Source organism: Diceros bicornis, chromosome 18 (assembly GCF_020826845.1).
Source record: "Diceros bicornis minor isolate mBicDic1 chromosome 18, mDicBic1.mat.cur, whole genome shotgun sequence".
Taxonomy (NCBI): Eukaryota; Metazoa; Chordata; class Mammalia; order Perissodactyla; family Rhinocerotidae; genus Diceros; species Diceros bicornis.
The window spans coordinates 55,252,286-55,485,349 of NC_080757.1; the positions used below are offsets into that span (position 1 = coordinate 55,252,286).

Sequence of the window (233,064 nt, forward strand, 5' to 3'; positions counted from 1 at the left end):
GAGGTGGGTGTGGCTGGAGGAGAGGAAGGAGGGCAAGAGTAGAAGGAGATAAGATCAGAGAGGAAATGGAGAGTCATCGCTTAAGGACCCATCGGCCTTCACGGAGAGTTTGGATTCTACTCTGAATGACGTGGGGAACCATCGGAGAATAACATTATCAAACTTTAAAAAGGATCACACTGGCGCTGTGTGGAAAAACAACTGGCAGAGGCAATGGTGGAAGCTGGGAGACCATGAAGAGGCAATTGTAGCCTTCCAGGTGTGAGGTGAGGGTGGCCTGGACCAGGTGGGGGCGATGGAGGGAGTGAGAAGCTGCAGTAGCCCACATCCACCAATGCCCCTGGTAGATGTCACCTATCTCTGCTGTAACTGGACATTTATTTGTGCACATTTGTTTAATGTCTGGCTCCCCCTGCCGGGCCGTGTGCCTCCAGAAGGCAGGAATGGGCTTCTTGGCTCACCATTGCATCTCTAACACCCAGTGCCCATAATAGATGCTCTGTACAATTTTGTTGAATGAATGAACAAACAAATACCAAAAGAAAAAAAATACACACAAAGGTACGCGTAAATTGCTAAGTCAGCCTGCTGAGTCCAGTCTTCCCTGTTCTCTCGAGGCTCTGCAGGAAGCAGTCACCCAGCACCACCCAGGCACAATATTAAAGAACAGCACAACAAGGCAGCACGACATTTGCCACTTGGGCTCAGGTCCAGAGTCCACCAGCCGTGGCTGGAGACATAAGAATTGCTCACAATTGCTGTCTTTACTTTGTGCTAGAGACTACTTTAAATGCTTTCTCGTATTACCTCATTAAATTCCCAGGCCAGTCAAATAAAGTAGGTACTATTATTACTCTCATTTTTCAGATATGGAAACTGAGGCACAAAGAGCTTTATGACTTGCCCAGGACCTCACAGCTGGTAAAAGGGAGAAGTGGGAGGTCCAAGCCCCCTGTGGCAGGGCTTGGCCATCTTCCTGGGTCTCCTCAGCTGTCAGTTCTCTCCCCATCTCACTCCTACTGACCCTTTGACCTGCAGAAGCCTCCGTTTCTGGACCCTTCCACCATCTCCCAGTCTCCCAACTCCTCTTGGCCTCTCTCTCTTCCCACCCAAGTCCATGTGAATGTGTCCTGGTGAGTCTACTTCTTATGCTACGTATGTCACCATCCCACACTCCTGGGTCCTTCGGGGGGGGCCACACCATCTGAAAGTTCTGTCTAAACCTCTCTAAGTTTAGATCTCCAATCTCACTGAAAACTCACTGTAAGGCAGGACTTACCCCCTAAATCTCAGAGTCTCTGTCACCACCGCCTTCCCATGGCCGAGTGTCAGCCTCCAGAGGGCCAGCCACGAGGGACCTGGAGTCTAGGTGCAGAGTCCATGAGTCACTGGGATATTGGAAACCATGGTCCCCTCTCAGAAGCCCTAGACCACAGAGGGGCCCAGCAAAGGCTGGCCTGCCAGCCCTAGCCTGCTGTCTGTTGGGGAAACCGGGTAAAAGAGTCCCAGGACAGACTCCCTAATGTCCTACAAATCCAGAGCTGTGGACCCAGGGAGCCAAAGCCCCTTTTCTGGGCCTGGTTGTGCCCCAGCTTAGGCCAGAATCCTGAAAGTCAGGAGATGAAGTCACGGCCATCATTTTTCTTGATTCAGTTGCATTTTTGAGAACTGAAACACCAGGACTACCGGCGGCAGGGGAAGCAGGAGTCAGTGACCCAGCCCAGAGAAGCTTCGCCCTGTGGATGGTGCATTCGAAGGAGACAAGCACGGAGTCACTTGCCCTCCAAGTCCCACCGAGCGTGGAGGGAACGGAGCACACGCCCCCGTGGACTTCCCGTGAAGGAGGGGCGTGGGAGGAGGAGGAGGAGGATCAGCAGCCTCGCCTGAGGCTGAGGATCCCGGAAGGCTGACACTTACATCTGGTGGGTGATTGCATACTCCAGAATGGGAACTCGACTTGTGTCCCCCCCAGTCCCCTGGAAGTGTGCCTGGAACAGCTGAGAAGGGTTGAAGGCTGAGCCTGGGCTTTTACCTGGTAGCATGCTGTCACTGGTTAATGATCAGTGAAGGGAGGGAGATGCGGGCACGTGTGCCATGTTTTCACCTTTCCTGGTGTGAGCTGTCCCGGAATAACTCTCTCCGCAGGACTCTGCCCCCTGAGAATCAGAAACAATTTCCCTCTTACTGGTCAGCCAGGCCAGGAGTTCCCAGCTGAACCTGTCAGGGTTCTGGATCCCTTAGTGACATGGGGCGCCAGTGGACTCTCCTGTTTGCAGTTTTTGGCTTCCTGGAGCGGTCAGCTCCCATCTGACCCAGTAGCAGCCAGGAAATCCCTGTAAACCACGCTTGACCCAAGAACCCACCCATGGGGCTGCCAGACAACCAAGCAACCAGGCCGAGCCTGCAGGCAGCCCCCAACCCTCTCTCCACACCCCTCTGTCACCTCCTCCTCACCTCCTTTCCTGCCATCTGCCAAAATAAAACGTCAATCTTTAAGGACAAATCCTGAAAAATGAGTGGATATGGAAAATCACATTAAGAGGAAAGTATCACTAGTTTTATCCCTTAGGCTTAGAGCATTCGTGGGTTTAAGGGAGGTAAAAAACAGGAAGGAAACCTGAATGAAGAGAGGCAGTGCATTGAGGGAAAGCAGGGCAGGAAGTCAGAAGGCTTAGATTCTAGTCCCAGCTCTGCCACCCCTGCGCCTGCAGAAGGAGGAAACGAGACTCAGTGAGGTTGCCAGACCCCGCTGCTCTCCCCTGAGGTCTCGGCCCCTCAGGGGTCGTCTCTAGGTGTTGGAGGAGAGAGCTGAAGGAGCCAGCCTCCAAGGAATCTCCTGCTTCAACTAGGGCAGCTTCCAGATTAAATTTTATTTAAAGAAGAGGTTCTGCAACTGAATAAAATAGAGTATTAAAAATTTTATACAAAAAGTATGTACAGCCTATACGTAAATGATAAAGAAAAATAATAAAATGCACACCTATGTGCTCCCAACCCACTTAAGAAAGAATTTCTTTAGTGTTTTTTTGTTTGTTTGTTTCCTGATCTAAATGTAACATATATTCACTATAGAAATTTCACAAGACCCAAAAGCCTGAGAAAATTAAAATCACCGCAATCCCATCACCTACTACTAACGTTCTGGTAACAATACTTCCTATTTATTCTGGACGTAGATCCTTTTTCTGAAATTGAGATCCTATTATACAAATTGTCCCCTTTTTTCATCATGACCGCTTTCCTTGGACCAGCTAATTTCTTAGCATCCTTCCGCCTCAAGATTCCAAGAAAATGATCCCTAAATACACTTACTTTTTTGAATTGAGAGTTGTTTTTCCAAAAAGAAGCAGAAGCAGGAAGTGATAGATGGGGGGAACCTTTCTTGCCCGACTTCTACCTGAAACATAAACTAAATTAAGAGGTTGATACAGTGCGTCCTGTGGATCTGGCTCGGGCAGTATCTGGTGAGTAAGTGTTGATTGATGATTGCATCTCCTGAGGCTGAAAGCATCTCTGGAGATAAGAGGGAACACAAAAGCCAGCACGTTCATGATAAACAAAAATGCCTGAGAAGCCTTCTCTATAGCCCAAGCCAAGTTCTGGTCCAGGGTGGATTCTCAGCACATAGCATTGCATCTGGAGTTAACCATCGTTTATCTGGAGGATCAGGTGCTGGCCTGGGGCTTTGAGGGAGGTAACAAAGAAGCTGGCGTGGGTATTGGTCTCAAGGTGTTAATAGTCTAGTGGGGGAGGTAGGACATGCAGACAAATGACTCTATGTCATGTGGAAGCCCCTTTGTAGCCCAGCTCCCTGCGCACAGTAGGTGTTCAAGAACACTCTATTACACGGTGGTAGAATGACAGCTCTACTCTTGGAAGGATCTTAGAGTGGAAAGAGACCTCAGTGCCAGTACTATCTCTTACCTTTTCTGGCCACCTATAAACTGGGACCAATAATATGCGTCTCCTTTGATGTTATGAGGAGTAACAGCGACAATGAGCGGGAACTATAACAGTGTTACAAATGTAAGGTGTAATTGTAAATATCTGTTTCATCCCATCCATTTCAAATTTGAGGAATGGGGAAACTGAGACCCAGAAGAAATGACATGTCTTGCCCAGTAAGTTAGAAGCAAAGTAAGACTGGAATTCTGGTCTCTCGACCCCAAGTCCAGAATGAAACATTGGATGTGCTTGCTAAGAGCAGTAGATGATCCTCGGCTCCTTCCTAACCCATCCTGGACTCAAATGTTTCTTCTTTCCACTACTTCTTATGGGTCTTGTTCATGGCCTCTTGGATTGGCTTCTGCCCCATGGAGAGCCGGAGAAGATCCCAAAGCGGGGTCAGGAAGTGCTTCCATAAATGCGCCTTAGGACTCTGGGTCTCCCACCGTCTCCCTTGCTTCTAAACCTTCACTGCAGATTCTGCTATACCTGACCCCACATACCGTGAGCACTCTGCCTGGGGGGGCTGCCGTCAGTACACACAGCTCCTGCCCTGGGTCCACAGCCTGCTGCACCGGTGCTGCTGAGAAGCTCATTCCCCCAAATGGAGATTCATGCTAAAAATAGACATGGCTTCCAAAAGGTTTCAAATAAATCACGCACTTTTTAAACTTTACATTTCTAAGGTGTTTCATGGGGATGATGCTTGAATATATGATTGGTTAATCCCCTTAGGACTATGTGGGCCAGGCAGGTAGATTTTGTTGCTCCCATTGTATGGATGAGGAAACTGAGGCTCACAGTCTGGGGCTTGCTCAAGGTCTCACAGAAAAGAGCGTCAGAGTCGGATGTAAATCCAATCCTCCTAACCCCTAGTTGGGGCCTCTGTCTCCTTAGAACCTACCTCAGTCAGGATGTTTCAGTTGCAGGTGTCAGAAACCTACTTAGAACATGCTTAGGCAAAAGGGGGCGTATATTGGAAGAATCGTAGGGTATGGCACATAATTCAAAGAAGGCAATCCATGGAGAGGGCAAGGATACTGCTGAATCTTGGGGACAGCTGGAACCGGGCAATTGAACATGCCCTGGGCTCTCTCTGCCTTCTCCTTTATGGGCTATTATCTTTCCCTAGAGACAGCTTCCTCCAAGAGGAGGGAAATATGGCCACTGACATCTCCCAGGTTTACCATCTTATGGCTTTCACCCCCAGAGAATGCCTTACTCCCTTCCTGAGTCTCGGTTAAAAGGAAAACGCAGTCCTGGGAAGAGCTGAGATTGGCCTGGCTTTCATCAGGTGCCCATTCCTGGACCATTCAATTGTGGCCAGGTGGGTAGGGTCATTTAAAATGGTGCCACGTCTCCTCCATTATAGCCACGCGGCCGGGGGATATCTGGGGCCAAGAGCAGTAGCTGATCCTAAGAACAGTGGGAGTTGAAGGCATGAAGGTGGCTGAGATCACCCAGTGAGTGTAAAGAAAGAAAATGGCAGCATGAGGGTCATTGATGACCCAACCAAATGCCATTTCAGTGGAGGCGTTGGAATGGAAGCCAGTTGAAGGTGAGGAAATGCAGACCATGAGCATAGTTCTTGAAGAACTTAGATAGGAAGGGTGGAAAAGCAGCAGGAGATGAAGTGACAGAGGTGAGGGGACAGTCCCCTCCACCTTAACCACATGGATTTATTAAGCAGAAACTTTTTGACACTAAACCCCCTTTATGCAATCAACCATCACATCAAATGCTCATGCTGTGCAATATAAGAAACTACTTCTAATAATAATAGCTAATATTTTTTGTTGTAAATCACACAGATCTGACTCAAAGCTCACATTCTCACCCCTTCTTTCTACTATCTCCCCACCGGTGGATGGAATATAAAGGTGTAAATTATCCACAGGGAGATGATGGAACAACAGAGGTCATCTCCTCTCAGACTTAAGGCCTTCTCCAAAGAAAGATGGTCTCTCCTCCTACGACTACCACCCATCTACCTACTTTCCCACGAAGACTCTCCCTGCAACCCGAAGGAAGTAAAGCTCTATTTGAATTATGTTTTCAGGCACGACTGTTAGTGTTGGACCAAACAGCAACTCCAAACAACTGCAACGTCCAGTTGGCGGCCCTCTCTCCCCACGACCCCTCCCTGAAGTCTGGATCTTTCCTTCCCCCTGCCTCATGCTCTAGGAAAACTGCAGGGCTGCAATGAGGTGGCGTAATGAGTGGATATACAACAGATAGAGGCAGTGCTAGACTCCGGGAGACTATTCCAGGCTGACTTTATTTAGTGTGTGTCGCAGCCATTGATCGCCTGGCAGACCGTGATGCCGTAGCTGATAGGACAGGACAAAATAGCTCTGGCACCTGCCTTGGCCTCCTGGAATGGGAAGAGCATGGGACCAAAGTCTCATCCTCAGAGCTCATCTTGGAAATAGGGTCCCTTTAGTTCAACCACAGCCACTGCCTGCTGATCTGTGAGGTGTCAGGCTGCTGACACTCACCTGACTGTCACACATCCCTGTCCTTTGTCACATCCTCCCTGTTGAGTGCAGTTTTTCTCCCTCCCTATTCTTGATTTTTAGAGCAAGTAGATGAAATAAGACCTTCTGTCTGTTCCCACTTCTAAGATGTCAGGTGTAAAGGAATGTTCCCTCTGAATTAAAAACTTCCCATGTTGAACCATTAGCTTGAAGGTTACTCTGTTCTCTTTTCTTCCCTTTCTCTCTTCCTTTCTTCTCCTGTAATTCCTCTCCACCCACCTGATCCCCTGTTTCCTCTCTTTCTAAGTTACCACCATCTCTCTTCACCTTCAGTTCCTATCCCTCTACGACCCATCTCCTTTCCTTCCCACAGTCAAGACTACAAGAGAGGCATCCAGGACACAAAATTTAAGGCTGGCATGACCCTGAGAGTGACTGTCCCTAGGCACCTCTCTTGCCTCACCCTAGGCCTGGCCCTGTCCCCTCCTTCCCCAGATCCCTGTCTTTACATCATTCAGACAGGTGTTTTCCTCCCATCCTCCCCTACTCTTGCTCTTTTGACCACCTGGCAGAATATTTACTGTGTATGCACATAACTACATTATTTAGAATCGCAGTTTAGCTACTGTATTAAAAGCCAATATAACTATGGCACACACAAGATAGAAATGCCCTTCTCTTTCCTCTAACATCCAAAAGTAAGCTGTCCAAAGCTGATATGGCAGTTCCATGGGCCTCACGGGCCTTCTGGCCCTAGCTCTACAACCCTCAGAGCCTGGCTTCCACCTCTAGGTCTAAGATGGCTGCTCCAGCTTCCACCACCACCTCCACAGTCCAGTAAAAGGAAGAGATGAAGGGAAGGGAAGGGATTGCTCCTTTCTTCTTAAGGGCGTGACCCAGAAGTTGTAGGCGTGGCTTCTGCTCACACATCCCCTTGGACAGAACTTAGTTACATCACACCTAGCTGCAAGGGAGGCTGGGAAATGTGGTTTTTAACTTCCCAGCCATGTGCTCAGCTAAAACTTCTGTTACTATAAAAAAAGGAGAGAGCAGGTAGTTGGGGGTTAACCGGCAATCTTTTCCACATTTGTATTCTACTGAGAAACACTATCTTTTCTTTCTCAAAATAGTAGGGAGAGGGAAACAATAGCTATCCTTCTATTCTTTTCCTAAGTAAGACTGCCTGTATTTCAGGGGATCATTCAGAGTCCTATGGTAAGTGGAATTTGTGGAGAATAGTGATGATGATGATGATGATGATGATGATGATGATGATGATGATGATTATGACGACGACGACAAAAATGAAAGTAATAGTTAACACCTACATATCACTTTCTAAGAGTAAGACACTATTCTAAGCCTTTTTATTAAGCCTTATATGTTCATTCACTTTATCCTTACAACAACCCTATGAGATATACATTATTATCATCTCTGTCTTACACATGAGGTCGAGTCACACCACTAGTGACATGCCCAGAGTCACACTGCTAGTAAGGGATGGATCCAGATTCAAACCCAGGTAGTCTGGCTCTAGAGAAAAACAATAAATATAGATGCTATTCTTGTGTAGAAACATTGGAATATGTTGCACAGTTTCAGGGGGACTCATCCTGTAGAGCACGATGCTGTGCTCTGGGAGGTGGGAGTGGGGTGGGGGTCACTCTCTTTGTATTCTACATGAATAGTGCTCCCTAGAGGGGCACACTGTCCTCCCCCTCTCCTAAAAAGTCTAGATTCCCTTCTTAATTCCACCCGGTATCCTCCTTCTGCTCAACTGAAGTTCTAAGCTCTCTTGGGGAACTCAAGCCCTTCCTGAACAGTTTCTCGGGGCACAGAGTTGAAAGGGACATTAGAAGCAGTTAGTCCAGTAGTTCCTAAACTCGTCTTCATGTAAGAGTCACCCATAGAACTGTATAATAATGCAAATTCCCAAGCCTTGCCCCAAGAGATCCTGATTCAGAAAGTCTGGGGAGATCTGTATTTTTGACGGGATACCCAACCTCCCCAGTTCTGAAGGAACCCATATGAAGTCTGTATTGGGAAATATTGGTAGACCCCCCTCCCTCCAAATCCAGTAATTGAATCTCCTCTATGGTGTCCCCGCCCAGTGGACACTCAGCCAATGCAAGGAGCTCACACTATGTCCCAGGTTAATAACTCAGCTCCCACTGATTGAGCACCTACTGTGAGCCAGGCATCGGGACAAGGATTTATGGATTGTCTCATTAATCTGCACAACAGCCTCAGAGCTCAGCATGATTGCTAACCTCCACAGGGAAACAGAGACTCCAAAAGTCAAGAGAGGCTCCTGAGGTCATAAGCTCATAAGTGGAGTGTGCTGACTCAGGGGACACACTTATTGTCGTGCAGCTCTGCGTCTCCAGCTATGCTTTGATGTCTCATTGTTTCTCATGTGTTATTCTTAAGCCCCAAATACAGCATCAATTCCGCTAAAATTGAGAATTCATATTTTATTTCTCTGTTATTAAGTATACTATTATAGTATTATCCTATATATGATATATATGGTATTGTATAGTAACGATACCATCTGGGGATGGCTATAAATGAAGAAAGAATGAGCACATATTGAGCACCTACGATGTGCTAGATGTCTCTTATCCCATTTATTCCTCACAACTTTCCTATTTTAAAAATGAGAAAACTGAGACCTATGGGGGTCAAGAAATGGTCCAAGTCACATCCCTAGTAAGCGGCCCAGGGGACCTTGAATCAAGTCTGCCTGAACCAAAATCCCAGGTTGGTTTAATATGTGACACCACTTTCCAGCAGAGCGCCCTGCAGCCCCATCCCCCTACCAAGGTCTGACATGACGAATGCCACACTCTCCAGCACGACCAGGGCAGCACACGCAGTGGGTTTGAATAAATGCTTCTCAGATGGAGAAATAAGAAGAAATGCTGGCACCTGGGCGTACAAAAAAGTACAAGAACAGCAGTGCTGTTCACAACAGGTAAAAGCCAGGAGCAGCCCAAATGCCCTTCTAATGAAAAAAACGTGGTCTATTCATTCAACCGAACATACACAGCAGTCAAAACAACCAACCACCACAACATGCAAAATGTAGAAGACTGTTAGCAATATAAGCTTAGGTAAAAAAAAAACAAACCTAAAATAAAAAATGTATTTTTAGAAACGCATATAGATGCAACAAAAGTATCTAAAACAGGAAAGAAAAGAGTGACGGACACAGGAATCAGGATGATCATAAACTCAGGTGAAGGAGACAAAAGAATTGGGGGGGCAGGCAGAAATACAGTTAAATGTAGGTTATTGTCAAAAACCCAGCTTTTGCTTTGGGTTTAAAGTTTCTTATTACATAAGACAGAAAGAAAGGGGGGGGGAGGCAGGGAGGGAGGGAAAACTATTCGTGGACAAATGACGAGTGTGTCAGAATTTAATTATTTTGATTATCCCAATTCTGTACACCCTGAGGTCCAATTTAAAGAAAAATTAAGTGGATAGATGAATAAATGGTTTGATATCCTTGCGTCATCAGCTCTTGGAAAGAAGGATTGAATTTCCCTCTTCCCAGTTTTGATGCTCAGTTGTGTTTTGAGGAGAAAATCACAAAGGCTAGCATGAAGGAGCCCAAAGCATCTTCTGCCTCTTCTGGAAAATATCTGAAATTAAATCCTCTGATCCCTGCAAGCAGGTGGCAAGCTGTGTAAGAGGGCCTGCCGCGATAGGATCATGGCCAAGTGGAGTGTGATTTCAGCAGAGAAAGACCCTCAAAAATATGACGCCTCCCACACAGAGACGCTCACACACACACACACACACACAAACACCTGCTGCTGACTGTGGGGAAAAAATCATTTTTAATACTCACAGTCAAGGATGAAGCCTAAAGAACAAATCCCTTCCAAAAAAGGTGATATGTACACTTAAAGTCATATTAAGATGTAAATGACAGATATCTTCCCTTCCTAGAAGTGTATTTCTTTTTCTTTTCTTTTCTTTTTTTTTTGGTGAGGAAGATCAGCCCTGAGCTAACATCCGTGCTAATCCTCCTCTTTTTTTTTTTTTTTGTTTTGCTGAGGACGACCGGCTCTGAGCTAACATTTATTGCCAATCCGCCTCCTTTCTTTTCCCCCAAAGCCCCAGTAGATAGTTGTATGTCATAGTTGCACATCCTTCTAGTTGCTGTATGTGGGACATGGCCTCAGCATGGCCAGAGAAGCGGTGCGTTGGTGCGCACCTGGGATCCGAACCCGGGCCGCCAGTATCAGAGCACGAGCACTTAACCACTAAGCCACGGGGCCGGCCCTAGAAGTGTATTTCTTCTGTGGAAAGAGGACTAAGCTACACGAGAGAACAGGTAGAGCAGAAAGGGGGGCTGAGAGAAATCCAAGCAAACTTTGCCAACTCTCATTTTGTCTAGGCTTCCCTGAATATTGGGCCAAAGAAGCCCATCTCCCTGGAACAGTTGAGCTGAACAGTTCTCCAATAGCACAGCTGCCAGCTTCTGAGACCCTCTGGGGACAACTGTCCACAAGGCACAGACAGTGAGTTGCAAAGAACTTAGAGCTCAGCAGAGGAGCCAGCCTGGATGCTCAGCCTGTCCCCCGGTCTGCAGCTGCTGGCCTGTGTGCGAGACAGGAGAGAGCTCCAGTTTCATGACCATTAGAAGCACCACCGGTTCTTCTGGAGTCCTAGCCCAGGGGGTTGTCTTACTGCCCCTGGTTCCGAGGAAGAAAGGCACCGAAGCGCTGCTCTGTGCTTTGTGGCATTCCCACGTATGTACCAGGAATGGAGGTGTTGAGCAGATGTGGCGATACCACTGGGCACTTCCATACCTCTAGAGAGGCAGAACCCTCAGCCTCTCCTCTCCCCAACCCTGACTGAGTGGCAGAAAATGTTGGAACTTACAGCCAAAAAGGTCCCGTATGCGAGGCAGTTTTTCCAGCTATGGAGCTAAAAGCACTGCATGAATCTCCGCAGTCCCTGCCTAAACCATGATTCTTGGCTGATGCTACTATGCCAATGAGGCAGCTGCAGGATGAGGAAAGCATATCAACTTGGGGCAACACTGCTGAGGAGCCAAATTATCTGCCATCTGCGTGATCTCGGTGATTAACTTAACATCCCTGAACCTTGCTCCCACCATGTATAAAATAGGAAGAAGGGTAGCCTTCTCCAGAGGATTATGGGGTAAGGCTAAATTAGATAATACATGCAAAAGAGTATGGCACATGGTGGTCATAATAAAGGCTCATTCATTCATTATTTGTCCTTGGATCTCCCAGAAAGCACCCAATAAAGAAGCCAGGAGAAGACAAGGCAGCCGAAGTCTGGTATCAAGGAGAGTCACCCAGGTCACCTTACAGAGAATCTCCCTTGTCAGAGACTGTCAGTTGTCAAGAATGTGACTCTGTGGGGTGCCGGGACAGGGGAAGATACATTTTTGGGGGCCTTCTCAGGAAGGAAGAGTTGGTGCTTGGAGGCCCCCTCCTGGGTGAAACTCTCCCTGACTCTTACCTTCCTCCTCACCTCCAGGCAGAGAGAGTTGGTCACCCTCTTCTCCAGACTTGCAGTGTATAGTCCGTATTATTCCAATAACAGTGCCCCATCTTGCGCACTCAGTACGTACCAGCCACTGGGATGAGCACTTCTCATGCCTTATTTCATTTAATCCTCACAACAACCCTATGAAAGAGGAAAGTGAAGGTTAGCCAAGTGAAATAATAGACCAAGTCGCACAGATAAAAAATGGCAGAGCTAGGATTCAGACCTGCGTCTGCTGGCTCTAGAGCTATTTAACCACTGTGCTAAACTGTCTCCCTTACACCCCATCATGGCCCTAATCGCATGGTACAGCGTTCTAAATCTGTTAGTCACAGCTAGTAGACTGTCAGCTCTTCAGAGGCGGGAACTGTGGCTCTTTTCTCTATTTATCCCCAGCACCCAGCACAGTGCCCAGCTAAGAATAAATGAATGAATGAACGATCTTCTCCAAAGTCCCAGGGAAGGAGACAGCACCATTGTTCCTCCTAGGTCAATATGACTCGTAATCTCCATCCCCATCCAAGTTTGGGGGGGCGTGGAGGGTGGAGGACAGGTGCTGCAGGTACAGGATGCTCCTTCCCCACAGTGCACTTCTCACTCATGCCAAGAGCCCAGAGCTTAGCCACGGGAACGCTGCCAAGCCCTTCACTAGAGGAGAGATGTTGCTGGATCTTTAATGCTAGAAAGCCCATCTCATCTCCCCATTTCACACTTTTTGCAGCATTAAGTCCTCATAGAGTTTATTCTGGATATTTTCTAAAATTCATTGAACTCAGCAGTTCTCCTTTTTTACATTTGTGACTATAGTTTATAGATTATTTCCTTAGTGAACCAAAAGGAAACAGCCAGTTAATCCTCACCTGAGGTTCAGCTCAAAATTTCAGAATGAAAATAGTATATTAGTTAAGAATGCAAAATCTGAAGTCACATATTCCTGGGTTCAAATTCCAAGTAGCTATGTACGTTTTTTTAAACTCTCTAGGCCTCAGTTTCTGCTTCTGTAAAATGGATACAAGACTAACTATTTCATAGAATTATTGGTTAGAGTAAATGAGATAACGTATAAAACAGTTAGCATAGTATCTGGCACATAGGAAATGCTCAATAAATGTTGATTTTTAAAAGTTAGGTCGAGTTCAGGGGCACCTAAGGCAGTTATGTGGGTGTCGGTACTCCCCGAATAAGGTCCAGATCCCTCTAGCTTTAGGGTCTTCTCAGATTACCAGCAAACTCCCTAACTGCTCACCCAGAAGTTTAACCTGCTACAAATCCTGCCCACATACAGAGATCTCAGCCAGCCTTTCTAATGCCTCATTCTTAAACGTAAAGTTAACCAAGAATTCCTAGGCATTAAAAAAAAAGATCTGCAGCATGAAAGAGAAAACCAAAACAAATAGCAAAACTGACCCTAAACAAAGCAGAGGTAATTTAAGGAACAGGAGAGAAATTTTAAAACACTCAGAGAGATTTGAGAAGATACTACATCCATAAAACAAAGGTATAAAGTGAAATTGAACATAGCGGTTCCTCAAAAAATTAAAAATAGAATTACGATGTGATTCAGCAATTTCACTTCTGGGTGTAGACCCAAAAGAATTGCAAGCAGGGTCTCGAAGAGATATTTGTATATTTACCACGTTCATAGCAGCGTTATTCACAGTAGCCAAAAGGTGGAAGCAACCCAAGTGTCCATCAACGGACAAATAAAATGTGGTATACACACTCAACGGAATATTATTCAGCCTTTAAAAGGAAGGAAATTCTGACACATGCTACAACATGAATGAATATTAAAGACGTTATGCTAAGTGAAATAAGCCAGTCACAAAAAGACAAATACTATATGATTCCACTTATAAGAGGTACATAGAGGACTCAAATTCATAGAGACAGAAAGCAGAACGGTGGTTGCCAGGGGGTGGTGGAGGGGGAATGGGGAGCTGTTGTTTAATGGGTATAGAGTTCTAGTTTTGGAAGATGAAAAGAGATTGGAGATCTGGAGGTTGGTTGCACGGCGATGCGAATATACTTAACATTACCAAACTATACACTTAAAAATTAATATGGTAAATTTTAAGTTATGTGTATTTTACCACAATTAAAATTTTTTAATTGAGAACAAAAAGATAATTCTTGGAAATTGAAAGGAAGGTTGCTAAAACTTTTAAATGCATTGTAAGAATTCGAAGATGAGGTTGAGGGAAGAGCCTAGTACATAGAACAAAAAGACAAAGAGACATAAAATATGAGGTTTTTAAAAAGATAGCAAAAGGAATAATCTAGGAAGTGCAACATCTCACTACTTGGGAAATTCAGAAAATAATAGTAATAATTAAAGGGAGAAAAAAACTTAAATCAAGAGAATTTCCCAGAGAGGAAAGGAGACTCGCATCTTCAAACTGCAAGGGTCTACTGAGTACCAGCACAATAGATGTAACAAGGTACACAACTAGATAAAGTAATGTGAAATTTCAGAAAACCATGGATCCAGGCAAGATCCTAAAAGCTGCCAAAGAAGAACAAATATTAAAACAGGTCATTCCCAAAGCTGAGGAATTAGTCTGGCAACAGACTTTCCACTAGCAACACTTCCAATTAGCAATACTAACCCCTGTTACTGTACTAGAAGACCATGCAGTAGTGTCTTCAAACTTGGGGGAAATGGTCTTCAACCTGGAATTCCAAATCTAGCTAAAACTGAGTAAGAGTAAAACAAACACATTTTCAGATATGTGAAGACTCAGAAAGTTCACTTCCCAGGGCCTCTGTCTTGAGAAGTTACTGGGGTACATTCTCAAGCAACTTCCTCTAACACTTATTCATGAGGAGTAAATCAAGTTCACGAGGGACTAACCCAAAAGAGAAAGGTATGAACCACAGGAAATACTGAATCCACATAGGAACAGAAGTAAAGGAAAATGTCCAGGGGTTCAGCCAGGCAGCGGGCCCAGAAAGCAACCACCTCAGGTTAGAGCAGCAAATAAAGTCCTATAGCAGAGAGGTTTATGAGATAGCATAGAAGGGAACCTGGAAACGAGCCTTGAGCATATGAAGAAGGCCCAGAATTCAATTTTTAAATCAGTTAGAAACTCGGTGGGGAAGATAAGAAAGTCATTATTTAAATACAAAGAAACCAGTCCATATCAGAACAGGAAGTCACTGAAATTCAAGAAAGGAGGGAAATGGACACAAGGAAAAAGAAAAGTAAAAAGATGGAAGATATGAGAGATATAATGAAGAAGGCACGTATTCCTCTCCCAACAAGCAAAAAGAAAGGCAATCAGAAACTTCAGAGAAAACAACTGATATATCAAACGGCAGCTTACAAATTAAAACAATGAGTTTAGCAAAGGGGCTTTTATTAAAAAAAAGAATAATTTTTTTTAGCTTGATGATATAAGCCTTTAAAAATGAAATTGGAAACATAATCATAATGTGCTATTTGGTTCTACAAGTAGACTGTGTTTGCCTAATTATAGCAGTTTAAATACTGGAGGTTTGGGAAGGGGTCCAAATTTTAGAATAAATCCATAAAAAATTACAGAAGATTATAGTTACGTCTTCTATAACTATGATTACCTTTAAAATGTTATCTCTATCAGTTGAGAAACTTTAAAAGTAAGCCTAACAATACCTCAATAGCAACGAACATGTCAAGCACCCAGATCTTGGTTACTAACACCATTCTCCAATAAAAGGAACCAGGGTTCCTTGGAGAAATGAGTGATTCTAAGGCTGAGGCAGGAATACATAAGATAACCCTAGAACTAGGACCCTGGAATCCCAGTTCCAGACAGAAAGAAGTGCTCAAAAATAAACAAATAAATAAAATAAAAGGATGTCAAAGAGGAGATAAATGCCAGTGGACAAATCTGACAAGCACTACCTGAGTCAGGTGATCCAGGTTCACACCAACAGTGGCTGATAACACATCCTCTTGATACGATGTGTTGATACTGACACTTTACCTCCTTGGTCTTCCTCTCAAAAAACACATAACCCCCATCTAACCATGAGAAAAACATCAGACAAATGCAAACTAAAGGCCATTTTACAAAATAGCTGACCAACACTCCCCAAAACTGTCAAGATCATCAAAAACAAGTCTGTCTGAGAAATTTTTATAGTCTTAAGAAGCCTAAGGAAACATAACAATTAAATGAAATGTGATATCCTGGATCGGGTCCTGGAACAGAATAAGGACATTAGGTAAGAATTAAGGAAATACAAATAAAGTATGGATTTTAGTTAATAATAATATACCAATCCTGGTTCACAAGCTGTGACAAATGTACAAATGTTAATGATAGGGGAAATTGGGTGTGGGCGTACAAGAACTCTCTATATCATTCGTGCAACTCTTCTGTAAACATAGAGTAATTCTAAAATAAAAAGTTTATTTTTAAAAAACATGTCTGATAGAGGTTGGGAAATGAAAGGGGTAGAGAAGTGAAAGGAAGGATGAGTGTGCTCATTCTTCAGCTTGCATCCCGAGGACTAAAAACATACAATCTACGGTTAATGAAGCAAGAAATGGTTTAAGTCTGTTACATGAAATTGTAGAGTTGACTAGTGAAACAACAGAAAATAGTGGCATAACTATATTGAGAAAAACGAGCAGAGGAAATGTCGGGGCACAGGTCAACAGAAAATGTTCATAGTTCATAAACAAAAAAATTGGCATCATGGGAATTAAAACCAGAAAGGAGTTGCCTTAGAGGAGAGGGATTGGAGGTGGAGAGAAGAGGGATGTATAAGCCCTTCCATACCTTTTTTTTTTAAACTATAGGCATTTATTACTTTGATTCACATTTTCTAAATGAAATGAAAAAAATAAAAGGTCTTTAACCTAGTTAGTTCACATCACGACAGACACGGTAATGGAACCCACCCAAAGTGTGCGGCATTCCCAGACAAAGGACTGAAAGCTTCCATATTAAAACGTGAATGAGTGCTCTTAAGAATCCCATATGTAGGGGAGATGCTGACAGAGAGGACATAACCTGCTGTCAGAACTGACTGGAGCCATGTTAAAGTGGAGTCGGAGCTGCCTTTCCAGAGCAAGTGCTTTGCTGTCTTGAACCCTGGACTGGGCCAAAACAGCAACTGCTTTACAAGCAAGTCTTTGGGAAGGCAGTGGGAGAATGGACATCGTGATCACAAAGACTGAGGATTGTGGGATTTCTGAAGGTAGACTCAATAGTCAACCAATGGTTAGCCAAGACTAGCTCTCTACCTCCAACTCCAATGAAAATTCTTTGGACTACAACCTCCGTTCTTTGCCTTTAAAAGCCTCTGACTTTTACTTCCTAGTGAGACACTGTTTGTATTTCTACCTGAATCTGTGCTCCCCAAATTGCAATTCTTGATATCCCAAATAAACTTTTTGCTTCTCTTGCAGTTTATGCCTCTTATTTGTTGACACTACAATTAATATAAAAATGTGGATTGTAAACCACAAACGCAAAAGACAAGCTGGCAACTGAACCCACATAACCCAACACTGCTGATCACTGGAGTTGTGCAGAAATGGAATGTACAGACAAAGAAGAAGGAGAACTGAGCATAGAAAATTCGATATTCACTGACCCTGAAATCAAGGGCTGGAAGAAGAAACCTTGAGAGCGACATGCCCTAGTAGAATCTAACATCATTTCCCTGCAGAAGGAGCTGGGGCAAGAGGCAGACACCAGGATAGGGGAATAAGCAGTTGGCAACAAACCTGGACTTGTAATGTAGCTGCCCCTCTGCCTCTTGGAAGAAACATGGCATAAGAGAGTCCATGTACAAACAAATTACCTCCTCAGCTCGATGGAGACAGTGTAAGAAAATGTCACTTCTAAACACTTTACACCAGAAGCTCCAGAAAATGAATCACCATCCTGAGACAGGTCTGCAAATGTACTTACCAATGACACTTGAGTGGCCCCAAATATCAGAAAGACATCAATCCAAAAAGTAATAACTATGAGAATGACATGTCTTTGAAAATTATCATGTTAATTTAAAATGTTACAAAAAAGTCCAGAAGGCAGGAAGCCCAGAAAAAGAGATTGGAGATTGAACGTTTTTTGGTATTTTTCCCAGTGGATATAATACTCTAATTCTGAATGAAGGACTTCTGGTTTTAACTCTGACAGGTAAAGAGCTAGAAGTCATCATGCCCATCCTTACAACAAGAAAAATCTGGACAAACAAAATCAACTGCTTTTCTTGAACCCATCAGAGAACTGAGTTTGCAGGGCAAACTGCTACCCTGAAATCTGGAGAGACAGATGAATCCAGAAAATCACAGCTGACATCTGCTTACCAGGAGCAGAAGCCACTGGAGACGTGAACTGGCAGGAAAACGTAAATGATAATTTTGAGGAATTGCTGGAGGCTGAATGTGGACTAATGCGAGAGTGAGAAACACAGTCTTGAGAGGGCCCCTAAAGATTCGTGAATTTTACCTCCAGGAACCCCACCAGGTTCTCACAATGAAGATCAAGAAAGATCCTCATGGCTCTGACAGGGGGAGGGGAAGAGTGATCCCTGTGAAACATGCCCAGAGCCTTCTCCATAGCAAAAGCCTCTTCTGCAGAGAAAAGACATTACCAGAGTCCTGTCCCAGAGCCATGAGGGGAGGGCATTCCTCTCACTCCAGCCTGCTCTAGACTTTCAATCTCACTTAAGAGGGATAAAAAGCTGTAAAAGAAGAAACATTTGTGAAGTCACAAACCAGAGACACAGACTCACTAAAAGACCCATTAAAAGAGATTTATTTGGAGGGACCGGCCCTGTGGTGTAGTGGTTAAGTTTGGCACGCTCCACTTCGGCAGTCTGGGTTTGTGAGTTCAGATCCCAGGCGAGGACCTACACCACTCGTCAGCTGTGCTGAGGTGGCAACCCACATACAAAATAGAGGAAGACTGACACAGCTGTTAGCTCAGGGATAATCTTCCTCAAGCAGAAAAAGAGGAAGACTGGCAATGGATGTTAGCTCAGGGCTAATCTTCCTCACCAAAATAAAAAAAGAGAGAGATTTAGTTGGGAGATTATGGCATGTCTCCCTCCCCCAAACCAACAGGATAATAATGGTCCCCCAGTATTATAATGGTGGATGACAGTTGAAAGAGCTGCAAGACACAGACTCTCTCCGAGGTAGAAGTATTTAGGGAAGCCCAATGTCAAGGGAGGAGAAAAAAACAAGGACACTAGAGGAATGTGAAGTCTCTGGCACCCACAGCTACAGCAAACGTTGAACAAATCCCAGCTCCCAGCCATATTAGCATAAATTCTCACACCAGAGGTCTATTTACCTCAGTCCTACTGATACAACATGTCCAGCTTTCAACAAAAAGTCACAAGGCACTCCAAAAGGCAAGAAAAAAACACAATCTGATGAGACAAAGCAAACATCAGAACCAGACTCAGACATGACCCAGATATTGGAATTATCAGACATGAATTTACAATAATTATGATTAATATGTTCAGGGCTATCATGAGGAAAATAGGCAAGATGAAAGAACAGATGGGTAACGTAAGCAGAAAGAAATCAAAAACACTGTAACAGAAGTGAAGAATGAACTTAATGGGCTCATCAGTAGATTAGAGCTGGCCAAGAAAAGAATTAGTGAGCATGAAGATGGGTCAATAGGAAATCCCCAAACAAAATGAAAAGGAAAACAGAACAGGAAACCCAAGAACTGTAGGACAATTCAAAAAGATGTGATAAGCATGTGATTGGAATGCCAGAGGGAAAATAAGGAGAGAAAGGAGCACAAGTAATTTGAAGTAATAATGGCTGCGATTTTTCCAAAATTAATGACAGACACCAAACCACAAATATAAAAGACCAAGTAGTATAAATATCAAAAACAAAAACAAACTACATCTAGTCTTATCATATTCAACCTGCAGAAAAAGAAAAACAAAATCTTGAAAGAAGCCAAAGAAGGAAAAATTAGCTTTCCCATATGGGATAAAAATTACCACAAACTTCTCATCAGAAAATTTACAAGCAAGAGAGAGAGCAGCACAAAATATCTAAAGTAGTCAAGGGAAAAACTCACCAACCTAAAATTCTGTCTCCAACAAAATTATCCTTCAAAACTAAAGAAGAAATAAAGACTTTCCCAGACAAACAACTGAGGGAATTCATCGTCAGCTGACTCCTTGCAAGAAGTGTTAAAAGATTTTTTTTTTTTTTGGTGAGGAAGATTCACCCTGAGCTAACATCCATTGCCAATCTTCCTCTTTTTTTTTTTTTTTTTGGCTTGAGGAATGTCAGCCCTGAGCTAACATCTGTGCCAATCCTCCTCTATTTTGTATGTGGGATGCCTCCACAGCATGGCCGATAAACGGAGTAGGTCCACACCGGGGATCTGAACCTGCAAACCCGGGCCATGGAAGTGGAGCACATGGAACTTTAACCACTCGGCCACAGGGCCGGCTCTAAAAGATATTTTTTAGGCAAAGGACAGTGATATGTATCTGAAGCTTGGATCTACATAAAGCGAAGGAAGGCATCAGAGAAGGTATAAATGATGGTAAAATAAAATCTCATTTTTCTCATTCTTTTTTTTTTTTGGCGGAGAAAGAATCGCCCTGAGCTAACATCTGTTGCCAATCTTCCTCTTTTTGTTTTTCCTCTCCAAAACCCCAGTACATGGTTCTATATCCTAGTTGAGGTGTTCTAGTTCTTCTATGCAAGCTGCTGCCACAACATGGCAACTGACAGACAGGTGGTATGGTTCCGCAACCAGGAAGCGAACCTGGGCTGCCAAAGCAGTGAGCGCTGAACTTTGACCACCAGACTGTCAGGACTGGCTCTTGTTTTTCTTATTCTTGATTTATCTAAAAGATAGCTGTTTAAAGCAACAACAGTAACAATGTATTTAATGATTATTGCATATGGATAAGTGAAATCAATGACAACAATGTCACAAGGGGTGGGAGGGAGGAATTAGGAATACTGTTTTTAAGGTACCTACACTACACGTGAAGCAAGAATAATGTCACTTGAAGGTGGATTAGTTTAGTTAAAATATCCACTGTCAACTTTAAAACAATCACTTAAAATTTTTTAAGAAGAATTTTTTAATGCTAAGAAAGGAGATAAAATGGAATCATATAAATTGCTCATTTAAAACCAGAGAATGCAGAAGCAAGAAGCATCTGGCAATGAATAGAAAATGGTTACAAACATGGTTGATATTAATCCAAATATATCGATAATCACTTTAAATGTGAATGGCTTAATACACTAATTGAAAGACAGAGATTGTCAGAATGGATAATAAAAAAAAAAAAAAACAAGATATGTTGTCTATAAGAAATCCACTTTAAATATAAAGATTCCAACAGGCTAAAGTAAAGGAGGGAGAAAGTTATACCATGCTAACATTGATCAATATAGCTGGAGTAGCTATATTAATTTCAAACAAAGAAGACTTCAGAGCAAGGAAAAGTATCAGTAATAAAGGGGGCCACTACATAATGATAAAGGAGTCAGTTCTGCAAGAAATGCATATGCACCTAAAAACAGAGTGTCAAAATACACTCTGAGGCAGAAACTGATAGAACTGAAAGGAGAAAAAGACGAATGGGCAATTGTAGTTGGAGACTTCAAAACCCTCCATCAGTAACATACATCTAACATGCAGAAAATCAATAAGGATATAGTTGACTTGAAGAGCACTATCAATCAACTTGATCTGATTGATATTTATAGACTATTCCATCCAACAAAAAAATACACATTCAGGGCTGGCCCAGTGGCGCAGCAGTTATGTTCCACTTTGGCCGCCCCTAGGTCCACCGGTTCAGATCCCAGGCATGGACCTACTCACCACTCATCAAGCCATTCTGAGGTGGTGTCCCACATAGAAGAACTAGAAGGACCTGAAACTAGGATATACAGCTAGGTACTGGGGGCTTTGAGGAGGAAAAAAAAAAAAAGAGGAAGATTGGCAACAGATACTAGCTCAGGGACAATCTCCCCCCACCACCACCAAAAAAAAAATACACATTCTTCTCAAGCTCACCTGGAACATTCACCAAGATAGATCACAAAACACACCTTAGCAAATTTAAGAGAGTAGAAATCATACAAAATATGTAATTCTAAATAAATAGTATTAGTTATTTGAACATAAATAGCCCTAGAATGAAGAAAATAGACATACATCCTACCACATTTTTAATGGACACATTCCCTAAAGAATATTTCTTTTCCTTTACTTTTATTGTTTGTTCAACAATATGCCTTCTGATATCCTCTGCCTGGTTAATGCCAACTTATGCTCAGTCCAAACTTAAAGGTTAAAAACTTTAATATGATATAATAAAAGCATAAACAAAGTTAATCACTGAAAAACAATCTACAGAAAATAATGAAATATTTATGACATAAAAGATTAATGTCCTTAATATATCAAAAGATTTTATAAATCAATAAGAAAAAGATGAACACATTTATTCTTGGATCTTAATCCACACAGCAGTCAGAGTAGTATCCCTAAAACTCAAATCTGGCCATGTACTCCCCTACTTAAAGTCTTTCAATGGCTTCACATTGCTCTTAAAATAAAGTCCAAACCCTTAACATGGTCTGCACTATCTGGTCCTTACCTACCTCTCTAGACTTTTCTCCCATCATTCCTCTCCTCTCCCTCTCTGGTCCAACTAGACTATTCTTTTTTCTGCTCCTTGCCACCATAAATTTTTTGCACATACTGATCCCTCTTCCTGGAGTCACACCATCACTCCCTTCACCCGACTGATGCCCACTCATCTTTCAGATCCCAGCTTAAATATCATTTCTAAGGGAAGTCATTCACCATCAACTCCAGATCAGTTCAGATTCCCTATTGTGTGCTCTTCATAGCCTTGAGCAAACAGATGAAATCATGTCTCTGAATCTTCAGAGCTCAGAACCAGACCCTGAGAAGGCCCTGACCCTCCCAGGAAAGTAAGGCTCAGGGCAAAGCAGCCATTGGCTTCTGGAACCTTTTTATCTATGACAGTCATGGATGGTAAAGAAGCTCAGGAAAGTTATGATGAGAGCTTCTCCTAGACTATTGGTCCTTAGCTTTTTTCTGAATAGACAACTTTGAGAATGTAATGAAATCTATGGGACTTCTCCCCCAGAAAGATGCACATAAGCAAGACATTTGATAATGTTTTCAACATTTCACAATTCCACTAAAGTCCACCTATTCACCCCAGGTTAAGAACCCCAACTGTAGGCTTAGTGAGAATCTCACACACAAACACACTGGTTCCCTGGCTTTGTTCATTTAATCATTACGCATTGAGTATCTACAGTTAGAGACTCCAGCAACAATAAAACCTTATAAATGAAATTGGATTTATGGTTTAAAAGAATAGAAAGATTTGCACATTCATTGTCTCATTTCCTCTTCACAAAAACCCAATGAGGTAGGCCCACATTGCTCTACCTGTTTTACAGATGAAAAACATAAGTAATCTCAGAGAACATAGGTGATTTGACTAGGACCACCCAGCCAAACAGGAGTTGAAACCCAAGAGTAAAATGCAACCTTCTAATCCTAGACCTGGCCCTTTCCCTCCATATTGACATTGACCCCAATGGCTGGTGGTGATAGAACCTGTGCCTAGTGTTGTAGCAGCCCACTGAACACCACAGTCATCATACGGGGATAACCCCCAAGGCCACAGTCTCAGCCCCAGGTTCCCATGCTGGTCAGCCTCATGCTCTCCTATTCCAGGGCGTGATGTAACTCTGCAAATTCACGGTTCCAGCAGCAGGACTTCCCAGGTGTTTGGAGGAGGTAGCCAGAGCTCCCCATCCCCTTGCCCAGAGCATAATAGCTAACATTCTTTGAGTTTTTAATATGTCAGGCACCATCCTAAGCTCCTTGTATGAATTAACTCATTAAACCCTCAGAACAACACCATGAAGTAGATAGTATTATTATCTCCATTTTGTGGACACTTGGGAAGGTTAAACAACTTGTCCAAGGTTACACAACTAATAATAATTTTCAGAGCCAAGATTTGAGCTCTGGAGCCTGTGCTCTTAACCAAACCACCATTCTGCCTCTCCTGAGCCAACTGTCCTTAACTTTGGGGGGTCATATGCCTCCTGGAGAGTGTAATTATAACTATGGACTCTCTCCCTAGGAAAATGCAGTTAAGCAGAATTTTGCAAAATATTTGAAATAAGTCAGGGACCCCTAAGGCCCATCATGTACCAACCTCATGTATACTGGAGGGAATTGTCCAGGGACGAAAAGAGAAGCGGCGCCAGCACCGCAGGGCTTCGCCTCTGCAAATGCAGGAGGAGAGCTGAGCTGCGCGGCGTGACGGGGATGCTCGTTCACTGAGAATCAGCTCCCGGGACTGCAATGCCATGAGAACGCAGCGGGGCGGCTAAGCCTCCGGAGTCCTGTAGCTGAACGAGGTACGCCCGGACCACCAGCTAGACGGAAATCTTGCGTCCCTCTCCGCATCCTGGAGTCACGAGACGGGAGACTTGGAGCGGACGGTATCTCAGAACTCTGGTCCCGGGCGCACAGAGACGGCATCGCTGTTGATGCTGAACGCCGCGGTCGCGGACCTGCGTTCCCGGTACCGCGCCGCAGGCGCTGCGGGAGCTGTCCAGTGCTGAACCCGGGTGCGGCCCGGCCCGCGGGGCACAGACCCGAGTCTGCAGCACCCAGCGGAGCCGGACGGAGCTTCTGGGAGTGCTGACGCAGAGCGCGGGGAGAACGGGAAGCAGCGGGCTAGTAACCGGGCATGGACCCGCAGAGACTCGACTCCTACCAGGGGGGAGCTGGCCCTGACTTCAATGAGCACGTCCTGCATAAGGTAAGAATTTCCTCTAGTCCCCCGCCCCACCTCAACTCTGGGAGAGGGCGGCGTCAGCAGTTCTCTCCGTTCTCCTGCCTTGGCTCTGGGACTTAAGGAGAAACTGGCCCGTATCTGTGAGTCTGGGGAACCCTTTATGTTTGATCCTATTTACTGCTCAAAAGAGAGATACATGAACGCTGGAGGAGGGACCGCCGCCAGAGGCTCAGATTGTCAGGAGCTTCGTTCATTCATTTAAATCCCCTATTCCCTTTCTCACTCACTCCCTCCTGCCTCTCATCCATTTGAACTCCTGTGTACCCCGAGCACCCTTGCCCTCTGTAACCCTTGTGGGAGGCTGTGTTGGTCCTCCCACCCTTGCCTCAAAAGCTCCGGCTCCATCAGGTCTGGTAGTTGTGGTCAAAGACCTGAATTCTTGGCCAACTTGGCTGAAACTAAACATAGAAATGATCTGCAGCAGAAATAAACTGTTGTTTTCAAACCAGACTCCTTCATGACTCCAGAAAGCTGCCCTCCAGCCATGACTCACTCATAGCCTCCTGACAGCGTTTCCTTACTTCAAAGCTCTAACTCATCCATTGCTTCCCTCATTCAAGTTTCTTATGCAATGTAATTCTCAATAATGTAGGTCTCCTCTTGAAGTGATTGTTGGCAAAAAGTGGGAGCCTCTCTCTAGACAACACTTCTTAATCCAAAATTCATCACTTTGAAAAATCAGAGCCTTATATTTGCCATAAGAAGTCATTATTACTCCTCAGCCCTTTCTCTGCCCTCCTCATTCAGCCCTTAAATTTCCAACTTTGTTAATACTGCTTTATCTGTTAGTTCCTTGAAAGGCTGTACATGGTCATATACTTGGAGATTTTTTAAATCCATATATCACTCTGAAAATTCCATGAATGCAAGCTTTGAAATAATCTGATCCACGCTCTTACCCTATTACACAGTTTATATTTGAGAAAACTAAAGTCCAGAGAGGCAAATTGGCTTGTCCAAGAAAACAAGGTAGTAAATGGCAGAGCTAGTATTAAAAGCCAGGAATTACAACTCCAAGTCTAATATTCTTTTCTCTATACACGTGTGGTCCGTAGACCAGCAGCATTGGCATTACCTGGGAGCTTGTTAGAAATGTGAAATCTCAGACCCCACCCCAGACCTACTGAATCTGAATCTGTATTTTAAGAAGATCCGTAGGAAATAAATATGCACATAAACGTTTCAGATGCATGGCTTTGTGCCACACTGGCTATTTCTGTCACAAATGAAGGAAAATCCACTCTTAAAGGAAGTGAGTCTGTAGATTTGAATAGTCCATGTGACTTCTCCCTCCAGGTCCCTGAACCCCTAGGGTATTAGAGAAGGGAAAAAAATTACAGCAACTGCCCCAGTCAGGAAATTTTAAAACCATTACAGTTTGAAGTAGACTAGAATGAGATCTGTGTTCTTTGAGGTTGTGAATTTAGCCCCAATAGAAAGTGCATTCAAGTAAAAGGAACATAATTACAAATCAATTACAAAAGCATCCTAGTGACTAGATATATAGGACTCTCCAAGTTTAAACCACCTTATAAAGACATAAATATTCATTTTGAAAGCTTTAAGATTTGGAGGTCAAAGTTTTCAAATAATTGATCAAGTGTGGTCTTTCCCACCTCAATTACTCACACATGAAATGTAGGATGTAGCCCATGAGAACTTTCACTTCCCTCGGGTTTACTGATCACTAATTTGGGAAAGAGCCCATTCCTACAACTTCAGATATATTTGAAGGCAAGTGTCTACTTACTGCTAGTAAATGCTTGGTCTCTTCAGCTTGGTCGTGAGCATCTTGAGAGCAGAAACTGGCTTAAATCTTCCGCAGTACCCAACAGAGTGACATATATATGTAGAAATTTTTCCTTTTCATACAGCACTGAACACCTCTTCCTAATATTTTATTATGGTGCATGACTTTTTTTTTTAATTTTATTTATTTTTCCCCCAAAGCTCCAGTAGATAGTTGTATGTCATAGCTCCACATCCTTCTAGTTGCTGTATGTGGGACGCAGCCCCAGCATGGCCGGAGAAGCAGTGCATTGGTTCGCGCCCGGGATCCGAACCAGGGCCGCCAGCAGCGGAGCGCGTTCGCCCAACTGCCAAGCCACAGGGCTGGCCCTGGTGCATGACTTTTTATTGTGATCCACTGAAAAATCTTTTTGTAAAGAGGCAGGGTATCAACATATTTGTATTATTTTTAAGTCTGCTATATAATAGAGTCCAAGGAATTCCTGTTGATTCATGAGAACATACTGTCCATGGGAAGCAGGGCTCCTCTCCAACATTAGTTGCTAGGAAAAAGGATTTTTTAAGAAAACTTTTTATTGAAGTATAACAAACACAAAAAAAGCCTGAATCTTATGTGTACACCTTGATGGATTATCACTAAGTAAGGACCCCTGCGCAACCACTACCAAGATGAACAAATAGAACCTTGCCAGCTTCCCAGAAACCACTCCAAATGCCCCCTTCCACACACCCTCCCCCTTCTCCTCACCAGAAATTTCCATTATAGAGGGGGAAGTTTCATTTAATGTTTTGACAGGGCCATCAGATTTTATGTAGGATAGTCCTAGGAACTTGCCAGAGAAGAGACATTGCTGTATGATGGAAAGAAACCCCTAGCTTGGAATCAGACAGAACTTGCTGTGACTTTGAACAACATGTATAAATCTTACTTTTATTGTCTATAAAATAGGAATAATAATACCTGGCTTGTTGTTTTTTGAGTGAGGATGTCAGATAATATAATGTAAAATATATATATAGTCTCTGGCATATAGGAAGCATTCATTAAATGGTGGGTGTTATTAGGGCACACATCTTGGCCTCCAGAGCAACTTCAATAGGTGTCACATTTGGTCTCACCTAAAATGATGAAGCTTTATGAGAAGAGCAGCAGCTGTAAACACAGAAACATACACACACACACACACATATTACACAGGCACAATCCCATGGGATTAAGCTCATACAACCCACCTATACAAAAATCATGACTTCCATGTGACTATCCCAACCCTGATTTCTCTTTTCTCTGGGAGGTGAGGTATGGGATGCAATGAAACCTCTCATTAAAATTCACTTATAAGAAAAACATATGCCAAATATCATCAGCCTTGGATGGCACTTGCATTTTAGCTAGTCCCAAGAGTTGGAGGCTGAGCCAGATGAGCCTGAGTAACTCTTAGAATATTCCTGGAGCATGGGCTGGGAGCTGGGAACTGCTTGGAAACATTGAGTTCATCCATCACATGCTGGGAGTTTTTAAATAGAGTTGCTGTTATTCTCACAAATACAAATATTTGATGCAACTAAATAATTTAAAACATGTGAGAAACCTTGCTGCTCTTTCCCTCAGAGAACTCCCAGCCCTCTCTTGCTACCAGTACAGTCTCAAGAGCCATCAAGGGCAATGATGTGAGTTAGGGTTCAGGAACAGGATTGGGTTCTTGCTGTGCCAGGACCTGACTGTGAGCCCCGGGAAAATGAAGCACAGAGAGGGGCAGCTTTTGCGCCAGATGCTAGTGAATTAGGACAAAGACTTCAGTTCAAGAGCTTACATCCTGATTCATCATCGCCAGGGCTCTGATGAACACCTACATGCCAATCTAGTTCCACAACCGGCGAACAACTACTAAGCCAAAGTCAGTCTCCTCCATAGCATCTCAGAAAGACCAGTGACCAGGAGGCAGGAAGACATGGACTGTCACCCATCCATCCATCCATCCAGGGCTTGGTCCTTGTTGGAAAAAAATAGAATTTTATCAGGGAGATATGGACAAAAGGTCTCCATCCTACAAGGGATTCCTCTTCCCTCTAACTCTGCCCTAACACCTCTTCTAGGTGAGTGGGAAAAGCAAGGAGGTCATCTCTACCACTCACCCTCCTCTCTCCCACTTCTCTTTCACTCCCCTCTTCTACTGCTCATCTTGTGATTTCCATATCCCTCAATAGTCTTCCTGCCTCATCTAGTCATTCAGCAAACATGTACTGAGCATTTCCAAAGGGTAAGAAACTATGCTGGGCCTTATAGAGAACACAGACACAGACACACACACACACACACACACTCACACACAATGGTTCCCACCTTCCATAAGCTCGTGGCCTATAAGACACGCACACAAATTGCAAATTGCTGTAATACTGTGTAGTGTCTCAGAAGTGCCCTAGGAAAGGTACAGGAAGATACAGTGAGATAATCCAGGAAGAAATGGTCATTCCTGACCTCAATTTGAGGCCAGATCCTCCCTCACTTTTGGCTTCTGATTAAGAGTTGATATCTGACATAGAACAGTTCCTCACACTAGCCAGCCTCCACCTGCCATGAGGTCGTCACTCACTGATCCTAGAGAAGGATCTGGGTTCAGCAGTATTTTCCTTCCCTGCCAGAAAATGTTACCAGTGAAAGACAAATCAACCAGCAAAAGGCCATATACTCACTATTCTGTCTCCTTCTACCATTCTTTATCCCTCTGGGCATTTTTTTTCCCATTTAAACAATGTTAATGGAATACAAATTTATAGTCAAAGAATCCGATTCCACAGGAAAATTCATACCCTGTAAGTGAAGAGATTTTACTTTCAAAGTAAGTCCATCATAACTCAATAAAGTGGTGTTTTGTTTTGTTTTTTTTAAGAAAGAATATGTAAAACCAAAGTGAGAGCACTAGCTCCAGTTCTCGCCAGATTTCCATCCTCAGCTCAGGAACAAAAGACAAAGCCAAGAAAAGTTAGCTGCTCCCTGTGGAATGTTTCCATTTGCTGTTTCCCTCTCTCGCTTGCTCTGGAGGCTGTCAGATAAATAAGCGAAGTGTATGCTACCACACTGACAATCTCCATCAACTGGGACTCCTTTGGCTAATTTGTCGGTCCTGCCCAGATCCCAGAGCAGGCAGCTGGCTTGGGGAGTGGTGCTAGCGGGTTCTCTTGGATAACCTCAGCAGGAAATGAGGATGACTCAGCCCAGGGTCTCAAAGTCATTTTCTAAACTGTTCAGGCTTCCCTCTCTGAGAACTCTTTCCTCTAATTTGGAGTCCCTGGGGCCTTTTGTGAGGAATATCTGAGGCTCACTGGTGTTGGTAGGCTCACATTTCCTCCTGGAGCTGTTCTGGGGAAGGGCTTTGGCTTCCTTCATTTTCAGGGCAGGAAACCCAGCTTCACAGGAAGTAAACAGCCAGAGTTGGGCACCAGGCTGGAAAATTGTTGAACAGGAAATTTGAAGTGGCTCTAAACTTATCCCAGCACGCTCCTTGTTTCCATCCTCCCTTTCTCAGGCACGAGAAGCAGTCCCTGGAGACTGCAAGTGAGAACAGAGATCACAGCTCCTTTGCTAACTTGCAGAGTACTCAGGCAATGCACTTCCCCAGCTGGGAGCAGTGCTGGACCATCTTCCCATCTGCCAAGCAGAGGAGGTTTTCTGAGGCCAAATGAGCTCTCTCTGAGCTCCAAGCCAGCAGTGAACAACAGATCTGGAAATCTTAACCCCTAAGTGACCACACCCATCAAAGCCTCCCCAGACCTCACCCTGCTCCTGAAGGTAGCAAGATCCCAAGTGGTAGAATAACATGACTGTTGAAACAAGCAGAGCTCAAGAATTCCCCTAGCAAATTACTCCTATTTCCCTGACTTGATGTCAGTGTCTGCTCCCTCCCTTCTGGTTTGCATTTCTGCTTATCACCAGACAGTTTTTCCCCACCAACAGGAGGATGTTACTTAGTAATTTGTGCTTCTACAAATGCCACAGGTATGCTTTTAGATGTCTTGAACCATGTTGTGTTTCAGCTCATATTTCCTCTTGCTTTCTAGTCCTCTGCCCCTGGCTGCCACCAACACACACACACACACACACACACACACACACACGCACGCACGCCCCTCCTCTCACAAGGTACAGGCAGGGCCAGGGATGATGTGTTCTTGCTCTCTGTCCCTCTTCATCTTTTGTTGTTATGGGCCTTTTCCAAGCAAAGCAAACCTTTGCCCTCCTCCTCCTTCTCCCTCTGCCGTTTGAATTTTGCCTCCATACCACTCCCAGTAAGTCTGCTTATTAAAAAGCAGATCTGCCGTGTAGCAGAGCAACACCCCCAGGGGACAGTCAGGAGCTGGTAGCACCCTGCTTCTTCCAGCCCCTCCCAACCTCACCTTGAGAAGCTGTTTAATTTGGAAGGGAATGAAGCTGCTGGTACTCAGCCCAGAGGAGGCGGAGCCTCCTCCAGCCCCTCAGGAACCTCCTTCTCTTGTGAGGGGCAGTCCCAAAACTGTCTTTACCCAGATCTTCCCCCTTCTCGGGGTCCCCTTCTCAGTTTCATTAGATTATGAACTGAGAAGTATTAAAATCATCTCTGCCCTATAATCCAGAGGGACCCAGTGAGGCTAATAATTGTTAACAATAAATGATAAAAATAAACACATGGTTCATTTGTGGAGCATTTTACAATTTACAAAAAACTTTAATATATGCCATGACACTTTCTCCTTACCAAATTCCTTTTCCAGTAGATGTTATTATTAATTCCACATTATAAATAGAGAACCCTAGGCCAGGTAGAAAAAAAATAAAGTTACTTGCTCAAGGTCACAGCAGGTAGGTATCGTGGGAATAACAGCAGACACTTATATAGCACTTATCTGCCAGGCACTGTTCTAAACACTTTACATCATTCAATGTAAACAACCTATTTTACAACAACCCTATTTGAATGTCATTTTACAGATGAGTAAACTGAGGCACAGAGACATTAAGAAACTTGCCTAAGATCACCCAGCTAATAAGTGGTGGAGCCCAGATTCAAACCCCAGCAAGCTGGAGATGCAAAGGGATAGAGTCAGGAGAGGGCAAAGGGCTTCACCAAGGAGGTCACAGATTGTCACTACTTTAGGGTATTGACAGCCGTCCAGTGCGTGGCCCCCAGCTGTGTGGGATCAGAGACCCAGTTTTGCTCACTCAGTCTGGAGTGAATCCATCCCTCCAGGCAGGCTTGTGTTAATCAAATTCACAAGGCTGATGCATTGCCCTAGATGCCAGGCCACATTATAATCAAGGGGTGGTTTGCTAAGCATGAAATCCAGAAAAAAAGAGACTTGGAAGGCTCAGATGTTTAATAATATCAGACTGATTTGGTTTGGTAGTTGGCTACACTATGAGGACAGCCTCAGTCTACAACTCCTGTGGCCCCTTCTACCCCTGGGTCCTCTCCACCCTGACCTCTGCCTCCCTCCACTGTATTTAACTGTGACCTAGGTCAGGAAGGTATTCTATTCTCTCCAGATCTCCGGTTCCTGTATCCCCTTAGGAACCACTTGTCTTTGAGCTTGAGAATGCCCTGGAATTGACCTGGTTATGGGGAGGGAGGAAAGGGGGGAGCGGGGGAAGCTCCCTCTTCAGGAGGCTCCATCAGGCATACTCGCAGTTGTTATCTCACGTCTCTGCCTCCATCCCGCTCAGTGCCTATGTCAGGACCTTAGGGGTTTAGCTTAAGAGGAGAGAACCAGGAAAGAGAAAAAAGGTAATTGGGGCCGTTTCCTTATATCCCACCACAGCTCCATTCCACATGCCCCCCCTTGAAATTGGACATTTCTGGTTTAGAATCCTGAGAATCGATTTAGCAAACTTCTGCTGGGCCCTGGGTATTCCTGAGCGCCCAGGAACAAGGCCTATTCCCCACCTTGTTGGTGGTGACCCCACCCACTGGTGGGTCAGTGGGCTGGCACAGAGAAATGACTCAGGCCACATCTGACTTCAGCCCAACATGACACGTGGACTTCAGTGCCCATGAAGACTTCTTAAAGGTCATGGGCCTCTCGTATCACATGGTGGCAAGTGAGTCCTTGAGGACCAGGTCAAATGCTGCAGTTCTCTCAGGCTGTTGCAAGTTCTGGGTCCTGACTCAGTGACTGATCAGAAGGACTGCAAAATCCACAGGTCCAGGAGGGAGCCCCACCTCTGAAGGTCAGAGTGGCTCTGGGCTCCCAAGACAGGAATCTCTTCAAATCTATGTCCAAGAAAGGAAGGGGTTCCCCAGCGCACCTCTGAGAAGTGCCCAAAGATCTATGGCCCAAGCTTGGCAGAGTCAGATACAGAGAACAAAGCTGGAAGCCCCGTCCCTGAACATCTCCAAAGAGCTGAGCCAAAAAACACCCAGTCAAACGCAGAAACACAGAGCCCTGACCTCTTGGGATGACAGGTTGGCACATGAAGAGAGGCTTGGGGAAGACAGAGGTGAAGGGCCAGGTGAGCTTGGCAGTCATGCCCTCCAAGACCCTCACTCCCCTGAAGAGCCCCATCTCCTCCAGACATCATAGTCCAGCCACACAGACACATGAGAAGGCCTCACAGAGAGCTCGCTGACCACCACCTCTCTGTTCCACCACCTGCCCTGTCCACTCCTGTCCTGTCCACTCCCTATCTTGTTCACCTCCTGCTCTGTCCACCCCCAGGCCTGTCCACCCCCTGCTCTGTCTGCCACCTGCTCTGTCCGCCACCTGCCCTGCTCACTGATATTCTTAGAGCAGGAGGCAGATCATTAGCAAAAAAAAGAGAACTGGGTCTGGGGTATCAAAAAACCTGGGCTTTTGTCCTGGTTCTGCCATTTTCAACTACACTTCCCTGGTCACTCCATTCAAAACAGCACTTTACAGTTTGCAGAGGACTTGTGTGTAAGTTGTCTCATTTGATTTCTGCAGCGCCTAGCGTAAGCAGCACAGGCATTATTACTGCCTATAAAGGGGAACTCCTGTGGTCAGGACCATTTTGAACAAAACCCAGCTCAAGCCATCTTAAGAAAAAAGAGAGTTCATTGGCTCATGTAACTGAGAAGCCCGGGGATGCTGCTCAGTTGGATCTGGGGACTCAAGCAATGGTATCAGCCTCACCCTCTGTCTCTCAACATTCTTCACTCTGGCTCAGCTTTCTTCACAGGTAGGCTTCTCCTCGTGAGGTCATGTGATTGCCAGCAGCTCCAGGGTCACATCCTCACAGGTCCAGTGTCAACTAAAGTCCTAGATTTAATGCTCATTGGACTGAAATGGGTCACATGCCCACCCCTGAAGGTGGAGTCCTTCCCACTTAAGCCCTATTGACCAAGGAAAATGGGGTGGGGTTAGCTGTAGGCTAGTCATGCAAAACAACAGATGGCCCCATGGTAATCCTTGGGGGGCTGGGTCCTAATATTTTTAAATCTTTAATGAAAAGTGACTGAAAAAGAAATGACCTGAACTTGTCACTCTCCCACCTAAACTGGGCTAGTTGTGTCTTACACGTGGTGTCATTTAAGACTGAATAACCAAACTTAGGTAATTAATAACCAGACTTAGGAAATTAACTGATGTCACCCTATAAAGCAATTGGCTTACTGGGGCCGTGGAGCCAGACCTCACCCTCTGGGTGGGAGTAGACTTTCCTGTGGTGGAAATAGATAACCCAACTTCCATTCACCTGGGGAGGAGGTCAATGTGGGGGCAGAGGATGGGGATACAGGAGGTGAGGCTCAGGCAGGGATGAGGTGATGCTCTTCCTCCTCATTTTGGGACCAGGGTCAGTTGGTGTGAAGACAACTGGATTTTTCCAGTGGGGAGTAAGGTGTGAGCAGCCCATGGCCACATGAAGGCAGATGAGAAGTGAGGCAGAAGCCTGCCGAACAAGGCAACCTCGGTGTGCAACCTGGGCAGTCGCACAGGGCCCCATATTTAGAAGGGCCAATACTCTACAGTCAACATCTTGAGAGTCTTAATTTTTGTACAAGAAGCACCATATTATTTTGTGCTGGGCCCCACAAATTATGTAACCATTCCTGCTGTCAAATGAGAACCCCTGGAGGGTCTGAGCCCAGGTCTATGCAGTAGTTCTGAGCTATTCTCTGGGGCGTACCTCCCTTCTTTTGGCCTCACCCCACACGTGGTTCCAGATGAGCCGGAGAAGGGCTATCTTATGCTCTGGGAAGAATGGCAAAAAGGTGAGCAGTGCTCCTCCCCCAGGGCTGGCACCGTGTCAGCAGTGGTGTTCCCTGGAGAGGAATGGCTGTGCCCAGCAGGAGAGCAATCTGCAAGGGTCGTGGGCTGCAGGAAGCATGCATGGAAGGCGGATCAGAATGGCCAAAGGGGGGCAGGCAAGGCTCCAGCCTCGGGCAGGCCTACGTAGGGCTGGGAAGAAGTAAACGAGGCTTGTGTTGATGATTAGAGCACTGTGCTAGATGAACAGCAAGCTTTTATCGGTGGCTATTAATTAATAATGGGAGCTGTTATTATTAACACATGTTTAATTACAAAACTTGGGACAGGGACATCAAAACAAAGAAAAAAGTTACCTATGATGATTGCTTCAAAACACATATCTTAAATAAAAATGGAACTACACTCAAAAAAAAAATATATATATATACACATATGCATACACACACACACACATGTATATCAGGCATTTTGTCATCCACATTTACCACATTTCACCCTCATTCTTTTTAATGACTATATTGTATTCCATTGTACGGGGACATGAAAATTCATTGTTAATTTTGAAGTTTAATGAAAGGTACAGAGAATAGCATAACAAAAAAGAAATGCCCATGTACCCTCCATCCATATTTACTAAATACTAATATTTTGCCTTAAGAAAGCCTTGAAGGAGCCTTATACTGAGCATGTGGGTGGTAGCTCCCAGGGGACCTGAGATAGCTGGGATCTGCTGGAGAGATATCAGTGGGTGCCCAAGTTATTACACATTGGGAACCAGGAGGTTACTTTGGTTACTTTGAAATCACAGGCCAGAGGGTCTGTGGCACTTTGGTTAAACTCCATCTTGCAGAGGAGTAAATGAACCCTGAGAGACATCCCATGATGGTCCAAGGCCACTCAGCAAGTAAGTAAGAGACAGAACCCCAACCGAGGGCATCTGACCGAAGACCCTGAACTCTTCCCCACTATCATGCCGGCGCGTCCCTCCATTAACTCCACTAACTCCTCAGGGAAAGGGAGGCTTGAACCAGAAGCTGCCTCAAGGCCCTCTGTCGCTGACCTCCCGAAATTCTAGTGCAGCCTGGCGACAATCTCAGCCTGGCCCAAGACAAACCCCAAAGCAGAGTCACTGCCAGCAGGGGCCATTCACTCACAATGCAGACTCAAGACTCTGCCTCCAGAGCTGCTCAGAAGCCACTGGAAAGCAGGCCGATGAAGCAAGCCACCGTTAACTGAGTCTCAGGAGCAGAGCAGCCAAGCAACACCACCCCCCGGGATTCGCCTCCATCAAAACCCAGCTGCAGGATCACAATCCAAGGAAAGCAAGCCAAGATTTACTGACACCAAGACCGCTCAGGGGCAGATCTCCTTCACTTTACCTCCGCTTTCTCTCACATTTGTTCTCGTGTCTCATCATATTTTAAGACAAAACACTTGACCTCTCCTCTGGTTCTATTTTACTGGCCATCCGCCAGACAGCAGGGGGTTCAGTGGGAGGACACGGGGCTCTAGTATTTAGTCCTTCTGCTTTTGTGGCTTATTATTAACCTTGCAAAGGCTGTATGAAATTTTGAAATGAGTACATCGTCTGAACTTTGCAACTCTTTCCAATAACCAGAGGGCGGGCAGTGGGCAGTGTGGCTGAGACCAGGGGATGTGACCTATTGCTTCCTTGTCACAGAAACACTTACCATCCTTGAATGCCAGAAGGAAACTCGATGTGGCTGCTTTCTGAGTGACAAACCAATCGCCAGATCCTTAAATAACACAAAGTCACATTTGGGCACTGGCTTGTGGTTTTATTGAGGAAGAAAAATAATATTAAAATAGAAAGAGCTGCATAGACTTGTCAATTTAGTACAGAATGCCACATGATGCAGATCAGCTCATCTGATGACTTTACTAATTAATGCGAAGGCAAGGAGAGTGGGCCAAGGGCTGTGATGGATCCCTAGAGCCACCTTATGCGAGCATATTCCTCCTTGGAAGAAAAAAAAAAGGCAAATAATGAGCTATGTTGCTTCAGTGGTATTGGTAGTGTTTCATTTCCTCAGTAGGGTGGTGAGTATGTGGGTGTTTGTTTCATTATCCTTTACAACATATATATATGTTGTGTAGACATATAGTATACATCAAATATTTTATAACTTAAAATGAGACAATAAGGTAATAAACAACAGGATTGGGGGATATCTGGGTTTGAGGTACAGAAGATAGGAAGGGTGATGGAGAGGATGTGGGAGCCTTCAGAAACTCCTCAGGATGGAATTTTTATTCTGAAACCTATAGAGAACACCAGAGACTCTCTTATCTGCTAAGAGCAGATTTTCTCCCACACAGGGTTCAAAATGTCTCTTCTCTATTGCTGACCCTTAGGAACAGAGTGTCACCCCTTCCTTAATTCTGAACCTGTCCTCAGAGTTTCCTTCAGCCAAACCAATGAGTCATTCACCCTTCCTTGATGCAAGAACCACACACCCTCAGGACAGAGCCATGTGAGTTTGCGATCACAGCAGACTACTTTGGGGAAGGGCTTGTGCTGGGCAGGGGAATCTGAGTGATTGAAGGAGCCCTTTTCCCAACTGATATAGGGCCATGTGGCCCTCATGAGTGACAACCGTAGCCAGCATCCAAACAAATATGATTACTAGAGGCCTTTAGGGGCATGCTAGACCATACCAGCTGGGACGTAGTGGAGAGAATCCATGTCTAGAGAATAGTGTGAACAAGATCAATGGCTGCCAATCCTTAGTCCATATGTGAGTACTAGCAAAGTATCAATCAATTTGTAGGAGATGATGCACACACAACACAAATCCGTGTTGGCATAAAGTTACAACTGGCCTTTCTTGGGAAGCACTGCCCACTATTCTGACTTGGGGTGCTCAAATCCTTTCTTTTATGAAATTATGGTCATAACACATAGTTTAGCAGAAACTTTCTCAATTGATCCCTTTCTTAACCAACTTACTAGATCAACCAACACCCTTCAGTCTCTTGGTGAAACACACTGACTTGACTGCTGTGGCAACTGGTAGAATCTTCCCCTGAAGGCTCGCTCACTTCTGCTCTCACCTGTTGAGGTGCATGTTTAAACAAGTCAGCTGTGTCGGGGCCCAAACTTGTTTTGGCCGGCCATACATTTTAATCATGATTATGTAATTTAGTTAATTCATCCAGAAACTAATCAATCAAGAATGTAAACAGAAAAGATATTGACCAATGAAACAAGAGTGTAAACAAAAAGAGAGCTGTTATTTCTACAAAAACTAAGTGGAATGCTTTGGAAAGACTCAATAAAAGCATGTCATTTTTAAAAAATGCTTTCAAATTAGGAATGAGTGAGAGAACTGTAAAATATTCAGAGTGAAAACATAAAAATGAAAAAAGGTTTTGCAATCAGATTGCTTCATAAACGTCTAGAATGTCTTGCTCCATGTTAGAGAAACTGGAACTGGAGCTCCAGCACAGTGCAACGTGGGCGTGGTTTGTGCAGAAAAGGCAATGAGCCCCTTCCTCCAGCAGACATAAGCAAAGGAAAGGTTTAAGTCTATATCAAAATACTAGCAAATTACTCCACATTTAGATATTTTGAGTCAAAATAAAGCATTTAGAGAAAGAATATATCTCTTATATGGTTTCCTGAGTTAACCAACTTTTTCAATGAACTGACTGATTATCAATTCCAATTACATTGGATAAGAACGCACCTACTTGGTAAAATAAAAAGCTGACCACTATGTAAGTCCTTCCCAATCTAAAAAATTATGGATACATGAAATCAACTGATTTTAGTAGTCTGGCCCTTCCAAGGCTAAGCGGCTATGAACTCCATCTTCAAGGTGTCAAGCTAAGGTAGCCTTTCAGCCTCACTTCAATCCAACATTTATCTTAATCGTGTATTTTGAAGATTACTAGCCCAGTATATTTTTCTCCCTCAACTGACTCTCAAAAAGGCTCTGTCTTCTGAAAGCCAGTAATATGCCTCTAGTTCTCAAAGGGAGACTGCCCAAACCCTACAATTTTTGTCAAGTGGAATAGTTAAATATTAATAATTCAAAAACCAAAGTAGGGAAACCCCAGCCACTTTAGACAGGCTATAAATAAACTCAATTACAGCTGGATGGTCAAATATCTTGGCGTCTGTCTTCACAGAATGTGCTTTCCTGGAAACCATACAGCAAAATAGTAAACGCCACCCTCACTCAGACCAGAGGAACCCTATCTGAACTTTCTCCCCCTTGCAGTAAAGGTGCTAGTCCAGCACCAAAATCCACCTTAGCAGCGTCTTTATGCAGCAGCCGGACACGGCTGAGACAACACCGACATGCCAGTCTATAAAGATTATGAAACAATTTCCTTTCAAACCTCTTGCATATGTTTGCCTCCCTTCCCCCACCCCTGACTACTTCTCCAGCACGCTCTAAACTTCAGTTCAGGCTTGAACAAATTGGGCTGGATTCAAAGCAGATTCCTGCAGCCATGACCCAAGCCCTAAAGAACCTGAACGCTTCCCATGAGGAAAACCAGTTAGAAATCTGCTCTGTCCAGCTATGGAATGGACTAGACAGGTTTCACAAATGTCATGGGCTAGACAACTTTATCTCTGAGGACATGAAAAGATCCCTTTTCAGACAGCCACCAATCCAGATGGCTGGAATTTTGGACAAAAATGATATCTGGTGATATATCTGGTAGACACTTTTTAAAGCTTGAATAAGGCAATTACAAGTGATCAGAGCGGATCTGTCTTTCTAAGCTGATTTACCCTTCCTCCTCTCAGCCAGGCTGCTGGAACCTTCCATCTCCAGCCCATAACCACCGTCTAGATAAAGCAACCAGACTCCTCCAGCCAAACCAAACTGAGCTAAATTCTAGTCTTCCCTGTGTTTCTAGATTTACATTGAAAGTTTCATGGCAGTATTCTTCACTAGCATCTGTGATAAATTACCAGAAATGATGAATTCCTTACTATCCAACATAAGCATGTGTGTATAGATTCTATTTGGTGCTGGCTGCTTAAAAACTCAGCAACAAAGCCACTTTATGCACAATAGTTACAATGGCACAGTGACGCACCGGCTCAAGACTTTCTGTTATGACTTTTATTCTTATACTTCAACTCACTCTAATTTTGCTCTGCTTTGAGCTTTTCCATTCCAAGATCTCTCTGTAGGCCCTCCTTGCTCTGTAAATCTTGAAACAGCCTGAGTCAAAAATAGTATCACTCTGACGCAACAAGTTTAAGTGACCAGCCCAAGAATGTGCAAACATGCTTGGGATCTGCAAATTTCTCCAGGATGGTGAAGCCCTTAAGATTCTAGGGGATCATCTTTCAGGGAGTGGGAGCAGGAGCGACGAGCAGCACACGCTGGCATGGCCATCCACCAAGGCCACCTCCTCCAGACCACTTGGGGTGTCCACAGCTGTGAGAAGTCGGGCTGCCCCAGAACACACTGATAATGGCCCACTAAACAATTCTACGGCCCCGTACCTGCTGGGGCACTTGCCTGTGGCCCCAGGCATAGCTTGTCACTTTGTCCCAAGCTGTGACTCCTTTCCCTGGCACTTCATCCCAACCCCCACCAAAAGAGACCCAAGTGAAGTAATAGACCTTTGTCCTCCATTTGGGAAGAACCATGGCTCCTCACCTCTCCCCTGGTTTCAGGAGGGGAGAAAGAAGTCTCTCCACTTCATGCTTCTGAAAAGTCGATCTTGAAATTCCTTAGGTTGCCCAGGTGGCCCAGGACTCCCTTCCTAGAATGATGGACACAGGTGTCCCTGCTCCTGAAAGCTTGCTCTGGGTTTCCAAGTCTGAACTATCACGTTACTTATTCATTCAGTCAACACATAAACGTTCAAGAACCTACCAGTACCAGACATTAAACTAGGCACAGGTGGTACAGCAGTGAAGGAGACAACGCCCACACCTCAGGCAGCCTGGTGGAGGGGGGAAACAATAAACTCACAGCCAGTAAGTCAGTAACTTCAGAAAGTAGTAGATACTACAAAGGAAGTAAAACAGGGCAACGTGACAGAGAGGAATCAGAAGCATAGCAGAGGCTACTGCTACTAGCGGGGTCAGGGAAGGCCACTCTGAGAGGGGACAGTTGAGCTGAGATGTGATGATGAAAAGAAGCTAACTATTCACGTATCTGCGGGAACAGCTTTCTGGAAACAAGGAACAGCAAGTGCCAATGCTCTGAGAAGGGAGCAAGTCTTCTCTTGTTAGAAGGACGTAAGAAAGGCTGGCTTGGACGGAGCAGAGCAAGTGAGAGAGTGGGGGAGATGGGTCAAAGGGCAGGCAGGGACACATGGTTCCCGGGGCTTTGTGGGCTGCGGAAGAAGCCACCAGAAGGTGATACACAGGGAGTGGTCAGGTCTGTGCTTTAGAAGGTCACTCTGGTTGCTGGGAGGAGAACAGACTCAGGGGCAGAGAACGAAAGAAAGACTCCAGGCAGGGGACCGATGGTTGCCTGGATGAGCCGGGACGGGATTCAGGACACATTCTGGAGGGAAGGCTGCCAGGATTTTAGAATAAAGGCAGCGAGTCCGGCGTGTGTAAATACTCGCTAACTATCCCTGTGTGAGTAGCTGTGTGTGTACACATACGGACACGTGCGCTCGCACACAGACACACACACTATCCTCCTTACACACGTAGTGTAGGGTGATGGCCCAGACTCCAGACTCTGGAGCCAAAATGCCCAAGTTCAAATTCCAACTCACCCACTTGCCAGTAATAAAACTTGGCAAGTCACTCAACCTCTCTGCACCTCGATTCCTCATCTGTAAACCGGGGCAATAACAAAGGTGCCCTCACAGGGTTGTCGTGAGGATTAAATGAGTTACTGTAAGTGAAGCATTTAGGGAAGAGCACCTGCCACACAGCATACGTGTTTCCTGTTGCTGCTGTGACAAATGACCACAAATTTAGTGGCTTAATTAAAACAATACAAATTTATTCTCCTACAATTCTGGAGGCCAGAAGTACGAAATCAGTTTCACTGGGCTAAAGTCAAGGGGTCGGCAGGCTGATTCCTTCTGGAGGCTCCAGGAGGGGATCCGTTCCTTGCCTTTTCCAACTTCTAGAGGTGGCGGTGTTCCTCAGCTCTGGCCACTCCAACCTAGCTTCCATCATCCCATTGCCTCCTTCTCTTGGGAACTTCTTATGTCGCTCTTGTAAGGACTTTTGTGATTATATTTAGGGCCCATCCGGATAATCCAGAATAATCTCCCCTTCTCCAATCCTCACCTTCGTTACATCTACACGGCCTGTTTTGCCATATCAGATAAGGTTCACAGGTCCTGGGGATTAGGATGCAGATATTTTGGGGGGCCATGGTCCATCATATATGGTAAGTGATAAATAAAGGTCAATTACTATTATTATCATCATCATCATTATTACTCCCTCGGCAGCCCTGGAGCATAGCACTAGTCCCTCCCAAGCTCTGTGGGAGAGGAAGTGATGAGGAGAGATCCCTGTCTATCTCCCAGAAGCCCCCTGAGCCCAGGTCAGAGCAAGAGGTAATGCTGGCTGGATCAGCCAAAGGCCTCAGTCATCGCTTGGACCCGTGAGGGGACTGTGGGCAGAAAGCAGACGAGGTAGGAACGTGCCCACAGGCCACGTGGAGTTGGAGTGGGGGTCCTGGAGCACAGGCTAAGGCTTCCTGATGGCACTGTATTCCGTGGGCTCCTCATGGCTCCTGCTGGGGGTGTGGGTGATGAGGTGGCTCATGTTGCTGTAGGTTGGTTCCTGTCCCCAGGTGTCCAAGGATAGAGCCGCATAGGAAATGTCCTCCATTGGAAAGGGAGCCTGTAATCAAGTGCCCTCAGGTCAGAGAGGCTGGCAGGAGGCTGTGCCCACCAACAGAGGAGGCCTTCGATGAGGCTGGGGGGACAGACACTTCAAGGCTTCTGAAGTCCAGTCCCAGGCCCTCTAGCTCCCCCTCCCTCCACTCTGCCAGGCACCCTGAGCTCCAGCCACAGCAGAAGACACTCTCCCCCAGCTCCGGGCCAGGGCAGCACGTTCCCCATGGAAGCCCAGGTCACTGGGCCTATCTGGGTCTCCAGGGCCCAGCACAAACACCATGTTTGATCGGTCTCTGAGTCCCCAGTGCTGAGACCTGGTATGGAGACACTCCCAGAGGCCAAAAGCCTGCAGGAGCCCGGCAGGCAAGTCTTTAAGTGGCTGCAGCTTTTCCCAGCGCCCACTGTCCTCCTCTGTGCCCACATGGGCAGGATAAATCCCATTCTCAAAGGGGGTGCAATGGCAGATCTGGCTCCAAGCCCCCCAGCAGCCCCACCAAGCACACACCATGGTGACGTATTCCACTTCCACCTGGTCCGCCTGGGCAGAGGAACTGGGCTTTCTGGAGGACTTCTTCCGGGAGGGGCGGGGAGAGGTTCCGGTCTGCTGCAGGGTCAGGTTTGCATAGCAGAGGTCGCTCTCCAGGGGCTGGAGCACGGAGGAGAGGAAGCACAGGTTCCTCTTCCGAGGAGTGACAGGAACCTCTCTGCTTCCCTGGGCACCCCTCTCCCAGCTTCCTCTCAGTCTCCCACTCCTGCCCCCTCCCAGCCCTCCTCCTTTCTGGCTGTTTCCAGCGCACCCCACCCCATCCCCCCTGCAGCTGGGCCGTGAGTATGTGGACCCTTTGGCACATGGTTTGTCTGATACATTTGGACCTCGGTGCTCCTGGGAGAGGGAAAATGAGGAAGGAGGGGAAGGAGCTGTCTGGTATCTCTGGTCTGACCTCAGGAACTCTCTTACCTGCTCTGGGGATATCCCAGGAGCTAAAAGATAAAAACAATCAGAATTAGAAAGCCCATGCCGAGATTTGCAGGGCCTCCAGTTCTGGGGAAGAGAAATACGGAAGAAAAGAGGTGATTTAGGCTCCAGGCTCAGAGAGAGGAGACCTGGATCTAATTCTGACTCCTCAGAGGACACACTCTGTGACACTGGTCACTTCACCTCTCCAAGCTTCCATTTCTCCACCTGAGAAATAGGGAGACCTCAGCCCATCCCTTCCCCACATCACAGAACTGTGTGATGAACTGATCAGGTGGCCCTGCCAGCCATCAGCTCCCCTGGGATTAAGTTTCCTGCTGCACAATCCAGGCTCAGCCTATAACTTCTGCTGGAAGCTCTAGCTGTAACTCCACTATTTCTCTACCTGATTTGTCTTTCAGGGGTCAACTCAAAGTCAACCTACCTTCCCCTGCTACCCAGCAGTCTAATCCCTCCCTCCTCGGCTCCCAGGGCACTTGATTTATGCTGTCTCATCGCCTTTGTCCCACTGAATTCTGGTTAGTCTTCAGGCGGGCTGTGGGCTGCTGGGTGGCTGGGCCCAACCCTTCCTGGCATTCCCAGTGCCAGCTGTGCCTGGCACACAAGTGCCCCATCAGTGAGAGATGTCTGCGGAGACAGGATTGCTCCAAGCTGCCCTCCGAGTGGAGAGCGTGCGCTGGGTCAGCACAGCGTGGATCAGCTTCCAGGTGCTCGCTGCTGCCTGTTTCTTTCTGCCCCTTAGCCCCACCCCAACCCCTCATGGCCCCTGCTTTAGAGACAACAAAGAAACAAGAGGCTTTTCCCCCTGGTTTTTAGTTTCAAAAGTCTGGATACTGAGGAGCACAGAGAGTACTTAGCACTTAGGTCACAGATGATACATTTGGGAGAAAACATGATAAACAGGACTCAGGCTCCACTCCTCCTGGACTACAAGATTCGTCAGGCTGCGGGAAGGGGGAATGTTGGAGAGGCCCCATGAGAGCTTAGGTCCCAGTGGGTTCTGAGAAGGGGAGGTTCCCAGTGGGTTCATGAGAATGTGGAAGTAGAACCAGACAGGAAAGGGTTTGGTTGAGGCCAGACCTCGTGGTTGATGAGTGCGGGATCATGAGCAAAGAGGATCTTTCCTAAAGAGCAGATGTCCACAGAGCCAGCACGTGGGCCTGAGAAAGGGCCGGGTCAGAGGAGGACAAAAGTAGGAGTCACAACCCACCTTTCGGCTCAAACCCAGAGGGCTCTGCGCATATGTGTGTACATGCGCGTGTGTGTGATGTATGTACAGGTCCTCATGTGTGCATATGTGTGTGCGAGGCGGCTATGTTGCATGTGCACACATGTGCACGTGTTCACTCCTCTGTGTGTGTGTGTGTGTGTGTGTGTGTGTCTCCCACATGAATTCCACTAAAGTATCTAGGCACCCTAGATGGGCTGCCTGCCTAAGGCCATTGCCACCTCTGCCACCAAGAGCCAAACCAGGAAACAGAGAGGGAGGCGGGTCAGAGAGAAGAGAAGAGCAGGGAGGGAGACACATGGCAGACAGCGAATGCCAAAGCCTCCTGAGCTCACCTACAAGCTCCAGGCCTCCCTCCAGTACCTCAGACTGGCAACTGCCGGTGGCCTTTGGGACAGTGCCCTCCAGACCATGTGCATAGTCCCTTGGCCAGATGGCTCCCAGGTGACAATGCTGGCCATTGGCCCCGCACACTTCCACCCAGCCCACCCCCAGCCCAGCCCCCACTGGTCCTCTCACCTTTCTTCTGTCGCTTCACCACTCTCCAAGCCAAGAGCGCTGCTGCCACCAAGAGAAGCAGCAACACGGCAAAGATGAGGGGAATGAGGACGCTGGGCTCTATGGAGGCACCACTGGAAACAACAGAGGACACCCCATGCACCCTGGCTTACCTCCTGCCTTTGGGCCTTATCCCACCCACCTGGTAGCAGGGAGGGCCACACACCTTTGGACCTTTTGACCTGCAGGCCTGTGGTTTCCAGCCTGGAAACCCCCACTCCTAGGTGCTCTCAACGATGGTTAAAAAACAAAAAAGGAGAAGCGAGTTCCACAAGGTAGTTTCAATGGGGCTGGAAGCCTAACAGAAATTCTATAGCATCAGGCTCTGAAAAGGTCTCTCTGGTCCTACACTTGCCCCCTGTGCTAGGTTGAATAGTGTCCCGCACCCCCATAATTCCTGTTCACTCAGAACCTGTGAAGGTGACCTATTTGGAAATAACATCTTTGCAGATGTAATCAGGTTAAAATGAGGTCATACTGGATTAGAGTGGCTCTAATCCAATGACTGGTGTCCTTATAAAAGGGAAATTTGGGCACACAGACACACAGGGAGAAGACTATCTGACGACAGAGGCAGAGATTGGAGTGATGCTGCCACAAGCCAAGGAGCACTTGGGTTGCTGGCAACCACCAGAAGCTAGGAGAGAAGCATGGGACAGATTCTACCTTTGAGCCCTCAAGAAGGAGCCAACCTGGCGGACACCTTGATTTCAGATTTCTGGCCCACTCAGCTATGAGAGCAAATGAGAAGAGCCCCCAGCATCCTCAACCTCTCAGAGGAACCTGAGGCTCCAGAGACAAGCTCTGGCTGGGACCTGGGACCACAAAGTGTTCCCCCATTAGAGAATTTTGGGCCAAGTGGGTACAGGGAACAGCAGCATCGGAGCTGGCTTACCTGCTGTCAGAGTGGTAGCTGGTCAGAGTCGGGGAGACTTGGGTCTCTTCTGGGGTGACTGGTGCTGTGGACACGGTAGTGGTGGTGGTGGTGGTGGTGGTGGTGGTGGAGGTGGTGGTTGACGCTGTAGTTGGTGCTTGGCACACAGACCAGATTACACACTACTCTCCCTGCTAACCCGCCTGCAGCCCCGCACGTGGCTCTGAGCCTAGGGGCTGAGGGCTGCCCTGGCCTGAGGAGCCTGGAGCAGGGCCGTGAGGAGGGGCCTAGAGCCTGGACCACTCACATCTCCCTGGCCTCTAGGAGACGCAGAGCCTCAGAGGCAGGTGGGGCTGGGCACAGGTCCAGGGAGGATGTCAAGCAGGCCCTAGGAGGGCTAGAGGGGGCCCAGGATTGCTCAGGACAAGGGAGCTGGAGTTCAGCTGGACTTGAAACACTCCTGCTGCTTATGACAGGGCCTCGGCCAATGCATCCCCTGTCTTTTTTTGTGTGTGTGTGAGGAAGATCAGCCCTGAGCTAACATCCATCGCCAATCCTCCTCCTTTTTTTCCCTTTTTCTCCCCAAAGCCCCAGTAGATAGTTGTACGTCATAGTTGTACATCCTTCTAGTTGCTGTATGTGGGACACGGCCTCAGCATGGCCGGAGAAGCGGTGCATTGGTGCGTGGCCGGGATCCAAACCCGGGCCACCAGTAGCGGAGTGCGTACACTCAACCACCAAGCCACGGGGCCGTCCCCCTCCCCTGTCTTATTTATCCAGCAAGGACAGGACCAGAATGGGGCTTACCTGGCGGCTAACACACCCAAGATCTGTGACCTCTAAGGTCAGGACCAGCCCTGAACAAAATCATGAGGTTCAGGAAGAGCCTTTACTTGGGACAACTTATTAAACTTCCACGATGGGGACAGTTACTTCTCAAGAATGTTGTCAGGATTCCATGAGACAATGGCCGAGCTGCGCCTTGCCAGTGCAACAGGCCTCACAGGTTCCAGGGGTGGTGGGGGCTCTGTTGACGTGTGCCCCCTCCTTGCCACAAGTGCGCTGTGAGCTGGTGCTGCCTGTCCAAGGGTCAGCAGAAGCAGCGCCCAACAGATAAACTCGTGCAAACTGAGGCCCTGCGACCTCTGAGCTGCCCCTCCCACGAGTGCTTGCATTCTAGAAGGACTTAGGAAGAGAACATCACTAAGTCCAGATGTGTGAAAGGCTCATGATGGGATGTCAGGCACCACGAACAGCCCTTTGACTGTGGAGGCCTTTCCAGACCTCAGGAATTAACCACAGAGCCCCGACTGTGCTGGGCCTCTTTCCCCCTGAGATTGGATATGGAACAGTGGTGGGAACAGAAGCTATGAAGTCCCAGGCCCAAACTCCACAAAGAGTAGGTACACCTGGGCACCAGAGATCCCAGGAAAGCACTGGCAGGAATTGGGGTCTCTGGGTCCCATGGAATGGGGTCCCTTTGGCCCATGGACTGAAACCGAGACCATCACCTTGATCTCTAAGGGCAATACACTCAGGCATTGAGCTGTGCAGAGAAAAAAACTGTGCCCAGAAAGGCTTGATCCCTTCCTGGAGGAGGCCCTGGAAGCCACGAGAGCATCTAAGAGAAGCCCAGCCCCTCCCAGGACTCAACCACCCTCTGTGACAACTCTCTCTGAGTGATGGTTAAGTCACTGGAGAGGGACCTCAGGGACCAGGACAGAGCAGGCCCTGAAGCGACACATCCACACATACACACCCTTACCTGGGTCAATGGTCACTTTAACTTTGTCCCCCAGGTCCGCTCCGGTTCTCTCAATCCCACACCAGTAAGTGTCCGCATCGTCTTGCCTGAGCTCCTCCATGGTCACGGTGAACACGTGGTCTCTCTGATTGTCCATGATCGACACACGGCCCTGCTTCACCTTCTGCTCTGATCCAGTGGTTTTAACAAGGATCCTGCAGAGATTCCAATCGGCTCCTCGACACCACCACTTCTTGTAGGTCTCCCACCCTTGGCCATAGCGACACTGCGCAGTCAACGATCCCCGCTCCAGGCCGCTCACTGCTTTTGGACCCCTGATGGCAGTTGAGCCTGGAAAACACAAATCCATATACCTGTCACCTCCCACCCTGAGGGCAGGGCCACAGCCTCCTGCATTGCGAATAGCTCCATTAAATCCCAGGGCCTGTCGAGTTAAATAGCAGTCGAGGAAGGAATACACCTTCCACAACATAGACCTTTTGTCCTTTAAACTTCTACTGGGTCAAAACCACCAGGAAAATCACTTACGAGCACAACTACAGATCTCAAAGAAACAAAAGTGTTGACACTGAGCAATAACAGCTTCCTATAATTCACCCCTCTCCCCCAATCTACAGCCAATAAATCTTTATATTCCCAGCAACGTCCCTTTGCAACCATCTCTGTGTTATACTGGTCTGATGGGGAGGAAATACCCATTTCCCCAGGAGAATGATTGCTGCCCTGACTTTGTACCCATGACCTCAGGAGATCCAGCAGAAGCATCCGCATCTCATGGCTGTAGCAAGACTGTTCCTAATGCTTCTAATGGCTTCTAGTGGTTCTAGCGGTTTCTAGTAAACCACCCTGGCAGGAATGCCTTTGAAATTGACCCAAACAGTGATTCTAAACGGTCTCCATGTGCTATGGAATCCATATCATACAGTCCCCATTTTCTTCCAGTTGAATAGCTTTGGTTCCTTTGTCAAAAAGCAAATAAGGGGGCCAGCCCTGTGGCGCAGCGATTAAGTGCACATGCTCTGCTTCTGCCGCCTGGGGTTGGCAGGTTCAGATCCTGGGCGCAGGCCGATGCACCGCTTGTCAAGCCATGCTGTGGCAAGTGTCCCATATAAAGTAGAGGAAGATAGGCACGGATGTTAGCCCAGGGCCAACCTTCCTTAGCAAAAAGAGGAGGATTGGCATCGGATGTTAGCTCAGGGCTGATCTTCCTCACAAAAGTAAATTAATTAATTAATTTTAAAAAAGCAAATAAGTGAGTTATTTATGGATTTTCCACTCTGTTCCATTGATCTATTTGTCTATCCTTATGCCAATCCTTACTATCTTGAATACAATAGCTTTGCAGTAAGGCAAGTATTATAGAGTGAAGTAGCATTTTATTATAATATATGTTCTTGTTCTTTCTTTCATTTTCTCACCTTTGAAAGAGTCAGAATACAGGGAAATGTTTCTTTACTGTAGGAAAAACAACACTTTAAGCATGATAAAAAGTGGCAGCTCACACTAGGCCTCAGTGACAGACACTGGGAAGCAGGGAGGACCCCGGCAATCTGCAGAGCAAATGACCCAGGCACAGCCCCATTCCACTGCAGCCATTGTCCTCATGCGAGAAGCGGGCCATGTGGTTTCAGATCTTTTCATTTTTCTGGAGTAGCGGAGTAGCAGAAATCTGGATTTTTTTGTGAAACCTCTCAATTTTAAAACACTGGCTTAATTAGACACAACAACAGCAATATAGTATGGGCTACCCAAACCCCATCTGCTGCTGAAGCTGCCTCTCGGGGCTCAACTCCAGATCTATGCTCAGACGTAAGGCTCTTTTCTGTCATTTTCTTCGTGCTGTCTTCGTCAAGGTTTGATATTAGAGATATGCTAGTTTCACAAAATTAATCTGGCAGATTTCTATCTTTTTTGTGCTCTGAGATCAGAACATAAATATAGCAAAGGAATTTTTGTTTCTTTACAATCTTAAAAAATTATCTGGCATATTCCTTAATGGGGTCAAAATTCTTTGATTACTTAATTTTTTTTCCCGTGAATATTGACCTGTTCAAATTTTTTGATTGGTCTTGAATCAATTCTATTGTTTTGTTTTGTTTTTCCCAGAACATTATCTATTTTATGGAGTATGTATTAACATAAAGTTCCACAATTAAATTGTGGAACTTTTAAAATTAAATTTTTTGTATGTATTATAATTACACATTTTGATTACATGTTCTGTTTTATTTTTATTGATTACATGTGCACAAGATTTCCTCCTTCATTATTCCTCCTCCTCCTTTTCTCCTAAATTAAACCAGTTCTGAGATTTAGTTGATAAATGTTACTGTTTTTATTTTCTAAATTATTAATTTCTCATATGTATAATTTTATTCCTCTTATCTCCTTGCGATTACAACTTCTTATCTTTTTCCAATTTGCTAAGTTAAAGACTGTGATAATTTTCATCCTTTCTAAAATTAATTAAAGCACGTTTAAGACTAAGAATTTACTTTTGTCCACTTTTAAAATTGAGATATAATTCACATATCAACAAATTTTACTCTTTTAAAGTGTATACTTTGGTGTTTTTTAGGATATTCACAAAGTTATGCAAGCATCAACTCTATCTAATTCCAGAACATTGTCATCACCTCAGAAAGAAACCCTATACCATTGGCAGTGACTCTCCACTTCCCTTTTCCCTGAAGCCTTTGGCAACCACAGAGACAATCTACTTTCTGTCTCTATGGATTTGCCTCTTCTGGAGATTTCGTATAAATGGAATCATACAATGTACAAACTTTTGTGTCTGGCTTCTTTCACTCAGCTTAACGTTTTTAAGGCTCATCCACGTTGTGGCACGTATCAGTATTTCATTCCTTTTATGGCTGAATAATAGTCCATGGTATGGATAAACCACATTTTGTTTACCCATTCATCAGTTGATAACATTTGGGTTATTTCCACTTTTTGGCTATTGCGAATAATGCTGCTATGAACATTCATAACCACATTTTTGCATAGAGATGTTTTCAGTTCTCTCAGGTATATACCTAGGAGCAGAATTACTGGGTCACGTGGTAACTCTATGTTTTACTTTTTGGAGAACTGCAGACTTTTCCCTAAGAATTTGCCTTTGAATACAGCTTTGGCCATGTCACAAAAGTTTGGATATGTAGTGTGTTTATTTATGTTAAAATGTAATGAGTCTTAATTTTTTTTTATGTTGTCTATAATCAGATCAGGTTTTTAAAGGGACTTCTTGTTCCCTCATTTTAAATTTTATTTTCTGTAAACCATTTTCAGGTGTGTTTTTATTTCCTGTGAATAATTTTCAAGTGGATTCTTTTTTTGAATATTTAGCTTAATGTTGTCTTTCCTTTGTGATGCAGAAATTTTTTCATAGTTAACAAAAGAAACCTTAAAAACTCATCTTTCCCCTAGGCACAGTGTGTAGTTGTCTCAGTTCCCCGTGGATGTCACAGAAAGCAATTCGAGTGTGTAACCCAACTTCTGTTCCTAGCAGACATCTATCTGGTGGTGTAGGTCTGTCTGTTTGTGGTAAAATTGTCTCCAGCTGTCACCACTATGAACTTCGGCTTTGCCAGAGATTCTGATACAGTCTAAAGTTTTCATACACAATATATAAATATCCATAAAAAGATTCATGTCCAGAATATATAAAGAACTCCTACAACTCAACAATAAAAATAAAGCAGCCCAATCTTTTAAAATGCAAAAAGACTTGAACAGACACTTCACAAAAGAAGACATCCAAATGGCCGATGACACATAAAGTAGGAGTGTAAAATGATACAACCAGTTTGGAACACTGCAGAAGTATTTTTCAGTTTCTTATAAAATGAAACATGTGCCTACCCTGTGACCTAACAATTCCAATTCTAGATATTTATCTAAGAAGAGTAAAAACAAATGTCCACAAAAATAATTTTCATAGCAGCTTTGTTCATAATAACCACAAGTTAGAAATAACTCAAATGTCCATCAACAGGAGAATGGATAAACAAAGAGTGGCATATTCACATCAATGGCATACTATAGAATAATAAGGAATGAACTAGTGATACACAAAACAACTCGGATGAATCTCAAAAACATGCTGAGTGAAAGACAGATGCAAAAGAGAACATATTTTATGGTCCCATTTATGTGAAGTTCTACAACAGGCAAATTAATCTTTGATGATAGAAATTACAACACTGGTTCCTGGGTGGAGGAAAGATTGGGAAGGGTACCAAGGAACTTTCTGGGTGATGGAAATGTTCTGTCTCTTGATAGAACTTACAAGTTATATGCATTTGTCAAAACTTGCAGAATTGTACAGTTAAGATCTATACATTTCACTATATGTAAATTATACCTTAATTTAAAAGAATCTTGTGGAATACATCTAGAGTTATGCTTAAGGACACTTTGTAATTAAATGCATATATTAGATAACAAAAAAGGGCTTAAATTTAATAAGCTAAACATTTATTTCAAAAGTTGGACAAAGAACAGAAAGAGGAGTAGGAGGAAAAGAAGAAAGTAGAAGGAAGGAAATAATGGCGATAAGAATAAAAATTAACGAATTAGAAGACAAAGATAATAGAGAAGACCAACAAAGCCAAGAGGTGGTTAAAAATAAATAAATAAACAGATAACCTGAGGAACAGATTCATGATAGAAAGAGAGGAGGTCTGAATAATCAATACCAGAAATGAACAGGGGGCACCACTACTTATCCTGCACACACTAAAAAGATAATAAGACGACAAGATAATAAGGGAATGGTATAATGAAAGGATGACTAAACAAGTTTATGCCAAAACTTTGAAATTTTAGATGGAATAAGCAGATTCCTAGCAAAAATAATACTAATGCTAAAATCAGCACAAAAAGAAATAGAAAACCTGAATAATCCTACAACTATTAAAATTAATTAAATCCGTTATTAAAAACCTCCCCAAAGGAGGGGCTGGCCCAGTGGCGCAAGCAGTTAAGTGCGCGCGCTCCGCTGCGGCGGCCCGGGGTTCGCTGGTTCGGATCCCGGGCGCGCACCGACGCACTGCTTGGTAAGCCGTGCTGTGGCGGCGTCCCATATAAAGTGGAGGAAGATAGGCACCGATGTTAGCCCAGGGCCCTCTTCCTCAGCAAAAAAAAAAAAAAAGAGGAGGATTGGCGGATGTTAGCTCAGGGCTGATCTCCTCACAAAAAAAAAAAAAAAAAAAAAAAAAAAAAAAAAAACCTCCCCAAAGGAAAACTCCACGCCTATATAGCTGCAATGGAGAGATATACCAAACATTTAAGGAAGAAATAATGTTTATCTTACACAAAAAATTTTATAGCACATGCCAGAAAGAGAAAGACAAACACCACATGATTTCACTCATAAGTGGAAGATAAACTAACACACAGACAGAGAGAACTGTTTGGTGGTTACCAAGGGGCAAGGGGGGTGGGGGTGGGCACAAGGGGTGAAGGGATGCATTTATATGGTGACCGACAAACAATAATGTAAAACTTCACAATAAAGGAAAAAAATTCATAACATAGGAAAAGAGGATGCAATCTCAAGTCCATTTAATGAGATTAGCATTATCTTAATGTCAAAACCTAACAATGGCAGTGGGAGAAAGAAATATTATAGGCAAATATCACTCATGAACATAAATGCAAAAGTCTGAAACAAAGAATCAGCAAGCTGAATCCAGGGATACATAAAAAGGATGATGCATTATCACCAAGTTAGGTTTATGCCAAGAATGCAAAATTGCTTAACATTAGAAAATCAATAAGTTTAATATGAGTATGCCACATTAACAGAGGAAAGCAGAAAAATCATATAATCATCTCAAGAGATGCAGACAAAACTATTTGATAGAATTCAACACCCAGTCATGATTTTTTAAAAAAACTCTTAACAAAATAAGAGTAGAAATTTCTTTATCTGATAATCTATCAAAAACCTCAGCAAATACCACAACTATTGTGAGATGTTGGTGTGTACTTTATAATAATGTATTAACCTGGACATTGATGATCTATCCACTTTTCTGTACATGCGTGATTTTCCACAATTAAGAAAATTTTTAAGAATATCATAAACCGGCGGCCAAATTATTCTTAACAGTGAAAAACTATAGGCAATCCAAGTGAAATCATGAACAAAACATGAGTTCTCAATGTATATAGTAACGTGATTTTGAAATTTCTGACCAATGTAGTGAGACATGGGAAAATATAAAATATATAACTGTTGGGAAAAAATAATAACATTTAGAGAAAATTTTTAAATCTTAAATTAAAAAGCATTTTAATTCATAATTGAATTCAATAGAGTGGCTAAATATACAAATAAGTATATTAAAATCAATGGCTTTCCTATAAAGCAGTAATAAATAGAAAATAAAGTGGAAAAGTGCTCATTTATAATAGTAATAAAAGTATATTAAGTACCTAGGAATAACCTTAACAGAAACAATCAGGACTTGTAGGGAAAAAAATGCACACAGACACAATGAAATTTTACTGAGAGATATAAGAAGTTTAAATAAAAGAAGAGCTGTATTATGATCTTTAATGAAAATCCTATATATTGTAAAAAGTCTCCTTCTTCCCAAATGAATCTATAGATTTAACTCAAAAACCCCCAGAACATTTTTAGAACATATATGCATTTTTAGAGAATCTTTGGTATATGTGTATATGTGGGTGTGTGTATATATTCAGATAATCTCTTATATATATATACACACACACACAGTCATGCATCACTTACTGACAGGGATACATTCTGAGAAATGCATCGTTAGGCGATTTTGTTGTGTGAATATCACAGAGTGTACTGAAGGTGAACAAAATTTGCCACCCCAAAATGTGTCTCTTTAACATGAGGATTATTCTAGGCTGATTATTTTTGAGAAACAAAAGACTCAGAAAATTTTTCTTGTTACCTCGCCCTCAACTGCCTAAAAGAATGCAGATTAAAAAACCTGTCTCAGGAAGTGACCTTAGCATAACACGAACTAGGTGGTGGACAGGGAGGAACACAGAAAAGTCTGTTTGTTGGGCTCCCCTCCGTTTTCTTCTGTCTCTGTGTGGCCGGATAAACACTTATTTTCCAAACGTTTGCTCCTTTTCACCTACCTGTGAATTGCCTTCCTTCCCTTTGAAGTCCCTGACTCTCCCCACCCCCAACACCTTCTTCTGTCTTTAGCTGAGGATGATATTTAAGGTGAGGGCTTTAGACATTTTGGCAAGTTATTCAGTGTTCCTGGGTTTCTCCCATGTATATATGCTATTAAACTTCTTTTTCTTTTTCTCATGTCAATTTAATTCTTAGACCATCCAGAAGAAGCTAGAAAGATAGAGGAAAATTTCTCCCTCCTCTACAGTACTTACACAAACCTAGATGGTATAGCCTACTACACACCCAGGCTACATACTATAGACCTTATAGGACCACTGTCGTTTATGCAGTCTGTCACTGATTGAAATGTCATTAGGTGACACATGACTGTCCTAGAGATTATCGGAATAGATGAACAAATGAGGGCCAGCCCATGGCTTAGCGGTTAAGTGCGCGCGCTCCGCTGCTGGCAGCCCGGGTTCAGATCCCGGGCGCACACCGACGCACCGCTTCTCCGGCCATGCTGAGGCCGAGTCCCACATACAGCAACTAGAAGGATGTGCAGCTATGACATACAACTATCTACTGGGGCTTTAGGGGGAAACAATAAACAAATAAAATCTTTAAAAAAAAGATGAACAAATGAGAATTTCTAGCATTTTAAAGATAAGTAATGAGGAAGGACTTGCCCTGTCAGATATTAAAACAGTATCAGGCCATAAAAAAGAAACCAGCTTAGAAATCTAGCAAGAACAGATGAACATATCAATAGAACAGTCAATAGCCTAAAAACAGGCCTGGTCTATCGAAGAAGTTCATACGCACCACAGAAGACTAAAAAGCTAAGTGGGGGAGGGGAGGGTTAGGATGCTGCCACCTCTCAGCGAGCTCCATAGGTAAATTCAGGGAGATTAGGGAGGTCAGCATAAAACAGCACATCATTTTTTAAAGTAGAAGAAGATAGAAGTGAATCTTTATTGAATCTCTGAGTGAAAGGGAGAACTTCCTAAACTTAAGATTAATGGACAACATCTGGGGCCGGCCCCGTGGCTTAGCGGTTAAGTGCGCACGTGCTCCACTGCTGGCGGCCCGGGTTCGGATCCCGGGCACACACCGACACACCGCTTGTCCGGCCATGCTGAGGCGGCGTCCCACATACAGCAACTAGGAGGATGTGCAGCTATGACATGCAACTATCTACTGGGGCTTTGGGGGAAAAATAAAAAAAAAAATTAATGGACAACATCACACAAGGAAGAGTCAGTAAATTTGACTACATACAAATGTAACACTTGGACACACCAATAGAAAAGACTGAAAAGGCAAAGAACAGACTGGGAGAAATATTTAGAATGAATAATATGGAAAATAATTAACATCTTTTCCCTTGATAAAGAGTATATACAAGAAAAACGTTATGATCCCATTTGGAAAATTGATGAGACAAGAAGAGTCAAGTCACAAAGAGGAAATTCAGGTGGATAATAAAATTCAAAATGTTAAATCTAAATAACCTAGCAAATAAAAAATGTTGAAGACAACGCCATTTTTCTCATAACAAACCAACCATGTGTTTATGACGAACATATTGCTGAGATGGGTTAGGCGGAATGGGTACAGGGAGAAGCTGCTGGTGCGAATGTAAGTGGTTCAGCCGCTACAGAAGCAATACGGCAGTTGTATGTACCAAAAATAGTCACACCCTTTGCTCCAGTAATTATGTTTATAGGATTTGGTGCTCAGGAAATAATCAGAGAGGCTAACAAAAGTGTGTGCACAAAGATTCATTATGGGCCAGCCCCAGTGACCTAGGGGTTAAGTTCAGCGTGCTGCACTTTGGCGGCCCAGGTTTGGCTCCCAGGCGCGGACATACACCACCCGTCTGTCAGTAGCCATGCTGTGGCAGCTGCTCACACACAAAAAGAGGAAGATTGGTGACAGATGTTAGCTCAGGGCAAATCTTCCTCGGCAAAAAAAAAAAAAGATTCATTACATAATTATTTATAACGGCAAAAATAAAGAAAAAAAGGTTAACTTCTATCATTCAGGGAAATAAGTGTACAATGAAATATAATGCAGACACTGATAATTATGCTTAGAAATATTTTTAATGATGTGGAAATCCTCATATGAAGCGACAATGTTTTTTTTTTAATATCATATATAATATAATTTCAACGAACTTTTAAAATATGCGTAGAAAAAAAGGTTAAAAGGAAATAAGCCAAAACGTTAACAACTAGTTGCCTTGGGCATTAGGATTACAGACAGAAGGTTTTTTATTTTTCCTAATTCTTCATTTTTTTTGCACTTTCCTAAGTATCAACAATTAGCATTTATTACTTTCAAAATCATAGGAGAAAAAACTAATGCCAGGGGCTGGCCCAGTGGTGTTTCAGTTAAGTGCGCGGGCTCCACTTCGGTGGCCCGGGGTTCGCAGATTCGCATCCTGAGCACGCACCAACACACCACTTGTCAAGCCATGCTGTGGCGCCGTCCCATATAAAGTAGAGGAAGACGGGCATGGATGTTAGCCCAGGGCCAATCTCCCTCAGCAAAAAGAGGAGGATTTGCAAGAGATGTTAGCTCAATGCCCAGACAGGGCTGTTTAACGGTGTGGTAGGCAGAATAATGGCTCCCCAGGATGTCTACATCCTAATCCCCAGAACCAGTGAATATGTTCAATCTTACATGGCAAAAGGGACTTTGCAGATGTGATTAAATTAAGGATCTTGAGACAGAGAGATTATCCTGGTAGGCCCAGTATAACCACAAAGGTCGTTATCAGAGGAAGGCAGGGAGGTGAGAGTCAGAGAATGAGAGGCGAGGATGAAGCAGAAGTTGGAGTGATGTGGGGCCACACACCAAGGAATATGGGCAGCCCCCGAAAGCTGGAAAAGTCAAGGAATCAGATTCTTTTCCTAGAGCCACGAGAAGGAACACAGCCTTGTTGACCCATTTTAGACTTCTGACCTCCAGACTGTAACATTATAAATTTGTGTTATTTTAAGCCACCAAATTTGTGGTAATTTGTCATAGCAGCTTTAAGAAACTAGTAGATGGCCATTCCATCCTTAGTTGCCCTGTTAGCCTGTCTCATCTGAGCATTTGGTATTGGGCCTGACTCTTGAACCATCTGCTCCACTCACTTCTTGGACCCCTCTGTCCAGGCGCCCACTCCCCACCAACCTCAGCGGAGCGCCCATCCTGCTGTCTGAACCCTGCCTCCAGAAGACAGCCCTGAGTTCCAAGGAGCAGCATCCTCATCGGGCATGGTTACTCACAGCCTAGATGATCAGGAATAATCCTAGATCAGGAGGGAGCTGAGCCCCAGGGGGAGATGACTGGCTCATGGTCAGGGAGTGACAGTCAAGACTGGACCCCACCTCCAGCACGGCACAGGACATCCATCAGCTAGTCTCCACTCTGGGTCAGCACATCTGGGGTCTTGTCCTTCTCTGCCACCACCTATGGTGAGGCTTAAGTTGGACAAGGCAGCTAATTTTTCTCTGAAAAACGAGTAATTAAAAATCTCTTCCTTTCTCACAGAAAGTGAATCCTATAAAGCCCAGTGGGAACTTTCAGGTTGATTTTTTTTTCTTGTGTACAGTCATGTATCGCTTAACAACGGGGATACGTTCTGAGAAATGGGTCGTTAGGCGATTTCATCATTGTGCGAACATCACAGAGTGTACTTACACAAATCTAGATGGTATAGCCTACTACACAGCTAGGCTGTATGGTACTAATCTTATAGGACCACGTCATACATGCGGTCCATCTTTGACCGAAATGTCATTATGCGGCACATGACTGTACTTCGAAAACAATGAACACTTTAGAAGCAGGAAGCAGTGCCAGGTAAATTTGTTAATTGTGATTGGAAGTTCTGTGGTGAGAGGTGGCAGAGGTTCACGCTGGCAACTCGGTTCCTAATTAGCACACAACTGTGCCTGCTCACTTACGACAGACATTCCCGCTCTGCCTCAGTCATGCTCAAACCACAGGCACACAAGCACACACACCTCAGCACTACTCTCACATCTGCTTACCATCAAGTTCCCCTATTTCCAGATCTCAGAAAAAAAAGCATTCCTTTATACATATTCCCTATTTTGCCAATTTGTCTCCTAACATCTCTCCCAAAGTCTGCCTTCTCCATTTCTACACCGAAACTCAGTGCTGAGCATCCACGAACCACCCCCAGCTCTGCCTTTACCAGCCTTGTGGCCCTGGACACGTCACTCTCCTCCCCTAAGACTCTTACCCAAAGAGATAGTCATGTCCTCCCGATCTGCCCTGCCAGGCTGTTCTGAAGCAGGCAACAAAGCCACACTGGCCTTTCCGTTCCTCATACTTGCCATGGCCAAGCTCATCTCACATCAGAGACTTTGCACTTGCTGTTCCCTGTGCCTGGAAAGCTGTCCTTGATCTTACGTGCCTGCTCCTTCTCATCTTCCAGGCCTCAGCTCAGATGTCTCCTCCTCAGAGGGCTCCTCTCTGTCCGCCCCATGAACGCCCCCACTCCCACCCGCCCCCTGAGTCTCACTGTGTCAGGGCACCTAGCTCGACTTTCCGCACAGCACATATCACTTCCTGGAAGAATCGTTTTCATTTCTATGATTGATGGAATGAGTGATCAAATTCGACCTCATGAAAGAGTCACAAATCATAAAGGGCTGTCCGGTTGCCATGAATACTCCTTCCAGAGGCTCAGATCCACACACATGCCAAATGCTACCCAGAAACTTTCTCAGGAGAACTCTCCTGCTCCCAAGTCTTCGCTCTGCTGCTTGATTATTTTCTTATTGAGATATAGTTCACATACCATACAATTCACCCTTTAAAGTGTACAACTCAGTGGTTTTTAGGGCATTCACAAAGTTGTGCAAACATCACCACTATCTAATTACAGAACATTCATCATCCCAGAAAAAAACTCCATACTCATTAGAATCATGCTCCCTTACTCCCTCCCTCCAGCCCCTGGCAACCAGTAATCTACTTTCTGCCTATATGAATTTAGGTATTTTGGACGTTTCATAGGAATGGAATCATACAATGTATGGCCTTTTGTGTCTGGATTCTTCCACTTAGCATAATGTTTTCAAGGTTCATCCATGTTGTAGTATGTATCAGCATTTCATTTCTTTTTATAGCTGAATAATATTCCATTGCATGGGAATACCACATTTTATTTATCTATCCATTAGTCAACGCAGATTTAGGTTGTTTCCACTTTTTGACTATTATAGATAATGTTGCCATAAACATTTGCATACAAGTTTTTACATGGACATATGTTTTCAATCCTCTTAGGTATATACCTAGAAGTGGACTTGCTGGGTCATGTGGTAACCACATTTTTGATTTTTTGAGCAACGTCAAATTATTTTCCAAAGTGGCTGCACCATTTTACATCCTCATGAGCAATGTGTGTCCTCTCCTATTAAAGAGTCTCAATTGTTCAGTTCTATGAAAGCAGAAAGAGAAAAAATTGGTCTGTGTCGGGGGTGGGGGGTTATAGCAATTATATTATTCCCTCTCCATTAGATACCTTCACTCATTCAACTAACACTTAGTATTCATCTAATCTGTACCTGGTATGGTTGTAAACACAAAAATCCCCACCCTCCTAAAGTTTATATTCTATCAAGGTGAGGGAAGGGAGGGAACAAACAATAGAGAAAAATAATGCAAGGGAATTAGGGTCATCAATGGAAGACTCATAAGAAGCAAAGACATGAAGGATGTGAGGGACTGGAGCCTGTGGCTTTCTGGGGAAAAGCATTCTGGGCAGAGAGAACAGCAAGTGCCAAGGCCCTGAGGCAGGAGTGTACCTAGCACGTTCAAAGAACATCTAAGAGACCAGTGTGGCTGGAATGGGTTGACCCAGGGGAAACAGAGAAGAGGAGACCAGAGAGATGATGTGGTAGGGAACCAGATGGTGAGCACCTTGTAGCCTCTGTAAGGACTTTGGATTTTTACTCTGAGTAGAATGGGAGGTCATTGGAGGGTTTTGACCAGAGGAGAGACAGGATCTGGCTTACATTTTCAAAGGATCATGATGGGATATGAGAGAAGAGATGGCTGCCCCCCAGGTTGGAGTTGCCAAACACATAAATGGGAGAGGAAGGAATTTGAGGGGGAAGATGTCGTCAGGCCACATTTGAAATGTCAAAACCTGAGTGGAGATGTTGAACGGGCACTCGGACAGAAGATTCTGGAGTCCAGGGGGATGTCCAAGCTAGGGATACAAAATTGGGAGTCATCTGTACAGAGATGGTATTTACAGCCAGGAGAGGAGTGAAGAGCAAGGGGGTGACTCTAGACAGAGAAGAAGCCCAGAGACTGAGCCCGGAGGCCTTCGAACACTTCAAAGTCAAGAAAATCCCCTTAATTTTTAATCAAAATAGTATCCATCAACTTGAAGTTTACTTCAACCCTCTATCTCTTCTCACATCTCAGCCCCTCCTTTCCTCTTTGTCCCTGCCAAGCTTACCTCCTCTTGACTTTTCCTGTCCCTCAGCAACTCCTTCTATTTCCTTCTACCCCAAATGCCTAGAATCCCCTCCCCTCCCTGTCTGGCAGACTCCCTGCTTTCCTTCCTTCAAAGCCCTGTCCACCCTCACTTCTTCCTGGAAGCCTTCCCTTGCTCATGACGCGCTCTCAAAGGTCACAGTGCGGGAGCAAGTATTCACCAGCTCTCCCAAGCAACCAGGGCTCTCTGCTTCTCCCTGACCTAGGAGGCCCGCCAGTCTGTCCAATCTGAATCAGCAGCCCTGTTAATTGGTGGTCAGGAGTGATGCCTTGTGCTGGGTTCATTATGAAGGCCACATCGATATTCCTGTGTTGGCAACCGTAGGCACTGAAACACTGGGCGACTGACTGAGCAGATAAAACACACAGGCTCATTACTGGGAACTACTTAGAAACGGGGTTGGCTTCTCAGCAGAACAGCCGGCTGGGCCCCCTCCTCCCTCTACCAGCCACTCCCTCCTGCCCGATAAGCTTTTCCCACGAGTGCAGGCCCGGGCTCCACTCACCTGAAAGCCAGAAGAGGAGGGGTAAGAGCAGCAGCAGGTGCATTTTCTCTCCACACGGGTCCCGTGGGTCAAGCTGTCAGCAGGAGCAAACTACAGCCTCGACTCCATCTCCCAACCCTCTGCTTTTGCTCACTCTCGCTCTCACACTTCCTCCTTCAGCCACTTGCCACTGGCGAACAAAACTAAAAGAGGAAGGAGGTGGAATGGGTGAAATTTCAAGGCAGTTAGCAATGCAAGAAGTCATAGTGACCATGAATAAGCTTCTGAGAAACACCTCCCTGCTTAGGGCCACGATAGGTTCTCCGAAAAGAGAACTTGGCCACTGCTTCTGCATCTTGTGGAAACTTACAGACACAGACCCACTGGGTCAGGCCGCTCTTACTCAATCCTCCTCCCTGGTGGGAAGAGCAGGGCAGGGAGAACCCAGCTCCATCAGAGAGGTCTTAGAAAGCCAAGGCTATTGGACACAATGCCCTAAACATGGAATTGCAGGTGTAGCCAGAGTTTCAAAAGCCCAGAAGGTCAGAAGTTCAACCACATTAAGGGGGCTGGGGTCAAAGTTAGAAAGCCAGAGGGGAGATTCTAGACCAGAGACTGGCATGAGGGGGTGAGGGGACCTCAAAACCCAGACTACAAAGAAAGGAGCTCAAAGAGTACAGGCATGTGAGCAGGGAGCCACTGGTCCAGTGGGCAAGAGGGGCCTCTGTCCTGAGAACATACCAGAAACTCTTATTGCCATGCCCCAGCGCACCAGCTGAGAGCCTGTAGATATTGACACCAGCCTGAATCTTCCAGAAACCTGAATACCGTGGGCTCCTTTCCGAAGAAACCAGCTCATTGCTCATGGTTGTTACCCCTCCCTCCACAGCCCCCACCTTATAATGACTGTCTGGTGAAGCAGGAAGAAAGGAAGCACCTGCTCTGTGGTCTCATTCCCTTCTCTCTGACAACCTGGTGCCCATCCCTCATCCTCCCTCCCCCATCAGGGTCCCAACAAGCCTGGGTCAGGAAAAGATAGAGCCTTTCTCATATTTTGCTCCTGGAGCCACATTTGCAATGTGTCACATACGCCCTGTAACCTCTTGAGAAGCAAATGAGTCCCAAAGAGGGACAAAAGCCCCTCACACCCTAGTCAGGAATGAGTAGGTGTGCACGAGGGGTATTTACATGGAAAAACACAGCAGCTGAGAAGCCGGGGCTTTTCCAGGATGTGGCTAGAGACAGCCTTTCACTTTACATATCTCCAGACCATAGAGTAAGGTCCACTATACGGGGTGAGGGCCCCGTCAGCCCTTGGCCCCCACTGCTCAGTAAGCCTGTCCTCTGCCGGGCACTGTCCGCTTACACTGAGAGACAGCGGGCCTCTACAAACAGGGACACCATTCGGCTTCCGGGGGAAATGGCCGAGGAGTTAAGCAAGATGGGACAGCCCTGAAAAACAAGGGGGCAAATGTTTTGAGGGTTGTAGAGTGGCCTTTCGTTTTTCGGGCATGGGAAGTAAGGAACGAACAGCATCCAAGCTGCTCAAAGTTCTGCCTGTGGCCCAACCCTCTGATCCCAGGCCCTCCTGGGCCCAGCTTACCCAAGGAGGATTCCCCTTTGAATCAAGAATGGAGAATTATCCTAGTGTCTCCGAGTGGTGGCAAGACTGCTCCTCTAAACGAGCGCCTCTAGGGACTACAGGAGAGTCAGGCTATTCTAGGGGCCCTGCGTCCTCAAAGACCCATCTGGGGCCCTAGTCCTGGCTTTGCCATTGACTTCTGCATGAATCAGTTACCTCTCTAGGCTTCCACATCCCCATCTGTGAAAGAACAGATTGGATGGATCATCTGAGATTCCCCTTGCCCTAAAGCACCCATGTGTATGTGTGCATGCATGAATATGTGTCCTTGTGTATGTGTGCATGTGAATACCTGCATGTTTGAGCACGTGTGGTGTGTTCCTGTTTGTATGCGGGCATATGTGTGGGAGCTGTGTGTAGACATGTGTATTGCACTGTGTGTGCTATGCTGTGTATGTGCACATGTGTTGTGTACGCATGTGTACACTATGTGTGTGCTAGGGTGCATTGTGTGTGCACATGTAGTGTGTATGTGCACGGGTACCGTGTGTGTGTGTATTGATGCATTCGTTGGGTTCTCCTGATTACAAGGAACAGAGACTAGCTCAAGCTACTCATCTTGGTCACTTTGGACTTACAAACTACAGACCATCTTTTCAGAACCCCATCTGTTCACAGGTGGAGGAGCTCTTGTATTGAAAGGGCTGGTTTCATTGGGTTTCTCTCACACTAGAATAGTAGGTCCACGAGAAGTTTGTTGCAAGGCCCACTTGAGAATTACAAAACCAAAGTCTCAACCAGGTGGAACTGAAGAAAATCAAGGAACCAAGCCTCTCAGGGGACGAGCAACAGGAAGCAGCCGTCAGCCAGACTTCATCGGCCTGGAGCAGGCGGTCGCCCAGAACCCAGGCACCTCAGAGCTGGAGGGGCTTCACTCTGGGCTCTGCCACCAGTGTGACAGCGGCTCTGCTGTGACCTCCTTCACGGCTCTGCTCAGTGGGGCTTCTAGCTGCTCACTTCTTCGTGAAAGTGAGGAAGAGGCGGATTTGCCAGGAAGCTGATGGAGCTTAAGCATCAGCACCCCTCACTTGATCAGGCTCCTTTCAAAGCCCTTTATCAAATTTTGTATTTGTAATTTGGGGATCCTTTTTCTTAAAAAGGGCCCCAGTGCTGTATAAGCTTCGGGCCTGTGGTAGATGGTCCGACCCTGAATAACTACCCTCTGACTCCATAGTTGTTCTCACTGAAGAGATGGAGTCCCCACCCCCGCCCCGCCCCCGCTCCTTGAGTCTGGACCAGACCTGTGACCAACTTTGCCCAAGAAAATGCAGCAGAAGTGATGGTGTTCCAGTTCCAAACCTCAGCCTGTGGAGGCGTCCTGGATTTCCTCCTGCTCTCATGCACACCCCTCTGCTTCTGCCGTGAGACCAGACCAGGCTAGCCAGGGCATGGGTTGAGAGACACATGGAGCAGAGCCAAGCTGCCCCAGCCAACAGCTGACTGACCTCCGACACATGAGGGAGCCCACCCAAGACCAGAAGCACCACCCAGATTAAATTGCAGACTCACACACTTGTTGCGTGCCACTGAGTTTGGGACAGTTCCTTGCAGCATTCTTGTGGCAATAGAAAACTAAAAGAAGACCCCACAAACCTAGACCCACCCTACAGCAGCTGCCTCACCCTCCGCTCTGTACGACTTTAGCTGCCCCATGGCTTCTCTTCACTCAGATCCCCTCTGCCCTTCTGACTTTCCCTGGCAGCTCTTCACAAATGGCCCCTCCTGCCCAACCCCCCACCTCAAGACCCCCACCCACATCTCTCACTCTGAGGTTGTTCAGATCAGAATGGACCTTGAACCAATCGAGCCACCTGTGGCTTGTGATTCAAAACAATAAGTTGGTCTACATTACAAAAGCAATACATGTTCATTTTAGGAAAATAAATTCTGAAATAAAGAAAAGGTTTAAAAAAATTAATTGCCTCTAATCTCACCACTGAGATAATCACTTTTAACATTAAGGTTATAGTTTGCCCGTCTTTTTTCTCTTCCTGCAGAAATACAAGGTTATTGCAGAAATCAGGTGGAGTCACTAATGGATGAGCTCATGCCACTCATTGCTCAACAGATTTTCAATGCAAACAACACCGTCTACTTTGGAAAAAGATGTCCTATAAAACAAATGTCACCCAGAAGGATGTGTTTAAAGGTTTGGAGAGCCAGCTCACATTTCTTTTTGGAGGAAACGCATGTAGGGACTGCAACCCCAAACTCCTCTTGGTCACTTTGGACTTGCAAACTACAGACGATCTCTTCAGAACCCAACTTGTTCATAAGTGAAGGAGCTCTTGTATTGAAAGGACCAGTTTTGTTGGGTCTCTCCCACTCTGGATTAGAAGGTCCATGAGGGCTGTATCTTCAATTGCTAAAACCACATTTGGCACATGGTAGCTGCCCAATAAATAACTGATGGAAAATGAATAAATGAATGAACTATTGTCATTTCTGCATTGTCATTCTTCCCCTTGCCCTGTAAGTTCTGCTAGGAAACTGTCTAGCACCTAAGAACCAGTCATAAGCCCTAATTGTTCTCAGCAACCATTCCCGAACCTTTCAGATCACCTTGAACTCAACTGCACTTCATCCTTTCTACCCAATTTGTGCTATGCTCCATATTTCATATAATTATCACATTGAATCCTCACTACAAATCTAGAGGAAAGGTGATATTATTCCCATTTCTCAGGTAAAGACAGCAAGGCTCATAGAGCAAGTAACCTGTCCAAGGTCACATGGCTAGTAATTGGCAAAGCCATGACGCAACCCTGGGTCTGGCTCATGTAAGCATGCCACCCTGCCTCCTGCTGGAGGGAGAGAGAGAAGCCAGCTGCCCTTTGATCCTGTTTAGTGCTGACAACGAAGACGGAACCTGACATCAAGAGTTAATAAGAGCGTCTTTGAGCTGGTTGTCACCAGGGTGTTCACTCCATGGCTGTTTTTAAAACAAGTTCTCCAAAAACAAAAGAATGAATTATCATGAATTGGAAACTGATTTAACAAAGCAAGTAACTGATAACACTAGCCTTTAACATTTCCCGGGTCTAATGCCCCTTTCTGCAATCTATGGAATAGGAAACTGAGTCTCAACTGAGCCTCGTCCAGGAATTCAGGCAAAGGCAGAGCTTGTTTTTGAGAAAAACATGGGTCTCCAAAGAGTGAGTTAACCCTCTGCGAGGATGAGAAGATGAAAGGGCTCTTTGATTTTCAGAACAGAGTGTCTGTCATCTTTGCCACCTCTCTTCAGGTACCAAAGGTGTGTAAGACTTGCTGAAATCAACAAAGTGGAATAGCCACTATCCAGGCTCCCTCTGCCCAGAGGGCTTGATCGTTTTTAAAGCACCGATTAGGGCACTGGATTTATTTGGAAAAATAAAATCAGCATGTGCTCAGCAACAGTTGGGCTAAACATTGGCATTCCTCCTGGGTATCTCCAGAGTAATCCTTGCACAATATGCCTCCTCAACATACAGAGACGTTTTTCTGATTACAGAAGTAATGTGTGTTCATTACAGAAGAATAATGAAATACAGATGAACACAAAGAATGCATTTTAAATCACTCCTAATCCCCCCACACAGAAACAAGCACTGTTAAATATACGTGTGTGTCCATTGCCAATCTTTTGTTCTCTTCTGTAGAAAAGCGATTTATTCCAGGTTAAGTAAAAGATCACTCATGTATGAATTTACTTCATCAACTGGTTTATTACATTTATTAGAGCTTTTTAATATTTTCTTTCCAAAAAGAAAATATGGCCAATAATGCCCGCTCTGAAATACTCCCAGTTAACACTTTTTAAACAGTAATGCAAGCAATGTCAAAAAAAAAAAAAAGGCATAGAAGGAGATAAAATAAAAAGTAAAAGTCTTCTCTCCATTTGCCACCTCACCACCCCCAGAACCTCAGAGGTAACACTGTCAGCCTCTGTGGCCTCCCTGAAAGAAGCTATGCATAAGCAGCACACACACCTAAGCGAAGTACACATAAGTCATCATACAGGCACGCCTCTCTGCCCCTTCTTCTTTTACTTAACAATGTAGTTTTTCCCAAACAGCACATACAGATCTACCTCATTCTTTTATCAGTTTCACAATTTGTGTCGTATGAATATTCTAGAGTTTATTTAACCAGTCCCAATTGCTGAATTATTTGCTCCTCCAAATACTACAGTGAGCATCCTTGTACACATATCTTGGTGGACTTTTGCAAGTATAGCCATAGAATTGCTGAGTCAAAAGAATTTGCATTTATAACTTCGACAGACATTGTCAATTACTCTCCAAAATGCCCCAGTGTATACTCCCACCAATGGTGTATGTGTGAGTGCCTGCTTCCCCAATTCTCAGCCAGTGTTGACCATTATGAAACTATTATTAAACTATCATATATAATATTGTATCTCCAGGATTCTCCAGAGAAACAGAACCGGTAGGAAATATATATATCAAGAGAGATTTAATTCAAGGAATTGGCTTACGTGACTATGGGGCTGGCAAGTCCAAACTCTGTAGGGCAGACCAGCAGCTGGAAATTCTCAGGAAGGAGCTGATGCTGCAGGCTTGAGGCAGAATTTCTTCTTCCTCGGGGAAACCTCAGTTTTTGCTCTTAAGATCTTTCAATTAATTGGATGAGCCCCATCCAGATTATTGAAGATTTACAAGTCAACTGATTATAGATGTTAACCACATCTATAATATACTTTCACAGCAACATCTAGATTACTATTGAATTGAATAACTGGGTACTATGGCCAGGACGAGTTGACACATAAAACTAACCATATATACACAGCCACAAAATATACCTACTCATATCCTTTGTCCATTTTTCTATTGAGATTTGCTTTTGAGAGCTCTTTATATTACTAAATATGTTAACGCTTTGTCTGTCACACATCTCGCAAATATTTTCCCTCTATCATTTCCCATTTGATTTTGTTTCTGGTATCTTCTGTCACCCAGAATATTTTTATTTCCTTGCAGTCAGATCTATTGATCTTTTTACGGCTTCAGAATTTCCTGTCTTGTTAAGAAGTACGTTCAGAGCCACTTCAGGAGCCATTGTAACCACCCCATTCATCTAGGTTTTCTCAATGTTCCACTGAATCACAGAGACACAGGAAAGCAACATATTCAGACAACATTAGTCCAGATCCCAAGGAGAAGACTCCACCAAAGTATTATTTAATGTTAGGCCTCGGCTTTTATCAAGGGTCGATACAAAGGCTATAGGAAAAGCTTTGAATCTTCTGCAAAATTACGTTTGCCCATTTGGTCACTCAGGGCCCCTTATATAAGAATGCACATAAGAGGTTCCTCTCAGCATCGCAGGCCAGGAGAAAATACTCATTGATTGAAAGGACTCAGGCATTCTTCATCGGCAGTAAGCACCACACACCCCATCTGGTTTCGCATTTTGTCTTGACTTCCAGGAAATCTAGAACCAAATGTAACGTTCACCTGCAGGAACAGCCTCGCCTCACCCTGGGCAGATTTCCTCAGGCAGTATCTTTAACTGCCCCCTTATATCTGTGGGTTTTGTTGTAAACCACCTCAAATCCCTGTTGGAAGTGGATGAGGCACAAATACAAACACAGACAAAATGACTTAAGAAGAGAGAACAAAGATACTTGTCTGAATGGTGGCGAAGTTGACACAGAGGTTTCTGTCACAACCACGATTAATTAACATTTTCATAAATGTCCAGAAGGGGGAAGGTGCAGTGGAAAATATGGATCTTAAGTTGACATTTGGCTTCTCCAAGCAGTGAAATTTGGAGCCAGCCTAAAGAAATTCTGGAAAATCCTGGCAGCTGTTGAGTAGAGAGAGAAACTCCACTGTGTATCTAAAATAATAGATTTAGGCAAACCACCCCCAACATTGGGGCACCAGAGCTAGAATACAAATGGAGGACCATATACCACATGTCTCAATATCTTAATGTTCTCAATAAGCTAAAAGAACGATCAAATCAAGTGTCTCCTATCTTCCTACCTTGACAAATATACCTGCCTACCGACCCGGAAGCCAGGTTTGAACGTAGGATTCTCAGAAATTCTGCACCAAAACGTGGCAGCCTAGTGACAGCCACCCGCCAGTCCTCAGCCCCCACCCATAGCCACTCCCCTGCTCTTCCCCTCCTGCACACTCCACACCCCGAAGGTCCTCAGGAGAATGCATGTGGACATCCCCGCCTTCACACCCACGCTCTGTCCACACCCCTGCAAACAGCCATCTTGGCCACTCCTCAGACCTGGGGATGCAACCCTAGCAGGGAGCTTGGGGCAAAGCCTAGTCTATAGGAGGGACATGGGCCTTTGGCCCGGTGAACCACATGTTTCATGGAGAGGGGCACAAACAGAGCAGGGGCAGGTCTAAGGGAGGTCCTGGATTTAGAGAGAAATAATTCAATAATGTTTGTAAATTGATCAGCTCTGAGCTCTCCATTGTGGCCCAGAAAAACGTTGTTAGAATCATCAACTGATTCCTGATGTGACCATCTCCACAGGGCTGCTGTTTCTGAAAAGGCCAATATGAGAACATTATCCAGCCCCTGCCCCCAGGCAGGATTCAGCTGGATCTGTAGCGCTAAACCCTGTCACCCTGGACTGTGTCCCCACTAAACCAGAATATGTCCCAAGAAGATGGAACTGTTTTCATATGGTGAGAGAAGAAAGTGATGGGAACTCTTCACCTTGGAAAGGAAAAAGATAAAAGGGAAAAGAATTAGAATCTGTTATATCCTTTAGTAAATGAGCAAGGTGGACATGGATGCACTGACCCCTCACATTCTGGAATATTCTCTCTGGGAAGCACTTCTTTAAGCCTGAGGAATTTGGATATAGAAAGGATTTGAGATGTAAATTATTAAAGCCACTGCACACAACAAACAAATGGAGCCCTTTAATCCAGGAGGAAATAAAAGCTGAATTGGATTTGCTTTGGGAAGTGAGGGTGAAGGACCGCAGTCTGGGGGACGTCCAAAGTCAACATCATGAACAACCTCGTGTTTGCCCTACCACCAAATCGATGCCACTGTCAGATCCAAACAGTGCTGGAGCCATGGGCCTGACCCAAGGAGGCCCTGTCAATCTTTATGCTTTTACATTTTTGTATTTTTATATGTTGATGTTTTTGCAAGTCCAGCTAAAGTTGGCATCTCCTAAGCCTTCCCAACCACCTCTGAATGTTTGCCTTTGGAAAGTGGCTATTGTTCACTTTGAAACTAAGGCATTTATCCATTCATTCATTCATTCATTGAGAGACTGCTGGGTACCAGCCCCTGGGTGCATGTATATTTCTTCTCTGTTGCTTACGATTTTCTTTCACATCCAGCACTTGAACTCCCGTGCTGATTCTCCCCACTTCATCCTCCAGGTACAGAAGTAGCCTTTCCCCTCTTTCCCAAATTCTACTTCTCTTTGAATGTTGTCCTCTCCAAGGCCTTGTTCCAGGGCCAAGTGCAAACTCTTCCCAAGGCATACAGCCAGACATCTTGATACTTTTTTAATTCTATAGACCATTTTTTTAGCCTTTCCCGTACAGGAGACCCATTGTGTTAGTCCAGGTCTCCCAAGAAGCAGATGCCAAAAGGAAATTAAATGAGCAAGAATTTTATTAGGGGAAACATCTATGAGAGAAACGGGATAGGAACCAGGAGAGGCGAGGAGAGCCGTCAGACCAGGAGGCAGGTCCGACCCCAAGTGAAGGAGAGAGGACAGGGCGGTTGTGTGGAAGGGTCCTAGACCACTGTGCAGTGTCTGGAAGCTTCTGTTAAACTGTGAGGGAGTCCTCGAACAGAAGTCAGCTGTTAGGGGGCTCCTGTGTCTCCCAGGAACAGGCCTGCCTCAATGTCTCTGCCACACTCTGCCTTTGGCTGGGAATTGCCAGTGGGAAGCGTAGTCTTGGTGCAAACACACCAATGATGGATTGCAGAGCACAGCAGTGGGGCCTCAGCCACTTGTGCCCGTGGCTGGAAGTCTGAGAGGCACATACTCACGTTCACCTCAGATGTTTATTAACTTGGATTGAAACAAGACTTCCTCTATGCTTTCTTTTTTTTTTTTTTTTTGTGAGGAAGATCAGCCCTGAGCTAACATCCATGCCAATCCTCTTTTTGCTGAGGAAGACTGGCCCTGGGCTAACATCTGTGCCCGTCTTCCTCCACTTTATATGGGACGCCGCCACAGCATGGCTTGACAAGTGGTGCATGGGTGCGCGCCAAGGATCTGAACCCGGGCCGCCAGCGGCGGAGCATGCACACTTAACCGCTACGCCACGGGGCCAGCCCTTTCCTCTATGCTTTCATGCCTTCTGCAGTGACTTCAATAGGAAATCAAGAGTTTGGTGTGTGTGTGTCTGTGTGCATTGTGTGTGTGAGTGTGTCTCTGTGTGTTTGTGCATGTATGGCAGGTATGTTTGTGTGTGCACACATGTGTATGTCTGTTTAGAAGGAACCCACTCCTGTAGCCACACGACATCTCGGAAGCCTAATTCACACTGCAGCCCCTAACCTCTCTCTGTCGCTCCCTTTCAGACCATCCTGGTGGGCGACAGTGGCGTGGGGAAGACATCTCTGCTGGTTCAGTTTGACCAGGGCAAGTTCATCCCCGGCTCCTTCTCTGCCACTGTGGGCATCGGATTCACAGTAAGCACTCTCAGGCTCTGGGCTTTGGTATGCCTGTTAGAGTCCCAGCAGGCAACGGGTGGACACTCACACTGGATCATTCAAGGAGGTTTAATAAAAAGACTATTTACCAAGGTGTAGGCAGGGGGCTGGGAAACCAGGAGGGATGGTGCAGTGCCCTTGGGTAGTGACAGGGCCTCCATCCCAGCCCTAACCTGAAAAAGGTGAGAGGAAGGAACGGTCGCAAGAACCAGAGGCAAAGGGCTGTGTGGAGAGGGCTGGCTGGCAGGAGCTGTAACTCTCCAGGGAGGGACAAAGCCACCCATAGTAACCCTCCTGGGCAATAAATTGGTCCCCTCCCACATTGCTCTCCTCCTGCTCCCCCCTCTCCTTCTGGGGCTCCCCATTGGCTGAACACAACTAAAACCTAGAAAGCAAGGGGGTATCTTGATACAGATTGCTCAGATCCACCTTCCAAGGCAAGAAGAATCTAGAGAGGCAAAGATTGGCTTAAAATTTTAAGCACAGTCCAAACTTAGCATTGTCATGGGGTCCTAGGGCACTGACAGGTCAAAGGTTAAAGTTCAGTTTTTAGCACTGTCTCTCCCTGGACACAGCACCGAGGGGCGGCTCAGATTAAGGAAGTATTTCCAAGCTCTCTCCATGGCCCCTCTGTGGGCCAGGAAGTTCTCCCTCCGCGACACACTCTAATTTCTCTGCACTGTCACACCTGCCGGCTGCTCTCAGTGACTCTGGGATCCTGGGAAGGCCTTTGGGGAGGGTTTCGCTCCTCTCTTGGCCTGTGGCACGAGTAGAGGGTCCTCCGTTGGAGTCCCCAGAATCCCAGTGTCCAGAGACAGGGCAGAGCAAACATCATTTCTTGGGCAGTGTGGGTGTTTGAGAGGCCAGCCTCTGGGACCAAGCAGAGCACAGGCCTGTGAGGCCACACTCGGGTTGGGACGCAGCAGTGCCACACTGGTGGGAAGAGAGGGAGGGAACCCCAGAAACTGGGCTTGCCCAGTGGGTCACAGTGAGGAAGGCAAGGGGCCAGGATGGGCATGGCTTCCGAGTGAAGCAGAAATGAGAACCTGGCCAGAGTGTGTGCCAGGGCTGGAATCCAGCCCGAAACGCCAGCGCCCAGGGCTCTCTGGGGACAAAGAGCGGCTGGGCTCCAGAGTGCCGGGAAGGGCGGGCCTGAGTCCCAGGAGGCCAGGCAGCCCTGGCAATCTCTGAGGCCTTGACCAGGCTGCCATGAAGCGAACCAGGATGTCTGGTGCCAGGCATCCCTCTCTGTGGGCCCATGCCTGGTCTGCTCCTCAGCACACAGAGCACACGATGCCCTCACAGCCACACGCATGTCTCCTCACCCACTCCATGCCTGCCCTTCTGCCTGTGAGACGCAGAGGGCACACAGTGGTGTGGGTTTGGAAATTCTGTAGGGGCATGGGGGGGTGCAAATTCTGATTCACACTCCACAGATGCACAGGTGGGACCTCCAAATTTTGCCACTAGCCTGGTAAGAAAAGTGAGGCAACTCGTCTGTGAGAAGGAAGAGAGTGTGTGGTCAAACTGAGAACCCAAAGCCGTCAGAGACAGGACAGGCCGGGCCCTCCCTCTCTCCTCGGACTGGGCCTTCTAGACCCTCGGCGGTTTGCCTGGCACCAGTCGGCACTGGGAAGGATTGATTCACCTTAGGACAAACCCATGGACAGCTTATGCTGAGTGAGGGCCTGAGGGCCTGACCCGGGCCTAAGTGTGGGGACACCTGGGTCAAGTGCATGACCTGGGAGCACAAATGGGCACACACCCTGCTGCTCAGCTGGGACACAAACCCAGGGGAACCCTAAACTTGTGGTGTGATGTGAGGCATTTGTGTGGTATGAGGTGTGTGTGTCTCTGGTGTGATTTGAGGTGTGCATGGTGTGAGGTGTATATGTGGCATAAGGGGTTGTGTGTATGTTTGTGGTGTGGTGTAATGTGTGTGTAGTGTGAGGCGTGTGTGTGGTGTGTGGTGCGAGGTGTGTGCGTGGTGTGAGGTGTGTGCGTGGTATGATGTGTGTGTGGTGTGAGGTGAGTGTATGGTGTGAGCTGTGTGCATGGTGTGAGGTATGTGTGTGGTGTGATGTGTGCAAGGTGTGATGTGTGTGTGGTGTGAGCTGTGTGTGTGGTGTGAGCTGTGTGTGTGGTGTGAGATGTGCATGGTGTGATGTGTGCGTGGTGTGAGGTATGCGTGGTGTGAAGTATGTGCGTGGTGTGAGGTGTGTGTGAGGTGTGTGTGTGGTGTGAGGTGTGTGTGTGGTGTGAGGTGTGTGTGTGGTGTGAGGTGTGTGTGTGGTGTGAGGTATGTATGGTGTGATCTGTGTGCATGGTGTGAGGTGTGTGTGTGGTGTGATGTGTGCATGGTGCGATGTGTGCGTGGTGTGAGGTGTGTGTGTGGTGTGATGTGTGCATGGTGTGAGGTGTGTGTGTGGTGTGATGTGTGCATGGTGTGAGGTGTGCGTGGTGTGATGTGTGCGTGGTGTGAGGTGTGTGCGTGGTATGAGGTGTGTGCGTGGTGTGAGGTGTTTGTGTGGTGTGAGGTATGTATGGTGTGATCTGTGTGCATGGTGTGAGGTGTGTGTGTGGTGTGATGTGTGCGTGGTGTGAGGTGTGCATGTGGTGTGAGGTATGTGCATGGTGCGAGGTGTGTGTGTTTGGGGAGAGATGCAGACTCCCGCAGGGGTCCACAGCACTGGGAGGAGGTCGGGAGGCCTGGACTTCCTGGAGGCTGTGTTCTCGATGGGCCCTCTCCTGGCCACCAGATCTAAAGAGCCCTCGTCCCTTAGTGAGCTGTGCTTCCTCCCTCTGGGGCAAAACCCATTCCCCTGCATCCCCCGCTGAACATCCCTGACCCTGTCCCACTTCTGACACACCCGAGGCTGCCCTTGAACGCGCCACCTGATGTTGCCATGTCCCAGCAGACAATGTGTGACATACTCTGCATATGACGCTGCCCACACACCCCAGACCCAGGGGGCTGGACAGGTATGGCCCAGAGGAGAGCGTGCTGCACCTCTCTGCCCTGTTCATGGACTTCTTCCCTCAGTCCCATCAGCCCATCCAAACTCTAGCGCAGCAATGCAGCAAGACAGTGGTTTTATTTCTCTCTGACTTCTGGAGCATTCACACTGATGTGCAACCTTCTCCATTCCAAACCTAGAGCAGGACAAAGAGGATCTTGGTCAGGCCCACAACACAAACCTCGGCTGGAGGTTAGAAACCCAAAATCAAGGTGTCGGCAGGGCCATGCTCCCTCTGACACCGGAAGGATCCTTCCTTGCCTCTTCCAGCTTCTGGTGGCTCCTGGCAATCCTTCGCATCCCTTAGCTTGTAGACACATGTGTCTTCACACGGCCATCCTGTCCCTGTGCATCTTCTCCTCTTCTTATAAGGACACCAGTCATATTGGACTGAGGTCTCACAGTACTCCTGTGTGACCTCGTCTTAACTAATTACATCTGCAATGACCCTATTTCCAAACAAGGTCATGTTCTGAGATTCTGGGGGTCAGGACTGCAACATCTTTTCTGAGGGACACAATCAGCCCATCGCCACATGGTTTGCAGTGGAAGGTGAGCGAGGGCCATGCCACTTCCCCTCTCTCGTTTCTCCTCAGCCATTACCCTCTTGCACTGAACGCCCTCACCTCTGCAGGCTTCCTGGTGAGCCCTCGGGAGCCAGAGCCCAGGGCATCAAATGGACCAGGGTGTTATTTGCAACAAGATTCTCTGGCAGCCAACAGCGGGCAACAACACGCACCTGCAGAGTGCCGTGCAGCGTCTCTCCCACATAGGGCTCCCTGTCTGAGTCCCACCCTATGTACAGATGAGGCTATGGCAGGCCCACCTCCAGAAAATAGCTCCAGCTGACGCCAAAAATCACAGGGCTGGAGGCGAATGTACACACAGTCCCCATGGGGCTTACAGTAGCCCATAAGCCACACCTGCCCCTTGCCCCTCATCACCAACACCTAAGCAAAGACATGCAGGTGCCCCCCACACACACACACACATACCCCTCAAACAGTCCCTTTGTCATGCACTTACCTTATTCTGTTGGGACAGGGGTAACAGAAGGGTTGGCCCAGGCCACAGAGCCCCTGAACTCTGCTATGGGAAACCCAGGATACACTCCCACCCTGTCACCAGGAGCTGCAGGGTTCCTGGGACGTCCTGGAGACTCTCCTCAAAATGATCCACGACTTCATGGATTCATTTGATACCAAACATTTAAGGCGTACTTGGTGCCAGGGGCAGAGGGCTGCACTGAATAAGGCCAGCCCTGGCTTCAGCAGCGCCTAGATTGGGAGGTGTGTGAGGATGTTGGGGGGGACCCTTTCCCATGGTGGGACATTCTGGGTGCAGCAAAATGTCAGGTGAGAGAGACGTGAGAGGTGATGGACATTAAAGGATCAAAGTCTGAGCACCCACCAGAGGCACCAAAAAACCCCAGTGCAAACGTGCTACCAGGTGAATATTGGTCCGTAAACAAGATTATACTCAGATGAGCTAGGGCTGGGTGCATTAGCAAAAGCGAAACTGCCAGGGCGCTGTCGTCAGAACGCACGCCTCCTCTCAAACGCAGCGCCGGCTGCCCAGGGGCGTCCCCAGCCTCTCCCACCGCCGACCCCGACTCCGACCCCGGGGCCACCTGTTGACTGCCCGCTGGCTGGGGCTCGGGCGCCGCCTGCTGGCCGCGCTGCGCAGCGGCATCGAGAACCCGGGCGCCCGCGCGGGTCCCAGCGATGCCACAACTTCCGCAGCGGGCGGGGTCTCCAGGGACCGCTCCCCGTGGGAACCTAACCCTGGCGGCTGGTGACCTTAGGGGACCGGTCCTGGGGCTGGATTTGGCCCATGCCCTCTGAGCACGAAGCCGGGCCAGTGTTGCTCAGGGGGCCGGGCTTCCCCCTCGGTTGACCCTGCTGTCCTGCGCGCCCTTGCGGGACAGCCCGCTCCGGGCCGGTGTCATTGGGGTGGCAGGACGGAGGGAGGAGCCTGGAGGGGTCCGGGTCGGGGTGGTGGAGAGGGGAAGGAGTGGGTGGAGCCTAAGGCGGGGCCGTTCCTGCGCTGTCCCTCGCCCGCCGCCTGCCCCAGCTCACCTCTCGTCCAGGGACATGACAGGCACGCCTGGCGCCGCTGCAGCCCGGGATGGCGAGGCCCCCGAGCGCTCCCCGCCCTGCAGTCCGAGCTACGATCTCACGGGCAAGGTGGGTGGGCACTGCGCTCAGCGCTGGGGACTCCCGTGCCTGCTCCGAGGGCCACCCCTCCCCGCGCCCTTTGCCCTGAGACCCTGGTCGTCCCCGGCCCAAGCCCGTTTCCCGCTGCTTCTGCGTTGGACTCAACCCTTCCCCCAGGCAGCCGGGTCTCCCAGAGTAGGGAGGGAGGGTCGAGACACAGCCCCCGGGCCCAGCCCAACCTCTAGGGATGGGGGGGGGGCCTCTGCGGGGGCGGAGAGAGGAAGGTCGGGAGGACTGAGTGACTTCCCACCCTGCAAACCCCAACCCAATTTTCTTCTGCCACACTCCGGCCAATACGAGCCCCCAGCAACCCCATGCTTCTCGGTGGGGGTTAGGCACACAGCCCTCCAGGTGATAGGAAATGGGACTCAGCAAGGACGCCCCCTGGCGGCGGGGAAACTTGCGGTTAATGCCCTCTTCCCAGGTAAGCTCAGCTGAGACTTGGCGTCAGTTTCAAGGCCTTAGGCCCAAAATTCTTTAGGTTCCCAGCTGCCCACAAGTCCTACCCCTTCCCTTTCCATCCCTGCAGTCACTGCCTCGCACTTTCTTCCAGGAGGATGTTGCTAGCCAGAATGCAGGCCCACTTGGGAATTTTTAGAACCTGAGAAAGATCTTAGCAGTTAGTCACAAGTCCCCCATCTGGGAGAGCTAAGTCAGCTCTCTGGGGCTCGTTCCCTCTGCAGGGTGGCCCTGTGCGGAAGCAGGTGCGGGTGGCAATGGACACCGGTCTGTCTGCCCTCTCTCTGTGCCCTTGGAGCAGGCAGGTACCAGGAACTCTGAAGGAGGTGCTGAGGGAGCCCAGAGCTTCCACCCTTCCTCTGTAGGGTTGGGGATCCATGAGTAGGGTTGGGGAAACTGTCTCATGCTGCGTGGCCTTGAAGGAGACCTGTCTCTCTCTGTGCCTTGGTTTCCTCCCCCACATTGGGGCTCACTCTCACTAGGAGTCTGGGGCCTCCACCCCCATCATTTCAGGGGAAGCCACTCTGCAAGTCACAAGCCCAGAGCCGTTGAGATAAGCGTCCTGTGTGGGCTCAAGGCAGGAAACGGGCCCCTGTGCGTTCAGGGGAGGGGGAGCTGCTGAGGGACAGTCTCCAGGCTGGTGGGGACTGCCTGACCCCCTTGCCCGACAAGCCAGCTGGGCTGTTTGCCTAGGAGGTGGCAAGGCTGCGCAGCTGTTTGTGTTTGGTGGAATTGCCTGGCTGGGTGGATGGCTGGCATCGTTTGCTCAAGGCAGCTGTGATCTGTAAAGTACACACGCACTCGCCCTCCCTCCTCTCTTCCCCCTCGGGGCCGGGGACCCAGGAGCCAGGCAGCAGTGCAGTCCCCAGGGGGCTCCCCAGCCCCAGCCCTCCTTCTGGCCCCTGGGCCAAGAAGCATCTGCAGAAAGCTGGCCCCTGGCCTCTACCAGCCTGCATGCCCTAGGCCTGCCCCAGGAGACTGAGTCCAGGGCAGTCTGAGAGGAGCCTGGTGGGAGCTCTGTGGGCTGGATTAGAGGGGATGGGGGCCACAGGCAGGCAGTACCCCGCCCCCGCCGGGCCACTCTTCCCCAAGTCTTAGGTGGTTCACACCCACATTATTGGCCTTAGCCATTAACAGACTCTAGACAGGCCTCAAAGAAATTCTCTCTCCTCCCTTCTAGCCACTGTGGAAACCATGGCACAGAAGAGTTAAGGAATTACAAGCCAGGACCTCAGCCTTCATGCACCTTCTGCTCAGCCCCCGATCTCTCCACCCAAATTAGCTAATCCCATACCCCACGCCCACAGCAGGAAAGCCTCTGGGCTCCATGGTCAAGGTCAGAGCCTTAAAAATAACTCAAACCTAGTCACTGCTCAACCCGTTAAATATCTAACCAGTCAGTTGGGAAAATTCCACCATTAGGTCTAGACCTCTGTTCTCCAAGATTGTGGAATGACTGGACAGAGGGCTCCCCTCCCCCACCCATCCCTCAGAGAAGATGAGCAGAGACTGGCCAGACAATAAGGGAGGGACACACCCCACCCCACACACTTCCTCCCCTACAGTGACCCAAGGATGTCAATTGGCAGCCATTTGTCCCACAGGAAGTTTCTGCCATAAGAGCTTCAGACTAAACGTCTCCCCACTTCAGTATAAATTTCAACCTTCTCTAATTCATGCAGCCTTTTTATAAACATAAAATGTCATTAGAAACTTCCAAATAAATGTCGTCACCAAAAAAAACATAATTTTAGAATACACCTTTGCAAACGACAGAGTCCCACCCCAGTCAGTTCCTAATACACTCCCCTGGTGTGAAGCCCTGTCTGAGGCATTGACACGTCTGCTTTCGGGCAGTATAGCCCCGCCTATGTGTGCACACACGTGTGGAATGCATGCAGGGAGGGAAGGAATCCCGGCATGGTGTGGCAGGGGACAAATGTGGCCAGAGTCTTGACCACACAGATGTGGTTTTTTGCTGGAGGCTCCAAGCACATATGGGGACCTGTTAGTGCTGAGGTCTCAACTCAGGGTTCCAGGAAATTGGGTGAGGACAGGAGGGTCAGAGGGAGAGTGTGTGAGGTGGGCTGAGCTGAGGAGCGTGGAGAGGAGAGGCAGGGTGAAGGCAGCAGCAGGCTTTCCAGAAGCAGGTGCCCCTCGGTGTAGTCAGCATCCCCCCTGGCCCTCTGCGCCTCTTTCCAGGGCCTCTCTCCCTGGAAACACAGACACTCGCCCCGACCCCCCATTAACTGCCTCTGCCCCCAACTCCTAGGTGATGCTTCTGGGAGACTCGGGCGTCGGCAAAACCTGTTTCCTGATACAATTCAAAGATGAGGCCTTCCTGTCCGGGACCTTCATAGCCACCGTCGGCATAGACTTCAGGGTGAGGTGGCTGCAGGCTCCTCCTCCCAGCAGTGAGCCAGGGGGCTACAACTCAGACCCAAGGGTACTGCCCTCTCCTTGCCCGCCCTGGCTCCTCAGGGCTGCTGTGGCTCACTGCTCGGAGGGCACTGGGGGTGCTCCCCTAGGGACCACAGAGGGGACCAGGTTAGAGGAGTCTGGGCTTGGTGGGCTCCTTGCCCCCCTACAGGATATGAGAAATGAGAGACTGAGTTGCAAAGTTCTGCCCCCGAGTGGAGCAGACACATCCCACGGTGTGAGCTGAGCTTCCTGGCCCTCAGCCCCTTTGCTCATTGCCCTCTGAGCTGGGCCCCTCTGGCAAGACCTCAACAGTTAAGCAGTCTTGCTGGAGTTCCCGGGAAGCAAAGCACTGCACTATGTTTAAGCTGGGCTGGCCCTGTGGGGAGAGAGCAGCTTGCCAGGGTCCCTCCCTCTCACCTTGATGAACCCATCTTTACAAATCTGCATCAGGGATGCTGAGCACTCCGAGCACTTCACACACAAAGGGTCGAGAGTAAGGGTCTAACTCAGACAGGTGGGGCTGTGCAGAGGGCGGGGGCCTCCCTCCCAAAGAGAAGGGAAGGAAGCCTCACTTAGGAGAACCAGCGAGCAGCTAGAGGAAAGGCGACCCTGCAGACCCAGCCTCCAAGGTCCCCGGGATGCTGGTGGGCATCCCATCTCTAAGGGCTCAGTTGCAGGATGGGACTGAGCTCCAGAAGAGGCAGATGGAAGCAGGGAAGGGGTAGAGCCCTCAGTGTCCAGCCCTGTGCAGCCTGCTGAGCCCTGGGAGAGCCAGGCAGGTTCTCAGGCTTCCCCTTGCCCTGGCGTGTTGTGAGAAGAGCAAACAGAGTCCCCAGAAGAGAGGACTCCGCAGTGAGGGTATCTGGGTACAGGGTCCCACTGCCCTGATGGGGTGATCTGCCTGGAGACATCTCTGGGGCTCACCACACCCCCTGTAGCCCTGGGGAGCGACCAGGACAGGATGTTTGCTCCTCAGTAGAGTGTCAGCAGAGCGCAGGAGTCAAGCCGTTCGTGTCCTCAGCACCCACCTCTCCCTCTGCCTTTTTCTCTTTCAGAACAAGGTGGTGACCGTGGATGGTGTGAGGGTGAAGCTTCAGGTGAGAGCAGAGGCTGCGGGGGAGGGAGAGGAGGGAGGAGTCTGCCCTTGCTCCTCACCCAAACCACAGGAGGCCTGCAGCCCTGCCCTCAGCCTGGGGTAATTTCCTGTGGGGCCCACGAGAGGAAGTGGCTTTTGTTTGTTTGACATCTGCAGAAAAAGCAGTTCCCAGGCACCCTCTCTTCTATCCAAGGCAGCCCAGTGCCTTCAGACAGCTTAGGCTCCCTCTATCTCCTCCCCAGTTTCCCGGGCCTCATCTGCTCTAGGAGGCTGGACACCCTCAGCCCCTGGGCTGGGGAAGAGGCAACAGCACTGAATGAGCTTGAGAACTCAGTAACTACCACCGTCCAGGACATCACCAGATGTTCAGAAGCCCATGAGAACCTAAAGAAGGAAAGGTCCCACCCTCCCACACCTCTCTCGTACCACAACGTGGGTTTCCTCTGCCCAGCACAGTCCCTGCAGCCTGCCTCCTTCTGACCATTTGTCCGTCCCTTCCTAGATCTGGGACACAGCAGGACAGGAGCGGTTCCGCAGCGTCACCCACGCTTATTACCGAGACGCCCAGGGTAAGTGACTTGTGCCCTCCACCTCCTTCCCCCAGCCCACTTGTACCATCCACCTTCTGTGTGAAGTCCGAGTCCCCAGTGTAACCTCTCTCTCCCCCTGCAGCCTTGCTCCTGCTGTACGACATCACCAACAAGTCTTCCTTCGACAACATCCGGGTAAGTCATCCTTACCCACCACCCATAAGCAGCCAAGGCAGGGTCTGTGCACGTGTGGACCGCTTCCTGCTTCGTGGGAAGGGGGTGGAGCATGGAACACCACTGCCTTCTCAAAAACACCTGAACGGTGACTCAGAAGTAATAAGCTGCTCTTGGGTATTTGATTGGCATGTGGGCATGAAGGCCAAGCAGGCTGCTGTATGCCTGTGCCACCTACTTGGCCCTGACTGTGATTCATGAGTGTGTTTCATGCCAAAGTAGTCAGAAAGTCCCTAGCTCGAGCCTGGACAATTACCCTCAGAAACCAAGGGGAGAGTCCAAGCAGAAAAGTCTATCCAGACATCCAGCCCAAGTTGTAAGAAAGTGACTCAGGCAGGCAGAGTGAGTGGCTCTGTCCTCACAACCAAACTATTAGAGAGTAGAGATAATAATTCAACAAATACAAGCATTGACTCTGAGCACAGTACTGTAAAGGTTCCATATGTTCCCTGACCTCAAAGAGTTGACAAATTGGAGGAACAAGACATGTAGATATAAAACAGCTTATAAATTGGATAGAAATCCATGGCACTCATACTGCCACCTCCAACTCCATGCTCATGGCAGACATCGCTAATCAATCACAGTATTTTTGATCACTGAGCCCGTATGTGGCCTTACAATCCTCAACAGGGCACTCCAGGAAATTGTTGGTGACTACCAACTGATTTATGAGGTAAAGCCTCTGCTACCTCTATCTTCCATAGAACTGAGACTTGCAACACATGGGGTTTGGGGCCACTCAGGACTGGAGAGGCCAGAACAAAGATGCAGATGAGACAATGCACAGGGCATCGTGTTTGGGGTCAGTGAGCAGGATAATCAAATAGAAGAAGGAAGGGCCAGAGGGAAGGGGAGAATGGCTGGTGCTCAGCCTCAGCCTGGCTCAGCCCACCCTCTCCCACAGGCCTGGCTCACTGAGATCCATGAGTATGCCCAGAGGGATGTGGTGATCATGCTGCTAGGCAACAAGGTGAGTGGCTCCACGGCAGGGTCAGCCCACCCCTCTCCTCTCCCACTGCCACAGCATTAGCTCTACCAGCCCCATAGCCACCCAAGAGTGTTAGCTGGACATTCTTCCAGCAAAGGACTCTTTCAGTCTCTAGTTCAGGAGTCAGACCTATTTGGCAGCTTCAGCCCATGTCACCTGCCCTCTTAAAGCTTTGGAAACGGTCCCCTGCAGGGAAAGCTCAAGCTAGTACCTGAGAGACCCACGGTTGCCCAGCTGCTCAGCCCTTATTAGATGGTCGTGATGAGGGTCACGGATGAGGAGCTAAGACTGGAAAGGGTTAGCCCCAACTACTGCCACCCCTTTGAGGCTGGCTCACCACACCCGTACCAAGGAGAGTTACCCACCTCCCCCAGGAGGAGTGAGATCCCAGGGCTGGGAGCTGGTAACTCAGCCTGACCAACCCAGAAACCCTGGCCCCATGCCCATCGTGCCACCTGCAGTCCTGCAGGCCACCAGCAGAGGGCGGGTAGTGCCTGCTCCTGGGGCAAAGAATAGGCCAGGCAGGGGCAGGGCCAGCTGGGGTCAAGGCTTCCTTCCCCAGAGTGACCCACCTGGGCTTGACAGGCGGATGTGAACAATGAACGAGTGATCCGTTCGGAGGACGGAGAGACGCTGGCCAGGGTAAGTGACTGCCTGTGGGCAGGGTGAGGGGTGGGGGCAGCCACAGGCTAGCCCTGAAGACACTCTCTCTCTGGCAGGAGTATGGAGTTCCCTTCATGGAGACCAGTGCCAAGACAGGCATGAATGTGGAGTTAGCCTTTCTGGCCATTGCCAAGTGAGAGCTGAGCAGGGAAGGGAACCGTGCGGGGCAGGGTGGCACCATCTGGGAATCCAGTATGGCCTGGCCCCCCTCCCCCGCCAGCCCCTGGGCCCAACTGCCTTCTGCAGTCTGAGGTCCATTTGCCCCGGGCCATAGGAGTGGGGAGGATGCTCAGCTCCTCAGTCCGTACCCAGCCCGTTGTTTCTTCTTCTTCCAGGGAGCTGAAACACAGAGCCAGGCAGCAGGCCGATGAACCCAGCTTCCAGATCCGAGACTATGTGGAGTCCCAGAAGAAGCGGCCTGGCTGCTGCTCCTTCTTGTGACTCCCAAGGGGCTGAGAGGAGGCTCCAGAGGCCCACGAGGATGCAGCCTTCTCCCCCAGACCTGGCTTACTCTGAGCAGCTAAGCCAGTGGGGAGAGAACTGGGGGACCCAGTGCACAGGCCTTCCTTCCCAAGAGGGAGCTGTACTACCTACTTCCTGGACTTCCCTGCATCTCCAGGGAGGGTAAAATATTTATATTTCATTTTAATGATACACAATTTAATACAAAAAAAGGCACCAGAAAGCCCAGGTAAGGACCTGGTGGCCCTTTTGCCTTCTAGTGCTAGGACTGAGGGGTCGGGGCCTACCTCCTAGCCACAATGAGGGCAGTATTGCTCAGCTCAGCACCAGGGGACACTGATGCACTTCAGTGACCCCCTTCCCACTCTCACTTCAGCTGGAGAGAGGCTTCATGTCCTCCAGCTTCCCAGGGAACAATCTTCCCCACTAAGACAGGGCCCTTGTGCTGGGAGCTAGACCAAAACCTCAGGGAAGATAGGAGATATGGAGATTGGGCAGGGACTCTGCTCCCTGGGAGGGGGAGAGAGGAGTAGCAGAGATTAGGTCTGTTTGGCTACCTCTGGCCCTACTAACGCCCCTCCAGGAGGTGTACCCTTTCCCTCCAGCCCACAAGCACACTGGGGCACCTGGAAACATTTGGTTCCTGTTCCCCAGACCTCAGATCCCAGGGAAGCCCCTCCTCCATGAATCCCTGGTCTTATCTACCTTTCTGGCTGTGCCCCTACACACCTAAGGTCCCAGCTAGGGAAAGGTGGTTCTTCTGTCCCAACCCTTTAGCAGGTATGCAGCCCCCAGGCTACTTCAAGCAGCTGTAGTGCTTCTACTGGGAAAAAACCAGATAAAGAGAAACCACCTGGAGCAGGTGGGAGGCAGAATTGAGTAAACCTTGCCCTACATGTATGCCCCTAAACCCAAGCGCTGCCTCCTCCCTGACACCCACGCCCATTTTTTCCCAGACAGACGCAGACTCAAAACTGCTCTATCTCCCTTTCTACTAAGCCAGGTTAGAGAGTGAGAGGTCATCCAATTCTGGTAAACCAATGCAATGTGTGCAAAATAAGGTCATGTGGGTAAGACTGGGGTAGGGAAGGGGCGGCAAGGAGTTACGGGAGCGAAGGTCACAACTCTCCCAAAGCCCTTACCCCAGCAATCAGAAGGGCCAGGGTACATGAAGGTCATGACCTAAAGCACCTTACTCCAGCTCTCTGGGCCATGGGTGGGGAGAGACACCTTTGCTCCAGCTCTCCAAGTCAGGGGCGGGGGAGAGGGATAGAAAGAGGCATGCACTGCACATTTCTGAGGCTACTGCACTTGCTTCCACGGCAGAAATCTTGCTCTCTGAGCAGAGTCAGCAGCTCCAACTTGGGCCAGATAAGGAAGCTCTCCCGAGCAGAGCAGGGAGGAGCCTGACCTTGCCGGCTCTTCTGGGGCCCAAGGCAGGTCACAGGCGATCCAATCATGTAGGCTGTACTGGGCCTCCAGCATTTGTGTTTTCCAGAATTAAACTGCAGTATTTTGGAAAGTACACACTGTCCCCTGCTTCTTTGAGGTGCCCATGGGGCGGGAGTCATGTTGAAAGGATTGTTATTGCATGCTGGGGGAACTGTCATTGACAGCCAAAATCACTTGATCCTCATCCTTCAATGTCCCCAACTGGTCACCTCATCCTTTACAGACCACCCCTCAGCCTCTGTGACCAGCCTCTCATCTGCAAGAAGGAACTGAAAGGTTTATCTTACGGTCCTAATCATTCTTTCTCTATTGAAAAAAGCCAGGTCTCCTTGCCCTGGAGACTATACCCAGAGATGATTACCTGACTCTGTTCTGCCTCTCTCCACCCCACCTCCCTAGCCGAACGCTGACGCCAATGCCCACGCCATTGCCCTACCTAGGTGGCCTTTTTCGGTGGGCAGCCGCGCAAAGCCTGGGCTCTCTGCTGAGACCCTCGCACTGTCCCAACCAGGATCAGAGCCCGCACTCCTATAAGCAGGTCCTGGGACAGTGCAAAGTGACTCCGCAAATGGGAAAATATCGTTATTCAGACAACTCTGCTGGGTCCGAAGTGGACCTCCGTCTTACTCCTCACACCGCTGGGACCTCGCAGCCCCGGAGCGGGAGCGGTTTCCCCGGCAACAGTCGCCCCCTCCCCCCCTCAATTGGAGCTGCACACAAGGTTTTGGCTAAAGGCTGTTAAAACGTTAGCGTCCTTTACTCGAGGGTTGGCTCTCCTCAATCCCCGCCACAGGTGGGGGAAACCAGAACAGAGCCTGCGGGCCCCTCCGCCCGGTACCGGGAACTCGCCCCGCCCCCCGCCTCAACTCCGGCCACTTGGAAACAAACACTTCCACTTCCTGAGCCCTCTTTCTTCTCCCGCCGCGGGGCACCGCGCCGAGCGCACGGCCCCGCCCCTGCGCGTTCCCATTGGCCGGCGTCCTTCACCCGGCCCGAGCGCCCCCTGTTCTTGGTCTCTGATTGGCCCGCGGTGGCCCACACCCTCAGCGCGGCCCCGCCTCCGGGGTAAGGGACCTGGGCGGGTTCTAGAACGCTCAGACGCCGCGCGGGGCGGGGATTGGTCCGCGCGCTCCTGGCTTGGCTCCTTGCTGCTCGTGGCAGCCTCTCTTGGGACACCTGCTCGCTCGGCCTGTCCGGCGGTGCGGGAATTCTCTGCCGCGCTCTCTCCCGCCCCCTGGTCCGCAGGGCGGGGAGAAGGGCTGGACCGTCCCATCTCCGGACCCCGACCCGACCCCGCGGCGCGCTGCTGAGTCGTCCCACGGCGAGATGAGCGCGGACGCGGCGGCCGGGCCGCCCCTGCCCCGGCTCTGCTGCCTGGAGAAGGGTCCGAACGGCTACGGCTTCCACCTGCACGGGGAGAAGGGCAAGATGGGCCAGTTCATCCGGCTGGTGGAGCCCGGCTCGCCGGCCGAGAAGGCGGGGCTCCTGGCCGGAGACCGGCTGGTGGAGGTAAACGGCGAGAACGTGGAGAAGGAGACCCACCAGCAGGTGGTGAGCCGTATCCGCGCCGCGCTCAATGCCGTGCGCCTGCTGGTGGTCGACCCTGAGACGGACGAACGGCTGCAGCAGCTGGGCGTCCAGGTCCGGGAGGAGCTGCTGCGCGCCCAGGAAGGGCCCGGGCAGGCTGAGCCGCCGGCCGCCGCGGAGGCGCCGCGCGAGGCCGAGAAGAGCCCGCCGGAGCGGGTAAGTGCGGGCCCGGGCCGAGCGGCGAGGCTGGAACGAAGTTGGAGGGGGGATCGGGGAGAGACCCAGGCGCCCGGGACTCCCAACCCTGCTCCCGCCTTGTCTTTCTGAAACCCGATCCTCGAGGGAGGGACTGCTTCCGCCCGCCGACTGGGCGCACTGGCGGTTGCAGGCTTGGGGCTGCGTCCCGCGACCCCCACTCCCCTTCCCAGACAGGGCTGGGACCCTGAGCGCCTTTACCACCTACACCTCTTGACCCTTGGTCTTTGGTAGGGAGGTGAGGGAGCCCGGTCCCCTTTTCTGGGTTCTGTTGGTGGGGTCTGCTCCCGTTCCTCGGAACCACGCAATCTCGCCCTCACCGCCCCAGAGGTGCCAGCTTCCTCCACGGCCCCTGTGGGTGGTAACGGAAGCTGGAGTGAAGCGAGCGCGGCTCCGACTTCAAAGAGCTAGAGGAATAACAACCGCCTTTTCTGTGCGGAGCCCCGGCGCTGGGAGGGGAGGGATCGCAGACAGGGTTCTCCCTTCCCCCCAGCCCGCTGGTGTGTATATCATTAACTTCAGGCCGGCTGGACTTCATCCTCCTCCTGAAGTCGGTCGGGTGACTTCTAGGAAAGAAGAGGAAGCCCCACCGTCTCAGGGCAGCGTGTTGGGGGCTGGGGTGCGGAGAAGAGGTGCAGAGGCCTTGGAGTGGTGGCGGCTCCACCACCCAGGAGGATTTATGATTCTCAGGAATGTGAGGAGTAAGCGCTACCTTGTATCTGGGAGCGGAGGGAGGACCTTGGAGGAAAAGAAATGGCTGGGGAGAGGGAGAGGTGGGAGTGGTCCCGTGGTACTCTACCCTCCAGCGGCCAGCGGGGCTCACCATGGGCAGGTGGTCCTGTCCTGGCATCATCTGTCTCACTCCAGTCCCTGGACGGCAAGCAGGCTGGTTGCTTTTTGCCCATGTTTGGTGTTTGCACAAACGATCCCAGTTTGGATCAGCTGCCCGAGGGGCAGTGGCAAACAGGAGCTGTGCTGAGCCTCCTGTTCCCAGAGAGTGGAGGGGGGAGGCCTCCCCAGGCGGGTTTGGCTTGCACCAGCTCTCCACCTGGTGGCAGCATGTGGCAGGGGTGTCCTTAGTGCCAGCAGGAGCCTCCCTGGACAGAGAAAGGGCACAGTTCAACCTTAAGGTAGAAGGTGGAGCCTGAGAGGACCAATTGGTTTGGTGAAGTGAGGTCACCAGGAGCCTTGTCCAGCCAGAGATGGGTGCCGGCAATGACAGGGCTGCCCGGCTCCCACTTCCTGCCGCTGCCAGGCTGGCATTGGCAAGGATGGGGGAGGGGTCGGAGCACCCCTGGCAGGGGTTTGACACCAGGGAGTTAGAACCTATGACCTCTCGTCCCAGGCAGAAGTCCAGTTTGAGCTTTGTGCTGAGTGCATCAATTTGCCATTCCCTGTTTGTTTTTTTTCATTTGGACTTTGGCACTCGCACAAGTAACGCACCCCCCCTAAGTCGCAGTTATGTTCAACTCCTCCCATTGCCCTTTTGGTTTTGCTGCTGGGTGTGTGGGGAGGGGTGCTAGGGGAGAGGCCAGACTGGAGGTTTGACCTAGCGCACAAGCTCCCGCCACACCATTTGAAAAGGCAGCAGTGCTTCCACCCCTGGAGCACAAAATCAGATCCCCCCAGATGGTGGTGTGACACCTGCATTCGTGTGTACTTTGCTAGGCCAGGAGAAGGGAGCAGAACCGCCTCCAGCCAGTCCCGGGAACACCATCACCAGGCCTCTTGGGTTTATGGTCAACAAGCAAGTCACAGAACTTCTCTGAGCCTTGGTTCTTCCATCTGTAAAATGGGAGCATTGGATTACAGTGGTACCTGCTTTCTCTAGAATTTTACAAGTATGAGAAGTACTCGAGCCCCTGGTGGATGCTGAATTGAGTTCCTTTATGCCCAAGCACTGGAATCCCAGCTCTGTGCAAGGACTCCTTTGGCCTTATACAAAGCCTATCAGCACTGTTAAGACCCTCTAGTAGGATATTCCAGTTAAATCTGGTATGGTGGTCATGCAGGTGACCCACTCCATCACTGCAAAAAAATGTTAATAAACATCCTAAGAGTTATTTTTTTTTTCCTAAAAGACATCTCTTGTATAAAGCATTTGAGTTTTACTAGTTAGTTTTAGCCTGAATTTGTATGCAAAGTAGAGGCTGTTATGGTATCTTCATTAGTTCTCATAAGTGAAAAAGATGTTAAGTGGAAAAGTGCATGCAGAGAATGGGTGGCGGTGACATATCATTGGGAAGAACAGCCCAGTGGAGAATGATAAGGGCAGAGGGTGAGGGTACCTGTAGTACTGGTCTGGGAGGATGTGGAGGGGCACTGCCAGCTCTGCACACATGGGGAGAGAGGAGCAACACCCCTGCTCACAGCCCCGCAGTTACAGGAGGAGGCCTGAACCCTGAGTTCGTGCCCAGCACAGGGGCCCACAGTGGTGGCTGGGCAGGCCTGAGCCAGCTCCACTCTACTAGCTGGGCCACCTCGAGCCAGGTTTCTTAACCTCTTTAAGCCTCTGTTTCCTCTTGTGTAAGGTGGAGGCGGTAGCAGCTGCCTCGCGGGGCTGTGGGGATTAAATGAGGATGTTTGTGAGGCCGGCAGCTCGGTGCCTGGCACCAAGGGAGTGCTCAGCAAACGCTGGTTGCTGGTCCTTGAATTCAGAAATATTTCACAGTGACTGACATGCCCACCCGTGGGACAGCTAGCCTGGATCTGCCTCTCTCGTTGGGCAAGTGCAGCTGTGGCCAAGCCTGGCTCTCAGCAAGTGCTCAATCAGAGTCGCTGTTGTTGAATAATCTTATGCTGTTCCACAGCCCTTTGCAATTTGGCAGCCTACTCTCGCCACCACCCCTCTTGTGCCCTCCCCAGTCCACCCGACCACACCGAGGGTCCGATTCCCTTCCAGCACGCTGTGCTCTCCCAGCCTTCACACCTGGATATCGTCCAGCCTGGGAGCCCTTCAGGCCCCTTCTCCACCGGGCACCCTCTCCAAGACCACTCACGTCCCGTGGAGCCTTTCCTCAGCCCCGCAGGCAGAGTGAGCTCCTCTCCTCACCTCCTGCTCCCTGTCCTTCCATGTTTTATCGCTCTGAACACACAATATCTGAATCATCTGTTCATGATGTCCTGCTCTACTGCATGGTGAGTCCTGAGGCTTATTTGTATTTATATCCCCTGTGCTGTGCCTGGCACAGAGTAGGGAAGAGCCCAATAGATAATTTTTGAGTTAATGAATGAATGTATAACAGCCATCAGGGACCTTTGGCCACATGCATCTTGTGCAGCACACCTGGGCCTGTTTGTGCCTCAAGCACACCCAGAGATCAGAATTCCAGATAGAACCTACCCACTCCTTTTTCTTGTCTACCAGCAGCTCCCATTTTAAGACTAGAAGGCCAAAAATCTGGGCTCTGGGGTCAGCCATATCCATGTGTGAATCCCATCTCTGCCGCTTGCTGGCTCTGCAACCCTAACTGTTCGTTGTTCCCTGCCAGCCTCAGCTTCTATCTGTGTGAAGTGGAGACACCAGCATCCACCCTGCAGGGTTGTTGGGGAGCTTCTATGAGATGATGGAGGGGTGTAAGTGCCCATCCCGGAGTGGATTCCTGCCAGACCAGACCCTAATCCCAGAGGCAGAGATAGTGCAGGCACCCCAGGTAGCAAGATGGGTGGGTGGGCACAATTAGCTGGCACCCTACCAACCCCTTTCCCAGGGCAGGCCATGTCACACTGACCAAGCTGGAGTCTAGGTGGGCAGGACAGGGTTTGAGCTGCAGGATGTTTGGACTTGAAATGGACAGGGTGTGTGATGGTTTGTGTGTGGTTCCTCCTCTTAAGCCACACATTTGGGATTTCTTTCTCTCATGCTTTAGCCCCTGGTTCTTACCTTCAGGTTCCAGTAAAGTTAAATCAGTAATTCTGGAGGTAATTCTCTGGGAAAGGCAGGATGGGCCTTCCTTCCCAAGGAACCCCATGTGTCTCGATGGGGGCCCTTGTCTTCCTCCCCAGACTTCCCATCCCACGGGTCCCTGGGAAAGGAAGGGAGCTCTTAGAATTAGGGGAAGAAGGGGCCTAGCCCAGGTCTTGTGGGTGCTGCAGGCCTCTTACAGAGGGAAGCCGGAATTCTAAACCCCACTAATAGGTGCTCCTCTGCTGTTGCTGCTCTGAGATAGAGTGACGGGAAGGAAACCCAAATTTCTAGTGCCCAGCCCTGTGCCATAAAGATATCGATATCCTTAGCACTGATTCCCCCATGACAACCCTGCAAATTAGGTATTTTCTCCAGTTTGTAAGTTGATAGTAATTGTTCAATAAATGATAGCTATTTGTGTCCAGCAATGTGCTATGTACTAAGCATGGCTTATAGTCATTTAATCCACATGTCCACCCTATGGGTGGGGCAGGTATTAGCCCCACTGTCCACATGTGGAGACTGAGGCTTGGTCAGTTCAGGTGGGTGGCCCCAGGGCTCTCCACTGGTAAGCCCTGACCGCATAGCACCGTGTGTCTTGGAACCCAGCTCGCTCTGACTCCAGTGTCTGCACAACCATTCAGCCACGCAAGTGGGTTGTGCTTGAGGGCCTGACTTTACAGCTGGGTATCTCTGCCCATCATGTTCTGGGCCACACGAGAGCCATCACAGTGGCATAAATTCAGGCTGCTTGAACCAGCTTCCTGCAGGGGTCCAGGTCGCTGGGACCTTTGGGCCAGAGCTCCCAGATGCTTCTCTCCCCCGGAGCGGGGGGGTAGTCCTTCAAGCACCATCAGGAAAGGTGTCAGCCCTGATGGAAGACCTCAGCCCAGAGGGGCAGGCTCCTGGCCCCATCCCTTCTCACGTGATGCACTGGGCCAGAGGGCCAGAGTCTGGCAACCAAGTCTGTACCCCATACAGGTCCTAAGAACCTACTCTTGCTGCCTCTGGGGCTCCCCTGTAACAGAAAGGGCCCCCCTGGAGGCTGACCTTAACTGCTGGCCTTGGCCTTCCTTCCCCACCCCGGAGTGGGACAACTCCTCATGCCTCCAGACCCCTAGGCAATGTTTAGGTTCCTATGCCCTAGAACAGGACAAGTGGTACAGGTTCAAGTGCCGCTCACTGCTGTGTGTCTCAGGCCAGAGGTCGGACTTTCCAGAGACAAAGCTTCCATCCTCTCCCTGTGCATGTTATAAGGTTATAACGGGTGCCTGATTCTGACAAAGGCCATGGGGATATAGCATAGTGTTTGGGGCTGAGAGCCTAATGGTTGAGGGTGAGACCTCTAGGATCTCTGCAGGCCGCTATGGCAGCCACTGGCCATGTGTGGCTCTTGGTACTTGAAATGTGCTCGTCCACATTGAGGTGTGCTGCACATGTACAGTGCACACCAGATTTTGAAGACTTAGTACAAATAAAAGGATGTACAATATCCCATTAATAATTTTTTAAATGGATTACATGTTGAAATGATAATATTTTGGATATATTGTGTTAAATAAGATATTACCATTAATTTCTCTTGTTTCTTTTTACTCTTAATGTGACTACTAGGAAATTCCTAATTACCTACCTGACTGGCGTTATATTTCTATTGGGCATTGCTACTGTGGACCTGAGTTCAGAGTCTGCCTTCTCCTCCCGTCAGCCATGTGTACTTGAGCAGTTTACACGACCTCTTTGAACCTGAGTTGCCCCATCTGGGAGAGAAGGGCAATAATAACTCCTCGCAGGGTTATAATTGGGTTTTAACAGGAAAATACATACAAAGCCCTAGTGCGTACTTGGCACACAGTAAGCGGTCAGTAAACGGTGGCTGCTGTTTGTTTCATGAGCTCCCTAAGGGTCCTTACAGAGCCTCTTGAGACAGCTCGTAGGAGTTAACTCCAGTGACTTCTGGGAGGAGGGGGAGGGAGGATGGGGGAGTGCATGGGGTGGCCAGCCTGGACAGTGTCCAGCCAGGCAGCAGCCCACGTACCAGCCTGCTCCATCCCAGGCTTGCCCAGCCCTGGGGAGACCTGAGCCAGACTTTCCCTCGGGTGGGTCTCTGACCAGCACCAGGAGAAAAGAGCCAGAGGGAAAGCCTGACTCAGGGCACTGCAGGGGTGTGTTGGAGAAGCAGCCTCCACTTTAGCGTACGTCCCCCTCCTGGATCCCACCCCGCAGGGCTCTAGGGAAGGGCCTTCCCACTGAGAGACAAGAAGCACAAGATAAGGGCCGAAGTAGCTCCTTTCTTGCCGATGGAGGGGCCCAACATTCCTCAGCCCGCACAGACCTGGGGGAGGGCCTGCAGGGTGAAGTGAAGCCGCATCAGGGCTTAGGGCAGGGGTCAGTGGCAACCAAGCCCTTCATACCTCCCCTTGGGTGAGGAGAGGCTGCCTGAGGCCTAGAGCTCTGGACACTGGCCCGTGGTCCAAGCTCCTGGTCACTTCCCAGGCTGCCCTAAGGACAGTTCCCCCATGCTGCCCAGTTACCTGTCACCCCCAGGCAGGGCCAGCTCTCACCATCCTCGCTTCCTTGAAGAGCTGGCACCTGACCCAAGCCTGTGTCTCCAGGGTCACATGGAAGACTGAGCTGCCTCCCGGAGCAGCCACGGTTCCTTACTCCCAATCTTCCCCCTGCCCCTCCACCAGAACGCCAGGGCTCCTTCCCCTACCCGCCATCCCCTTCTCCCTACCCTGTTTTGGGGCTGGTCTCCCTGGTAGGGCAGCAGGGCACCATTCTTATTTGCATAAACAAGAGCCCTTGGCTGGGGCTGGGCTGGAGGAAGGGCAGTCTTGGGACATGGGGGTCACTTCTGTTGTTCCCCTAGCCGCCTTGGTGGTCTTCCTGCTCCTCCAGCCCACCCCTTCTGGGGCCCAGAGCTGGCTGGCCTCTGGGAAGCAGCTTGGCTGTTTTCTATAGGGCCCATCACCATGGCACCTGCCAGGGAGGGGCTGGGCCCAATGGGGCATTGGCCCCCAGCCGCCCTCCCTGAGGAGGAGCAGGGAGTGGCCCTGGACCTGCTCCCCAGAGACGGTCACCAGGATTAGAGTATCGACTTTCCCCAGCTTTCCAGGTGGCTGCTGGTGGTGCCGGTGCCTATTGAATTCCGTGCCCGCTGTCCGCTCCCTGGGCTGTGTGGGTGGAGGTGACTTGGGGTGGGGCTGGGCTCCTTGGGGGAGAGGAGGGATGGAGGGAGGCAGCCACGGCAGGCCTGTGACAGCCTGAAAACCCGAGGGTGGGAGAAGGCCCCATGAAGAGAATCTGGAGGCAGCTCTCCGGGCAGAGTCTTTTCTGGAAAACGGGTCTGATGTTGTCTGAAAGTTAGAGACTGAGACCCATCCAGCCCCCAGCCGCCCCAGCCCATTTGCACTGCCTATTGGCCACCATTGCCCAATGTTCCTTCCTCTCACTTCCAGGTCTCTGCCAGTCTCCTCACTGAGCAGATCTTGATTTTTACTTCCAAGCTGTCTTCATCACTGGGAGTCCTACCTGAGGCTCTGAACACTCTGGGGCCACGTTCCCCTTGAAGTCGTCCCCCACCCTCCACCCCCAGCTCTGAAGCTGGCACCATGGCACGAGGCAGCTCCTGGGGGCCACACATGAGGCCCAAGATGGCCCTGACTTTCCATTTACCCCTTTTCCGCAGAGGCAGAACCCTGCCGCTGCCCCAGCTCTGGGAGTGCAGGCCCAGGAGCAATGGTGGCCAAGCAGCAGCCAGGTGCCTGGCCTCACCATCTTCTCTTCTCAGTGCTGGGCCAGGGCCCCAGGGAGGTTGTCTCCAGGGACTCCTTCTGCCAGCACCAGGCTCCACCCAGGCTGGGATGGGCTGACTCAGCAGCTGGCAATGACTCCTCCTGGAGACAGCTGGGGGAGGAGTGGAGAGAAACACGGCTGGTCTCCCTGGAAGAATGGGAAGCCCTTGCTCCTTCCTGCCCCTTCCTGCCCCTTCCTGCCCCTTCCCGTGGGAAGGGAGGGAGCCTCCAGGGACTTGGGAAGGAGGGAACTAGATGGGGCTCTAGGTGTCTGAACACTTAGGAGAACTACCTGGGGCTTTCTGTCCCCCTGGCCAGCCACCCCCAGGGGGCAGTGGAGCAGGTGCCAGGGCAGGGGGAGGGAGTGGCAGGGGCCTGCATCCTCAGGCTGGGGCCCCCATTTCCCCCAATCCTCATGGCTTGGTGCTGGCAGAGGAGAGCGAGGTCCAAAGCAGGCCTTCTAGCTTCTAGCTTCTAGCAGGTGACCAGGCAAGAGGTCCTGGGGTGAAATGTGCTGAGGATCAGTAAGGGAAGCCCACAGCACAGAGCTCCTGGCCTAAAGGTGAGCATCACGGGGGCAGCTAGTGCAGCCCTGCCAGCCAGGGGAGGACCTGGAGCCGCCAGGTGCCCCCCAGCCCAGTTCCAGCCACAAACCCAGCCCAGGCCTGCTCACTGCCACGTTGCCTATCCCAAGCTCAGGCCGTAGGTCTGGCTGCAAGTAGCCTTCAGCACCGGAAGGAAGGCTGTGGTTTCATCAGCTCCCAGCCACTTCTCCGCAGAGACTGCAGCCACTACGAGGAGAGCAACCCCAGTGTTTGTGACTCCTGTCGAGGAGCTCCAAGTGGGCCTTGTCCCAGTCTGGACTTGGGTCCTTAAGGGCCAGCCCACGGACGGTGGAAAGGACGAGGGTTCCAAGTCAGAGACCCAGTTGGAAATCTGGCTTCTCCACTGTAAAGCTGTGTGAAATTAGGCAGTGGGCTTAACATTGCAAGTCTCAGTTTCCCCATCTTGAAAACGGGGGTGACCAGCCCCAGGCAAGTTGCTATGGGAAGGCTCTTTGGAGTGAGGGGAGGCGGGAAGCAGCAGAGATATCGGAGCTGCCCTCACCCTTCCCCGTGATTCACCCTCCCCACTTTCTCAGGGTGACCGCAGAGCTCAGCCGGGCTGGGACAGAAAGGTGAGCCTGCCCTGGTGGTGGCAACTGGTCAGACCTGTTCCTGCTCACCTCGGCCCCCTGGAGGGAGGGCTGGGCTGGCAGCTTTGTGGAGGGATTAGCTGGCAGGCAGAGGAGCCTCACTTACTCCCGGAACAAGATCCTGGAGGGCTGCGGGCTGTGGGAGGGGCAGCATCGGCATGGCGGGCGGGCCTGCTGCCAGTGGGCTGCGCAGTGAGGAACAGGAGGGGGTGAGGAGAACTTGGGAGAAGTAGGTGCTTCACAGCCCCTGGGGAGAGGGTGCCTCTGTGGGCCTGCCACTTTTATGCTCGCTTCGCTGTCGTTTGGGATGAGAGAAACCTGCTGAAGGAAGAAGGGGAGAATGGCCAGGGGCCTTTAGCCCAGATTAGGGTGAGCGCAGGCCCAACCATCACCCTCCTTCCTGTCTCGGCCTCTCCACAACCCCACCAACATCCTGAAACACAGAAGGACCCGCCCAGGCACTTAAGGGAAGGCACAGTCACGCCCCCGCCACCCCCCTGAGAGCGGAGGGTGGGGACTGAGTCTCACCGCAGATGGCAGCTGTCTCCTGGGGCTGGCAAGTCGAGGCAGAGACCTGTAAGATCTCCTTGCCTTCCCCACCCATCCCTTGCCTTCCCTACTCCCAGCTGGGGATTGAGGTTTCAGAGCAGCCTGGCATCCCACCCCCACCCCCCAGAATCTCACTTCTCAGCTTCATGCAACTCTTCATTAGTATTAGCAACCGTGGGACAGTCTACATGTGCACAGGGATTGTACATTTGTAGTGTTTCCATGTATGTTAATTATCTCACTCAGCCTCACAGTGACCCTGGGAGGCAGGCAGCACACTAAGAATGGTCTGTAAATGAGGAACCCGGAGCTCTGAGAGGGAAATTACTACCCCAGGTCACAGAGCCAGTAAGCAGGGAAGCTGGAACTTGGGTCAGGGCCGTGATCCCAGCCATTGCTCACTGCCTGGCGTCCCGGGTGATAACCCAGAGCTAGCAGGCTGGCCGCTGAGGCCCTGCCCCTGGCCTGGGAGGAAGTGGGCAGGAACCCCGACTCAGTCCTTGGGCTCAGGCTTCTGGCTGAGGTTTCGGTTACTGGGCCCACTGACACCCTTCTCCCCTCCATCATGTAAACGTGTCCTAGGGCTGCAGCTTCTAAACTAAGCTGCTTAAGTTGGACCAAAGATGGTGAAAACCGTTTTCAGCTGAGTGTCTGAATGCTCAAGAGTAAGCTGCCTGTGCCCTTTCAATAGGCCACCCTCTCTGGCCATGGCCGCAGCCTCGCTGGGCTCCCTTCAGCCCAGCCCTGCTTTTCTGGGCCTCTCCCCTTTCAGGCTCCTTGCGGACCCACAAGGGTTCTGTTGCTGCCTTTGCCCTCAGCTGGACCAGCCTTGATTCTGCCGGTCAGTGTCCTTGTCCTGTCCAGGACCCCTGGCTGTGCTGCCCCCAGCTCCCTTTTGGTGAGGATGAGATGGGAGCCATGTGGGTGAGGAAAGGCTTTACTGGAAACATGTGACCAGCTTTCAGTAAACACCTGCCCCCGGCTCCCCTGCTGCAGAGAACGGCGTACAAAGGGGGTCCCTAGTCACATGTTGCAGATACCCAGACACCACCCCCCAGAGGGCCAGACTGAGCCATAAGCGGGGAGGGATGAGGCAGCAATCAAAAAACATGATCAACCTTAGGAAGTCACAAAGGGAAGGGACTCAAGAGCTCATCTGGTCCATCCCTCATTTGCCAGAAGAGGAAAGTGAGGCTTGGACAGGGGCAGCGTTCTGCCCGGGGTCACCAAGGCAGTTTCCTGCAGTGCCGGGTCTCCGTGCAGGTCTCCTGAGTCCCAGGCCAGCATTCTCGCACACTGCTGTGGAGGCTCTAAGCAAACTTGCATTATTCCTAAATCTTCCTTGGTGGAGAGGTGGGCTCAGGCACAGGGCAAGGAGGGCAGGACCCAGGATGATGTGGAATTGCCATGGACCCTCCTTTATGCCCACAGCGCGAGCTTCGGCCTCGGCTCTGCACCATGAAGAAGGGCGCCAATGGCTATGGCTTCAACCTGCACAGCGACAAGTCCAAGCCAGGCCAGTTCATCCGGGCAGTAGACCCTGACTCGCCCGCCGAGGCTTCAGGGCTCCGGGCCCAGGACCGCATCGTGGAGGTAATGCCTCTTGCCTCTTCCCAGGCTCTTCCTTCCTGACTGCCTCCCTACAGATAAGCAACTCTTGGGGCAGCCGTCACACCATCTGCTCCTTGGTTAGCCCATGGGGCCCAGGCAGCACATAGATGCAGGATAGATGGATGGATGGGGGGTAGGGGGAAGAACGGGGGTGGGTGGGCAGGAGAGAAGGAAAGAAAGATGGGTGATGGATGGATGGACCGACTGACTTCTTTCCTGTCCCCACCCCCCCTGGGCTCTTCTTCACCGAGCACACCCACTCAGCGGCCCGTGATTCACCCATCCATCCAGGTAGAGGTCTGGGCCACCCTCAGGTTTCCCACTGCCTGAGGCCTCCATGTCAGGCACAGGAATAGGGGCCAGAGGGTGAACTCCTTCTCTGGAGTGAGGCTGTCAGGCACACTCATACACTCTTGTGCTGTGCTTAGCGGGAGAGGAAACAACGTGAATCCAAATGCCTTGGGCAGGTCCCAGAATCTCAGTCTTAGAACCTTAGAGCTGGAAGATCAGCTCTCCCAAGACTTCTCATTTTACATGTGAACAAACTAAGGCCCAGAGAGGAAAGTCGGATGGCAAGTCCGTAGAGAAGCCGGGTCCCAGCCCAGGCCTCCAAGATCTTTCTCTCCTGTCTGTCACAGCTGGGTTTGTTTAGTCTTGTCGGATCTTTTCTTAGGCTTTTCCTATGTGTCCTGCCTCCCCTGGCTGTCAAGTAGGAGGACCACTTGGCCTAGTTCAGGACCCTATAGGCAAGGGGGCTGAGTGTCCCCAGATTGCCAACTGGTCAAGGACAAAGAGGACCCCTTGTACCTCCTCCTCCTAACCCCCACCCCGAGACCTGTGCCAGTAACATCTGCCCCCACCCACAGGTGAACGGGGTCTGCATGGAGGGCAAGCAGCATGGGGATGTGGTGTCTGCCATCAAGGCTGGTGGGGACGAGACCAAGCTGCTGGTGGTGGACAAGGAGACTGACGAGTTCTTCAAGAAATGCAAAGTGATCCCATCTCAGGAGCACCTGAATGGTGAGCTGAGTGGGGCAGCAAGAGGCCCCCAAGTCCGAGGTGTGGGCCAGGGCTCTAGACTTGACTGTGTCCCAGGTGAGGGTGGACAGCTTCCTCCTTGAAGTTCCCTTCTTCTCCTTCAGGGGAGGCCCAGAGGTGTGTACTGGGAGAGAGGGGCCTATGTCAGGAGAGGAAGCAGGGATTGGCAGTGGTCCCTGAAGATGGCATATGCCAGGGATGAGCTGGCATGAGGGATGGCGGGATAGGACAGAGCTGCTGATGCCCCGGGCAAAGCTGCAGCGCCAGAGGGAGGCCTGGGCCCCACGCCTCACCCGCAGCGAGTCCTCAGGGCAGGGCTGATACGAGGAGAGGGTTAACTCTGGGGAGGCCTCCAGCCTTTGCTTGGTCTGATCAGAGTCCAGTGACAGAGGCCCAGTGCCTCCCCTCCCTTCTCTTAGGTTGTCTTGGAAACCCAGGCTTGCTGGCTCTAGAGAGTGGTGGGTACCCCCTCAGTCCCTGGGCTCCTGCCCGAGCCCAAGCCAAACAGGGCAGGGCTGCTACACCGGTCAGGGGCAAGTTAAGTGCTCTGCTGTCTGGTCTGGACTTGCTCCCTAAGAATATGGCTCCTGGGGGCATGGAGGAGGGGTGTAACCTCTTCGGACTTTGCAATGGGTGGGGCCTCCCTGAGAGTGTCAGGTGGGGGGGGGCGGGGTCCACACAAAGGTCCTGCCACAGACTTAGATCCCTAGCTGGAGGGGCCTGTTGGGTCCCATAGTTCTTGGAAAGATGGTGGGTCAGTGGAAATCCCTAGCAGACTCTGGGCATGGGAGGTGGGCATCACCTTACCCTTGTCTCCCCAGTTCACAGAAACCAGATAACTCAGATAATCTCCTTCCTCAGTGAGGGGGAAACTGAGGCCCAGAGAAGCCCCAGCCTTGCTTTTGGGGACATGGTGTGGGGGAAGACTCAGCTGAAATCTGGATTCCACTCAGCTCCTCAAATACCTTCCCCTGCCTCCCCCAGATCCTTCTCTCCCCACCCCAAGTAATCAGCCCTCAAACATCTCTCCTTCTTCTGTCTCCCTCTGGCTGGGGAAGAAGAGCCCTGAGAACTACAGTGACGGCAGCCTCTGGGCAGAGGACCTGCACAGGCAGGGGCTAGGGGCAGGTCTCATCCCCAGGTGTTCCTCTCGGGTTCTCCAGGATGGTGTCCTCTCCCCATTCCTCCCACCTGGATGTAACTATCCCCACAGAGGAAGGCCCTTCCCTCCCAGCGGCTGCCTCCTGACCAGTGAGACAGCTCATGGGGAAGGGGCCGGCTTGGGGAGAGTGGGCAAGTGAGCATCCCTGTGCCCCGACCTGACCACTGTGGTAAGGCTGTGGGTGTCAAAAGGGCAGAAACAGTGAGAGTCAGGTATGCCTGACTGCCCCAGCCCGGTGCAGGGCAAGGGGAAAGATGCTCATTGATGTTAAGCTCAGAGTTCAGAAGAAACCCACCCAGGCTCACCAGTCCCTGGAGGTGGAACAGCCCTCCTTGCAGTGATGTGGGGCCTCTATGCTAGGTGAGTCCAGTGAGGGTGACCCCAGGCTGGTGTTCTCTTCCTCTGACCCCTCCTGCCACCACCAGGTTTTCCATTGGCTGGGGGAGGGCACACCCAGGACACTGCCCTGAACCCTCTTGCGCCCTCATCTCCGCATTGGCAAGTGGCCGAGGCAGGTACTAACCATAATCGGGGTGTGGTTCCATTCTGATGACACCATCATCACCTAGGAAGCATTTAAAAAATACTGATTCCTAGACCTGCCCCAGACCCACTGAATCAGCAGCTCTGGTGCCAGGGTCCAGGAATCTGTATTTCTAACAAGCTTCTTTGGTGATTCTTAGGCAGCCAGCCTAGAATTTCAACTCCATCTAGGACAATGCTTTTTTCAAACAGCTCAGTACTCATCAGTGGTTCATGAGATTAATTTAGTAGGCAGAGACCAGTCTGTTTTGTTAAGTGAAATTGAATAGAAAATATCAAAGAGCATTGCAATATAGTAAGGATGAGTTTTGGGGGATGTAGTAAGGGTAGTTTGTTTTGTGAGACTTGTGTTACACACACGCACAATCTTTGTGTCACTGGGCATCAAATGTACTTAGAGTGGGTTGTAGTCAAGAGACTTTTAAGCACTAACCTAGGGAACAGGATCGAATTATCTGTCCAAATCCGACAACTCTCACCTCTCCATCCGCATTCCCCTGTGCTTCTGGACTCACCTCCGCTCTTTTTTCCTCCACCTAGGTCCCTTGCCTGAGCCCTTTACCAATGGGGAGATCCGGAAGGTAAAGGCAGACCCTCTGCTTCTCTGGTCTCAGTCCAGGGGCTGCAGGAGAAGGGTGGAAGGTGGCATGGTTGGGAAAAGGAGAGCTGTCTGACTCAGGTTGAAACTTCGATTTCCAAGCTGCTCCCTCTTGAGCTCAAGCTCTGTAACTGTCAGTGCACCCCTCGGCCCCTGCCTAGGGCCAAGGCATTTGGGAGGGAGAGGCCTGGTTGGGCCCCTCTGCAGCCCGCCATCCTGGGTGACAAGCCCCGCCTCCAACTCACCACCATACAGAAGAGGCTATTCTTCCCCCCAAGAACAGAGCTTCAGTGTCTGGCCGCGCTGCCCAGCCCCTGCTACTTCCAGTCTGTGTTGGAAGAACAAAGCCCCTCCCCCCTCCTCCCCGGGCGGAAGGGAAGAGAAGGCAGTGGAGGCTGGGGAAGAGATGGTGGGGCTGGGTGCCAGCTGAGGCCACAGAGGAGCCCAGGCAGGAGCTGAGCGCCAAGCTGAATCCCTGGCCAAGGCCTTCACTCTGGGATGGGCCGACTCAGAGTCGGACCACGGAGTGGGAGTTCTCTGCAGGGTCTGCTCAAAGGTTTCCCTTACCCAGGGGCTCTGCTAGGGCACACAACAAGGGGGGCAGCCCCGGACCACCTGAAGTTTCTGTCACTCAACCTATGGGTCTAGAACTCTCATCCACCTTATTCCTTCAAAGCCCTTCTTGGCTGCTTTGGGGTTAAGGTTTCAAGATCTCTGGGGTCAAGTCCAAGTAAACACGTGGGCCACAAGAGGTTCAGGGAGCATCCCATGTGTTCCCCATGCCAAGCAAAGAGGCCCCCAGTGTCCCCACACTCCAGAAGCCCCTTCTTGGTCACTGGCCCAAAAGGCGACTCAGCCCTGAAGGCTACACAGGGAGGACTTGGGGGGAGTGAGCAATTCAGCTAATCCCACAATGGTCCCTCCCACCTAGGTGGTGCAACCAGCCTGCCCTCTGATCTCTGGAGGAATGTAAAACTGTAAATCCCCCAAGGGACCCTGGCAGGCTCAGGCCGTGGAGCTTTGGGTGGATGGCAGGGGCCTGAGTAGAACTTCTCAGACCAATGCACCTGTCTTCCCTGGGAATCCTCTTCCTTACTCAGGACTTCCCCACCCCATCCCTCGCCAACCCACACCTCTCTCCTCTGTGCCAGGAGAACAGTCGTGAAGCCCTAGCCGAGACGGCGTCTGAGAGCCCCAGGCCAGCCCTGGCAAGATCCACCTCCAGTGATACCAGTGAGGAGGTAGGCTGGCCGGCTGGGTGGGGTGGGGGGTGGGCCTGGGTTACAGGAAGCCCATTCCCAGACCACACTTGTTCCTGGCACACCAGCCAGCCTTGGAGGTCACATGCTGAGCCACGTTCTGTTCTTGTGACCTGGCTTCCCCGGGCGCTGCCCCAAGGGAGCCACCTCGCTGAGGCTCAGGGCCTGGGAGCCTCACCAGGCACTAACTCCCGCTCTCTGCCTCCCCCTCCTCTTTACAGCTGAATTCCCAAGACAGCCCCAAGAAACGGGACTCCACGGCACCCTCATCTACCTCCTCCTCCTCCTCCGACCCCATCCTGGACTTCAACATCTCCCTGGCCGTGGCCAAAGAGAGGGCCCACCAGAAGCGCAGCAGCAAACGGGCCCCGCAGATGGACTGGAGCAAGAAAAACGAACTCTTCAGCAACCTCTGAGCGCCCCTCCCACCAACCCCCCAGGAAAGCTGGAAGGGCCGGCCAGTCCCACACCCCGACCTAACTCCCTTCCCCTCTTCCCCACTTCCCCCCAAATCGACAAACAAATCAGCACCAGCATCTCCCATCTTTGCAAATCTGATTTTTCTAGAGAACTATGTTCTTCCCTTATTGCAGGGAAGGTGAATGGTTTTCCGTCCTGCCCCAATCAAAAAGCAGACTCTGTCCCCCTCCCCCTCACTGAATGCTTCAGGCTACCAGGTGTCCCCTTGCTACCCCAACTGGGACATCACTGGGACCTGCACCAAGCAAGGATCGTGGGACCTGCAAGAGGTCATCTTCCCTCACGACCCCACGAGATGACTGGGTCCAGGGTTGATCAAGGACTTGATTATAGCGATGACATCTCGGAGTAGATGGGGGTGCATCATCCTGAGAGCTGTGGCTTGGGCATCTTACTTTTGTTCATTTGATTTTTTTTTTGTTTTTTTAAGTGCAGTATCACAGAGTTTAGAAGGATTTTTGTTTCCTTGATTAACATGATTTTCTGGGTTGTTGCATCTAGGACATAGCAGCAGCCTCAGCCTTAAACTTTGTTTCTTCTCCCACCTTAGAGACCCTGGCACCATGGGGAGGGTTTGACCATGCCCTGCCCAGCCCAGCCTTGAGCCAAGCACCACCATTGTAAGGAAGCTCCATCAGAAATCCAACTGGTTTCTCCAACCCACCTCAGCCTCTGTGTCTTCCTTTAGAGCTCTGTCTTCAAGAAATGACAAACGGGTATTCCCAGGGTGGCCTCAGGCTGAGAGGGCAGGGTACAGCTGGAAGGAGAGGATAGTGGGGGTGGGAGGTAGGTAGCTTTAACCAGGCCTCAAGCCTGTCACTGCCCAGGTGTCCAGGCTGTGAGTCCTGTGGGAGCAAGACCCACCCAGCTCCCATGTACTTCACTTGGTGGTCAACATGCCTGGGCACACTGGGGCTGCCCTACAGGGATGTTTTTCGGGGAAAGTGGGGAGTGGGGGCTGAGACCCACATGCTCAGAGGGCTCTGAGAGGTTCCTCTAACTCCAGGAGCATTGAAAGTGTGAATCCCAGATGGAGCTGGCTTAGGAATGCAGAGACTTGGCTTTAATCTTTCTGCTTGCAGGTGCAGGATTCCCAGGAGTGGCCTGAGCTGGCGCCAGATACTCTATCTTATCTGGCCATGTACCTGATTGGAGGACAGTTGTCCAGGCCTAGGGGAAAACAAACCTGGCCAGCTGGGCCCTGGGACATGCCATGTGGGGTAGAAGCGACCTTCCAAGGGCAAAATGCCCTGCTCCTCCACAACAGATCCATATACCCCTGGCACCTCAGGCCTCATCCTGGAGGTCTGCCAGGGTGGCCTGCAAGGGCTGAGGCTGCTGAGCTGGGAGGTTCCAGGGCAGGTGCTCAGAGAGAAGGAAGGGAAGTTGGCCCCAGGCTACTCTCCACTCAACCAGGAGACCACTCAGAAGCCAGGTTTCTGGGACTGAGGAGAACAAGTAAAGAGAGAGTGAGCCATGGAGGGGAGCTGTGGAACCCTCCGGCGTTGAGAGGACCGGTCACTATCTGACCATCTTGGCCCCTTGTTGGAGTCTGGATTCCACCAGCCTTAAGAGGAACCATCCAGGGCCGGCCCCCTGGCTTAGCGGTTAAGTGCATGCGCTGCGCTTCTGGCGGCCCAGGTTCCAATCCCGGGCACGCACTGACACGCCACTTCTCCGGCCGTGCTGGGGCCGCGTCCCACATGCAGCAACTAGAAGGATGTGCAACTATGACGTACACCTATCTACTGGGGCTTTGGGGGAAAAACAATAAATAAATAAAAAAAAAAAAAAAGAGGAACCATCCAAAATCCTTATCCTGGCACGAATCACCCTGGGCCCTGCTTGGCTGCACCTGGCCTGCCCCCACCCACCCTTGCCTCTACCCTTTGAACCCTGATGGAGGGCTCAGGTGATCAGGCCTGAACACTGCCCTACGGGGCTGTAGAGGGGCCCCTCCCTATATCACCTGCTGGGTGGGGAAGCCCTAGGACCTTTGACTCTGGTTAAGCTGACGACAGGTGGAAGGAACAGGTGGCTCAGAGGGAACTCCTATGGCTGAGGGGCCAGGGGCATCGTACAAAGGGGGCCCCAGCAAGCGAAGTTCGTGTCTTCAATTCAGGCACGTTTTAGATTCTAGTTTTTCACATACATAGTCTGGTGTGAGATGCCAGGATCAAGGGGACTGGGAGCTGAGTGACCTCAGCAATAGTTCCAGTGTCATCGTGAGCTCTGAAGCCTTGGGCAAGTCACCTCAACTTGCCTGGGACTGTTTCCTTCCCTCGAAAATGCCCTACGTGCCCTCAAGAGTTTTTCATGACTGTGTTTTGAAATGTGCCTGGCCTTTCTTGAGGGCCACCCTAGATTATGACAGTGCACATGGGATGGTTAGAAGTCAAAAGGTGGGCCGGCCCCGTGGCTTAGCGGTTAAGTGCTCGCGCTCCGCTGCTGGTGGCCAGGGTTCGGATCCCGGGCGTGCACCGACGCACCGCTTCTCCTGCCATGCTGAGGCCGTGTGCCACATACAGCAACTAGAAGGATGTGCAGCTATGACGTACAACAATCTACTGGGGCTTTGGGTGAAAATAAATAAATAAATAAGTCAAAAGGTGTCCTCCTCCGAGGTGGGGAGACCTAGCCTAGCTCTATTAAGCACCCGTTGCCAGGCAGCCTGGCCATCCCGAACCTGTGCCTCCAGCACCCCCTCGTGGCCTTGTTAGGTGCAGCTGCTCCCAGAGGTGGAGGGGTGAGGAGTGGCGAGGGGGAGGACACAGGTGCCTTCGGGACAGTACAGCTGAGTGGCCTTTGCTTCCTCCCGCAGCCCCTGCAACTGAGCAGGAGGCCCAAAGTTTCATCAGCAGAAGGGTGCTCTCCAGTCATAAGGAGTTGTATCCCAAACTAACTCGACACTCAAAACTGGCTCCAAAGACGAGAGAGAAGGAGCAAGGACACTTGCCCACTTTCCAAGCCACTTGTCTGTCCCAGGATTTCCAAACCTCCCGAGGTCACACCCAGCCCGCTTCCGCAGGACAAAAGAGGACTGAGCTACCCCTGCCCCGTTCCTACCACAATGGACCAGATACTGCAGGCTGACCTCCTGGGAGCTCACTTCCACATGGGCCCAGTGAGAACACGGGGAAAGCTGGCCATACAGTGTGCTTTACTCCCAGCCTCTGGCCTTCCAGGTGGAAGGGAGGTCCCGCCCACTCAGCAGGCCCCCCTTCTTCTCCAGCTCCCACTTCCACCCTACCTCCTCCCATAGATTCATGCTGTCCACTCCAGGTTCCGAGAGTCTGAGTCCAGGTTTGGTCAGGAGGAGGGGCTGGCCCTGGAGTCGCTGCCAGCCTCAGAGAGGCCAAGGCAAGTTCAGCCCAGAGTCTGAAAGGCCCCAAAAGGAGATTCCCAGCCTGGAGCAGGGCCAGGAGCACTCTGCCCTGAAGGCCCTGACCATTCACCTCCTGTTGCAGGGTTCTGATGTTCTGGAGTGTGTGGTCCTGACACCCCCGTTCACACAGGGTGGCTGCCCACAAGGCCGGCTATCAGTGGGGCTCCAACCACCGATCTCTGTAGGGCTTTTCTTCCACATGGCTGGTCTGCTGCAGAAGCCACTGCCGCTCCGGCTCACTCATCATCAGTCTGAATGTCACCTCCTGGAAGACGGTGCTCACAGCCAGCTATGTGAGCCAGAGAGAATAGGGCTGGCTAAGTTACATCCACAAGTTCGGGCACCACCGGGTCCCACCACCCAGACCCAGGCCTCACCCTCCCTCAGCAACAGCCTTACCTGCTCGAAGTGAAGTTTTTGGAACATCCGGATGCTCGGTTCATTTCCTTGCCCAATTTTAGCCTCAAACTTGGTCAGACCTAGCCTGGTCACACCTCCCAGAGGAGATGAGATAGAGGGACAAGCTGCAAGATGAAGCCCCCCCCCCAGCACTCCCTGCCCCTCCTGTCACAGTTTGCAGTAGAGGCATCTGTCACCTGCCCCCAATCCTTAGGCCCGAAGAAGGTTCACTCCTCACATGCCCTAGCCTTCACCTGGGGCCTGGCCACTTCTCCCCCACGTTGTCTGCTCGGACTTCCTTACCATAAGACAGCATCATGAGAACAGCCTCAGTGCCAAAGCCCTTGCCCCTGCAGCTGGGCTCTAGGAGAAACAACAACAATCACTGACACCGTGCGCCAGAGTCCAGCACAGGCACTTGCCAGATACAATCTCACTGAATCCTCACAACTCTAGTTCATAAATGTTATCATCATTCTGCAGATGAGGAGACAGGCACAGAGAAATTAAATGACTTCTCATTTAACACCCAAGGTCTCACAGCTTGGAGACACCCAGCAACCTGACCCCAAAGCTGAGCCCTTAACCTCACTGTGCTGCCTCATGAGGACAGTCACATAGCCTCCTAGGAGAAGGCTGGGGACCAAGAAGACACGGAAACTGGAGGGGGTTCTCCCACAGCATGGGAAGATGCTCTGGGGAAGATCATTTATTTTTGGAGGGTCCCCAGCCCATCCCAAGGATGGGCCAGACTGAAGTTTGAAGACCTAAAACCAAAGGTTAAATTCCCACCTAAGCATAAGAAGGGAATAAAGTGAACCACTAGGCTAACAGGGTACCAAGCGGCAGTCTGCCCCAGCCAGGGGCTGGGCTTACCAACGCCGGAGCCTCCCAATGAGCTCTCTGAGCAGATCCGAGGGCCAGAAGGTGGGGAAGGCAGGGCCAGGTGGAACGAACCTGCAATCATGACCTCAATCTCCCCCAAGGAGGGGTCCCCAGGATCCGTGAGGAAGAGGTTCACATCTCCCACCATGCAGCTCTCTTCTGTGGTGCCTGTCTGGGCCTGCCACTTCTCTGCATCCAGCACAATAAAGGTACACTCTAAGGAGGGAGGCGACAGGATTATCACCTATATTCCCCAAAGAAGCGCAGTGAGAACAGTCTTCCTACCCAAGCCAGAGAACTCCCATCATCTCTGAGCCTGGCAGGAGCAAAGGCGGGCCAGAGCTTCTCTCAGCTGACTACAAACCCCTAAGTCTGCCTCGTGCAGGAAACGAGGGCTTTCTCCAAACAGCAGCTGTATTTGCAGAGAGTGAGGGACCCAAAGAAGAGCAGTAACCTCACTGGGCTTGCGGAAAGGGACATGAGAGGCAGGGTCTCAATTTACAGCCAGCGCCCAAAACGCTTTACTTCCTCTAAATCCTTCCAAGCCTGGTGCCGTGAGTGGGGAAGAGGACAGAAGCATCAGCCACAGAGACCAGCTTCAGTGGGCATCAGAGCATAAGGGTTTCGGGCACCTTCCAGGCTTTTCACGAAGCGCCTTTCACAAAGTTTCTGTGGCCCCAGAAAGGCTACAGCTGGGAAGGAGGAAGGGAGGGAACCTGCAGACTGCCTCTGGAGTCAGCCCTCCCACTACCAGCCCGGCCTGGGGCCTCCGCTTCTCACTGTCCGCATCTTCCCGCCAGCTGTGCTGCATCGCATATTCCTGCTCCAGGGTCAGCGGCTCAGAGGCTGTCAGACGCTGCAGCTCCTCTGATTTCATCCACTCGTGGTATCTGCAAGGCCAGAAAGATAGCCTTCGGCATGCAGGATCCATTCAGAAACATGGGTCTAACACTTCATGCGATGAAGAAATGGAGAGTAGAAAGGAAAACCCCACAGAGCTAACACAGGGCTCACAGAAGAGCCAAAGGGTTACAACTGCTCCTAAGGCAAAGGGCCATAGGTAGAAGACCTAGAGCCAGGCTAGTCCTACAAGAGAACAGCTGGAATCAGTTCTACCTGTCCAGCGTCCTTGTCTCAGGGGTCTGTGCAGGGGAGCAGTCTGAAGCTAAACATTCCTCAAATTCCTGAGGGGAAGTATATGGCAAGCCGACTTCAACAAAGAAGGCTAGACAGATTTCCACAAAGGCCAAGCACCAGGAACCCCCAAAAAGAAAAACTACAAATAGAGAATACACCCCTATACCACCACCATCTCAATCTACCAGACATTTGCCAACTGCCCCCATAAGAGTCCCACCCTGTGACTCAGTGCTGGCCTTTCAAAACAATAGACATCAGAACAGCTCAGTTTTATAACAAGCTAACGTTTACTCTCCAAGAATTGAGCATATTCAATGGCACCAATTTACAATTAGGTGAAAAGACAATATCTTTTTTTCTTACACACATTTAGTTTACATACAATAATTCCTTACTGAAAGGCCAAAAAGGAAGCTGAGAGGTGGAAAGGGAAAATCAGGGGGATGGGTGACTTCCTCCAGGAAAACCATAGTCCTCTGCTTCAGTTTTCACTTTTTTCTGTGTGTAATTACTTCTCACACCAATGTTTCTCCCTCTCAGAGGAGACAGCCTCTGAGATTTGGGCTAAAGAAGGCTGACCCTCCTCGCTGTGCCTTGGAGAGCTGGCTTGCACCCCATGACACGTGTAACGGTTACCTAGGCACATGCTCTGAGGTGTAGGGCACCAGCACCACCTTCTTCCCCAGCAGCAAGATGTTCTGATTTAACCTCATGGTAGCAGCCTGCGGGTGGGGAGGGCAAAGACTTCCGGAACCTGAGTTTCCTCCCACTTAGGGGGGAGCCGGCCTCTCAATTCACTAAATGCCTCCTGGGGCTATTGTCGGAAGAGCCTCCGTCCTTCTTTCCTTCCAAACTCTTCAGAGAACGCGGACCCTAAACCCCTTGCAAAAACGGGAACCGGGCTGGTTAAAGATAATTAAACAATCCTTCATTCGCATCTTAAGAAGCCAAGCCGGGGCTGCCATTTCTGCCTGTGCCTTCCGCCCCACCTCCCAGAACTTCGATACCGCAAACCCAAGCACCAAGACCTATCCCCAAAGCTCCCACCACTTGCTCCAGTCCTGAGACTCCGCCCCAGGATCAACTTTCAGCCCTGCCTTGAACCTATTTCCAACCCCTGCGACTACCCCACCGGGCTCCGGCCCGCCCTCTTCCCGACGCCGAGCCAGATCTCCCAGACAACTTTAGGGTGAGGCAGGCTTAAATTCTCAATCCCCTCCCCTTTGTGTGGAGCTACCGGCTACTCTCCTCGAAACCCTCTGCCAGCCACCGAGGTCCTAGAATGACGAAGTTTACACCCACTCCCCGCCGACGAAAGCGTCGCCAGAAGGTCCCAAGCAGCCCGGCTTCCCTACCTGCCAGACAGCCGCCCCTCCCACGTACCAGTGTGACCGCACTCCGCCCACTTCCGCCACGCAGACGGCAGCCACCAGGGCCCAATGCCGGTTCCGCCTCCGCGAGGCGCCCAATCAGCGCGCGACGCCCCGCCCAAGGCGCTTGCGGAAAAGGTGGGCTCCCGGCTCAGGCGCATGCGCGCTGTGGGCGCTGGTGTGGGACAGCTGGTGCTGGTGGCAGCCGAGGGGCCGGAGGCAGAGGCCGTGGCGGCCCGGAGCGAGCTGCGCTGCAGGTGTCGGGCCGGGCGGGAAGGTGGGATGGGCTGGGGCGGAACCAGACTCGGGGTTCCTCCAAGAGGGAGGAACAAGTCGGGGGTAGGCTCGGAGCGGGACTCTTGAGAAGAGGGGAAGGCTTGAGGGTGGGTAGCCCTAAGGCAGGGCAGAAGGCATATTGGGGGACGGGGAGTGGAGGCCCCGTTAAAAAGGAGAGGGTTTGGGGCAAGGAGTTGGGTTGGGAGGCCATCTAGGAAAGCCCCCAGCCCCTTGCCCCAGGCGGAGGAGGCAGTTACTTGGGCTGCACTGTGTGGTAGTCAGCTCGCAGTTCTTCTCATTAAATGGGCGTAGCCACCGCTGAGTGTTTAAAGGGGGTGCTTCTGGTGGGCGAGGCTGAGCGGCATTGAACACATTCATGCCCTGCACAGCAAGGAAAAGGTTAGGAAAAACCATCCAGGTGTCAGTCATCCAGGGAGACCCTTCCCTTTGGGCTGTCTTGTGACAGCTGTTGAGGCCATAAGTGTCTGTGATACAAGGACGGGGGGGGGGGTCCATCAGAAAGTTGAAGTCTACTCTTTTGCTTTAGGGAGCTGCAGCAGCCGCCGCCGCCCCCGCACAAGAGGAACCTCGGCTGCCCACCGACCCTTCCTCACTTTTGGAAATGGCGGGCGAAATCACAGAGACCGGGGAGCTCTACTCTCCCTACGTGAGTTTTACTTTTAGAACCTGTTTTGCCCACGTCAGTGCCCCTGGCTTCTAAAGAAGCACACTGCTTCCTATGGAGTGTCGTGTGAGTGCCGCTGCTTGCTTAGCCCCTGGTGAAAGCCAGGGCGGAGGAACTCGATTCAGCAGCAGCCATGTTGCTGCTGTCCTGGCTCAGAACATATTATGAGAGTCAGGTTAGTTCACTTTTTAGATATTGATCAGAGAGTGGTCAAGAAAACGAAACTGACTTGCTAACTCTTTATAATATTTATCTCAGGGCTACTACCACGTGCAAACTGTGCAGCAGTTCAGATGGGTGGTGATTGACAGCTGTTGACTCTGGATTTTGCTCATCTCTGCAGTTTGAAAACCACTTTGGTTTTCAGCTGAATTTTAAGTTGCACAACTTTTATAGTCTTGGGTGGCGTAAGAGGCAGAGAAATCATGCAGACCTCCAATTGCGGTTTGGTGGAGTCTGTAATTAGAATAATTAGAATGATTGATTTCTCCCTGTCTTGGGTCTGCGTTACCCACACACACATACACATACACACATCCCTACATACACATACACTCAGTTTATCTTCTTTGTGTAATATAAGATTGGTCATGGTTACATCATGGAATCCTCTTGCCTGGATAAGTAGCTAGAGGATTGAAATAATCAAATGATTGACTCACATTGCTATCCAGTATCCTGGAGAAAAGCAGCACTGCCTTAAGTAGTAGGAGTCCTCTTTCTAGAACTTACCTAGCCTCAAACAGCTGCCCTGCTTTGCACTGACCTTCCTAGCCTGAGGAATCCCTGCTCTGTTTCTGCTAGCTTCACAGACTCCAGAGCTGTGGTCTGGTGGATAAGGAAGCATCTGAGAACAGCTGAAAAAAGCCTTCCTCACACCAGGGTCTTTCTGCTGGGTCTATGCCATTCATGTTTAGCACCAGAGGAGCCTCCTTCACCTCAGTAATTTATCAGGAGAAGTCTTTCTTGAACCTTGGAATGAGTCCAATTGTGTCCCTGTCATCTGAGGAATTGTGTGACAGCTCACAGCCTTCTCTTGTTATCAGCAATGAAATGTCCACACTGTCCATAAAAGTCACCACGGTTCCTGCTGCTTCTCACAACATCTGTAAACCTAAAGATGAGTCATTTCTATAAGTGAGTTTGGGGAAGGAAAAACCTTTGATATGCGTACTTTTCTTGTGTCTCCAGTTGTTCAAGTAATCATTTCACAGGCCAGTATGTGCCCAGAGGAAATTGGGCAGTGAGGCATAAAAGCTTCAGCTGGTTCTGCCTTTTTTTTTCCCCTCCATTTTCTATGTGTTTGATTTTGTTTGAGGTCTCTGTTTGAGGGCCTACTCTGGACATTTGCTGTAAACAACTGCATGTATTCTTATACCCTTCCGGTGAGGGGAGTAGGGCAGAGATGGGTGGTGTTGAGGATGAGGTGGCATTGCCAGGAGTTAGTAGTCAGGTTTTGAGGAGAACACGCCTTCTTCCTCAGGTTTCCTTAGCTCTGCCATCCTGGGAGAATAGTCCTTGATCCCCTGAGACCAGGAGAAGGGTGTAAGGGTCATCAACCCCTGAGCCCAGAGAGGCTGTGGAACTGACTCTGCTTTAGAGGCTGCTTTCGGGCCGGCCCCGTGGCTTAGTGGTTAAGTGCGCGCGCTCCGGTGCTGGCGGCCCCAGTTCGGATCCCGGGCGCACACCGACGCACCGCTTCTCCGGCCATGCTGAGGCCGCGTCCCACGTACAGCAACTAGAAGGATGTGCAGCTATGACATGCAACTATCTACTGGGGGCTTTGGGGTGAAAATAAATAAATAAAATAAATAAATAAATCTGTAGAGGCTGCTTTGAAACCCCCTGCTCTGCGCAGTGTGGGCAGAACCTGCTCTGGCTGCCCTGAATTCATCAATGTGTCCATAACCTGGTCATTTCCAACACAAAGCCTCTCCTTACCCCTATGTTGCCTTGTGGTGAGTTCTTTTTCCCTTCCTAGGTGTCAGGGATGTTTGCTTTAGCTTGCATTATTCTGCATAAAATATTTGTAATGGGCAGATGAGCTTCTCAGGGGACTCAGATGACAGACCCTCTCAAGGATAGTGCTGGACACAGGAACATGATTCAGGCCTATATGTCCCCCCATAAGTGATCTCAGAACAGACATGTCTGTTTCCCCATTTACGGGGACCAGGAGTAGCTCAGGACTGAAGGGACCATGTGACCAAAACAAGGATGAGGTGGATCACCGCCTACAAGAGTCAGCTGCCGAGGCCACTTTCTGCCGCCTGGTCTTGCCGAGGATCGTCACTGTTGCTTTCAAGGGAAAGGCGCTTGTTTCACAGTCTGAAATCCTAGTCATTGGTTCTGCATCTCTGCTGCCTTCCGCTTCCTTTGACAACTGTCAGGGGAAGCTGTTGAAAGATGCCCATGACCCCTGCCTCGTGCAAGTCTGTGGGTGAGGCCGCCAGGCAGGAGGTCAGGCCACTGTGTCGCTGCGCTGAACTCCCTAGAGCGTAGGGCGTGGGTCAGCTGTCCCAAGCAACAGGGACTGTGCCTTCTGCAGTTCAGCCGCGGAGGAAGAGTCGAGGATGGGAGGAGACTCCGTATGGCCTGCAGTGGCCACAGCATGCATAGGTCTTCTTTACTGAGACTGCAGTAGGACTTTGTTCCTCGGCTTTCGGCCACACTTCCCAGGAGGCTGTCCCCACAGAACTGTCATGTAAGCAGAAGAGAATGTCTCCTTCCTCTTCCTCCTGCCCCACCACTGCCTTTGACCGGCCTGTGGCTCAGCTCAGATTTGCTTCCTCCCTCCATAGTCTGCTTCTCATCATTGGTCCTTACTGGTCACGTCTACTGTAGGTCAAGAGGATTTAACTCTTGCCGGGAAGAAGAAGTCCTACATCATCCTGTAGGATTCCCTGAGTCCCACCTGGCACAGAGTGCTTGCTTCAGAACTAAAAACTGGCAACAATGCAAGACAAATGGGATTACCCATTTCTGTTCCCAACTGCCAACAGTTTATCCCTAATTAACTTCTTTGTAAAGTTTTTAAGGGGCCGTTTGCACTGAGGTTTATTTGAAGTTTCTGTTGGGAGCGTGCTTATTTCACTGTCTTTCAGTGGTTCTCAGCTAGTGGCAGTCTTGCTCCCCAGGGGACACTTGGCAATATCTAGAGACTTTTGTGATCGTCACGACACAGGGGCAAGGTGGGAGGTACTGGCATCGAGTGGGTAGAGGGCAGGGATGCTGCTGAACATCCTGCCATGCACAGGACAGGCCCACAACAGAGAACGATCCAGCCCCAAGTGTCAGTAGTGCCGAGGCTGAGGAACCCTGCTCTACGATAGACCCTTGACCTTTACATCCCAAGACCTTCAGGTGTCCCTGAATTTACAAATGCCTCTTTTACCATTTAATTTCCCCATAAGACTTCTGGCTAAGAACCGTCACTTTCTTAGGACTCTTTCCTTTCTCTTTACTTCCATCATGAGAACCATCACCAGGGCCATTTTCCCTAAGGAAAAAAGACTCTACTCTCCATAAGTGTTGCTGCTTATAAAAGCTATACGCAGAGAGTGAAGCTGCAAAGGGATCAGATGTTAGGTCACCGACTGCGGCCAGGTCTCTTAGTGCCCTGCTTAAAACCCTGCGAAACGTCGAACTCCCTGTCACGTCCACGAGGGTCCTGTGCAGGCTAACACAGCCTCGTCTAGCCCTGGCTGCCTGACTTGCTGTGCTTCAGCCACACCAGCCTCAGAGCTCCTCGAACCTACCTCCCTCCTTCCCACCTTAGGCCTTCCTCCCTGGAAGTCTCTTCCATGGCCCTGTGCCTGGGCGGCTCTTTCTGATCCTTCAGGTCCCAGCTTGAATGTCACCAGGAGGCCTTCCTGAGTCCCCCTCATTTAAAGTGCTTCCTCTTTGTTCTTTGTCACCGTGCCCTGGTTCTTTCAGAACGCTTCTGTGGGGTGGTCATCACTGTTCTCTTGTTGTCTCTCTCCTCCTGCATGAGGTCAAGGGCCATGTCTGTCTTACTCGCCGTCGTATCCCCAGCTCCCAGCGCAGGGCCAGGCCCATGGAAGGCTCTCGATAGTTGTTGAATAAATGAGTGAATGAGCAGAACTGAGCTAGCTAAATGACCCATTCCCACACTTGGATATACTACCCTCAGAGTGCCAGTGATTGAAATTAACCCCCATGAAAGTAAAAATTAGTTTGTTACAGACATTCGCAATCACTTGTGAAAAGCCAACGCTGGGAACTTCCAATTCAGAAGGCCGGTGATGGGCTGTGTGCCCTGTTCCCCACCGAGCTGTCACACATTTATTCTCGCAACACCACCCTGGGCCAGGACTCCCAGCAGGGGAATCACATCACGGCAGTGTTATGATCCAATCAAGAGCTATAGGAAGACGATTCAAACTTGTTCTAATCCTTCTGGGATTTGTCTATGGGATCAAATTGAGATTGTGATATTTAAAACGGGGTGAAGACTGTCAGACTCGCGTCAGAGAGAACCTGAGCCAGCTCCGTTGAGGATTTCTATCTTGAGGCTCCGTGCCAGGTACCCTGAGAAATGCAGAGAGAAGTGAGACACAGGCCACAGCCACGGCCACAACGAGTGTCAGACTTAGTAAAGGGGAAAAGATAAATACACCAACGTCGAAAACTCAGACTAGAGCATGAGGAGTGTTCTTGCTACAGGGGTTCAAAAGTGGGGAGTAGGGCCAGCCCAGTGGCGTAGCACTTAAGTTCGCACATTCTGCTTTGGCGGCCCAGGGTTCACAGGTTCAGATCCCGGGCCCGGACCGACACACCACTTGTCAAGCCATGCTGTGGCGTCGTCCCTTATAAGGTAGAGGAAGATAGGCACCGATGTTAGCCCAGGGCCAGTCTTCCTCAGCAAAAAGGAGGATTGGCAATGGATGTTAGCTCAGGGCTAGTCTTCCTCAAAAAAAAAATTGTGAGGAGTGAGACTAATTTGGGAGACTGGGCAGGGCTTTGTGGTGGAAGCAGCTTTTGAGTGGGCCCCAAATGCTGGGTGGGAATTGAGGGCTTGGTGCCCGTGCCAAGTGTAAATGGACTGTGGGCAGGGCTCTTTCCTCTCCACAGGGCACCCTCCCATTTGTCCAGCATTCAGCTGTCCGGTCAACACCTGCCAGAGCCGGGCCCTCCTAACCACTGCCAGCCCCTCCTTCCTCCCTGTCAAGGGCCCCAAAATGGTAGTTGATGTTCCCTATCTCTTTTTTTGTGTGTGTGAGGAAGATCAGCCCTGAGCTAACATCTGCCAATCTTCCTCTTTTTGCTGAGGAAGACTGGCCCTGGGCTAACATTCATGCCCATCTTCCTCCACTTTATATGGGACGCTGCCACAGCATGGCCTGCCAAGCGGTGCGTCGGTGCGCACCCAGATCTGAACCGGCGAATCCTGGGCCGCTGCAGTAGAGCGTGCGCGCTCAACCGCTTGCGCCACCGGGCCGGCCCCGCTCCCTATCTCTTTTTTAAAAAAAAAAAATCGACAGAGGCTGAGAGAGTGGGCCCCAATTTGTGTGTTTCTGATAAAGAGTTCAGGACATGGATAGTTTAGAAAAATTTTAAAATATCAAAAAATGCTTCTTTCTAAGAATGGGGAAGTAAAAATGAGAAATCAGGGGCCGGCCCCGTGGCTTAGCGGTTAAGTGCGCGCGCTCCGCTGCTGGCGGCCCGGGTTCGGATCCCAGGCGCACACCTACGCACCGCTTCTCCGGCCATGCTGAGGCCGCGTCCCACATACAGCAACTAGAAGGATGTGCAGCTGTGACATACAACTGTCTACTGGGGCTTTGGAGGAAAAAAATAAATAAATAAAATTAAAAAAAAAATGAGTAGGTGCTCCCAGAGACGTGGTGTTTGTTGTTGTTTTTATTTATTTATTTGTTTTTGTGTGTGTGTGAGGAAGGTCAGCCCTGAGCTAACATCCGATGCCAATCCTCCTCTTTTTTGCTGAGGAAGATTGGCCCTGAGCTAACATCCGTGCCCATCCTCCTCCGCTTCGTATGGGACGCTGCCACAGCATGGCCTGACAAGCAGTGCGTCGGTGTTCGCCCAGGATCCAAACCCGCGAACCCGGGGCTGCTGCAGCAGAGCGTGCGCACTTAGCCGCTTGCACCACCAGGCCGGCCCCTGTTGTTGTTTTTAAATGATCAGAAACAAGTGGTAAAGCAAACAGTAAGTCAACCAATTTAGTAGAGTACAGGAGGACCATTAGGAATCTACTGCCAGGCCAGAGATTATTAGTTTGAATTGCAAATGAGAAGAGGAGCGAGAGGTGGCCACAGGACGGGATGTGGAGGGGACGGAAGGAGGCTGAGGCCGTTGATGGGATGTACAGGCAGAGGTGACTCACAGGCAGTTGGGTGAGGTCTGCAGAAACGCTAACGTGAACAGAAATACAGTCATCTTTTGTCCCGCCATGAGGGTTAAAGCCATAGGATTGGATGAAGTTGCTGAGGAAAAGTTATGTAGAGAGAAAAAGAGACCACTAATGTCAGAAGTGTAAGAAAGAATAAAGACTAAGAAAGTCATTGGAGTTGGCAAATGGAGGTCATTGGTGATTTTTAAGAATGCAGTTTCAAAAGAGTTCTGGGGATGGAAAGCACCGAGTTCAGGAGCTTGGAAATGAAAGAAGAGGCTATAGGTCGCTTCTTCACTGAGTTTGGTGAAGGGAAAGAAAGGGTGATGTTTTAAAGCTGTCAGGACATTTGTAGGCAGAGGGGAGGAGCTGGTAGGAGGACAGGATTCTAGGAAAAAGGGCTGAGCCAGCACAAGGAGGAAGGACATGTGTTCCCCAAAGACAAGGAGCGGGCAGGCAGGACGCAGACACTGATTTTTGAGCTAGGAAGGAGTGAGGCGTGGGAACTGCCTATCAGATGACCTCAGTCACCTCCGTAAAACGGGAGATGCAGCCTTCATCTGAGAGACGTGGGGGCTGTGAGTCTGGGAGCTTGAAGATTGGGGTTTGGAGCAGTTACATGGGAAATGCTCGGAAGGCCATGGTGAGGAATAAAGAAAATCTGATGCTGTGAAGGCGACACAGGTGAAGGAACCGTCATTTGTTGTGGGGCCAGGCATTATAATAAGAAAAAGAAAAATGCTGGGAACCTTGGGCAGCTCTGTGTTAGGGAGTGGAGGAAGCAGCGGTGGGTCGTATCCGAGGTGGGCGTCAGAAATGCTAGAACAGGGAAGAGTGAGGAGGGGGAAGCTCGGGGTGTGTGTGCTTTGTGGAACTAGCCGATTGTAAATGATGCCAAAGAGTGTAAGTGAGGCCAAATGGAGGTGGCTTTCTGGGTAGGGAGGGTTGGGGGACTGGAAGTTCTGATGGGGACAGAGGAGGTTCAGTGGGAATGGACAGGGTTGTGGAAGGCAGAGGCTTCAGGTCAGAGAACGGACTTTCATGATTGAGATCTTGAAAAAGGAATAATTGTAATTAACTGAGCCAGAGTCGCGTTGGTGTGAATTAGAGTTAAGTTTAAAACCTGAAGTCAGTGAGCCGGCAGTTCCGCTCGGAGGTTGGTTGCCGGGGACCAGGGCAAGGGGGAATGGGGAGTGGCTATTGCTGGGTACGGGTTTTTAGGGGGAGGTGGTGAAATAGAATTAGATGGGGGTGCTGGTTGTACAATCTTGCGAATATACTAGAAACCGCTGAACTGTGTACTTTAAAAGGGTGAATTTTACGGCATGTGAATTATATCTCAGTTTTTTCTTAAATCCCTGAAGTTAGTATGGGGAGGAGGCAGGCAGAGGGAATCAGCATGAATGTCAACGTCCCAGAGGACAATGGCAGGGATGCGTGGAGAGGAGGGTTGGGTCACCTGCTCAGTGGTGTTGGGAAAGTGGATGTTTGTTTGAGATTAGCACTGTGGGTTCATCCTTGTGCCAGGTACCCCAGATAGAATGGTGTGTCCTCAGGAAGCCTACAGTCTGGTTGAGCAGAGAGCTAACATCTAAGACGCAGCTTTGAATAATATGAAATGATGAGGTGATGGGGATGATGACAGCAGAAGTGGAGAAGAAAACTGCTCATTAGAGACATTTTGAAAAGGTTGATAGAACAGGGGCCTTTAGTCATCTGAGTGTTTTTTTGTTTTTTTCCCCTTTTTCTTCCCAAAGACCTAATAGGTAGTTGTATGTCATAGTTGCACATCCTTCTAGTTGCTGTATGTGGGACGCCACCTCAGCATGGCTGGACAAGCGGTGCATCGGTGCGCGCCCAGGATCCAGACCCAGGCCGCCAGTAGCAGAGCACACGCACTTAACCACTGAACCATGGGGCCGGCCCCTATCTGAGTGTTAATGTTTGGTCCCCAACATCCGATTGCAGAGCATGCCTCCCTGGAACCTAAGTGGAATTCTCCCTGCTTACCTGCTTCCCTGTCTGAAGTCTGGCCTCCTGGCCTCCGAAGTTTTGCTGTCTCCCAGGGTCACCCTTGGGAGCCGTTAGTGGGAGAGGTTAATTCATTTCTGGGCTTGAATGTCACTTCTGTTGGTTCCAGGTTGGACTGGTGTACATGTTTAACCTCATCGTGGGCACTGGTGCGCTCACCATGCCCAAGGCCTTTGCCACCGCTGGGTGGCTTGTCAGCCTGGTCCTGCTGGTGTTCCTGGGCTTCATGAGGTAAGAGGCTGTCATACGGGGCTGGGGGCTGGGAGCAAAGGTGAGGGAGCCTGCCCAGGAAGCCCGACCTCTCTTCCTTAATGTGAGGCAGCGTACTTGGCAGGCAGGAAGATGTCTGTGTGAGTGAGTCTGACCAGGTGGCCCAGAGAGAGGAAGGGAGATACACAGGTATCCAGTGTCTCGTGCTGATGGAGCGGTTGCACAACCCTGATCAGTTAAAAATTAAGACATCCACTTAGGCTTTGGAATGTTTCACGTGGTGCTCACGTGTTTCCTCCCGGCATGTTTACCTGCCCTGCTGTATACTTTATTAATGTTACCATGAATTTTTGTTCTCTGAGAAAATACCACCTAGCCACAGAAGAAGAATCTGACAGACATTTAAGGTGATATGGGAAATCAGCTTGGAATTTAGAATTTGCTTAAGATAGTTCAAAAGTAAGTGATAAACGCACAGGTACACATGTAATCAAGTGTTGATCTCGCCTCGCTTTGTGCCTGGCAGCAGGCAGGAGGCCAGTGCCTTCCCGAGCCTTCCCGGGCGCCGTTCCTTGAGCCAGATGTGGGGGACTCACCCACCAGTGCTTCTGCTGGAGGCTCTTCTCCAGGATTCCACGTGCAGGTCTGAAGTCAGTTAGCAGACTAGTGATGGATTTAGGACTAAGCATTTCCAGCCCCCTCAACCAGGTAGGAATCTACAGGCTGCAAAAAAGAGATGAGAGGGAACACCTGGAAACACCGCCAGGGGTGTTTCGCACCTCCCCTGCGCGAGGTGCCCCCAACAGTGTGATTAGATCCCAGCCCACACAGACTTCCCTGTCTTTGGTGGAGATGGACAATAAGTAGTGCAGATCATCAATAAGTGGACTGCAGAGTTAGTTAGAAGGTGATGAGTCATATGGAAAAAGACACAAAGTAAGGAGGGTGGGGGTGATCACATTTTAAGTAGGTGGTCAGTGGTCATGGAGGGCAGCATTTAAGCAGATTGGAAGGAGAAAGGAGTATTTCCTATTGGAAGAATAAAAAAGTTTAGTAGATGAAGCAAATTAAGACCTAGATGAGGCTGAATGGGATAGGAAAACACCCATGTTTTTCAGTTTCTTCACACGTTTTGTTCTGGGGCCAACCTTGGGTACTGTTGACTCATTACATACTGCAAGCACTGGCAGCCAAGAGCCCTAGAAGTCCTTGTCCTTCTATGACTCTCCTGTCCCCTTTAAAGGACCTTCAGCACAGACAGCCATCTGAATGGGAGGCGATTATTGGGGGCCCACAGGTACGGGCCACCACGCCCCCTCCTGGCTCAACCCATTTATGTTTGAACATGATCAATGAGTTGGCTTTGTGCAATCATGAGAAGCCTCTTTATGCCTTAATTAAGATTGATTTTAGTTTTACTTCCAAAAAGAAGGGAAAATCTAAAGCCCTTAAAATGGTCAGTTAGGCAGGATAATGAGAAACTTTTCCAGGAGGTGCTGAGGCGACTGGAATGGCAGTGTCAGAGCTGGCTGCCCCCCCACCACTGAGATGGAGTGTATGTGGGTTTTACTCCTGTCCCACCTGCCACCCGGCTGCTGGGCTGAGCAGTCAGCCTGCAGCAGGTGACAGCACTCGGGGAGGGCTCGGGGTCACGTCCTGCGGCAGAGCCGTGCAGGCCTTGAGAAAGAAGGAGGTGAATGTTCCGTCCAGGTTGTTTCAGCAGGGAGAGATTCATTCCTTGGGTTTTATTAGCAGAAAGGCAGCCCTCCCCATACCTTCTGCTTCCAGAAGCATTCATGCATCCCAGCCGTCGTCTAGGTCTCTCCATTTTCTTTAAGAGGAAAAGAAAAGATGATTTTTCACCCTAGTCTGACTGTCAGCAAATGTCTGATGCCACCTCCCAATCTCTCTTTTGATTCGGGCCATAGAAATACAAGCTTATTTTCCTATTAGCCAGATTATTAGGAAAGTAAAAGTGCTGCCAAAAAAAAAAAAAAAAAAGAGGGAACGGATTCGTAAGCCAAGCATCCTTTTCAATTATCCCTGCCTGTGCCCCTTCCTTCAGTGTGTGTAGCTTGTCTCTCTCCCAGCAAGGAGAGGTGAGAGCTGCCTGCTGCCCTTCCCAGGAGCTTTGGGAGGGCACTTTGTGGATCAGCCTCCTCTTCCCGACCTAGAGCATCAGAGAGTGTCTGTCCCCCACCTCTGCCCACAACCGGCCCCTTCTTGGAGTGCAGTACCACATTGCCCCGACACCTCTCCCCCAGGCTCGTTCTCTCTCCCTCAGCTTATTTCATCAGAAATACATTCTGAATGTCAACAGGGACGTCAAGGCAAGCACACAAGGCGTCGTATGCACACACACCCTCTTATCAGGTCAGACCCATCTTGAAAGTTCCCCAGGGAACAGCTCTCAGAAGAGAGAATCTTCGGGCTTGTTGGTCAGGTCTTAAAATGACTTTTCCTTTTACTTTGTGCCTCCTACTGCCTTTGGTAATTAACACGCGGCCTTCCCCTGCAGCTTTGTGACGACCACCTTTGTAGTGGAGGCCATGGCAGCAGCCAACGCTCAGCTCCACTGGAAGAGGATGGAAAATCACCAGGTGTGTGTATTTCCCTTGTCTCCAGGCAGTGCCCCCGTCCAGTCATGTACCAAGGAGGCAGCCTCAGCAGCCACTGCTTTCCCTGCCAACGCATGGAGGGCTCGTGTCCACAGTGCTATCCCAAGACCCTAGTCCCGGAGCTGAAGCCTGACAGCCACATGAGCTTACAGAACAGATGCAGCCTCTGCTCTTTTAACATTGCATCGTGGTTCCCTCCTGCCCCCACCTTCAGCTTGCTCAGTCATTCTGAACCTCTGTACCCAGGAACTGTGCTGCAGCTTCAGATCTGACATCCAAGTGTATCTGTGCCTTCTTTTTTTTTTTTTTTAAGATTTTTTTATTTATTTATTTTTTCCCCCAAAACCCCAGTAGATAGTCGTATGTCATAGCTGCACATCCTTCTAGTTGCTGTATGTGGGACTCAGCCTCAGGATGGACGGAGAAGTGGTGCCTCGGTGCGCGCCCGGGATCCGAACCCGGGCCGCCAGCATCGGAGCGCGCGCACTTAACCGCCAAGCCACGGGGCCAGCCCTGTCTGTGCCTTCTAAAGTGACAGTACAGAAGTGTTGAGAGCTTCCTAATAAGAGACCTTCTAGAAAGAAATAAAGGAAACAGGCTCTCCACTGTCCAGACAGTTTCTGTAATTACGTACTCTTCCTTTTTCCCTTGTTTGTTCCCCCTCCTTCTCCGCCTCCCCACTGCCTCCTAGGAGGAGGAAGATGATGACTCCTCCACAGCCTCTGACAGTGATGTTCTCATCCAGGACAACTATGAGCGGGCAGAGAAGCGACCCATCCTGTCTGTGCGTAAGTCTTGGGATTCGGGCTGGCCCGCACTTCCCTCTGGCCCACGGGGTTCCCATTCCTCATGGAGAGGTCCCCAGGGGAGTCTCTCTGCAGAGACCCTCTAGCTTTTCCTGCCTGTGGTTGGTTTCTTGGAAAGCACCGTGGTAGCATGTAAAGAGCACAGCTTTGGAGCCTGGGGCCCCGGCCTCACCTCTGTGGCTCCACTACTTACTAACATCTGCAGCTTGGGCAAGTCACTTAATCTCGGTGCCTGGTGCACGCTGGAGGCTCAAGTCAACGTTGGGTCTCTGACTTCTCTCCTTCCTCCCGTCCCACCACACATGCACCCACACACGTGAGCACGCATGCACCCTCACCAGGGATGGCAGTCCCATCCCTGCTCCAGCTGAGCCAGGGCTGAGTGTCCCAGCTTTCTCTCTCACCCCACAATGAGCTTCCCTGGGATCCCTTTTTTTTTTTTTTTTTTGTAAGGAAGATCAACCCTGAGCCAACATCCCTGCCAATCCTCCTCTTTTTTGCTGAGGAAGACGCCCTGAGCTAATATCCGTGCCGATCTTCCCCCACTTCATGTGGGACACCACCACAGCATGGCCTGACCAGTGGTGCATGGGTGCGTGCCCGGGATCCAAACCCGGGCCGCCAGCAGCAGAGCACGCACACTTAACCCCTACACCACGGGGCCGGCCCCCCTGGGATCCCTTTCTATAGGCTGTTTTAAATGTTTCAAGCAGAAAACATTAGGAAAAGTTTTCTTGAGAGTTTGAAATGCTTGAAAATTTCATTATTCGGGAGAATTCAATGAGCTCAACACCCCCTTCTAGGAACTTTTACAAGTGAAAGAACCACTTCTTCTTCCTTGTCCTTTTGGCTCCACAGAGAGGCGTGGATCTTCGAACCTTTTTGAAATCACAGACCGGGTGGAAATGGGACAGATGGCCTCCATGTTCTTCAGTAAAGGTATCGGTTCTTTCTTGAGGTGGGGCAAGGACAAAGGGAGAGCTGGCTCTTTCCTACAGACCTGGGCACTTGGAATGAGAGTCCCACCTTGACGAATCAGGATGGGGCAGGCAATGTGGAGGAGCACTGTCCGCCTGCTCCCAGTGCATTTGAGAAGCCACCTTGCTGAGAGGCCTGAAGTGCTTCAAGTTGTTTTTTTGGATTCCTCCCCGTTCATCATTGTGGGAATAAAGTGGCTACTTAGCTCTTACTAGACATAGAGGTCAAGAATCCTAAGCAGATTTCTGGCGAAGGGAGCCGATGGAGGCTGGCTGGTAGTTTTGTACCTCTTGCTTGATTGCCTCTGACTTGTCTTTCTTTTCTTCTGGACTGTTCTGCTGGGACAACACAGAGCAATCACCTTGTGACAGTGGTAGCTATGCTGTGCACATGCCTGGGTATGCCTTCCAGGTGACCAGCAGAGGGCGCTAGGGGCCCATTGCTGCCTGGGAATCTGAGCAACTAATTATGACCTCGCCCTCTGCGAGGGACGGCTACAATCTGAAAGGATCCAGCCCAGCTCAGGTGCTGGGTTGTTGGGTGTTCAGCCACAGCATCTTATACCTCCATGGCAAATACTGCTCTTTTAGAAGGTAAGCTATTTAAGAGTTTAGTTTTTTAATATCCAATCCTGTCTGTTTCCCCTTCATAGAGAGTCAGACACATCTCAATAAATCCTTCCCCTCGCAGTTATCTTAGAAGATTTTCTGCCCCTTTGTTTGCAGAGGGGGCATCTCCACCGGTTCTTTGCGGTCTTGACTGTGGCTGCACTGACTTAGAGCCAGGGCGGTGGATTGTAGAAACTAGAGTCTTCTTGACTGCTTTTGGGGACATTAAGCATTCCATTTATCATAGGCGGTGTGATCTGACTGTCCGCATCAAAGGATGCCTGAGGGTCTGGTTCCATCCCCCCACCAGCCTCACAGAGGGTTTTGAGAATTCATCGAAACCAAATTGGTTGTGACCAGCCCGCTTCTGTGCTTTCCTTTGTTCCATTTCTCTCTCCCCCCATCGCATTAGACTGAGATAAGAGAGCGGAAACATTTCCTCCTGGCGGCCATGCACGGTCTCCTTCCAAATGCAGGCTTTTGAAATAAAACGCACATTGGAGGGACAACATAGACCTTTAAACCTCCTTTCTAATTTTCATGTTTTACACTCTGCCCTGACTTCTTTAAGGATTCTAGGAACTAGTGGTTTTGTTTTGTCTTTTTTTCCCCCACTGACTAGACTCCCGGTTTACCCAAATATGATAGAAAATAAACACATTCGTGTGAGAGCAGCCTCACACTTAGGGGAAGCCTTCTTCTCGTCTGCTCCAAGGTTTCTCAAGCTCAGATCATTTTTGTTGTGGGGCCTGTACTGTACACTGGAGGATGCTGAGTAGCATCCTTGGCTTCTACCCACTAGTTGCTAGTAGCACCTCTGAGTTGTGACAACCAAAAATGTCATCAGACATTGCCAAATGTCCCCAGTGAGAGGTAGGAGGCAAAATCGCCCCCAGTTGAAAACCACCACTCTGCTCTATCACAGACTGTCACCTTCACCTTTGGAAGGGCTGCCACCCTCCACAAAAGGCTCCCTTGGGGTCCAGACTCGTTTCTTGTCATTAGAAACGCCAGGGCTAGTCATTGCAGTCCTCTCAGGAAGTCCATTCTCCCTCCCACTTTGTGTCTAGTAATGAAATTCCTTGATCAGGGAGGACCAATGGCAGTTTATAAATAGCTGACACCAGTCCACGGACAGGTGGAAGAAAGGTTGGGATGGGGAGAGGACAGTGCCTCCCTGCAGAGAGCAATGGCTCTGAGCAGAAAAACAAACTGGGACACGGGCTGTACTTGGAGCCTGGAGGTGAGTGGCAGGCAGACCCCAGGGGCCACTGGGCTTGGACAGTGAGGATTCCGAGGCCCTCCTGGGTTCTTGCAAGAACCATATTTTCCTGGTCTTTTTCCCCCAGACTCCTAGGAGCAAGCTTACCTCAAATAGCCCTGGAGGAACATGTCCCCAGCTTTCCCCCAGGGACCCTGGAGCCTCCTCTGAGCCACCAGGATTAGAGGAAACTGTCACTTCATTTTTCTTTCTGTTCTCAGAGAAGCCAGCAGCTTGAGACCAGTGATACCAAAAACGAGCAGTCAGTCTCAACAGAAATTAGAGGCTGGCTGTCCGAGACCGTGACCCTGAGGTTGTAGGGTCAGATGCTTTTTTCAGAGCTTTTACACTTGGTCCTTACAGCTGGACTCACATATGGAATTTAGCACAAGTGGAATTCTTCTCACAGTAAAGGATTGGAGATGCCCAGGGACTTGCCAGGGGCAGGAAGTGAGACTGATGTGATTAGAACTAGAGCCTGCCTTCCCGACTCCTAGTTCAGCCCCTCCTGGAGGGAGAGGGGACCAGGGTTTGCCTCTGCACAGGGAGCTTCCACCTCGTGCACCCTCCACGGTCAGCATCCTAAAGTGAGCCTGTCCTGAGTGCCCGCTCCTACCACTCCCTCTCCCCAGCACACCAGGCTGCCCCCCACCCCACTGGGGGCTGGGTGCTTGGTCAGATTCAGAAAGAGGCACTTGGTCTTTAGAAATCCAGGGCTTTTTACCCTCTTGATTTCAGCGTCAGAAGCTGGGCCGTTTCCTGTTGTCTTCTCTTTGGTTTTCAGTTCCTCAGCAGCAGTCTTTTGTCTTAGAGCCCTGTGTTTGGCTGCGAGGGGGGCTGTGGCCCAGGCGAGCTCTGAGGTTCAGGCTCCTGACTGGGGGCATCTCTCCTCCTTCTCCCCAGGCAGCCTATCCTGAGCTGCTGGGGCATAAAGGTGCCTCGGTTCCTCCGCATCGGTCTGTGCCTCTCACTCACCCTGCACCTTTCTGGATTCAGAGCTTCTCTGCTCCTCCAGGCCTCGCTCAGCCCCTCTCAGGTGACAGTCACAAGCAGATGTGTCTCCTGCCACCATCACGGTGTAGCCAGTCAGAGCAAGACGCAGGACTTTGGGGTCATTTTCCCACTCTTTTTGGAGAAAGTAGATGGCTTGGAGAACTGAAAGCTATGGGAGAGGCAGAGATTTAGTGGTCCAAAAGAATGTAACTGTCTCCCTATGCCTCCCTGACCGATGACTTCATTCCTTTCAGTGGGGGTCAACTTGTTCTATTTCTGTATCATCATTTACCTGTATGGGGACCTGGCCATCTATGCTGCCGCCGTGCCCTTCTCCCTCATGCAGGTGACCTGGTGAGTGTCCCCCCCGATGCTAGCTGTAGCCAGTGGGCTCCTTGGGCAGTCAGGGCAGAAGCACGACACCCAGCAAATCCATCAGCATCTGAAGAACGTAGATGCCGAGGCCCTTGTCTACATGCCTCACAGCCAGCTGTGCATTCTGTCCTTTGGAGATATGCTCCACACTACTGTCCCCTTCCCTGCCCCACGGGGGGATGACTGGGATTCCCACCAGGGGCTCCTGAGTTGCTGGGAGATGGTGCGACAGGAACAAGTCGGTTCATGCCCTAGAAGACAGGGAAATGTGGTTCATGAAAAGTCAGATTGTTGGACCTAGAGCAGCTGTGGGGGGAGTGGAGGTTCTAATTAATAATAAGCTAATAATTAACAGTGTTACATCGTGTCTGCTTCCAGCCGAGCAGGGAGGGCCACACTGAGCCATTGTTCTCTTTATCAGCAGCACCACTGGCAACGACTCCTGTGGTGTGGAGGCCGACACCAGGTACAATGACACTGACCTGTGCTGGGGGCCCCTGCGCCGAGTGGACGCCTACCGCATCTACCTGGTGAGTGGCCTCGCCTCTGCTCCTCCGGCCCGCTCAGCCTGGGGCTGGTCAGGCCCTCCAGGGTGGTCAGGGGCATTTGAACCACCTTTACTTTCTGATAGAACTCCATCCCCAGAGAGGCCAGTCTGCACAGCTCCACACTCTGGCTAATTCCCAGGCCTTGGTTCATGTCACTGAGACTCTAGCCCCAGAGTGTCCTGGTGACCAGGCCTCACTCTTATGTGGTCTGGAGTTGGCATTCAAGACATTGCCAGCTACAGGGCTGTGAACTCTTGTAGACTTAGCTCAGGGTGTGAGGAGCACTCTTATCAAAGCTCTCTAAGAGTGCCAGAGCTAGTTTTCCAGAGACTTTCCATGTTCTGACCTACTCCTGACCAGCCCAGGAGGATATGGGTGGATGCCGGGTTCCTTGACTGGGTAGGCAGGGCTGAGCCATCTTACGGTTGACCCTGACTATAACAGGCTCTCCAGATAGGCAAGGATCAGCCCAGCTCTCTCTGTCTTCCCTGCTGCCTGCAGGCAGGGGGAGAAGATGAATCTCCAGGCTCATTTTTGATTGCTCTGTGCCCTGGACAGGAGGAGTTGGGGCTGAGCAACATGCCAGACGGGTCTTGGGTAATAAGCTACAGAACCAGAGGCAGTTATTTATCTCTGCCTGCTTTGCAGGCAGAACTCAGAAACGCTTCCCTTTCCCTTTTGCAGCATCTATTAATATTCTCTGCTTCTTCTTGGTCGTCCTCAGCCCTGACACAGATTTAGGTGTGCTAGGTGACACACAGTTTGACACGTGGCCACTTAGCTGATTGGAGCAGAAGGCAGGGCCGAGAGAGAGCCGAGCCTTTCAGGAGCTGGCCTCTTGACTTAATTATCTCTACCTTGGCAAAGGTTTCTGCCGGCCCTGCCAGCTGTGTTATTTGGGTCTGAATTTGTTAACCCCAAGGGCCACTGAATGGTAGTTTTGCCTTCCCAGTGTCACCCTAGAGACCTACAGAAGGAGTCCTGTGGCTCAGGCCTTGGGAGGTGTCTGTTTTCCTGTCTGCATTTCTGGGTCAGTCGGGTGATCTGTGTGTCTTATCTTGCACTTTCGGCTATGGCTAAGAATTTGTCTTTTGGTAGAATTGTGTCTCAGATCCTCCCCGACAGGTCCAGTGGGAATTTGGTAGCAAGTTAATTTCCTGGCACCCTTCCCCACTTCCCTAGCCTTGGAGGTGGGCAGAGTAGCTGGGCAAGGCAGCTGGGAGAGCCGAGGCCTGTTAGCCTCTTAGCATTTCAACAAACTTTGATTGATAAAATTAGCAAAAGTGTTAGTAAGTGTAAGTCCCACCTGGATCACTAACTGGCATAGATGGGCAGAAGGAGGAGGTGGAGAAGGGGTCCAAGAGGCTCGACACAGACACGGGAGCTTGTCCAGCAGGACAGCAGCAGAGCCCCTCAGGTGGTCTTTCCCAGGAAGGCTGCTGGAGTCCATGCGGAATCTGCCTGGCGCATTCCCCTGCCCACCAGAAAAATGGGTATGGAACACTGGGAATATTGGCTGCTGCCATTTGCCTGGTAAATTATTTAGAAGCATTATTATTGCCTTGTTAAATTGTTCTTTCACTTATTTCTCTAAACCTTCCACATGATGGAAGCTTCCTTCCCTGAATCTCAATAACTCTCTGACTGAACAGAAGGAACCCTTCAGGAAGGCAGACAGGCATTAATTACTGCCTTCATCTCCCGGATATTACACTTATAACTCATAAAGCTAATTGCCACCAGGCTTGCAAAAGCTACAGGAATGTTAAGGGAAGAGTGAGCAGAAGCAGGGCCTCTTCTCTCTGGTTGTTGACACCCTCCCTCCCCCACCCCAGTCCACTGCTGGGGATTCAGTTTGCTCGGAAGGTTTTTGGTTCAGATGTGCTATTCTTCCTGGTTTGGAGAAATTGAAGGCAGATGGACATTCACATTGTCTCAGAAGTCTCTTTACAACTTTGCATGTGGCTCCAGGTCCGTGGCTTCCACAGCATAGTGCTTCCTGACCATAAACACCAGGTGCTGTCCAGCCCTCTGCAGGCCTCCCCCTCTCAGTGAGCTGGAAGGGGCAGAGTGGCTGGGGGAATGGGTGCGCAGAGATGTGGGTTTCCTTCCTCGGTCCTCAGCTCTCTACTGCAGGTGATAACGGCATCTTCCCCTCCCAAGTCTGACCTGCGGGGCTCACACAAGCCTCTGTCTTCATTCTGTCAAGTGGCCTCTTCAGATCATGGGGAGGAGGGTCGTCCTTTCCCCTTGCCCCCCATGTTCAGAAGATTGTTCATCCCTTCTAGAGGCTCCCACTGCACCTCTTTCTACAAGCTGTTTGATTTTTCTGCCAGCCAGACTTCACCAAAATGTTGGACAAGGCAAGGAGTAGATTTCAAGCACCCTTCCTACCCTGCGCACAGTCATCTCTGTGTCTCAGGTAGACCGTGCATCCGTCGGGCCTGCATGTTTAAAAGGGCCTCCTAATAACCACTTCTTCATTGCTATTCTGGACAGTATGTTCTAGGGGATGAAGGTGCAGACTTTTATTTTGTGGTTTAATTTTCAGAAAGTCCTCTGGAAATAATCTCTTCTGTGTCTTCCTGGGAATGCTACTGAGATGCATACACAGAATGAGAATATTTGGGATATTAACCATCTCCAGAGGCCAGCCTGTGTGTAGCATTGTGGTTACGTATAAGAAGGCATCCTTCTCTACCAGCAGCTACCAGTCGCCTCCCAAAGCCCTTGACCTTAACAAATGGAAAATTCCTCCTCCCCTCCTGCACCCTGCGACCTCCATCCACATCCTGTGATTGCCACTGCAGCTGATATGAGTCAGTTTCTCCCTCTCCTTCCTTGGAGTAGCCGCAGAGCAGGGGGCCCGTGAGTCAGGTGTGCTTTCCAGCGCGTCCCAGCAAGGCATCGCAGCTGGAGCCAGTAGTGACCTGGGCCCTGTTGTGCAGGCCCGTGAGCGTTAACGTTAGGGTGTGCTTTCAGCAGGCTGTGGATTCTCAGAACCCCACCACCCACCCCTCCTGCTCCTTTGAAGGATCAAATGGGAAAGTGTTAGATGCCCCAACTCTTTCAAACTGGTAACCTTGCCTCCAGGCTGGGGAATATCTTGGGATTCTTTCTGCAGAGCTTCTCCGACTTTGGTAGGAAACAAAGTCAGAATTTAGCATTTCATTCTTTCCTATGCAGTGAGAAGGAGCCAGGGACCACTGGTGAAGTGGTAGGATTGTATGTACAGGAGTTCCGTCCAGGAATCGGCCTGTCCCGAGTGTCTGGGAAGCGGGACGTGTGTTGCTGTCCCTGGAGTCGAGAGCACTGCCGAGCGCTCTTGTTTCACTTCCTCATACCTGCAGTGCTTCCCAGCCTGTCATTCGCACCCCTTACCCAGGACCCGGCCCTGCCATTGCCGCCTCCTCAGGAGTGTCAGAGGGAAGCCCTGGGAGGACAGTGGGACTCCCTGAGTGCTGAAAGCTTCTCACTGTTCGCAGGAGCGGCATCCGCCACTTACAGGTGGATAGATGCTGCTGGGTCACCGGCAGCCCAGCAGGCACTGGCCGAGCAGAGCCGGCTGTGCAGATGGCAGAGCATAGCTCATCCTGGCTGGAGACTCAGCCACAAACTGGCGGTATTGAGCAGGGGGCTCCTCATGGGCTGCCTTGGGACAGGACAAGGTCACCCTGGGTGGCTTGCCATCCTGCCTTGGACACAGGAGCTGTGAGATCCACCTCAAGGGCACAGGTGACCCAAGAGAGAGATGCAGGCTGCAAGTGCCCTGCAGATGACCTGCCGTCCTCTGCCAGATGGAGGGGGCTCTCCCCAGAAGAAGTGGTTCTTCTTCTCTTTGAAGAAGTAGGGTATGTGTTGGGGGCCGCAGGGGGAGTTCTGTCTACTGGACTCCGTTCCTAGAGGAGTAGGTCAATCTGAGATTTGAGCTCAAGTGAACATTAGAAGGGTCCTTCCAAGCCTTCACTGAGAGTCCTGGTTTCTCTTTCTCTGCCAGGAGGCCGTGTTTTTTGGTTCCATCTTGTCTCAGTCTTACACAGCAATACTTGCCTCTGTCTGTTTGCCACACTTAAAACAGCGTGCAGTCCCCTTTTTGAAACCAAATGGTTTCTTCCTTAAACAGTACCATTCAAGGGGAAAACGTCCTTTATGTGAGGGGGTGGAAGAGGGCATAGTGCTTCCCCATGGCAGCGCTGTGCTGAGCTCTGACTGCTCCTTCCTGCTGTATTTTTGCCTTGGTGTAGCACGTTACCGGTTATTTTCTCGTTTCTTCTTTGGTCCTCCCAGCCACACAGTAAGGTACATGGCCTCATCCCACCTGACAGCAGAGAAAACGGAGACTTGGAGACTGTGACTTCCCCAGGGTCACAGAGCTGAGGTAGAGACAGGAGCCCGCTCTTCGTCCTCTCCAGCCCTGTGCTCTGGCCCCGGTAACGGTAACGCAGACTTGCTCAGCTTGCAGGGCAGCCCCGCTGCAAGGCCGGATAGGAGGCGGCAGGTCGCACCTATCCATCCATCAGCCCTTGGAGCTTGACGTTGGGCGAGGGGGGCGGGGGATCGCTGCCCGAGGCGGGTGTCTGTTCAGTGATCCGTGTGTGCACACCCTGCCCGTCCACTGGACTGATTTGCTGTCCTTCTTGCCGCCCCTCACTCCTAGATAGTGAAGCCGACTTCTCCCGGTCACTCAGTAGCTGTGGAATTGAACGCGTCTTCCCAAGGACATTTCCCTTCCCCTGCCATGATCTCTCGCAGTGTTCCTTCAGCATCAGCCACTGTGCCCTGGGGCTGTGGCATCTGCAAATAAGTGGGTCACCGCTACCATCACTTGAATATTTATCCTTACCAATTCTGGGGCAGGAGGTGGCCTAGAGGCCTTCAGGACCAGCAGGGAGGGGAGTTAGTGTGGAGCAACAAGTTCTAGCAGCAGCAGTGATTTCATAGGACTTGGGGACTCTCGGGGACACTGCTGCACCCCTCCAGGGGCACCACCATGTGCCCCCAGAACACAGCTCCTGTAGGAAACAGTGTGAATGCTGCCCCCGGATTTTGCAACGTCAGGAACCTGGAGTGGTATGAAGCACAGACGTAAAGAGGAAGGGTGGCCCCCGGAGGGCTAGCGAGGACCTGACAGGACAGGTGAGCTGTCTTTGTGGAGGGTCTAACGGGTTGGCTCCGTCTGGAAACAGAGAGCAGGGCCCTAAGCCCAGTAAACAGGCCCCGTGGCAGGTTCCCTTCTCTGGGCGACGTCGCCCTCCTGTCTGACTCAACTCCCGTGGGGTCAGAGCACCAAGCTGGACTGCGCCGAGAGGCGGGGAGGGCATTGCTTGTGGGGTCAGGGACATCCCAGCACCTCCTTCACAGGACGGTGACTGTTGTGGCCCAACCAGGAGAGCCTCTCTTTCTTGTCCCTCTCTTCCTTCCGCACTGTGCTTCTCGTCAGCTCCTCCTCCTTCAGGTCTGGAGGCTCCAGAAAGGTCGTTATGTTTTGCCTCTCACTCTCTTCTCCCCACTTGCTCGTGGGAAGGTGCCGGTCTCACGGGGCAGCCACTGCAGGTGCGGTGAGGGGAGTAGCTCTCCTGGCCCGGGTCCGGGCCCAGCCGACGCTGGAAGCTGGACCGGGTGATGGTCTGTGGTGTCTCCAACCAGGTCCTCTGGCTTCGTGTCGCCGTGAGCCTCTGGGAGGGTTCCTGTCCCAGGGTACAGTCCCCCCACGTGCTGAACCTCTGCTTTCATCCATGATCCTGGGTCTCAAGGAAGAATGAATGTCTGCCCCGTGCCCCAAAAGTGCCTGTACCCACTACCCAGACGGTCTCTAATGTTGAGTGAATTCTACCTTCAAACAATGACCAGTGCTCAGATTGAAACAACTGACTTTAAAGGATTACCTTGTCTCTTTCTTTTTCGAGGAAATCAATAATATAGGGACAGGCCTGTGTTTTGCTTTCTCGCTCTCTTTTTGTTCCTGGGGAGCTGTCTATGTATCTCACCCCGGGAATGACTTCTTGTCTTTTGGTGTGCTTTTCACCCCCACAGCCCCAGCCCTTTCTAAATGAAATTCAGATTACTCTGTCACTCACTCTGACACTGTGGCTTGTCTCGTGAACTCCTGCCAAGGGACCCCATGAGCCCCCACCACCCAGCTAGTCCCCAAAACTGCTGCTGTTGTCTGGGCACAGCTTCCATTCTATCCCCGGTGCCTGCCCAGCGTTGCTCTAGACCAGCCTTCACCTTTCTGAAGAGACCTGGGTAGCATCTCCCTGGGCCACAGTGCCTGCCCCCCCGCCCCACCCCCAGTTCCTTTGGGTGTTTGGCCCAAGCTTCCTCCTCCAGCTCAATGAAAGGATTGTTGTTTTTATTTTTAATGCGGCTCTCAGGGACATGGGTTCTGTCGGCTGGCGTTAAGCCCACCATCCATCACGCCCCATGTCCTGTGTCTGCCGTGGCTGATACCTGACACACCAGCTTAGAAGATGATGCTTAATCCCCCTGCCTCTTTCTCCATGCTCCCAGTAAAGATACCAGGTTATGGGAATCTGGGTCACAAGGTGGTGGGAGTGGTTTCTTCTGGACAGTCCCCGCCACCCCTCCCCCAAGCCTCAGAAGCTGCTCGTTGGCATTAGTTGGGGTTCCCCCAGGTTTTACTCCCTCGTACTAGGTGAAGGGACCTTGTGTTCTAGCTCCTGAGCAGGTGAACTGACCAGACCCCCTTCTCACAATGGCAGTTTGAGTGTCTCTCTGCCACTGTTAGAATGTCCCAGATCTCTACCCCGATCTCCATTGTCTGGAACGTAGTGAGTACATCCTTACAAATGCCACTTGCCCAAGGCAAGCCAACATTAGTCCTGGGCACATGGGAAAATGTCAGTTTGATTTGTCTGGTTTCTCATTCTTTAACCACCAACCCCCACCCATTCCCCAGTTCACCCAGGGTCATGTGTTGAGATGGGAAAATTGTTGTGTGCCATAACCTTGCCACACACACACACACCCCCCCCCAGCATACTCAACTCTTAAGAAACCCCATTACATGAAAATCCAAATGTATAAAACAAACCAGGGGGCGTAATTATTTGTTACAAAATGATTCGGTACTTTACAGAAGGACTCACTGCAGGTTTTTCTTAAGTACTTAGTTTCCCTAGTGTGTTTAAGATATTATTCTGTCAAAATTAAGTATTTATAAATAGAACTTTTAGAAGCCCATCTCTTGTGTAAAGGGAGGTATCCGCATGTTCATGTGCAAAACTGCAGAAATCCAGAGCCCGGTTCGCATAGAAATAGGCAGTCGCAGGGCTGGCGTGGCCGTCATGAGCAGCCCACCTAAACAAATCACCAGGGACACCCCCACACACCCGGGATACACACATACCCCAGGCTGGGAAAGCTTTGTGGAGCCTGTTAAGTATATACCCACGGCCCACACTCAGGCACAGGCTACTTTGGTTGGGAAACTTCCAAATGGGTCTCCGTGGGGAGTATGCAGCCCTGCTGGGGACCTTCTGCACTGTGCTTTTTCAGGACCGTTTTTATCCACTTCACGCTGATCCCAGGCACACCCTGAGCTTGGAGCCTGAGGCATCCTTATTCGTGAGTAGCGCGATCCGGGATAGAAACCTGGTGCCCCCCACTTTGCAAGCTTCCTGGGCTTATCCTGGCCCCCTACCCTTGTGTGTGTGTTTTCACTCATTCTCAAGAAGCTGCTCCAGGCAAACTCCCAAGACACTCCAGCCCAGGCCATCTCTACGCTCTGCATCCCCTCTACTTCCAAACCTCTCCTCTCTGGGTAAAAAGCTAAAAATGACTTTGTATTCTTTAAGAAAATGTCCCGGTTGTTGATTTCAGATCCCAACTTCCCCCCACCCCCACCCCTTTTTGTTTTGCTTCATTTCCCCAAAAGTACAGAAAAAAAACGCAGTCTAAGGAATCCAGCAGCCTTCTAGTAGTTTTAGAGTAATATGGAATGTTCTTAAATATATTGTGCTAACTAGAATGAAAACCCTATATGGCAGACCATTTCCCTCTTCCAGCTCCATGTCTCTCTAATGCTTTTCATTCCGGAGGTGAGTCTGTGGTTCTTGAGATGGCCTTGCTGAGTTTTGTGAGGCTGTGCTGCTCCCTGAACGACGCTCACTGGCTGTTACAGGGTGTCTGTTATAAGCAGAATCTGGTGTCTTTCTAAATAGCACCCCAGGGCCCTGGCAGTAATTGCTTAATTAAATAAAGTGCTCATTCTAAAGTAATAACCCTGCTCCTCCGTGTTACTGGCGTCCCAACCAGCAGCGCTGGCCCTGCACACTGTGCAGAGAATAAAAGTATCGGTGGGCATGATCTCCAGACCGCAGGCTGGCGCTGAAGGGAAAGCCGGAGCTGAAGAACCCCTGGTTTCCAAAAGCCAGCAGAGAGATGCACGGGACCCGGGCATGATGGGCATTAGGTGAAGCTGAACAATTAGGGTGCATTTTAATGATGACATCTGATTAATTAGCATGAGCTTGGGATGTCTTGTGGATTAGCCAAAAGTAGACCAAGGTACATCTTAATAAGCCTTCAAGTGCAAAGGGAGGTACTGCAGAGGGTGTTGCTGAGCAGATGCTGTGAGGCGAGTGTGAACCTAAAAGTCAGGGTCACAGAGTACAAGGGGGCGTATTTAGTTTGGCTATAGGAAGAACTTCCTTTAGCCACGGATTGAGACATTTCTCTGAAAACCTTGACAAGAAGAGGGAACAGACTGCCGGGCCGGGTGTTGGGTGCTGACCAGGGCTAGAAGGCCCCACTGGTCTGTGACATTCAGGGAGTTCTGGCACCTTCCTCCTCACCGCAGTGCTGAGGGACAGGTAGCCGGCCTCCAGGAGCCTAGCCCAGCTGTTTTCCTTCCACCAGGACAGGAACAAGAGCCTCCCCTGTGTCTCAAAGTTTGGTTCTAGGACTACTGGCCTGAGAAAGCCTTCAGGCACTTGTTAAAAATATAGATTCCTGGGTCTCACTCTAGGCCTAATGTAGCAGAATCTAAGGCTGCAAGGCCCAGGAATCTGCACTTTCAACCAGTTCTGAGGATGCTTCTGTATACTCTCCTCTTCGAGAAATTCTGCTGGCTGAGGCCTGTCACAGTGGTAAATGGTCTTGCTGGCACCCAGTCTCCCAGGGAGAGGCCTGCTCTGGCCTCCCTTAGAGAACTGCTTCCCAAGCCACAGCTGTGGAGGCAGCCGTCAGGGACCTCCTGTGCCTTGCCTCTTTCAGGGCAGACAGTGGCCAGATGTCCACAGGTCTCCAGGCCAGCGTCACTAGTGACATACTGGAGTTGATGCCTCAGGCACTTTGGCGCAGAGAGGGAACAGTGTCACTCCTGCTCTGATCAGACCGGTTTCAGAGTCTTGAGCGTCCTTGGGAGCAAAGGGGCTCCAGCAACATCCCTTTGCCAGTGGCTGCTTTGTCACCCGAGGCCAACAGGTCCCTCCTGGGTCCCTACGGATGGTGCTCTTGGCCTCCTCTTAAAGCCCACAGCGTGCCAGCCCCACAGCGAGGCCTTCACTCTGACCATCGACTAGGGAGGAAGCAGGGGGGTTGTTAGTGTGATTTCTTATACCCAATTAAGCAGAGCTTGTCAATCAGCCAGCTTGACATACCATCTCCCCTCCTACCCCACCTCCAAGGTTACTCAGTGCCAGCAAAGAATCCTGCTCCTATTTCGAGGCTGGCCATCAGCAGGGAAGGGGTGGAGCCAGCCTGGCCTGTGCGGCTCCTCTCTGCAGGGCTTCTGTGTTCTGGGCTTCTGGGCACCTGACTTCCTTCCCTGCCTCCCCTCCAGCTACAGCGCAGAGCATTCCCACTGCCATCTCTTCCTGTGCAGAGACAGGCCGGCAGAGGGGAATGAGGAAGGAGGGTGCTGAGAGCATCTGCAGCAATCACCCGGTACCTCTCGTTGAGTGAGCAGTACACAAACACCAGGCAGTTGAGGTGACCTAGTGGCTCTGCCTCCTCACGTCCAGGGGGCAGGAGCACCAAAAGCAATTACATTCCAAGGTAAACGGCCCTGCGGGTTCTAAGGTCCATGGGGCATACGCACTGCCCATCACCGAAAGTATCTGAGCAACTTAATTCCCGACAGAATCAGGTGGTTGGGGGTGTGGGTGCTTTTTTCCAAGGAAGCTGAGGCGCAGGATTGATGACCCACAGGCTCCCCAGCCCCTGTCACTCACAACACAGTCCACGGTGTACAGAGCGCTCACCAAGCCACCTGTTCTCCACAAGTCCTCTGGTTCTAAGGACCCATAAGGACTAGTTGACCCCAGCCTGGCCTTGACAGCTGTTCCCCAGCCCCAGGGTCACGTGGCCAAGAAAAACGAATACCTCCAGCTTTCTCATGTATGTGAGGCAGTGGTATAATGTCACCCAGGCCCAGTCTCTCCAGGCGCAGCCTTGGGAGAAATAATGCCGTGTACCCATCCTCTGCCCTTCCTTGACATCCAGCAGAAATAGGCCAAGACACAGAGCTAGTTTTGATGTTCTGTGGAGAGATTTCAGCGGCTAAAAAGAGAACCAGTAAACCAAGCCTGCGGTGCCTGGAGAAGTGTTCCTGTCTGCCCGAGGAGGGCGAGGGGAGAGGTTGCTGCTCTTCTGGAACTTTCAGACTCTACCACCCGTTAGGAAAGCCCTGCCTTCCCTGCAAGGCCTGTTTTCTTTTTGCTGTAGAGAGTTTGTTTGGAGCCTGCCCTGGACACGTGCACCTTCCTCACTCTGGCTCCCATGGGGCTCGCTGCCAGGGCCTGGGACGGCATTTTCGTTCATGTATCACTGCGGCCTAGCTGGACCAGGACGTCCTGCCCCCTGGAACTTATAGTCCACATGATTAAAGTCTCTTTGAAACCTTGTCCTGTTAGAACAGAGAGGAATCCCATCCCGAGGGCTCAGAGGAGAACCTTGGAGCCTGGGCACCTGGTGTGCTTGTCCTTGGAGAGGCTGCTTGTCACAGCCGCCTCCCTGTAGTCCAGGCCCGGCCGCCTCACAGCATGAGGATTGCCCCAAGGTCATGAGGCTTTTCTGTCCTGCTATTTCATTCTTTCAGCCCTGGTTTTAGGTAAATCTGACTGCCATTTCCCTGCTTAAAACCCTTTAGAAGCTCCTCTCCATGAGGCAACGTCTGAACTCCACGTGGCGTGGTCTGCTCCAGTCTCCTGGAAACTTCTCTCTCACCACTGCCCCGCCCTCGCTGGCCAGTCCTCCAAAGACACTGGGCACTTGCACGGCTCTGTGCCCTTCGCATGTCTTTCCCTTATTTCAGAGTCTGAGCACACCCGCTTATTCCAGCCTGAGCTCGGGGCCCATTCCCCTGAGACACATGTGCCCACGATTCCTCTTCCCCCTACCCCGCTGTGGCATTAATTGGACTTTCATACGTATTCAGTTACTTGGCCTCACTGTGAGCAACTCGAGGGCAGGGCTGTGCCTTATCCACCTTTGTGTCTAGAGCTGGCGGGGCCCTCACACAGGAGTTGCTCCGAGAATGTGAATGGACGAGACCATTCACAGGAGGGTTGCCACCGCAGGTCTGTAGCCGGGCACTGGTGTGAGTCTCATTATCAGCCCTCAGGCCTGCTGACGCCCAGGGCTCACCACAGCTGGCGGCCACTGCTCCAGCCAGAGAAACTCTATGTCCAGGTAGCGCCTCCTTTCCCAGAGGTGCAGGTCATCCTCTGCTTGTCGCTGCCAGGACAGAAGCTCCCCTCAGCAAGGGCTTGGGGGCACCCTGTCTTTGGGTGACGGTAGAGGGGAGCAGTCAGAAGCTGTTCACGTGCCAAGAAGTGGAGGATGGCTTCCCACCCATCCCTCTCTCTGCCACCTCCTCATTGGTGCCTGAAATACGAGCAGTGAAGTGTTAGAGCAGGTGCCAGGTCGAGTCAGGTCTGTTTCTCCAGGCAGAGCCCCCAGCCCTTCTGCCTGTTTCTGCCCACTTCCCACAGCCTCATGCACACACGCACCCTCTGTCCCACCCAGCTCCCGTCATAATGTTCTTAAAGCCCGCCTAGTTCAAGATCCAGCCTCTGCATCTTTCCACCTGGGCAAGGTGGGTGAGGACTCTGTCTCTCTCTTTCACACTTGCAAGGAGCCAGGCTGTCCTTTATAAACCCCGATGGCCTAGAATCATTAAGTGAGTGACTGTGTGGGTTTTCCACAATATTTATCTTTTCTCCACAAACCACAAGGGTTGCAGCTCTGGCATCAAATCCTTGGAACTCTGCCCACCACCAGGTACCATCTGGCTTTTCAGCTGAGAAAGGACAACACAGGCTTGTCCAATAAGAGGACGAGAGAGACAACAGCCATGCCAGGCTGACACCACTGGACCAGCCCAGCCCTCCTCCCCTCCCCACAGGGAGCCAGCCTTGAAGGGGCATGGAGGGGGTGGTGGAGAGACCTTTCTCTAGGGCATACACAGGGAGGCAGTTAAGTGCCCTAAAGAGGGAATGGGCTTTGGATACAGACAACCTGAGTTCTGATCTTAGTAGTTATGAGATCTTGGACAAATTATTTAATCCCCCTCAACTTCAGTTTTCTAAAATGGAGACCATAACCAATTCACAGCGTCTCAGGGTTAAAAAAAAGATCTTAGGTGGAAGATGCTGTTGTGTCTGGGCACTCAGTAGGTACTCATCGATGTTGGTTCTCTTGCCCTCCTCTGAGCCTCTTTCTTCCCTGCCCCCAAGGCAGAACCTTCTCTGAGTGATGGATCAGCCTCCTAGGGAGTGTCAGGAAGCAAGAGAAGGCTCTGGGTATAAGAGTGGCCTGTTCAGGGGCAGAGCTATCCCTCCCTGCCAACAGCATCCCCTCAGAACACAACCCCCCAACCATCTCCCGACTGGGGGCTTGGAGATGATGTTGGGGGTGATAGCTGGACCAGGTATCTGGGACTTGTCCTGATTCCAAAGGCTGGGGTGGGAGGGGACTGTGACATGATGGTGGAGACCGCTGCCTGGGAGCCACAACGTGCGTTCTGGAAAGACAGCTCCCTCCTGTGGCGGTCACGGCACGTGAACCGTTTCCTGCGGCGCACAGCCGGGCCGCCTTGTACCCAGGAGCCCTCATTCACTCCCTCCCAGGCAGCTCCTTCTCCCACCGTCTTTAGAACTGAGTTAAGCAGCCAGGCCCCTAGATAAGACATCACACTGCTTGGAAAGTTTGGGATGAGTTTCCCAGCCTTTCTTTTTCACCATCTAGGGGTTAGGGAGGAGACATGCTCAGATTTTTCCCTCCCAGAGCAAAAACTGTAAAGTTAGGTTACAAACCTCAGGCCCCTGAGTAAGGATTTTCTCTCTCATCTAAGTAGAGCAGGGGTTTTCTAGAGAAGGGAGATCAGGAAAGGAAGTTATTTGGATTCTTTCCCGGGTCTGTTCTGTTTCCAGTTGCCTTGAAAAAAGGGAAGCAGAGGTTTTGAGGAAGGGACCTGGGGATGTTTTCAACTGTCAAACAGTCAAACCTGGCCTTTTAGTCGGTGTGTTTGGGGAGTAACAGAGCGAGCCCGAGAACTGCCTTCCGAGTACCCTGGTTGTGTCCAGGCTGACAAGGCTGAGAACAGCATCACCCAGGCTCCCCAAGAGTTGGTGAGTGGTGCCCCAGGGCCCTGGACTGTGGCTGTGTTTAAGCCCTTCCATCTCAGCTGGCGCGAGAGGCTCAGGGAGTCTCATCCCATGCAGCCTGCATCAAGGCTGCCACTTGACCACTGGCCTCCTGGAAGCAGTTGCTCCCTCCGCTCTATCTAGGAGGCTCTCATCCCTTCTTTTCCATGCTGACCTTCCCAGCCACAAACCAACTAAATTCACATCCTCTGGGAGGCAGCATTCTGGGCTTGTGACAGCTGGAGCTGTCCTTGTGTGTGGAGTTGGGAGCATCCACCCCTTCCATGGTTTCTTCCTGAAATCATTCCCCCAGGCTCCCCAGTATCAGAGATGAATAACGTTTTTGCCAGTATTTCAGCAGAAGTTGTTCAGGTATCACCTCACTGGCCAGTCCACATCTCTGCTGGGAAGGTGCCCCAGAGTTTTGTCCTCCTCTCAGTTAATCGGGCATAGGGTCAAGTCTTTTATCCTGGCCAGCTCCCTGATCCTCGGACCGCCTGTTGAGTTCCGTGGGCTTGGTTTCGTGCCTCTGTTCTGTAGCTCAGTGGCCACTTAAGAACTCTCTGCAAGATCTTTGACTTTTGGCTCGTTATTGCCTTTGTTCAGGACTCAGCGCCCCCCTCTCCCAGGGGCTCAGCGCCCTCCTCTCTCGGGCTCAGCATCTTCCAGCAAGTGCACACTTGCCTTTTGGTGATGGCTGCAGGTATTACATGTCTACGCACTCATTCAGAATGAGGCTGAATTGTTTGACATGAGCGGACTCGGTTTTCTGCTGAAGGATGTCGTGAGATGACAGCTGGATTTATAGAGCTGACTTGTATGCTCAACAGGCACACACTTCTTTAGAATATCTGGGCATCGACTCTCCATTTTTATCTTCAGGCATCACCTAAATCTTTCAGTCTTTCAATCCATTCGGCAAGCATCTCCAAGGACCTTCTAGGTGAGGGTTTGGGGAGGGGGTGCCCAGGGATAATAAGCTGTAACTTGCTCTAAGTAGCACATTCTGGGAAGGTGTTGGGCAGACAGTAGTCACTGCTGTGGAGTGGGTAAGTGCACTAAGAGGCGTTCCAGCCTCCCTCTATCTTCATTGTTCATCCCCACCAGGTAAATGATATTTGAGGGATTGGTGGGTGAAAGATTGGAGCGTCTCCATCATGATTGGGTTGGTGTCTGAAGTCCAGCAGCCTATCCTGGCAGAAGTCCCCTCTCCCACAGCAAGGCTCCTCACATTCTCTGGGTCAGCTTCTCACTGGGCTGGGTCTTTGGAAGGTTGCTGCTCATCTTCTGCCCTATGGGGGAATGTTGTTTCTGAAACCTCATTCTCACAGTTTCATGTGAAAGCGCCAGTCCTGCAGAACTCAGACGACCTCCTCTAGATGGAATCATGCATCTCATCGTAGGGTTTTGGCAAATAAGCCACGATGATGGATCATTGGTTTGGTACACACACGCTGCCAACACAGCTTCAGACCCAGTACCTGCTGTCTGTCTCTCACAGTCATCTTCTGCATGATGACTGTTCCTTCGTGTTTGGTTGGGAAGAACTTGAACTCCCCTAAAGAGCATTTAGACCCTTATTGAACTTGGGTGGAGGTAAGGGAAGTCCAGTGAGAAGAGTATTGACATAACGCTCTTGGGCTGGAGGTCCTCACCTGGCTTCAGTTGTTTCGTATTCCCCCTCCTGGGGTGTTTGGAGGACAGGATGTTTGGGATGTGATGACGTGGGTGTGTGCTGATACTTGTTGGGGTCAGGCGGCCAGGGCTAATGTTTATTGGATATGTTCTGTGCACACGCAGTGTGCTTTGAGAAGTTCACTAATGCGCCAGGGTCTCACAGTTAGCTGGGGCAACATCAGGACGCACACCCCCACCCTGTGCACATGGCCCTGAAGCCTGCAGTCCTTCCATTGTCCCTCACTACCTCAGAACTCACCTCCTTTTTTGTGGATGAATCCCCAGACGTCATAATTCAAGTTGAGAAAATAAAAACTCCCAGACCAAGATGTTCACAGCCACTTGAGAAATAAAAATAGAATCCTTGAATATTTCTTCACTGCACTTCAAGGATGTGTTGGAAGTTCAGTTCCCATTTAGGGATGGGTTCATGCTGAGTTGCTATTAACCCCAATTAACTCTTAACCCCCAGTGCCTAATAAGGACGGCCCCGTAATATGGGCATTCGTTTCCTTTCTCACTTGAAATAACCTCCAGAATCTGTCTAGAGAGCTCAGCTGTGCCATCGGTGTGTTACCATCTCCACCTAAACCAGCTCCTCTGTGCCCGTGCGTGCCAAGCCCGTCTATGCCGTAGTCAGCCCCAGCAGGTCCCTGTGTGTTTAGGGTAGACCGGGCAGTGTATCGCCATTCAACAACCCAAGACTTACTGCTTCATCACCCCTGCAAAATTAACAGAGAAATCCCAGTACCCCCCACGCCTAGAGCAAGCAAGCTCTAAGGGGGTCTGCTGGCCTTGTATGTTGAAACTTCAGGAGCCACAGGTAGAGTGAAGAGAAAGCAGCTGAGGCCTGAACTCTTGCCTCTTGGAAGTTCCATCTTACTACAAACAAAACCAAAAAAAAAAAAAAAACGTTATTTTTAGAGGGAAATAAATAAGCAGGCACTCTGAGAATTGGCCATCTAGCAAGTTACCCAGCCCTCTGCCTCATCAATGTTCATAATAGCCAGCACGGCAGAGGGTTCTCTCCTTCAGGTCCAAGCTTTCTTTCGGCCCCGGGAATGAGGGAACACCACAGAAGCATCGCCTTTGTGCTTTGCTGGCCGCTTCTGGCTTCCTTGACCATTTGGCCTGTGTCCCCACGGGATGGTGTGCTCACATCTAGGTGGAGGGCAGAGCTGGGAGGGACCCTACCTGGGCCGACTGCCCTGCGTCTCTTCTAAGGTATTGTCTCACTTGTTACAGAAGGTAATTGGTGTATGGCTCTGTGCCCCGTGGAGTTGCTCAGAGCTTCTTAGAATGTTTGTCCTATATGGTGGCCATCACTTGAGCACATCAGTCTCTCCTGCCTTCCCTTTCCTCCAAGAATGGCACACCCTCTATCTCCCCGACTCTTTTTTGAGGGGAGTGAAATAGACTATGGATATTGTTGAATTTCATCCAAGTTTAAGTTCTGATTAGAAGCTGCAGTCCATTCCACCTCTTCCCAGCAGGAGAAAAGATGACAGCAAACAGGATTGGGGGCTTTAGTTTTGTTTTGTAAGAGAGGAACTGGTGGGTGGCTCATCTGTGACTATCTGGGAACTGTGAATCCATGTCCCCAGAGGTAGGCGTGGAAAGAATAGGAGTTGCTCCTTTGAAGGAAGACCTTCAAAGGAGGTTTTTGACTTTAGGTTTCTTCTATGACATCACCCCTTCAGGGGCCAAGCGGATTCACAGAGTGGTCACAGCCCACGGGGGTCTGAGCATCTTCCGGGTGGAGGTCCCGGGAGGTGCTCTGATGGCGGGCAGCCAAGTCCCCGGGCTCTTCTCAGATGCGCCTTTTCTCCTTCATCTGGGCTGAGTATCATTATCCTCTGAAACCAGTGGGTATGCTCAGAGCAATGCTGTTTTGATTTGCTCTTCCGAAATCAAAGCCTATTGATATCACAACTGTTTTGGGAGGAGAATTTTTTTCCCTGACCCAGTGAACTGCTTTCAGGCAGAGCTGGTGGTGTTTGCATACCTGCATGCTGTTGGCTCTGCCAGCTCAGACACTGCCCGTGGCAGGGAGGACTGGTGGAGGGTACAGGGCAAGTCAGCAAGACTGGGGTTGCCTCCTCCCCTGCTGCAGGATTATACCTTTCTACCAGGCGCTTCCTCCACCAAATTCAACGTATCCTGCAAATGTTTATTGAGCATGTCACGTGTGCCGAGCCTTCCTAGGTGCTGGGACGAGCAGGGATGCGGTCCTTGCCATCATGGTGCTTATACCCTGCTGGGGGCACCAAATCAATCCATGAAAAAGGAGCAAGTCAGAACCTGCAAGAATAAGTAATGTGGTACCGACTGTGGGTTTGTAATTCAGTCAGGAGCCCCCAGGGAGGATTACAACATTTGGAGGAACTTGCGGAGGAGACTGGCACTTGAGCAGGGCTTTGAAGGCGAGAGGAATAAGGAAGGTAGAGGGAAATTCTTTGCCAGCAAGAGTAGTCACGAGGGTAAAGGCATGAGGGTGAGACTCAGCTTGATGTGGGGATAGCAGGTCGAAGAGGAGGACAGCCTAACACAGGGTGCCGTGTGCGGGTCACAGCAGGCAGAGGGACAGGGGCAGGAGACTTCCATTCCCCTCTGCCACTTTCTTACCCTGTCACTGAACCTCTCCGGCCCCTCAGCCCCCTCATCAGTAAAATGAGGCATCGTCACCTGCCTGGTGACTTCGCAGATGGCCGTGAGCGTGACACAAAACCATGCGTGTGTGAGCACTTTGTAAAGTGCGGGGGGGCGGGGGGGGGGACGGGATCTGCAGCACTGGGCGGTGACGTTATCGTAGGACTCCTTTGATGTGATGAGTAGTTACCAGGAACAGCAGGGGGAAGACAGGGTGGAGGGTGATGTCAGGGATAGGCAGGCAGAAGGTAGGACTTTGCAACTTGTTAGGCTGGAGTTTATTTTGGGGCGAGCACCAAATTTAAATTTTCATTTTGTTTCTCTGACCAGCTAAACTTGCAGAGAAATTTGGGGACAGGGAGCTAGGTATCAAGCTGCTTTACTTTTGTGCTCTGATGTTGACACACTCACTCTCGCTCTCCCATCTTGTGCAGTTAAACCAAGGACATAATACGTGGCCAATCCTGGGCTCATTTAGTGTGTGAAGCAAGACTGAGGGGCGTTGGAGCCTTTCCTTTTGAGTGCGGCGGGTCGTAGAGTTAAAACTCGAGAAGATGGAGGCAGGTGGTGAACACAGCTCAGCCTCGGCAGGTCTGAGTCAAGAGTTCCTGATTTAAAGATCCTTCTTAATGCTGGGCGTAAGTAGCCCAGCATGTGTTTCTCCCATTCTGTAGCTGGGGCAGCCTGTTGAGGCTACTCTGAACCACTTGCAAGAGGAAAGTGGTGGCTGCAGTTAGTGACCGAGCCTTTGGTTCCCAGATGCCAGCTGGCTCATGCAGGCAAGAGCGTCTTACTTCAGGGTCTCGGCAACACCGGGCTTGGGGGGGTGGCTAGCCATCTTGCCTCCACTGGACAGAGGGCTGGGGGTTAGATTAGGACTCTCCTTATTCCCCTGTCCTTGGGTCTCATTTGTGGCAGAGGCTGGAGAATTGTGGCTCTTCCCTGCCAGCCCTGGCCTCCAGGCATGCACACAACTCTGCTCAGTTCTCCTGTGGGGGCGCTGTGCCGAGCACTGTTGGGAGCGTGGATGTGCAGGCCCTGCAGCTGCTGCCTAGAGAAGCCGGCGGAGGGCTCGTGGGGAAAACACGGCTGATTCCAGGGAGGGGAATCGGAAGACAACAACTGGGTGATGGAGCAGACTTTTGAGTGGGTCTTGACCAATGGCAGGACTTGGACCAGCAGAAATAGAGTGACAGTCTTGCCGAGCAAAGGCCCAGTAGCAGGAAGACACTGGGCACATTGGAGATTCACGGCCTGGGACTGCTGGACTATAGGTTTTGAGAGTGGTGTCTTCAGAGACGGGGTTGAAAACGGTGGCTGGAACCAGATCATGGGGCCACTGGACTTTGTCCTCTCTGAAATGATGAGCCCCTGAGAGTTGAACAAGAGCAGGTGTGGTCAGGGCTGAGTGTAGGGAGATGACGCTGGCACCAGCTGGCTCTGGGCCAGGAGGGAGAGGACAGGGACAAAGGGATCAGGGCAAATTCCCCAGGGGACAGTCTTTTGCCTACCTATTCCTCTTACTTTAGATATCATTGCCTCCGTAAAGCCCCCTGTGTCCCCACGCCTGTCCTGCCCCGGGCAGGGTTAGGAGCCCTTGCCCTGTGCCCCCTGTTTCCCCTTCAGGACTGCAAGAACTATGTTTTTGTGGTTTTGAGCCACCAAGTTACAGCAGTCACAGGACACCAGTACAGAGAGCAAGGAAGGAGTCGGAGACTGTTAGAAGTCTGGAGCTGGAGCAACTGGAGGCGGGTGGTGCACGTAACCTGCACAGGGCGCTGGGGGAAAGGCAGCTGTGTTGAGCTTCAGACTCCATGTTCAATTCAGAGTGCCACCAGGACACTGTTAAAGCCGTGGCCAGGCAGTGCTGGCAGTGCCCTGGGAACACGAGCTGCCTGTGTCCACAAGACTGGCAGGATTGCCATGGGGCCTTTGGTGACATCTAAACTCAGCAACCCAAGAAGAAAGACAGACACAAGCAGCCCCATTTGCACCCTCCCAGGTCTGCCTCAGACTTTATTCCCAGTGACCAGTTGGAAGATTTCATCAGAAACTAAAGAACTGTGCTTTCTTTCCTTTCTTTTTTTTTTAAGAAATGCATTTGGCTGCAGCAGTTGGTGTCCCTGCCTCCTGTAATGAGTTGGGCTGGGAGAGTCCTTGAACAGAGACTGAGTTTGAACTGATCAATGGCATTTGGGGGTTGGAAAATTGCTCAGGAGCCAGCTAATTTATAATGTCATATGGGCTAGACGAGAAGACTCAGGAGGATAGGCTGTCTCTTGGCTTTTTATTTCTCTTTTTGAAAAAGAGAAGAGAAAGCAAGGTGCCACGCTTGGCTGTTCAGCCTTCAGAGATGAACTCTGTCCCCACTGGACCATTGGGACACTGGGGTCATTTCTTCCCCTGCATCCCCTTTCTTCCAAAGACCTCTCGGCCACACCGTGGGTTGGCAGCACGTGCCGCCGCTCCGTATCCTCTGTCCTTTCCCCCTCCGGATGCCGGCCCTGCAGTGCCGAGCCTGGCTCTAACTAATTTGCAGAGGACACCTGTTCCTTAATTAGCCCCAGCTTGTGCTGCGTCTCTTGGTCTGGGCTCCCTCTGATGCATGAGCGAGCGGCCCCGTGCAAGAGCTGCTGTTTGGCGGTCTGCGAGCGTTTGCACCACCCTGCACCTTCCTGGGTGGTGCGGTCGATCTGTGCTCCTGAGCATTAAAAGAAAAAGAAACCACATCCCAGCTGCCGTCCAGACATGGATGTCACGGCTATTGGCCAGATCTTCCAAAAGAGCCTTTTCCCACCAATTCCTGCTCTGAGGATAGACCTGCTGTCCCTAGAACTGGATGTGAGAGTGCCAAGTGGACGTGGACCCTCATTCTGAGCCCCCCCAGACTCATATTCCCCATCACTCAGTTAGCACCTTGTATACACTTCTCACTCTACCTTTTTGAGATGTGTCCGTATGCTTGGTCTCTTTAAAGAGAAGAGAGATGCCGTCAGCGAGTGGGGATCCCATCCTACAGGATTTTATGGAACGGGGCCTCATGTGTAATAGGATCTTAATAAACATGTGCCAAGGAAGAGGATGAAGATGGATTCAGCATCTGAGAAAGGGTTCCTGGAGGAAAGGACCCGTGCAGACTGTAGTAGCAGAATTCCCTGCCTGCCTTTCGGGCTGGTTCTGCTATCTTCCTGTTTCCACGTAGTGGAACATTTTAAAAACCAGTCTTTAGGCTTCAGAGATCTGACCTCCCACATAAGCCACCCCCAAGAAAATTTCCAGCACCCACAGAGCTGGAGTACCGTGTTTTCCGTGAGACTCATCTCAGGTCGGAGGTGAAACACCTCAACACCAGGCCCCCGGGCACACCAGGAGTCCAGTTTTCAGCAGGCCACGGTTGTTTGGAAACATTTGCGGCAAGTGGCTTTGTGTTTATTCTTCCACATGACATCTCCCTCTGCCATCCTTCAAAAGAGAAATTCATCAGTGGAAAGTTTCCCTGAAGTGGTAATTTTCCTAAATGACTTGCTGATGGTGCTGCATACAGACTTCCCCTCAAAGAGTTGGTGATTCTGTACCTTACTGTGTCCCCGGCCCCTCTCCCTGGGCCTGAGGGGGGCCAGCGAGGGCTGCCCGTTTCTTTTGCCAGGAGAGTCCCTTTCCTGTGCCTCCCCAGCCACCCCTAAGCCTGATGGAAATGCTTCTCCTCCCCCCTCTCCTGAATGGAAGCAGGGCTGGTTCTAGGCCCCCAGCAGAAAGCTCTTCCTTCCAGAAGTCTCCCAGGCCTGGTGACTGCCAGGAGGCCTTATTCACCCCAGCTAATTAGAGCCTTTTCCTTAAGCGGCACTTTAGTCTTTCATGTCATTCGTTCTCACAGTGATAATGGACTTGGATAAGAGGTCACAGCTTCTCCTACATCCTGCTCTCCTTGCGGATGGGGGCGGGGGAGGTCCCGCCTGCCTGTCATGGGGGAGCCAGGGAGCCAGGGACTGGCCGCCAGGCTGAGCAGCTGTGATGTATTCGCCCAGATCACAGGGCCGGGCCCAACTCCCCAAAGTGGGCCCCGCTCCCCACACTCGGGCTTCCACGAGCGTCTGCTCATCTCTGGTGAGTGTCGTTAGCATTAACGTGATAAAATGGCACAGTGTAAATGTTAATAAGGTCTGATGCCTCTGCTGCTGCCGAGTGGCAGATTGGAAATCGTACCATCATTGTAACTCCAACCAGCAGCTTTTAATTCCTCTGCTCCCTGAGCAGCCGATTTGGCATGGAAATCCTAACCTTCCCCAGCTCCCAGCCCCCATCTCTGCTGTGCCACGTTTACCCCCAAAGAGGGTTCAAATTTCCCAGAGATCAGTTTTCTAAGATGGGGTTTGAACTCCTTTTTTTTAAAGTATTTTTTTGAGGTCATATTGGCTTATAACATTGTGTAAATTTCAGGTGTACATTATTATATATCAGTTTCCATATAGACTGCATCATGCTCACCACCAATTGTCTAGTTTTTATCCATCATACACATGTGCCCCTTTATCCCTTTCACCCTCCCCCCCACCCCCTTCCCTACTAGTAACCACTAATCTGTTCTCTTTTTTTTTTAATAGTTTTTTTTTTTTGTTTTTTTGAGTTTTTTAAGGTGAGGAAGATTGTCCCTGAGCTAACATCCGTGCCCATCTTCCTCATTTTGTATGTGGGATGCCGCCATAGTATGGCTTGATGAGCGGTGCATAGGTCCACGCCCAGGATCTGAACCTGCGAACCCCGGGCCGCCCACAGCAGAGCATGTGAACTTAACCACTACACCACCAGGCCGGCCCCCTCTCCTTTTTTTTTTTTTTTTTTTAAGTAAACATTCGCTTTCCCCTGTTCTCCAAAGAGGAAGAGAACCCAGGGGACCAATGCCAGCAGGCACCCACTTCTCTGGCTGGACCTCTCCCCCACCCCCAAACTTCTCCACTCCCACTTTTCCTGGATGTGCCCCCTTCTCTTGGTCCTGGATACTTCTCTGAGAGGTTTGCACTGGAAGCCACTGGCTTTGGTTCTCCGGGCTTCCCTTCTCTTTAGGTTAAAAACATTTCTGATTAATGACCTCCTGATTAATGCTTCCCTCTGAACCCTTCAGAACCTCTCCCCTGTGCTGCATTGTCAGGGTGCCCGCATCCCCTCCTCCCTGTGTCTTTTCTTCCCAGTAAATCGCGAGGGCCCAAGGTGTGCCTGGTTTTTCTTTCAGATCCTTATCTCCCTGCCCTCTCTCACCCATTCCATGCTCGTGCCCAGCTCAGTGCCCACCCATGCATCCTCAGTCAGTGCTTGCTGAAGAGAAGAGAAGCAAGTGGGCAGTGTCCCTAGGATGTGGCCTGGGTCTGGCCTGGAAAGTAGGCTCAGGACAGTAGGTGTGAGGAAGGGCAGAGAAGCACAGCTCTGGATTTCTCTTGCACCCCAGGCTGTGAGAACTGAGCAGGTGATGCCGTTTGACCCCAGGGAGCCTCTGCTGGTTCAGATGCATAACTGGGTTAGGACCAGCATGGCCAGGGGCTGCGTGAACAGTGTGTCCTCCCCATACACATGGTGTGCCTCATGCAGCCCATCCTCTGCATCCCCCCTTACTCTTATTTTCGTCACCCAGGCTGTCTTCACTCTCCTCCTTGGACCCTTCACCTTCTTTGACGTCCAGAAGACCAAGTACCTGCAGATCCTGACCTCCCTGATGAGATGGATAGGTGAGTCTGAGAAACATCTCGTGTCTCTGCCCTTTCTCCCCTCGTCCCTTCCTTAATCTTTCCTGAGATGGCTGTACAAGGAGGCAGGTGCTCTGCCTACCTTTCTACTGGTGGGGAAATTTAGTATCAAAAACAATAGTGACTTGAGGTCACATAGTGTGGATGGAGCTGGGGCTGGGCAGGGACTGCTGATTCCAGAGCCAGCCTTTTTCACACACCTGCACTGGGTCCCCACCGGCGCACAGGCTGGGCCTGGGCTCTTGAGGGTCTGGGTCAGGCTCTGCCCACTTCAGGGCACATGAGCAGCGTCATTCTGCCTTTTCATAGGTACACTGTGCATAAAACCTAAAAACCCAGCAGGCCATGGCAGCCACCTCTGCGTTCCTGGCCACCAAGCTGTGAAGAGGCACCCCATCCACAGTGCCTTCTAACTGACTGATGCCCCGCTAAGCAAGAGCACCACTGTCCTCGGGGAGTTTGGAGGGAGCTCCTTCATTCTACCACACCATCCCACCTGGAAGGGCCTGGCTGCTGACCCACCTGGACCCAGGACGGGAGGGTGTGGGGTGTCTGCCACCCCTGTCAGCCAGCACATGCTCTGGGATCAGTTGCCCGCTTGTTTTGGTCTAAAAGCAAAGAGCACTGTTGCTGTTCTGGTTGAGGCACCTGGCAGAGTGGGTCTGCCCAGCCTCCAGGACCCCCCAGGGCTGCTCCCCACGACCTCACCTGCCCCTTGGCACACAGGTCCCAGAGGAACCCAAGGTTAGGACTCCTCCTCCCTGTTGCTGCTCCCCAGTTCCCTTTCCCACTGCATTCACTCCTCATCGGGACTCGGGGTGCATGCTGCTCCTCATTCTATGCCAGCACTCAGCACTGGATCACGAAGAGCTCAGGACAGTTTCTGATCCAAATGATTTCTGGCAATTTTGGCGCCTCCAGTCCCCCGTTCCCTGCACTCAGGCTTCCAAGATCCCAGCATAAGGTGACACCACATCACGGGAGTCCTGGCATCTTCAGTTGGAAGGGACCGGGGCAGTCACCTGGCCCAGCCCCTGGCCCTGCAGGGGTAGGCTCTGCAGCATGTGGATGGGACGGCCTTCACCCAGGAGCTCACAACCGGGGAATTCTCCCACTCTGAGGGGATGTTTGTCAGTGCTGGGAAGTTCTGCCTTGTCTTGAGCCAAACTTGCCAGCTTGTAACTTCTTCCCACTCTTGGTCCTTCCTTGCAAGGGAATGAGCAGCACTGAGTTGTCTGGTGTGTGCACCTTGGGGCTTAGCAACTTGATGAGCCTGTCCTTCATCATCCAGCTGAGACAAGGGAGCGGGAGGCCACCTGTCCCATACCTGGATGGGGCAGGATTTCTTATCTACCCCATTCAGTTGGTCTGATCCTATGCTCACCTGCAGGGTGCTGTTCTCAGATTTCATTCACAAACTCCAAAGCCCTGGGTTAAATTAACGTAACTACCTGGGAAAAAATGAGACCTTGTCATAGAATATGAGGATCGAATAGCTCCAAGGATAGGGTGTTGGGATGGAGCCTCCTTAGGTGCCGGGAGGGATTGTTTCCAAACATTGGGATCAGCAAGGATCAGAATCACTGACTGTCCAACCTTTTCCTGCTTCCAAGAAGTATTTGAAAGACCTAGTGATCTTCAGAAGGAGTTTTCCCGGTAAAGCGGTATTTGGAGGAAAATGTTCTTCCTCGCTTCCCTGGGCCAACTCTGTTGTCCCAGCTCCTCTTCTCCCTGCAACCGGGTCCCAAAGTCCTGAAAGTCCTGCCCCGCCCCACTCGGGATTGGCCATCCTTGGCCTGCTGCATCAACAGTGAGAAGGGGCTCCTGTTCCCTTTCCCTCGTGTGGAGGGTAGGAGCAGGGTGGGGAGACGCCCGTGCGTTAGCTGGCGTGATGCATTCCCATGTCAGCCCGCGAGGGGACGGCCGCCTGGATAATGACAGTTAATAGCTTCCGTAGCACTCCGGTGCCTATTGAGCGTGACAAAGTCCTCTCTCTGTCTGGTGAGCAATATATTCGTTGAAAGGGGGAAGATAGGGAGGGGGGGAGGCTGACGGTCAGTGAAGAGCGATTGCCTTGGTACAGCACACGAGGCGCCCCCAGACTCGGGCAGACTCAGCTCCCACCTGCAGAGGAGGCACTTTGCAGCTTCCATTGCTGGCAGGCCCTGGGGGCCTCCAAGATGTCCCGGAACAGCCCTTACCTCCTTTCCGTTCTGCTGCTGGAGTCCTCCCCTCCCCCTGAACGAGGCTCACAGAGTGAAATTGGCGGCTCAGTTGCTTTAGAAAATCCATTGCTCTTTCCCACGGCGGCAGGCTGCCCCAGCCCCTCATGACCCTGTTCTGCCTCTCCTTCTCCCAACCGGAGCCCCCTCCCATGGAGCAGCAAGGTGGCTGCTAGTTAGCCCCAGGGACTGCAGTGGGAATCATCCTGGTCTCCCACCCGGAGGCAGCCCTTTGGTGCGGCCAAGCGAGGCGGCAGTGGCCTTGAGAGAGGTGCTTGGCAGCAGAGAAGTCAGGAGGTAGAGACCAGCCGTGAAGGTCATCCACACTCGTGTTTGGTGGTGACATTGTCGTCTTGTCATCATTGTCTCTGCAAGCCTCTGCAAGCCGTTTACCTCTTTCCTCCCTTTGATCTGGGAGATAATCAAATGGCGGTAGCCTCTCCGAGAACCTTTTCTCCAGAGTGCCACTGTGTGACACTAGTGACAGCACAGGCAGTCATTTTTCTCCGTGAAAGACTCAGACCTCTGGGCTTGAAAAGTAAATCTCTCTGTGACACAAAGCCCTCACAAGTGAAAGAAAAATTGCACAGTAAACTCTAAGATGTAGCCGAGCCGAGGGATCAGTTCCCAGCCAGGAGCAGTGGAGCCACCTGGGCATCTTTCTTCATGGATCTGGTGGAAGGCGTTTCCCTCATCCTGACCCCAGGCAGCAGCATGGTCTCAGGAGGAAGGAAGGGAACGGAGGTCGTGGGATTCCCGGGAGCCGCCACGCACCACCAAAGAGGCAGCCCTGCTATGGGAGGGACCAAGCTCTGCCCCCTGGCTGTTTGCAGGCCGTCCGACGGGGTCTCTCCTCTGGCCCAAGCTGACCCCAAATGATTTTTCTAGAACTCCTCCAAAGACAGTGAGCACCAAAGCCCGTTTGTCCTCTCAAGTCTGCGCCAAGTTGTCAGTTTGCAGCACACTCCCTTTTCATTTTGCTTCGGAAAAGCAGCTGTACGGCCGTGTCCCCCGTGGCCCTTCCTCCCTCCCCGCACTCCTGCACACCCTGCCTCTCCCGTCTCCCCAGATGAGGGACCACACTGTCCAAGAGAGCCGAGTGGGGAGCTCGGGGTGGCAATAAGCTGGCTTGGGTTCTAGGAAGACAAAAGGGAAGAATGAGCACCAAAGGGACTGGAGAATCATAAATAAATGTGCTGAGCCGGAAACTTTCTTGTGCTTAATGAGGAATTTGTTCTGCCATCTGTTGAAATGAGGCCGAGGAGGACTGCAGGAGCCCAGCCCTGAGCAGGCCCCGAGCTCAGACGAGCTGAGAAGCCTTCAGGCCGGGTCCTCGGGGGCTTTCGCTGTGCGCTCCTCCAGTTCATTAGCCCCAGAAGCCCCTCATGCTGCCAGAACGAGATTTAAAGGGTTGGATGGCCTTTGCAAATAGCCACTTGTCCAGGAAAATGTCAGAACATGTATGACAGGTGCCAACACTGATTGATTTCTTTTGCTCCCCAAATAAGTTCTGAGGAGACCAGGCTGGTCGGTTTGGGAGACCCGGATTGCAAATGCCTCTGAATTCACATGTGCAAGGACAGCCTCCAGCTGCCATCCCAGCGTGTGAGACTGTTGTTCCGGCCTTAGCAGACTTCCTGACCAGGCCCCTGTGCCGTCCAGTCGCTTGCCCCAGGGCAGCTGCTTTAGATCGGCCGCAGGCTCTGGAGCCCACAGCTTTGGCTCTGGCCCAGGTGCTACCCCTGCTGGCTGCTCACACCATCCTACATCCTCCCATTGTTCCCTTCAGTGCGGGTCAAGTGGTGTGCACTCCCAAGGTGCCCCCACAGGCCAAGCCTGCCTCAGGCAGGCTCCTTGTCTGGCAGTGGCAAAGGCTGGACTGCCCTCATGGAGCAGCCGTGAGGATAAAATAGGATCGTGTAGAAAGTGCTGTTAGCACAGTGCCTGGCACCGGGTCAGCATTCAGATATCAGCCGCAACCTGCATCCCTGCCATCATCATCTCTGTCAGCTGATGCATCCCGGGAGTAGCGTCAGAGTGCGCCTCCCTTGGGGCTGGCCAAAAGATCAGGGACGTGGCTGAAGCCACCTCCAGGAGGAGCTGTGGCGCTGGATGTCCCCCGGTGAGGTCTTGAAGCATCTGTGGTTGGCAGCCTCCTCTCTGCCCCATCTCAGCGCTGGTCCCCAGTGCACACCGGGTGGGGAGCCTTCCCTACAGCCCTGCAGCCTCCACCCCCACCGCCTTTGAGGAAGCTTGAGCCTGAGACGAATGAGCAGCAGACCCACCTCACAGAGAGGCCAGGGCTTCCTCTTTAGCTCCTAGCTGTCTCTCTGTCAGCGGTCGGTAGACCAGGGACACTTAGGAGAGATGCAGCCAAAAGTGCTGTCCTTTGTGCCACAGGTCCAGCAGCTGTGGCCTCAGAGTCCGAGCCCTAAGCCGCTAAACCGATGACCGTAGACTGTTCGCACCTGGGCTGCCTGGCAGGGCACTCTTGGGCTGGAAGGGGCCATGGCAGCATCATTACTTCACTCCCATTACCAACTTCCCCCGGCAGACGCCTCCCACTTGGGAACACGAACAGCTGGCTCAGCTGAGGGCACCCCATTTGGTGTTATTAAAAAACCGATTCTTTCTAATAAAGACTGCTCTGGAGCGCAGCAGCCCTCCTCAGTCTGGGTTGTCGAGAACCCACAGGGCTCCCTTCCCTCTGATTGTATATTCAGAGCAGCCACCGCGCACATTATTCCAGTCTCTGTGCTCCCCTCAAAGTGGGTCAGGCGCTGTCCTCTCCAAGCGTTCGTGGATAAACTTGAGCCTGCCTCCTAAAGTTTCTCAGTCCTGCTTTCGCCGCTCAGCCCCGGCAAGTGCCCCCAGATTTGTCTTCCAGACCGAGCCAGCAGGGAGAGGTGGGACTCAGCGGTGGTGGCCCGAGAAGCAGAAGGTCCCCAGGAGGAGACCATCACCTGGGAACATAAGGGCTTTCTGGTTTTACATGTCCCCAGAATTATCTGTGGCCACTTGGCTGCCTCCCCCGCAGATCCGTGACTGATCTCAGTCCAGTGTCTCTTGGTGGGACTGCTCTGATCTGTCACTACCAGCAGCCAGGGGTCTTCTGTGTCTGGGCCATCTGTTCCCTACATTCTTTTGGCTCAACATGCCAGCTTGGTGTATGAATTCCTTCACAGCCACTCACTGCTTTTCCCTCACTCAACTAGTGCTTCTCGGAGGGCCAGGAAGGACCCCCTCCCAAAATGAAGGGAGCACATCGGCCCCTCTGAGCAGCCAGTCAGCATTCGCCCATCAGCACCACCTTGCCCTGCGGTCGGCAGCCCTGTGGTCCCTGCCCACCCTCTGTATGGGCCACTGTCCAGGGCTCGCCTGGGCCGTTAAGTGTCCAGCTTTCTCTCGTTACACAGTCAGTGGAGGGAATCCAGGAAAACCTTTTTGTATGTTTCATTTTGGTCTTAATTTTATTCTTTGTTTTCTAAAAGTTCTCTCTGCAAATGCAGAGGTCAGTTTAAAGGAGAGGAACCTGGGGTTTCTGTCTTAAGGCTCTTAGGGTAGAGTGGACCCTTAATTAAAGTTTGCTGAAGAGCCAGCCCCATGCTGCCAAATCACCTCTTTCGTTAGCAGCAGGCCTGACCTGAGTGCTCTGCTGGGCCCCGGGCAAAGGCCTTGGCTCTCTCAGCCACACGTCTCCTTTGAGCAGCCTTTGTTGTCAGAAGCTCTGCTCTGCTTGTGGCTGAGACGTGTGCTGACCCGGCCATTGGGCAAGGACTCTTGCTCTACCCAGGAGGTTGGCGGGCCAGCTGCCTGGACACCGGCAAGGCGAGGGAAGATAAGGCCCAGGTAGCTTATGGTCAGTGGCGCGAGGGGTCTGACTGACAGTGGTTACAGGTGTGCCTCTGCACAGACTTGGGCTTCCCGCGGGCCTGGGTAAACCTTAGCCTTGCAATGACGTCAGGCAGCCGTTTACATCTGCAGAGCTAATGTGGCCCACAGCAGCCCGGGAGCTGGAATTTTTGTTCAGACCAGGAGAGTCTAGACGCTCTTGTCATAGTACTGCCTCTCGTCATCTTCCCCACTTTCTTTCTCTCCATCCTGGTTCCTTCTGATCTAGCTACTGCTTAAGAGATGTCTTAGTTCAGGCTACCATAACAGAATGCCACACACTGGGTCGCTTAAACAGTAGAAATTTATTTTGTCACAGTTCTGGAGGCTGGAAGCCCAACATCAAGGTCCTGGCAGGGTTGATTTGTGGTGAGTCCTCTCTTCCTGGCTCGTAGACGGCCACCTTCTCACTGCATCCTCACATGGCCTCTCCCTGTGCATGCAGGGAGAGAGAACTCTGGCGTCTCTTCCTCTTCTCATAAGAACACCGGTCCTATCGGATTAGAGCCCACCCTTATGACCTCATTTAACCTTTATCACCTTTTTATAGGCCCTGACCCGAAATACAGTCACACTGGGGGTCAGGACTTCAACATATGAATTGTGGGGGGAGACACTTTAGTCCACAACAAGAGGAAAGGGCCGACGGCCTTCAGGAAGGGTGACAGTGCCGAAGTTTTGTGTTTCCAGTCTCCGGGAAGGAGATTAGTCGGCCAGCAGCCAGAGGCCCCTTGGCTCCGCTTTCCCAGCGATTACAAACTGAGCTTGCTCTGACAGCTGAAGAAGGAAAAATTGAGACCCTACCCTCCCAGGCGCCACTTGCCATGCTTTGAGTGTGTGGAAAGTTGAAAGATGAAAGGCCAGAACTCCTGATTGCCTTCTTAAGGCTTGGTTGCTTGAGAGACTCAAACACCCGCCCTTTATCAATGACCCCCTCCTCCTGACACACTTGGAAAGGGGAAGGCTCTGCTCGGAGTCCTTTGGGATAAATAATTCAGCCACAGAGTAGAACCTCGGTCATGTAAGTTGATTATTTAAACGTCCTTCCCTTCTGCTTCCATGATGATGACGACAATGACTATGACAATGACAGAGCTAGAATCCTCCAGAAACCAGAGGCTGGTCCAGCATGGGAACGTAGTCAGATTGGCTTTAAATTCCCTCCCTTCGGCAAAAACCCAAGTGATTTGTTTGTGAGTTATTTCAGGCAAGGGCAGCAATCACAGAATCTCCCACCTGCCTGAGAAAAACCTGACCCAGGCCCAGATGCATGTGGAGACAAACATATCTGTGCAGGGGGCTTCTCATGTTTCCCAAAGGGAACCTCCCGGCCAGAGACTGAGCATGTCCTGTCTTCTCGGGGCGTGAAGGGGACCCCCACCACGACCCACAGCCTGTGTTCAGGTGGGAGGGTGACAACCGAGGAAGGGTGGACCAACATGAGCCCCACAGAACCCAAACAAAATTCCTTTTCAGTCTCTCTAGTCCCCGTACAGAAAGAGCACACACCCAGAGTCCCCCAGGTGACAGAGTGATGAGGACAGCTTGGCCTTGTGTGGCCTTAGATGGAGCAAGAGGAGGTCGCTCTGGTTCACAGAGCAGGTGTGAGCAGCCTGTCCAGGGTCCTCCTCACACCCTCCAACCCCCAGAGCCCTAAAGATTAGCTGGCACCTGGAGAGCAGGGGATGTTCCTGGGAAGGGTCGTGAGTGCAGCTCGACCCAGCCGGGGAAGGAGGGGTCACTAGTATGACCCCAGTACCCTCCTTGGAGCAAAAGGAGAATCAGGTGAGAACTGGGGAGGGACAGGCTTTCCTGCCTGCCCAGGACCCGGGCTTTCAGAGTGGGAAAGAAGGTTTCTGCGATGATAAAAGTGACTTCCACATTTTTGAGCAAGTGCTGTGGTCCCAGCTCTGCCCAGGTGCTTTACTGTAGCACCTTATGTCATCCTCCCAGCCCCCCATGATCCTCTGCATTTCTGAAAGTGATGAAACGGAGGCACCGAGACATTAAGTGACCACCCCAAGATTACATAGTTCAGTGGGAGAATCAGGAGTTGAACCCAACGTACCTGGAGAACTTGAGCTTTTTTAGAAGAAGAGCAGCAGCCTCCCTCCCTCCCTCTGGCTGTTTCCGAGGCGTTAGAGTTTCCATTCACACTCTCGGCCCTGATGGCCCCGCAGGTCTTGTGAGCCTGCGCAATGGCTCTTCCCTTCACAGTTGGTCCTATGCTTTAAGGAACAGTTGCCCAGTCACCTTCTGCTTTTAGGGCTGAGAAACTGTCTGGTCTTCAGTAGTTCTCAGCTCAGGCTGATGTTACCCCTCAGCTCCTCCTAGCCCTCCTGAATCTTGGGGATCCCCGGCCGAGTTCTGATGACCCAGCCTAAGGAAAGACACATCTGTGCCCCAGTGCCCTCCGAGGGCAGTGCCGTGGTAAAGGAGGAAGCTGGTGCCAAATCTTCCCCCAGATCCAGCTCCCTGTCTGGAGCGCCGGTGCCCAAGCTGGGGATGGGCACACCATGGCCATTCATTATCATTAGCCCTGGCATGTTGATTCTCTGTTGGAGAAGAGAGTGCCGTCCTCGTGACAGCCACCTTGATGGATGGCCTCCGCCTTGCATTTGTCAGAGCCAGAGTCACTTAACGGGGCTAGGGGAACAGAAAGGTGTTTGGGGCGGCCCAGGCTGGAGCCTACCACAGCCTCGGGGCATCTGGGGCCAGGTTCAAAGGTCAGAGAATTGAGGGGGCAGCTCTCCAGGAGGCACGCCTGCCAAAGCAAGGCAGATGCAGCGGCTGGCTTGTGGGAAGGGCCCGGAGCTCCTGACATGTGGCCGCGCAGCACCGCCAGGAAGAGTCAGTCGGCTTTACTCTTGGCTCTTAGAATTGTGACTCCACATGTTTGTGCGCTCGTCAGGTACTCAGAATTAAGGACGAGGGATGTGCGTGCAGTCTGGCCTTAGTATACATGCGTCCCCCTCCTCCTCCACAACGGCTGTATTCCTTACCCTTCCAGCACATGCAGAAGAGACAAGTGGCGCTGGGGTCAGGGCCTCGGGGGCACAGGCCATTGGGCAGAGCCCTCCAGGGTTCCAAAGAAGCTCTGTTCTAGCTGGAGCCTTTATCAAGACGTTCCGCTGACTTGGTGACCCAGGACCCCAGGCCGCTTCAAAGGACCCCCAGGCCCAGCCAGTGCAGTCCACCCTGGTGGTCACAGCCCAGGGGGACTTTGAGCCTATTTCTCCTTTAGCTTTTTAAAAAGGACCAGTGCATTATCACACCTCAGCTCTAGGTTTTCAGTCTCTCAGTGCGAATCGGGTTACAGTTCAAGACCTGGGCTGAGGTTGGGGTAGGAGGCAGAGATCCTTCAAATTCCCGAAGGTCAGGCACTTCACAGGTGCACACATGTCCACATACCCCCTGCAGAGTACACGGTCACAGTAAACCATGTTGCCCAGTCAAAATATAATGTGAGCCAACTGGGGAATTCTTAATTTTGTGGTAGCCACGTCTAAAAATTTAATTAACTTTAATAATATTCAACCTAACATGTCAAAAATGTCTTTTCAACGTGTAGTCAGTATGAAAAAATGATGAATGATATGAATGAGCTATTTCACATTCCTTCTTCACACTGAGTCTTTGAATCCGGTGTGTGTTACACTTGAGCACATCTCAGTTTGGACCAGCCACATTCAAGTGCTCAGTAGTCACATGTGGCTCATGGCTGCTGTGGTGGACAGCGCAACTGTAAATATTTATCAGCGCTTCTCTCTCAGATCCCAAAGGCCCTGCTAGGAGAGCCCTGGGAAACATTCAGGCATGCCCAGAAGAACCCATTGCATAATTCCAAAGCCAGGCATGGAGAATGAGCAAAATGATAAAACCATCATGAGGTATTCCAAGTCCCATCATCACACATTCATGGTTGAGAGGTTAATGGGAGAGGGGGCAGGGGGCTCCTGGGAGACCTCTGCCTGCCCCTCTGCCTGCTGAGAGAGCTTTGGCCCATGGTCCCCTACTCCAGTGGTGCCTGGGCAGGTGGCCCAGCTCATGCCAGCCCCAGGCAGACCCCAGAGTTCTGTAAGGAAGGCAGAGCACTGCCCAGGCCTCACCCCTACTCTGAGCATTGGTGAGGGCCAAGGTGGTGCCAGCTGGCCACTTGCCATGATGCCTAGAGGCCCCGGAAGGAGCTCCTCCCTCTCCACATCCCGAGCACAGGCCAGCACTTATGTGCTTATCCAGTGGTGGGTTTCAGCTCATGGAGGATGGAGCTGGCTACTGACAGCTCTGATTTCTGCGTCTACCCAGAGACGCAAGAGAGGTAAACGAGTGCTGCTGGTTGGACTCTCCAGAAGTGAGCATCAGAACACCGGGCCCCAGCCTCAGACCCCTGCTCATCCCCCACTCGGCCCCAAGAACAAGTCAACTCCAATTCCCGTGAGGTCTTGTCCCATTATGACTTCATCTGGCCAGTGAGGCCCCAGGGTGAGGGGTCTGGGAGAGCGGGGAGATCAGGAAGGGAGGAACCAGAAGAGGCTGAGTGCTGCCAGATTTGGGTTTTTGTGGGGTTTTTTCACTCTTATCCCCTTACCAATTGGGACCACCTTTGCCCTTTGGCAGGAGTTCAGAAGGGTATAGGCTCACCTGTCCTACTCTCTGCAAAGGAGAAAGACCGTGAGGCAAGACAGACAGCCATGAGGCAAGACAGCTGCTGGCTGGGGCTGCTTATCTGGCTCTTGATGGCAAAAGAAGGAAGGAGGGGCGGGAGGCCGTCTCTGGAAAGCGACGTTTCTCTCCTGGCCATTTTAAGAGCCTAATCGATGACTGGTTAAATGTTGTGAGACTGCATCTTGATATAAAGTGTCACTGTGACCACCACACTTGAGGTTGCTGACATCCTGTACGGAAATCTGATATTGATATGAGCCCACTGACTTTCCGTGGCCCGTCCTGACACCGGTAACTGGATGTGCCTCAGCTGGAGGGACGTGAGCCATCCAGGTTCCGAGGGCCACGCCCTCAGATGGCCAGGGCGTTCCTGGGGTAAGCTTCACTTTTAACCTGACCTCCTCAGAAAGGGAAGGGAGATGTCTTCTCTCAGCTGTGCGCTCATGGCTCAGGATCTGTACCAAGATAAGGGCTTGCCTACCACTCCTGTCTTTCTCGCTCCCTCTGGAGGGGTCAGATGTGTGGGAGAGGGGAGCAGCTGCGCTCAAGGTGAATCGATGTGGTGAGGCCAGCAGAGAGAACTCAGAGCAGCTGTCAGAACAAGTCTATGTGAGGCACAAGTAGCACACCTCTTCAGGTGAATCACGGGGCCCGGAGCCTGGAGACTGAGTCATGCTCTGGCTGTCGGTTTCCCCAGGCCCTGCCTCAAGCTCCTCCTCTCCTGCACCCTGAGGAATTGTGGCAGCCACAGGCTTGCAGAGTGGGAGCCCGACAGGCTCTTCCAAATCGGGTTCTGATGCCTGATTCCTCTCTTGACGCACAGGTGGTCTTCTACCCTTGGGCTTGGCCCCTTCCTGTGACAAGGATCTTACCACCTGCCCCCCACAGCTAATGTGGCTATTAACCAGTTACTCTTGTTGTTGTAATTTGTCTTCTGTAACGTCCACCTGTTGGTCCCCCGGACTGTGGGCTCCGGAAGGACAGGGACTGTGTCTCTTTACTCAGTGCACTGTCCCCAGATGCCCAGAGTAGTGCTGGCACACAGTGGACACTCAGTATATCTTTGTTCAGTGAATGAATGAATGAATGATCCTGGTTGAGTTCATGAGTTACACAAAACAAGTACAGCTGTTTTTACGTGAGCTGTTACTTCAGATATTTAAAGAAAAGCTTCCTGTCCCGCCTCAGCAATTGCAGCTGCGCCTTCCGAGGCCCCACAGCCACTCCTCACATGACACATGTCAGGCCCTCACCTCCTCCACCCCCCACAGAACCCTCCCTGGCGACTCGCTGCATCCTCACCCTTTGGAGCGTGACTTCCGGTGCAGAATGCAGGTGGATGTGGACCTCGACCCTCATCCATCACGTGGGCTCTCTGAGCGTGGCCTGTGAGGGTCAGAGAGAAGCCAAGCCTGCCCTCCCCTCAGGAGACTGCAAGCCCCCGTCACCAAGATGTTGGGGAGCGCTCACAGTCCTGTCCACCTCTGTGTCTGTCTCCGCCTCCCACGCAGCCTGGAACAGGTGGGCGCGAGCTGTCAGTAGTGGCGCCGGCGAGCCCTGGGTGTAAATGTGTGCAGAGTCCTGCTCTCCCTTGTGCTTCCTGGCAGTGTCTGTCGCTCACAGCCTGTCGTCCTCATTTCATCTTGATTTATTATCAGACCTAATGAGTTTTTGGAGCAGCTATCTCCAGGGGACGGGGCGATCAATCTAGGAGATGGCTATTGAACTCTGCTCCTCTAGCAGTCGGGGAGGGGGTTGGGGGAAGCGCCCAGAGCAAAGAAGTGTGGTCACAGCAGCCAGGCGGCAGTGGGAGTTAGTCCTCGGGCCCCGAGTCCCAGGGCCCCTCAAGGTCAGAGCTGCCACACCTGGCCCTCCTGCTTCCTTCCCTTCCCTCCTCTTCCCTTCCCTCCTCTTCCCTTCCCTCCTCTTCCCTTCCCTCCTCTTCCCTTCCTTCTCCGTCCCTCCATTGCAGCAGAGTGTTTCGGTATCACTGGTCTCTTTTGAACTGGCCAACTTGGAGACCAAGCCGGAACATTTTCCCTTCCCTCCACTCCAGAAAACATAGCCCAGCACCCACCCGTGTCCTCGGTGACTGGGGGAACTGAAGGGCCCCTGGGGGCGTACACTCCCCTTGCCTCTTCGTGAGGTTAGCTGGGGTTACTGGGGACTTGCAGCCCCACGGAGCAGCCACTTGTTAACACTCCTGGAATCCCCTCCCAAGAGCCTCTGGCACCTTAATTCCTGGACAGGAGCAAACATCTAGCCCTTGAGGGTAGATCTGGCTTTTGGAAATAGACTTGTTTTTGGAAATAGACCTGTTTGATTAAGGAACAAGACGGATGACTAGTCTAGGTAATAGCATTATGAAGTAAAACTCATTATAGCTAGAAGATTGTGAGAGAAGTTTTATCACCCATAGCCGTAGCATTGTAGGCCATCCTAGAAGTTCTAGAAAATGTCCCACGTCATTGCTGACGTAAAGATGCAGCTCCCAAGACAGTGACTCTGGAGGACCCCATTAGTAGGTATACAGTCCTGGGGGTGGGGGTGCGCATGCGTGCTTTAAAATATCAGTCTCATGTCTTTGGAAACCTGCTTCATAAATTAGCTTATTTACAATAAGCAAAGCTCCCAGTCAGGGATCTCCGGACAGCTGGCCTTGAAGGCAGCAAACCAGTTTCTGCCTGGGTTTCGTACAGCCTCTCGGAGATTTAGGGCTGAGGAGGAAGACGAGCAGAGAAGCACTAGCAGCATCCACACTGCAGAGAGGGACTCACGTCCAGACAGCCTTCTTCCTGCCTTCTTGCGTGCTCACCAGACCCAGGGACCCGAAGCTGAAGCCGAGCAACAGACAGCTAGAGAACTTTTCCTCTTGCCTGTTTCCGAGTCTGTGCTGGCCTTGGCCCGGGCCAGGAGTAGCGCCAGGTCACGAGGTGTTACCCCGAGATGGTAGTGGCATGGCAGGATTTGAATCTTGCCTTACAGCGCTGCCCCCTTTGCCCTGACCCCAGTGCCCTACCTATGGTGGCGGAACTGTCAGCTGCAGCCTCTTGAATAGCTAATCACCAGGCAGCCCCAGGGTCCCCCGTCTGCTGGCTGTAGCTAGCTCTGCTTCATAACCCTTTCTGGCCCAGGACAGACTTCCTGGCACATGGGGGACTCCCCCTCCACCCCGTCCAGCCTTTCCCATGAGTGCCCTCTCCCTCGCATCCTGCCCTGGCACACTTCCTGTGAAGCAGCTCTTCCACACGGATCTCTGCCCTGCACACCCCTCCTGATAAGCCAGACTGCCGGGGTCCTGAGCATCCCGAGGGAGCAGGGAGGCCCCACAGGGTGTCCTGTCACAACCTCCCCCACCCCCTAGAGCGTCTAGCCAGAGGCGGCTCCTGGGCTCAGACCTCAGGGGAGGAGCTGGGTCGCCACTTTCCTCTTGACTGACCAGAGCTGGCAAGATTTGTGATGTCCCTGGAGCGGCAAGAGCGTGGGGCCCTCAGAGTCAGGAACGGCAGGGACAACAGCAGGCTGAGAGAGCCAGAAACAAATCATCTTCCTTATTGGCAATTTTTACAGGCTGTTCTCTCGCTCCCCGCCGCCTCTCCTGTCCCCCACCCCCTGCCCCACCCGACAGTGTCAGGCAGCTCTGATTAAAAGTAATAGATGAGGGCCGGCCCCGTGGCTTAGCGGTTAAGTGCGCACGCTCCGCTGCTGGCGGCCCGGGTTCAGATCCCGGGCACGTACCGCTTCTCGGGCCATGCTGGGGCCGCGTCCCACATGCAGCAGCTGGAAGGATGTGCAGCTATGACATACAACTGTCTACTGGGGCTTTGGGGGGAAAATAAATAAAATCTTTAAAAAAAAAAAAAAAGTAATAGATGACGTTTCCGTCGATCCCACTACCAAGTGTCACTGTGGGAAGACATTGGCCTGGCTTCCTGTAAGTCCCAGGAGAAAGGCCTCTTCCTTCCAGGGAGCCAGGGAGTGTGACGTGGCCTGAAAGGGACGGTAGGGAGACCCCGGCCTCCCACCTGGGGAGGAGCCCTGAGCTTCTGAAGGGTGAGCAAGCAGGAGCTGCACGGCTGGCAGCTGGCCCTTCCAGCCCACTGCTCCTTCACACCACCAGTGTTACTCACCAGGAACGTCAGGTGTCATCGTGGGCTTTACCTGGAGGATCGGGGCACAGGCTAAAGGGGCTGTCAGGTCGAGTCTGAACAGAGACAGCAAGGGTTTGTGAACTCCAAAACTGGAGACAGGGACACCAGTGGTCACTGTGTGTGTTGAGTGGCTAATGGTGGCAGTTCTGGGTGATGTGGATGCCAGAAGCCATAGAGGCACGGAGAGAGTCAGCTGGATCTAGAACTACATGTCTTCAGGGAGCTTACATCCTGGGACACTGGCTGGTGAGCCCGGCTCCAGGTGGAAGACCTGCAGGAGGGCCGTTGTAAGGGCTGCCAGGTGAAGCAAGCCTGTCTGCTCTGAATGGATAGTCAGGTCCCCTTCCACTTCTGCAACAAACCTGGGTCAGAGCCGCTCCCTGTCCCCTACCTCTGCCACCAGGCTGAGGAGACAGAGCCATGTGCCATTTGCCTCCAGGCCTGGTGCCAGTAGCTCAGAGGACTCAGCTCTCCCCAGCACTGGGCTTTGGTGCTGTTTCTTCCTTCAGGTAACCACAGGTACCTTCCTGCCTGGTGTAGGCCCCTGGGCGCCTGCCTCTGCTAAGGGCTGCCAGCACTCTTTCCTGTTTCCCCCCAGGTGTCTCTAGCAGATGCCCTTGGCCCAGGAGGACACCTCTTCCCAAGTGCTCTGTGCCCCCTACCCCTCCACTCCCCCCAGCTCCCCAGACACACATACTTTAAACCAAGGAAGGGAACACAAACATGAGTCCTGACCTGGGTGTGCGCCCTGCCAGGAAGCTGGCAGAGCCCCCAAGAGAGCCCCTGGGGGCTGATAAGGGAGCTGGGCGGTGCCTGGCCAGGAGTCTGCGCTCCCCAGAGAAGACGGTGCAGTGCCACCCTGCTGATCGCCCCAGCACAGCCCTCTTATCATGCCCAGCGCCCCGCAAAGAGATGCATCCCCTATGTGCTGTGGGGGTTGTGAACAGGACAGAGAGAGGATGCACGTGACATCCATAATCGCAGCAGCCACTGCTGACCTGCCTTGGAATGTGGCCATCAGGGTTACATGAGTTTAATGATTCTTTTTCATGGGGCTCCGGTCTCTCAGCAGGCGCCGCCAGACCAGACACTGTCCCAGGTGGGGCTGTCTCCTCCTCCAGTAGCTGACTCCCCTCTTGTTTTCCAGCTTTCGCCATCATGATCGTGCTGGCCCTGGTCCGCATCGGGTACGGGCATGGGGAGGGGCATCCACCGATGGCTGACTTCTCTGGGGTCCGGAACCTGTTCGGGGTGTGCGTCTACTCCTTCATGTGCCAGCACTCCCTGCCTTCCCTTGTCACACCCGTCTCCTCCAAGCGCCACCTCACACGCCTGGTCTTCCTGGACTACGTGCTGATCCTGGCCTTCTACGGTCTCTTGTCCTTCACCGCCATCTTCTGCTTCCGCGGCGACAGCCTCATGGACATGTACACCCTCAACTTCGCGCGCTGCGACATCGTGGGCCTGGCTGCCGTGCGCTTCTTCCTGGGCCTCTTCCCCGTCTTCACCATCAGCACCAACTTCCCCATCATTGCCGTGACCCTCCGCAACAACTGGAAGACACTGTTCCACCGCGAGGGGGGCACATACCCCTGGGTGGTGGACCGCGTGGTGTTCCCCACCATCACCCTGATGCCGCCTGTGCTGGTGGCCTTCTGCACCCACGACCTGGAGTCCCTGGTGGGCATCACGGGGGCCTACGCTGGCACAGGCATCCAGTACGTCATTCCCGCCTTCCTGGTATACCACTGCCGCAAGGACACCCAGCTGGCCTTTGGCTACGGGACTGTCAACAAGCACAGGTCCCCTTTCCGCCACACCTTCTGGGTGGGCTTTGTGCTGCTCTGGGCTTTCTCCTGCTTCTTCTTTGTCACCGCCAACATCGTTCTCAGCGAGTCCAAGGTCTGATGGCAGAATGTGTCTGGTGACAAGATGGATGGGGGCCCCACCCCCACCTCCCCACCTGCAGAGCCAAGATCTAGTTGCCTCCCAGGTCTCCATGGGGCAGGCGCAGCTGGGGCTCTTGGAGGGGATTTTCCATATCTCCAGGTAGGGATCTTCTCCCCACCCAGGATTCCGCACAGTGGATGATTCCACAGATTCGTCCAGGGTGGCCCTCCTCCTAGGTCCTCCTGCGTAAGGCTGCCCCCAGCCAGTTGAGCCACACAACCCAGGCACATGGCTGCTCCCAGATTCCAGGACTGGTTACTGCTTTACACACACACCCCACCACCCCCACCAGCAGGAGCGGGCTCCTCCCTCACACAGTGGAGACTGCAGTGCTGGCACTGCCATTATTTATACCAATCACCATGTCCCCCTCGCCCTCCTTCCCAGCCCCCTCCCACATCCTCATCTGCTCCACTAGTAGCTGCTCCCTCAGGGCGAATCCCAAGCCCTGACCCTCCCTGCTGGGCCTGCCAGTGGCAAGCAAAGCCCACTTCCCTGTCAGGCCTGGAGTCACCAAGGCCACTCCTACGGGAGGGCCTGGCCAGCCCCAATGACAAGAATAGGAAGTGCTACTCAGCACCAGGGTCCTTGGACCAGAGCTCTGTGGGCCCTTGCTGTGGGCGCCAGCTCCTGTCCTGGGCTCCTGAGCCCGTGGTAACTCGGGAGCAGCAGGCGGAAGCAGCCCTTCTGTGAGAGCATGGCAGCGCGCATGTGCTAGATTTAAAGCCCAGTGCTTGTGACCCCTGAAAGGGATCCTCTGCTCTCCTGACTGCCCCACTGGGGTCCTCAGGCCTCTGTCAGTGCGGAGGGCAGCATACAAGGGCCACTAGATGGGAGCTACCCCCACCCGCCACCAAGGTGGCTCAAGAGTGCCCTGGGCATGTACTGGCCAGTGGGTTCCATGGTTCCCACCCAGTAAGAGGTCAGGCCTGCTCCCACTCCAACACTAAAGGTGGCTCCCTTTCAAGCCGGGCTGTGGGTGCTCGCTGTGCACACACTCCATGTCTCCTGGGTGCCATGGGGTGAGGTGGGACACCGGCCACCATTCCCATGGAAGAAAAGCCAGGTTCCCAGCCACCTCACCGCTCCTCCATGGTACCCTCCCTCTCACAATCATGCATGCACCTGCTGGGCCAGCCTGCCTCGGAAACACAAGTGACTCTAATGAACTCTGTATTTTCAACGTGCCTTCTGCTTCAGGACCTGGGGGTCCTTCCTGATCCTCCCTGGTGTGCCCCCAGCCCTGGGCGTCTCTGGGGTGGGGTCTCAGGCCCCTGCCCCCCCTCTTGATTTCAGTGCCTTGCTCAGCTCTCTTTAGGGAACCTCCGAAGCCTCCCCCTGCATCTCACCGTCTTCGTACCACGGACAGAGCGATGATGCTGGGTCTTCGGGGGCCATGGTCTCAGGGGAGGGGGGAGAGGAACATGGGGGAGTCCGCAGGCAGCGCCACCCCCACCTCTGGCCCTTGGCAGCCCCAGCCTGTGAGAATCCCGTGTCATAATTGGCCGTGATCTGCTTGCTCACTGTTGTCGCACGTCTTTAGTCCTCACAACCTGTCTCCTCGTACTGTTATTTTCCATCCACGTGAAAAATAGATGCCCCTTCCCCATCTGCCATTGTGGCTCCTTTCCAGGAGGCCCTGCCCCGGGGTGGGCAGAGCAGGGAGGGTTCCACGGTGGCCCAGTCCCCTGTGGCTCGGGCCCTCCCTGGAGTGTCTGGCTGTTTGCTGAAAACTCAATTAAAACATCTGTACTTAGCCTTCTCCAATTACGTTCCCTCTTGCTTAAGGACAAAGCAAATTAAGTCATCCTGCCGCCCCAGGCTTCAAACCAAATATTGGACGTGAATTTATTAGCATCATAAAGCCCAAGTTGATTTATGTGACAATCTGGAGCCATACAGCAGTGGAGTCCGCGGCTGCATTCCCCTCCTCTGAGCTGAGCAGCCCCAGTCCTGGAGGGAATTGGCCCAAGGTGACCAGGTCACTGATGGCAAGCCAGGGTCCTCGCCACTGCCACTGCCTGGGTTCCTTTGCTCCCCGGTGTTCACCTGCTGTCCATCCTGCGAGAGGTCAGATGGCGTCGCCTTCCTCTCTACTGCTGATAGCCAGGGCTTGGGGCAAGGGGGAGAGGACCCCGACCGCTAGCATTCCCCAGGTGACACTTGCTCGCTGCGTGCATCAAGCACATTTGGCTGAGCTTTTACGTCAGCTCGGTGAGGTGGGCAGTCGGGTAATGGTTTCCATTCTATAGATGGATGGACCCCCAGGGTCGGTGGTGGGGAGGGCAGAAGATGCCAGCCTGGCCTGGCCCAGGTCAAGTGTCACTGTGGAGGAAGACATAAACTCAGCAGCCTCCACTCGACGTCCTCTGCCCACACTGCCCCAGAGCAGCCCCGAGGGCAGGCCAGGTCAAGGTGGGAGTCAGCGTTCTCCGCCTCCTTCCCTGCCGGAGCACCAGAGCCTCGTGCCGTCGTGCCAGCAGCTCCTGCCTGTTCCCTCACCCGAGGCCAGAGAGGCGGCTGCAGGCTTATGGATGGGGCAGATGGCAGGTGACAGGCTGGGAGGCACTGCTGAGTGGTGGAAGGTGGGCAGTGGGCACCTCGCCAGGGCCTTAGCCACGCAGCTGTTCTCGCCACATGGGGTCCAGGAGCAGCCTCAGCAACAGGCAAAGACTAAAGTCAGAGAAGTGGGGAGGACAGGGGCTGCCCCCACCTCACGGAAACCGGCCTGAGGGGAAGAGCCTGGCACTGCCTAGGGTCACTGGGGCTGCATGACCATGGGCAAGTGAAAGGCTGAGACCACGCCTGTCTACGGGCCAGATTCCCGAGAAGGGCTGACACCGGGCCAGGACATTCTAATGGCCACTGCAAAGCTGGCTCTTCTGAAACCAAGATCCAGGGCTGCAGGAGGGAGCTTTGCAGTCCCTTTTCTCCTGGGCCTGGGGCTCATGGTGTCAATGGAGAAGTAACATCTACTGAGCGCCTGGTCTGAGCCAGGCACAGTGCCGGGTCCTCTCCGAGTGGACCTTGGCTTAGCCTGGAGATTAAGAGTATGGACCGAGAAGTGGGAGATGCCCCTGGCAGCAGCAAGCCTCCATGCTCTCTCCTCTGTCGTTTGTAACTTGGGGATAATAGTTCCTGTATCACTGACCAGTTGTGGGAACTAAAGAACTCAGTGCCTGGCATGACAGTGCTCAATAAAGCTGTTGTGTGCTGATGCCCAGCGCCCTCGTCACTCGCCAGCCAAACTGTGCTTGTAGCCACGGACCCCTAGACTCACTGAAGACCCCTAGATTGGGTCCCCAGGCACCTGATCAGTTTCATAGTCTCCTAATAAGTCCAGTGTCGTCTAGTAGGAACTGCCTGCTACAATTTGGAAAGGGGAAATTGACCTGAATTCTTCAGGGTCTAGAGGGCTTTGGGGAGGGGGTGGTCTCTGGTTCTCCAACCCCCCAGGAAGCTTAAGGACAGCCGTCCCCTTTCAAAGAGCCAGCCTGAGGCCAGGCTGGAGAGTTCTGGAGCGGGGGTTGAAGCCCATGTGTGCTGACCACTGAGGACATCATGCCCACCCATTTCTAAGCTGAGCGCCCCCTCCCCACACACACCTGGCTACCAGGAAAAAGGTGGTGTGGACCATGAGCCGCTCAGTGAAGACAGACGAAACACACAACGGCAGCAGCAGGAGGGAACGGGGCTGTGAAAGGAAGAATTTCCTACTGCTGAGACTGGTGACCAAGGGCCTCTCTCGCCCTGTGTCCCGCCCACCTGGGTGTGTGTCTGGGTGGATGCAGCGTGCTCTTTGCTGCACCGTCAGGCCCTTGTTTATGATGACTGAACGTCTATGGCCTCTGCAACATGGTCGGCTCCCTCCTCTCCCCTGTCAGGCTTTCTGCCCTCCCCCTTGATAGTGCAGGACCCTTCCTTGGTCTCCCGCAGAGGGGCAGAGGCGGCACAGCTCTGAGCAGGAGGCTGGGAAGGGAAGCCAGACCAAGCCAGCTCTGAACCTGCAGGAGGCATCCTTCCTACCCCCACTTCCCACAGGGCTCACTTCTCCCCAGAATACATTCCTAGAGAAGGAACGAGACGGCCAAGAGCCTGGCCCTGGGAGCAGGATTGGCCCCTCCTCGGAGCCAGCCAGCAGCAGGCTCAGCTCCACATTTGGCTTTTAATTATCTTTCCAGTTCTTGGTTATTAATGGTCTTGGGCAGTGAGTGGAGAGCAGCCCGGACCTCGAGACTCCTCCCAGCCTCACCTGCTGCAGCCTTCCACCCAGAGCTGCACTCAGACTCAGGGGGGCTGAGGGCTCAGGTCCAGGGGCTGGTGGCCAAGAGTTAACCCTCTCACCACCAGTGGCTGCAACCGAAGTCAAGTTCCCTTCCGGGCCGCTGGCCTCTACCACTGACTGAGACTCATACTCACTCTGAGGTTGGGCCTCCCAGTCCTGGACCTGGATCCATGAAAATCCACAGGGCAGAGAACATGACTCTAATGGACAGGGCCCGCCCCCCCCACCCCAATCCTTGGGGCAGTCAGGCTCTCCAGCTAAGAATGGACAGACATTAGAAATATCCCCCACTCTACCATTTCAGCTGCTCTCACTCCTAAAACCAAACAAAAAACTTTTATTTTCACGGCCCCATCCCAGCAGAGGCGTCTGTGGAGACCGCAGCAGGGACCCGGTTTCCTGGGAACCAGCATGCAGCCGTGTGCGGAAGGGCACTGGGCAGCGGCTGCACATGGTGTTGGCAACCAGGGCTGTCCTCCCTGGCCTCCTCCCCATCACATGGGGGTCACTTCTGCCCTGCCTCACCCAGCTCGTTGAGGATGCAAAGCCTCGGGCTCCACATGCTCACAGTTAGAAAGGCTCTGCCGGCACCAGTCACACTCACCACTCGCCATGTCTGCAGAATGAATGGAAGAATGAGTGCTCGCCTACTTCACGGTCATGGTGGGGCAATGTAATCGCAGATGTGGAAACATTGAGAACTGTAAGCAAGAGCCATCTTTTTAGATGGTCCAGGGCCGATGACATGACGGAGGAAAGAGCCCAGAGGGAAAGTGATGACTGAGACAGAGGCAGGCAAATTCTCTGACCTGGGGCTCCCTCCCTCCCGAAGGGTCCTGGCATCAGTGAGGCTGAGCTGTGCCTGACCCCGGAAGCCACCTGTGCCAGGCTTCTAGAACCAACAGGCAGTTCTGAGCCCTGCACATGCACCATGGAGAGAATACATGGTGAGCCGGCCAGGGCCCAGGAGAGCCCAGCAGGATCCCCACAACAGACCTCCCACTGCCGTTTCCACCATGACCCTGTCAGGCTCCCAGGGGGGTCCCTGGCACAAGCCTCTCTTTTCAAGGAGACTGAAGGATGAACTCCATCCATCACCACCAGAGCCCCCGTGCTGAGCATTTGTCACATCCGGCACCAGGGTGGACAGGAGCTGGCACTGAATACCAAGTGGCTCCTGCTGCCTGGAGCCCTCTCTCAGCCTTGCCTCTCGGATACTCCCCACCTGCCCACCTGCTCTAGGCAGACACTCCACCTGGGATGGTCCCATGATGCTCCCATTGTTCACAGGCTGTGACGTGCCCCTCCAGGGATTCGGAATGAGGCAGCCAGGACCAGTGGGTTGTAAAAGGTTTGTTTAATGTCTCAGCGCTCTGAGAAGAAACTCCTGCCGGATGGAGCAAGGAGTGGGACAGCCCTGCCGCACCCCTGAGTGCCAGCCTCCATGCTCCCACACCAGGCCCCCAGCAGCCATGACCAGGAACTGGCTAACAGCAGGGCAGGGAGACCCCACTGCTCCCCAGGACTCCAGGCCCAGCGAGAAGGGCTTCGCAAGATAAGGGGACAGTAAGAACCTAGCCCACATCAGGACCTGAGGCTGCTGAGGTCACTGAACTGACCATGGAAGATATCATCTGACACTGGGGTCCCATGGCCAGGATTTCATGGCCGAAGCCAGAAAAGCCCAAGCCCACCTGCCCCCTAACCCTGGCAGTGCCAGGCGGAGAATCCAGCTGACCAGGAACCAGAGTAGCTGACACCTCACACTTCTGACTCCAAGCTGGAGATCCGTCTCCAGGTGTAAGGTCCCAGGAAGCTGTGGGTCCCACAGGTCACCCTGCTGACCTCTTCCAGCTCCCCACTGTCCCTGTAGCCTGTGCTCAGCCCCAGGGTCCTGCCCCTGTGCCCTGGAAGCCCCCAGGCCCCAGCGAGCCAGGGGCTGGGGCTGGCACAAGGTGGGAGATGAGGGCAGACAGCCCTCCAGCAAAGCGGCAGGTGGGCATGGGCGTGGAGGCAGGCGTGCTGTCCGTGCGGCCAGGCGGGGACCTCCGCCCACACGCCCTCCTGGCAGGCCTCCCGGTAGGACGGCAGCCGCATCGACTGCGCCTGCGACAAGCGCTCGCAGGCCCGGTGGGCACACCGGGCGGGCAGCGAGCGGGGCCGGGCGAAGGCTTCGGCCAGCGAGATGGGCAGGGAAGCGTGGCGCGGCCGTTGGCCCCGGGTCCACGCCGCGTGCAGCAGGGCCTCCCGCCGGGCCAGCTGCTCCGGCCCGAGCAGCGGCACGTCCTCGGGCTCCGGGGGCTCCGGGAAGAGCCGGAGGAAGGGGTGCCCGGACCGGTCGGCTCGAGGGAATGAGCTGTAGTGGCAGCGCTCTGGCGACAGGGGGCGCTCCGAGAGCGCACGTCGCTCGGAGGCCGAGAGGTGCCGCCAGCCGCGCCCAGCCCGCACCGGCCACCGCGCCTCCCAGGCCGGCCGGCCCGACACTCGGGAGACGTCGGGCAGGGGCGGCCCGGGCGTTGGGGGGCGGCCCGGGGTCTGCGGGGCCCTGTGCCCTGGTGCGGCGCGGCCCCCGCCCGGCGGCCCCCAGCCCGTGGAACTGGGCTCGGGGGGCGGCCCAGGGGTGGGTGGCCGCGTGCCCGGGCAGGCGGGCGGGGACGGCGCGCGGCGGCCGCCGCCCCAGCTCTCAATGGTGCGCGTGGCGCGGTCCAGGGAGCTGCTGACGCCCGCTGTGGCCACGATGTCGCGAGCCGCCTGCAGCATCTTGAGCACGCTGGCCTGGGCCGAGCCGGCCGTGAGGTCCGGGCTGGGCGGCCGCGCGGGGCTAGCCAGGGTCTGCACACCACTGAAGCAGCTGTAGATGCCCTGGGCGGAAGGGAGGAGACACGCGGTGAGCGGCGAGCTCCTCGCGGAGCCGCCCACCTGCCCGGTCCAATCATCAGCCCAGGAGTCTCTAAGTCCTAGGAAGCCCCAACCGCCTACTGTGCGCCAGGCACTGTGCTCCTGGGATTTACAGAGGAGCTATCTGAGGCTCCAAGGGGTTAACTCCTCCTAAAGTCACACAGCTTGTAAATGGCAGTGAGGATTCGAACCGGGTCAGCCTGGCTCCAGAGTCGCGCCCTGCCTGTTGGAGAAGGGCTCTGCTTCTCCTCTGCTGTGTGATGCTGGCAGGCCATGCCACCTCTCGGGACCTCAGTTTTCACATCTGTAAATGGGGCCATGGCCAGCTCTGACTCATCTGGGTTGGTGCCCCTCAAGCTGGGGCCTGTCTAGGGCAGGGTGGGCACATACCCTGCTGAAGGCCAGCAGGAAGTCCAGGCGGGACGTGTTGGGCACCGAGTGGCGCAGCTTCCAGTAGACCAGGTGCTCCCAGGCGAAGACCAGCAGCGCCAGCCCCATGGCCACGAGCAGCATGTAGAAGACGCCGGCCATGTTGTCGATGTCCAGCTTGCTGCTCATCACCTCGTTCTTCTCGTTCTGGCAGATCCCCGAGAGCCACACTGTCTCCAGCTTCTGTGTCTCCCCTGGGGGCACACCTGCCTCAGGAAGGACCCTCCCAACGCTCACTCAAGCCGGGAGCAAGAAGGGGTCTGGGGCCAGGGTGCCACCCCCTTGTAGGACCACACAGGATCCCGCCTGGCAGGGGCAGGATTGGAGGGTAGGGGGTGTCAGTGAGCAGGGAGAAAGGAAAGCAGAGTGGGGGCTGGGGTGGGCAATGCCAGCCTTCCACATGCCCGCCCCCCACATGCCCACTAAAAGCTTGTAAGTGAAGATTTAATGTACATTTTATTACTATTTGTCAAACTCTTATTGATCACCCACATGCCAGGCAGGGAGCTGGGCACACAGAGACAAAGGCCTAGGCCCCAAGGAGACCGTAAGCACCTCCGTTGTTACCACTCTCATTATTCTCTGGTACTGATGGAAGATCAGGCATTTATCTGACAGGGTTGGAACTCTAGACTCAAAGCCCTCTCTGGGATTTTGGGGCAGGCTCAGCTGGACTGCTGACACATGTGAGCCCCTGGTCCCAAGGCAAGCTGGCCCTGGCTCTGGGACTAGGCGGGCCCTTGGCGCTACCCCAGGTCATCTCAAGATGGACGTGGTGGAGGGGAGGAGTCTTGGGGAAAAACAAAGTTCTGCCACCCCCAACCCCTACCATATGGCCTGAGTGCCTTCCTGCCCTTCAGGAACTCCCCAATTCAATTCCCCCTCCCTCCCGGCAAGCCCATCCCTTTCCCGGGTCTCCATCCAGTCATTCCTAATACCCTCCCACACTACTGCCCCAACCTCTTACCCCCAGAGACCTCTCCCTGCCCACAGGCCCTGGGGACACAGGGAACGGTAGTGGAGATGCTGACCAGCCATCAGGCAGCTGTCCCGACCTTGGGCTCCACAGCCCACCCTGGACCCACCTCAGTCCCCCAGCAGCAGCAGCACCCACCGTCCCCCAGGAACTGCAGGAGTGCCAGGTCGATGGCCCGCTTCCAGTGGGAGTCCTTCTGCATGGCAATGCCATAGCCAGTGGTGGCGAAGACCTTGCCAGAGCCGATGGTGACCAGCTTGCAGCCCTCGTCCTTGCCCGCCATGTAGTTGAGGACAGCAGCGTCATAGATGAAGGCATCCAGCTTCCTGGGGACAGGCCAAGCCCTCAGGCCAGGGATCACGTGAGGTGGGGACACCAAACCTGGGGCCTGACAGGGGTCTGGGCCACATGAGCCCCCTGGGCACCGCCTAGGAGGGCTGGATAGGAGGGCTCTGGTTCCCTTGGGTCCTGGATGCAGAGAAGACCCCCACATAGCTTAGGGACCCTACCTACCCTCCTCCTCAGAGAGGTCAGGGGACTCTCAGCCCCCAGAGGATACACCCTCTCTGCCCAGCCCTTCCAGGCCCCTAAGACCCTGAAAGGTCACAATCACCACCCCAGGCCAAGGTTGAACCCTGGTTAACACAACAGCTGCTTCTCTGGGCCACATGGTGGGCATCCACTTTTGCTTCAAGCTCTACTCTGCCCCGAGACCTCCTCACCCCCTCCCCAGGAGTCCTGCAGGACAGCCCAGCCTCACTGTCCCCACCTTGGGTCTCTCAGGAAGGAACAGAGCTGAGGCAGGTCACTGGGGACACGTGGGTAGACAGTCAGAGGGAAGGTGCAGGGCTGAGGACCCACCCCATCTTGAGGCTGGTGAGTGCATCCTCCACTGAGCGCTGGTTGAACTTGACCATGTGAGTGTGCATGTCGCGGTAATTGCTGCGGATGTTCCGTTCGGTGCTGCCGTTGGGCACTGTGCCGAAGCGGAATGGGGGGTACTGATCTTGAGGCCTCTGGAACTGCGGGCAGTGGGCAGCCACCATTTGTAACCCTTCCTCCAACTTCCAGGCACCAACAACCCCCCGACCCCAGCCCAAGCCCAGCCCCTAGTCTGCACTTGCATAGTGAGAGCAGAATGGTCCTAGAGATGCTCTAGGCCATGCCTGTGTTACAAATGGGGAAACTGAGGCTGGGGCAGGGAGAGAGTTACCCAAGGGCACTCAGTCAGTGGACCCGAGCCATCTCTCCCCTAGGCCCCCAGCACCCTCCTCACCAGGCTCCCCAGCTTCTTCCTGCTCCCGCCTCCAGTTCAAATTCCTCTGACTCAGACCATCCTGTGTCCCACCCAAGGCCTGCCCCTGCCCTTGGTAGCCCCCCACCCTCCACCAGCCATGGCTCCAGAACCTTCTTGTCACTGAGGCCAGACACAGTGTCAATGTACTGCTCCTGGATCATGAAAGCAGCCAAGTTGGCGGTGTAGCTGGCGAGGAAGATGACGGCGAAGAAGGCCCAGACCAGGACCATGATCTTGCTGGTGGTGCCCCGGGGATTCTCGATGGGCACTGAGTTGTTGAACACCAGTGCCCACAGCAGCCAAACAGACTTGCCGATGGTGAAGGATGGGCCCCCAGACTCTGGGGATGAGAGGATGGACACTGGGCTCCTCATGCCCAGGACAGAGGGGCTCAGGTCTCAGCCCACCCAACCCCATGACTCCAGTCTCTACCCTGTCCTGGGTGAGGACCCCAACCCTGACCATCCCCACCCCAGAGCAAACCACCTCACCTTGTTTCTCTCCCTCATGTATCTGATTGGCCCCTGCACGTTGTCCCTTCAGCATTCTCAGAAGGGCCCGTGTGGCCCTGAGCCCATCCCTCTGGGATGTTGCAACCCTGCTCCCTCCTCCCAGGCCCAGGCGAGAGCTTACTCTTGCCACTGGTGAGGTTCTGGTTGTAGCTGACAGGGCTGAAGTACTCGAACATGAAGACAGTTACGGCCACCACGGTGAGGCACATGACAAACATCATCACCCAAACAGAGGGGCTGTAGGGCTCTGGGAACAGAGGGAGGCGGCTCAGAGGCACCAGGGGGCTGCCTGACAAGTGCTGAATTCCTACTCAAGTCAGAGACCAGCACCACTTCGCATGCTGGCCCGACTCCTCCAATTCCCCAGGGAGCTTCTCCCCTTGTTCCGCTGTCGGAGCCTGCTAGGCACGTCCTGAAGCCAGCCTGCCTTCCTGGATTTCCTTCCCACAAGATGGCGCCCCGACTTAGCTCACTCTCCTCCATCCCCCACCCTTACCCGACACCCAGGCTCAGAAGGGACATCAACTTCACCTCTTCCCTCTCCATTCCACTCACCTATAGCTCCGGCCTCTGGTTAACCACCCAGACACCCAAGGCTGTGTGCTGGCCCTCAGGGGCCCACCCCAAACTCCCCATCTCCACCCATGCGCCATACATCCACCTCATGGGCCCCTCTGACCCCAGAGCCATCCCTGCCCACCCGAGCCGCACCCAGGAAGGCCGAGGGGGAGACGGTGCCGTTGCTGCGAGCCACCATCACGCTGATGCCCGTCTCCACGAAGGGCACGGAGAAGTCCACGATCTCGGAGCGCTCTTCGTTGATGGTGAGGGAGCCGATGGCCATGTCTGCCCGCTTGTAGTACACCTGGGGACCGTGGGGGCCAGGACCAGATTGGAGGAGGGGCTCCCACAGGCTGCAGCACTCTCCCCAGTCTCCTTCCAGCACCCACTGGCTGAGTCAGTTCTTCCCATCTGGGGTCCTCAGAGCTCCACTTTCATTCTGACGACCCCAGGGTCATCAGTGGTGACAGGCTCAGTCTCCCCTGCCAGCTGGGAGAGCCTTAGGAGCCGGGCCCGGGCCCCACCCTGACTGATCCCCAGCACAGGAGAAAACACCTAAGGGACACGTGGGGGAGGCTGAGGGATGCGTGGGGCCTGGGGCAGCAGGCAGCGGGCAGGGTGGGCTCGGGCGGACCTCAGGGCAGGCCTACCTCCCCGATCATGCCGTTCCAGACGCCGCGCACTCTCTTGCCATGCTTGCCGTTGGTCACCAGGTACAGGTCGTAGGAGAACTTGACCACCCTGGCCAGCTTCTTGAGGATGTCGATGCAGAAGCCCTTACAGCAAAGCTTGGTGTAGGGGGCTGCGTCACCACTGCTGCCACCAGGAGACCACCAGGACTCAGAGCCAGCAGCTCCTCCCAGCCCAGCCTCACCCCCCATACCCAAGCATAAGACACACCCCACGCCTGCCATCCCATGGCAGCATGGCTCACACCGGACCTCCCGTGTGTTCTCGCAAACCTGAAGGTGTGGTTGCTCTGCCTGCGGCAGGGCACAGTGTTGGGTACACAGCTGCCCGAGCCAGGGTCAGGGCTCTCCACAATGACAAAGGGCCGCTCTTCTAGCGTGGCCACTGTCAGGTGCCGGCTGTCCACCACGGGCTGCAGGGAGGCACTGTAGCGAGGCCACACTGGGTACTTCATGTGGAGGACACCATGGTCCCAGCGCCCCACCTGCAGAGGGTGACCAGCTTCAGCCTGGGACCTCCAGCCCTACTACCCCCACCCTCTAGGTGGGGCCTCTGGGTGGGGCCTGCCAGGGCCAAGAATCCCTAGGGATGCTTGGGGCAGGACAGAGCAGGACTTGGGATGAGAGCATGTGGAGAACAGGAGAGTCAGGGCAAGGGGCTGGGCATGGGCCAGAAGGGAGGGTTCCCTGCAGCCTCCTCCTGGCTTCTGTCCCTGCACTTTCCAGTCTAGCCTCCACACTGCTGCTGGCCCACGGCATCTTCCTAAAGCCCAGACGGAGCCTGCCTCACCACACTCATTCCCCCGACCTGAGTGTGAAGGCCTTAGCTCAGCACTCAAGGCCCTTCACACTCAGTTCCAACTTACCCCCTTCACCCTACCCTTCTTCCTCAGTCTCCACACCCCCAAACACATCACTTAAAAGTACCCCAAACCGTCCTGCTCCTCCGTCTATACTAGGCTAGTATCCCTTCCTGGAGGGCTCCTACTCAACCCTCCACAGCCCAGCCCAAATGTCCCAATTTCTGTGAAGCCTTCCCCCGCCTTGCCTCCTTTTAAGGCAAACTAATTTCTGCTCCTCCTCTCTACTCTCATAATGCATTGCACACATCTTTCCTCAAGCACTAATCTCCCCAAATTCTATTTGTTTACGCTTCCGTCTGGCCAGCACAGCCGTGGGTTACTCCTCCAGGGGCAGGACTATGTGATAAAAGTGCTTAATAAGTTCTGATGTGGAGAGAGGCCAGGGTGGTAAGGGAGCCCAGAGCAGAGGTGCCTCACCTCCCCCCGGGGGGACCTGGAAGGCCCCCCTTCAGTGGAGATGTTTCAGCTGAGATGTGAAGGATGAGGAGCTGGATAAGGGACAGAAGGGACTGTCTGCTCAGCTGTGGGACAAGAGGGGCTGGGGATAAAATGAGAGGAAACACAGGGTCCCTGGGCTCACCCCCTTCTCACCATCTCCCAGAGGCGGTGCCGATTGAGGGCAATCACAACCATGGTGGGCTGGGCCAGGTACCCACCAGGGCTGAAAGAGAAGTCTCGGCCCTCCCAGGTGACATTCAGTAGGTGCCTGTGAAGGGGGGAGAAGGCAGGGTGTCCCCTTAGCCCAGACTGCAGCCCTGCCCAGGACCAGACGCCCCTCCCACCACTGCTGCCTCACCACCCACAACGGGAAATGTTTACCATGAACTTATCGCTCTGTGTTTCCTTGTATTTGCCCCCCATCTTCACCACACACACACAAACACGCGCGCGCACGCGCGCACACGAAAACTAAGGCCCAGAGAGGTGAGGTAACTCGGCCCCAGGCACACAGCTAGTGGGAGGTGTGGCCACCCAGGTCCCCTAAAGCATCCTCGCCCCCACCCCCACACCGCCACTCCCATGCTCTGGGCTGGTGCCCACCTGTAGAAGGCCTCCCGGGCAGGGCTGAGAGGCCCGGGGTGCCCGCGGCAGTCCCCAGCCGGGGCAGGCAGGGCGCGGTGCTGGCGCTGGTAGCCGTGGGCGCCCAGGGCCAGGATGGCCACGCCGTCGCGGACCTTCTGGCGCAGGCTGAGGCGCCAGCTCTCGGTGACGACGCTGATGAGGCCCACGGGGAAGGAGGCGGGGGGCGCGTCGGTGCTGCCCAGCGCCAGGTTGGGCACCAGCCACACGTGCCCGGGTCCCACCAGGCCGACCTGAGCCGCCTCCGCGAAGAGCACCTCGGCCTCCTCGCGCGAGCAGTAGGCCACCAGCACCGGGGCGTCGAGCTGGCGCAGCAGGCGCTGGGTGCGCGCGCGGGGCCCGCCCGGGCCCAGCTCCAGCGTGAGCACGTCCAGCAGCCGCCAGCCCAGGTAGCTGGCGTCGGCGACGGCGCGCACGCCCTCGAGGAAAAGCGCGTGGCCCGGGTGCAGGCTGGTGATCACCGCGAACGCGCTCCAGTGGTACTCCTCCAGCACCTTGAACAGCACCTGCAGCTGCTGCTCCAGGGACACGCCCAGCTGCAGGAAGGCGGAGCCCGGCTCCTGGGGGCGGGGGCCGGGAGCCGGGCCTGAGCCTGGGGGGGAATCGCCCCGCCCCGCCCCGCGCCCCTGCCCCAACTTCTGCTCCCGCCTCAGCCCCCAGACGCCCTTGTGTCCCGGGAGCCCCCGTGCCGCCACACCTCCCTCCCGTCCCCGTCGTGGTTCCTAACCCCTGCTGCCCATTAGAATCACCCATTAGGAGAGCTTTTTAAACTACTCATGCCGGGCCTCCACCAGACCAACGCTAGGCCGCAGACCAGCAGCATCAGCGTCACCCGGGAGCTTACTGGACATGCAGATTCTCGGGCGCATCGCAGACCTACTGGATGAGAATCTCTGGGGATGGCGCTCAGGAATCTGCATTTCAACAAGCTCTTCAGGTGATTCTTGAGCCCACTAGTTTGGCGCTGCCCCAGACCAAATGAATCGGAATCTCAGGGACTGGAAGTTGGGTGTCTGTAGTTTTCTAAAGCACGGTGAGGGTGGAGAACCACCTGCTGAGAGCTAGTGCTGGGCCCAAAGATAACTGAGAAAGCACTATCCTGCACGGAGCCCTGGGGATGAGAAAGTTCCCCCCTCTCCACCGCCTCCACCACCACAAATGCCCAGGGCACCGCCAGCCTGAGCCGGGGCTAGCGCAGTCCCCTCCTAACTGTGGGCTCCCTGCTGCCGCTGCAGCCCCTCCAAGATTTCACCACACTGCCACGGTCCCAACCTTCTTAAAAAGCAAATCCGGGAAAACTCTACAGGACAACTAACCCAGTTCCTTCAACAAACTGCAAGAAAACGAGAGAGATGAAGGAGGAGGAGCCTAGAGACGGACTTGGAAGCCATGTCAGCCAATTGCCATGTGGGAACCTAATTTGGCTCCTGATTTAAGCAAACTTAAAAATAGACATTTATGAGGCAATGGGGAAAACTTGAACACTGGCCAGATATTTGATGACATTGAGGAATTTTTATTATTTTTTAGATGTGATGATGTATGGTAGTTTTATTATTTTTTTAAGCCCTATCTGCTAAAGATACGTACTGAAATACTTATGGATGGATAATAGGATGTCTGAGCTTCACTTCAAAATAATGCAGAAGAGGCGGAAGTGGGTGGGGTAAGAATGGGGCAGGGTCAGCCAGGGGTGGATGGGGGTCATGGGCTCATTATACTTTTCTACTTTTGTGCAGGCTCAAAAGTCTCCATAATACAAAATAATCATAAAAGAAAGGCAAATCAGATCAGTCTCCCCTCAACACCTTCTTTGGCTCCCACTTACTTAGGGTAAAACCCAAATGTCTTCCCACGTGGTCAGGACCCCACCTCCCTCTCCAAGTTTCTCTCTGTTCCTCAAAACTCCGAGCTCCTTCCCACCGTGAGGTGTCCACACCGCCTGCTCCCTCTTCCTAGAACACTCTCTCCCACTCCACGCCCACATGCCTTACCAATTCCCCCCATCCTCCAGGTCTCAGCTTCGATATCATTTCTTAAGAAACCTTCTCTGACCAACTCCCTACCCAAATAGGGGGGCCTGTTAGACTCCCTCGTGGCATCCTGTATTTTTCCTTCAGAACACTATCCCAGCTATGACTGCAGAAGAATGTGTGTTTAGAACTTTCTTCCCACAGGATGCAAACTCTTCGAGGGCACACCTCCCGTATGCCTCCAACAGTGACCCACCTCGGGATGCTCTCCCCCCCAGGTTAACCACATCAGATCCCATGCCCAGCCTGGCCCTCTGCCCCTAGGACTGGAGACTGACCAAGGAAGGCCAGAGAAGCAGAGAGAAGGTGGGCCAGGGCTGCCCGCCACAGCCAGAGGTGGGCTTGCCACCTGCCCACTCCTCCTCAAAACACAAACATGAAAGCAGCCCAGAAAGTTACCTTCTAGAACATGGGAACATCATTCCAACTGCCTTCTCCTCCCTCACCCATGTCACACCCTCAGCACCCCCCTCCCTGCCAGTCCCCCCCAATCTCAGCTTCCCAGGACCTAAGTCTTTCCCTGGCCCCGACTCAGCCCCACTCCCCTAGCCCCAGCCTGGCTCCAGGCCCAAGGGACAAGGAGACAGGAGTTTGGACGGGCACCTTAGGGGTGAGGACCACAGCAGAGCCCCCACTGATGCTGAGGATGGGCACGTGGGTCTGGGAGGAGATGAAGTCGAGGATCTGGGCCACAGCCTCGGTGCCCACGTTGTCCTCAAAGACGATGCCATGGACGTGGGCAGCACCCAGGAGCCCGCAGATCTGGGTGAGGAGGCTGCTGGGGTTGGTGTTGTTGACCCCCACGGTGAGTGGCTGGATCTCCAGGGGCAGGTCCAGGAAGCTCTGGGGGGTGAGGCGGATACGAGCCTGGGCCTGCGGCAGCCCCGAGCTGCTAAACACCATGGCCACTGTCACAGTCTGCTCACCCTGCCCTGGGCCCGGCCCGGCCCAGGCACCGAGGAGTGAGGTGAGCAGCAGGGCTGGTCCCAGGGCCCCACCCATGTCCACTGGAGGGTCCTATGGAGAGACCAGGATAGGCACAGGGAGGGAGACAGAGGCATGGAGAAAAAGGATAGACAGACAGGAGGTGAAGGTCAGAGTCAAAGGGACACACATCCAGAGGATGAAAGAGAAGAGAGGAAAACCTCCCTCCATAAAGAGAGGCAGAGAGAGAAGGAGACAGACAGACACAGACAGACAAAGAGAAAGGACAGAGAGGTTAGCTGAGCATCCCAAGGGCAGCCCAGAGGGGCAGGAGCTGGGAAGACATGAGCCACAGTTGGAGCTCATCGCTTCCACTCTGCTGTCAAATAGCATGCTTGGCTAGAAAGGCCAGACCTCTGGAAACTCGTCCACCTGGGTCCTGCCCTAAGAAGGTACACTGAAAATGCTAGTCTAGTGTCCAAGTGCATGCATCTGAGACAGAGAGACCTGAGAGCAAGTCCCAGTTCTGCCATTTACTAGCTGTGTGATCTCCGGGAAGTTGCTTAGCCTCCCTGAGCCACATTTTCTTTCCTGCAATAATCACAGGATCTATCTCACAGCAGTGTAAGGGCTACTCACTGTTCTCAGCATCCTTATCCCATTAGTGACAACCCCTCAGCCACACGAAGGAAGACAGCTCTTGTAACATACATCCTCCTTCTCCATCCCAAACTGAATCTAACATCCCTAAGGGCCCTGCTCTGCTTAGCCTTGCCTGGCACAGAGCCCTTGCTCCTGGGCACTGGACATCCCTTCCCCCCACCCCGTGGCCTCAGTTATTAGCAGCTCTTCCACAGCAGGGATGTGACACCACTGACTCGTGCAGGGCTCGGGGTCACCTGAAACCCCGAGGTATCTTACACATGAGCTGCCTCCCCAGGCCATCGCTGGTGCACGGGATCTTTTTAACCCAACCCAAGGGCCCGATGTGCGTCCTTGCTAAATAAACATCATTACTCTGGATTGGGATCTACAACCAAGCCGGTGAGGATCATCTGAAACGTGAGTGGTGCTCATTGCTGTAGCTCTCCCTCCCTGCCGGCCATTGGCCACAGCTTTGCCACCCTCTCCAGCTTCATCACATCCCCAACAAAACTTCTGAACACAGGAGAGCCAAAGGGTGACCAGGGTGGGCCTGGTTTAATTTCAGGCTGAGAAGACAGGACTTTGGGCAGGGGAGGGAATACTGTACTCATTTTGGTGACCTTGAAATCTCCCCATGTGTATGGTTTCTTAGTACACTGACTTAGAATGTCAGCCCAGAGACATGTGTGAGTCTGGGATTGGAACCTAAGCCACGCCATGCCACACCACACCTCAGCTACCACCACTCAAGGATTTCAAGTTACACCTGCAAAGGGCCCTGTCGTGCTGGCTCCTCCCTTTGCAGGGCCTTTCTGTGCTCAGCTCTGCCCACACCTCCAGTCTCTGTAGGTTCCCTGCCCTCTGGGAAGCTCCAAGCCTCGCCCACTGCTGCCCCCCAGCTCTGAGCTCCAGATCTGCGCTGTCCACGCAGCCACCAGTCACATGTGACTATGAGATTTGAAATGTGGCGCAAACTGAGGTATGCTGTAAGTCTAACATACACACTGGATATTAAAGTCTTAGTATGAAAAAAAGAAAATATCTCATTAAAGCGGGCTATTAAATTAATGATTGATGAACACCAGGACCCCAAAAAGGCCCCAGGGAGGGTGGCAGTGGTCAGTCCTCCGGGACACCCAGCATCACCTCCACGTGCTTAGGACTCTTTTCTTCTCCCATTCTCCCCCAGTCTCAGGCAGGCTCCTGCCCACGGACGTGCACACACACGCACACACATTCACACCCCAGACATTGATGGATCCCCCGCCTCCCGGGCCAGGAGCCTTGGTCCCAGGAGTCGGCTCCACCCACCAGCCGCGCGGCTTCCCGGGAGCGGAGAGACCCGGGCTGTTCATCTCCTCTGGATCCACTGTCCCTCGGGGGAGAGGCCTCTGCTTTGCCGTCGGGTTTCCCTCCCTCCCCTTTGCCGAACTAAAACCCGAAGCAAGGCGTCGGGGGAGACCGCCGCTCCATCTTGCCCCTACTGGCGCGGGCACCGAGGTCTCCCCGCTCCAAGAGTCCCTCTCCGCTCCCTGCGGATTCCGCCCGGGGCCCCCGGGGGCGCCCCGCCCCCTCCCCTCGGCAGGCATCTCTTACACTCGGGCTGTGAAGTTCGGGGTATTTTTAGGCCGGCGATAAATAATTCATAGGGAACGTGGCATCAGGCTCCCCCAGGGGGAGGAGGGGGCGCGAGCGGCGAGAGCCACCGTCACCCGCGGCTCAAGGACACTCGCGATGCGGCGGCGGCGGCAGCTGCGGCGACTCCGGGCGCTAGGACCCGCGCCACGCCTCCTGGCGGCCAAACTGGGCACCACGCACTCGGCGCCCCCCGCCTGGCAGCTACCTCTTCGGGCGTCTCCGACTACTAGGCCCCCATCCCCACTCCCCCAAGCTGAGCCGTCACCCCAAGCCCCGCAGGTGGAGGGGGGGAGACCCAAGCTCGCCTGACAGGCGGGGCTGTGGTCGGGGTACCAGTCCAGACTTGCCTCAGGACCTGGGGTGAACCCAGGAGCCTAGTTTCCGGCCTACCCGTCTCCCTCACGCTCCTATTCAAATTCCTAGAACTGAGTTTAGGAGCAGGCTTGAAACCATCTGGCACAGCCAGAAACCAGACGGGCTCCGAGATACAGCAGAGCAGCCCCAAAAAAGTTCTTTTCCTCGATTTCCCCGTTGCCCGGGTCAGGGACCGAGCCAGGGCAGTGCCACTATCGGAGGGTTGGGGGACGGAGCCAGAAGTCCCGCTGGGTGAGTAGGCCTAGGAACTAGGGAGGACCAGTGGGGTGAGCGTCAGGGCCCGGCAGGAATTCCCACTTCCTTACCCAGCAGGACCTTTGGACGGGCCGTGGGACGCATCCTTGGGGATTTTTGGGCTGCTAGGTGCCTGCGCCTTTGCATGTCCCTGGCCCTGCCCGCCCAGGCCTAGGCACGAACCGCCTTCCACAGCAGGAGGCTCGGGGCTTCCCTTCCCCGCCGTCGGGGATCCTGGTCGAAGCCCCGGGGGAACAGAGCAACCCGCCAGGGCCCAGCGCACCGGGGCTCACGGCTCTCCCAGGGCCCTCTTCGCCCAGTCTTCCTTTCGCGTCCTCGGAGCCTGGGTCCGCGGGGCGCGGGGTCAGCATTTGGGAAGATCCCACCACCCCGTGAAGCCCAGCTGACTCCCTGAGGTCAGAAAAGGGAGCGTTCTGCCGAGGAGAGGAAGGAGGAGTGCTGGCAGGGGAGGGGACCTGGGGGACTCACAGCAGGTGAAAGGGCGGGGCTGTGAAGGCAGATGCACGCAGTAGGTGTTCAGCAGACCTCTGGGACTCAGGGGGCCGGGCTCCTGGAGCCATCGACAGGCCCCCCTCGTCCTCTCTGCTCCGTGCCCTCTCCAGCCCGCTTCGCTCTGGCCGAACCTGGCCGCGGCCCCGGCTCCCGACCCCGCTCTCCCCCCAGCGGCTTCCAGCAGCAACAGTTGGGGGGTCCCGCAACCCAGACTCCCGCGTCCCCGCACCGTCCCCTCCCCCGCGGTGCCGCGGCGCCAGGCAAAGAAGGAGCTGGAGGGCTCGGCGACCCGGAGACAACGTCTTGGGCGCCTCGCCCGCGTCCTTCCCTCGCGTCCGCCGCGCCCCTGTGACCTCGGCCTCACCTCCTCGCCTCCTCTCCGCCCGCCCGGGGCCAAACCTCAGGCCCGTCCCCGAGGGTCCCTGTCCCCCAGCCGCCCCCTCCTTGCGCTGCCTGCGCCGGCCAGACTCTCCCTGGTGTCCCGCGTCTGTCTCCGCCGTCCTCGTCCGCGCCAGCGCCCGAGCCCAGCCCCAAGTTGGCGGCGAAGTTGGCGCCCCCGGCTCGCCGCCCGCCACTCACCGGGGGGAAGGGGCGCTGCGCCCGTGCCCAGAGCCCGCGCCGGCCGCCTGCCGCGCAACGCATGTCCCGGCGCCTCGGCTCCGCGCTCTGGCGCGCTCTTTCTTAGCCTGGCGGGCGCCTGAGCCCGGGCGCCGCGGGGCCGGTGCCCGTGGCGCGGCCTGGCGAGCTGGGCTGGGCCCGCCCCCGCGCCCCGCGTTCCTCCCGTGACCCGCTGGGCTCCCGGCTCCGTCCCGTGCTGGGCTGCGCGCCGCGCCACCGGCTCCCGGGGTTCGCCAGCCGGCTGTGGCGGAGCGCAAGGCGCCGACCGCGCGGGCCCGCCCCACCGGGGCCCGCCGCCTCCGCCCCGCCCCGGCCCAGCCGGCCCACCCTGCCGCCAGCACCCGCGCTCCTCCAGGCCCCTCCTTGCCGGCCCGCGGGCCAGATGCCTGGGGCCCTTCTCTCCTCTCCAGGACTGTATCCCCAGACCCGACACTCGGGGCCAACTGCGGCCTCGGAGAAAAAAACAGCCTGCCCGGAGCTCTGAGTTCGAGCCCGCAGCTCACTAGCTGTGTGACCTGGGGCCAGCTAATTTCGAGGATCCCTCAGTCTACAAAGCGAGGCCAGCATCTTGGGGACTGGCAGAAAAGAAGGTGAACACGCTTTGTAAACTGCAAAGCGCTATGGAGATTGAGGTACTATTATTAAAAGGTTTGTCGATCTGCCTGGAAGGCATTGGGAGCGGATAGAGAGGGGGGACCCACGCTAGATGCCCCAGGCCACAGGGAGGGACTGGGGCAAGCTGCTGCCCAGTTCCCTCACTCCCACTTTTTTCTTTTCTTGTTTTGGTTGTACTGGGGGCTAACCAAGGAGGAGATCAGATGGTGGGGCCAGCAGAGCATGCAGGCTGGGGTCCCAGGGTACATGTAGTGTAGGCAGAAGGCAGGCAGGCAGAAGGCAGGCAGGCCGCAGCAGCAGGGCCAAGCAGAGAAAGGCACGGTGGGTGCCAGGCCTGGCTGCCAAACCCCTCCAGCCCCCAAGAGGCCTCTGAGCAGGGAGCTGGCTCTGCAGCGCCACCTGGCTACTGGAGGGGAGCTGTGGTGGGAAGGTGACTGGGCCTCAAAAGAAGTCACACATGGAGTGGTGCTCCGTTGCAGGTGTTTTATTTCCAGCATATTCCTGACCCGGGGACCCTCCACAGTCCAGCAGGAGAGAGGTGGGAGGGGTGAAGGTCAGCCTGCACCTCCACCCATCCCTAAGGTTGTCTCCTTGCTGAGAGCTAAACCCACGGTGGCAAGGGCAAACTTCTGACAGGAGGAAGCGCTCAGAGGCCCCTGGAAGAGGCAGCCAAGCCCGATGCCAGGGCGGGCAGACCATGCAGTTGTGGTGCAGAGTCCTGCTCACAGTGACCCAGCCCCTCTCCCCTGCCCAGCACTCCTCCCCTCCCCACCGGGCTGGGATCTGCGCTCAGCGCCCCAGCAGCTGCAGCATCTCCTGAGGATCCAGCAGCTTCTCCCTGGGCTTCCCAGTGCCCTGGCCCCGGGACACCTCCTCAGCATCCAGCTTCTCCCAGTCCGAGAAAGAGACAGGCCGCACCCCTAAAGCAGAGGGAAGAGTCACTGCCTCCAACCCCTCCTCCACCCCAGCCCAGAGCACCCCCTCCCAAACTGTGGAAAGGCCCAGGAGCCACCCACCCACCTCCCAGGGGCTCACAGGGGGCTCAGACCTCGGCTGCTGAGCAGGGCCTCGACGGCCGCATAGCCAGGCCTGGGGCCAGATGGCAGCAGCCCGGCCTTCAGGTCCTGCAGCAGCACCTGGCCGGTGAGGAAGCTGTCAGTCATGGTAGTGGCAATGACGCCTGTGGGCCCTCGCTTCACCCAGCCACTGCAGTAGAGGCCTGGCAGGGGGTAACAAAGGAGTAAGGTAAGAGGTGGGGCTGGACCCCCTGGCAAGCCTGAGCCCCACTACACATGTGTGCGCACACTTCCCACCGCCCGAGTCCTCCCAGCAGCCCGTCAGCTGGGCCCACTGTGGCAGCTGGCCCATGGCCCTGGGTTCTTCTTGGCCTGTTTTTACCACGCCAGCCCCCTTACACCTCAGTTTCCCTGTAGACCAGGAGCTCCCTGGGGTAGGAGCTAGGTCTTGCCCAGGGCCTGAGTAAACATTAACTGGATGAATTAATGAGTAGTCAGGTCTGTGGGTATTTAATCAGACTGGAAGCTCCCTGAGGACAGGAGCTACCATTCAATCTCCAGTCCCAGCACTGAGCACAGGGCCTGGCCCAGAGCAGGCCTCAGTAATTGAATGACTTAATAACCAGACATATGCAGGCACATCAGCTAGACTAGGAACTTCCCTCCTAGCTAGGGCCACGAGGAGGGTGGGGACACGGCCTGGCTCAGAGCAGTTTCTCAGTGCATGTCACTGGATAAATGAATGAATGTGAACAGCCCCAGGAGACACTAGCCTCCCCATCCCCCACCACAGTCTGGTGCCTAGCCTTCTTGCATCCTCTCACCTGGCACATTCACAACCCGGCCCTCCATATTGGGGATAACCCCAAGTTTGGGGTCAAAGGGCACACTGGGGTCAATGGGGCGGCTCTTATACCCAACGCTGCTCAGCACCAGCCCACAAGGGAGGTCCTCCGTGTCTCCAGTGGGCACTGCCCGGGAGGTCTCACCAGCACCCTGTTGGGGAAAGTATGGGCAACACCAGGCTGGGGTGGGGAGACTTGAGAACAGGGGTGTCTTTGGGTAACAGGAGACTCACCTCCAGTCTAGTGACTGCCAGGCGGATGCCTGCTACCTGCCGCCCGTTGGGTGAGGGCAGCACCTGCTGGGGGCTTCGGAAAAAGCGGAGGCCCCAGGTGCGGGAGGCAGAAGCTTGGCGGGCAGCCTCCTCCATCCCTGGCTTCTCTGTGGCCGTTCGAAGCAGCAGTTCTGTCAGCCGCTTCCTCGGCCGTGGGACCTCTGCTGGCAACACAGAACATCTCAGGGCTGTCCCTGGGTTACAGCCCTCTCCCGCACTGCTCTCCCCCAAGCCCTCTCTGACTTAGACCATCCCCTCCCCAGCGAGTTAGGGGGCCAGGCCAGGGCCCCTCACCCTTGATTCTGTCCTGGAGGCCCAAGAAATCCGCAGGGTCCAAAATGGGCCGGGTTCCTGGTAACTGAATCATCTCCCGAAGCTCCTTGGGGGGTGAGGGTGGGGGGAGGGGAGGAGGTCAGGCCCAAAGCACCGTCCACTCCTGAGCCCACCCCAGGCGGGAGACACCACCATGACCCACCATGGAAGGTACTGGGCCCCAGGGGCCCTGCCTGGCTCCCCCTCTTCCACTCCAGGCAGCAGCCACTCCCAGGGGCTCTGTCCTGCTACACCTCCCAAGGGCAGACCATCTACTTGGGACCCTGGCCCCTCTCCCTCTGGTCCCAGCACCTTAATGGTGAAGGCCACTTGCAGGGGTCCACGTCGGCCCACTATCCACACCGTCTTCACCCGACTCTGCCTCAGTACCCGCAGGGCGGCCTCCGTGATGTCCGTTTTCTGGCATAAAAGGAGGGTTTTAAAGTCATCGTACACTGACAGGGGAAAGGGACTCTCCACTTGGTCGTGTTCCTACCCTGAGCCCTGAGAAGGCCAGCAGCCTGAAACTCCACCACTGCCCACCCCCGTCCCCCCACCGGTGGCCAGATGGAGCACTGCTGCCAATTCTGCAAATGGCTCCAACTAGCAGCAAACCAGGCCTGGCTCTTTCATTCAACAAGTGTTTACCAGGTGCCCGGCACCATGCAAGGGGCAGGGGGTTCAGCGGTGAGCAAAAGAGACATGGTGCCGGCCCTCACTGAGCTCGTGACCTGGTGGAGAAAGAGATACTTGAACCAAATATTCATTAATAAGTATAAAATCACAGTGGTGACAACATGCTTTGCAACAGAAGTAGACAAGTCTATGAGAGGAAGGCATTACAGGGGAATGGACCTATTCAGGGCGGTCCTGGAAGGCTTCCTGGAGTTAGGGACAACTGAGCCAAGAACTAAAAGATGAATATGGGTAAACTGGCAGGAGGTGAGTTGAGGGTGTTCCAAGCAGGGGGAGTGGTGTGTGCACACTGAGTCGTTTTTTCTTAAAGGCCTGTGTAGCTGGAGTGCAGACAGTGAAGGGGAAATGGTATGAGATAAAGCTTACAGGCTGCCTCTCAGAAGCCCTCCACCTGGCACCATAGGGAAACCGAGGCACCGAGCTCAGCTTGGAGGGACGAGGCCTGAACCCTGCAGGCAGGGGTGCCCTGTCCTCAATGTGACCCCAACTCCACCCCTCCAGCTTCTGGCCTCCCCACTCACCTCCAGGTGCTCAGGCGGGGTCAGCAGGATCCGGGCCACATCCAGAGCCACGTTGCCCTGCCCCAGAATCACAGCTGTATGGCAGCTCAGGTCCGGCGACAGCTGGAGGGGAGAGGTCTGGATAGGGTCCCCCAACCTCGGCTCCAGGCAGGCTAATCTCAGTCTCATGCCCAGTCCCCAGCATGCCCTCAGGCTCCCCTACACTTGGAAAGTCCACCCCTCCTGAGCCCTCCTCCCCCACTCGGCCCCACCTCTCCCCAGAGGCCTTCCACAGGTGACCTCCCTCAGTCAGCCTAATATCCCACATCTCATCTCACTGGGAGCCTCCCAGGCCTAGACAATGGCTCCCTCTTCCCCCAGCTGTGGTGTCCAAGGGCAGCCCCCAGCCCTGGCTGAGGGCTGGGGAGGAAGAGGCAGTGGGAGTGCTCCCCAAACTCACCTCCTTGTTCTCAGGAAGCCCATTGTACCAGCCCACAAAGGCCCGGGCCGAGAACACACCCGCCAGCTCCTCCCCAGGAATTTCCAGGGCCTGATGGTCCTCTGCCCCGTAGCTCTGAGGAAACACCCGGAGCCCTCAGCGCCAGCTACGGGGCCAGGCAGCCCCGCCACGCTCCCAGAGGTCTCCTTCCAGCTCCGCCTCCGCACCTCCCCCCCTGGCCCACGCCCCGTGGGTTGGCTCACTCCTACTGCCTTCCATCCCTCAGCCACCAACCTCCTGCTGCTGCCCTGCCCCAACCCGCTTCCTCCCTGGCCTGGTCACCCCTCTGCGCTCACCAGCACCACGGCGTGGTAGGCCTCCCGCAGCTCCGGCACAGTCACGTCCCTGCCTACCACCACATTGCCATGGAAGGCACAGCGGTCAGAGCGGGCCGTCTGGGTAAAGGTGTTGATGACATTCTGCCAGGCCCCGGAGTGGGAGGGGTTAGAGGGTGGGGCAGCTCCAGGGACCATGCTTGTGCCACCTCCACCCCACAACATCCCCAGCATGGAACCTAGGTGGCATCCACACAGAGGTCCTGGGGTCATTCCATGCAGCCAGGGAGCCTCCCTTCCCTCCTCACCTTGACCAAAGTCTCCAAACCCCTGTCCGCGCCCAGAGAGACCCACCTTCACCTCGGGGTGGTCGGGCGCCACCCCAAAGCGCACCAGGCCAAACGGCACAAGCTGCTTCTCGAAGATGTCCACGTGGGCCCGGGTGTGGTGCTAGGGGGGAAGGTGGCAGCTGGTGGGGCAGAGGGAGAGGCTGGGCCCCTGCGGGTCCTCCCCTTCCCGAGACAGAGCAGTAGAGCTCATCTTAGTGGGCTGAGGACACAAGGAGGCCTTAACCCTCTGCAACGAGTGGGAGAGGCCCCCAACTCCCCGCCTGCCCAGAGCCAGACCAGAGGAATGGGGCAGCACAAGCAGCAAGGCAGCTGCGGTCAGACCTCAAGGACTGCCAGCCCATAGAGACGGTGAGAACTCTGGCCAAGGAAGGAAGGCAGTAGCGCTCTCTCCACTAGAGTTCTATTAGGGGAGCTTCTTCATCTGCTTGGGTCAACCATGACACAGCCGTGGCCTAGAACCCTTCCACACTTCTAGAAATGCCCAGCTAGTCTGATGACCTGAGAACCACCCTTTGAAATTCATATCTGCCTTAGCTCTAATCTCGAAGATCATCTTGTTGAAAAGGGGACACGCAGGACAGGGAGCTGGGGGCACAGCTGGGGCATGTGCGGGGCAGGGGGAAATGGAAATGGCCCTACTCTTACTCTTAGAAAAAACAGTCTCACTCATACATTGGTCCCGCATTGCCTACCCTGTGGGTGGCCACAGGACCACCAACCAGCCACATGACTGGATCTGCCTGGGTCTCAGTCTCTTCCTCTGCAACCTGGGACAGATAACACCTCCCTCTCAGGGTGTTGGGAAGCATCCAGGAGGTCGGGACAGTGAGACACTCTGGGCCACAAGCAGGTTCGGAGTCCAGCAGCTGGGACTCCCATGGATGACACTGCCCCGCCTCGCACCCCCATCCTCGGCTCTCGCTGTAATACTCCCCACTCAACGGGACTTGAGCCACAGGAGCTCCTGCCCGCCAGTCGCCCTCACCCCAACAAAGGCTCATGCTCAACTCCTCCTTATCCCCTCTTCCCCTCCACTCCCTTGTCTGCACCCAAGGTCCAGCCCCCTGCCCGGTCATCCATGCTCCTGACTCCTCCCATCCCACACAAGCCACAGAGGGTGCCAAACCACCCGCCTCAAGCCCTACTGATGCTGTACCCAGGAAGCACTCCGGCTTTGGTGTCCACAGCCATGGAGGCCAACCCCAGCCCCACCACTCCCTGGCTGTGCCAAGGGAACCTTCCTTAACTTCTCTGTACAATTGCACATCCCTTCTGGCGAGAGGCTCAAGATTAAATGAGCAAGGCCTGAAGCACTTAGCCCAAGGCCGGACCCACTGTGAGTGTTCAATCAAAAAGCTATCATTACTATTACTGCTGTTGTTGTTGTTGTGTGTCACCTCCTTGCTCACAAACCTTCCCCTTGCTCACAAACCTTCCCCAGCTGCCCACTGCCATGGGACAAAGTTCAAACTGCTCAGCCCGGAGGTGAATACTCTACACAATCCAACTTTATCTTCCATTCTTTCCTGCTGCAGATCCTCCCCTCCGGGTCACACTGCTCTCTCCAAGGCCATCTCCATAACGCTAAATCTGCTGACAAATTCCCTTGTTATCTCCCATGGCCAGCCTTGTCTTCAGGAACCCTCTCCTCCCTAAGCCTGCAGTTCCCTCTGATCCCACCAGCTGTGCTTTCTCAGTCCCTTTTTCTTCTGTCTGCCCTCTAACAAAAGCATTCTCGGAGGCTCTTCCAGTCTGGGACCCTCCCGTCCTCCTGGGCATACGTTCCTGCGGCAGGTTTCACCCACGCACCACCACCCCCACCATGACCTCGAATTCCCACGGACTTCCCCACTCACTCTCTCCTGCCCAGATCTCCCCAAGCTCCAAACCGGAGACCCCTGGACAACTCACCACAGACACCTCAAACCCCATCAGATTAAAGCCAATTCCCCCTTCCCCTCAACCTCTCCCCTTCTGCTCCTGTGTTCCCTTCCACCTCATCCACTCGGAGCCCAAGCCAGACCCTGGGGCTCCTCCTTGACTCCCCTCGACCCTGTCCATTCAGACCCCCATCCCCCTCCTCCTCCCACTGCCAGCCCAGCAGCTCCCACTGCTCTCTGGGCCACCAGCCCTACCTCCCTGCTCCACTGGGAGAGAGAGAGAGCTCCAAATCAAAAGCTGGGTGCTGTCAGTCCCTTGCCTAAAACCCTTCAGTGAAGCCCACCACCTATAGCAGTGTGCACCAGATTCCCCTGGTGTGTTTGTTTAAAATTGTTGATTCCTGGGCCCCAGGCACAGTTTGATTAGGTCTGAGCTAGGCCCAGAAATATGTATTTTAATAAGTACCCCAGGGGACTCTGACTGTGGGATGGGGGATAGACACCTTCAAGAGAAACTGCCTGCATCTGAGCCTGGAGCCTGGTCAAGGGCTTCCAAGCCGCCAGGATCTGGGCCCACCTACCTCCTCAAGCCTCAGCTCTGACCCTTCCACCCTCACTGCATTCTCTCCTTTCTCCCAGGCTTCATCCATGTGGTTCTCATACCTGGGACTCTCTCACCTTCTACCCACGCCCCTGGTAGCTCCTTCTCTCCTTCAGACAGCAACTTGAACATCTCTTCCTCCAGGCTGGGTTAGGTGGCCCTCTCTGTATCCTTCCCCCCAGTTTCTGTGCTTACACCATTGGAGCCCTAGAACACCGTGTAAACCCTCTTCCCCTCCACTCCACAATCCCCCACATTAGATTGTCAGGTCCTTCAGTGTGGGGACCACGTCTGTCCTGCTCACGCCCATGTTCCCAGGGCCGAGCCTGTGCCTGGAGCATGTCGGTGTCCAGTAACTGATTACTGAATGGCCTAGCATGGTGCTTAAGAGCGGGCTCTGCCGTCAGACTGCCTGAGCTCAGATCCCAGCGCCCTCCCTGTCCAGGTGGGACCTTGGGCAACCTCACTCAGCCTCATTGTCCTCACCTGTGAAGTAAGAGTCAGGACAGACACCTGCTTCACAGGTTGTCTTGAGGATGCTAAGAGATGCTGTACAGTGCCTGACTCAGCTAAGTGACACTGCCCCAAACGTGCCACACATGGTCCTACTGTGGGAGCAGAGTCAGTGGCTTGGAACTCCTAGTGGGCAAGGACCAGCTTGTACCTGGCCTCTGTGTCCATCCCCCAGTACCTCCCACAGGCAAAGCACATGCAAGTCCGCCAGCTGAGTGTAGGCCAGAGCCTTTGCCCACAGTGGGGGCACTGAGAATCCTGCCTGAAAGTCCCACTCCCCGGCTCCCCAAATTTCAGGCTCAGCTAACACAGTGCGCCTTACACAAAGCCCTCCAGGACGTCCCCAGCCCCAATGAGATCCCTGGTCTCCGTCCCAGAGCACAGGGCTGTCCTACCATGTAGCAGTTCGCCCATGGATGACTCCCCGCAAGTGGGAGGCCCTCTCCAGAGCCCAGGGCCTCCTGCATTACAGCTCACACATATCTTCTCCAGGAAACACTTTCTGACTGACCCCACCTAACTCAGCTCATGCTGGTCACATCATTTAAGTAGCTCTTTCACTTGTGTTGCTTGCAAGGAGGCTTAGGTCACTTTTCACCAGGGTGACCAACTCATCCTCGTCTCCCCAAGACCCTCCCAGTTTTAACACTGAAAGCCCCATCTCCTGGGCAAACTGGGGTGGTTAGTCACCCTACCTTTTAAGTATCTGCATATGTGTGTGTATAAGTAATATATTCATCCTTTCCCTGTCTCTCCACGGACACTCCAAGGCCCTCAAAAGCAAGGCCACCGTCCCATGTCTTAGTCAGCCCAGGTCTCCCTTTCCCCCTCTGACCCACGGTTCTCCCTCCCTCCTCCCTCCCGCCAAGCTCTGCTGAAAGCTCAAGGGCAATCAGCAGCCTTGGGGGCCGGCCCGCCAAGGCCAATACTGTAAGCCTTGAGACCTGGCCTTTGGATTGGGGGATGCGGAGTGGAGAGCAGACTGAAAGAACAGCATAGCATGGGGAGGGCTGGAGCTCTGGTGAGGAGAGCACAGCAAGGTGCCTAAAGTTATAGAAAACCCTGAGAAGAGGGGGTAGCCTCGAGATGCAGGATTTTGGGGACAGAGTGGAGACAAAGGAGACAGAAGGGAAGATGAGAGGCAGCACAAAGTCATCCTCAGGTCCACATAAGTTCCCTGGAGGGCTTGGCTAAGGAGGCATAGCCAACCATCTACCACTGACCATCACCCACGAGGCGAACAAACTTCTCTCACAGCTGAGGGTTTTAGGGACACCTGTCACAGATGTAGGTGACAAAGCATGTGGGAAGTGTCCAGTCTAGATGGGCTGGGAGCCCCTTCCCCATCAGGGATCCAGGAGTGCTTTTAAAACCCAAAGGGGTGGGGCTTGCCCTCAGGATTGGAGCAGCAGGGGAATGGGGAGAGAGGGAACCACATCCAGGAGGATGTGGCTTACCTTTAAGAGGTGTTGGGCCGTGTAGAAGCCAGCTGGGCCACTGCCCACCACACAGATCTGGGGGGTCTGCTCCTGTGTAGAGAACTGCTGGCGGACGCCTGAGGAGGGAGGAGGGGGAGGGTGGTCAGATCAACACTCTCCCCAATCCCAAACCAACCTGATGTCAAACAGAGGATGGGGCTTCCCAAGCTTCACCCTCAACCGCACCCTCCTTCTCTTTCCCTCAAAGCTTTGGCGTTTGCAGGGTTCCTTACTTCATCTGAACGCCCGAAAGCTGTGTCTTCATCCAGAACCCCACATCTCACACATGAACTTACTACACTCTGAAGATGGCCTACTCAACAACCTGTCATCCCTGAAGCTGCCCTGCACAGTACTTCTTCATTTTTCTTATGGTGTTCCCTGCCCATCCAGCTAGAATACCACATCCTTCCAACGGACCCCATATCATCCCAGTCTCACCTCTGTGAAACTCCCCACAAGGATCCCATTTTACGTCTTCCAACCCCCCTCTCCACAGAACCCTATATTGCCCACATAGACCCTTGTCTCATTCCTATAGACATTGTTTCGCCTCAGACTTCCCTCTTGCCCCACACACCTCCATACCACCCCATTCACGCCTCACACCTGTGGACATCATGGTATCCTCTTCTCACCTTTGACCCCTGTGTCACCCTAGGGGCCTCACATCTCACCGCACAGGCTCCCCCATCTGCCCCCGTACACCACCCCCATCTCATCCACAGGAGTGGAGTCTCCAGTCTCCAGTCTCCAGTCTCACCTCTGGTCCCCTCTCTCGCCCCTCTCCAGCCCTGCCCCAGCTCGGCTCCGACTCCTAAACTTAGCGCTTGCAGTCCTCCCCGCGTTCCTATCTAGCCCCAGAGGTGCCTTGCTCCTACTCGCGGTGCAGCCGATGGGAGGCGGCCGGGTCCGAGGCCACGCCGCCCAGTACCACCAGCGCCAGCAGCGCGGAGCCATGGCAGGGACGAGCAACCAACCAGCAGATCTGATCCCGGCGTCTGCCCTGTTCTCCGCGCGCCGCGCCCGCCCCGCCCCCGCCCTGCCTTGACCCCACCTACAAGAGCGGCCCCGCCCAAAATCCCGCCTCCCACGCTCTGGGAAAGCACAGCGTGGCGGCTCCACCCCCAGCCCCGAAAGAATCCCGCCCCCAAAAGAGAAGCCCGCCCTGGCATCCACCCCACTTCCGTTGGAGACCCAACCCCCCCAGGACTTCCGGGCTGTAAGTGACTTAATAAATTTGTCCACCCTTCCTTCAATTAACGGGAGTCCAGAGTCGGAGAAGAGCGAATCTTCATTGCTGTTTCAATCCCGCCTGAGGGAGCTAGCCAATTATAGAGGAGCTTATTTTACTTAGCCTCTCCCTCTCGGAGGCTCTCGTCGCTTGCTGATGACGCAATACGCCTTCAGTGTACGCCCCGCGCCCCCCGCAACCCCCACAACCCCCGCCTGGGCTGGTTTCGTCCCAGCCAATCACGAGTTGGGCTCAAGCGAGCCTCCCCGCCCATTGGGTAATAGCCACGGAGTCCGGAAGTCTGGTAAAAAGGCAGTCTCGCCCGGACCTTGGTCGCACTTTTCACCAACCCCGGGTGTTATACAGGTGTGAGCCTGGCAAGATGCCGTCCAGGGCGGGCCAGGGAGAATCTTAAACCTTGGAGATCTTTTCCCGCCTCACCTCCTCCCCTTTGCATAGGTGAGGAAACAGGAGGAGCGTCTTGTTCTCGGTACTAAGGACAGAGCCAGATCTCCCACCTTTGATCCAACAGGGCTGGCATAGAGGAAGGCGAGGGAGACACTGCCCTCCGGTACAAAATTTAAGGGGGGTACCAAAAACCTCAGTAATCAAGGTAAATAATATTGTAATGCAACGTTTTCAAAGATCAAAATTAATGCGAAAAATCCATGATGAACCAAAGATACTTTTAAATGACAGGATCCGTGGTCATGTCTGACCCAATAAACCTAATGCCGGCCAGCTGCCTTTTCCTCCAAGGCCCCTCTTGTCAAACATTTCCTTGAAGAAGACCCATGACCCTGGGTCTTCCCTGACCCATCCTCTCCCAAGCTGGGTTAGGGTCCCCTCTTGTCTCCCCAACACTCTACCCCACCATTACTTACTACACTGCCTTATCATTTTTTATCTCTTTTACTGAAGTACAACAAACAGAAAAGTGCACAAATCATAAGTGTACTGTTTGATGAATTATCACACGATGTAACCATGTAACCACCACCCAGATCATGAAATAGAAAATGGCCAGCACCCCAGGAGGCCCTTGTGCCCCTTTTAATCACTTCCCCTCCCTCCTGACATGGTCGAAACCATGTTTATGACTCGTTTTACAATTTCCATGAGACTCCACTCAGTCTCACATGCCCCTACTTACTCAATCGCCTCTGGCTGGGAGCGAAGGAATTTACCTCAGGAGATAATCAATGACTTTAATCTCCTGCCTACGTGTTCCTTGAGGCATACCGTACCTTGGAATGCAAGGACACATATTCATCCACCCCGTGCCCTAATCTTTGAGGCTAACCAGACCACCTAATACTTTCTCTTTTGACATTTTTATAGAATAGTAAAATAGCCAAAAATCGTATATAATGGCCCCACATAGAGACTTCCATGCAGCAGCTCTTTACTGCCCATGGGTCCTGTCCCCATGCTGAACACAAATTAAAGGTGCACAGACGAACGAGTGGCTTGTGTCAGAAAATTCTTTTTTGACTTGCGACTTAGTGCCCCACATCACTTCTGTTCTGATTTCTAGTAAGTCATTGTGTTTTGTGCCCGTCCCACTATACCAGAAATAGGCAAACTATGGCTTGCAGGCCAAATCCTGCCCACCACCTGTTTTTGTACAACCTGCAACCTCATGGTTTTTACATTCTTAAATGGTTAAAAAAATTGTAAAGAATATTTTGTGACGTGAAAATTACATAAAATTCAAAAAAGTTTTGTTGGAACACAGTCATGCTCATTTCTTTCTTTTTTTTTTTTTTTGTGAGGAAGATCAGCCCTGAGCTAACATCTGTGCTAATCCTCCTCCTTTTGCTGAGGAAGACTGGCTCTGAGCTAACATCTATTGCCAATCCTCCTCCTTTTTTTTTCCCCAAAGCCCCAGTAGATAGTTGTATGTCATAGTTGCACATCCTTCTAGTTGCTGTACGTGGCTGGAGAAGCGGTGCGTCGGTGCGCGCCCGGGATTCGAACCAGGGCAGCCAGTAGCGGAGAGCGCGCGCTTAACCGCTAAGCCACGGGGCGGCCCAATGCTCATTTCTTTACATATTGTCTCTGGCCGTTTTCGTGTTTTGATGGCACAGTTGAGTTGTGACAGAAAACACAGGGTCCACAAAGCCCAAAATATTTACTCTCTCCCCCTTTACAGAAAAAGTTCCTCAACTCCTGCACTAGACAGTAAGCTACTGGAGGCTGGGGCCCAGTCTCATTCCCAGAGATTCGCATAGTGCCTGGGGCATGACAGATGTTCATAAAGAGTTTGTCTTAATGATCAAATCATTTATTATCCTTTCACATGGGAAGAAGAGAAAGAGATTCAGGATCAGACACACTAGAAAGCCCTATAGGGTTCCTCACCCAGAGGCACTATGTCTGGTGGTTAAAAGCAGAGATTCTGGAGTCAGACACACCGGATTCAAATCCTTCTTCCGCCTCTTATTAATATGACATTGAGAAATTTAATCTCTCCGAGGCTTCACCATATGTAACGTGAGGAAAAAAGTAGTACAAACTTGTAAAAATTTAAAATCAGATGGTATAGGTAAAAAGGTCCACCACAAGTTCTGAATAAACATAAGCTATCAGCATCATCAAAATTGTCACCTCTCATAAGCCTCTGTAAATCAGACCTTAGGTCTCTGCAGAGCCCTAGAAGGGCTTCATTCACTTCTGTCACCTCCCCTCACCTCTCAAGGCCCATGCACTCCCAGCCCACATACTCAGAGTAACAGAAAATCCAGCCTCAAAGCGCTCAAGTAACTTGTTCCCGTGTGTCTGTGGTACAACCAGGTCTGGTACCAGGGCCTCCAGCTGCCGCCCACTCCCCACTCAGACCCAGATCAATAACAATGAGTCCTTGGTTATGTATTAGGATGGTTTTAATCATTAGCCAGGAATGTGCAATGGGTCCTTTTCTGACACTGCATTTTTCATGTGGAGAATTAGCAGTTTGATTAATCACACTCCCAGACCTTAAGGCCATTTCTGAGCTGTTAACGCATTTCAAAATAGCAGCAATAACGTATAGCAAAGCAGTAGGCTGGGGAGGCTGCCAAGCCTGCCTCATTCTGAGAGGGCTGTTTGGATCCAAAACTCTGCTCTCTCAGTCAGCCTCCCAGCAGGAAACAGATGGCACACTCAAAAGGGCTGATTGCAGAGAGTTTAATGAAGGAACTTTGTACAGAGGTGTGAGCAGGATTAAGGGAATGGTGAGGCACCCCTGGGCTAGCAACAGCTGGAAGCCACTACCACCCCAGGTCCTGAAGGAGCAAAAGGAGGGAGCTGTTTTGGAACTAGTGAGAGCTGTAGCTGTAGGAGAGAGCACCTGACAGGAGCTGTGGTCTTCGGTAGAGGAAGGCAGGGTGGAGAAGAGTGGAGAATGGGTCTGGAGAGGCACATGGCAGCCACCCAGCAGAGCCACCTAAGGCCACACCGGAGATGGGTTCTCCAACAGGACCAGGCTTAGAGAATGCCTTCACTTGCTGTCTGACCCCTCCACCCATCATTTGCTGGCATTTAGGCTCCCCATCATCAGGGTCAGCATGCCCTTCACCTCGTCCAATGACTTCACTGAAAAACAAGGCAATTCTCCTTTCAGAACATGACGTGCATGTTCTCAACCAGGGATGATTTTGCCCCCCAGGGGACATCTGGCAATGTCTGCAGACATTTTTGATTGTCACAACTTGGGCTCCTGCACCTAGTGGGCAGAAGCTAGGGAGTCTGCTAAAAATCCTACAATGCACAGGACAGACCTCGACAACAAAGAATTATCTGGCCAAAATGTCATAGTGCCGAGGTGAGAAACCCTGTTTTAAACTAACTGCTCTGGCCTCCTCTGTCCCTCCCTCAGCCTCCAGCTGGGCCCTTCCTTGTACGCTCTCATCCAGCCCCCAGACAGGGCAACTGCCAGACCTCTCTCAAGTCTGCCCACTTCAGGTGTCTCAATGGTGTCCCCCAGCACCTCGACCTTTTCCTCTGGCTGGCATCAGTAGTTCCCTTATATTCCCACCTGACTCCCAGGCTACAGACCATCCTTTCACAGCCCACCCCAGCCCTTGATTTCCAGCTCTTGTATCTGCACTCCTTCCCGTCCTTCCTCTCCTAAGACCATCTGTCCTCCAGACCCTGTTCCCATAAACCCCTGTCTCAGTACCCTCCCAGTAATTTTTCTCTCTCTCAATTGATGATTCTTCCAGGTCTACTGCTTCTAAACATCACGGAACAAAGTAGACTTTCTAGAGCTAGCCAAGGTCATGCTCAAAGCTATCTATACCCTTTCTCCCCTTAGTCCCCTGGAGTGCTCTCCCCACAAAACACACACACTCTGATCTCCCCGATGCTGTGATTCTTGGGAGTTGCTGAGCCAGTGTCTTGCACAGGCTTCTCTGGCTGAAAAACCAGGGAGGGCTGCCAAAAGTAACCTCTCACTGTGGTCCCAGAGGAGAGGGCTCCTTAGGGGCAGATCCTCAAAGGGCACAGGAAGAAGCACTGGCCAACCAAGCGTGGGGCTCTCCTGGCGCCAGGGAGTCCCTCGGCGAGGAGCTGACCCTTCTCTCTCAGTGCCTCCTCCTAGCCTGCCCCCTGCACAGTGCCTCTCCACACCCCTATCACCCTTGTCCCTTAGCCCTACCAAGGCTCAGACAGAGCGGGGAGAGGAATCCAGCTGTTTAGTCCTAAGACGAAGTTGGCCAAGGTTGAGACTGACCAGAACACCCAGCCACTTTTATTCCTTTCCTCCAGATATCCCTTGAAACCCAGAAAAGCAAGCAGGGCAGGTGACCCCCAGGACCCCCAGCACGAGCGCCCTGCCTCACTGCTTGCCCAGCGCCTCCACAGTCCACCACCAGCAACTGAACCACACCCACTGGGGAAGGGCCCGCACTCTCCCAGGCCCAGGGAGGGCCAGCAGAAGCAGGAGAGCTAGGGTTGGGCCCGGGAGGGGGCGCAGGGTGACTGTGCCAGCCCACCACTCATTGCAGCCCCACCAGCTCAGTGATGGGAGGGGCCTGCACCATGAGCTCCTCGTAGCGACTGAGAAACAGCCAGAAGCGAGCCAGGTAGGAGTCCTCGTTGTAGGGCAGCTGCTTCTCATGGAGGAACTGTGACACCACGGGCTTCACCTGTGAGAAGATGGGCAGGAGGAGGAGCTGAGCCAGGACTGTAGCAGGCCCATCCCCATGGGCCCTTCCTCTTCGCAGCCCCAGCCGCTGTCTGCCTTGTTCCATGATGCGCTGAGGAGCTTGGAGAATTCCTGCCTCCCCACTCCCAGCAGGCAAGGGAAAGGGGGGGCTTCTCTCCACCAGCCTTCCCCAGGGCTCCCGACTGCAGGACAGTCCTCCTTGGCACACAGAGGTTAAAGTCAGGGCGCCCCTTACTGAGCACCTACTGTGTACCCAACATTTCCCATCCATTTCTTCATTTCCTCCTCAGAGCCTGTCAACATAAGCACTGCGCACTCCCATTTTACAGGTGAGGAAGCTGAGGCTCAGAGACATCCAGTTAACTTGTCCAGAGATGCACTGGTAGTAAGAAACTCAAGTGTCTCTGATCGGAAACCCCCACTGCTGCTTGTACACTGGGCTGCCCTCCCTGGGTACCTCTGACCAGGCCAGTTGGTCAGAGAACCCTGAAGCTCACCCTCCTCTGCCCTCAGAGAGTTCCCGCATCCCAGCTGCTCCAGCCCGACCTCATCTACCTTCAGGCACATGTTGTCGGAGAGTCGGGGGAAGAGGTGGTGCTCCACATGGCAGCTGATGATGGAGTGGCCAAACGCCCAGTCCAGCACGGGCAGCCGGGGCAGGTTAAGCACGCCCAGGCTCATCATGTGAATCCGTCGGGGCTTCTTGTCCTGGGAGAACATGGGCAGCCCAATGTGCTGTAACAGATACATGGGTCACACCCTGGGGCTGGGCCAGGCGACCCTGTGCCTCCTCACCCTGCCCCAGGCATCCTCACCCAGCACTCGGGGACCCAGTGGGTACTGCTGCCCTCCTCACCCCACTCTGGAGGGACCTGGTAGAGGTGTTAGGAGACTGGGATTCTCCTGCCTGTGCCCTGAACTCAGTCTCACCCATCTCTGGGCCCCTCTCCCCATCCGTACAATGAGGGGCTTGCCTGGGCACCCCTCGGATCCCGTGGTACTCTAAGGCGTGTGACTCCCCGCTGCTCGCTCTCATGTCACTATGTCCTTGCTTCATCCTGGAAGAGACCCTTCCCTGCTCTCTTTTCACCAATCAAAATCCTGCTCATCGTTCAAGACCAAGTTTGCGCATCCTCATGTATTTTTTCATTCAACAGGTGTGTATAAATGCCTCCTCTGCCAGGCAGTGTCCTAGGTCTAAGGGATGTGGAAGTAAACGAGAGCTTCCATTCTAGCAGGATAGGCAGACAAGACACAATTATGGGTTTAAGTCATTGATGGCATTTGTGGTAAGTGCTGGGATAGTGACAGACAGGATGCTCTAACCCAGGGTCTTCATTGGTCAGGGGAGCAGGGAGGTGTCCGTCCCTACAGAAATGGCCCTGGAACTGAGGGCTGAGCCCCTGGCCTCCCTGAAGACCTGCCATCTCCGGCTCCTCTATGTGCCGCCTCATGGCATGTGCCGGGGCCCCTGTGATGACCCTTGCTTCACTTCACTTGGGCTTATCACAGTAAGAGCCCTGAGGGCAGGAGCTGGGGTCCTAATCACTTGTGTCCCCACAGGACTTACTCAGTTTCTTTTTTTGTGTGTGTGTGAGGAAGATTAGCCCTGAGCCAACATCTGATGCCAATCCTCCTCTTTTTGCTGAGGGAGACTGGCCCTGGGCTAAAACATCCATGCCCATCTTCTTCCACTTTATATGGGACACTGCCACAGCATGGCCTGACAAGCAGTGTGTCAGTGCGTGCCCGAGATCCGAACCCATGAACCTGGGCCGCCGAAGCAGAGCGTCCGCACTTAACTGCTGCGCCACTGGGCCGGCCCCCCTCAAGTTCTTAATAAATCTTTGATCCATGTGTGAATGGCAGCCAGTATTGAAGAGAAGCAAATTCCTTACCTGAGACCAAAACTCTCTGCAATGACCCACAAAGAAGAGTAGAGGCATGGGTGGGAGGTGAGGGATGCTTCCTCAGGTGGCTTCTCTCTCCCCAGAACCTTGAGTCCAGCCTGTGGTCAGGCACCTGGAGAATGCTCCCCAGAGCCCCCCAGCACCCAAGGTGGGGGAGGCCTCACCTGGAAGATGTTGACGTGGAGGTAAGGGTGGGCCAGCAGGGATCTGGTGATGAGCATGCAGGCCAGGGCTGAACCGGGGCTCTTGAAGCCAGACACATTCAGGAGCAGCCAGTAGTGAGAATAAAGGCCCAGCGAAATCAGGCCCAGCGTCCGCAGAGCCGCCCTGAGCTCCACGTGTCTCAGCCGCTCTGCCAGAAGGGGCAAGAAATGGAGTGAGGAGGGGACAAGGCTCAGATCCAACAGAGCTGGCTCCCTGGTGGCTCAGTGGTGTAAGTAGGGTGACCTAGGCGTGTTCAGTTCATCCATACACAGCCCTGAAAAGTAGGCTCAGCCATTTTATGGAGGAGGAAATGGAGCGTTAAGCAACTTGACCACGGCCACTCTGATAGTAAATGGTGGCCTGGGGCTTGAACCGAGGTCTGGCTGCCCCCTAACCCCTGCTGCTTCCACTGTATATTGCTCCCACGATATTAAAAATTATAACATGCAAGGTAGTGCAAGACATTGCATGATTTACAAATCGTTTTTACATCTGTGACCTCATTATGCTTTCACCTTACCCTTGAGGAGCAGGTAAGAATCTGAGGCTCAGAGAGGTTAAGTTTTACTTACTGCCTGAGGTCACCAGCCAGTAAGTGGCAAAGCCAAACAGCTGCAGGTCTGAGGCTCTCTCTACCCTGCCTGGCTGTCCCAGAAGCTTTCTGTCCAGTCTTAGCTCAGGGCTCCTGGCTTCCTCCACAAGCAGCCTCCACGAAGCCAGGAGGGGAAGGAAGGAGAGAGGGGACCAGATCTTTGCAGGGCACAGCCCTGGCGTACTCACCCATAGTCACCAGTGGGGTTATGATGGGGATCAAGAGAGGAGCAAGGAACATGTAGACGTAGCGGTTGAGGCAAGGCAGCCTCCACGTGCTGGAGTCCCCCATGCCCAGCACGTTGGTGTAGCCATGGTGCATCTTGACATGTCCATACTTGGCATACTCTGCAGGGAAGGCCGTGCATACCTAGAGAAGGGAGCCAGAAAGGGCACGAGGGCCACGTCAGGCACAGCTGAGCAAAGCAAGACCTTTGGGAGCCTCGAGAACACCCCACCCTCCTTGGACGCTGTATTTCCAGGGCCTTCCTGCCTTACACACCCAGCTAATCAGCCTTGACCATTAACTCCCAGGTATCTGGGACCACAGAGCAGCAGGCAGTCAAAACAACTGGGTCCACTTGGCGTGATTATGCAAAGTGTTTGGGGGTGGGAGACCAGCCCCATGATTGCCTCTTTGCCGTGACCACCCAGGCAAGCTGCAAGCCTGCGAGGGCTGTCAGAGGAGTGGATACCTTGCAGGTGAAGCTCCTGGCATCCGACTACAATTATTTTGTGCATGTTTATCTTGAAAACATCTGTACCTTCATAACACTACTTTGCATTCTGAACCCACAGCAGCGAGGAGAGGGGAGCGGGAGAGGTCTGGGGGCAAAGGGAGGCCATCTCCTCAACTGTCCACGACGATGGCACCGGGGCTGAGGATGCCTCGGTGGGGGCTGAGAGTTAATTCTCCCTAGGGGTGTCTTCTCTGGCATGCGCCCTCGTGGGATTCTCCGAAGCTGGCCAGGAGCAGCAACAGCTCTCTGACTCCAAGAAGAACAGTCATTCTGAATGCAAAAGAGGCGCTAAGGTGTTCCTTATACAGATACATGCAAACGAACATGCAGATGTCAGCCTCTTCCAATATTTTATCCAGGCCAGAAGATATTGCTAATTTTACTGAAGATGCTGCCTGCCTATTTCCAGGAGAACGTGAAGGGTTTCTCAATGCTAATCACTGAGCCAAGCAAAGACAATGGGGCACCCTTCATTGAGGGCTCAGTGTTCTGCACTTTACATATGGGATCTGTTAATCTTCTAAGCCTAGGGAGTCAGTGGTGTTATTATTCATTATTATTCACAGCTGACAGAGGCAGAAACTGAGAAAGAGAGAGTTCACATAACCACCCCAGATCACTCAGCTAAGTAGGTGGCAGAAGTGGGATTTGAACCCAGATTCCATCCAAGATAAGCCATAAGACCCCTGAGATGAGCCACTTACTGCAATGGAGCATGAACCTAGGCTCGGGGTCCAGGCAGCAGAGGCAAAACCAGGAGAAGAAAGATAAGGAACAACATTGTCTTCACACTCTGTCTGCAGAGACTTTCCCCCAGGAACGAAAGGGAGCTGAAATGTAGCTGGAAGCTCTCTCTAAAGGGCACTGAGGAGCACACTTAGTGACGTCATAACTGCAGTTTTACAAGAGACACAGGAAGATATGTCAAACCAGTACTGTATGGCCCCTTGGAAGGCGGAGGGCGGGAAGGTAAATGCTAATTCAAGGACAGCATTGCTGTGGAGTCCGGGAAAACAGGACAAGGGGCTTTGCTCTCGGATGCTGTAACCCGCTGAGGAGTGGGTTTTGCTCTGTTTTCATAGCATCGCAGAGGGACAGAACCTGGGGGAGGCTGCAGAGGGCGGGCAGGTAATGTGTCAACTAAAGTGATGTCTCTGCCAGGCCTGCTGGTCTCCAGAGGACCTGCCTCCTCAAGAGCATGCACCATTGGGGCCACACGGTTGGTTCGAGTTAGAGGCAGAAACCTTTGGCAGTGGGTACAAGGGGGCACAGCTGGGGTCTGTTGGGACATCCTCAGAGGCTCACCTGCCTCTGCCCAAGACCTGCAAGTGTGTGTACTGACCCTCACAGTTCTGTCCCATGGAACTGGAAGAAGCAACTGTTTTTAACTACTCCTTCCATGCACTTCTGCTCCAAGGGCCGATCCTATCTGCTTTGCTTCTTTCATCAAGATATGTCAGCTGAACGCAGCAGTCTGCTTAGTGACAAAGCTGATCTCCCTTCTGGCGCAAGCTCTGCGTCACCTTGAAGACCAGCAGCTAACTGCACTTTGAGTAGCGATGCCAGAAACAAGCTGGAGCCTGAGCAGACAGGGGCATGGTAAGAACTCAACCCTTGGGGCCCTGGTGGGGTTTTCAGTCAGGCTGTCAGCCAAGTGCCAGATGTGAGGATGCAGGGGAGACAAGCTACCCATGCGGTACGCAACATGTGATTGTGACTCAGCTCACACTTCCAGGGTCTGTGTACGATTTGCCTTTTTATGAGAATAAGAACAGATTTGAGGCTATTTCTATAAGACTGGAATTCTCACTCCCATGTAGATGTTCTTTCCAGAGAGGGAGAGAAAGGGGTGGATTTGGGCTAGAAGGGGAGGACTGCAGAGATTGCAGTGTGTCTCACATGCATGTGCACTTATCAAGCAAAGGGCAGTGGGGAAGGGCCACGTGCTGTGAAGGCAGTTGGAAAATGGACTGTCCTGCTGTAAAAGATTCTGTAAAGGTCTCACCCAAGCGGATCCCACATCCAGACCCAGAGAAAGTTCCGGAAGCCTCAAGGTTGGTGCTGCTTCTTCATATCGCCATCCTCTGTGCCCCTCAGGAAGACTTAAAAGCCCCAATATCTTAGCACTCAGGCTCTGCAAGTGGCCAGAGTGTGTGAGGGGAGGATGTCAGTATAATTCCTCTTGACATCTTCTCTCAGCTAAACATCGGGGGCCCCAAATCTCTCTTTCATTCATTTATTCCTTCATTCAATTGTTTGTTCACTTAAGCATCCTCAGACCTCTGCCAGCAGCCTGTGGTAGTTGTCTAAGTTTGTAGTCTTTAAAAAATAATTTATTTTTTGAATAGGTAATGTGAAAATTAATAAAGGAAACCTCAACTAAAATGAGTCAGGAAGGCCTATAGAGGGAGCTCTCACGCCCTACCATGTCAATTACCCCAAACAGCAAGAGACTACCCTGCATCTCCAACAGGAAGGCATTGCTACTTTATGGCCCCAGCAGGAGGAAAGAAGATTTTCTTGCTCAGCAACAAGCCCAGCCAATGGAAAATGCCACAGCTCAGCCAACGAGAAGCCGTCATCACCCTGAACTCTTACTTTCTTCCAATGATCTTTCATTTTTCCTTTGCTAATGACCTCTTTGCCCCACCCTCCTTTCTTTAAAAGCCTTCCATTTTGTGTAACTCTTTGGAGCATCTCTCTGCTGGATGAGATCCTGCCCAATTCATAAATCATTTGATAAAGCCAATTAGATCTTCAAATTTACTCAGTTGAATTTTGTTTTTTAACAGATTGGTGGCAGCAGTGTCACCGAAGCAAACTTCCAACAGCATTCGGGGACAGTGAGAAACACAGGTGTGGCACCCATGAACGTTTTTGAGTTCACTGTCTTTCTCACCAATTCTGAGGGCTGTTGATGAGTTCCTCTCAGTTGAATTCTGCTCTTTTTTGCATTCGAGCTCCCAATCTAATTGGCTTTCCTTAACAGGGCAGGTCAGCTTGAGCTGGCAGAGAATTCTTTATGGAGCCCAATTAAGCTGGTGGAGGATTCTGCCCAGAGTGTCAATTGGGCTGGCAGATGGTTCTGCCCAGAGCCAAGACCACAATTCCTCAGGTGGAAAACCACAGCCCTTAGCCTGGTCCCTGGATTCCACATTGGGAACTTCTGATGGTTTAGCTGCAGTTCTCCATTTTGTTTGGAATCAGTCCTCAGTCCCCAGTCCTTGGGGGTTGCTAGTCCAATCCTTTCCCCAATCCAAGGTTCCATGGAAACTGTTGGTGGTGAGCACAGGTCCTTCTTGTGGCCAGGATGCAGAAACAGCTCTTGGTTACTGCCAGTACATTAAGGTGCACATGTTTGTTTGTCTTGTTTTGTGTAGATAAAAGCTATTGCTAAGTGAGTATCTCAGAAGCCAAAAAGAAACCCCAGCCCCTTAGTTTTGATCCCAGATTCCCAGATTCCACTTTGGGAACTGTCAGTGGCAGCTGCAGTGCCCCATTTATTTGGAATCAGTCCACAGTCCCCATTCTTTGGGACCTGCAGGTTCAGTCTTTTCCCCACTCCCTACCCAGATTATTAGTGTGGCTCTGGGAAGCCCAAAAGCTCAGCTAAAAGACATGAGATCCTGATACCGGCTCAAGACAGGGTTGACATAGGGGAAGCCATATTGTAGAAAAGAAAAACTCTATTGTAACTTTGAACGACCTCTGACAAACTAACCCAGCTGGATATGCACCCTCCAGGAGATCTACCTGCTCTGTAGATTTTACCACCCCTGCTTGTGCATGTACCTCCCAGCTGCGATAAGATGATAACTGCTTTGTTGAGTTCCTTAGGAATGTGATGACCCTCGAACAGATCATCTATGCTGATAGCCATCATCAGTGAAAACTAAAAGATCTGGTGTGGCACTCCCAGTCTGTGACGCCAGAAGGTCAACATTTCTAAGCCCCTCCCCAATAACCCAATGGCCTATATAACTACTGTAAGATTTCGTGCCCCCTTAAGATGGTTCTTTTGGACAGGAGTCGGCCATCTTCCCTCTTGCTAGCAAGCTGTAATAAAAAATTCCTTTTTCTCCTACCACCTTGCCTCTTGACTATTGGCATGTCTTGCGGGGAGCAGAAGGCCCCACGTTGGGCGGTAACAATCCCTTATATACAGAGAGTTGAGCATGCCAACTTCCAACGTACCTGCTTATTTTATGTTTAATAACTATAGTCCCAGCAGTTGCAGATGTCTAACAAGATGGCAAGATTTTACTAAAAACAATCTAGAATTACAATGGCCACTATGGGGAATATTCCAATTAGACAAAATCATTCATTTAAAAAAATGCACTTGAGAGCAAGGGATCCCAGGTTGAACAAACAGAATGGGATACGAATTTTAATTGGTACGTAGAAGCTTTCAAATGGCTTCAAGATTCCAAAACAGCTTCATTGAAAGACTCATTGCAAAAGGCTAATGAAAAATTAAAGACACAAAAGCTATCTAAAACAACACCTAGCCCTTCCCCATTTCGCCCTCCTAAGGGTCCATTATCAAAACACTGGTCCAGAAATCGATGTCTCAATTGTAATCAACTGGGAAGCTGGAAAAGAGATTGTCCTTGAAGGCCCTATGCAAATTCTTCGACATCAACTTAAATGCCCCCATATGAGCCCCTCCCAGAGCTGATGAAACTAAGGGATTTTCTTTTTTTTGAAAACTGTTATGTTATTCCCTTAAACAGCCAAGAGAAAACTAAAATTAAAATTAATGGGGTTGTTCAATACTGCCAGAAATATTTACTGTTTGTCCCAGCTGAAACCTGACAAGATATTTGAAAGGATTTAATAACTTTACTATCAAAAATTTGGCCAAATTGGAAGCTGATATTCAGAGCCTGATAGGAATTTTTTTCTTAGGCCTTCTCCCCTAAAGTATGTACCCAGAGGGAAAGAAGCAAATTGGAGTAAATGTAACCGGAAAGGCAGGTCAGCTTCGTTAATATTCAGGCTACAATCCAGTTCTTTAGGGAATAGGAAACAACTGACTTTGTCTTGCAAATCTTTGCAGGGCCAAAGGTATGGCTCTAGAGAGTGGTTCATAGTTCACCCGTCTTTTTTTGCCAATCCCAAAATCTCCCTATTCATCTCAAAATGCTTGTAGATATTGTAAAAGATCAGGACATTAGAAACAGTATTGTCCTGCACTTAAAAATTTAAATTACCCTAGACCTCTGATAATAGGCAAATATGCCCCAAAAACTCTATCTTGGGGAGAACTTGAATACTTTTCTCTGTGCCTCTGTGATGTAAATTTTCTACCCCATCTTCTCTAGGACCTAAGAGTCATTCTTTGAAATGCAAATGTTTCTCACCAGAAGAAAAAAGAAAGGCAAGGAAATATTTAGAACTTGGGCAAATGAAAAATCTGTAGTGTCTTCTCCACAAATATTAGTAACTAAAAGGTTTCTGTTTGTGTCTTTCTATGTGTGTCTATATATATGTATCTTGTAGAAGTGTGTTATTTTTCTACTTCCAAATGGTATTGCCAAAACTATTTTGTAAAAGAACTCTATTTAACTGGGTTGAAGATCAAGCACTTGTAAGGATTGGCTAGTCTTTTCTCTCTCTCTCTTTTTTTTTTTTTTTGGTGAGGAAGATTGACCCTGAGCTAATATCTGTTGCCAATCTTCCTCTTTTTGCTTGAGGAAGATGGTCCCTGAGCTAACATCTCTGCCAATCTTCCTCTGCTTCGTATATGGGATGCCACCACAGCATGGCTTGATGAGCAGTGTGTAGGTCCACGCCCAGGATCCGAACCCACAAAGCCCAGGCCTCCAAAGCAGAGAGCGCAAACTTAACCACTACGCCACCGGGCTGGCCCCAGGATTGGCTATTCTAAAACTCAGAAATATAGAAAGTAATCCAAATGCTTTTCAAGTTCACATGATCTGGGATTAATCGTTAATAAATAAAAGCTAATTGACGGTTTTTGGTTAAATTAAAATAGGCATGTCTTTAGAGTTATCAGCATGAAGTTTAATACTTTTATTTTACCTAGGTTTACCAAGGGTCAAATTAGTTCATGTTATGTCTGTCACAAAATTTGTCAACAGGAAAAATAGCTTGGGATGATAACTGACTTTGTCTAATGTCTCATGAAGTTATCATGGGTAATCTAAACATAATTGTTAAGAACTATTCAATTAAATAGATGTAAGAAGACTAAAATGTTTTAGGTGAACTTTTTAGCAATAATTACATGTTATGGTATGTGTACTTAAAAACAGTTTCCCAAATCTTTTTGGTAACTTGAAACCTTGCTAAATTAAATTAAATGATGGAAATTCATTGAATATATAGATCATTTTCAAATCAGATAAAACACAGAAACATCAATTACTGAACATAGGATAATCTACTTTTTGCTCCTTATTACAGAGGAACTAGAGATATTCAGGTCTATTAGTAAACATGTCTTGTGCTACACTGAGAAAGTTACTTTGAGAAAAGCATGTTTCTAAAAATTATAAAACTTATTTATAAAATTTGCTGAGCCACAGAATGCTAATATAAAAGACAGTTCACAATTGTTTACTTCTTAGTTTTCACTAGAAATTAAGGTTTCCAAGGGTTAAGAATTCTAATTAATATATGTAATTAAAGCTACTAGGAATAATAAGGGAAACAGCTCTGTATGCAAGGAAAGTGGGATGTGCTTTTGGTTAAGAAAAGATATGAGGTATGGAGATGCATTTTTGTTAAGCGAAATGAGAAGTAATTTTGTCTAAACTAGAACTTTTGCTTATGAAGGACGAATTAAATAGAAAATTGGGAAGAGAGAAAGAGAGAATTTTACCTTGTGCAGTCAAGTTGCTTAAAAATTGGATTGTTATTGTAAGGGTTTTGGAAATAGGCTTTAATATCAATAGTGTACTTATGTAAAACTAAACCTTAATTTTCCTTCATTTGCTAAAAGGACAGAGTTTTCTTGGACTACTGATTTGCTCCTGATAAGAGAGTATAAAAGGTTTTTTTTTAAGCAATCTGCCTAGAAAACAAAGATTTTGTGTTTTATCAAAATAATTTCTGTATTAGCCTTTGAAATCTTTTATTATCACTTTGGTTACAACAGGGAAGAGGGAGAATCCCCCCCACCCTTTCCCTTAAGGTTCTTATGGCTAGCCAAATAATTAAAAAGGCAGGTTAGCAGGAGAAAAGAAAACAAAGTTTAATAACATGTATACATGGGAGAAACTCAGAAAGAGAACTGAGTTACTCAACAAATGGCGGAGGTTCTCATCTTTAAATAGCATATTCAGGTAAAGACAAAGGAGGATGTTGGGGGTGGGAGAAGTCAGCTGTGGGAGATTACCAGAAAAGCACAGTAAACAAGAGTATGCAGATTTAAGTCCTTGCCTTCTGCATTGATAAGCGTTTCTAGAGATAAGGTCATCCCTCCTTCTTCCCAGTACAAAGAGGGAGATACCTTTACAAATGGAGATTTCCCTTATAAATGTAAAAGTTTCTTGCAATGGGTAACTTCTACTTTTACTTGGTTTTCAGAGCTTTGATAAGAACGGGCTTAGCAAGGACCCTCCCAGTCTATAGTCTATCCATACCCAGAGTTATCTATGGTGATGGCCTGTCCTGGGGACAGGACTTCTATCTTAAATTCTTTTAGGCAGTTAGTGGGGGGGGGTAGGGTGGTCAAAGTTTCTTTCAGAGAAAATAATCAAGATAAAGAGACATATTTTGAGATGGCCAATTCTGATCCCCCACAGTTAAATAGATAATTAAGCATCAAGTTTCATAATGATCTGTGATCCTATTTAGACAAGTGTTTTAAAACACACACACACACATATATATTTGACAAACTTCCAAAAATCAAATTACAAAAATGAAGTCTTTTGACCACAAACTTTGAGGTTTTTCAGAGGAACCCTGGAACATTTCAAAGGATTTTTTCTCTCTTCTTATAAAAACAGAGATATTAAACTAATCAGGCCTACTTGGTATGTTAAATTACATGGGAAGTATTGTCAAACAAGTGTTGATAAACCTTCTTAGGTTATGTTGCCTGGGTGAATGTTTTTAATATAAGTGTTCTAAAAATTATATAAAAATCCTAACCTTTTGATATGTCCAGGTATAATGTTATCAGTCATAATTCTAGTTATTATCTTAAAATGTCTGTCATCAAAATTAAGGCTCACACTAAAAGGACTGAACCTTGGTATCAGGGAAATGCCATGGCTGATTTTTATGTAAAAGCAGCAGCAACAGAATCTATAAAGATTTTGGCACATGTGGATGAAGTCCATGCTGCTTCTGCAAAAAATGGCCCCTCATTGCTAGAATTCTGCCATCCTGACATCCTTGTAAAATGGCAATGGTCTGCTCCCGAATCAGAGAAATTAAGATGCGTAAACAATGGCTGTAAATAAACAAGCAGTAGGGCCTATGGGAAACCCAAGACGCAACTTGGTTCTTTCTGGTTGCCTGGCAAACCCCATTTTTTGGTTTTTGCATTCCTCCTCCCACCATAGAGCATTTAAGATGACTCAAATTATGAATCGACATTAGTGGGGAGACTTCTACAAAACTGCAAAAACAGTCTACCAGCCATGTCTGACCTGCCAGGTCCATAATCCTGGACAAACTATTTTTGTCCCCAGAGACCTCAAACCTCCTCCCTCTGGACCCTCTGAACACCTGCAGCTGGGCTTCATTCAGCTGCCACTTATCAAGGGTTATCATATGTTCTTGTTATTGTATGTGTGTTTTCCAGATGGATTGAAGCCTTCCTCTGTCACAAGCCTGATGCCCTCACAGTGGCAAAGAAACTGTTAGAGAATGTTTTTCCCACTTGGGGTATACCTTCCACAATCTCCAGTGACTGAGGCACCCACTTCACTGTGCAAATTATATGAGCCTGAATGAAAGCCTTGCAAACTTCTTGGAATTATCACTGTCCCTATCATCCTCAATCATCAGGCAAGGTTGAGAAAACTAATGGGATCCTCAAACTTAAAATTTATGAACTTGCTGAAACTACTGGACTTCCCTGGCCTAAGGCATTGCCTTTGGTCTTGCTAACTGCTCACAGTACCCCTTTCAGGAAACATAAACTCACTCCATATGAGACAGTCACTGGCAGATCAGTGTTTATTGGTATACAACCTTATGTCGATTCCTTATTGTCTCGTGCTAGTATGACCAGCTACTGAAAGTCTTTAATGTCTTATGCTCAAACCTATCATCAACAGGGTAAAGAAGATTTCCCAGATCCCAATTCAAAGGATCCTGTTAGTCACAGTCCAGAGCTTGGTGACTAGGTATTCTGGAAACGTCATCAGAGGAAGACAGCCCTCGAGCCCCACTGGAAGAGACTTTACCAAGTACTCTTGACCACTGACACTGCTGCAAAACTAGAATGTATTGAGCCTTGGATACACATCTCACAGCTAAAGAGGGCTCCACCTGACACCTGGTCCTGTACAGATGCTGGAGACCTCCAAGTCAAATTGACAAGGAAGAGAAGTAGCTGACATTGATGTAGACTGTTTCACCCAAGATGACAGATCAAGACTTCATACTTTAAACATGAAACGTCGTCTTCTTCTTTTCCTTTCCTTTACTCTGGCATTGGCCTGGAAAGATAACGCCATCATCCATATCTCCCAGGCCATTGCTAAGGGGGGTAACCTTTCAGATTTCTAGAATTGTCATCAAAGATTTCGATCTATCCATAATTATATCACTCAGATTTGCCCCTAAGAGATCCCTAAGAGAGATCCCTAAGAGACTCCCTAAGAGACTCCCTAAGAGATCTCACCAGCAGCACCTATCTTTGCAAGGCATTTAGAATGACTTTTTATTTCAGGCTAGGAGTTTCTCTTCCCACATGCACTAAAAACTTGACTAATCCCCTGGCTTAAATGAGTAAATGCAGCAGTCCCTAAAAATGACGTGCCTAATAAGTTGATGCTAGCTCAGCACTTTGAGATGATCTCCAACACTTACGACCTTGACAAAATATAGACTTTGGATAAGTAACACCTGAGAGTTCTCCCTACTACCCATCCTTGTTACTCAAATGTGGCCTCAAGTGGTTTCCAATCCATGCACTTTCCCTCCAACGTGGGACATGACAACCAGGAAAGGTCCTTCCTGCCACTGAGGGACAAAGGCTACTGAATTCAGAAAACTTGACTCTTGATCAGTGACGCTTTTGGAGAAAGATCTTGATCAAAAGGGGAAAACGTGAAAATTAATAAAGGAAACCTCAACTTAAATTGGAGTCAAGAACGCCTGTAGAGGGAGCTCTCACGCCTTACCACTCGTGGTCAATTACCCCAAACAGGAAGAGACAGTACCCTGCATCTCCAACAGGAAGGTGTCTCTACTTCACTACCCCTGCAGGAGGAAGGAAGATTTTCTTCTGGCCCAGCAACAAGCCCAGCCAATGGAAAACACCAAGCTCAGCCAATAAAGCCATTGTCACCCTGAACCTTGCTTTCTTCCAATGATCTTTCATTTTTCTTTTGCTAATGACTTCCTTGCCCCACCCTCCTTTCTATCAAAGACTTCCATTTTGTATTCCATTTTGTATACCCTCCTTGGAGTATCTCTCTGCTTGCTAGATGAGATGCTGTCTGATTCATGAATCGTTTGATAAAGCCAATTTGATCTTAAAATTTACTCAGTTGAATTTTGTTTTTTAACAGTAATATGTTTACATAATTCAGATTCAAAAATTACATAGTAACAAGTCTTCTTCCTACTCTATCCCCCAGCTACCCCATTCTCCTCCTGGGAGGAAAGGGAAGCTCTCAATCTCTTATATGTCCTCTAATATTTTCCTTTTTAAACAAACAACACTTTGCAGGATTAAAAACCATCATCATAAAATTATGACTCAGTCAAAGTTGGGTTTTAAATAGGTCACTCTACTGGATTTGAAGGAGAAGGGCAAGACGAGGCAGGCAATGGGCCAGAGGCTGTTGGTATGAGCAAGCTGAGAGATGGTTAGGACTGGAAGGGCAGGGATGCAGGGGGCAGGATCTGGGGGAAGGATGAGGAGTGGGAGGAGTACGAAGAATCAGGGCAACGGTCAAGTTTCCAGCTCAGGGCCGGCCCCATGGCTTAGCAGTTAAGTGCACGCGCTCCACTTGGCAGCCCGGGTTCGGATCCTGGGCGCGCACTGATGCACCGCTTCTCCGGCCATGCTGAGGCCGCATCCCACATACAGCAACTAGAAGGATGTGCAACTATGACATACAACTATCTACTGGGGCTTTGGGGGGGAGAAAAAAAAAGGAGGAGGATTAGCAATAGATGTTAGCTCAGAGCCAGTCTTCCTCAGCAAAAAGAGGAGGATTAGCATGGATGGTAGCTCAGGGCTGATCTTCCTCACCAAAAAAAAAAAAAAAAGTTTCCAGCTCAGGGGCGGGGGCATGGTGGGGCCACTCCAGAGATGGGCTCAGGAGTGGAGGGCAGCAAGCCTGGACAGGATGAGAAAGAGGGGCTGTGGGTCATCCCAAGGGCAGCATCCCTAGGGCAGGAGCGACTCTGGGCTAGAGTCTGCCCAGCTCCCATTCCTTCCTCCAGACTCTCTCTCACTGACTCCCAGCGGCTGAGCAGCCCCTTCATGACTGGCTTCAGAGTGCTGGGGGCCTCTGGGACTCCACGGGCTGCAACGATAGGTTTGTCGGATAAAGTATAAGACATCCAGAAAAATTCAAATTTCAGATAAACAACCAATCATTTTTTGTAGAAGTATATCCCAAATATTGCCTGCATTCACTGTTTATCTGAAGTTCAAACTCAACTGGGCATCCTGTATTTTTATTTGCTCCATCTGGCAGCCCTGCACAGTGAGAATACAAGGCCCTGAGTGTGAGTCCCGCCACCAGGCAGGCTCCGTTTGCATACGGTGATGTGTTAGCACCTTTGGATAAGAGAGTGACAGCTGTGAGGGCCGACGCCAGAGGAGCCCCTGGTGCCGTGGGCTGGATGTGGTCAGGGTGAGCTCATCAAGCAGCTCTGGCGGGATTCTCTCCCCTTTCAGGCCCTGTCCAAGGTCACCTCCCAGCTCCTCTGATGGCACACGAGCCTCCTTGCCCCCCTTTCTCCAGGATCCCCATTAGATTCTAGTGAGCCAAGATTTCTGTGGGTCCTTCATGCACTATGCTGTTTCCTATATCCATGCTTTTGTCTGTACATCTGCTCCATCTAAAGCCAACTTCCTGCTTCTGGGCCTGGCCAACGCTGTCCTGGCAGCGTCTCCTCTGGACACTCTGCCCAAGAATGAGAATCCTCTGGATTCTCAGAATGACTACGGACCTTTGGGGCCGGGTCATTCTCTGTTGTGAGGGCTGTCCTGTGCATTCTAAGATGTTTAGCACATCCCTGGCCTCTCGTCACTGGATGTCGGTCATACACAGACACCCCAGTCGTGACAGCCAAAAACATCTGTAGACATTGCCAGTGTCCCTGCCATGCTCTCCTCTTTGTGCTCTTACAGCCTTCACACCACCTCGTTGGTGTGACATTCTCGTGTGGAGTGGCTCGTGTGGAGTGTGACAGGCTCGTCACATTCTGCCTGCCCTGGGCCTGGGCTGCACCACGTACCAGCTAAGCAGCCTTGGGCAAGTGACTTAACCTCCCAGACCAGTATTTCTTCATCTACAAAGTGGGGATAATAATAGCTTCAACCTCGCAGGGAGGCATGACTAGTAAATGAGATAATTCATGTAAAGTACACAGTAAGCACCGAAGAAGTGTTAACTAGTATAATCAGGACTTTGATCTTTTGATGTCATTCATGTGTGTCTGTTTCCCCACTTGACTCTGAGCCCGTGGGGAACTGGAAGTGGCTCTTATGCACTCTCATGTGCCCAGCATCCAGCAGAGGGAGTGGCGGGGAGCAGAAGCTCAGTGATGTTGAGTGCACTGCTTAGCCATGGCCCACTCAGAGTCTCAAACGACAGTACCTCAGCCCCCAAAGCTCCCCGTCAAACTGGGCCTCCCTCCACGCCTCCTCTCCCAGCTGGGCAGCCACTGCCCAGCTCACAGCAACACTACTCTTTTCTCTCCAAGCCCCTCCCTCAAAGCTACACTCATCAGACTCAGTGCTGCCATCCACAGACGACTGCCTGGCCCTGCTCCAGGGTCCTCGGCCTCTGAGGGGCCATTTGCAAGCCCACCAGGGTCCCCACAATCAGGAGCCAGGCTTTACAGACCCACAGGAGTGGGAACCGCCATGAGACCCCCTTCCCAGAGTCCTCGGGCTTATCCTCGAGGTAGCCACAACAAAGCTGGGGGCAGTGGGGTGGGGGCTGCCTGAAAGCACATTTTGCAAACCCACACATGTGATAAAATGGCAGAGAACTACACACACACACACACACACACACACACCCGCACACGGTACTAATGTCAATTTCCTGGTTTCGCTATTGAAGGACACTTACATGCGTAAATGTAACTACTAGAAGAAACTAGGTGAAGGGTACACCTAACCTCTCTGTCCTATTTTTGCAACATCCTGTGAATCTATAATTATTTCAAAAATAAAATTTTTTTTACAAAAGTATATTTTGTACTGCAGACCTGAGTTTGCAGTAAATAAATTTTTAAAATACAAAATCATATTTTTAAAATAAATTTTTAAAATAAAAAAATCAGACTAACACCCCTCAGGGTTCAGGTGAGACAAACAGAGAGATCAGAGAGATGGCCCAGAGGATAACGGCCACACTGAACTCGTGGGAAGAGAACGTTGGAGAATCATGACTAGGCTGGGAGTTCTCGGCTCTGTTTCCACCACCACACGGGACTGGAGGGAAGGTGAGCACACTCCCCTGTGTGACACCCCCTCCCCTGGGGCACAGCCAGCCTGTGCTCCTGTGGACCAAGTGTGACTCCCCCCTCGCAGCACAAAGCCGACTTTAGAAGGAGGGTTTGAAGTTGAGACACAATAAAGACCTTAGTAACTGGCACCGCCTGTCCCCTCCCACGCGGGGAGCATCTTTTTCTTCTTTTTTTTTGTGTGTGTGTGTGAGGAAGATTAGCCCTGAGCTAACATCCATTACCAATCCTCCTCTTTTTGCTGAGGTAGACTGGCCCCTGGGCTAACATCCATGACCCTTCTCCTCCACTTTATATGGGACACCGCCACAGCATGGCTTGACAAGCGGTGCATCAGTCCACGTCCCGGATCCGAACCTGCGAACCCCAGGCCACCGAAGCAGAGCTCTCGAACTTAACCATTACACCACCTGGTCAGCCCCATCAGGCAGCATCTTGATTGTGACATGCAGGGGAGTCCCTAAAGCCCTGTGATTTCAGGAGTTAATTCTTCCCAAGCTTCAGTAATTAAACCATGGTGGCCCTGCCCACCCCACCCTGCCCCCACCTTCCTGTGGCCCTTCACTGGCAGTCCCTAAGAACAAAACTGGCAGTCCCCATGACATAACTCAGGACAGGGAGGGGTAGGAGCTCTCGCAGGGGGCGGCCAGGGCTATCGGTGGGCTGGGGAGAGGGTCAGAGATACACTAGTAGAAGGAATGGAATGTTCTCTTGTGGACTGGAAATGAGTCTTTGGAGGGAAGTTCATGCCACTGTGGGGAGGTGTGTATGATTTTGGATACATTAGCCAAGAAACAAGAACAACCTGGAGTGTCAGCTGCCCCCTCCATCCTGCCCACCCCTCCCCCAGATCCAATGGGTCAGAGCGGGTGAGGTCCTTGTCCCACCCCCAGCTCAAGCCAGCAGACCCTGAGACAAACCCAGCAATAGCTGGGTGCCCCAGGAAAGCCAGTGATACTCAGCTGACACCTGAGGTTGCAGACTAGAGGACTAGATTATTCTATAGTGACGGTGTCTCCTGAGGGTCAAGGTTTGGGAAGAGCACAGGCATCCGACAAGAGGAGGATTAAAGAGGGAAGACAACAGGACGTGGCAGAGGCAGAGAGGCAGGGCTCCAGGAGGGTCCCGGGCCGTGCACTGAGATCCTGGGCAGCGAGAGCTTGTCCTTTGTGCGATGCCGAAAACAGATGGGTGGGCCAGGGCCACAGCAAACAGCCCCCTCGACACACACACACACACACAACTTTGTTCCGTTAAAAACAAACAATAAAAACTGCTGACTGCATGTTCCTTCCAAAGGAAAAAAAAGACGCTAACACTCAGAGACCATCGAGGAGTCAGGCCCAAGCCGTAAATGAAGACTGACGCTGTCCTGCTGAATCCTCACACCAGCTCCATGAGGGAGGTAATGTTATTACTCCTGTCTATTAGGAGAAGCTGACACCTAGCTGCTGAATTATGTAACTTGCCCAAGCTCAGGCAGCCAGTGTGTCCAAAGGCTGCGTCCCGACACTGTCCCCTGCCTGGCTGACAAGACCAAGGACTCCATCCACCCCACCCACACCAGTGGGCTGAGGAAACTGAGCCACCCCCTCCCCCACACTGGGAACTGGACCCTCCCCAGAGGGTGGCCTGATGCGCACCTTGTGGGGCAGAAAAGCGGGAGGCCTCTCACACTCAGGCCTCTCACTAGCTAGTGCCCGAGTGACAAACCACTGTGAACTGCCCTGCAGCTGACTGGTGTCACAACACAGAAGTGGGAGCCAGGCCTCCTCCTCCTCCATGAGCTGTGGTTCTAGTGGAGCTCTCCAGTGGGGGAGCCTGGGAAGGCTTCTCAGCGAGGGCATTGTTGGCTCCCTGCCATCACTCAGCACCCACGATAGCGACTGCGTTCCCCAGGCAGTCTAGGCCTGAGGTTCTCAAACTTTGGTGGGCATCAGATTCCCCTGGGGAACTTGCTAACTATGGTGGCCGGGGCCTCTCCTCCAGCAAGCCTGGGCCTCCAGGTCATTGAGCTGCACACCAAAGTTTGAGAACCACTGGGCCATGCCTGTAGCGTCAAATGCCCTGTGGGCAGCTAGTCCCAAATCCACAACACCTGCTCATCCTCAGCTGTCCCAGGCTCCTGGCACTCAGTTCAGCTCTGAAAAATCCAAACAGAGCTAATCCTATCCCTGACTACACAACACTGCCCAGTTTCTCCCCTGACTGTGATTAAACTTGGGGGGCATCTGACCCCAGCTCCAGGGTCTGGCTCGAGTCTCAGAGTTTGGCTGGGACCAACGCCCAGGGGTCCCTGGGAAAGGACGTGTCTTGAAATGGACCCTGGATCAGAAAGCTGTTGGTTCCTCTCGTCCTTTGCTCCTTAGAAACGTGTGCAGGTGGGAGAGGAGGGAAAGGGAAAAAAGAGGGGAATGGAGAGTCCTAGGTAAGAAATGTTTCCTCCCACTCAACTGATATGGTATAATTTTATGCAATGTCATGTGTGTGTGTATAGTTATATAAAGTTTTATAAAATTATATAACTTTATAAAAAGTTCACAATTGAGGTGATTGGTTACAGTAACCAGTCCCCGGCAGAAAAGGACCCTTTCTGGTACCAGCTTTTGTATTTGTTCATAAGCGACCTGGGTGGCTGGGTGAGGGCCCACCCAGAAGTTCCGCAGAGGAACCGGAGAAGCCTGAGACCAGTCCAGAGAGAAGGACAACCTGGCCAGAAACCTTTGCCTTCCTGGCCTTGCCCGTAGGTGAGAAGGCTGAGGCAGGATGAGGAGGGAGTGGATGGGGGGGTCAAGGGTCAGGAGAGAGGAGGGTCCTTCCTGGAGCAGACCTTGCCGAGCAGGGGGTCTCTCAGGATGGCTCAGCCATCACCAGGCATCAGAGGAGGGGCATGTTCTGGAGATACCAGGCCCCTGCTCCTCCCCCCCTTCTGTCTGTGTCTCACATTTTAAATCCTGATGGCAAAACCAGGAGGACCCAAAGGTTATAGCCAAGACAGTCATATACCAGGACCTGCCACCACAGGTCCTGGTAGGAGGAGAAAGCTTTATCACCACTTGGCCCAGCCCTGCAGAGAGGCAAGTGAGCACCCCCAGGGGAAACAGGACTGCTCAGGCCAAGTCCACTGCCATAGGCAGACACTCATACTGTACATTCCTCATGCAGTTCTCTGTCCCTTGGCGCAACCACCCTCTCAAGGGCTTGGGGACATGCACACTCATACAGACACACACACTTTGTAGCGCATGCTGCACACCTGGACCCACACACCACCAGCTGCAGCTGTCTGCCCACGTGGGCACACACAGCTGTATACACCTGCACACTGGCACAGAACAATGAGGTTGCACACACAGTACCAGCAGCCACCCCCATCCCCTCCTAGGCTCACCTCCACAAAGAAAAGTGCCCAGATTTTGCTCCAGCGTTTGGACTCGGTGAGGGCACCGTGAGTGGCCAGGTGGCTGCCCTTGACAGTGAGTGTGTAGTGGCACACACCCAGGATGGTGATGCCCAGGGCAAGGACCAGGAGATTCTCAGAGCGCAGGCACAGGAACCCTGCATGGAGGAGGGAGGGGTGGGTAGGGGGCTGTCAGGGTCTTTCTCCAGCTGCTGGAGATCTGGGCCCAAACACCTCAGCCCCCACCCCTGGGAGCCCAGGCCAAAGTGGGCTCAGCTCTGGGGGCTGCTACAGGGAGCAGTGAGGTAGGTCCCACTATGGCCTGAGGGGGATGGGTTGGCTTTCTCTACAGTATTTGGGACAAAATAGAGCCCCACTGACTCTCCAAGGAGGCTCTGAGAGTCTTGATTCAGCACCCCAACCAGAGCAACGACAGAGCTGGGCATGGTGGGGGTCCAGACCAGGAGAAGTCCAGGGGAAACTCTCACCCTCCCTAGTCACTCCATCCCTGGTGTCCCCCATGGAACATCCTCCCTCTCCCCCAGGCCATCTCACCCCTGGCTCCTCTCAACTTTCCCCTCCACTGCCCTTCATGCCATCAGGGTTTCTCCTTCCTCCAGTGCCCCATCCTCTGGGGACACAGGGCAGGACACCCCAACCAGTCTTTTCGGGTTTGGAATGTGACCCTCCAACCTAGAGTCCCCGGCATGCGCCGTCTCCCCCACCCCACCAACCCCCAGCCCTCTCCATCACCCCACCCCGCAACATCCTCAACCCCAGCCCTGCCTGCTGTCACCCCGTCCCGGTGCTCCTCACCGGCCGGCAAGGCGAGGAGGCTGAGTGCAAGGATGGCGCAGTCCACGCCGTGGCGCTCCCACCACGAGCTCGCCCTCACCACGTCCTGGACTAGCGCCTCCAGCTCGCCCAGCAGCGCCTCGGCCCCGCCGCTCTCCCGGGGCTCGCCGCGCGCCGCCTCCATGGGCTCCGCGCCGGCCAGGCGCCGGCGGAGGACTCGGAGGACTTGCCCAGCGTCTGCGGCACCGAGCGAGGCGCGGAGCGCGAGCGGGGGCGGGCCGGGGCGGAGTCACGCGCCAGGCTGGGGACACGCGCTCCCGGTGTCACGGTGCGTGCGGGGCATCCGAGGGCCTCCTGCAGCGCACCGCGGCGACCTGGTTCGGGGGCACCCTCCTCGCGATGGGACCAGAACTGCCGCAGGAGGAGCCGGCAGGTGCGCGGGCGTGGGGAGGCGACCCCGGAGAGAGAACCAGCCCAGGGGATGGGGCGGGGCAGGGGTGTGGAGACCCGGGTGGAGACGCACAAGGGGCCTTCTCCAACCGCCTGACAACTCCCTCGAGTTCTCTCTGTCCGCTCACCCTGCTCGGGTTTGTTGTAGCATTTTTATCGCATAGCCTGAGTATTTTTCTTAGCACTTAGCAGACGCACCCACACATGACGCGGACAATTGTTCCTTGTCTATCTACACCCGCAGACTGGAGGCTGGGTGCCCACAGGGCCTTCCCTTGCTGCTTTTGCTCAAGCTGTGTCTTCACTACCTAAAGCAGTGCTTAGCACATAAATATTTTTGAATTCATGGGGCAGAAAGTTCCAAGACTCACTGACTCAGGCTGATGGGAGAGTGGGGGTCTCCTCCAAGTCTGGGTTTGGTAGGTGACCCACGGAGAGTTGGCTCTCCAGCCTGGTGATTTTTGGGGTGAGAAGGGATAGCTATAGAGAAAACACATCCGAAGGTCACCATTCTGGGTGGGATCCCTCTGCAATTACACTCACTCAGGGGTGCCCAGGTGTGAAACCAGGGCCCAGGCCAAGGCCATGGCAAACAGCCCCCCAAGACTTGGAAGCAACACCTGTCCCAGCTCTTCCCACCACCCAGGCCCCCACCCAGCGCTGCGGGAGGCTGACCTTGGTCCTCCCAGCACAAGCCACTGTGCTCTGCACACTCCCCTTTCAGCTCCTGAGGGTCCTTTCTCCTTTCTCTTTTTTGTTTTACTTTCCCCCTGGTCTCACATTTAAGTCCCTTTAAAAGTGAGATCCGGGGGGCCGGCCCCCTGGCGTAGTGGTCAAGCGCGCAGGCTCCGCTGCTGGTGGCCGGGTTTCGGATCCCGGGTGCGCACCCGATGCACCACTTGTCAGGCCATGCTGTGGCGGCGTCCCAAATAAAGTGGAGGAAGATGGACACAGATGTTAGCCCAGGGCCAGTCTTCCTCAGCAAAAAGAGGAGGATTGGCATGGATGTTAGCTCAGGGCTGATCTTCCTCACAAAAAAAAAAAAAAAGTGAGGTCTGGTGTGGTGAAGGCAGCAGCATTTCCAGCAGCAGAACTTTGGGAAGGAAGAAGAAGAGAGAGAGAAAGAGGGAGATGGAGGAGGAGAAAGCTGTGAGGGAGAGCCGCAAACACTGATGACTGATTCCTTCTGTCTTCCTAGACATTTTCCTTCATGAATTCTGATGAGTTTATCCCTCCAATTCTGTATAAGAGGGCAAGAGTTCTGTACCAGGTTGGTATTCTAAGGGGCTTCACAATGTAATAGACCAATTCTCACCACACACTGACGCACACCCACACCCAGGTCTGGCTCCGTACAGTTTGCCGTTGACTTTCACATTACTTCTTAGGTTTTGTGTATTCTGCAGAACTCAGGGAGGATGGCATCATCTCCATTTAATTGACAGAGGCCCACGGAGATGAACTGATCTGCCCAACACCCACCCACAGTTACTAAGTGACAGAACTAGAACTCAAATCTAGGATGTCTCCTCCAAATCCAGTTATCTTTTGTTTATATTAGAGATTCTTAAGACAGAGAATGAGGAGGTGCCCTTCCCCCTCTCTATCCCACCTTCGAGTCTCTCCCTCTCAGACACACTGGAATTTTCAGGAAGGGGATACATATAATTTTTAAAAGCATATTTGATATTAATATGCAATATTATAATATAAATATATAAGGGTGGAATCCTGCTGGTTTTATTATATAAACTAGGAAACTTCCTGGTACCAAGAAGCCCCTCTCCAGGCCTTGGCTGCCCTCTAAACATCTAAGTGGTTTTATAAAGAGGCAAATGCTGAGCTCGGAGGAGCCAGGAATCCCTGTGGGGTGGGGCTGGCTGGCAGCCTCCCTGGAGAAAGACAGTCTTAATTTAGAACAGACTTAAACTTGGGGGAGAAGGAGGGGAACAAGGTATTCTGGGTCCTCAGGGCACGAGGCAGGAGTAGAGTCTGGGAGATTGTTAGGGAAGGCAGGAGAGAAAGGCTGGGAGCTGGAGGTGCCATGAATGGCAGACTGAGAAGTTGGGGCTTGCCCCCCAGGCTTGGGGAGCCTTGGCAGGCTTTAGAGCAGAGGAGTGACTTGTGTAGTGTAGGTTTAGGAAGGTTCATCTGGCACAATGGAGTAGCCTCTGGAGAGCAGGATACCGGTTTGGAGACTGTTTCAGTACCCTAAAACAAGAGGGTACGGAGGGTGCAGATGGCCAGGGGGAGGGGCTGTGGAATGGGAGACGGGGGAATAACAAAATCTGGAAGACTTGAACAGACAGCTCACCAAAAGAAATGGCCAATACACACAGGAAAAGATGCTCACCATCATTAGTCATTCGGGAAATGCAAATTAAAACCCCAATGTGACAGCCCTTCGTGCGTGCTAGAATGGCTAAAATTAAAGAGCCAGGCAACGCTAAACATTGGCAAGGGGATGTGGAGCAACTGACCTCTCATTCACTGCTGATGCAAGTGTGAAGTGGCACACTTGACAACCTCTTTGGAAAACAGTTTGGCAGTCTCTTGTAAGGTTAGATATACACTTAGCCTCTGACCCAGCAATTCACCTCCCAGGTACTTCCCCAACAGGAATGAAAACATGTGTCCACATACAGCTGTGTACCTGAATGATCATAGCAGACTATTCATTATAGCCAAACTGCAGACAGCCTAAATGTCCATCAACAGGAGAATGGATACATGAACTATGATGCATTCATACAACTTACACAATAAAAAGAAGCAGCTCGTCCAGGCACCAGTGTAGATGAACAGTGTAGAGGAACTGATCAATGCAATCTCACAGACCTCATGCTGGGGGAAAGAAGCCAGACACAAACAAGTACTTGCTGTATGATTCCACTTATAGGAAGTTCAAGAACAAGCGAACCAATACATAGTGATAGAAATCAAATCAGTAGTTGCCTGGGGAGGAGAAGGTGAGGGACATTAATTGCAAAGGGGTATGAGGAAACTTTCAGGGAGGATGGAAATGTTCTGAATCTTGATTGTGGTGGTGTTTATATGGGTGCATATGTTTGTCAAAAGCCATCAACCTGCATACTCAAAATAGGTCTGTTTTATTATAGTTAATTATACCTCAATAAAGTTGATTAAAGCAAAAACAAAACAGCAAGGCAGATTTTCTTTTAAAATGGAGAGGGCTTTATTAAAGCCGAACACATGCACGCCGTAGGTGTATACTCAGCAGAAATGCAAAGAAACGTGCAAAACATTCATAGCAGCAATACTCAAAATAGGCAAAAACTGGGGACAACTCAGATGTCCCCCAACAGTAGAATAGATGGATAAAATGTGGATACGCATGCCGTGCAGTACTGTACAGTCCGACCTAACGGTGGGCAAAATAAAGCAGACACAGCGGAGCCCAGACTCCACTTGATTCTCTCCCTATAAAGTTCAGAAACAGGCTCAGGACAGCAGCTGCTGATGAGAGACAGTGACCGGAAGGAAACACAAAGGGGTTTCTGGGGCTGTTAAGTGTTTTGTTTCTTGATTTGGGTGTTAGTTACCCTTGAGTGTGTTCAGCTGTAAAAATTCATCCTGCTACACTGTTAATGATAAGTACATTTTTCTGTATGTATGTTATATTTTAATTAAAATGTTTGCTTTATTGTTAAAATTGGTAATGGTTTTTTTTGGGGGGGTTAGTGGTATAAATCAGAAGGTAGACATCACCCACAAATCCAGCACAGTGAATTGTGGGAAAGCAGGGTGGGGCTAGTGTCTGGGTTCCCTTGGCCATGGGGGTTGGCAGCTGAGCGGGTGGGGGTGGCAGAGCGGCTGACGCACCAAGCTCTTCCCCGCCGCTCTCTGCCAGCCCATCCTGACCTCTCAGCCCCTGGTCAGCCCCCTCCTTGCTCCCAGGATCCTGCTCACACGGGTGAGAATGAACTGTGAGAATGAAGCCTGGGATGAAAGGCTCTGGCAGTTGGCCAGGCAGGCCTGTACCCATCAAGGCTCTCTGCTTGGCTTCTCACAACAGGTCCTGGGGAGCAGGCCTGGCCGGGCTCCTTGACCTCTGCCCACAATGGGCTACTGGCCTGTTGCTAAGGCAGAGACAGCCAGGGCTGGGGGCTGCCTCCTCCTTCCAGCCACATTCCCCTCTCTGACCCGCCTCAGAGACCCGCCTCTGCCCCTCACTTGTTTGCACAAGACTCAGCACACGTGAAGAGCACAGCTTTGGAGTCTGGCATGCTTCCCAGCTGTGCGACCTTGGCTGTATGAGTTACTCAACCTCTCTGAGCCTTAGCATCTTCATACACACTAAAAAACAGACATTTACAGAAGTGAGATAAATATCAATGGGAGTTTTAATATTTTCTTCCTGTACCCCAATAGACTGTTGTGCACACCCCACTTTGGAGAACACTGGCCTACAGCCTCAGCTCTAAATTGCTCAGCTTGGCCTTTGAGGGCCCCTGAGTTCTAGCTCCTTCTCTGACTACTCTCCTGCTTGGGCCAGAGTGACTGCTCACTGACCTCTGACCCCTAGACGGGTGTTTCCATTTCTCACCTCTCTCACAGAGCAATTATTTCTACTCCCACTCCCATCCAAACCCCAGCCATCCTCTGGGGCTCTGGTGGCTTCAGCGCCCCCTACAAAGCTTTTCTGATGTTCTCGTGTATTTTACTCATTCAACCAATTTTGTTGAGCCCCACTGTATCCCAGGTGCTCCGGCTCTGTGTTTCCCCCCTCTGACCTCATCATCCACCAGCTTGCCTGAGATATCAGTTGTCATGCACTGCCCGGCAATGATCCCTCTCACACACTGTGATCTCGCCATAGATTCAATGTGCTCTCCGTGTCTGTGCCATCTGCCTGTATCAGTCAGGATAAGT

The 233,064-nt window shown here is 51.8% G+C and overlaps 8 protein-coding genes across 28 annotated transcripts; 3 read left to right on the forward strand and 5 right to left on the reverse strand.

Moving 5' to 3' along the window:
* Positions 1-24,725: 24,725 nt before the first annotated feature.
* On the forward strand, positions 24,726-86,068 carry RAB37 (RAB37, member RAS oncogene family). Of its 4 annotated transcripts, none has more exons than XM_058561531.1 (9): positions 24,726-24,797; positions 72,323-72,433; positions 81,623-81,664; positions 82,166-82,232; positions 82,336-82,388; positions 83,335-83,400; positions 84,004-84,060; positions 84,138-84,214; positions 84,417-86,068. In XM_058561531.1, exons 1-9 carry the CDS (start codon positions 24,726-24,728, stop codon positions 84,520-84,522), a joined length of 651 nt encoding a protein of 216 aa, XP_058417514.1. In that variant the 3' UTR covers positions 84,523-86,068. The 4 variants fall into 4 exon arrangements, with proteins under 4 accessions (XP_058417514.1, XP_058417512.1, XP_058417513.1 ...); XM_058561529.1 differs by lacking the exons at positions 24,726-24,797; positions 72,323-72,433 and adding exons at positions 77,519-77,657; positions 80,419-80,592; XM_058561530.1 differs by lacking the exons at positions 24,726-24,797; positions 72,323-72,433 and adding exons at positions 77,519-77,657; positions 80,419-80,529.
* CD300LF (CD300 molecule like family member f) lies at positions 41,729-62,370 on the reverse strand. 8 transcript variants are annotated; one of them, XM_058561521.1, is made up of 8 exons: positions 62,167-62,370; positions 48,004-48,333; positions 46,260-46,395; positions 45,531-45,584; positions 45,326-45,438; positions 43,561-43,583; positions 43,108-43,248; positions 41,729-42,606 (listed from the first exon to the last, which is right to left on the reverse strand). In XM_058561521.1, the coding sequence occupies exons 1-8, from the start codon at positions 62,207-62,209 to the stop codon at positions 42,451-42,453; spliced, it is 996 nt and encodes a 331-aa protein (XP_058417504.1). In that variant the 5' UTR covers positions 62,210-62,370; the 3' UTR covers positions 41,729-42,450. The 8 variants fall into 8 exon arrangements, with proteins under 8 accessions (XP_058417504.1, XP_058417503.1, XP_058417507.1 ...); XM_058561520.1 differs by having other exon boundaries at positions 45,531-45,593; XM_058561524.1 differs by having other exon boundaries at positions 46,260-46,323; positions 62,167-62,367.
* A 1,037-nt stretch (positions 86,069-87,105) lies between the features above and the next one.
* On the forward strand, positions 87,106-104,579 carry NHERF1 (NHERF family PDZ scaffold protein 1). Its single transcript, XM_058561519.1, has 6 exons — positions 87,106-87,738; positions 98,657-98,818; positions 99,703-99,856; positions 102,120-102,160; positions 103,329-103,418; positions 103,658-104,579. Exons 1-6 carry the CDS (start codon positions 87,322-87,324, stop codon positions 103,850-103,852), a joined length of 1,059 nt encoding a protein of 352 aa, XP_058417502.1. The 5' UTR covers positions 87,106-87,321; the 3' UTR covers positions 103,853-104,579.
* Positions 104,580-106,533: 1,954 nt separating this feature from the next.
* Positions 106,534-111,098, reverse strand: NAT9 (N-acetyltransferase 9 (putative)). Of its 6 annotated transcripts, none has more exons than XM_058561537.1 (7): positions 111,081-111,089; positions 110,362-110,447; positions 109,366-109,475; positions 108,658-108,801; positions 108,004-108,063; positions 107,701-107,795; positions 106,534-107,590 (listed from the first exon to the last, which is right to left on the reverse strand). In XM_058561537.1, exons 2-7 carry the CDS (start codon positions 110,436-110,438, stop codon positions 107,456-107,458), a joined length of 621 nt encoding a protein of 206 aa, XP_058417520.1. In that variant the 5' UTR covers positions 110,439-110,447; positions 111,081-111,089; the 3' UTR covers positions 106,534-107,455. The 6 variants fall into 6 exon arrangements, with proteins under 6 accessions (XP_058417520.1, XP_058417522.1, XP_058417521.1 ...); XM_058561536.1 differs by lacking the exon at positions 111,081-111,089 and adding an exon at positions 110,963-111,072 and having other exon boundaries at positions 106,535-107,590; XM_058561534.1 differs by lacking the exon at positions 111,081-111,089 and adding an exon at positions 110,963-111,072 and having other exon boundaries at positions 106,535-107,590; positions 110,362-110,598.
* A 176-nt stretch (positions 111,099-111,274) lies between these two features.
* On the forward strand, positions 111,275-171,883 carry TMEM104 (transmembrane protein 104). Of its 3 annotated transcripts, none has more exons than XM_058561540.1 (10): positions 111,275-111,352; positions 111,919-112,038; positions 120,570-120,691; positions 123,189-123,270; positions 123,980-124,076; positions 124,953-125,033; positions 128,189-128,288; positions 128,731-128,839; positions 152,417-152,510; positions 168,605-171,883. In XM_058561540.1, exons 2-10 carry the CDS (start codon positions 111,994-111,996, stop codon positions 169,363-169,365), a joined length of 1,491 nt encoding a protein of 496 aa, XP_058417523.1. In that variant the 5' UTR covers positions 111,275-111,352; positions 111,919-111,993; the 3' UTR covers positions 169,366-171,883. The 3 variants fall into 3 exon arrangements, with proteins under 3 accessions (XP_058417523.1, XP_058417524.1, XP_058417525.1); XM_058561541.1 differs by having other exon boundaries at positions 128,734-128,839; XM_058561542.1 differs by lacking the exons at positions 111,275-111,352; positions 111,919-112,038 and adding an exon at positions 112,047-112,231.
* Positions 171,884-174,468: 2,585 nt separating this feature from the next.
* On the reverse strand, positions 174,469-190,197 carry GRIN2C (glutamate ionotropic receptor NMDA type subunit 2C). 4 transcript variants are annotated; one of them, XM_058561544.1, is made up of 13 exons: positions 189,939-190,197; positions 185,634-186,047; positions 182,959-183,557; positions 182,509-182,623; positions 181,328-181,539; positions 181,016-181,178; positions 180,516-180,669; positions 179,926-180,051; positions 179,403-179,632; positions 178,857-179,017; positions 178,134-178,321; positions 176,981-177,213; positions 174,469-176,554 (listed from the first exon to the last, which is right to left on the reverse strand). In XM_058561544.1, exons 1-13 carry the CDS (start codon positions 189,999-190,001, stop codon positions 175,454-175,456), a joined length of 3,759 nt encoding a protein of 1,252 aa, XP_058417527.1. In that variant the 5' UTR covers positions 190,002-190,197; the 3' UTR covers positions 174,469-175,453. The 4 variants fall into 4 exon arrangements, with proteins under 4 accessions (XP_058417527.1, XP_058417526.1, XP_058417529.1 ...); XM_058561543.1 differs by having other exon boundaries at positions 181,016-181,181; XM_058561547.1 differs by having other exon boundaries at positions 176,487-176,894; positions 181,016-181,181; positions 189,939-190,195.
* Positions 190,198-191,035: 838 nt separating this feature from the next.
* FDXR (ferredoxin reductase) lies at positions 191,036-200,803 on the reverse strand. Its single transcript, XM_058561548.1, has 12 exons — positions 200,711-200,803; positions 199,809-199,906; positions 195,362-195,457; positions 195,029-195,151; positions 194,694-194,807; positions 194,255-194,356; positions 193,350-193,457; positions 193,020-193,104; positions 192,687-192,886; positions 192,433-192,604; positions 191,641-191,811; positions 191,036-191,512 (listed from the first exon to the last, which is right to left on the reverse strand). The coding sequence occupies exons 1-12, from the start codon at positions 200,787-200,789 to the stop codon at positions 191,382-191,384; spliced, it is 1,479 nt and encodes a 492-aa protein (XP_058417531.1). The 5' UTR covers positions 200,790-200,803; the 3' UTR covers positions 191,036-191,381.
* A 3,347-nt stretch (positions 200,804-204,150) lies between these two features.
* FADS6 (fatty acid desaturase 6) lies at positions 204,151-227,905 on the reverse strand. Its single transcript, XM_058559433.1, has 6 exons — positions 227,743-227,905; positions 226,918-227,084; positions 209,107-209,287; positions 208,287-208,474; positions 206,768-206,947; positions 204,151-206,192 (listed from the first exon to the last, which is right to left on the reverse strand). The coding sequence occupies exons 1-6, from the start codon at positions 227,903-227,905 to the stop codon at positions 206,043-206,045; spliced, it is 1,029 nt and encodes a 342-aa protein (XP_058415416.1). The 3' UTR covers positions 204,151-206,042.
* Between the last annotated feature and the right edge of the window lie 5,159 nt (positions 227,906-233,064).

Bases quoted from the DNA above. Each gene is read 5' to 3' on its own strand.
- CD300LF (XM_058561520.1), bottom strand. From the start codon at position 62,209: ATGCACCTGCTGCTGCTCTTACCCCTCCTCTTCTGGCTTTCAG. The intron at 48,334-62,166 runs GTGAGTGGAGCC...TGTGTTTTCCAG, and splicing joins CCTCCTCTTCTGGCTTTCAG to GCTCAACTGCCATCAGGGGT. The intron at 46,396-48,003 runs GTAAGGGTGTGT...CTGTGTGCCAAG, and splicing joins TAAAGTGACCATTGACCCAG to CACCAACTACAGCGTCAACC.
- RAB37 (XM_058561529.1), top strand. From the start codon at position 77,565: ATGACAGGCACGCCTGGCGCCGCTGCAGCCCGGGATGGCGAGGCCCCC. The intron at 82,389-83,334 runs GTAAGTCATCCT...CCTCTCCCACAG, and splicing joins CTTCCTTCGACAACATCCGG to GCCTGGCTCACTGAGATCCA. The intron at 83,401-84,003 runs GTGAGTGGCTCC...TGGGCTTGACAG, and splicing joins TCATGCTGCTAGGCAACAAG to GCGGATGTGAACAATGAACG.
- NHERF1 (XM_058561519.1), top strand. From the start codon at position 87,322: ATGAGCGCGGACGCGGCGGCCGGGCCGCCCCTGCCCCGGCTCTGCTGC. The intron at 98,819-99,702 runs GTAATGCCTCTT...CCCCACCCACAG, and splicing joins CCCAGGACCGCATCGTGGAG to GTGAACGGGGTCTGCATGGA. The intron at 99,857-102,119 runs GTGAGCTGAGTG...TCCTCCACCTAG, and splicing joins ATCTCAGGAGCACCTGAATG to GTCCCTTGCCTGAGCCCTTT.
- NAT9 (XM_058561537.1), bottom strand. From the start codon at position 110,438: ATGAGGTTAAATCAGAACATCTTGCTGCTGGGGAAGAAGGTGGTGCTG. The intron at 108,802-109,365 runs GTGAGAAGCGGA...CTCCCTCCTTAG, and splicing joins CTGGCGGGAAGATGCGGACA to AGTGTACCTTTATTGTGCTG. The intron at 107,591-107,700 runs GTAAGGCTGTTG...TGGCTCACATAG, and splicing joins AAAAACTTCACTTCGAGCAG to CTGGCTGTGAGCACCGTCTT.
- TMEM104 (XM_058561540.1), top strand. From the start codon at position 111,994: ATGGCGGGCGAAATCACAGAGACCGGGGAGCTCTACTCTCCCTAC. The intron at 120,692-123,188 runs GTAAGAGGCTGT...CTTCCCCTGCAG, and splicing joins GTGTTCCTGGGCTTCATGAG to CTTTGTGACGACCACCTTTG. The intron at 152,511-168,604 runs GTGAGTCTGAGA...CTTGTTTTCCAG, and splicing joins CTCCCTGATGAGATGGATAG to CTTTCGCCATCATGATCGTG.
- GRIN2C (XM_058561543.1), bottom strand. From the start codon at position 190,001: ATGCGTTGCGCGGCAGGCGGCCGGCGCGGGCTCTGGGCACGGGCGCAG. The intron at 180,052-180,515 runs GTGCGGCTCGGG...CTCTGTTCCCAG, and splicing joins CTCCCCCTCGGCCTTCCTGG to AGCCCTACAGCCCCTCTGTT. The intron at 179,633-179,925 runs GTAAGCTCTCGC...TCTCATCCCCAG, and splicing joins GAACCTCACCAGTGGCAAGA to AGTCTGGGGGCCCATCCTTC.
- FDXR (XM_058561548.1), bottom strand. From the start codon at position 200,789: ATGGCTCCGCGCTGCTGGCGCTGGTGGTACTGGGCGGCGTGGCCTCGG. The intron at 195,152-195,361 runs GTGGGTCTCTCT...GGGGCCTGGCAG, and splicing joins CCGACCACCCCGAGGTGAAG to AATGTCATCAACACCTTTAC. The intron at 191,812-192,432 runs GTGAGAGGATGC...ACCCCCTGCCAG, and splicing joins CCGGGTTGTGAATGTGCCAG to GCCTCTACTGCAGTGGCTGG.
- FADS6 (XM_058559433.1), bottom strand. From the start codon at position 227,905: ATGGAGGCGGCGCGCGGCGAGCCCCGGGAGAGCGGCGGGGCCGAGGCG. The intron at 227,085-227,742 runs GTGAGGAGCACC...TCCTCCATGCAG, and splicing joins CCTCCTCGCCTTGCCGGCCG to GGTTCCTGTGCCTGCGCTCT. The intron at 209,288-226,917 runs GTGAGCCTAGGA...TCCCTTCTCTAG, and splicing joins GGGCACTTTTCTTTGTGGAG to GTATGCACGGCCTTCCCTGC.